The following is a 288,358-nucleotide window of genomic DNA, read 5'->3' as shown; positions in this document are numbered from 1 at the left end:
ATTTATATAACTAGATTAAGAACAGGTTTTCAAATAACAAAAGCGGTTTTGTGAACCTAAGATTGCTCTCACAACGGAAGGGGAAAGTATAATTAAACTGAAATGTAACTCACCCATGTTTTAAAAAAATTAGGAAATCTCAGCATCTTTATCGATTAACACAATTTTCTACCATCATACACTAAGCACAGAAGCCCTAAGACACCCCACCATTTTCTCGGCCACTGCTTGACCAATCACCCCAAAACTTTACATGGTGAAACGAAGCAAAAAACACAGCACTTGTTTGGAAAGTTTCATGAAGGTTTGTCAAACGGCGAAAAAGTTATTAGCAAACCAAAAGGGCTGTTCCTATGGAAACGCAGACCTAACTTTAACTAGCCATTTGCTACCACCACTGGGTAATATATCGAAAATGGACTAACAACAACCCATATGCCTTAATTTCTTTCATTATTTCATTAAAATTGAAGGAAATTATACATAACAATTTCACTAGCGAAAACTAAGCAATTATCATTCAACTTTATATCTATAAAGAAGATTAAGGGCCCGATGTAGGTCGGTCGGTAACGGCCTAAAATCTGTATTTTCGGCCGTTACCGACCGGTATTCAAGGATTGGCATGTAGGGGCACAATTTTACAGAATCGGTAAATTTACCGATTCGGTAAATTTACCGATTCTGTAAAATACCGAATCGGTATTTTTACCGGTTCGGTAAATCTCAGATGTAGGTGGGACTCTTCTGAGTCCCAAAGGCCCTACAAAATCGGTATTTTACCACACAATCCTATTGTGTGGTAAAATACCGAATTCAGGAGTGCATGCACATGTGTGCATGCACACCTAGCCATGTGACAGACAGACATGCCCTTAGGGCATGTCTGTGTGCCACATGGCGCACATGCCTATTTGTGGGGTGCCAGAGGGTGTCAAAGTGACACCCCCTGCACCCTTGCAAAATTCTGTATTTACCGATTCTGTATTTACAGAATAGGTATTTCCCATTGATTCCCAATGGGAAATACCGATTCTGTATTTACAGAATCGGTAAATACCGATTGTTACAGATTCGGTATTTCCACATCTGGAAATACCTACATATCCACCCTTTAGATTTACCAATTTTTAATTACCGAATCGGTAAAATTCGGTAATTAAAAATCGGTAAATCTAATTTACCTACATCTGGCCCTAAGCTCCTAAAACTCCATCCCCATCAGCCCAGAAAAGCTGCTGCAAGCCTGTTCATTGCTCAGTGTCAAAAGTAGACAGAATCACTTACTTCTCCAACTCCTCCTGGGAATATGGAAAAGTGCAGCTGGCCCCACGGGGGCATCCTCCTCGCTGCTTCATATCATGGCACATATAAGTTTTGTATTTGCTGTGCTGAGGAGGCTGCCACTGTGTTTTAAGTAACTTTTGACCTGCTTGAGCTAGAAAAACAACATTTGTTAATCGTGCAAATTATGCAGCAGATGATGAATTATGTGGCAAGTCCATAATTATGTGAAGAAATTTCACTGGTACAGAAACAGATAATTCCAGTGGCTCTGCTTGTAGTGTGTCTCCGTGTCACTAAGACAGAACGCTGGTAACAGGGTGGTCTTCTCCGTGCTTGCTCTGCTGCCAGGTTTCTCCCTAAGTTTCTACTTCTCATAATCTGAACAATAACGGGCCACTGTAACTTAATCCAGAGGTCCTAAGGGCTATGAGAGGGTATATGGAGTACGTCCTCCCCACAAATACTTCATAACAAAAAATACTCCAAAGGAAACCTACTACGAGATCCACTAGTTCACTGTAGGTAGCGCGCATAGGGATAAAAACCTATGTATGGGGTGGGATTAAACACTAACTCACTAGGGGTGTGTATGATATGCTAATCATATCTATATATATGTGGTGGAAGGGGGCAACACTAGTTGTTTTTAGTTACCCTCACACACCCTAGTGGTGTCATGCTTCATCATCGGGTCACCCCGACTCCTACAGGTAGGGGTGGGCTCAACCACAGTGTTGGGAAGCTCTTGTGATAGTGAAGGCAAGTGGATATAAATAAAATACCTCAATCAGACCCCTGGTATCCCTTTATTCATGGGTCTGGTTGGGTTGTTAAAAAAATAAGTAAAATTGGGTCTTACAAGGATTTTTATGGTCCTGTGACCCTAGTGAAGTGCCGACATGTTTCAGTCCATGTGTGGCCATAAAGGTCCCGGACTTTCTTCAGGGCAAGGTGAAGAGACCCCCTTATGTGTGGGGATACTGAAGAGGTGGGATTCCCTACTCTATCAATGTAGTGAGGGAAGAGTAGCTTCTCCTCGTGTTTGTGTGGTAATAATGTTGTGAGATGCCAGGCTCCATCTGCGGAAAAATTGTGGCAAAAGAAACATTATCAGATAAGACATTACCCATATTCTTGTGTAAAATCCCGTGCGTGGCTCATTGACTTCTCAGTGAACATGCTAGAATTGTGGAGAGCACGAGTGCTCTCATTCTATGTCACTCAACCTTTTGTATAGTGGCATTTACATTATGTGACACCCAATAGTTAGTGTCAAATATCACACACTATTTTGCTCAAATGATGTGACATTGTGAAGTAAAATATCAAAACAGTGGTCGCAGTCTCAATTGCAGTAAAAACTCCCATAGGAACACACACATACATGTGCTACAATTTTGTGTAGCATTCTCCACACACACATTCATACATACCATGCAGCTTTTTCGTATACCATAGTAGCACTTACCCAAATTATGTTGGGTGCAGGCTTCTCAGTCAGCAAGACGCTGGGGCATACTCTCCTAACCAAAGGATAGTGGTGAGGTAAATATCGGTAATGGCGTTGGTGGAATTAGCATTAAAAATAGAGAGAGCCTCCAACGGGGTAAAATAAGGTTCGTTGAGGTCCGCGGTTATTGCGAGATGGAAGCGGGAGTGCTACTTACATATTGCGAGGACGCTCCCTACCGGCAAACGAACTGTCTCGCCTCCTGGCTTGTGGCTGCTGTTCTAGCCGGAGCCGGTGAGAACATTGTTTATTTCCGTATAGTGCTTGACGCTTGTGATGTCATACCCGGAAGTGGTCTCGTTCGTGACCCGAGTGGATGACGGGAAATATAGTCTTTAGCTTCATTTTCGTGCTGAGTGACGGAACTGCCTTAAACAGGGGTTGTTCGTACGAACTGCTGTTATTTTTTAAAAAGCATATCTATTTGTAATTAGTACTGTCACCTATACATGCAGTTTTAAAGACACAATATAGCCTTTTACTATATAGTGGTATGATACCCGGGATTCTTGCCATTTCAAAGTATATTCATGGTCAAATTTTAGATACTCAACGTACCAAAGTGCGATGTCGCACAGGCATACTGAAATATCGTACCGAAGTGCCATGTCACAATGACCCATTGAAATTATGGCACAATGTGTACACATATTTGCAACATGGTGATAATCCCCACTTAGTGCACTTCTTATGACTATTTGTAAAGGACTTGAATAGAGATCGGTCTGTAATCTATAGGACCACAGCGGCGAGTTCCTGTATTATTAGCGACTACGTTTTTTAGCGTGAATTTACTTGAATCGGCACTGGGGTCAGTCATTGACAGGATGCACAGAAGACATGGTTATGCACATCGGGAAACTTATTGTTGCAGACTTACTAAAATCAGTCTGCATTGTTCAATGTAAAGTTTGTTCCATTCAGTGATCACAGAAGGGACGTCTATAGTATCCCTAATTCTTAGTCTAAAGCTGTACTATTGTACTTGGGTTTCACCCCAATTACAACCATTTTTTATCACAGGGCGGAAGAAGAGGCAGACGGGGCAGAGGGGGGAACAACAACAACAACAGGAAAGTCACATGGGACCAAACAGAGAAAACCACACCCAATACGAGGAGCACGACGAAGGGCCAACCACAACCAGGACCGAGTGGAATGAGGTAATAATTGTGAACCTCTCCAAAATTGTCCTGACAAGCTGCACTGCACTAGTGGCAGTGGAAACAGCTGAGGAGGGGACTGAGAAAGGAGCAACAGGAACGTCGGTGGTACCCTCGCCGAAGGGTTTTGAGCGCTGGAGCTGTGCAGCTCTAGAGAGAGGCAGAGGTAGGTGGGCGGCTGCGAGGGTTCAGTTCTCTGCTGGTGGGGCTGTGGGGAGAGGGACAGCACAAGAGGGGAGTCGTTTACAAAATACTGTAAATCTACCACAGGATTCAGCCGGGGGATCAAAAAATTACAGGGTGCAGGATACACGGCCGAAGGAGAAAGGAAAGAGCCCATGAATAAAGGGATACCAGGGGTCTGATTGAGGTATTTTATTTATATCCACTTGCCTTCACTATCACAAGAGCTTCCCAACACTGTGGTTGAGCCCACCCCGACCTGTAGGAGTCTGGGTGACCCGATGATGAAGCATGACACCACTAGGGTGTGTGAGGGTAACTAAAAACAACTAGTGTTGCCCCTTTCCACCACATATATATAGATATGATTAGCATATCATACACGCCCCTAGTGAGTTAGTGTTTAATCCCACCCTTTTGAGCAGCGTACAGCTGTGGGTTTTTTTCAATACTGTCTAGTACAGTGTCACAAACCTCTGGAAGTTGAAGTATTATCAGTATTAGTGGTTTCTTGCAGTTTTTAGTCACATTAAACACACACGACCGAGTAGTGCCATGGCCGATCTAATGGGCATAGGATATACGGATGATGATGCCTCAGCAATTTTGGCTGGTCCATCATTATTATCAGACACGAATATCAATCAGAGTCTGACCCAAGCACAAAATTGGGATGAACTGAAGGAGTTGAAGTGCAATCAAATGCGCATCCTTCTTCATGGAGCAATTATGACAGAATATTTAAGGGGGAATGCAGCACCAACAGGCTTGTTGGTCTCCAATGCCCCAAGGATCTTTTTGGATGACCCACTGTTCAAAAAGGAGTGGTCATTAATAGCTTGGCGCTGTTCGAGGGATTGGCTTATCCTAATCATCAACACAGCCAAACGCCTGTCTGAAGCCATGCTAATTAAAATCAAGACAAGTGAAGATCACCTTCTCACAGAAATAAAGTTGGCCATCTACAAGAAGAAACTAGAGGAAGTCAATAAAGAGATAACAGAACATAAAGACTTCCTAATGCAAAGTGAAATCTCCAAATTGCAAAAAGACTTGAAAAAGTTCAGCCATGAAAAGGTATATCCGTATATCAACGATGACTATCAGGGCGAGCGACTATCTGACACAGGATCCACTAGAAGTAGTGATTCAGGCTCCATTGACTCTGACCAAGGTGGCTATTCAAGCGATAGTTCTAAAAAGAATTGGAATCAGAAACAGAGATGTCCTCGTAGAGGTGGATATAATCAGAGTTATGGCCCACCACAAATGTATCAGTGGCCAGTACCTTTTGCCCCAGGACCTTTTAATGGACCGCCACAATACCCTATGGGACCTTACTTTCAACCCAATTACAACCATTTTTTATCACAGGGCGGAAGAAGAGGCAGACGGGGCAGAGGGGGGAACAACAGCAACAGGAAAGTCACATGGGACCAAACAGAGAAAACCACACCCAATACGAGGAGCACGACGAAGGGCCAACCACAACCAGGACCGAGTGGAATGAGGGAATAATTGTGAACCTCTCCAAAATTGTCCTGACAGAAGACGAGGTCAAAGTACTGGAGAAAGGCTTGGGCTTCGTTCCCACGACATCCCTTGACAAATTCAATCTAAGATGTGAATTGGGAGAATTCTTCCGGAAAATCAGATTGAAAACCTTCTTCAAAGACAAAGATGTAGCCATCACTGAAGGCAACTATACAGACTTAAAGAACAAGTCAACATTTGTACCACCGACGAACCTCATGCCACCAGAAGTTCTAGCCTTTGAGGAAGCAGTAGTGAAAGAAATTGAATCGCTACCGCAAAACACAACAACATACAACAACTTGAGTAGAAAGGAAAGAGTGGAATTGGAAGGTTTAAAGAAAAATGCAGCTATAACTATTAAGCCTGCTGACAAGGGCGGTGCCACAATAATACAGGATACAGAAGCATACAAAACCGCATGCCTCTCCCTTCTGCAAGATGAGAAATTCTACCAGAGAATCAATAGAGATCCAACTGAAAGGCTGAGAAAAACCATCAGCGCAGCAACATTGGACGCTTTGGAAAGGGGGTGGATTTCCAAAAAAGAGCATAAATTCCTTAACGAACAGGAACCAAGGACCTCGCTGTTCTATACAATCCCCAAGATCCACAAAGGGAAAATACCGCCACCTGGCAAACCTATAGTGTCTGGCTGTGGATCAATTTTGGAGCCTCTTTCACAGTACACAGATTGGCTCCTACGCCCTTTGGTCAAACACATTAAATCTTATGTACAAGATACAAAACATCTATTAAATCTGATCATGGACATCGAGTTCGACCCTGACCAACACATTTTGGTAAGCCTTGATGTGGAGGCACTATATACAAGTATCCCACAAACTGAGAGTATAGAAGTGATTCAAAATTTACTCCAGAGTGAAGATTGGAAATGGTCAGCCCCAGTCGAGTGGACAGTCTACCTCATTAGACTCGCACTGACAGAAAACTTTTTCAAATTCGAAGACCAGATATACTTGCAAGTCCATGGTACATCTATGGGCAGTACATTTGCCCCAAGTCTAGCGGGCCTGTACATGAGCCACTTTGAGAATCAGAACATCTGGGCTCCTAACCCCTACACAAACAACATCTGCAGGTGGTACAGGTACATAGAAGATATCCTGTTGATATGGCAGGGGGATGAGACAATCTTGCAGAATTTCGAACAATGGATAAATCATCTCAACCCCTACCTTCGGTTCACACTGAACTACAACAAAAAAACAATACCATTCTTGGACATAAACATCATTGCCAGGGATGGAAGTTTGTCCAGCTCTCTGTACACCAAGCCCACTGACAAGAATAGTCTCTTAAGGTTTGACAGTGCACATCCTAGGAGCCTAAGAGAAAATTTACCCGTGGGCCAATTCCTGCGAATTCGCAGAAACTGTTCTGTCGTCAAGGACTTCAAAAAAGAGGCTGATATTCTGACATATAAATTGAAACAGAAGAAATATCCATCCAGAATAATTGAAAATGCTAGAAAGCGAGCACGGAACACACCGAGGGAGTCTCTACTCGAAACTAATGAGAGAACTGAACCACAGCAACTAATATGTGTAACAACATTTAATTCTTCGTCAAACCAGATCAAAAAGATCATAAACAAAAAATGGAACATCATGACATCCAATAACCTGGAATATGAGAAACCGATGTTTTCCTTTAAAAGAAGTGAATGCCTAAAAGATTCACTGGTGCATACCAACAGCTTCAAACCAGCAATAAATACCCAAATAACTCTTTGGAATACCGCTCCAGTGATGGGACATTATCCTTGCGGGACATGTGTGGCATGTGAATTTACTGAACACACTACACATTTGGATCTTGGCCTAAATACACCTTGGGAACAAAGATGCCACACAAATTGCAACTCGGAGGCAGTAATTTACCTGATCAAATGTCCATGTCAATTGTCCTATGTGGGGATGGCCTCCCGGAAGATAAAAATACGTATCAGTGAACACAGCAGTACAATAAGGAGGGCAATCACCGCTACCAGACTCACAGCTCATTTTGTTGAGAAAAATCATAAGGACACTGATATAAAATGGACTGTGATCGAGAAAATTAAGCCGGGCAATAACCTGCAAAAAATACTACTAGAGAAAGAACAGAGATGAGTCTACCGTCTCAAAACTCACATTATGGGCCTTAATGATTCCATACCATGGGCACAACTGATAAAATGATACTATGGTTTGATAGACCCTCAACCCAAGTACAATAGTACAGCTTTAGACTAAGAATTAGGGATACTATAGAAGTCCCTTCTGTGATCACTGAATGGACCGAACTTTACATTGAACAATGCAGACTGATTTTAGTAAGTCTGCAACAATAAGTCTCCCGATGTGCATAACCATGTCTTCTGTGCATCCTGTCAATGACTGACCCCAGTGCTGATTCAAGTAAATTCACGCTAAAAAACATAGTCGCTAATAATACAGGAACTCGCCGCTGTGGTCCTATAGATTACAGACCGATCTCTATTCAAGTCCTTTACAAATAGTCATAAGAAGTGCACTAAGCGGGGATTATCACCATGTTGCAAATATGTGTACACATTGTGCCATAATTTCAATGGGTCATTGTGACATCGCACTTCGGTACGATATTTCAATATGCCTGTGCGACATTGCACTTTGGTACGTTGAGTATCTAAAATTTGACCATGAATATACTTTGAAATGGCAAGAATCCCGGGTATCATACCACTATATAGTAAAAGGCTATATTGTGTCTTTAAAACTGCATGTATAGGTGACAGTACTAATTACAAATAGATATGCTTTTTAAAAAATAACAGCAGTTCGTACGAACAACCCCTGTTTAAGGCAGCTCCGTCACTCAGCACGAAAATGAAGCTAAAGACTATATTTCCCGTCATCCACTCGGGTCACGAACGGGACCACTTCCAGGTATGACATCACAAGCGTCACGCACTATAATGAAATAAACAATGTTCTCACCGGCTCCGGCTAGAACAGCAGCCACAAGCCGGGAGGCGAGACAGTTCGTTTGCTGGTAGGGAGCATCCTCACAATAAGTAAGTAGCACTCCCGCTTCCATCTCGCAATAACCGCGGACCTTAACGAACCTTATTTTACCCCGCTGGAGGCTCTCTCTATTTTTAATGCTAATTCCACCAACGCCATTACAGATATTTACCTCACCACTATCCTTTGGTTAGGAGAGTATGCCCCAGCGTCTTGCTGACTGAGAAGCCTGCGCCCAACATAATTTGGGTAAGTGCTACTATGGTATACGAAAAAGCTGCATGGTATGTATGAATGTGTGTGTGGAGAATGCTACACACGATTGTAGCACATGTATGTGTGTGTTCCTATGGGAGTTTTTACTGCAATTGAGACTGCGACCACTGTTTTGATATTTTACTTCACAATGTCACATCATTTGAGCAAAATAGTGTGTGATATTTGACACTAACTATTGGGTGTCACATAATGTAAATGCCACTACACAAAAGGTTGAGTGACATAGAATGAGAGCACTCGTGCTCTCCACAATTCTAGCATGTTCACTGAGAAGTCAATGAGCCACGCACGGGATTTTACACAAGAATATGGGTAATGTCTGAATCTGATAATGTTTCTTTTTCCACAATTTTTCCGCAGATGGAGCCTGGCATCTCACAACATTATTACCACACAAACACGAGGAGAAGCTACTCTTCCCTCACTACATTGATAGAGTAGGGAATTCCACCTCTTTAGTATCCCCACACATAAGGGGGTCTCTTCACCTTGCCCTGAAGAAAGTCCGGGACCTTTATGGCCACACATGGACTGAAACATGTCGGCACTTCACTAGGGTCACAGGACCATAAAAATCCTTGTAAGACCCAATTTTACTTATTTTTTTAACAACCCAACCAGACCCATGAATAAAGGGATACCAGGGGTCTGATTGAGGTATTTTATTTATATCCACTTGCCTTCACTATCACAAGAGCTTCCCAACACTGTGGTTGAGCCCACCCCTACCTGTAGGAGTCGGGGTGACCCGATGATGAAGCATGACACCACTAGGGTGTGTGAGGGTAACTAAAAACAACTAGTGTTGCCCCCTTCCACCACATATATATAGATATGATTAGCATATCATACACACCCCTAGTGAGTTAGTGTTTAATCCCACCCCATGCATAGGTTTTTATCCCTATGCGCGCTACCTACAGTGAACTAGTGGATCTCGTAGTAGGTTTCCTTTGGAGTACTTCTCATAATCACCATGCCCTCGTCTGAGGATTCCCCCGAAAAGCCAAGGCTCAAGTTGGAAAGAATGGTGCTGCTATCATCTAGTGCTGGTAGAGTAGCTGCTGCAGGCCCTGCCAAGGCACTAGATTTGGTAGAGCTTTCCCCATTTGACGTGTGTGTGTTCAGCAATCTGGGGGTGATGCTGACACATATGCAGATCTCAAGGCCAGCCTAAAAAGTTATTCGCTGCCCCTCCAAAACAGACCACAAGAACTTCATTTTTCATTCTATGCATAAAGAGCATGGCAAAAGTGTTGGCTCCTTTATCATGCACCTGAAAGGACGAATGAGGGATTATAAATTTGATATATGAAGCTATGAGAAAACTCTTAAGGCTCAGATTCTTGCAGGCTGTGAAACCTCATCTTTCAGAACTGAACTGTTTCAGAATCCTTACAAGCGGTAAGAATCCAAGCGTAGTGTATGCAACTCACTCTGAGGGCATAAAGCGGAAGCGACAGACCAGCACAAGCAGGGTTTAGGACAATTACAGTAATGGCTAGATTACTTACCGGTAATCTTCATTACTCTTAATCCTACTCGTTCTCATCTCAGTCATTGTCATTAATTGTGGGGTGAAACCCACATCTGAGACAGGAAACATCAGGGGTGATAAAAAGGCAGGCCCGCCCACACTCAGCTGGGTGCCATAATAAGACTGTCATTGCCAACATCCTCCAGTCGTTTTCCAAGCACTGTCAAAGGGTTAGACGCGATCATACTGACTGGGACGGGGTGACTAGGGCTAAGAGTAACGCTGAATGGCAGTGTGTAATTGGGCCATCACTTCTCCACCTCTATAGCCCTTGTGCTTCTCCCAATAATTACTTGTGAGGTATATTATACTACTAGGCCTTTGAAAATAAAATAAACCAAAATCACCATAATGTTATAGCCATGACAATTGAATGTATACATGGTGAGACAAAGCTTAAACAGAAATGCAGTCATAGATACAGATCAAATGGGGTTACTTGCCTTTTCTTCAGTTAAAACAACAGTTGCAGGTTTTTGTAGTTGCAACTTAAAAAAGTACATGTTCCACTTTCTAATATACAGCACCCTGCTGTGGTGCTCGATAGCCTACCTTAGGGGTGACTTATAAAGGGAAACATCCTTTACAACGCAACTTTTACCACACAGTGCCTTTACCACGCAACTTTTACAACGCAAACCATTACAATGCATTGCGCTGGGGGGCGCTCTAGGATAGGGAATACGTTTAATTTACTATCCAACACCTTCCCTAGTGTCCACGGGGACTGGAGTTGGAATAGTAAATTAAACTATTCACTGTACAGCATCCCAAAGCGCTACGCGTTGTAAAGGTTTTCGTTGTAAAAACCGCGTTGTAAAGGCATGCGTGGTAAAAGCATGCGTTGTAATGTCATACATCCCTTATAAATAATAAAAATACAGGATTGGGCTTTGCCATTGGTTTAAATAGCCAAGTTGGGTTAGCAGTTTAAAACAGACCTTACAGTCTGCGTTGGCAGACTGGGAGCGTGTTTTTACCTTTATCACCTCCAGGGGGGCACAACTAGTTCTGCAGTCCCTGGTGTGATTCTCTAACTTACAGGCCCTGGGTACCATATACTAGGGACTTACACGTAATGTAACCTATGCCAATTGGGTACAAGCCAATCAAACGTACACATTTTAGGGTCAGGGCGCTGGCAATGAGGTCTGGTCAGCAGACTTCAGTGCACCCTCAGAGTTGAAAAACCAGCAGAATCAGTCCAAAACTTTGGGGGATGACCATACAAAAAGAGATATTTCCGTACACTGTCCAATGTACCAGTCAGCACGTACCTTGCGCATGAAGAAGCCCCAACACCATCCTAGCGCCTTTTCCTTTGCTGCTGCAACCTAGATAAGTAGTGTTTTTCTCCTTCATTATATATGGTGTTCTCCTATGTATCGATATACTAAGTGATGGTTCATATTTGCAGGTGGTTATACCATTGTGTTTGGCTGTTCTTGTTAAGAATGTCACTACTAATATAGCATCTGACAGGGATGCTTAGGAGGTGGAAAGCAGGAGCACACCCTGGACAACCCCTGCCCAGCGTGCATAGTCCTCTGTTTGTTTCTACGCTGGCTGCTTACATTGTGCCCGGCAGGACACCCCAAAAAATTGGAGGAGAAGGAACCATAAACAAATTACACAAACAGTTAAAGGAGGGTCCTAGGGAATATTTAAAGACCTGGCTTGAACACCATCCCCATATTCAACATGTACTAAACAAGAATGTCCATGGGTCTAGAACAATCAAAATCTACCTCACTGATAAATCAACTGAAACACCTAAACAATATAAAAGATCCCTTTTGTGGATACCCATCAGTCACCAACCGGTGCCACCCTTAGTCATCATCTGGGTCTTGATATTTCCATAGTGGAACGTTGATGGTGAGTCTGGGACCTGTTGATCATATCACATACCAACTTACGAAACACTGGAAGACCTACAAATGTGAGAAGATTACCATTTATGATGGGAAAAAATATATATTGCAGTGCGAAGCTCAAAAAAGTGGATTTAAAATTGGACAGCTGAGAGAAAACTTATATTTACTAACATCACTCAGTGCCCAAACCTAAAAACTGTGCAAAAACAGTGCAAAAAAAGGAAAGCTTTCAGCAAATAACTGTCATCAGTGATTATGGGGTCGACATCTGGCCAGGCTCACTTTTGTGAACACATTCAGTACAATGCCACCTCCTGTTTAGCCAGGAGCAGCCCCAATGATGCAAGCTTCCTGACTTTCTTCGGAATCTGTACAGTGTACCCTAATAGGGCAATCTCGGGAATGGGGACCATCGGCAGTCCTACTATCTTCCCTAGGGTCACATGCACCTCTGACCAAGAGGATTGTAAGCGGGACATGACCATGCTAAATGTATGAAGTCAGCATGTGGTGCATTACATTTCATGCAAGTGTGTGGTCGACCAGCGTCAATCCTGTGTGCCAAAGCTGGGGTAAAATAAGCGCAGCGGAGAAATTTAAAATATAACAGCTTATGGGGACTATTAAGTGAGATGTCTTTAGTGGCCCACAGCACTTGGCCCTCTGCTCGTCCGTGATGGTGCACCCCGCGTCCACCTCCCAAGCCCGTCGGAGGCCGGAGACATCCGACAGCAGCATTTCGGCGCAAGCCTTGTACATTTTAGAGATAAGGTGCGCACCGCCGGGGGACTCCAACACCAGTGTAAGTGGAGGAAAAGAGTCAGGCTTAGTTGGGTATGTGGGGAAGGCAGCGCACAGCGAAGATTTATTGCGGCACAACAGGAATTTCGTAATGAAGTCACAATCAGTGAACCGGGCGTCCTCGTCTAGTGAGAACACATTACCCCCCGGGAACAGAACTCCCACCTTTGTAGCATCCAGCGTGGACAATGTATTGTGCACCAGTCTCTCCCCAGTAACGGGGAACCATCTAGCATTGGGTAAGGGAAGGGCAGAGGAGTATAAGTGTGGGGCACCATACACTTTTTCAGCCCACTCCACACCCAGACAGTTGTAGACACCTCCTGTATATCGTACTTGTCGTGCTGAAAGCCGGTAGACAGTAACTCGCATAATCTGTCAGGGAGTACCAGGTCAGCCTCTGGCCTCAGGAAGGGTATGCGTGCATCAGGATGAAACCAAGCAAACGCATATTGGCACTGTGGTACTAGGTAATATACATGGAAATCCGGCACATTGAACCTGCTCCTTTCGTACGGCAGCGTCATCGTAGTCCAGCAAACTGGCGGTCTTTTCCCGCCCCATACCAGCATGGTCATGAGAGTCTGCAAATTACGGAAGAAACCATCAGATAGAGGGATCGGGATGTTATTAAAAAGGTAGAAACATTTAGGAAGAGCTACCATCTTCAGAATGGAGATCCAACAAGCCAATGACAGGGGCAACTGCAGCCAGCGCTCGACCTGGTTGGTCCTCCAGCTTTTGGAAAGTCTGTCCTTAAATCAAGCGAATGATTTGAGTGGTGTCTAAGTGGATATGTATACCAAGATACTTTACCGAATCTTGGCACCACTCCAGGGGAAACTCACATTCCCATAGGGTAGTGCTTGCTGTGAGTGGGAATATGATAGATTTGTCCCAATTGATACCGAGTCCCGAGAAACTTCTAAAGCGAATGATCTCCCGGATAAGAGGGGACAGGCTGATACGTGGCTCATGAACGTAAAGGATTAGTATCATCGGCGTATAGAGAGGCGAGTAGGGGTCCAGTATTAAACTGTAGTCCCCTATGGAGATGAAGTTCCTGGAGATGTCTGGCTAGGGGGTCCATGGCTAGGATGAACAAAAGCGGGGACAGGGGGCAGCCCTACATAGTCCCGCGGTACAGCTGGAATGGCCTGGAAAGGGTGCTGTTTAACCGAAGACGTGCCGAAGGCTGACTATATAGCAAGGAAACCGTGGAGATGAAGCCATAAGGGAGACACATGTGGTGCATCACCTCCACCAGGAAAGGCCACTCCAAAGAATCAAATGCCTTTTAAGGCATCTAATAAAACCGCGGTCGCAGGGACCTCAGGCTGTATTCTGTGCAGAACGGCAAACAACGTGCAGAGGTTTAGGGATGTGGATCGCCGGGGTACGAAACCAGACTGCAGCAGAGAAATAATGTATTCCATGTAATTGTGAGAGTTTATTAGCTAGCACTTTGACTAGGATTTTGTAGTCCAGATTTAGGAGGCACAGCGGTCGATAGGAGCCGCATTGTTTGTGGTATTTGCCGGGTTTCGGAAGAAGAATGATTACGGCTTCTCGCAATGTAGGAGGGAGAATTTGCTTCTCACGTCCCTCCGCATAGACCTCGATTAACTGAGGGGCTAATATGTCCTTAAATTCTTTATAGAAATCCCCAGTGAAGTCGTCAAGCCCTGGGGCGGAGGAGCTTTGCAGGGTATCTATGGCCTTTCCTACATCCATGACTGATATGGGCTCAGCCGTAAAGCCGAGCATGTACTTTTCAAGGGACACCAGCGCAATCTCGCCTAAATAGGCCGTCTGGGCTGCGCCGTCCGAGTCAGCTCGTGAAGTGTATAATGTGGTGTAATAGTCCAGGAACTCATCCCTGATGGCCGATGTGGTGGACAGCGTGGCCCCAGAAGCAGACTGTAGCTCAGTAATGTAGGAATGGCTGTAGGGTGGTTTCAGCATTTGTACAAGTACTCTGCCAGGACGTTCGTCCTCGCCATACCTACGCACTACCTGATATTAACCCATATACAGTATCTCCCTTTCTGCCGTGTCCCTGTACTCCGTCAGTAGGGCGAGCTGTTCCGCCTGGTCGTGTGGACTAGGAAGGGAGGCGAGATGTGCGTCCAGCCTAGAAATATCTGCTCAATGCGGGTCAATGTGTTATGGAGATCACGGAGTACTCCGGATTGTTTGGAGATGCATAATCCCTGAATGACTGTCTTGAAACCCTCCCAAACTATGGCAGCTGTGTCCACCGAGTCAGTATTTATTTCAAAATAGTGCTTGATCGCCTCGCGCACCTCTGCCTTAAACACTTCGTCTAGGAGAGCCCTGCTGGGGAACCGCCACTGTCTTTCGTACCCCTCTGGACGCTGGAGGGCCTTGTCCCCTCACGGGCTCCCGCAGCAGAGCGGCGGGGCCGAAACGGCAAGTCCCGCCGCCACAGCAGACCGGGATAGCAGGGGAGGGGGAGCAATGCAGAAATCGCGGGTCCGACTCACCAGACCCGCCGAGTCGCGGCCTTTATGGAGCTCTCCAGCGACAGCAGGAGGGAGACGCATACCGCGCCTAGGAACATCTGTCACGGCAACCCACACTGCCTTGGGCTCGATGAGTCTCCGCATCAGTTGGGCGCAGGAACCCAGCACCCGGCTTGTCGCATGTCTCTCCGCTTCAGGCACACGGTCCCAGGAATGTTAGCTCCGAATGAGAGCGCATTGCGGGGGAAATTGTTCTCCCGGCCGGCTGTGCACCTTCACTCGCAAGCGGCCATCTTTGCCGCAGGCTCGGCCACGCTTCCCTATTCCATTGTTGAACTCCAGGGGTAAGTACAATAATAGATTACAAGTTTACATGAGGAGCTGCAATTTATACCTTTTGTCAAGAGCAAGTGGTTATATTTCAAAGACTGATTGGGGTTGCTCCCCTCTATTCTGTACCTTGTACCTACATCCATTCTTTAAGCCTTAAGAAGCCACTAGGTGCCCCACACATTGTACATTGTTACACACGTCTGTATAAAGCGGCTATTCTGACAGAGTCCACCCATTACGCAGAAGATGCTTTTGAGGAGTATGTGGGTGATGAGTATTTTATGGAGGATAGCCTTATTGAGGCATTCGAAAACTCCGTACAGCAGTGCGAGAGATTAAATCATCAATAGGCCTCAAGGTAGTAGAACCTGCAGTCTGTGGCTTAAGCTGAGTGCTGATTTGCTAAAAATCGCTCTAGCCCAGAGCCAGCCTTTAGTGTCCAACGATTTTGACTCAGATGCCAGTAACTACAGTCTCTGGTTCGACTCTACTCTCAACCAATTGGCTCCTATTACAGTATGCCACAGTCACAGAGTGACCCCTTCTGAACTCTGTTTATGGAACAGCTGAGGCTCCTGAACAGCAGTGCCGTAGACAGGAAAGAAAGTGCAGAACAAACTTTGACCCTAAGGAAAAAGCAGTTTACAAACGTAGTATTCAACTTGACAAAGAAACTATTCATAAAGAAAAAGCCCACCGGCACTACAAACCGGGTTGGCTAATCTGTTGAATGCATATAATACGGAGAAGAATATTTATGCACGAAAAGGAGAAAAGGGGAAGGACATTAGGCTTAAGAATATGGCAACCCATAAGTAGGTGGAAGGAAGGATTTGGGCCGCATGTAGACCCAAGAAGGGCTTAATGTTTATTGGTGGTAAAGTAAGAAATATAAATAATGTTTGTGGAAATGCGTAATGAAATGTTTGTATATCTTGTAATAGAGCTTATTTAGCTATGAAGCATGAAGTATTAATGCTGATCAATGTATAATGTATAAAGTGTGTGCAACATGGAAAATAATAAATATATTAAAAAAAAAGCCCATTATTTTACGGCTAAACTTTAATCCTCAAAGAATTATCCCAAGGAACTGTTCACTACCATAAAAAAACTCTCAAAACTACCTGAGAGTAAAAAAAAATTGGTCAACCAATAGTTTTGTAACACAACAGCTTCCTTTTTTCAAGACAAGGTCAAAGCAATACACAACATATTCTTGGCCAATATTGAGGCTTCCCCTTCCCGGCTGATAATGCCTTAACTAGCAATTTTGAGGCAGGTGAAACGTCGGACATTTCTTCTGGTGCAGAGACTCATTTGGATGGTAGTTTTGATAATCATCCCAATTTTACAGCTGCCTCTCCATCCATGGTTAACCATACTACTTTGTCAATGTTTTCACCACCAATGTTTGCACAAACTCAGGATTTACTTAGGAAAATATAGTCGGGTTCCACCATGGATCCCTTCCCACCCAAGATCTTGCATGCAGAACCAGAGATTACAGCTATGCATTGTATGGACATCTTTAATAGAATAATCAACACTGGATTCTTTCCAAAAAAGAGGAAAAAGCTTCCATTCTTCCTCTCCTAAAAAACCCAAACTTAGATGCTGCAGAGCCCAACAACTATGGGCCAACCTTGCGTATTCCATTCCCTGCCAGAACTGTTGAGAAAACCATTATTTTTGAATTAACATCATTCATCAATGACAACCAGCTTTTAGATCCGACTCAATTTGGCTTCAGAAGCCACTATAGCTCGGAATTGGCCCTGCCCACAGCATCAGAGGAATTAAGACAGACCACTGATGATGACGGGAATGCTGCCCTGATCTTATTAGACCACACAGCAGCATTTGATACGGTGAACCATTCCATACTCATTGACTGCCTTTTCTCTGTAGGGATCAGGGACAGGGCCCTGTCTCTGCTAAAATCTTTTCTTACCACCATAAATAAATTTGTTGCCATAGATGATTTCATCTATCCTTTTTTTTCACTGCATCTGGGGTTCCACAAGGCTCATTTTTTAGTCCAACTTTTTAAATTTTATATGTAACTCCTTCGGCTAGACTGCTAAAATTGTTTGGCTTCTCATTGGTCTCATACACCGATGACACCCAAATGATGGTGTCAGTAGCTAGTAACCGCGAAACAACTGCCTACAGTTTCCAGAACTGTATGTCTCAAACCGGGAGGTGGATGAAAGGCAACTGTTTAAAGTTGAACGCCTCTAAAACCGAGGTTCTAATATTTGGCAGAAATACTTCCTTCTGGCCCCTGTCATGGTGACCCCATGAACTTGGCCCCCCCCAACCCCCCACCCCGGCCACGAAGGTGAAAAATCCCGGGGTTATTTTTGACGGAAAGATGTCTTTCGAAGGCTACATGAATTCCATCACGTCCTCGTCATTTTTTAATGAAGAAACTGTTAAGGAAAATTCTTCTTTTCATTCCGGAGGAATTGCAGAAATTGGTGGTTTCTGCCCTTATCATCTCAAAAATGGACTACTGCAATGCACTATTCACTAACATGCAGAAAAGATTCTTCAATAAATGACAAATTGTACAAAATGTGGCAGCTCGCCCGCTTTAGGTATTGCCAAACATAAGTCGGCATATTCTCCTCGGTTACTTTGAGTGAGACAGCGACTTCTTCTAATGAATCTGATAAGTTGATTCGCTTTAAAAAGAAACAAATTAGGACAGACCTTCATGGGCATTTCTTGTTGCAACATCTCCGAGAAGGAACCATTCCAGGTGGGTTAAAAATTAAAAACATACCAGTAATTTTCACAGAGGACCCGATTTTTAAAAAAGGTTTCTCTTTAATTGAAACTAAATGCAGCAGAGACCTTATGGTCTTAACAGTTGAGACAGCGGTAAGAATTTCTAAGGAAGAACTAGCAGAAATCGCTAAATTAGAGGCTGAAATTAGCACCAACCCTACTATAGCTGATACAAAGGCACTATTGGAAAAGGTAGCAAAAGAGATACAAGAGTTTAAAGACTGCACTATAACACAGAAGACCAACCAATTTGAGAAAGATAAAAAAAGCTTCTCATTGGATAATATATACCCATACCTACAGGTAGACTTCTACTCGAAAGCAGAATCACGACGTTTTCTCCCGGACAATCAAGGGAGATCCAGAAAACAGTTCATCTCTTTCTCAGATACGTCATCTTCAGGGACAGATAGTGATACTAGTGGCAAATATAATCGTCAGAATAGGAATCGTAATTGGAATTCCAATCAACAACAACAGAATCAATCATCTAATTCCCCTTTTTTATCGAGAGGCCAGACACGCCCCAGGGGCAGGGTGAGATATACAATCCCATGGGAAATGAAAACACGATGCCAGCACTACAAAAACTAAAAAGCGTCGCCAATCTTTAACCTCTTCAAAAAGGTACTTACACAGGAAGAAGAAAGTATCTTGGCAAAGGGTTTATCATTTGTCCCTTCTAAAAGAACAGACTTTGTCAAGATGAAATCCGAATTTATTGAATTCTGCAGAAAATTGAGACTGACTCTTTTCTTCAGTGACAATCCCATTCAAAATTCTGTGGAAGTCACTGGTCTAAGAAATAGATCCACCTTCAGTCCACCGGCCAATAAAATCCCGAAAGCACTAGTGACCTTTGAAAAAAGCGTCTTGTCTGCCATCTCAGCTATGGAACAAGAAAGAAAATTCGTGAGATTTAATACCACCAAAAATCAGATGACTGCCTTAAATAATCTAAAAAATGACACCTCGGTGATAATCAAGCAGGCCGATAAAGGCGGTGCTATAGTAGTGTGGGACGTAAATGATTACACGACTGAAGTGATGAAGCAGCTAGATGACCCCAGTTGCTATCGAAAGATAAGTAAAGATCCCACCACAGAACTTCAGAATGAACTTTTTGCCCTAATACAGGAAGGTTTTGATCAAGGATTTGTTGGCCCTAAAGAACTTGAATATTTAAAAATCAAACATCAAACATCCCAAAATACCGATGTTCTACGTATTACCTAAAATCCATAAGAGTCAAGATCATCCGCCAGGCAGACCCATCGTGGTAGGATGCGGTTCTTTTCTTGAGCCAGCTGCCAAATACGTAGACGGTTTCCTCAAAGAATTCATGAGCCAGGTGATATCCTATCTACAGGACACCACAGACTTAATTAATAAATTGGAGAATATCAACTACTGCGAGAACAGAGACTCTCTAGTCACCTTAGACGTGACTTCCTGTACACGCAGATCCCCCAAGATGAAGCGTGGCGGTACTGTCCTATTTTTTAGACTCCAGACCCCAGCCGATGCGAGTACCCACAAAATTCCTTGTGGACCTTGCAGCATTTGCACTAAAGAAAAATTATTTCTGCTTCAACAGAGAATTCTACTATCAAGTCAAAGGGGTGGCCATGGGCTGCCCCTTTGCACCGGAGTTAGCGGTACTCTTCATGTCAATGTATGAGAACACTTACATACATAATAACAACCCATTTCATCAATACATCGGAGCTTGGCTCCGATTTATTGATGATGTGTTCATGGTATGGACAGGAGACAGTGACACCTTGTCCCTGTTCCACCAATGGCTAAACTCTAGGACTGCTGACATAAAATTTAGTCTGACCCAGTCAACCACCAGAATTGCATTTCTCGATGTAGAGGTGTTTCCCAAAGAAGGTAAACTAGCGACCACCTTGTTTGTCAAACCCACCGACTGAAATAAATCTTTGATGTTTGACAGTAACCATCCCAGAAGCCTCAAAGAAAACCTCCCCTACGGGCAGTTTTTGCGTGTTCGAAGAAATTGCACGTATAAAGAGGATTTCCACCACCACTCTGAGAACTTGATATCTAAGCTTTGTGACAGGGGGTACCCTAAAAAACTAGTGAAAAACTGTATGAAGAGAGCACAGTGGACCCCAAGAGACACACTCCTAGAACGGAGAAATAAGCCTGATTTGAAGCGACAAGTATGTGTCACCACTTTTTGTCCCAATGCCAACCAGCTCAAACGCGTCATAGGACAAAATTGGCACCTAGTTAAAAACTTAGATGAGAGCCTCAAAGAACTCCCCTTGTTTGCTTCTAAGAAGGAAAACAATATTGCCAATCATATAGTTCGAGCGGCAATGCCAACTACGAAACATGCAACGTTACGTCAAATGATGGGAATGCCTCCCGTAATAGGACACCACAAATGTGGTACTTGTCTCTGTTGCGAATCCACACTTGAAGGTCCCCTTTTCCAACACAATGGAATCTCCTGGAAGCACAATGCATTCAGCAATTGCAAAACTAAGTTTGTAGTTTGTGGCATAAAATGCCCATGCCAACGCCTATACATAGGTAAAACCAATCAAGAGGTACGTCAACGTATCTCTCAACATAAATCCAGACTAAAAAGGAAAGTTGAAAACGCCCCATTAATACAGCATTGGACGCTGATGCAACATGAAATAAGTGACCTCAGATGGACAGTGATATCGCGAGTCGAAAAGGACCCACGAGGAGGCGATTGGAATTTGCAACTGTCTAAAAGAGAAGCATTCCTCATTGTAAAATTCAATACGGCGATATCAGGTCTCAATAAATTGAGTGAAATCTTCAAACTGTAATTCAGAACTTAATCGATCTTTGCGTCGATACTGTAAGTCCATTTCACCGTGCCTAACCTTCCGCAGCCATAAGTTTGCTGTTAGAGATGCCCTTGATTCTCATTCTTCATTTTCATATATATATATATATATATCTCATTTGTATGTGTACCAATGGAATGCTATATTTTCATATAGGCATTCCCCTTTTTTTAGTGCAACACCCCCCCCCCACTCTTTTTTTCAGTGCCACCACTAATTTCCCCCGTAAACAATTGATATTCCTGAACTGGTCCTTGAATAACTCTGGTCCGGCCCAGGATTTAGCTTTGACCTGGGTTTTCACAAATCTTTTACGCCTTCCTGTTTGAAGGCGGTGCCTCGTTCATTGCATTGTAGATATAAAGAGACAAAAAACCTTGCCCTGGCTTGCAACACGCATGCGTCCAGGTGTAGTGCCGATCAGAACGCCATCGGTACGATCGTCCGTACAAGCCGCAAGTAAGTGTACCGTCCCCCGCTCTTCCCACGTTTTTGTAACTTTGTAAAATCTGTGTTGATAACTATAATGACACTAATTGTTCTTTTCTTCTCTTTTACTTAAGTTTGCTTGATGGCTTCACAGAGTAGCAGACTGCCTTCATGTTAAATCCCAAATTCTAATTTGTCTTCCGCACTATTGGCGGTAAGCCCCAACTTTCGAAATTTAAACGTGTTTCTTACACTTCGATGTTCAATTTCGCTAATTCTCTCGTATAAATTCCCGTTTCAGAGGCTTTGAATTACATATCACTTCTGGCCCGTCTCTACCCCCTAGACACGAATAAACGCGGTAAGCTGACGAAAATTCCCCTGTTTTTTCGTAGCTCGTTACTACTATCAAATCGCTGCTCTTTCAAAAGTATAACCCTTATCTTTACCATTTTCAGCATATAAAAGCATCCAAATTCCCGAAATCTACTAAACTCCAGACAACTAGAAACGTTAAAACGGGCAAGATATTTACATGCTGCCCTGCTTGATCAAAAATGTGATACATTCCGTATTCAGTAACCCACATCTCTGTTTGTCTAGAAGATCGACCATGAAATAATTGCTCCACTCAGCCCCGGGCCCTGAAATCCTTGGTTGCGCTCATGGGGTGAGAACCGACACTGACTCCCCCATTTTTTCACCACTAAGTGACAGGTCGATTCCAGTCTAAATAGATTCCTTTATTTTCATAACAGGCACTTGTTCTGATGAGCTGTTCCTGCCTTTTGGTTCATCGCCTCTTTATGGACACCTTATATCAAGAAACACTCTTCACATACGAGGTAAGTAACAACAGGCACTCCTTCTTCTGTAGACCATCCTTAGATTTTTACTCCACATCCTGACTGACACTCCCTTACGCTTTCTATTTTTAGATCCGGACACAAGTTCCTTTTAAATTAGCTTTGACGCTTCCCGGATTACTTGGTATTCATACTCATTGGTAAGCTGTTGGGGTTCGGTTTGGGTCTCCTGGCAAGCTCGATCGATGTTTGGTCCTGTCATCCTTTTATTATTTGATTAACCTTTGTCTCTTACTTGTTTTTCTGCTTTTGCTTTACTTCTCCCTTGTTTAGATACCACATGAGGTCCTGAAGAGAATCCCAAAGAACTTGGTGGGATTCGAAACGCGTAGGCTTTTGCCACATTTTGTCTTTGAACCTTCCCTTGCCGCTCTTTGTTGTACATTACCTAGAACTACCAGTTCTAAAAAGATTTCTTTGATCATTCGATTCAATACAAAGGAATGTACTCAGCATAAATCATTCTTTCCAACACTATTGTAAAACAGTTTTGCAGACTGTGGCCCTGTTTTTCTCTTGTTTTTCTCTTATTGTATTATATTGTATATATAATATATAGATTGCATTGTATGTCTTTATATTTTTTCTTTGTGAGTGGTTGAATGTTATTGTATGCTTGTGATATGTATGTAATAAGGAATGAATGACTGACGCACAGTTATTTTCTTTTTCTTGTATGATGTGTCCTTTTTTAATATGTCTTTCTGTGTATGATGAACTAAAAATTAAGAGTCTTTTTCAAAAAATGCTAAAATAAAAAGCTATTAACTAGCAATTCCCGTCCTTGAATGTTCTTTCGAGTTATGGTTGGTTATTTAAATCATTTATATCAGTACTGGCACCCCACTTTTGTTCTTTAATGATGTAGGCTCAGCCTTGCTGATTAGAGCCAACCCCTAGTTGTTTTTTTGCAAACATAAGTCAGCGGCACAGGCTTTGGTCCACCTTCACTGGCTCCCGGTCAGGAGGCGCATCGATTTTAAAGCTCTCTGGATTTCCTTTAAAGTATTGCAAGGATCCCAGCCTGAACTCCTCAGACAGCGCTTTCAGCATTATTCTCATACTACATTGTTGCACTCAACTTCTGCTTCTAATCTAGTTGTCCCAAAATTCAAAAGTTCCAAATGGGGTGACAGGTGCTTTGTGACCTATATTTCTAAACTAGAATTCTATGCCACTGGATCTGAAGCTAAAGGCTGATTTACTGGCCTTTAGTAGAGCCTTAAAACATGGCTTTTTAATCACAAGATCTTTTGCTGGGCCTTTTTTTTCATACACTGAGGGCAGCTCCTACTTTGAACATTAGGGCTTAGACAACTCTGGGTATTAGAGTGCTCTACAAATCTTATTTTAATTTCACTTCATTTCAGTACCTGAATAAAGCTCTGGTAGTGGGCATGTAGCCATTTACCAGACAACTGCGCAAAAACGCCTTGAATATGCCTGTAAATGTAACCATGACAGATAAGAGTGCGCAACCCAGCCGAATGTTTTCTACCAAGGGTAAGCCAAGGCAATAGCAGCAGATTGGATGCATGCAGCCACCTTGGACAAAAGTTGTCCAGGAATATTATTCCGGATCATGAATATTCCATAGTGGAAATGTCAACTAATGAGAAAATCTCCCCGGAATGCAAGATTTTTGATTAAAAAAGCATTGAATCACTCCTCCCATTGGGAGGAATCAAAAGGTTATCTTCTCAGTAATCCCAAATGCTGGCAATTAGGGTTCTCTCAACCGACAAGCACTATACACTCAGGGGCGATTATGAACTTCCTGAATCTGGACTTTGATCAAGATGATATAGTCCACCCCAATACTCAGAATGGGCAACCAAAAAACTGGTGGGAGAGTATGCTCATGCAAGGCTTTGTAAGGGCTATGGTAAAGAGGTGTGTAACCACTTAGGGGTGGAATGTCCCAAAACAGACCCCAGGCAAAATGGTGGAAACCCTGGAGTTAGACTTGAATAAGGCAACATTTTTGCAAAGAAATTCAAAAGACCCAAAACAAAGGTATAGACTGGTTGCGTATGGCCTGTCAAGATAAGTTATGAGGCCTTTTGGGCCCTCTCTCGAAAATACTGGCGATAGAAGAACATGCCAAAGAATCAGGTGAAACAATGGACCCTGACATGCTCACAGGCTGGGCTCAGCTTGTGATCTACCAACTGGGGAACTCATACTGCACTTGCTCCATGAAACATAGAAGGTCTATTCTCCTCACGATTGCCTTGACGCTGACGAACTTGCTACCGCAGAAGAAGGACCAATGGGGAACAGCCTTTGGTTTGGTGAAAGGTTTGTTAAGGACTTAGGAAAATTTGTCAGCACATTTACAGCCTTGGGCAAGGCCCAAACCTCATTGAGGAAAGATTTTCAGACAAACCTTTTTGGTCAGAACAGCCAATATATAGGGTGATTACTGTTAAAGACAAAGCTGGGAAGACAATCATGGGCAACAAAGTCCAACAACGAAGCTGGGTGGAGCACTTTGAAGAATTGCTGAACCAGCCTGTGCTGCAGTCTCTACCAGACATACAGCCAGCTGACAAGGACTTGCCAATTGACTGCAGTTGACCAACCAAGGAAGAAATACGGCAAGCCATCTGGAATGGGGAGGCAGCAGGACCTGACAACATTCCTAGGAGGCACTGAAGGCAAACATTGAAACATCAGTAGACATGCTCTACCCCATGTTTGGAAGGATCTGGGAAAAGGAAAATGTGCCATTTCATTGGAAGGAGGGATATCTTATCAAGCCACCCAAGAAAGATGACCTGAGTAACTGTGCAAATCTACAGAAGGATAACTGGCCTATTAACCCCAGGCAAAGTGTTCAACAGAGTCACCCTGAACAGAATGAAGGAATAAGTTGATGCTCAGTTGCAAGACCAGCAAGCTGGCTTTTGAAAAGATAAACCCTGCACAGGCCAGATCTCAATGCTGCGCATCATCGTTGGGCAGTCGATGGAATGGAACTCACCCCTCTATGTCAGCTTCATTGACTATGACAAGTCATTCAACAGTGTGGACAGAGAGACTCTTTGGAAAATGCTCCACCACTAAATCGTAAGATTCATCAGGAATTCTTACAAAGGAATGACCTGCAAGATAGTCCATGGAAGACAACACACAGAAGCCATCCAATTGTGGACCTGAGTCTGCCAGGGTTGTTTTCTATTTCCTTTACTCTTCCTGCTGGCCATTAACTGGATCATGAAGATGTCTACAGCAAGGAGAAGAAATGGGATTCGGTAGACACCTTTGGCACAGCTCGACCACCTGGACATTGAAGATGACCCGGCCTCACTCCCCATACCCCCAATGCGTAAGAGAAGACTGACAATATGACCGCCACATCAGCACAACTTGGCTTTAATACGGCCAGTACAACTGCAGTCACTCTTGCAGGCAATGCACTGAAAGAGGTTGAGCCCATCACCTACATGGTCAGTGTACCAGACAAGCAGGGCGGCGCAGATGCTGACATCGAGGCAAAAATCAGCAAACCAAGTGCTGCCTTCACTCAGCCAAAGAAGATCTGGAGCTCCAAGAACCTAACACTGCAAACCAAGGTTATGCTTTTTAACACAAACTTAAAATTGCTCACTTTCTATGGAGCAGAAACTTGAAAAACAACAGTGACTACTACCAACAAAATTCAAACATTCATCAGCACCTGTCTGAGAAAGATCCTCCAAATCAGCTGGTCAAACACCATCAGCAACAACGACCTATGACAGCAGACTTTCCAACTCCTTGCTCAGGAAGAAATCGTGAAAAGACGCTGGGGCTGGATAGGTGACACCCTCCGCAAGCCTGTATCAAACACTACCAGGCAAGCCCTGACTGTAAACCCTCAAAGGAAAAGGAAAAGGAAAACAGGAAGTCCAAGAAATACCTGACATGTAGGCCTCAAGGCTGACTGCAAGGAGATGGGTTACACCTGGAGTCAGATTGAAAGCAAAACCCACGACAGAGATGGCAGAAGAGTCCTGGTAGATGGCCTATACCCTATGAGGGGTAGGAGGCATAATTAAATAAGGTTGGATCATGTGGCTCTCGCCACAGACTGGCATGGGCCTCTACATAATGTGTTTCCCCCATTTGTAATGATTCTTTTTGGCAACTCAAGTGATAAAATAATGGGCAAAGCAAATTTTGGTGACCTCTTTATTGGAAGGCACAATCATGGTTCTCAGTACATCTAAAGATATCAAGTGGGTCACAGGTGGAATTTCCAATAGTTCCAGATCTATTGTTAGATCCATTGGGCCTTCAACATCTGTAGATACTTCAAGGCCAGTTACGTCTCATGGCCTGGAGATTTTCTGGAGTTGCTGGTTCTTTAAGGACTATTGCAGCAATCTGAATCCTTCATCACACAGTCTTGGCTCCATTCCAGCCATAAATTATATACTTCAGCTGGGCAGGAATGGATGGGCTGGTGTGACGAATGGGCTTTTGGCACCATGGGGGAGCCGTTACAATTTATAATTAATTTTTGTCAGAGTTAGCCGCGAACAGCTTGGCCTATACATCCGTGAATAACTTTCGTTTAGCTTTTCCAGATGGACACTCTCTGATGGACGGGAAACTGATTGGAGAACATCTTCTGGTCAGTAAAGTTATGCGAGGGATACTAATCCCCTCTGACTATTGTATACTCAACTATAGGATGCGAATATTGTCTGAATTTCCTTCAGGGTTGGCCTGCTAACTCAGATTTATCAAAGAATCACCTTTCTTCCAAATTGATGGCTTTACTCTGTCTGGTATTGTGAAAATGTGTGTCACATGTAGGGGCTTTGGATTGAGCAGGTAGGACTTTTTCCCTGGATGTGGTCTCTTCTTACTTCTAGACATGCTAAAACGTTTTCTAAGTATGTGTCTTATCTCAGTTTTCCTAATAATCCAAAATTGTGCATTGTTCAATGCTTAAAGTAAATAGGATTATTATAAAAGAAAATGCAGACAAGATAATGGGGGTTAGTTGTTGATTGTACTACAAAAACAATTGAAGACAGTTTTGTCAGCTACATTGGCTAGATAGGTGTGATGGTTGATGTTATAAGCAGGCATTTGGAGTACACTCAGTAAGCGAGCCATGGCTTCCAATAACTTTTTGCTAGGGTCCAGGTTAGACAATATTATGAGGTCTATAGACTGGTCTGCTGATTGTACCTTTAAGACTTTAATTTACAAATCAATTAGAGATGTTGCCTCTGTAGCGATGGAAAAGCTTTAAACCAGCCTAATCAGAGCCTGCGGTCCTTACATAGAATAAAAATCAAGAAATCTCAATTATATTAAGGACTCGGAGGCGAGCATTATCCCACCCATAGGAAGCGTATTTGACTATGCTTTTTCGTATATACTTTTGATTCAACCCACCCCTAGATTATCGGAGGGGCTTAATTCTGATGAGTGATTTATTGTTATATTGGGGCAAAGAATATTGTGGTGGTGTTTTCTCCATTTGAGGATCAGAACAGAAGCAAGAGTAGAGTCTCATGGTGATTGGCGCATTGGACAGTGACTCATACAAGAGTTACATGAGATGTAGTTGTTTTATATGTTTACTGTGGTCGGCTGCTGTGAAAGTAAACAGTAAACAAAGAGAAGCATAATTTTCACCTCTAAGAACTTAATAGAATTGAAAATTCTTAATGCAGTACTTAAGAACATTTTTATTCCACTTGTCGTTCTAGTCAGTGTTTACTTTTCTAGATTTGCGGAATACAAGAACCTGAGGCAGAAAATCTAATACTCTAATAGCTGAAAGAGCTAACAATCTTTCGGGTGAGTAATTGTGGCCATACTCATTACCTTAGTAAGGCAGGTTGCCGCAACATAAGGCCATTATAAAATCTAGTTGGAAAGTTATAAGAATCAAGAACATGGCAGCCAGACAAATCCTAAATGTAAGCAGGTGGGACCAAATTAGCCCAGTCCTCTAAGCCATACACTGGCTACCAGAAGCAAAAAGAATCTCTTACAAAGTACCCTGTGTTGCTTGCCAAGAGTCTGGGCCCATCTTCTTACAGTTGAAACTTATGGGGCGAGGGTGAAAACAAAAATGTTTGTATACCCCTCTCAAAGTCTCTTTCCCATAACTGTAATATGTATTAATCATGTGGTTTTCAAGTCAAGTCAAGCCAAGCTTTATTCGATTAATTAAAATCATAAAAGCAGTTACATAACAATGTTAATAAATTTTAAAAACGATTCATATGTTAAAAAGATCAGTAAAAAACCAGTACATCATAAGAGTTCATATAATACTTAAAAAACACCACAAGCAGAGAATATAAGCTAGTTAAAATAGAATCACACCTCTAAAACATTCACCAGCTGTCTTTTGGCCTTAATACGCATGGCAGCGACCAGGAAATTAGCAACCCCAAAAATTACCCTGATGCTACCCAGCAGTTGTAAGTACAAGAATGCGGGCTGCACTTGTGTAAATCCCGCTTCTTTCAATAATGGAACCAAAAACTGTTTTCTGATGTCAGCAAAATGGTCACAAAACATAATAAAGTGCATTAGTGACTGATCAGAAAAATTATCACAACTCCAGGGGATAGACTGATCTAATTTACCCCATATGGGGTAGTCACCCAGGGAAAACTGAATGATATTGAATCTGAATCTGACAAGAAGATGTCAGTGGAACGGGATGGTAACAATCTTTAGACAGGGTTCGATTAGTGGGGTGGTCAAGAGCATATAGTTGGCTCTTACATCAGGTTTTGCCACCTCTACTGCCTCCCGTTCTTGCTCAGCTAAACCCAAAAAGTTAGCCTTGATCCAGTTCACATCTCCCTTCTGGAGCAAGTTTGGAAATGCATATAAGTCAGGCCGACCCAATTTACAGAAAGTTTTTTTTATGTATGCTAGCCATGGGATTTTATTTGCTCTTTCTAGTGCCATACAGTCTTTAAGAATGGTGTGATTCAGTATGATTTCGGAGTTGAGCCAAGTTTTAGCCCAACAGATCAATGGGGCCAAGTGTAACTGGTCAGAAATGTAGCCAAGACCTAACTCAGTGTGAACCGAGACTACTGGGGTGGATTGGGGGACCGCTAGTAAGGATCTGAGGAATTTATTCTCCATGATCTGCAATTTACCTTGAGGTAAAAGACCCCATAATGATGCGCCATACATTGCTATTGAGAGGCATTTGGACTTGTATACCGTTAGCAAAGCCTCGGTCGGGTGTGAACCTACGTGTTTTGCAAAGTCAAGTAAGGCAGAGGTAGATCTGGTAACGGCTATGTCTTTTGCATGTATTTGAGGGACCAATGAGCCCTTTTCATCAAAAATGACGCCCAAATAAGTAAATACCGGGACCCTGGATACAACTTCGCCATTGCAGCTAAATCGTTTTATTTTAAGAGCCTTTGGTCGTTTACCTGCAATCATTACGTGCGATGTTTTGTTGTTTACTTGGAGGTCTAGGGATTGCATAAATTCCCCAAAAGCATTCAGGAGTCTCTGCAGCCCCAGCCCAGTGCGGGCAAGTAGCACCGCGTCACCCGCGTAAAGCAGTGCTGGGACTGCAAAGTCCCCTGCACGCTGTATATCCAGTGTGGCCCCCGCCAAGGAATTTTCAAGTGAGTTTATGTATAAAGTGAAAAGGAGGGGCTCCAGGATGCAGCCCTGTCTGACACCTCGTTTTGAACTGAAAAACCTGGTACATCTCCCCTCTTTGTTAACTCTAATAGATGCAACCAGACCTTGGTGGAGAGCAGCTAGAAAGTTTACCAGTGGCGGGTCTATCCCCAAATTAAGCAGGATGGACCACAGCTTAGCTCGATTGACCAGGTCGAAGGCCGATGTCAGGTCCATGAAGGCCATATATAACAGGCCCTCCTTTGCCTGGGTGTATTTACTAATAAGCATGTGGAGATTTAGGCATTGATCGAGGGTACCTCTTTTGGCCCTGAACCCATATTGTAGTTCAGAGAGGATCCCCTTCTCCTTCAGGCAATCTCCCAGTCTATGAAGAATGACTCTGCCCAAGATCTTGACGGCAGAGTCAATCAATGAGATCGGCCGGTAATATTGGTATTATAGTGGAGATAGCCCACGACAAAGGGAATCCTGATGTAATTGTGGAGTTAAAGACATTTGTTAATGTCTTTACCCAGAACTTTAGTGGGGTCCTATATATATCTGCAGGCACCCATCTGGGCCAGGGGCCTTATTTTTAGTCATCTCCTCCATGGCCCTTTGAACCTCTACTTCATTGAAGCATATGGAGGGAGCAGGGTCCATGTATATGAAACACATCTCAGCCGTATTGCCCTCATCACTATCATAAATCTTACTAAAGTGGGTTACCCAGTCCTCATCCGGGATCACACAATCCATAACTGAATTGTCCACTCCTGAAAAGTGAGAGTGATTAATTGATGCCCAAAATTTGCTACTGTCTTTGAGGATGTCAATCGACATGAGATTATCCCAGGCCTCCTTTTTAATAGCCTTTCTACGATTGGCCATAGCTAATTTGCAGTTCTTTCTGCACCCAGCAACAAGCTCACTATTTCTAGGTGTTTGTTTAAGTGCATGCATTAATTCTTTATGGGATTTCGAGCAGTTCGCGTCAAACCACCTTGGTTGGTTTGAAGCTACCTGCTTCTTGTTACACTTCAGATCCTGCTTAATTTGAGTACAGATGGCAACAAAGGAGCCAATGATGTCTTTATCAGCTGCCGTGTCATCTAAGCATACTTCCATGTCTGCATGTACTTTGTTTGCAAGATCCTGCACAAAGGAATCAGGGACCACCTTGGCCCAGTTTAGTCTCCTGCCCTGATCTTTAGGGATTAAGTTATTGGAACATCCCGCCATTTGCTCTACTCGTCTGTCCATAAAGACCCCAAGGTTCAGCGTCAGTGCCAGGGGGTTATGATCACTGAAGGCCGAAACTAAAACTTCATAGGAGGAGGTCACACTCACTATACCAGCTGAGACAAAAATAAAATCAATCACCGTATCAGCATCTCTGCCAATGAAAGTCGGGCCCTATCCTCCCCCTTGCGCCATCTACCTCAAACAAATTCATATTAGCAAGTAATTCTTCCAGCATTTGTCCTTGTGGAGTATGTTCGAGGTGGGTAGTAGTCGAACCGGGAGGGCCCGCTTGGTGTTCTACCAGGCAATTCCAAACACAAGGGCGTATATTGAAATCACCCATTAAAATTAGTTCGAATACAGCCCTATGTGTAGACTTGTAATCATCTAAAAATCCTGCCAAAGAGCATAGGTGAGGATTCCCCATGTACTTCTCAGGAGCATTATAGAAGTTTACCATTAAAATAGTTTGGTAATTGGGGCTGACCCATTCTATGCACTGTAGATTGACTGAAGCTGTGTCTAACTTTTTGAAGGAACCAATCAGTTTGAGTGATATAAACATATGCAGCCCTCCTTTTGGTCTTCCATGTAGCCCTGGGACCACCTTCACCGAGTGGCTACTATACCCGTCCAGACTAATATTGTCCCCTGTGTCCCATGTCTCCTGTAATGCAATAATATCATGTTGAGACACAAATTGTATCTATCTCTCATCAGAAGACTTATTTCTAAGCCCTGCTACATTCCAACTGAGAAAATTATGGGTAGGTCTGCAATCGTCCTGCATTATGTGCTCAGGGCCACCCAAACGTGTGTGTGTGTTAGTCAGTCGTTAGAGTCCAAAGTTGAGAGAGGGGAAAACCTAGTAGACAAAATTAAGCCAGGCTGCCTTTCTGGCCTACATTTACCTGAGTGTCCCTGGGGGACTGTGACCCATCCCTCTGCCCTCAGTTTGGCCTGGCGTGTTTGATAGGTGGTGGTCTTAGTAGCGGGTTCTCTCAAAAGAGGACGTGAAAGCAGTGATACTCTTGGTTTGTGAGTGTAAACCTGTGGGCGAGAGGGGGGGCATAAAAGTAGCCCAGGGGAAGCGGTCTGATGTCCGAACCATCAATCTCAGATCCATCCCACAACAAGCTATCAGCGATGTTTGGCCTGTTAAAGTTTACTACCACACAATCACCCATTATGCATTTATCTCTTTTCCCGACTCACCCAAACCGTCTAGCCATAATAATGTTTGAAGCAACATCTTCACTTCCACTACTAAACTGAGAGCACCACCTTTTTGTCCTGAACAAAAGATCTTTCTCCGTTTCCACATGGCCATTTATTAAAGGAGGTACCCCAGTTAGAATTACCACTAAGGGTGCGGCATCTGGGGGAGGTTTAATGTACCTGACTTTACATTGCCCGACCCGGTCACAGGACATTCGTATCTACCAGCGCAATTTTTAATCTGCTTTCCCCCAGGAAATAGTTTATCCCTAGGCCCTTCAGTCGAGCAAGACCTAGTCTGATTGTAGGGGGTTTGTGAAGTATTGTGAGGATGGGAGATTATAGCTACCCTCTGTATGCCCGCATTTGGTGGACTCTCGTGCAGCTCCCTAGTTTGCTTTGTGTGCTTTGGGGCAGTGTATTGTGCTCTAAATTCCCTCATAAAAACATCAATGTGTTCACATTTCTTAATAATATTTGCCACACAAGAGTCCAGGCAGTCCACTATGTCCTTGGCGATGGTCACAAGTGCCGGCTCCAAGCGAGTTTCAAATAAACCTTCTACTATGTCCACCAAGTGGGCGGGGAGACTGGAGCAAGGAGTAATATCAGTTCTTGCTGTGGGATGTTTGGAAGTACATTTCCCGGAGTTGCATTTTTCCTTCCGATTTGCAAAATCTTCCTCCTTAGACTGATCCCCACATTCCCTCTCTGGAGCTTCTGTTGAATCCTGTACTGTAGGGTGTAGTTGTGGGGGATTCACTATTACAATATCTGGTTCAAGTGGGGGAAGAGGGGCAGAATCTAGTGGTGATGAGTATTCTGATCCAATTTGTGGGGTATGTGGCAGATCCGCTCCCAGTCCAAGTTCTTTCTCCACGTTGGCTATTTGAGCATTTAAAGCCCCCACTGCTGACGTAAGGTAGGATATAATAGTTTCTGATTTTCGGGGTACTTTAGCCTTCTTACCTTCACCTTCCTTGATGAGTAGTTTGCTCTTCCCCATCCTCGAGCCAAGGGGGGTGGCCCGGCCCGCCCTCTGCCCGGGCTCAGCCCGGTGATCCGCGCGCGTCCCGCGACCAGGGAGGAGCAGCTCATCTTTATGCGCCTCCGAGCGCGGGAATGTGATGCGGCGTCCCCGTCAGGCAGGCAGGGGACGCTGGGAATTGAAGTCTTTCGTCGCTCTCCCCTCTCGGCGGCCGTGAGTCCAAGGGCGGCGGCGAGGGGGAGCAGGGGTGTACACGGGTGTCTGCGGGTCTCCAGTAGTCCAGCAGATGGGTGAGTTAAAGTGCCCCCAACGAGCTTACGCCCCCATGTGGTTTTGAAATTAACCAACATAGAATAGAAAGCACATATACAAATACACGTGAGATACTAATTTGCTTGTGTTGCGAATCATAATATATTGAGTGAAATCATCATACTAACATAGTATGCAAATGTCATAATCTAACGAAAACCTGTGCATGTAGGCTTCCTATATGTCTTATTGTGGCAGAAATGATGGAGAATGGTAAGAAAACAATGCTTAAATGTTGCTAGAACGCTAGGTAATAACTAACAGGGTTACCTTAGAATGAAGGGAGGTAAACAGAAGGGCTATACTTCGAAATCTAATGTTTAATTGCGTTTGCTTCTATAATAGTTCCCTTTATGGCCCATGCGGCCTGCGATAAAATGGGAGGTTTGCGAGACTCCGAAACTGTGGTGATCTACGCATGCGCGACTATGCTCGAGAGATGTGCAAGCAGTCTGTGCCTGTACAGCGTGGGTCAAGGTCAGCGTGGCCTGGAGTGTAAAAGGGTGCCAAAAATTGTATGACTGTGTTGTGAGCCTGGGAATACAGCTCCAAGTGACAAGTTAAAGGATCAAGTGAAAACAAGCATTTACAATGCAATGGTTTCGCCTTTGTTAAAGTTTGAGCTTTTGGTATTGCTTTTGACAAATGGTCTTTTCTAACTTCTTTGAATTATGTCTAAAACGTTGATGTGTTTTACTTTACACAGAAAAGTATGAAAAAACACAAAATCGTTTACCTGAAGAAGTCTTGCTGATGCTGTTACTGCTATGTATGGGTTGCCTCCTAATGTGCAGAATTAATTCAACCCTACTGGTTGGCAACAGATACCCAAACCTCAACACGGCGCCTGCAAGGGAGGTGGCGCGCGCGCTCTGTGCGGACAGCGCAGCCCGCTCGCGCCCGCGGCGAACGTGCTGGCTGCGGATTCAAGTGCCACTTCCATGCCTGTGGGGTGTTTCGAAAACCCTGCACTGGTGCGTATTAGACGAATAAGAATACTCTGCAGGGCCTAATACATAAATATGCATGTAAACGTCTATTCTGTGAGCTGCTGGAAAATGCAGCTCCAAGTGTTCGGAGTATAGAAAGTGAGGTGTAGCGGTGATAAGCTTGTGAATATTTTGTGGCCGCTGCGTGACTAAGAACTGGAGTATCTCTGTTTTGCACTTGCTCCATAACACATGCATGTCAATCCTCCCGATTCCGACGGGAAACTACCGATTTCAAGGCTGGTCTCCCGATTCCTCGATGATCTTCTCCTTCAGGGTCTATCTTATGTGACACGGAGTATGCAGTGCCAGGATCCAGCTCCTGAAGGGTAGTGCACCGCATTTTTTTTCTTGCTCTATGCCTGATCATTTTTTTTTTAAATCTCCCACTTTTCTCTTAGAAAGTGTTGGCATGTATGTTAAAATGTACTTACTGTAACTAGGAGTAAGTAAGTAAGTAAGTAAATTTGTAACTAGGAAAGAAATCAAAGTCACGTGCACGAAGCACTACAGTCATCGCAATCCGGTGGTGCCAACGCATCCAAAAGAACAGGTAATAAGTACGTGTTTTACCCAACAGTATAACGGCACTGGATTTGTTGACACTGGATGGATGAATGACTGAATTTATCCATCTTGCTATTTTATATGCAGTCCGCCCCACCCCCCTCGGCCCACAGTTGAGAACGTTAAAAAAAGTCCATGATTGGAAATGATCCAGGCCAGAAGCCTTGCTGATGCTGTTACTGCTATGTATGGGTTGCCTCCTAATGTGCAGAATATATTCAACCCTGCTGGTTGGCAAAAGATACCCAAACCTCAACACGGCGGCGGCGCACGCTCTGTGCAGACAGCGCAGGCAGCTCGCGCCCGCGGCGAACGTGCTGGCTGCGGGTTGTGACCCACGGTTGGCAAATTGGGAAAAGTAACATGGGCATGGATACCTTCATCAGCTAACAATGTTAACAATTCAAGATTGACTAAAATTTAGTAAGCTCATTGGCATTTATGGGACCCCTTGGTCACAAGCCAGCACTAAACAAAACAATTTACTTGTTACTGATTTTGTACAGTGAACACTGTATACTTGAAATGCTTCTAGGTGCTAGCGAGAATGTTCGTCCAAGTCTCACCACTCACAGTAACATATCCCACTGTAGAACTTGTATAGCGCTTCATAGACTTACGGAGGCCGCACACCGCTTCGCTACACCTTGTTTTTGTAGCGCTAGTTAATAGGGCGTGGTTTGAAGTTTTGCCTGCGTAGTAAGTGCTGGGCCTGTGTAGTAAGTGCTGGGAGAGGCGTGTGAGGTTCGCGCTACAAATATGATGGCAGTGGACTTCCTTAACTATAAGTATTGCGTAGAATCTTGGGTAGACGCGGACACTGCACTTTTTTATGTAGTGCTTAGTGTCTCATAGGTATGTATGTGAGGGCCCAGGGTTGGCATGCTCTCTGGAATTTAGGGTGGTTGCCAATTATTACAAAAACAGTAATCTGGTGCAAAATGTAAGTATCTTCAGTTTTTTAAATTGCACAGGCTTGACTCAAACACCCCGGGTTCCTTCCGTTGCGCTTCCACGCGTGTACTGCATTGATTCGGCAGGTGCAATGGAACTGTACCCTAAAACCAGCTATTTTTATTCCATCCCTGGGCCGGGAGGAAAAAGCCCTTGTACTTGCTCGTATTCGGGCCCAAGACACCCTTGCTCCGCAGCTCCTGCGCAGCAGGCTGAGGTAAAAAAGCCCCTCCCGCGCGCCGCCCCCCACACCCCGCGTGAGGAGAGCGCCCGCCAATTGAATGTGTAATCGCCACTTTGTTTCGGCAGCGCGGACGGCGCTTTGAATGCGAGACAATCGATTAAGCACGTCCCGAGCCGTGCGAGGGGATAAGAGGCGGCTGAGGCGAGCCTCTGCGGGCTCACGACTGCCTCCCTCTCTCGGCAGAGTGGTCGCTCCCGCCCTAGCCTCGGCCCTCCTCCCTCCCCTCAGCCCTCCTCTCTGCGCCGCCTTTGTTCTGTACGCTCGGCACGTCGGGAAATAATGGGTTATTATAGCCCCTAGCTGAGGCTTCCGCGCAGCGCTGAGCCCGACCGTCCTCCTAGGCTGCGGCAACCTCAGCGCTGCACCCGCTTCGTGGGAACTTAAATCTTGCAGCAAACTCCAGCAACAGACACTTCTAAAAAGAACAAAACAGGCCGACACGAAAAAAAAAAATAGCACACACCCACCGCCGCGATGACGATCAGAAAAGGGTGGAGAGGGAAGAAATCGCGGGAACGCCCACAAATCTGGTCCGGCCATGACGGACAGATCTCTGTTCCAATGGCTAGCCTCCATTTATGGAGCTAGCCAATGGAACAGAGGGCGGATTCCCAAGCCACATAGTATTCTCATTAGGTTTTCGCCTGCGCGAAAAGCTGCGCAGTGCACAGCTTTCACCTAGGCGAAACCTAAAAAGTGTTAAAGAACAATCGAAACCTTATTTTGATTATAACGATGACTTGGCATAAATATGGACAATGAGGAGATGAGGTGATGCTCATCCACCCCTTAAACCGACCAATGAAATTGAGTGAAGACCCTAAAAGTTTCAAATTTTAGATAGATAGTTAGGGAAAAAGGGTATAAAAGAGGACGTTTGGAAGTGAAGGAGAGCTTGCTTTTGAATTTATTTTCGTACCACGACATGCTGTCGGACTGAACAATTTTCCATGGTGCAAAGACTTTGAAATTTTTCTTCACTTTAACTTTTGATGGGTGCAGAGCCCGGATGGGAGGTGAATATCGAGAAAGAATAGAGAGGGGGTTTTTGGGAACTTTCCTGTGCTAACCCTGATGTCCATTTACTGAAATCTTGGAAATATGGTTTTGACTTATTTTCTGAACTCTTCTGCTAATAAATGTAAACTGTTTTATTTTTTAAATTTTCTTTTCTTCAGGTTAATTAAATGTCTAATGAATATTGAATTAAGGCAAAATAAAATATGGTCATGCTAGGAGATAAAGTCTCTAAATAAAAATTAAATAAATGGAGAATTAAGCTGGTCTTGTTGTCCATTAGTTAACTTTTACTAGCTGATCCATTGACCAAATTGTGGGGTGTTTTAATGTGTCTAAAAGATAAAACCATAGTAAATTTGATAAACTGCAGATGTATAGAGTGTATACATTTTTAGAATTCATTTGGAAGGAAATAAGACAATCCGCTAAAATCCAACAACTTCTCCTCTAGTCTTCACTAATCCTGGGAGCCGGGTGATTTGTGTGAATGAGTGACTCGCAGTGTTATGGGCCCCACTGACGAGTAAAGTGTGTTAGCTCCTAGGAAATATAGTGATGGTTTGGAGGTTTGGTTTGGAGCAGCGCTGGATCAGTTTTTCTTAGTAGCAAGAGTCTGGTTGCTATAGTTTAACTTGGATAAAGTAATGTATAGAATTAGTAGGGCAATGTATATAGAATTTTGATGTACAGGAATTATGACTAACATTATATGTTGAGTCTGTATTATGTTATATGTAGTCTGGAATTTGAGGCTTCTGGGAAGTAGGAAGCTGGTTACTCTGCCTAGGAAGAGGAACGTGTGGCATGTAAGTCACACATCACATAGTCTGTTTCAAAGTGGTGACATTGTCGTATGTTACAAGTTAGGGACATTTAAGTGTTAAAGGGGTGAATGTATAGCGAAGGCAACCTATAAAATCTTGGGCTTAAGCACAGGAATCAATGTGTATTCTGATTAAAACTTATCCTTAAGAAAGTAATAGGTTTTCACCAGAGCTTGAGAGAAGGATATGGTAGAGGGATGTGCTACTTTATCGGCAAAACTAAGATTCTGTGGTAGGGAAGAGGTAAGCGCTGTCTACCAGAAATACAGAATACTTGTGAGTTTGAGGATACTATCACTTTGGTTTTAGCGAAACAGGCGAATGGAGATGTTTTATGTGGTTACTAACCAATTTTAGTTGTATAAAGGTGTAAATACAGTGTGTCAATAAATTTTGTAAAGGAGGGGTCAGTCGAAGCTACAGAAACTGGAGCAGGGCTGACGTAAGAAGGGTCGCGCTGGGATTGGTTCGCGTGACTAGAATGAAGTGAGCGCTGATTGGTGCGTTAGCAAAGGCTGTGCAAGCATTATTGAAGGTGATTGAAACGTATCTTGTTCTGATTGGTGCGTTAGTGTGAACCGCGGTGTGATAGGTTGGTGCAGCAAAGTAGTTTGCGGAAGAGTGCGCGATTGTTTGAAAGTCAGGAAACCGTCAGGAAAATTTGGTTTTATTATGGAAAAGAAAGAGAAAAACCTACATGGTTTAATAAAGTAAAAAATGTGTTAAAAAAAGATAAGGAAATAGTGACGAGAGACCGAAAATGACTTCCTCTGTCTAAAACGCCTGCATCGTACATGATGACAAAATATGGCTATCATACATGTATATGGTTGGAAAATTGGGCTAGATACTCTAAGAATGATGGCGTATTGGATTTTCTAGAAGTAGGTTCTTTTAGCACTGCTGTATTACGAAATTTGAGAGAAAAAATGACTAAGCTTGAACCAAGACCTAGACCGGCTCAATTTGAGGCATTGGCTGAGTGGGAAGATGAGATGCATGAATTGGAGAGAGAAAGGCTTGAGGAGTTCAGAGGACCTAGAGGCAGATTGCGAGGTTTATGGGGAACGACCCATGAGAGAAGAATGCAGAGATGGAGAAACGCTGATATGTGTGATGGAATGTATCCGGTGAGGACAGTTGATTAAATGGTAGGACGGAAGTGTACGGAAAAAAGAAATAATGTGGAGTCAGGAAGGAAGAGTTATGGGGATTGTGAAACAGAGGATGAGGTACTGGAGGAGATATTAAATAGAAGACCCCCTCCATATCAACCGAGTTCTTTAACTGTGACTCCAAATGCTCCGCCAATAGAGACCCGATTTACTGGTACACCAAGACGATTTTCTGAAATTAAAGACAGTACTGAGAGAGAGGAAATGAGATATGATTCTAATGCCACATTAATGGAAACCAGACTTACTGGTACTCCCAGAAAACATCATGAAATTAGAGGCAGTGTGGCTAGAGTAGAGAGGAGAATTGAAGAAAATCCGAGTACGTCTGAATATGTAAGGTCTACTAATGAGTTGACTGAAAAGATACAGGAACTTACTAAAAATATAGAAGCTGTGACTGTCCCAGTAACAATAGGTCCTGTAATTCCAGTGTTCGAAAACCAGAATATAAAAGAACCATTGTTAACTATCCCTTTGAGTCAAAGTTTACAAAAAGTAAGAGAGAAGGTTTATACAGATTTGTCTGAGGTTAGGCGTACTAGTCAGATGACACCGCCTGACTTGACCTTTAATCAAAGTCTCCCATATAAGTTTCCAGCAGGTGCAGAATCAGATTCTGCAACACCCGAAAGAAGAATAGAGAAAATCGATTTGTCGCAAACTCCTGTAGGACCAACAGAGCAGGAATTAAGTGATTGGCTTAAAACATTAAAAGTAAAACATCAAGAAACTAAAGTGTTAGATGTGGTTAGATTGAAAATTGACATGGGAGAATTAATAATTGGGATAATTGGAACAGATAGGTTAAAGGCATACCAAGATGATGAATTAATGTTCAAGTGTAAAAGCATTACGTGGAGAGCAAAAACCCTGCATGATCGACTAGAAAGGTTAGCAAGTGACCTCAATATAGACTTTGCAAAGAATAAATTATTACAAAAACATTACAGAGTAGATTTTACTGAAAAGGATATTGACAACATGAATCCTGCTGGAAGATTAACCCAGATAAAGGAATTAATTGTCTTGCTGAGAAAATGGGGAGATGTAGAACGATGGAAGACTAAATGGAAAAAAAAAGGGAAGAGAGCAATGATAAAACATAATTAGCGTTTCCATTTAGAGAAAAAGAGCCTGTATAAAATGAATTTCCTATGAGAGAAATGCCAGGAGGAGGGTATGTGCATGTTCCCTGGACTGAACCGGATATATTGTCATTCACAAATGATTTCCCCAGGTTGCGAGAGAAACCAGTGGAATGGTACAGACAAGTGGATTGATTTGTAAAAGTCTAAAAAGTATTATCAGAAGATTTAGATGCATTGTTTGATATAGTAGTACCAGCAGACCTATGGTCTGAGTGCAAGATTACTTTGGACTGGCCAAAAACAGAATATCCGAGAGAGCCTAGAACAGTTGCTCCTGGACCTGAGGTAATGCGAAAGTATGAACAGGTAATAGTATTCTTGAAGAATAAAATCCCACCAAAAGAGACAGATTGGGTGAAGATCGACAGGACATTGCAAGAACCTAAAGAATCAGTACATTCATTTTATGAAAGATTGTAGCTAGTGTTTAAGCAATACAGTGGATATGAGGAGTTAAGTGTAAAGGAAATGAGTCATTTTGAGTATTGTTTTGTATTTGGATTAAGATCAGAGATAGGAGATATGATCCAGCATAACTTGATGGGATGGCAGTCATGTTCCGTTGATCGAGTATTGAGGCATGCAAAATATTGCAGTGATGAGATTGAGGTTAAGCAAAGAAAATTTAAAGAGAAAGCCATGTGGGCGCAGGTGAAAGTAGCTGAACATCAAGTAGCTCAATTGGAGAATAAAAGTCCAGAAGGAGGTCAGGTAAGAATGAAAGGAAATTCGAATAAAGTAAAAGGAATGGGTAATTTAGATGAGGCCAAGAAAAAGTTTCCATGTCACAATTGCGGCAGGTTAGGGCATTGGAAGAAAGAGTGTAAGTTGCCACCAAGAGTTAACCCTGAAAATACATCATTGAATCCGCACGTGCAGAATGAGGTAATTCAACAGCCATCGCCACAGCAGTTGATTCACGTGGTTTGTGCACACTGTTTTTGTCAAGGGATGAAATGTTTTTTCAAGGGATGTGATGGATTATGGGCATTGCAGTTTTGAGTGTAACGTTAGGTGAGCTAATTGTTTTAGTTTTTCTGTGATCATTTAAAGTGAGTTATTTGAGTTAAGTAGGGGATGGAGATTCAACACTAGATACGGTCTGTGTAATCCAATTAACAATATGGGAATCGTCAAATTGTACGGAAAATGTTTCATGCGCCAAGCTAAATAAAGATGCATGCAAGTTAAATGGATAAAAGGTACAAAATACTAATGTAATCTTTTTAATTGTTGACTCTCAGTTACCCCTGACGAAGGGCTAGAAATTGCCCGAAATGCATTGGGTTTTGAATAAAGAGACGCTGCTCTGAACTACTTGTTGTATTGGGATCGTATTTTCAAGGAGGCCTGGATGGGCACAGGCGAATACGTGAAGTTCCCTAAAATACAATATGTCGTATATGTGGATTAAACCAAAGGAAAGGAAAAAAACACGGAAAATATTATGATAAAAATCGGATGAATCTGAGCACGGTCAAATGGATTACTAACAGTGGGATCTAGTATCCTAAACACGCAGTGCGCCTGGGAGAGGAGCGCGTACCACGCGCTCCCCACATTTTATATTTCATTAAGTACATGTAGGGCAAATCACAACCCAGTTCCACACGCAATGGACACAGTTTGTCAAAATAAACATGAATTAAATACGGACTATATTGAGTAATGCGATGTGCACACCACCTCTTTGAAGGAAACACTTGAGGTAGACAAAAAATAAAGAATTAATTAATCAATCAGAAAAAAAAAGATCCCAGACCATTGCAAATTTCTTTATAGAGCCCCCATCCGCTTGGCATAAGCCTCTTCAAAACACTTTGTACGTTGCATTTTATTCATCCATTTCCCAAATGTAGGTATTGTCATTAATCTCCAGTTTTGTAATATCAGTGAATGAGCAACTAACATCATAATGGCCAGAAAGCGCCCTTGAGATTCAGAAAGTATCACATCATTACTACCTATGCCAAACATAACTGAGAGAGAGAGAGAGAGAACTCTGTTTATTTAGACCATAGTCTTTAAACTCCAAGATCATATAAAATATAAAAACTATACAATACCGGTCAATAACAAATAGAAGCACAATAACATTTAAATCGCACAGTTACTTTCCGGAAAGCTTTGCTTAATACGTCTGTAGTAAAACCGTAACTACCATCACCCCTTACAACCTCTATATTTCCAATTTTATAGAATTGGTTAAAAAGTTAAAAACCTCATAAAACTTAATAAAACAAGAAATACAAAAATCCTAAGATTAAAAAGTTCTTTACACACATCATTATTCATTAACAACAATAAATTAAACCCATTTAGACCAAAATTACATTGGTCTTAAGCCTTTATCTACTGAATGGGAGGGTTTGAAAATAAATGAATCACAGTCCTTGCTTAAGTTTTTCCCTAGCAAAACGATTTACACCTCTCATTTAATTACCTAGTGCAATTGCGATATCCAGATTTTCCATTTCTATCAGTAATGCAATGGCTTGAGCTTGTTACCTTATTCCGTATTTTATAAACAGTGGCCCTAAAAACAGTTTTCTCACCTCTAGAATCATAAGGCGATCTAGCAATATGTGCAATATTTCACACTTGGTCCCCAGCCCGCATTTGCATAATCCATCGGGATATAGCATTTCTGTCTTTAGTCTCCCCTCGATTAGCCATGGGTTAGTGCCAATTCGTATCTTCAAGATTTCGCATCTAAGTCCATAATTTGGCAAAGTTTCTAGATACGGGTACCAAGCATCATTTTCCCACGCTTTTATCATGCATTTGACCGATTTTTTTCTTTCTCAGGTATTCTAGGTCCTGATTCCTTGATTGCACCATACCTTGGGCTCTAAGTAAACTCTTGGTAAAAGCTACGTCTAAGGGATTCTAGTTTGCTCTCACCTTTAGACTCCCAGTTATCGCCTTTATTTTCCTTCTCGCTTCCTTTGCCCATTTTAGGCTACTATGCCGGATTTCCTCACTGCACCAATGTGAAACCTTCTGTGCGCCCCCTTGGGATTGACGTTTCCAGAATCTTGCCAGGGCAATTTGGGCCTGACTATTCCATGCTATTGCTCTTGTCTCTAGTCTAATTGTCTGTATCATAAATGTGGGTGTACTTGTAAACCGCACTGTGACTCCAAGGAGTATCCTGGCACTGAAGACCGCTGGGGAACACGTCCTGATTTTCCCTGTGAGATGGTCCCTTTCTGGGTATCTCCAAGGTGAAACCAGGCATCCAGCGTCTGTGGGGGGCCGTTGTAGAGATGAGGCAAGCTTAATGCCCAGAGTTGCCGAGTGTGTTCCCTGGTTAGAGTAGGCACTGAGGTGAGAATTATCGAGTCCATTTGACCCTGGTCCACAACCCTGCCGCATCGGGAATTGAACCCTGGTCCCGGGCCGTTCTCTGCTTACGGGTATGCCGCCTCTAACCAGTGAGCCACACCACTCATAGCTGAATTAGGTAGTGACAGTAACATTTTTAGGGCCTTACCTTCCTCCCGGTCCAACCCTCCTTTCCCACTGAGGTGGAGAACTTCTACCCCATACAATACTTGGGGCGGGATCATAGCTTCCTAAGCTTTTAACATTGGTTTATGTGACATGTCCCCATAGTCTTTATTACATTTTTTCAGTCCACAGATGGAAGACCATGCTTTTACTCTTTTGGGCTTCCAATTGTGTACCCCATTTTAAGGAGCTTTCAAACCATAGGCCTATGTATTTATATTCCTTTACAATTTCCAGTTTTGTTTGACCTAAATACCAGCTAAAACCTTTGGACCTTTTACCAAAGCACAGAATCCCCGTTTTATCCATATTTACCACAAAAAGTTTGGCCTCACAGTAGTCACTAAAAGCATTTAATTTTCTCTGTAGCCCTAGCTCCGTCTGATCAATTATCACTAGGTCGTCCGCATATAGCAGGCTTGCTACTTTCCTACCGCTCATTCTGGGGCTCGCACTTCTTTCAACTTCCAGTGCTGCTGGTAGGTCTGCTAAAAAAAATTAAAAGAGAAGAGGGGCCAAAACACAGCCCTGTCTTAGCCCATTTCCTATGGCTATTTTCTTTGTCAGTGTTCCTTGAGTGTCTTTAATTACTTGGGCCCAGTTTCCTCTGTGCAATTCTTTTAGGATTGCCAGTAGGCCTACTGGGATCTCATATTTAGTCAAGCACTCCCATAAACTCATGCGGTCCACCAAATCAAAGGCCACCCGAAAGTCGACGAAACAACAGAACAGTTTCCCCTTTTGTTCTATCAACTTCCGGGCAAGTGCCCAAAGGGCATAGCAATGGTCCACTGTGGAGTGCCCTTCTTTAAATCCCCCCTGTTCTACTGGGACAATTGAATTCTCTTCTACCCACTTTTTTAGTTTGCCTAATACTATTTTTACAAATATCCTCTCCCCAATATTTAACAGATTGATTAATCTGTAGTTTTTAGGTCTCGCCTGCCGATGCGCTTGCGCATTCGAGCTGGTGAGAGATTAAGGGGCTTATCCAGAGTTTAACCAGACTGGCGATTTGATGCAGTGCATGTGCGCTTTTAGCTCAATGCGCAAGCGCAATGAGTTAAAATGCGCGTGCACAGCATCAAATCGTCAGCTTGGTGCCGCCAGCAGCTCTTTCCACCCCGCCCCCTGCTGCATCAAAGGCTCTGCGCTCTGCCTCAGCCCAGCCATTCTCCTCCCCTAATTGCCCCCTGCTGCATCAAAGGCCTTTTCACGGCCGGCCGGCCGTGCTTTCAGTTTCACGGCCGCCAGGCCGTGTCTACTTTTTTTTTAACTAGCAGTGGCTATTGACACATAGGAATTTGGTTTCCTAGTCATTCTTTCCATTAGTTTACTTCTTGTCATAATCTGTTTGTTTTGTAGGGATTACCGTTTGCCTTCCGTTTTTTTTTTCTGTTTGTTTTCTTGTTGCTGTTTTATTTTGGTTTGGTGTCATGTGAGTTGCTTTGCAGAGAGCATGACGCCCAGCCCAGTTCGCTCTCCGGTTGGGTGACTTGGCAGTGTGGTGGACGTCACGGATATGTGTTGCCCTGGACTAATGCAGCCGTTAACATAAAACTTGAGTTTGGGAGGTGCTTGTAACACATGTGTAGGACGTTTTCATGCGTCACTGGGGAATCTAGTGAGTGTGCGCTTTCCAAAACGAACCTATTCAAAACAGGCATTTAATTTGTTTGAAATAGATGACTGGGACGAATTACCTGATAACAACGTTCAGTTTCTTTCTTTTTAGCATCACATGGCAGTCTGAAAATAGAATTCTTAATCAGTGTTGCAGACTTGTGCAATTTAATATTTTTAGGTCTTGCGGACAGACAGCTGTAGGTATTCATCAGAGATGCCATTTAAAAAAAAAAAATGTATTTATTATTTTGCAAAAAAAAAGAGAAAAGTAAAGAAAGTATACAAGCGACAGTCCCGCATTGTTCCCCAAACAGAGGGTACTGTAATAAGCATAAAAGGAGGCAAAGTGAGGCAGCATAGTATGTTAATAAAGTTCAGCTCCCAGAGTCAATGTTTGCTGATGGGCCCTTTCTCGGTCGACCGACCGGTAATAGCCTTGCAAAGAGGGGTGGCAAAGCCCACGTGGGAAAGGCAGTGCTGCATAAGGCTCAAAAAATCTGACAGCCTCCACAGGCCATGCGGTGTCGCAACAGGTAACAAACTAACAACCCCAACTGAAACCCCCCCTACCCCCCCTTCCTCCTCCCCCCCCCCCCAGGTGATGGCGACAACACTCACATTCATTCTTAGTCCCTCAGTCATACAATCTGATTAAATCTGGAAAAGGTGAAGGGCGCGAATTGCGGACGGGCAGACCGCAGAGGGTAGACCTTGTGATAAGAAGCGGACCAGGGGACCCCAGCGAAACAGGAAATTCTTAAAGTTGCCCAGGAAGATGTCCGCCATTCTCTCCATGCTCAGTAATCTCCATAGTCTCGCGTGCCATAGTGATATAGCTGGGGCATCCGGTTTCTTCCAGGCTGCAGCTAGCGTGAGTTTGGCGGCTCCAAGGCAGAGCCATAGGATATGTTTATCCGCTTTTGTTTGATGTTCCAACACCGGGTCGCGGAGACCCAGTAGGACATGAGCCACAGAATCCGGGATCGGATAACCTAGGATGTCCTTGATGTGGGACAGAATTTCAGCCCAGAATGGGCGGATGATCGGGCAATCCCACCAAATGTGGCGTAAGTCCCCCAACAGACCACAGCCCCTCCAACACCTGTCCGAGGAGGCTGGAAATATTCGATGTAACTTGGATGGGTATAGGCACCAATCCAGCATGGTTTTTAGGTGGGCCTCTCTTAGATCCACCGAGTGGTTGTGCGCCGCGATATCTCGCCAGAGACCCTTCCATTCCTCGTCAGTAACTTCTCGGCCCAGAAGGACCTCCCAGTGCTCCATGTAGCGGGGACGGGGAGATACTGCAGTGGCGAGCAACAACCCATACAGGAAGGAAATCGTCCCCTTCATATTGGAGGTGCGTAGGATAAAGGCCTCAAATGGCGAAAGTGGTCTCGTGGCGGCATCTCCCACTCCCGCTGAGGTCGCCCAATGGAGGAGCTGGATGTGGCGGAAGCGTTCAGTGGCCGGGATCCCATAATCTCGCATGCAGTTATGAAATGTGAGGGGTGCCGACCCATGGAACAAATGCGTAAGAGCTCTGCACCCTCCCTCTCTCCACAGTCGGAAGGGTCCCTCCTGCATCGCCGGCGTAAAGGCCGGGTTGAAGTGTATGGGGGTAAAGGGGGACGGAAACGGGGTCCAGCGGTCGTTACCAGTGACCGTATCCGATACTTTCAAGACAGTGCTAGTGGGTGTGCTGATGTAGGCATTCTTGGGCCTGTCTATCTTGGGCTTCCAGGCCAGGTCCCAGATCGACCTCCCAGCCACACTCCTGTCCATGTGCAGCCAGTGTTTCTCTGAGAGCTGCTGGGAACATTCCACCTGTACCCGTAGCTGCGCGGCTTTATAGTACAGGTGCATGTCAGGGAGTCCCACTCCTCCCTCCTTCCGCGGACGTCGCAGAGTCGTGAAGGAGAAGCGTGCCCGCCCACCTTGCCAAACGAATCTCAGCATCAGGGTTTTAAGGCGCCGGAAAAAATCCACCTCTATTGGGATGGGAAGGGCCTGGAAGAGATACAGGAACTTAAGGAGGAGGACCATCTTGAGAGCATGGATCCTGCCAAGCCATGAGATATAGTTCGGTTTCCACCGATCTAGGTCCGCTCGTACCGCCGCTAGCATTGGGGGGAAGTTTGCTGAGAACAATGATCCTATGGTAGGAGTCAGCCGAACTCCCAGGTACAATAGGGAGGTGGACACCCGTGACAAAGGCGTGAGCAATCGCACATGCTCCACTTCCGCTGGAGGGAGAGTCAGGTTTAGTATGTATGATTTATTAAAGTTGACCTTGAACCCGGCCACTGCTTCAAAGTCGGATAACACCGCTTGAATATGCGGTAATGAATGAGCTGGATCCCCCACCGATAATAACACATCATCCGCAAATAGGGAGATTTTGTGCTGCTCACCCGTAAAGGGAAGGCCCTTGATCTGCTCCCGCTCCCGCACCACAAGTGCTAGAGGCTCGATGCTCAGGGCAAAGAGAAGAGGGGAAAGGGGACATCCCTGTCTTGTTCCCCGGGAGTGAGTGAAACAGGCGGATCGATGCCCGTTAATCAATACCCTAGAGATGGGGCTGCTGTAATTTGCACGGATCATTGTTATGAACTGGTTAAAAAAGCCGAAGGCGTCCAGGGTGCGGAACAGAAATCCCCAATCAACGCGGTCAAAAGCTTTTTCCGCGTCAAGCCCCACTAGTATCGCCGGGATGCGGAACCTGGTGGCCTTCTCTATCAGGTGTATCACTGGCCTCAAGTTGTCATGCGTCTGTCGGCCCTTAATGAACCCGGACTGGTCCGGGTGAATGAGGGCCGGCATCAAGTCCTGGAGCCTGCCCGCAATGATAGAGGAATATAATTTAGCATCGATATTGAGGAGAGCTATCGGGCGATACGACGAGCATTTGGAGAGATCCTTCTCCGGTTTGGGGATCACGGTTATCATGGCTTCGGCCATGGTCCCTGCGGTCTTCCCAGTGACAGCCATTTCATTGAAAAGGGTGACCAGAAAGTCGCACAGCTCCGTCGCAAATGATTTATAAAAAAGGGCAGTATAGCCGTCTGGGCCCGGTGCCTTATGGAGTTTAAGGGCCTTAATAGCGTCCAACACCTCTGTTCTGGAGATGGGGGCAGCCAAAAGCTCATTCCACTCTTTAGAGACCTGCGGTATGGGGAGGTCAGCCAGGAATCTCCCTTGACCTTCCTGGTCCAAAGAGTCGCCCTCGTAGAGTGCAGCATAGAAGCGGCCAAAGAGGTCTGCCTTGTCCTCATCCCGATGTTGCAGGGACCCCGACGGGTTCTGAATCCCTCCGATGTATTCCCTCTCTCTCTTGTCCCGGAGCTGACGGGCCATGTGCTTTCATACCTTGTTCCCCTGCGAATATGAAACACGCCGAAGCCTCAGGAGGGTGAATTCAGCTCGGTTGTTGTAGTGGGCCTTTCATTTTCCCCGCACCGCCGTTAATGGCCGGAGGGTCGCCCTGGACGGGTTCGATTTGTGCGCCTGCTCCAAGACAGCAAGTTCCGCCTCTAAGTCCTCTCGCTCCTTCCTTCTCAATTTATTGAGGTTTGCATTGAGACCTAAGCAGGTGCCCCGCAGCGATGCTTTGCATGCATCCCATGTGTTGAACACCGATGTGTCCGATGCCGGGTTGAGGGTCAGAAACTCCCTGATGGCCTTCCGTAGCTCCTTACAGGATGTATCATCCCGGACAAGCGCAGCTGGGAAGTACCATTTCCGCAAACCGTCCCCCCTCACCGACCAATGCAGCCCGAGAACCAGCAGGCTATGGTCTGACACGGAGAGCGGAAAGACGCTAGAATCACGGACATCTCCCCTGAGGGCTTGGCTTAAAAAGATATGGTCTAGACGGGAATAGGAATGGTGGACGTGGGAAAAGAAGGTATAGTCTCGGGCCTGGGGATGCAAAGAACGCCAGCTGTCAATCAATCCTAAGTCACCCACAAGGAGTTGCGTTTCAGCGGAGAAAACACCGGTATCCGCCCTCTGGGCTCGGGAGCTGTATAGGTCCTTGTCCCATACCATTTTGAAATCTCCCATTAAGAACAGGTACCCCTCCACAAAATTCCCCACTTTATCCAACAAGTCCTGGAGAAAGCCATTCTGCCTAGTATTGGGAACGTATACCTCCAAGAAAGAGCATAATCTGCTGTGTAGCAACCCCTTGACCATCAACCAGCGACCTTCCTTATCACAACACACCCTCATAGGCTGGAAGTGAAGGGATGCCCGAAAGAGAAGAGCCACCCCCCTGTGTTTGATGGAGGCAGAAGACCTGTAGATAAGGGGGAAGTGTTTGTGTCGGAGCCGGAGCTCATCTCTACGCGCCAGGTGGGTCTCCTGGAGACCCACTACGTCTAAGTGATGGTCAGACAAATATTTCCAAAGCTTTTGGCGTTTCTGTGGAGAGTTGAGGCCTTTCACATTCCATGTGCCGATACTAAGCGGCATGAGGAAACATTAGGTCCCACCGCTTTGCACTCGCTCTGTCAACTTGCCCTCGCCCCCTCCCCGCCAAAGGTAACCAGGCGTCCCTTCGTTCCCCGTCCACACCCCGTATCCCTCCATCAAGCCCCTCCCCCACACAACCCCACTCCCCGCACCAAGCCCCAAAGCCCCTCAAAGCCCGATCCCACATCAGCAAGAGAGTATTTTCAGCCACAGCACAAAACCAGTGGTCACCCTCGCTCAAGAGCCCGGTATCCAGAGTCCCATGTGTCATACCTCAAGAGGGGATAAAACTCACAGCAAGCACACATCGGTTGCCACCGCCACCAAACCCAGCCCCAACCTGGCCCCCAACTACCCCCCCCAATCCTCCCACAGAGCCCTCCGGTTCCCACCCCCCCAACAAACAAACAAGAACAATGTACTTAACAGTCCCAGTGGATAGTAGTTTGTAGAGTTCCTCCTGGGCTGGGGACGGGGTACCACTGATGGGTCCCCCAGGGCCACGGTCCGGGGTGTCTTCTCAAAAAGTACAAATATACCCACGGTACCTGAGTTCACGTGCCCCTCCGGCACCATACGGCCATCAGCTCAAAATTCAGGCTGCTCCGGAACTCTGCTGGGAAGACGCCATTGTCACTGAAGCCACAGACGCCACCGCCTCTCCCCTCTCCTGTAGGCTAGTTGTACGATCAGGTCTTCTACGATCCGTCTCCGGACCCACTCTTTGCCATGAGGAGGACCGCCGTCGCCTCCGCGATGGTGAACTGCTACCCTCCGGTGAAGGAGTCGTGTCATCAAGGCCCAGAAGATCTTTCGCCACCTGGAGAGAACGGATTTGCGCTAGTCTATTTTGCCACCTAAAGATGATGCGAAAGGGGTGACCCCACGAGTAGGAAATGTTATGTTCTCCCAGAAAGCTGGTCACCGGGCGGAACTCGCATCTCTTCTGGAGCGTTGACGCCACTAAGTCCTGGTAAAGTTGAGGACGGTGCTCTCGGAATTGCAGTGACGGAATGTCCCGTGCTTTCCGCAGGATACGCTCCTTTAGCTGGAAGTCATGCACGCAGACTAAGATGTCATGAGGCCGCCCTCCTCCCCGTTTAGGCAGACCGACCCTGTGGACCCTGTCCATCCTGATGTCATGTAGGTCCTCCTCGCCCAGGATCTGCAAGAATTGCGCCTGCACATAGCCTCGTAGGTCACCTGCTTCACCGTCCCACGGCAACGCGCGTATGCGGATGTTGTTCCGGCGGGAACGATTCTCCAAATCCTCCGCATGTGCCTGGAGGTCTAAGTTCTGCTCCGTGAGCCGAATTACATCCTGCTGCAATTGGTGGACATCGTCGCCATGCTAAAATCAAGATCCTCCAGAGTAGCCACCCGTTCTCCGATACCATCCACGTCCCTCCGCACCTCGCGAAGGTCCGACGCCAGCTGAGAGCGGAGCTCAGAAATGTCCTCCTTGATAGAGGCGAAAAGTTACGTCATAAAGGCCTTGGTCGCGGGGGCCTCATCATCTTTCTGCCAGGGCGATACGCTGGGTCCGTGGGATGCCGGCTGCTGGGATCCTTTCGGGGGGCCATCCTTGCCGGGCTTTCCTTTGCGCTGTGTGGAAGACATCGCGGCACCCCTGCTCATTCAGGTATTCGGGGTGGGGGATCACCCTCCACCAGTACGCAGCTCCGTCAATCCGACTGCCTACCTTCCCAGTCCAGGTCACGGCCCAAAAGCTCACAGTCTACTCCAATGGCCCCTCGGCAGGTTTGGGAGTCCCATGTGGTATATGGCGCCCACCACCTTGCTTCCTCTTCGTTCGGTCGTGCAAGACCCTGGATAGGGCGGTCCTGGTCCAACGGTCGAAGTCCCAAGGGCCTCAGCCGCACATTCGCTCGAGTGGTGGCAATACTTTAGTGCGGGGGAAGCACAATGTCCAGGGGCCCTCCATGCCTCGTGATGCCACAAATCGGTCCTTTGTCGCAGTAGGCCCGTAGGCCCCGGGCTCGATTTCTGAGCAATTGTCTCCTGTGTCGAGCTCCACCCGTCACCGGGCCACAATGTCCAAAGCACTGGTCTCCCAGCTCATTCAGCCGTCCCTCCTTCCACAGCGGCGGGGGAGCGAGGGTCACCCCAAGAGGGCCGACCGGTCCGCCAGCAGTCCGCCATGTGGCCCAGGGGTCTTCGGTGGTCACCCGCTACTCTGGGCCGTCTCGCCGCACTGCGCTCAGCGCTGCTCCGTGCACATTCACCACCCCCAGGCTCTCCGTGGGCTTAGGGAGCTCAGCAACAGGGTGGGCCGCACCGCACGATCTTTTCCGTCGCAGCAACTAGGCCATAGGCCTCGGGCTCGCGTAGTGCGTGGGGCCGGGTGGCGCAGTCCCCCTCACGCTGGGCCGTGTCACCTCACTCCCGCCAGGGTCCGTCGAGGTATCCTGGGCAGTCTTCCGCTTCTCCGGGCGGTCGGAATCGCCTCCTGCAGGTCCCACGGCACGGTCCGTGCCGCCGCTGTATCCAGGCCGCAAGCCTCGGGTTCGCGTAGGCAGTGGCGCCGGAAGGCGCAGTCCCCCTCGCGCCTGGGCACCGTCGCCGCACTTCATCCAGGGTCCGCAGACGTGTGCCGGAGACTCCTCGTCTCTCCAGGCGGACCCGATCGACACCTCCAGGGCAGCCCCGGTCCACAACTCCCTCTGATCAGGCCGCGACTTCCGGGGAGCACACAGCGCTACTTCTCGTCTGCGCGGCTCGCCCGCTCCGGTCCTGCCGCCGTTCCGGGGCGCCTCCGCAGGCAGCTCGGGGTCGATAGTTGGACATGGCCCCCAGGAGATGCAGGGGGATCCTGAGGGTCGCAAACGAGCCCGGAGCAGGATGCTATACAAGGCTATAGAAGGCTCGGCGCCGTAGGGACTCAAAAGCACGTCCTACTCCGATCTTGGCCACGTCCCCAGAGATGCCATTTTACCACACAGTACAAAGAGAGTGTGCTTTTGGTTCAGCCATTTGCTGTTGCCTTTTTTATCCGCTGGTACAATAGTCATGGCAATGTAAGGAAGGCTGCATGAGTGTGAAATTATTTTCCGACTGGGTGTTGTGATAGGGTGAGGTTATATGAAGATCCTTTTCCCTGTGCAACAGTTCATTCTGCACCTTTTCACAGCTCAGTGCCCTGTTGTGCAGGATGTGGCCCCTCTCTCAGCCGTTTAGCTTCTGCCTTTGCCAGTGCTTGTTGAATTGTGTCGTAAGCACAGTCCATTGCAACCGCGAAGCCCAGCCATTTGAGGTATAATTTTGTTTCATACAGGCATACAGCCAAAGGGACCTAGATGTTGCTTCACACAGTACCAAGGCCATTTCACCCCCTCACCCCCTCATCCTCACACACCCTCACTCACCCTCACACCCTCACCCACCCTCACAACCCTCTCACCCTCACACCCCTCACCCTCACCCCCTCACCCTCACACACCCTTACCCTCACCCCCTCACCCTGACACACCCTGTCACCCTCACCCCCTCACCCTCACCCTCACACCCCCTCACCCTCACCCCCCTCACCCTCACCCCCTCACCCTCACACCCCCTCACTCACCCTCACACCCCTCACCCACCCTCACACACCCAGTCACCCTCACACACCCTTACCCTCACCCCCTCACCCTCACACACCCTCAGTCACCCTCACACTCACACTTCCTCACCATCAGCTACCCTCACATCCTCTCACCCTCACACACCCTCACTCACCCTCACCCACCCTCACACCCTCGCCCACCCTCACATCCTCACTCACCCTCACCCCCACATCCTCACACACCCTCACACCCTCACCCCTCTCACCCTCACCCACCCTCACCCTCACACCCCCTCACCCTCACACACCCTCACCCTCACACACCCTCACCCTCACACACCCTCACCCTCACCCCCCTCACCCTCACCCCCCCTCACCCTCACCCCCGCTCACCCTCACACACTCTCACCCTCACACACCCTCACCCTCACACACCCTCAGTCACCCTCACACCCCCTAACCCTCAAACCCTCACACACACCCTCACTCACCCTCAAACCCCCTCACCCTCACCCCCCCTCACCCTCACACCCTCACACGCCCACACCCCCTCACCCGCCTCACCCTCACACCCCTCACCCTCACACCCGCTCACCCTCACACCCCCTCACCCTCACCCACCCTAACCTTCACACCCCCTCACCCCCCTCACCCTCACACACCCTTACCCTCACCCCCTCACTCTCAGTCACCCTCACACCCCCTCACACCCCTCACCCTCACACACCCTCACTCACCCTCACACACCCTCACCCACCCTCACACACCTTCACACCCCCTCACACACCCACTCACTCTCACACCCCCTCACCCTCACCCTCACACCCCTCACCTTCACACCCCTCACCCTCACACCCCCTCACGCTCACACCCTCACCCTCACACCCTCGCCCACCTCACTCACCCTCACAACCCTCTCACCCTCACACACCCTCACCCTCACACCCCCTAACCCTCACACACCCTCACTCACCCTCACACACCCTCACCAGCATAGCATGACAAAACATAGCATAGCAAAGCATAGCATAGCATAAGAAAACAAAGCATAGGATAGCAAAACAAAACCTAGCATAACAAAGCAAGAAATAGCATAGCAAAAGACAATAAAGCATAGCATAACAAAGCACAACAAAACATAGCATAACAAAACATAACAAAGCATAGCAAAACAAAACATAGCATAGCATAACAAAACACAACAAAACATAGCATAACAAAACATAACCAAGCATAGCAAAACAAAACATAGCAGAACAATACACAACAAAACATATCATAAGATAAAACATAACAAAACATTGCATTACAAAACATAGCAAAACACAAAGCATAGTATAACAAAACACAGCATACATAACAAAACATAGCATAACAAAGCATATCAAAACATAACATAACTTAGCATAACAAAACACAACAAAACATAGCATAGCATAACAAAACGCAACATAGTATAGCATAACAAAACAAAGCTTAGCATAGTATAACAAAACATAGCATAGCATAGCATAACAAAACATAGCATAGCAAAACAAAGCATAGCATAATAAAACACAACAAAACATTGCATAGCATAACAAAACATAGCATAACAAAGCATAGCATAGTAAAACACAACAAAACATAGCATAACAAAACATAGCATAGCATAACAAAACAAAGCATAGGATAGCAAAACTAAACATAGCATAGCATTAAAAACAAAGCATAGGATAGCAAAACAAACCATAGCATAGCATAACATTACATAACATAACATAACACATAGCATATAACAAAACACAACACATAGCATAACAAAACATAGCAAAACACAACAAAACATAGCATAGCTTAACGAAACACAACATAGCATTGCATAACAAAACAAAACAAAGCTTAGCATAGCATAACAAAACCTAGCATAGCATAGCATAACAAAACATAGCATGACAAAACATAGCATAGCAAAACAAAGCATAGCATAATAAAACACATCAAAACATTGCATAGCATAACAAAACATAGCATAGCATAACAAAGCATAGCATAGCAAAACACAATACCACTCAGTGCCACATAATTATATGCTGCATAATTACACTGCACTCAATGCAACATACTCTCCAAATACCACTCAGTGCCACATAATTACACTCTACTGAATGCAACACACTCCACGCAATACCACTCAGTGCCACATAATTACATGCCACATAATTACACTGCACTGAATGCAACGTACACTCCAAATACCACTCAATGCCACATAATTACACTCTACTGAATGCAAGACACACTCCACACAATACCACTCAGTGCCACATAATTATGTTACATAATTACACTGCACTCAATGCAACATACACTCCAAACAATACCACTCAATGCCACATAATTACACGCCACACAATTACACTCTACTGAATACTTCAAACACTTCACACAATACAACTCAGTGCCACATAATGATATGCTACATAATTACACTGCACTCAATGCAACATACACTCCAAATACCACTCAGTGCCACGTAGTTATATGGCACATAATTACAATGCAGTCAATGCAACATACACTCCAAATACCACTCAGTGCCACATAATTACACACCACATAATTACACTCGACCAAATGCAACACCCTCCACACAATACCTTTCAGTGCCACATAATTACAAGCCACACAATTAAACTCTACTGAATACAACATACACTCCTCATAATACCACTCAGTGCCACATAATTACACGCAACATAATTACACTCTACTCAATGCAACATACACTCCAAATACCACTCAGTTCCACATAGTTACACACCACATTATTACACTGCACTCAATGCAACATACGCTCCAAATACCACTCAGTGCCACATATTTACACGCCACATAATTACACTGCACCCAATGCAACATACACTCCAAATACCACTCAGTGCCACATAATTACACACCACATAATTACACTTGACTGAATGCAACACACTCCACAAAATACCACTCAGTGCCATATAATTACAAGCCACACAATTAAACTCTACTAAATAAAACATACACTCCTCATAATACCTCTCAGTGCCACATAATTACACGCATCATAATTACACTCTACTCAGTGCAACATACACTCCAAATACCACTCAGTTCCACATAGTTACACACCACATTATTACACTGCACTCAATGCAGCATACGCTCCAAATACCACTCAGTGCCACATAATTACACACCACATAATTACACTGCACTCAATGCAACATACACTCCAAATACCACTCAGTGCCACATAATTACACACCACATAATTACACTTGACTGAATGCAACACACTCCACAAAATACCACTCAGTGCCACATAAATACAAGCCACACAATTAAACTCTACTGAATACAACATACACTCCTCATAATACCACTCAGTGCCACATAATTACACGCAACATAATTACACTCTACTCAATGCAACATACACTCCAAATACCACTCAGTGCCACATAATTACACCCCACATAATTACACAGCACTCAATGCAACATACACTCCAAATCCCACTCAGTGCCACATAATTACAATCCACATAATTACACTGCACTCAATGCAACATACACTCCAAATACCACTCAGTGCCATATAATTGCACGCCACATAATTACACTGCACTCAATGCAACATACACTCCAAATCCCACTGAGTGCCACATAATTACACGCCACATAATTACACTGCACTCAATGCAACATACACTCCAAATCCCACTGAGTGCCACATAATTACACGCCACATAATTACACTGCACTCAATGCAACATACACTCCAAATACCACTCAGTGCCACATAATTACACTACGCTCAATGCAACATACACTACAAATACCACTCAGTGCCATAGAATTACACACCACATAATTACACTGCGCTCAATGCAACATACACTCCAAATGTCACTCAGTGCCACATTACACGCCACAAAATTACACTCTACTGTCTACAACATACACTCCAAATCCCACTCAGTGCCACATAATTACATACCACATAATTACACTAAATTCAATGCAACATACTCCAAATCCCACTTAGTGCCACATAATTATACGCCACATAATTACACAGCACTGAATGGAAAGGGGCGACCACTCGGTCCCCCCGAACGTATGGCAGGGTGCCCGGATCCCCCCGGGAAACCATTTTGGGCGGGGGGGGGGCGTGTCTCGGCTGGTATGCCCGAAGCGGCGTAGCCGGGGCGCGCCTTTTCCCGCCCAAGAAGGGGTTGTCCTAGACACCTACACCGTTGGTCACGCCCCGTAGGCGTACCAGAGGAGGGTACACGCCCTCCCGAAGAGGAATAAAAGGAGCAACAATCCAGAGAAGCATCCTCTTGTTCCTGTGCTTGGAAGCTGCACCCTCTCGTTGCACGTGAGCCCTAGACGGAACAAGGAGCAATTTTGATTTTTGTGTTTCTCTTCCAGGGTCCTTCTCTTCCGGTATCTTTGGACCTCTGAAGCCAGGACCTCGTCGAGCAGCAGAGCAGCAAGGGCAAGACTCTGACAACGATGCCTGGCAAGAAGGTCGGAAAGAAGGCTGGGATGGAGCAGATGCTCCGCATGTTGGTGAAGGACATGGCGAACATGAAGAAGAAAATGGCGGCAATGGATAATACGGGCAGGCCGAAGAAGGTTATCGGACCAGCATTGCCGGGAGTAGTTCCTGCAGGGAGAGGTAAAAGGGCCAGGAATAGGGCGGCAGGGGGGGAGTCTCCAGTCCCCGAGTCACCTCCGGTAAGCCCAGTTAGTCCAGTCGAAGCCCCGGTACCTGTACCGATCCCGGATGCAGGTCAGCCGATCCCGGTTGTAGTTACGCCCACCAGCGACGAGGAGATGCCTCCTGAGTTGGCCGCCCAGTTGGCCGCGTGGCTCGGGAAAAATACCGAGGGGGCAGCAGCGCCTGGAGACACGGCCAGAGAGGCTAGGTTATTAATGAAGCAGTTGCGGCAATCGCGAGATGCTGCGAAGGCGAATGTTCCTTTTGTCCCCTCACAGATTCCCACGGGAGAACCAGCGGCTGGCGGTGGAAAATCAGCAGGACCAGCTGTGGAGTCTGGTAAGCAGCCTTTGCCAATGGCGAACGGGGGGTCTTTGCCCTCAAGGAGGGAGAAAGTAGTTCAGCATATTCCTCTGGCCACGAAAGAGATGATTTGGGCTGATAAATATGTAAATATGTTTTCGCTCCTGACGGATCATCACGAGATTGAGTACGTTAAAGCTCAGAAAGATTTGTTGCATCCGAGTGTGTGGCGCGCCAAAATGGCGGGCTTCAGGGTGGATGAGACGATCTCTAATTGGGCCAAGGCCTTTGGGATGTTTACTGCTATTATGGGTGAACGTAAGCCAGAGATTATGACTGAATTAGCCTGTTATCAGACACGTATACTGGATTTCTACGAAACATATGAGGGCGATCAATGGAGGGGTTATGATAGTAAATTTCGTAAGGCCAAGGAGCACGATTCGTCTCTGACGTGGGACTGTCTCGACTCCGTCTCTTGGCAGAAGCAGATGATGCCGGGCACGACGAAGTCGTCCTCGCTTGGTGAGTATGGATCGGCGCCTTCCCGCCATCACTCGGCGGCGCCCTTTCGAGCAAACCCCGTAGGTGATCACCAACCCAAGAGTAGTGGGAGTGGGGGCAGAAAAGGGGTTTGCTGGAATTTTAACAGAGGCAAGTGCACCAGGCCACAGGGGACATGTAAGTTCAGGCATGAGTGTGCAGGTTGCGGACATTCTTCACACCCGGAAAGTTCGTGCAGAGCCAAGAATGGGGATACCGGGGGTAGAGGAGGTACCAAACAGGTCTAATATCGGCCAAGGGGTACCACTACCTACCCCCGTAGATATCATGGCAATGATCCCCTGGCTAAACGAATACCCTGATCATGTCTCCGCTGGGGTGTTACAGGACGGTTTTTCGAATGGTTTCCACATCCCGGCGGGGGATTTTCAGGGGGACTCACTGTGCAGAAACCAACTGTCCGTTCAGCAGCACCCAAGGGTGGTGGAAGGTAAGATTGCGAAGGAAGTTGCCCGGGGCCGGGTCGCCGGCCCATATAGGCACCCCCCGGTTCCTAATTTCATTTGTTCACCGCTGGGAGTGGTCCCCAAGAAGGACCCGGGTGAATTTAGGTTAATTCATAACTTGTCGGCTCCTAGGGGTCTTTCGGTAAACGATGCCATCGATCCAGGAGTCTGTTCGGTGCGGTATGCATCCTTTGATGAGGCCGTCGCCATGTTGAATCGCCTGGGGCCCGGAGCGTTGATGGCTAAATCAGATATTGAGTCAGCGTTCCGGTTGCTCCCGGTACATCCTCAGGATCAGCGTCTGTTGGGTTTTGGGTTCCAAGGACGCTATTACATGGACAGATGTATGCCAATGGGTTGCTCCATCTCTTGTGCTTATTTTGAGAAATTCAGCTGTTTTCTGCAATGGGCGTTCACCAGAGCTACGGGCTATACGCAGGTTATGCATTATCTAGATGATTTCTTGTTCTTGGGGCCAGCCGGGGACACGGAATGTGCACAGGCTTTATTTGAATTTTGCAATCTCATGAAACGATTCGGCGTGCCATTGGCACCGGGGAAAACAGTGGGGCCATCTACTTCACTCGAGTTTCTTGGAATTGAGCTCGATTCAGTGGAGGGATGCTTCCGTTTGCCCAGGGACAAGGTAATGAAATTTAGGGCATCGCTAGAATGGTGCATTAGCGGAGAAAAGGTAACTCTCCATCAGTTGCAGTAGGCAGTGGGCCAACTTAACTTTGCCCTCAGAGTGATACCAATGGCCCGCCCCTTTTCCCGCTCTATTGCACAAGCCATGGTCGGTCTCAAAGAAGGACACCACCGTACGAGACTGTCGGCAGAGGTTCGCCAGGATATGCGCATATGGCTGGCATTTCTGGCGGATTTCAACGGTTGAGTGGTATGGAGCAAACCGCCAGCATCCTCGGAAGAGCTGGGTTTGTGGACCGACTCGGCAGGGAGCATGGGATTTGGCGCCATCTTTGGTAATCGATGGTCGGCGCAAACATGGCCGACGTGGTGGCACACCAATGGGTTAACAGGTAACATTGGGTTTCTTGAGCTGTTCCCCATCTTTGTGGCCCTGAAAACATGGCCGGACAATTTCCGTGATCGCTTAGTGGTATTTTGGTCCGATAACATGACCGTTGTTGAATGCATAAATAACCAGGCAGCACGCTGCAAGTTGATTTTGAGATTGCTGAAAGAAATTGTCCTACTGTGCATGAGACTGAACGTTCAGTTTAGGGCAAAGCATGTGCCGGGTGTATTGAACCAGGCGGCTGATGCACTCTCTCGTTCCCACATGCAGGCCTTCAGGGGTTATCTACCTTCTGCGGATCTAGTGGCGGCACCATTTCCCGAAACTCTCTGGTCACTCGGTGCCCCGGATTACAGGACCTCGTGGGAGCCAGCTTAGCCCCCAGGACATGGAAGGCATACGAAGGAGCGTTTCGTTCCTATTGTGCATTTTTGGGTCCGGCAGGAGGGGATAAGTGGGGAGAGGAGGAGTATGTGCTGAAATTTTTGGTAGCACTTCACAAGGCTGGTCGATCTGCAGCGACGGCCAATAGGCACCGGGCCGCCATTGCATTCATGGCGCAGGCGTACGGCATTAGGGACCCTACATCGTCCTTTCTGGTTAAGAAGGCATTACGAGGGTGGCAACGCCTCGAGGGTCATAAAGTAGACGAGAGGCGCCCGATTGGTTTAGAAAGACTGTCCCTGTTGATGTCAGTGCTCCCCGAGACCTGTTCCTCCCAGTCCGAAGCAGTCCTGATCCGGGCCGCTTTCGCATTAGCATTCCATGGGGCTATGCGGGTGAGCGAGCTGGTGGCAAGAAATAAGAAGGACGTGGGGGGAGGTCTATGTCGGGAACACGTTCAGATCAAGGGTGATTCAATGGTGATCACAATAGCTAGGTCGAAGACTGACCAGAGTGCGATGGGGGATAGTATTGTGGTCCAGCGCATGCGAGGGACCCCCATGTGCCCGGTACAGTGTGTTGAGGAATACCTGGCGCAAAGGGTGGCAGCATGGGGGGGAAGCTTGCTGAGACACACCGACGCCACCCCACTGACAAAGTTTCAGTTTCAGCGGGTGTTAACACTGGCAATCGCGGCAGCGGGCTTGGACCCGAGCGATTTTGGGACCCATTCCTTCAGGATAGGGGCTGCTACAGAAGCTACAGCCAGGGGTCAGAGTGTGGAAACAGTGAAACGATTGGGACGATGGTCCTCGAACTGTTATAAAAGGTATGTGCGGTTGCACATGTTGTGAAGCTAATGTCATGCACTCACGCTTCTTGTCTTTTGTTTGGTTTACAGTTTCGCGAGCTTGTGAGGCGGGGCGGACTGTGCAGTCGACCCGACACCTGGGAACCAGCGGTCAAAGAACACCGTCTGAGGAAAGAGTGGTGTGGGTCGTTGGCCACTCATACGTGAGGCGAGCCGCGGACGTATTCAAAGCAGGTGACATGATTCACGCAGCTGGGGAATACGGGTACAGGGTGACCTTCCATGGAAGGGGCGGGCTCTGTATTGACCACTTTCAGTATTTTATCGAGGAATTGTTAGGGTGGACAAGGTCACCGCCGTCTATACTCATAGTGCATATGGGGGGCAATGACTTGGTGGCGCTCGGTCGTAGAGTACTCCTCGAGCGGGTTCTATTCACTGTTAGCTGGCTGGCAAAGAGGATACCGGGGTGCACGATAGCATGGTCACACATGATTCCAAGGAAGGTGTGGCGGGGGGCCCTCTCTGTGTCAGCTTTGAATCATTCAGTGAAGAAGGTTAATAACAAACTGGCTAGATTGTTTCGTTCAGGACAGTTGCACTGTATTCCGAATGGTTGTATCCGGGGTGATAATATGTATCTCGAAGATGGGGTTCATTTGTCCCGGGAGGGGAATGTCTTACTCATAGGAGACTTCCTAGCTTGGTTAAGGGGTTTGTAGATCCATGACCTTTAGGAGGAGTTTGTGGGGGGTCCGGATAGCCGGTCAACTATCCGGCCTGTGGCGGTAAGGTCATGATCGGTGAGCAGTAATTTTCAAGATCCCTAGAGGGGGCGCCACCCATTATGGCTGGGAGCGCCCGGGGGGAGGCGGCCATTGGCCCCTCACATGGGGAGGCGGCACCCACTAAGTATGGGGTCGCCGGAGGGAAGGCGGTCATAGGCCCCTCCCAGGGGAGGAGGCGGCTCGATGCCCCTCCTAAGAATTTCCCGGGGCCAGGATATCCGCGACGGCGGATGTGGTGAACAGTGTGGGGTGGGAGGGGGGTCCACGCTACCTTCTAGACACCTCACACGAGTCCTCGGACGACCACTAAGATGGCGTCGAGTTAAATAAGGGGCCCCCGCTAAGACAAGGGAAATTGGAAGTTGGCACAGAGGTACAGTCCTCTGTGCGACCGCCCCTCACACCGTGAGGGGGGAGTTCTGGTAGTAGGGATCTGACACCGGTTACGACCTTGCCGTTGGCCCGTAATGTTAGGATGTACAATTTTTATTTTAGAAAGTATGCATTTGCAGGATGTTTAGACTCGGCTAGGAGAACCTTTGTATTAGAGATTTGTTAAGGTTAGCCAATAAACGTGACTGCAGTGAAATGTATAAATGAAAAATTGTACATGATATGAAACTGTTATTTTAATGTTTTAATTTTGTTTCATATTTTAATAAATACGGCCGGGAGGGTAACTCCCTCCCGCCTTCCAAAAGTTCAGATCAGTGTCCGTCTTCCCATTCTTGGGGATTGTGTTGGGAGGGGGTGATAGGCATCCCGGCCATATGGAAAGGGGCGACCACTCGGTCCCCCCGAACGTATGGCAGGGTGCCCGGATCCCCCCGGGAAACCATTTTGGGCGGGGGGGGCGTGTCTCGGCTGGTATGCCCGAAGCGGCGTAGCCGGGGCGCGCCTTTTCCCGCCCAAGAAGGGGTTGTCCTAGACACCTACACCGTTGGTCACGCCCCGTAGGCGTACCAGAGGAGGGTACACGCCCTCCCGAAGAGGAATAAAAGGAGCAACAATCCAGAGAAGCATCCTCTTGTTCCTGTGCTTGGAAGCTGCACCCTCTCGTTGCACGTGAGCCCTAGACGGAACAAGGAGCAATTTTGGACCCACCCACCAACCCGTTAAGGCAACGTTAGTAAATGCAAGAAAGTTGATTTGCGTTGACAGTATCTTTTTTCCAGGTTTTATTTTAGTATGTAATAAAGGTGTCAATGTTTGAACTGCAATAAAGTTATTTTCTTCATAACAATTCTCTTATCCAGTTGAGCGAGGTTTCACAGTCGAATTAGATGTGTGGCATGTGTTGATAAGTGGAGGAATAGGACAATGTCCAGTTAACCGTTTATCGCTCTCTTCATTAGGTCAAAAACGTCGTATTTATTTTGGTCGGGCGGTAAGGTCATGATCGGTGAGCAGTAATTTTCAAGATCCCTAGAGGGGGCGCCACCCATTATGGATGGGAGCGCCCGGGGGGAGGCGGCCATTGGCCCCTCACATGGGGAGGCGGCACCCACTAAGTATGGGGTCGCCAGAGGGAAGGCGGTCATAGGCCCCTCCCAGGGGAGGAGACGGCTCGATGCCCCTCCTAAGAATTTCCCGGGGCCAGGATATCCGCGACGGCGGATGTGGTGAACAGTGTGGGGTGGGAGGGGGGTCCACGCTACCTTCTAGACACCTCACACGAGTCCTCGGACGACCACTAAGATGGCGTCGAGTTAAATAAGGGGCCCCCGCTAAGACAAGGGAAATTGGAAGTTGGCACAGAGGTACAGTCCTCTGTGCGACCGCCCCTCACACTGTGAGGGGCGCACTCAATGCAACATACTGCACTCAATGCAACATACACTCAATGCAACATACACTCCAAATACCACTCAGTGCCATATAATTGCACGCCACATAATTACACTGCACTCAATGCAACATACACTCCAAATCCCACTGAGTGCCACATAATTACACGCCACATAATTACACTGCACTCAATGCAACATACACTCCAAATCCCACTGAGTGCCACATAATTACACGCCACATAATTACACTGCACTCAATCCAACATACACTCCAAATACCACTCAGTGCCACATAATTACACTACGCTCAATGCAACATACACTACAAATACCACTCAGTGCCATAGAATTACACACCACATAATTACACTGCGCTCAATGCAACATACACTCCAAATGTCACTCAGTGCCACATTACACGCCACAAAATTACACTCTACTGTCTACAACATACACTCCAAATCCCACTCAGTGCCACATAATTACATACCACATAATTACACTAAATTCAATGCAACATACTCCAAATCCCACTTAGTGCCACATAATTATACGCCACATAATTACACAGCACTGAATGCAACATACACTCCAAATCCCACTTGGTGTCACATAATTACACGCCACATAATTACACTACGGTCAATGCAACATACACTCCAAATACCACTCAGTGCTACAACACATATTGTGTTACAATAGGTGTCACATTTGCGAATGATAAAACGATTGGCATTGTAAATAACAAAGCTATTAATTTTTGAAACATTGTGATTTTTCAGATCAATACATGTAAGACAGGGGAAAACTAAACATGTACCTTTACTAATGCTATAGATGTAACATTTGATCATTTTATAACTATTGGCATTTATAATAACAAAAAAAAACTTTTATAATTTGCACAACATAAAAAAGTAAATAATATTTAAATTTACCACACCAAAAACTCAAACTTTTCTATTGCGAGACCTATTGCATTTCCAATGCTTGTTTGGGGTGTGCATATCACCTTTCTTGTGGATGGGCCTTATTATTGCCCCTTTCCAGTTGTTGAGGAACCTCCCAGTATCTAAAATAACTCAGAACATTTTGGCAAAAAATTCAGCCCACCAATCTGTCTCGGTTTTAATTATCAGAGCCGGGAGGTTGTCTGGGCCTGCTGCTCTTGTTAAATTCAGGCTCTTTATGTTTTTCACTTCAGGGACCGAAAAGTCGTGTTTTATTTCTGCTACCAGACCGCTCCAATCTGTGTGCTGATTCTCTTCTCAGTTACTCCCAGGGCTATACAAGTCCTGCAAATATTCCTCCCAGGCTGCTTCTTCCACTACACAATTCATTGCGGCCATCTGGCTATCCGCTGCCGAATGAACTAATTTCCAGAACTGGCGTAGGTTCCTTGCATCAATTACCTCAAGTAATTTTAGCCTTCTTTATATTCTCTTTTTGCCCTCCTAGTTAACATAATATATTCTCTTTTAAGAGTGACGAGGGCATTTCCACTACCCTGCCCGCCCTTTAAGTATTGGCGGAACGCCATTCTCCTCATTTCTCTCTTCTTTTCCAGACATTCCTTTGTGTACCACCGTCCTTGCATCTCCGGCTTTAAATGATTCACTTTAACATTTTTTTTTACTGTTTCTCAGTGCGCCACTAAGGGTTTGGACCACATCCTCGATTTTTCCCACGTACCAATCTAAACCCTGGCCACTTACTGTGCCCAGACCTAAATTCTGTTGTAACTTTACTAACCTGGCCACATATTCTTCTGTTAACCTAGTTGTATGTCGCCTGGGGTATTCCACCTGTTGTTCAATGACTTGGGTACGGGGGTTTAAATGTACATCAGGGAGCTCCAGGACTAAAATGTTATGGTCACTCCCTTCTCTATTTAAAATCCTAAACCCTGTGGTTAGTTGGAAGCTCCAGGGGGTCATGAAAACATAATCAATTGGACAGTTTTGGGTACCTAGCTTAAACGTTTTCTTTGCTGGCAATATAAGGAGGATGTTCCATTTAGGCAAAAGAGGTTTTTGGTTCCCAAAAAGTTTCCTAACTGGGTGTCCTTAGCAGTTGTTATACATTCTGGGAAAGTAGCTTGTGTTATCTCATAGGCCTCTAATATTTCTTGAAACCAGCAGTCTATTTTTTTGGGGTGTAATTTATTATGATTAAAATCGCCCATTAACATAATCAAATCCATTCATACTTTTCGCAGATTGTATCCATGTCTTCTTTAAAATACCCCATTTCTGCTGTATATTCCTCTGTGGTATCCTATTGCATATATACATTTATTAGTATTATCACGTTCATTTTTACAAAATCAGATAGCATTATTCTACAAACAAGCAACCATTTACACTTTACGGTTATTTCTGTCACCTTCTTCACTATTTTTGTTGACACCAGAGTCATTATTCCCCCAGCTGGACGGCCAAATCTATGTTTCTTTGCTAATCGATTCAGCTGGGAGAAGCCATCGAATATCGGGGTCTTGCCACATAGCCAAGTCTCCTGGATACACACAATCTCTGTATTTTCTCCTAATTCCCTTAAGTTTTAATGTTTGGCTTCATTTCCTAGGCCATTTATATTCCAGGAGGCTAATCTTATGCTATGTGGCGTACCTTTTACCTATTCAACGTCATCTAGCCAGCCATCCTCCCCATGCCCTTCAGAGACTCTAGATGAGGGAGCCAGGTGGCCTATATCCTTGCTCCAGTTTCCCCACCAATTTTCTGTATTTGAATTATTTGCTACTATTTTAATATTTCCCAGGGAGGCTCCTTCATCTTCTTCAAGATCTCTTATCCTTACCTGTCTCTTTCCTAAACCTGCATGACACCTTAGGAAGTTATTTCCTTGCCACCCCTTCCCTTCTACTTCTAATAGTACCTCATCTTTGGCTAATAGTCATATTCCCTCTTTCTGTAGCTCATTTGCGTTTTCTGAAACATACCTTTTACTAGATTTGAGTACAACATTACTCTGGTGACATCCTTCCCTTCTTTATTTTGCCTAAAACCCACTTGTCTTAGGTCATTTGATCCTATAGCTTTCAGATTATGGCATTTGGCAAACCCAGTAGAGCGTGTTAATGAGAGTCTGAAAAAACATGTCATTGAACGGTGGTGCCGTACCCGCGGCCACCGAAATAACAACACAATGACTTAGTTTTGGGCTGAAATGGGGTGACATTAAAAACGTAATCTTACTGAAAAATGGGGTATTATTCACCTGGTTTAGACGCCAGGACAGGGTATATTGATTATGACCGCTTTTCAGGGACGCGGGCGTTCGTCTGCAGAAACATCGGGTGAAAAACAAAAGCATCAGGAAATGCAGGCTAAGATCGGACAAAACGCATCACATGCATAGATCTGGTGCAAAAACTCACCCGAGGGGAATATTGCATCAAGCCCTCAGAAGGAGCAGTCACGGCACGTCACCTTCGTAGTAGAAGTATGTAGCGCGTCCAAGACGTGGATCGCGCACAAAAGTTGTTGTTATTTCGGTGGCCGCGGGTGACGTAAATAATTAATTTACTCTCTTAATTTCTATGCAGGTAAGTACTTAATCAATGATAACTCAATCAGAATGAAAGAAAACAGAGTCCGTGGTGTTAGAGTTTCTAAGGGTTTTATTCCTCATAAAGGAATCAGGATATCATGTTCTGACCACCACAGGGGTGTCAGAAGGGATAGAGCGCTCAATTTTATTGATAATACATAGCTTATATACTCGGTTTATACCATAGGAATCAATGTAAGAGGCGTAACAGCTGAGAGAAGACAAGATAACAATATACACGTGGTACTAGTACATCATCAAGAGGCGTAAACTAGGCGTGAACCAGAGGTGTGTGCTAGAAACGTCACTGATAGGTGACGCAAGTGGGTGGCACCAAGGGGTGGTGCTAACAGAATGTTGCAATGTCAGCAGAAATCGGAAGCTTGGATGCGCGCGCAGCTGCATGACGTGTGATTGACGGGGTGCAGGGGACTTGACATTTACACTGACGGAAAGAGACAGAAGTCTGGCATGTCAGATCAACTTGTACTTCTATCATATCTGATATCTGGTGTTTAGGAACTATACTATCTGGGCGGAAAGGTCTCTAGGGCAGAAGCTGTTCTATGCTAACTGTGGATGCGTGTATAAGCGCCTAAGTGTCTACATGTGAAGCGTGGGGCACGGGGCCTTCCATGGAAGCATGGCAACAGAGGCTATGAATTACTTGCATTAAGACAGGTCGGCCTTTTGGCTCTGCAGCTGGAGAGGATGTTTACAGGATCTAGTAGGCAGGAATGTATTCTCGGGGAGCGGAACAGATAACTCGAAGGTTATAGTCAGTCTTGGCAGAAAGCAGGCTGAGCTGAGCGCAAGGGGCCGCGCTGAAAGTAGGACAGAGTTCACGAGTACAGAGGTAGCCTGGGCAGAGTCAGGAGCCACAAAAGAGGTTCAGATGGCAGGAATTCAGGGCCTACTCTTGCTAGAGCAGGAATACATGAAAAGTGTACTACAAAAAGACGGTGGCATAGCATACTTAGGAACGGACTACATAATCCATTCAAGGTGGATCTGAAAGAGGACAAGTTAACGGTGGACGCAAATGTATTTGCGTCTTCATAGCTGGCACAGGAGGGAAGTTACATGCACTTTAAGCTGGTACATGGAGTCGGTGGGGTACGCGCTAGGGAACACAACATGGCCAAAATTTAATTTTCCTCATTCCCTCCTTGTTCCCTACGGACCCTTCATGAAATATCGATCCTCATGAATCGATCAGTCTGTTCTTGTAACATCATTTGTTCTTCTTTCTTTTGGTTACGTTTTGAGTGAAAACTGGAATGTTCAATACAAGAGGTGGCACACAGTCCACAAATCGCTGGCCCGCACTGCAGGCACAGGCAGCAACTGAATACTAGGACTAGGCCAATGCCTAGGAAGGATAGGATCTTCCATCCCCAAGCTGTTAACGTTGTCCAGAACCAACCGGACCAAGTCCAGGTGCCTGGATTCTGATGTATCTGATTTGCAATTTTATGAAGACGGGTGATAGCTTGATATACAGATGGTGCATTTTGTGGAATGAAAACACAGCAACTTGACCCGATGACCTTACAGGCTCCACCTCTATCTGCCAAGATGACGTCAATTACAAGACGATTCTGAAGGACAACAACCCGCATAGCGGACTGCTCTTCTGTTAAGTTACCCAGGGCGGAGGCAGTTTCATTTACTACTGCTTCAAGTGTTCTAGTTAATCTGCGTATTAATTTACTATTCTGGACAGGTCCTAAAAAGAAAAAAGAATCCTTTATTAAAATCGGTGTACTGTTCCCATGCCGTTTCTGTGTAGTCGACAAGTGGGACATCTCTTCTGGGTCTATTCTTTACTAGATTGCTATTTCTGTGGTAATCAGGAGGAGCTAGAAAAACAGGTGGCAGAAGGAATGCAATGTAACAGGTACCATCCCAATCTGGAGGTAGACGTATGTATGCGGTATGACCACAAACAAAGTAAGAATGACTGACAGCTTTGAAAGACGATTTTCCATGATCACTGAATTCGACCACAGTAGTGCATTTACTATGACCTAAGTGTACTGAACCTTTCTTCTTGATACATAATTCACCAGTGACTGGCAGTACTGACATAATAGGTAGAACTGGCGTGTCTTCGGATTCGACAGTAAGAATCATAAGGCTAATTGTATAATTACCTAATCCATATACTTCATTTTCTAGATCAGTTCCTATTCTAGTCGGAAGTCCCTCCTTATCTGGGTAACAGACGTCTAGTAGGACCAAGTTCAGGTTTCCCCAAACCCAACCCCCATCGAAAACAGCAATGTCAGGATCTAAAGAATTAATTAATTTGAACCATGCTCCGCAGGAGCCATTGTGAGAGAACGGGTAAGGAAAGAGAGGCAGGGCTCCCTTATAATTCTGGTAGGGAGGGAGTCGGCCACATATCCAACAATTTGTAGCATTGTTAATTTGATGAGAATGGTGTAACATACTAATGAATGTATTGTTGCGCAGCGCGAGTCTGTAGGAAAGCTCATGAGGAGGTAACTCACTAAAAGTGTGTTCAGTAGAGACATTGTAAGCAGATTGTTCACGCTTGAAAATAGGATAGTAGATAGGTAATAAGATGCTAGCAATAATAATTAAAACACTGAGAATAAACATTATTATTAATGTCACTATGCAGTGACTACGGAGTGATTTGCAATATGTACGTTTCTTTGCTTCTCTCTCTCTATCTCGATCTAGGGGATACATGTCAGAAACTATTTAACCGATTCACCTAGGGGAGGACTTAAACAATTAAACTGTCTGACTTGCTAGATCGTAATTTCATGCGGTATTGTTCTTGAGGAGTTTTTTCTCGTTTGAATTCGGTAAAGTCTTTGGTAACACAGTCTTTGGTGGGGGTGGGTGTGTCTTGTTCCGGTTTCAGTCCTGGGAATGTTTTGATATGGCTTAGGTGGACCCACCCCTTTCTGCCTTCCAATTTGACTGCGGTCCTTGTGGTAAGAAGAACGGTCTTCGGAGACTTCCAGCGGGGCTCCAACGGACTTTTTCTGTCGAAGTTGCGGACGAGGACAGTATCCCCGGGGCGGACGTCATGCGGCTTCACATCAGTGTTGTCAGGGAAGGCTGCGGCAACCTGTGAACGACATGATTGGAGTGCAGACATCAAGGAGGCAAGGTAATCTGTCAACATATTAGAATCAACATCAGTAATCTTTTTAGGAATGGGCGTCCCCCACATATTCGGTGGTCTTCCAAAGACCACCTCGTACGGGGATAGCCCTGATCTCGAATGGGCGACCATTCTCATATAGAATAGTGCCACTGGCAGGGCGACTGTCCAGTCGACCCCTTTTTCCTGACATATTTTGGCAAGGCGGATCTTTAATGTCTGATTATGCCTCTCAACAAGGCCTGCGGCTTCTGGGTGTCGGACACAATGGAACTTCCACTGGTATCCCAGTAACAAGGAAACTTGTTTCATTAATTCGGATGAGAATGGCTGACCGTTATCTGAGTACACGACACGAGGCATGCCGTATCGTGGGAAAAATTCACGAACCAACTGTTTGGCAGTGGTCGGAGCAGTGTAATCTGGGACTGGGTATGCTTCGGTCCAGCGGGACAGAGCACAGACAACTACGAGAACATATTTAAATCCTCGACAACGGTCCATCTGGATATAATCCATCTGGAGGACTTCAAAAGGGTGATCGGGAGGATGAAATCCACCTTGCTCTACAGGGACGCTTTTACCTGGATTGAACTGACAACAGATCATGCAAGTACGCACTTTCTGTTTTGCGGCTGCTCGTAAGTGTTTATTGTTCCAGAGATTTTGTAAACTGTCTAACATTGCTTTCTCTCCTAGATGGGCAGGACTATGTGCTGTATTTATCATGACTTGAACCATAGAGTCAGGGAGAAACCATGTAGATTTTCCCTTCGTCATCCAACCTTGATCTGTCTGGATCCCTCCTAGTTCGATCCATTTCTTTATTTCGTCTGCAGTAGCATGTGTCTGAATGTCAATAACATCTAGTGTGGGATCTCTGACTGTCATACAGTTTGTCGGTTCTGTTGTTTTTGTGGTGTCAGTTGTCTGAGTGTCGGTCAGTGCTGTATGTTTTGCTGTCTGATCTGCCAGGTCGTTACCCTGGGAAACAGAATCTGTGGCTTTAGTGTGTGCTTTACACTTCATGACTGATATGGCTGAAGGCAGATGTATTGCTTCTAACAGTGCTTGAATGAGAGGACCATGCTGTATCTTTGTACCATGAGAGGTCAGAAAACCTCTTTCTTGCCAGAGCATGCCGAAGTCGTGTACGACTCCGAACGCATAACGGGAATCAGTGTATATGTTGACATTTCTGTTCTTGGCTAGAATACAGGCTCGGGTCAGAGCGATGAGCTCTGCCGCTTGAGCAGACAGTGTATCAATACGATGTGTTTCTTTAACTTCGGTTTCAGTGGTCACGGCATACGCGGCCACTAACTCTCCTGTACTTGTTCTCATGCACGAACCATCCACATAAAGTGTCAGGTCTGGATTTGTCAATGGAACATCTGTTAAATCTCGTCTGGGCTTTGTTACTGCATTAATGATCTCTATGCAATCATGTGGAGCTGGATCTATCATAACTGTAGGTAACAGTGTTGCTGGGTTCAGGATACTGCAGCGTCTGATTTCTATGTGTGGCTGGAATAATGTCAATTCGTAACCTGTCAGTCGTGCTATAGTCAAGTGCTGAGTCTGGGTTCTGTTTAACAGAACCTCTACAGAATGTGGAACTTGTACTGTTAACTGATGACCTAAAACAATTGAGTCGCTTTGTCTTATTGCTAACGCTGTTGCTGCTACTGACTTTAAACATGCAGGGAGTGCCTGTGCTACTGAATCCAATGTACTTGAAAAATAAGCGCAAGGCTTATGTGAACCTGCTTGATCTTGAGTGAGGACAGACAACGCTGTACCGTCACGTTCTGTAACAAAAAGTGTAAACGGTTTGCTGTAACATGGTGTTGCTAAAACTGGCGCTTGGCATAAAGCTTTCTTTAATTCCTCAAAGGCTTGTGTATGTTCCTGAGTCCAAGGGAGGACAGTCGAAGTTGCTGCCTCCTGTGTCGTTAACTGGATGAGTGGTTTAGCTAGAAATGCATATTGAGGAATCCATTGTCTGCAGTACGAGGTGAGGCCTATGAAGGCCCGCACTTCCTTTTGTGTCTGGGGTCGTGGCATGTTTACTATTAACTGAATGCGATCGGGAGTGAGCTGTCTCCCCACTTTGGACAGCAAGTGACCCAAGTACACAACTTGCTGAACACAGAATTGTAGCTTCGAAGGAGACACCTTGTGTCCCTTGTCGGCCAGGAAATGCAAAACTGTCAGAGATGCTTGTTCACATTCGGGCTCACTTCGTGCGGTGATCAGTAGATCATCGACGTATTGCAGTAAAGCGGTGTTAACTGGCATTTGGATACAATCTAGTTGTCTTTTCAGTGCTTGACTATAGATGCTGGGGCTTTCTGTAAATCCTTGAGGTGCGCGGGAAAATTTGAAACTTCGTCCATTTAAACTGAATCCGAAGAGATATTGGCTCTCCGGGTCAATAGGTACACTGAAGAAAGCGTTCTTGAGATCTATTACAGTAAAGAACGTTGCTTCTGAATCAATAGCAGTCAATAGGGAGGAGATATCGGGGACCACAGGATACTGTGGTACAATACATTTGTTCAGTTCTCGAAGGTCAATCACCAGCCGATATACTGGCGGTGCATTGCGGTCTGTACGTTTAAGAATTGGAATGATGGGTGAATTACAGATATTGGAGTCAGTCTCTACGACCACTCCCTGGGCAATAAGCTCTTCAATTATTTTCAGTAAAGCCACTACAGCATCGGGGGGTAACTTGTATTGTCTGATTCTGGGTAAAACAACTCCTGTCTTGAGTGTGACACGATATGGAGTGATATGCATACAACCTACATCAGCTGGGCCTTTTGCCCATAAGTGATCTGGTACATTTTTCAATCTGACATCAAAATCACGTAAAACATAATGACCCTTGAAATCCCGTAGAAAGAGTCTGACTCCCTCCGGGGAACAGCATATTATAGCTCCTAGAGCCTTCAGTGTTTTAATTCCTAACAGATTTTCTGGACATGATTTCGTAAGCAACAAATCTGTAACTCGAGATAATGGACCCACAGCTAGTGGTACTGGTTCCGATACTTCATTTACAATAGGCTGTCCTGAAAAACCAAGGGAAACATTCTGTGAGCCTGAGAGGGGTGCCCCTGGGACTTCATTGTGACTTATGGTAGTGCGACTTGCCCCTGTGTCAATTAAAAACTTTCTGTCTTTTCCCAATACGTGACTGTGTACATAAGGACCTTCTTGATCTACAGGAATTTCAATAAGAGGCAAATCACTTTCCCTCCCTAGGCTGTTTCATGTATAACGCTGATAATCTGGATATGCCGACTGGGCATACTGGTACATCTGTTGTGATACTTGCCGAGTTGCGGCAGCGGGCTGTGTCTGAGCATGCTGTGGCTGCGGTACTGCTACTGTCTGTACTGTATGGGACTGGTCATGCATAGGCTGTGTATTCTGCATTGGCTGTTCGTTCTGTGAAGTCTGTTGATGACCCTGTTCATGTCTAGGCGGACGCGGTCTTTCTTTAGTTTTACCTGTCTCGATGTTATGTTTCAGGACTGGACATTCATGTACGTAGTGACCTGGCTGCTTGCAATAATTACATGTCCCTTTAACGGGAGCGGCAGAATGATTGGTCTGGGCCCCACCTTTTCTATGACCGTCGGCTGGAATAGTCTGAGCTACTAACATTTTCATTTTCGTGTCTTTCATACGTTTCTGTTCCTGATCTTGTTCTTCCCTAATTCTGTTCTGGTGATATTGTAACATTTGTAACATCTGAGATGGCGTATTTGCCTGCCAAGTACTTTCAACTTTGTACACTCTATTTTTGACTAATGGTAGGGCATTCTCTACTAATTTTGTTACAAAAAGGTGCGGATATGACTCACTACTGGTTTTTAGACCACTATTTATGATGAAACATTTCTCGAATCTTGAATAAAAGTCACTAGTATCTTCATCTTGTTTCTGTTTACAGGACGAGATAGCGTCCCAATCTTCCTTTCTTGTTGTCAATAATCTTGGCAAAACCTGTACTATTAAACCTGGTAATGCTTTAGTCTTATCCCCAAGGCCTAACCCTGGGACTCGTTTGCTTTCTTCGTCTTCTATTTCTGCCCATGCTATCTTTGACTCTCCTACCTCCCAATCCTTCTCCTTTAATTTTTCGTAAATGCCCGTGGGCAACAGTACTTTTAACATTTTCATAATATCATCATACGTGTAATCTCCCATCAGTAACATATCTTTAAGCTCTCTATGAAAACCTGCAGGATCTTTATCATGGCACGGAACTAATCTCTTCATTTCTAACAGTTCTAACTTAGTCAGTGGTGTGTGAACATACACACGCTTCAAGCGTTGGTCCTCACCCATAACTGGATGTACTTCTCGTAAGGGGTTCTGACTTTCAATGCCGCCACCGCATTGCATGTGGTACGTTTTCCTTTCTGGAGGCGGGGCGGGAACATATTCGGGACTTATGAAGGTGTTATATTTATGTCGTTGTTCTAGAATTATTTGTATTAATTTGGTACTAAAACCTCTCCATCTATCCAGGAGTAGTGCTTCTAATGTCTCGTGTAAGGGGCCTGGATCAGAATGATGGTTTCTGAACTTGATGAGGAGGTGCTGAATCATGTATACACCTGCTATTTTCTGCTCTTCCGGGGAAAGGTTCAAGAATGTCTGTACTAACGTGTCATCATTATACATGTCTGCGTTTTCGGCCCATAACACGGCTGATCGGGCTAGTTCCTGTTCATCCATAGAATTGAGTACATGGTACCCCACTCGGTCTCGAAGCCTTTTATCAGTTTCCTGGAACTGATGTTCAGAAGAATTCGGATTTGTTAAAGCAGAGAAAAGAACTCTCTTGCTTTCTGGGCGGACACCTTTCCTAAGGTAGGCTCCCCTACCTACATATGCTATAGTATCTGTAGACCTTCCTGGTGCTTCATGTTCATCTTCCTCCTCGGAGGAAGCTTTATCATTCTCTTCCTGGTGTGCAGTCAATACTGCCTTTCTAATTTTCTGGGACATACTGGCTATGCAATTCCCTCTATCATGCTTTCCTTCGGCTATATTTTGACCCCACTTGTTTAATGCGTCTAATTCACTTTGATCTGTTCCGGGCCTGTCTCGTTCTCTTATTACACAATTTATGAAAAATCGTAATATCTGTGCTTGAATGTCAACTTTCTGTTTATGCATGGCAGCTTTGACACTGTCGGGGTCTTTCCCGGTCTGTATAAACTTATATATTCTGTCGAGAAGTTCCTGCATTCCTACATAGCATAACAAGCTATCGGTGGCAGATCTTAATCGTAGTGATGCTAATATCATTAAATCGTCTTTTCCGGGCACTGGATCATATCTGCAAACTGACATCTTCTCTTTAAATGCTTCAAGCCGGGATAAGTGGGGAGACTGGAAAGGATTCTGCGTGTCCCTTAAGTTTAATCTGTGTGTCGGTGGCGGGGTCTGTAAACCCGCTGTCGCACCTCCTGAGGCGGATGTTTGAGCATTATCTCTCCGCGGAGTCTGGATCTGAACTGGAATTTGTCGTTTAGCAAGATCAGGTAAGACTGGTTTCGGTAGGTCTGTTTTGAGTACGGGAAGTGGCGGAGCTGTCGGAACAGAGGATGTCTGTCGCGGTACCGGCGGAACATTATCTGGGGGCGCAGTGCCACCCCCATCCCTGTCAGTAGGCAGGGCACGAACAGGCAGATTGGTGTAAGCTGGTACTATATCCTCTAGATATGAATTTAGGAATATGTCTTTAGTAGTTTTATGCATTACTTTAGTTGGAACTAATGGTGTCGGTAAGTTTTTCGGTATCTCTGGTTTAGTTTCAGATGTGCCATCTGCTGCAAGGTACATACCGTTTACAAGATTATTTCGGGCTCGGTCTATTTGTTCTGTTTTTACTCGGATCCCTTCAGTAACTAATTCGTTTTCCTGTTCTTTATCTGATTCTTTAAGTCTATCCTCTCTACGGAGCGCTTTGTCAGCACGCTTACGTGATTCCTTACGCCAAAATTCTATGGCGTCCTTCTGAGATTGTCTAGCTTTCTTTTTCCATAATGCTTCTTCTACCCTCATGATGCACTCGGCATCCCACGTTCCGGTAACAGGCCATCTGTGTCTTTCGTCTAGGTGTTTGGTGTAATCGGCCCATAAATCTAGATATAATATAGCATCTATGCCGTGTTTCTGGTACATAAAATTGCCTGGAGTGTCCCTAGGGGGGATAGGAATTTCTTCCTCCAGTAACCCTTTCCTAGTTCCTATCTGTTTTAACTTGTTGAAGAACGGCATCTTGTTTACTTATTACTGAACGCTAGATCTTTATTCCTTAATACTCCTGACAGCTATATTATACGAGAAACACAATAATACATGTTTTAAACAGTCACATTCATACCACAACATTAATCACAAAAAAACATTGAAGACATAGATGACTACCCCCTATACTGTATGTACTGCTCAACAGTACGGATACACTGGTGTAACAGTGCAAAAATTCGGAATACTTGATATACTGCTAAACAGTACAGATACACTGCCTAAAAACAGTGCAGACCGGACTTGCGTACCCAAACCCGTCTAGATACGACCCAGCAATGGTACTCACCGGGAAGCACGGAAACAGAAGGCCTCGGAAAACTCGACTGGACTCGACTCGGAACTTCGGAAAATTTCGGAAAACTTCGGAAAACTTCGGAAAACTGGTGGGCCTCTTCACACCTCGGACCTTGCTTCTTTCGGCTAGGCTCTGGTCGGGATCCTCCGCACTCCTCACCGCCTCGTCTGGGCACTGATCGCAGTCTTCGTCACCTCCGTGGGTCAGAGGGAGATGCAGGAAATCCTGCCAGTACACGTGTGTTCCATCTAACTGATGGCAGGGGACACAGCTTGCAACGCGCCAACCGGCGCGTGAGGTGGGGGAGGGGTCCCTGTTCGGGCGCCAAAATGACGTAAATAATTAATTTACTCTCTTAATTTCTATGCAGGTAAGTACTTAATCAATGATAACTCAATCAGAATGAAAGAAAACAGAGTCCGTGGTGTTAGAGTTTCTAAGGGTTTTATTCCTCATAAAGGAATCAGGATATCATGTTCTGACCACCACAGGGGTGTCAGAAGGGATAGAGCGCTCAATTTTATTGATAATACATAGCTTATATACTCGGTTTATACCATAGGAATCAATGTAAGAGGCGTAACAGCTGAGAGAAGACAAGATAACAATATACACGTGGTACTAGTACATCATCAAGAGGCGTAAACTAGGCGTGAACCAGAGGTGTGTGCTAGAAACGTCACTGATAGGTGACGCAAGTGGGTGGCACCAAGGGGTGGTGCTAACAGAATGTTGCAATGTCAGCAGAAATCGGAAGCTTGGATGCGCGCGCAGCTGCATGACGTGTGATTGACGGGGTGCAGGGGACTTGACATTTACACTGACGGAAAGAGACAGAAGTCTGGCATGTCAGATCAACTTGTACTTCTATCATATCTGATATCTGGTGTTTAGGAACTATACTATCTGGGCGGAAAGGTCTCTAGGGCAGAAGCTGTTCTATGCTAACTGTGGATGCGTGTATAAGCGCCTAAGTGTCTACATGTGAAGCGTGGGGCACGGGGCCTTCCATGGAAGCATGGCAACAGAGGCTATGAATTACTTGCATTAAGACAGGTCGGCCTTTTGGCTCTGCAGCTGGAGAGGATGTTTACAGGATCTAGTAGGCAGGAATGTATTCTCGGGGAGCGGAACAGATAACTCGAAGGTTATAGTCAGTCTTGGCAGAAAGCAGGCTGAGCTGAGCGCAAGGGGCCGCGCTGAAAGTAGGACAGAGTTCACGAGTACAGAGGTAGCCTGGGCAGAGTCAGGAGCCACAAAAGAGGTTCAGATGGCAGGAATTCAGGGCCTACTCTTGCTAGAGCAGGAATACATGAAAAGTGTACTACAAAAAGACGGTGGCATAGCATACTTAGGAACGGACTACATAATCCATTCAAGGTGGATCTGAAAGAGGACAAGTTAACGGTGGACGCAAATGTATTTGCGTCTTCATAGCTGGCACAGGAGGGAAGTTACATGCACTTTAAGCTGGTACATGGAGTCGGTGGGGTACGCGCTAGGGAACACAACATGGCCAAAATTTAATTTTCCTCACGGGTACGGCACCACCGTTCAATGACATGTTTTTTCAGACTCTCATTAACACGCTCTACTGGGCGGCTGCCCAGGCTACTCACTATGTCGGGTCACCCAATTATGTAGTACTTTGTCCTCAGTGCCATTTAACCTCCTTTTAAAAGTCCTTATAATTTCCTTTGAAACAAGTTTTTTAATGCTTTTTTCTCTACTGGCCTTTTCGGCCTGAAATCCAACTATGTCGGGACTCTTCTGAGACCGTCTGAAATAATCTAGCGCATTTCCTTTTTTCTTACTTAGGACACAGCCCCACTCCTTCCTCCACCTCCCCCCACGTCCTGATGAAGACCCGCGAGTAAGGATCAAGTATCCTACACCTTTGGGTCGAAACGTAGACTACCATCTACCTTCAAGAACTCCTTAACCCAAGATTGATAATGATAATCATCACGGGAGTCTCTGCTTTATGTGATATGTTCTGTTGCTTAACATGTGTGTTTTCTTGATCTCCAACATATGGATCAATGATAATGTTTTCCAGTTGTGTATTGGTGCCTAATGAACTTTTTGATTAGTGATGTTAACTAATTGAAACACACCCCTTCCCTTGCACTCCCCCCTCCCTCCTTTGTGGGCGCATTTGAATTTTATATTGCACTAGCAATCGTGAAATTAACCCCTTCCATGCTGGGCCGATTTTTCTCGTGTGCTGAGCTTTTAAAGAATCAATGGCTTCATGACGGCCCCCAGCCGTCATCAGCACACGAGCACAGTAATGCATGACGGATGGGGGCCGTCATCAGCATGGAAGGGGTTAATACATGTTTTTTCTGGTACAGTGATAATAAAAACACTGGTCACCATCATTCGTGTCTTATTCAAACAATTAAGTAATAATTGTAAGTGCTGTGTGTTTGGTCAGGGACCCCTTTATATATCCTAACGTATTACCCAGGTCCCATTGACTACATGGGTTGAACCCCTCTATTTAAAATATATTTGGCAAACCCTTGCAGAAGTTGTGACCTATTTAGGGGCAACCTCTTTCCTAACTTCTTACCCCCTTTCCTTAATGAGAATAGTTCAAAGTATAGCCTCATATTCTCGCTCCCCTCTTTCATTACCCCGTTTAATATCTGGGGTTCTGACGTATAGGCCTGCTACCTCGCACCTCCCGGCTGATCCATGGCTGCAAACTTCCTCCTAACTGTCTCCCAGACTCCTTGGGCTGAGATGTGATTTTATTGATAGCGTGTTTCTTCTGAGGAGCTGAGATGTTATCTAGGTACACATTTTTCCCCTGCTTTTTTGAGGTTTTTTTCTTAATGTGCTCATAGAAGGGTTGGGTAACAATGTTTCATACCCCCTTTCACCAATCACCTTCTCCACCCTTGGCCCTTTCTCTACAATTTCACTCCCTTTCTTTAGTGATTTCCTTCCTACACATCTCACTCTATTTATTTGTCCACGTCTAGTCAACTCTCCTCTTCTTATTACCCTCATTGGCCACTTTGTGATATACACCTCATGACTTTCTTTGGGTGGTTCGGCAGTTTCCACCTGTGCCTCTACTTGGGGCCGAGGGTCGGGGTCAGGGATTTGTTTACCATAGATGGCATGTGGCATCTGATCCCCTGCAACTCCCCCTCTATTTTAGCTAAATACATTTTTTGTGATTTTAGGATAACATTATTTGACAATGTCACTTCTAGAAGTCCTTGAAGGGTTCTTTGTAGTATTAACATAAGATCCAACATTGATGATGCAGTTCCCGGTTTGTCTCAGGGGTTAAGTTCAGTTCCGCTCATTGTTCTAAACTGGCGTTCCAAATTTCAGACGGACTTTTGTTTTCACTTCTTCTCTGGTTTAACTTACTACTCAATGTACTTTCTTCTTCTCTCCCTGTGACCTCCTTTGAGGTTGGACTATCCTGGGGTCCTCTCTCCGGATCATAGGAGAAAAGACCTAGTGGTGAAGATGACAACCGTGGTGACACTAGACCCCTATGGTCCAGTAGCAGCTGCAGAGACTGATTAGCCATGTTTAGGGATTTGGTTGTTTGTACTTCCAAAGGTAGGCAGGTATACCCGTTCTCTTCCCTCTCGAAACTCACATTTTGCGGTGCTGACTCAATTATCTCAATGTCTTGATCTTTTGCAGGTGGTAAGACTTTTTGGAAATGTTTCCCCACAAATTCCTTTATTGATTTTGAGGCAGAGCTACCCGGGTTTTTATTTACCGCTATGTTCCCTTTTGCTCCTTTCTTCTTTGCTTTCATGGGCGTCAGTTCTGGGCTCCCTCTTCTTTCTTCCAATATGCCCGGTTTTACTGGGTTTGCTGGATTTAGTCTTGGTCTCAAATTATGTTCCGCAGTGTTTTTGACTGTATTTGGGCCCATCTCTTGTATTTTACTCAGGGGTTACCAGCTCCTCCGATGCTAGGTTACACTTTTACCCTGTTAAGGGACAGAGTGATCTACAACTGTTAAAACCGTTGAGACAATGGGCCCAGAAGAACAATTCCCCAAACTCTTTGGGGCTCAGAATGGGGACGCCAGGCTCTGTATTCGCTGTGTTAATTTTATGCTTTATGGGGGTTTAGTGAGATCGGTCACCATTTAGTTAATAGTCCCAGATGAACCAGCTCACAATCATGATGAGGCTTTCACAGCCCCTCTCCGCCTCACCACTTACCTCTGTTGTGCATGCGAGGAAGCCGCCTCCGCGCCCAGGTCCCGTGCCCCTGTCTCTCCGGATCACGGTGTGCTGTAGCATTCAACTCAATCAGCGCTCTTCAGCCGCTACCAGCCGGCTCGGCTCTCCGTTTTCGCTTCTCCCCTTCTGCTTCCTACTTCGTCCGCGTTGGCGTCGGCGCAGCACTCGACTGGTGCTGACGCTTGCTTGCCGCGTGACGTATGGGCGTGGGGGCAGGGCTACTACTGAGAGTAGCGTCGGACGGGTATCGGGTGGACGGATGGGCACCGTTTCACACAGCAACGACACAACAAAGGAGTTACTTCTTCCAAACATAACTACTTCTGGAGAAGGTTTATAAGTGTTCCCTATTGCGGTACTAAAATACACAAATATTTGTTCCCAAAAAACTTGAAGTTTGGGGCAAGAAAAAGAAATATATGTCGCCATCCTCCGGCTGCCAAAGTTCCGCAGTGAAAACAGCTACTCCGCACTTCTGGATACATTTTATTTAACGCTTCTGGAGTATAGTATACCGTCCAATTAGCAAAAAAAGCCATCCTTTTATAGTTAGCTGCTCTCAGAGCTTTATTACCTAAAGACAAAATCTTTTGCCAATCTTGATACGAAAATGCCCCTCAACTTTTTCCAGCATCTTTCGTACCAAAGGAGATTCATCCTGCTGGTTTAGTAAACGGTACCAGTTCCCGACACCAATTAATCTTGCAACATATAATGATGAAGCAATTTTACCAGGAGGAATGAAAGAAATAAAATTATACTTCTTTACAAAATTGAAATTTTGAAGAAATTCAAAAAAGGAGATTTTATTCGACCCCAAGCATCTGGCTTAAGCTTCCTGCCAGGTAATCACCCTGCCATGGATGGCTAGTTGACTCAGAACCCCTAAGCCGGAGTCGTTCCATTTTTTCAATAGAGCAGAGTGGATATATAATCCTAAATCACGACACTCAGTTAATTTTAACAAAAAAAAACAGAGAAATCTTTTTGCTTAAAAACCATACGTAAATTAAGCACGCACTCCAATCCGTCTTACCACCAGGGACACTACCTGAAGAATCCTCACCACTGGAGGATAGACTCTTAACAGACCATTTACACACATAAGCGATCTCGCTTACCTACCGTAAGATAATCAACAAGTACTCAGATCCCACAGCAACGCTGAAGGTTACGTGGGAGCGTGATCTGGGAGGTATTGAGGAGGCTGACTGGCGTGAGGTGATTGCGTCTCCCAGGGAGGCAGCAATCCCATCACGGCTGAGGTTAGTTCAGCTAAATATTTTGCACCGCACTTGTTACACCAGGACACTCCTCCACCACATTCATCGCGCAGACATGCCACTCTGCCTCAGACAATGCAGAAAATCAGGGACATTCTTCCATACTATCTGCCAGTGCTCCAGGGTTCTTTCTTACTGGACAGGGGTGATGCAAACACTTTCACAGGTTACACATGTTACAATATTGCCGGACCCGAGATGCTGCTTGCTCAATATCTAGGAGCCCACGGATCTCACCAGAATAACCCAAGATTGGGTAACACTAGGCATGACGATAGCAAAACGTAACATCGTGCATCGCTGGGGTTCCAGGGTGGGCCCTACGCTCAGCCTATGGTGCAAGGATATGGACACGGCAATGGTGGCCAAAAAATCAGTATATACTCGAGGATGTCTGAAAAAATGGGCAAAGGTTTGGGGAGGCTGGAACAGTTACAGGGGTAATATATGTGAACCCCCCAAGATGGCAGAATCTGAATAGGATACTAGAATGTAACAAGAAGGGGTCAAGGGGTCCTTACCAAATGTATGATCTTTGGGAACAAGAAGGACATAAAATGAAATTTTTGCTTGTCAATCTGCCTTACTTATACTGTGACAAGAAACGTAACCGTATTGTGGGATGTATATCTGTATGCCATGTACATTTATTGTTAATGCAATGCCATGGGAAATGTTCAATAAAAATTGCTTTAAAAAAAAAAACATACGTAAACAATATGAAAATTCTACCAATGTCTTATAACGAGTTTTTGGGGGAAATTTTGAAAACTCTACCAATGTCTTATAATGAGTTTTTGGGGGAAATTTTGCAGTCTTTAAAAAAGCCGGAAGTTGAGATCCGGCTTCCTGGATCATTTTGCTGATGAACAAATTGTCCCTCTGGTAAGGTTTAGACAGCACACATGCTATATAATCAAATAATGCTGCTTCATAATATAATCGAATAGTCGGGAGAGCGAGCCCACACAATTTGATATCTAATTACAAAATCGGGAGCCTCACTCTGGCAATCTTTTTATTCCAAACAAAAGTTCTAATCATAGCATCAATTTGTTTAAAAAAACTAACATTAACTTTAACCGGGATATTTGTGAACAAAAAAATCAACAGCGGTATAATAGACATCTTAATTAGTGCCACCCGTCCTATCAATGTCAGGGGAAGATTGGACCATTTATTCAGAAGATTTTGGATTTTAGTGCTTGTAATCTCATAATTATTCTATAATAAACTGTGACGTATATTCCCAAATATCTGATGGGTGCAGTTTTCATTGCCCCATGTATTAATTCACCTGGAAGACAACCTGAGCCAGAATTTAGCATCACAATTTCTGTTTTAGAAGGATTTATTTTATAACCCCCTATTTGCTCAAATTTCAGAAATTCCAGCATAATAGCTTGTATATTTAATTTTTCAGGATCTAAATATAAAATAGCATCATCTGCAAATAAGTTTTAGTTTTGCCATCCCTTCAATAGGGGCTCCAATATTGCTATTCATACGTATTCTAATTGCGAGGGGTTCAATAAAAAAGGTAAACAAAAGAGTTGATAAGGGGCAGCCTTGCCTAGTTCCCCGATTTATCTCTATTAGACCGGCTTGATCCCCATTAATTATAATCTGCGCCTGAGCCCCTGATCAATATTTTTAATCATGGTTATTAGAGATAAAGGAAACCCAAACCTAAAAAGTGCGTAAAATAATGAATCCCAATTAACTAAATCAAAGGCTTTTTCTGCGTCTACCATCATGATACAAGCAGAGGTTACATTAAAAAAGTCCAGTGCTTGAATCAAAAAGCGAGTATTTGTTGACATCATTCGGCCCACAATAAACCCAGTTTGATCCTCGTGAATTACTTCCTTAGCTGCGGGAGTCAGACGCAGAGCCCAAATCTTCATAAAGATTTTATAATCAGTGTTAAGTAAACTGATTGGACGGTAAGAATTTAGATTATTGGATGGTTTGCCTTTTACACGAAACTAAAAACTATCGCTCTCCAAATTCCGGACGTACTAGTCCGCCCATTTTTAATGAAGTCAAATAATGTAACCATAAAAGGGGTTAGCTCCTTCTTAAAACACTTGTAAAATTTGCGTGGAAATCCATCCTCAACAGAAGCTTTAGCACCTGACAAAGATTTTATTACTGCCTCTATCTCATCTGCAGTTATTTTCGTTTGCAGCATTGTTGCCAGATTATGCGATAATTTGGGGACTTGTAGTGAGTCAAAATAACCCTTGGTCATCTCATTATCAACCGAATACTTAGTGGAATATATCTGTTGAAAATGATTTTAAAAAAATCGAGGAATTTCCGCTCTGTCGGTAACCACTGTATTCGATAAAGGATCTATTATTTTGACGATGCAAGCGGCTTCTTGTCGAGCTCGAGTTGGCCAAGCGAGCATCTTACCCACCATTTGACTCTCTTCATACACCTTCTGTAAATAGGACTGGAAACTATTTATTTCTTCCTAAACAAAAAAATCTCGTAAAGCCTTCCTAGCCTGATCCAACAAAGATTGATTTAATAATTCCACAGGATTAGCAGCATTACTCAATGACTGCTGAAGTTGTGATATCTTATCAAGGCGTTCCCTTATTTTCTTAGCGGATGTGGAAATCATCCTCCCACGAGCTGCTGCCTTAAAAACCCCCCATACTGAAAACATATCGGCGGTACCTTCATTGATGGAAAAATATTCTTTTATCCAATCTCTAAATTCATTGATCCACATTGGGTACTGCAGAAGGAGCCAGTCCATCTGCCACTTGGACCTGACCCTTCTGTCAAGGCCCAGACCTATACCTACTTTCACATAAGAGTGATCAGAGAAGGCATTAATGCCAATAGCGGCCTCGCTGAAACTCAAGGAGTGTGATAGCAATAAATAATCTATTTGAGATGCAGATTGATGTTGGCGTGAAAAACAAGTATATTGCTGATCAGTTCGATTTAAGAATCGCCAAGCATCAATAAGCTGAAAATCGTCTTTCAATGCATCAAAGAGTTTCTTAGTTTTAGGTTTCAATTGTTTTTTCCCTGCTTTGGAAGTATCAAACTTCAAATCCTGGTATAAATTAAAATCACCCCTAAAAACAATTTTCCCCGTAACTCCTAATACCAATTTATGTAACAAACGTAGTGTGGATTTATCATCAAATAATGGACCGTAATAATTAATAAAATTCAGAGTCTGGTTATTTAAAGACACTTGTACCCAAATCCACCTCCCTTGAGGACCTCTTTCCTCCTGAAGAAACACCCAATCAAACTTGCGAGAAAAATAAATCGCCAACCCCCTCATTGCCACCCCCGCTGAGGCGACGACAAAAACCCTGGAAAACATTCCCGGAATCATTTTGGGTATTTGATTTCAGATGGGTTTCCTGTAAAAAAAGAGTCTGAGGTTTTAAAGTAACTAACCACCTAATCAATCCCCATATTTATGTTTATTCAGAATGCCATTTACATTCACCGAAAGGATTTGACAATTACTCATTTAAAAAAAATTATTTCCAAGAAGCTCCATATTCTGCAATTCCTTCAATTCTTTCACAAAATTCCCTCAACCATCTCATGAATTCCGTATAGCAACTGCTCATTTTTTTATTTTTTAACCCCAGGTAACCCACCCTCTACCCATCGCCCTCCACCCCCAAGGAAATATGGATACTCCCTCTGTCCACATGCTCCACACCCCCAACACATACAGGTGCCATGATATTGCACCTCAAAGTGACCCCCCCTGCTCCACAATGAGAGAGAAGAAAAAATAAACAAGCTAAGCCTAGAAAAAGCTCCCAGACGGAAAAGGCTTTTTAAATCATACAGATGGAAGATTCTCTTAATCTGATAGGCTGCAGTTCAACTGAGCATGAAACTCTACAACAACAAAAAAAGAAGAAAAAAAAAAGAAACGCATGACTAATATGCAAGCCAGCTCGTCCATTATTTTCCATTATTTTCCAGCAGAGATTGTCTTGAGTAGCTCCTGTGCATCTTCTAAATGAGTAAATGAGCGACATTTTCCATGTAGAAGCACTTTTAGGTTGGATTGTTGTGCAATCAAAGCTTGTGCCCCTTGAGTCTTAAACAAATATAATAACTTAACAAACTCCTTCCGCCCTTTAGCAGCCGTTACTGTCAGCAAATATTCTGCATCTTCCTCCATTTTCAATTTCGAATTGCCTTGCCTGAATTGCTGAGGGCAAAACTTTTTCTTTTACCCGATAATCTGCAAAATTGGCAAGTATTGTATGAGGAGATTTCTCATTTGGAGGAAGATGAGCGGGAACCCTATGTGCTCTTGTTAATGTTAGATCCCCTGCAAAGTTTGGTAGCACAGCCCTCTTTATGAATGTTTCCACCCATTTTACAGTGTTGGCCCCTTCAAGTCGTTCTGGAACACCAACTATCCGAAGGTTTGAACGTCTGGAAAAGTTCTCAGGTTCCTCAATCTTTGTTTCCATTATAAATTTTTCCCTTGTCGCCGCTTCCACCTGCTGGAGGACCCCTATCATTTGGTCTTCCAACGTGGAAATCCTTGACTCGGCCTCAAGAAGACGGCCCGGTAAGGTCGAAATAGCCTCCTCGATCTTTCCCAAACGTTGCTGAATCGACGGAATCTCTAATGACTGCATTTTCTTCATGTCTCTGATCTCTTCTAAGATCATATTTAACATTGTTTTAACATCCATCTGACATGAGATCTCCCTTTTTCCTGAATTATGAGGACCGGTGCCTCTAACTTAGCCTGAAGTTCCTTTTCCTGAGAGTTAGTTTTGGCGAAGAGTAGACTGGAGCTGGAACTGTTAGTCAGAGAGATTTGTGGGCCTGAGTGAGTTGAAAGCGTTAATTGTTCTATTAACGACTGTTGATCTGATTGATCTGATTTACCTGTCTGATCCTGAGCCCAGACCGGTGCCTCAGTTGCTGTAGTGTCTTTAAATTAAGGTTGTATAACATCGGGCCCAGTTTGGCCAGAGGAGAGGGGGGACAAAGGCAGAGGGGTTACACTTGCCGCAGCTATCTGAACTCTATCAGAAGGGGTCGGATTCGATACATCAGGAGCTAGATCTTGCATCAGAATCTGTAGCGGAGAAGCCAACTCTTGAGGTGCGGTGGTCTTAGCTAGTGAATGTTCTGGTGCTGAACTCCCTACAACCTCCCAGAGTTGCTTGCACAGTATCCTGCATAGGAACATCTTTTCTTGTATAGCTAGTTGATACAGTGAGAGGAACCGTCTTTTTCACAAAAAGAGCAAAGAAAGCATTTTTCACCTCCTGACCTACCCAGGCATCCGAGCCACCTGCTGGAGAGTCCGGATCTCTAAGAACGGTTTCTGTGGATAACATCATTTTTGTTATTTTCAAAGGTGAGTCCTCAATCCCAGAACTTTGTGAGCTAAAGGAAGACTCCGCAGGCTGTAACTTACTGCTACCTTTGGACTGGTTTGACTTTGCTTTCGCAGAGCGCGCTTTATTTATTGCGGCAATTAAGGCATCCGCTTTTGCCGCTGCGGCCAGCAGCTTATGTTGCTTTTTCATGGTATTTTCTTTGCTCCTCGTAAAGCTGCCTCAAATAGGACCTTCTTTGCCTTTTGTTCTTATCTTCCCCCGTTTTACCTCAAGAATCTGTAGTATATACAGCAGAAAAGGAAACCTTTCTATCTCCTCCTTTTTAATTTTTTTTTGTTTTACGCCTTGCAGAACCAATAACTGGGTGTTCAACAATTCACTTCAAATTAAAAGGCGCAGTGTATTGAGCCTAACAGTTTCTCGCCCCACTGTTCTTAAGGAAGGAACCATCATCAATTGAATGCAGCCACCCACAGTGTACTCACATTAATGTCTCCTGCCTCATGTTGCAGTTCCTCATGAAAGTCTCTGGAATACTCCTTATATTACTGCTTAGGCATCCGACCAAACGATTAAGAGGCAGACTTTCAGCTTTTTACTGCCTCCAGCCGCCCAGCAAACAAGCAGCTGGCAGTGTTGGGACGAAAAAAGGCAGACTTCTAGCCTTAATGCCCTTAATCCATGAAGCCGTCACGATTCCCTCAGCTCCCCGCTCCATTTGACTCCATTTCGGCGAGAAGCAGCGCCAAACAACAGATAGTTTACCGGGGCGAAAGGACAAGCCGCCAACAGCCTCTTGGCTCAGCGTCTCCGCACACCTGAAGCTCTGCTTGTCATCCGAAAGTGAGGGGGAGGGGCGTCACCGCACCTACGCGCTAGCAGAAAGCGCCGTAACCTGCATCCCCAGATGGACCTTGTAACTGGTCATGTTTTATCTCTCACATTTCTCAATCCCATCGTTCTTAGTCTGTCTTTAGTTCCCATTCTTTCATCACCTTTTCTGCTTTGAGCATATTACCAAATCTCTCATTCTTCTAGCACTGCTAATACTCAAAAATATATTTTGCCCCCCTCTTACTAGCACTGCTATGCTCTACCTCTATCATTCTTTTTTTTTAAGACATTTTTATTAGCATTTTATTATAACTCAACAATACAACCATGGCATGATCTGCTCGCACTACCCTGTCTCCCACCCTCCACCCTCCCCACCATACATCTCTGATAAGTTCCATGTCGGTTCGACCCAGAGTCCAAAGTGCTGTGGTGCGATAGTCTCTTACTTCTGGCCTCTGAAGCCTCCGGAGGGAATGGATACACGCTCTTATCACTCTACTTCTCATGCATCCCTCATACCCCCCCATCCAGCCCGTGGTATTTTCTCCATTTGCCCCAGACCTTACGGAACTTCTTCGGGCATCCCCTTGCTTTGTAAGTGACCCTTTCAGCTGCCATGTAAAGGTCCAACCCTCTCCTCCATTCTTCCAACCCTGGCGGTTCTGGTGCACCCCAATACTTAGCTCTGTCCCTTTTTGCCATCACCAGTGCCAAAACCAGAAAGGTCAGTAGGGGAAGTGCTAGGTCTACGTCATTCGTCATGCCCAGTAGGGCCAGCCTGGGCTCAGGTCAGAGAGAGGTCTCGCTCATTTCTTCAAAAACTTTACCCCAATAGTCTTGTATCGTACGGCACGTCCATATGATGTTATAGAAGTCCCCTCCCATTTCCCTGCATCTAAGGCACCTTGTGTCGTCCGTCCTACCTATTTTATGTAGCCTCACTCTGTCATAGTACGTTCTATGGAGGACGTTAAATTGGATGAGTCGCAGCCGGGACTTAATGGCCACCTCCCTGGGATGCATTAACACCATGTCTTAGTCAATATCCTCCATGTCTCCCACCTCATGTTATTTGTTAAAGTTTTATATGTAAGTGATACCGCTTTTCCCTGTATCTGTTCCTGTAGCAGCCTTCCCTCTAGAGGTGAATAGTCTGAGAGCTCGTCTACCTGAATCATTTCCGCTCGCCAGGCATGTCTCAGTTGGGCGTATTTGTAGAACTGCGTGCGATGCAGTCCGAAATCGATTTCAGTTCTCCCTTGGCCACTATGTCTCCCAAGGTGGGGATACCTATATCATACCACCTCTGGAAGCCTTTTAATTTGTTCAGTTCAGTCAGCCACATACAGAGCCAGATCGGCGTCTGTCGAGTGGGTTTCTTCTCCCATCCCGTTCGGTTCATTGCCTTGTTCCACAGCTGTAGAGTAATTCCCGTAGCCGGGAGAAGGTTCCCCAGCCTAGCACCCCCAAATAGGTAGGACATCAACGACCTAGATGACATCCTATGTCTCTCAAGGGCATAAGTGGGGTGATCTGCATACGCATGTAGCCAATCGTTGATTGGGGCTATATGTTCCGCCCAATAATATGCCTCTAGATTCGGAAGCGAGATCCCTCCGCTATATTGATGTCGCTGGAGGGTGTTCAGTGCTACTCTGGATTGTTTTTTTTTTTTTAATACACAAAAACCTGGGGGTCTGAAATCACAAAAAGAGACAAAAGTGCTCTAAGGACTATACTGATTATTTTGTCGTCAAAGTACTAATTTAAATAACTACATAGTCATCTTACAGAGTTTACAAATCCAACGCATATGACCACCAGCAAAAGTAGGTGAGACCCAAGATCCAGAGATGGATTACCATCAAAATCTTGTTAGTGATCTTATTTTCTCATCTGGCCATCCACAGTACAGGGCTGGATTGTCTCTAGATCATTTGAGACTTATTCCAGATCCGCCTGACAGGACTGGGGTCAAACCCACAATCACATGCTGACCATGCGTGGGATCACTAAATAGGATCAAGTGCAGTGCAAAGAGTGAAAGTCTAGGGAAAGTGAAGTTAAAAAGGAATAGAGAACTCACAGTAAGGAAACTTTAATGGCTGTAAGCCTCTTTCAGTTTAAAAACCAGAACAGCGCAAAAACGCAGTGGAAACAAATGACTGCTTAGGGGCCGACATGTTTCTGCCAGGTCGGGGATTAACTCCCTTGGCTTTCCTCAGGGCCTCTGTTCTTAAAAACGTTTGCTACTGCTAGTGCAATGTACACTCAAAATAATAATGTAAACCAAAAACAGTGACATCTTAAAGGATATATACTCCTATTCCTCCATCTCAGCTGGTGTATCAATCACCTAAAAAGGAAATGCAAAGTGGTATAAATACATTGGATATTCAACAGTGTAAATCAGTTTGGAAAAGGACCACCACGGTTCCTTACTCACCCTTCTTGACAGGGGAAATTACCTCACCTCACCTTGACCAAGCTCAGAATAAGGGAGGCCACGCTTGAAGGATAAGACGTTTCCAACATCAAAGAGGCCAACAACACCAGCAACCTTGGTTGCCACCCATTCCATGGGGCCCTCCAGAGGCCTTTCAATATCCCATGCAGCCTCCAGTTGGACCTTTTCCCAGGCTATCAGAACTTCAATAGCCCTCCTTTTTTAGGGTTTGGTCAACGCCGTTCAAGAGGCAAAAGAAGAAAAAACACACAAACCCAGGTACAATGGGAGGACCAAACTGGACCACATACAGGGACACGGAGTCAAACGAGGGGGACCCCTCGCCCTTGACAAGCTGTGATCAACCCAGCCTAGTGATCAACCTCAGTACTAAGATCCTTTCCACCTTAGAAGAGGTGGTCCTGAATAAAGGCCTAGGGTATGTCATTACGGACAAAGGCGATCCTTTCAAACTTCAGGTAGAATTGGCAAACTTTTTTCGTAAACTACGTCTGCATTACTTTTTTAAAGACAAAGAAGTCATAGATGATGAGACAAAGGACAAAAATACTGGACTTATGATTAAGTCAAACTTCCTTCCTCCTATACATTCTGTACCGCCCCAAGTAGCCACCTTTGAGAGGGCTGTAAAGGATGAAGTGCAGAAATTATGGCAAACACCAACTAAAGCCTTTAAGAATGTATCCAAAGTTAAATAACGAGCACTGCAGTCCTTGGCCCAAGACCCCCTTATCACTATTAAGCCAGCAGATAAAGGGGGATCGATAGTAGTACAGGATACATCTGTATATCGAACAGAATGTCTTCGACAACTAAGTGATAGGAACTCTTATGCTCCCCTTAGTGTGGACCCCACAGACAGACTCAAACATGAAGTCAAGATCCTAGTTGAGGAAGCTCTTAGTGAAGGCTGGATTACAGCACATGAGGCACAGTTCCTACAAACGGACAATCCAACTATGCCTTACTTTTATACTTTGCCGAAAGTCCACAAGACACAAAGACCACCACCAGGTAGACCAATAATATCAGGTCAGGGGTCTCTTCTTGAGCCCCTTTCTGCATTTGTGGACCCCCTCTATTTGCCTTTAAAAGGTCCACCATTCTAAGAGATCGGCTGATACATACTCGTCCCAGAGATGCTCCTAAAAGACCTATTGGGACTCTCTGGAACACTGTGGCGGCTACTGGGCATCATCTGTGCGGTAACTGCACTGTTTATCCACAAACGTCAAAAGTTACCCAAATTGAGATAGGTACAGATCGTCCCTGGATCCTGAAAAACTTTACTAATTGTAATAGTTCACAGGTGATTTATTTACTCACATGCCCTTGTCGTGAACAATACGTAGGGATGACTACCAGGAAAGTGCGAACTAGGATGCTAGAGCACAAAAGTGCCTTTCGATGCAAAAAGAGTGTCTCCAAACTGACGAAACACTTCATCGAGCGCAATCACAGTGAGACCAACTTCACTTGGACAGTTCTAGAAAAGCCTTTCATACCATCACATATTGGGGATGTATCAAGATATCTATTCACCAAGGAACAAAAATGGATATTTAGATTATCTCCTGACTCCCGGGGTCTAAATGACGAAATTCCCTGGACCATGCTTTGACCCGTTATCCAAATTTACCTTGCTGAGGTGCTTTATTATTCGATTTTGACACTATCCTGATATACTAATGGAAAACCTCTGTCGTCTTTGTAAAATATGTAACCATCTCACTACAGAAGTATGGCCATGAATAGAGGCTTTTACAACAATATGAAGCGAAGCACCAGTTTGATATTCCAAAAAAACTCTAAAAACTATAAATTGTCCATCCCATTAGGCTTGGCCAATCCAAACAACAAATTCATGTTACCCTGGATTTGTGACACCACTTCCAATAAAAGTACATATACAACAAGGACACATGTACCTACGTAAAAGAAGGCTGAGTATACTGTCCACTATGGAATACCTTAGCATCCTAACTTATAATTCTCATTTGCTCGAAAGATCACAGTAGCCTATCATTGGCTCGAGTATTCACCTCCTGAATGGCCTTAGTAGTTTAGAATATACCAGCCACAATATACATGAAGTGCTGCCTAAGGTCTTGATTCTAATAAGTATGACCTAGGTACTTATATCCATTACAACCACAATTAAATACGGACACGGAACTCGGTGGACTACATTTCCCACCTTTTTGTAGTTTTTTAAATAGCTCGCGGGAACACGCTACTGAACACACTAGCTCCGAGACTACGCGGAGCAGTGAGCAATCCGCTCTTACGGCGATGTCCCTATAGTCACAATAATACATATGGAGTCCTGCTCCTGGTCCCGACTACTAAAGAAAGATCTAGACACTAACATGTGATAATTTAGTTTAAATTGATCTCGACACGCAACGTGGTGAACTACAATTCCCATGTTCTCGTAGTTCCTTAGAGGTCTCGCGGTAACACGCGACTAAACAATCTGTCAGCGAGATTACGCGGAGCCGATTGGCAATGCGGCCGTTTGTTTGAACTATTCCGCGAAACCCAATAGCAGCAATCAACGAAAACTATTCAGTACCCTCCCACTCACACGGTGATCTTCCTCCGTTGTGATAGGGTGATTTAAAAGGTTTGGCATCTACAAATGACGATCACCTCTCTAGGACGTTGCCTCCCCCAACCTCAGACACAGTTCGGGGCAATGACGGAGAGGTGAGTGTAGCCACGAGTTCGTGGTTCCCAATTTCTGAAATACAAGCCTATGTCCCTTTAGTGAATTATTTAGGCACTACCTCCATAACCTTGTAGTTTGAGGGCCTGTGGGTGAGCACAGGCGGGAGAGGGATGGAGAGAATGTTCCTCTGAGATAGGATATCTATAAGGGACTCCCGTTAGATAGAAAAGTATAGTTCCTTTTCTGTGTCTGACCTTGGGTTTCCCCTTCCTTTCTTATCCTTAGAGCGTGGCCTCCCTTATTCTGAGCTTAGTCCAGGTGAGGTGAGGTAATTTCCCCTGTCACGAAGGGTGAGTAAGGAACCGTGGTGGTCCTTTTCCAAACTGATTTACACTGTTGAATATTCAATGTATTTATACCACTTTGCATTTCCATTTTAGGTGATTGATACACCAGCTGACATGGAGGAATAGGAGTATATATCCTTTAAGATGTCACTGTTTTTGGTTTACATTATTATTTTGAGTGTACATTGCACTAGCAGTAGCAAAAGTTTTTAAGAACAGAGGCCCTGGGGAAAGCCAAGGGAGTTAATCCCCGACCTGGCAGAAACATGTCGGCCCGTAAGCAGTCATTTGTTTACACTGCGTTTGTGCGCTGTTCTGGTTTTTAAACTGAAAGAGGCTTACAGCCATTAAAGTTTCCTTATTGTGAGTTCTCTATTCCTTTTTAACTTCACTTTCCCTACAGTTTCACTCTTTGCACTGCACTTGATCCCATTTAGTGATCCCACACATGGTCAGCATGTGATTGTGGGTTTGACCCCAGTCCTGTCAGGCGGATCTGGAATAAGTCTCAAATGATCTAGAGACAATCCAGCCCTGTACTGTGGATGGCCAGATGAGAAAATAAGATCACTAACAAGATTTTGATGGTAATCCATCTCTGGATCTTGGGTCTCACCTACTTTTGCTGGTGGTCATATGCGTTGGATTTGTAAACTCTGTAAGATGACTATGTAGTTATTTAAATTAGTACTTTGACGACAAAATAATCAGTATAGTCCTTAGAGCTCTTTTGTCTCTTTTTGTGATTTCAGACCCCCAGGTTTTTGTGTATTCAAATTAAGTAATAGGGGATGATAACCTGGGTAGTTCTCTAATTTCCCTTAGACCCTCCAACCCCCGTTTGTGTTTTCTTACTCTGGATTGTTTACCTAGCCAGAGGAAGGATCGGAGTTCCGCATGTATTCTCACAAACACTTTTTGTGGGAGAGGATAATATTTGTTCTGTAGGGCGTATTAGAATTTGGGTAGTGTGATAATCTTGAACATAGCCGCCCGACCCAATATAGTGAGTGGGAGCTACATCCAGTGAGTCGCGTCCTCTATGAAGTTCAATATTATTCGTTCTAGATTCTGTTGGTAGGACTGTTTTCGATCCAGGGTGACATACACCCCGAGGTACCTAAACCCTTCCACTGTCGTCAACAACCTTCCTGGGAGGTCCGGCCATCGTTCCCGTCCCTTAGGGTCGTAGAGGATCGACTTGTGCCAGTTTATCTGGTAACCCGCGTACCTGCCATACCGTTCCACTTCCAAGAATACTTCCGGTATCATGTTCTCTGGCTGTCTGATGTATAGTAGGATGTCCTCCACGTAGAGTGATATTTTCTCCTCTGCGGCATCCAACACCCCCTTTCGGAATCCCCTTATGGTAACATTCTGACGCACCCTAGCTGCCAGCACCTCTATCATGATCGCAAAAAGGAGGGGGGACAACGGGCAACCCTGTTGGGTCCCCCTCCGGACTGGGAACTCCCGCGACAGAGCCCCATTCACTCTCCCCTTGGCTCTAGGTTCTGTGTATAACAGCTGGACCCACTTCCGAAATTTGGGGCCAAAACCGAATTTCTGCAGGACACCCTCAAGAAATGGCCAATGGACAGCGTTGAAGGCTTTCTCGGCATCAAGGGATAGAAACCAGAGGGGATCCTCTCTCTCTCGTACCTCTTGCAACCATTTGGGGGTGCGCCGGAGATTTAACCTGGTGGCCCTATCCGGGAGGAACCCTGTTTGGTCTAAATGTACTAGATCCGATATCACCGACCGAAGTCGTAAGGCTAGGATTGTCGCCAGCAGTTTTGCCTCTATATTCAAGAGGGAGATGGGGCGGTATGACGCACAGTCATCTTGCGGTTTTCCCTCCTTATGTATTGGGATTATTATCGCCATACTCGGGTCTGGGGGGAGACTCCCTTCTTGTAATGCCTCCTCCAATAGTCCCTTCAGATCGCGTGTTAGGAGGTCCGCCGTGCGCTTAAAAAACTCAGCCGGAAAACCGTTTGGGACCGGGGTTTTACCCGGTCTCAGCCTGGACAGGGCCCCAGAGATCTCGTCTAAAGTGAGGTCAGCCTCTAGGCCTTGATGGGTCTCAGGGGTCAGGGACGGAAGTTCAATTGTTTCCATATACTGTAACGCCTCCTCACATGTCCCTAAATCTCTAGCCCCGTAGAAGAGTTCATAATGGTCAGCAAATGCCTCTGCAATTTGGGCATCAGATCTATTCAGCCGCCCGTAGGGTCTCTGAGTTGCTCCACCCATCTGGCTGCGTGCTCCTGTTTACTAAGCCATGCCATTAATTTGCTCGACTTATCCCCCACATCATATAGGCGGTGCAAGGTAGCTAATGCCTGGGGTTTGGCCTCTCCTGTGACCAGATCTTGATATTGTTTCTGCATGTCTGTCAGTCTCCTGAGTGTCCCCGTCTCCTTCGAAGTCTGATATTCCCTCTCTAGGTCTAGAATGTTCGCCTCCACCACCATTGTTTCGGCATGGAGCTTTCTCCTCTCATTTGCTAATCTGTTTTGTGCCCTGTCTCGTGTTACTGTTTTTAGTGCCTCCCAGAATGTCACTCTGGTGCGGACCGTCCCTTCATTTTCAGCTACATAAACCTTCACGTCTGCTCTTAGACCCTTCAATACACTCGCATTTTGTAAGTCCCATGCCGTCAGCCTCCAGGATCCTCTGCTCCTAACCCTTCCCATTTCCACACTTGCTAGTAGTGGGGAGTGATCGGAGATTCCTCTTGCTTTATAATCCGCCATGTCGTCTACTGCCAAGGTTTGCCTGGACATAAAAATGTAATTTAGCCTCGAGTTTACTTTATGTGAGCCCGAGAAGAAGAAGTAGGTCTTCTGATCGGGGTGTAGCCACCTCCACACATCTGTAAGCCCCATGTTTGTAGTAATTTGGAATAGGGGGGTCCGGGTCCGATCTCTTGACACCGCTCCCGTCCGGTCCAGCCCTGGGTTCATCACATCATTGAAATCTCCCCCAAGGATCTGTATAGTGTCAGCTGTGTCTTGGAGTATATCCACCACTCTCTTGAGCGTGTTGGCCTGCAGTTTTGGGGGTGGCATACACTGAGCGTATCGTGCACTCTCGACTATTCCACGTCCCCTTTACCCCCACATAAGACCCCTGTGGATCCGTCCATGTTTGAGCTATACAGAACGGTGTGGTCTTTTTCATGATTATGGCCCCCCCTCTTGAGCCCGTGGTGTACCCTGCATTTGCCAATACCTTGTACTGACCCCTGGCTAGGAAGGCACAGTTTGTTCCCTTGAGATGCGTTTCCTGTAGCAGTGTTATGTCAGGGTTTAGCCTTTTAATATAGGAGTTCACCAGTCCTCTCTTAATGTTACTGCCAAGCCCGTTGACATTCCATGTCAGGACACTGAGTCCCCCTTGGTCTTTGTAGCTTCTAACGTGATCACCCAACAGTCTGATGTGTGTGCTGCATAATATAGTCGATCTCCTGTATGGAGGTGTCTTTCGGAGTACTTGAGTGTGTGGCCACCATGACATGATTTTCCCCTCCCTCCCCAACTCCACCACTCCCCCCGCCCGACCCATACCCAACTGAACAGCCCAAGAGCCCTTACCCCGACCCCCCCACCCCACCTTTCCCCCTATCCATCCCATCTGTGCAACAGGCTACGTGCAGGACTTCTAGGCAGAAAAGGTATGTCGCCCTCCCTAGAAAAACCCAACTAGCTTGTCCCTACACCCCTATCTGTACTGCATGCAGTGCTTCCCTCAGCGTGAAAGGCACTGTGGTGATGAAACAATACACTTAAGCAGTATCCCAAGGAGTAAAATAGGGGGTGTGATGATAACTTGCGTGTCTCTCCGCCCTGTGCCGCATCTCGTTCGTCCATAACTTTGTTCGTTCAAGAGTGTGAGTCCTGTACATCTCCTGGCGAAGCCCCCGCCTCCGGAGACGGCTCCTGCTCCATCTCATTAATAGCTATCACCAAGTGGTGCATGGATTGTTCCTCGGAGTCCTCCCTGTCAGTCGTCTCTCCGCCGGGTTCTTCCTCTCCCTCCGATTTGTCCCTCCCAACAAGGCAACGGAATCGGGATCCCGTCAGATTTTCCATGCCCGAGGATGCTGAATTGCGTTTCCGTCTCGTGGTCGTACTTTTCGCCGGATGTGGTGTTATGTTCACCCTCTTAATGCCTCTCAAATTTCTCGTCCATTGCGACTTCGGTTGTTCCCACCACGTGTCATTGGTGGGCAGCTGCCTCCCCATCAAGCTTCTATTTTCCTCGGGCCTCCGAGAGGGAGGGCGCTCCTCCAGCCATTGCCAAGCCTCTCCAGGGTACATAAAGAAATGGGTCTTTACTTTATACAGGACTTTCAACTTTGCTGGGAACAGGAGCATATATTGAATTTGTAAGTCTCTTAATTTTGCTTTCACCGCGTCAAAGGAGCGCCTCATTTTCTGTACTTCCTGGCTGTAGTCTGGGAAGATCATTATGTGGGCATTTTCCAGACATATCTCCCCGAGCTTCTCTCAAGATCAGGTCCCGATCTGCAAAGTTCAGAAAGCAGGCTATGACTGGCCGCGGTCTCGCACCCACAGGAGGTCTTGCTAACAGCACCCTGTGTGCCCTCTCTATCACAAAGCAAGTCAGGAATTTCGCAGTAGGGAAATTCTCCTGTAGCCAGGTGCGCAGGAATTCCTCCATGTTGGTCTTCAATTCCTTCCCTAAAATCTACAAAGCGGAGGTTGTTGCGGCGTGCCCTATTTTCCACGTCGTCCACTTTCCACTGTAGTTGCTTGTGTGCCTCCTGGAGCTCCGCTACGTCTTTCTTCAGTGTGAGTATCGTGTCTTCGGCCTCCCCCAATCTGTTCTCCGCCGTGGTGACCCTCTCCGTCAAGTTGCGGAAATCTTGGCGCAATAGGGTAACCTCCGATCCCACCTCTCCTATCTTGACTTCCAGGGCACTCCGGGACGCTTGTATGTCATCCCTGGATGACTGTATGGCTCCCATCAGTAACTCCGTGTCGGTGCGGGCGCCCGGTGTTCACGTTGTACTAGCCGGAGGAGCCACTGCGTACCTTTCCATGGAGCCCTGCCTCGGCGTCTTGGGGATCGGGACTTTTTTGCTCATTTTGATCTCCTCCGTGGGCCAGGCGTCTCCCCAGTAGCGTTTGTCAATCCAACCCTGTGGTCCAGGCGTCGCTAGAGCTGTACTGAGCGCCTCGAGTCCCTCGCCAACTGTCTTTGCAAGGGTCACTGGCGAGACTCTCGGGAGTCCCCTTGTCAAGTGCCACTGAGCCGGGTCTAGTGCGTTGCCCGGGTTTCCGCTTGGTGGCTCTCGCAGTCGCTTAGGCAGCAATGTGTGTCGCTGATGCTACAGTGCTCCATTCGAGGTCTGGCCCGATAGTCAGTTCCCAGTCCTCCCGGGACGGCAAGGCGGTGACAGGTGTTAATGGCCACCTCAGTGGGGGGGGGGGGGGGGAAATTGCCAGTGCCCCCGGGCCTAAGGCCTCGACCACTGCGAGGGGCGCCCAGCCCAGCCGGTAGGCCCAGAGTCCAGTGAATCTGCCGGGGTATGGATCCACTCCCGCCTCCGCCTCCAAACCTCGGAAATCAGGCTGTTGCACCCCCGCTGGCGGGCCGATGGCTCCGATCCTCCTCACCTCTCCCCGGCCACCGGGCAAACTCTTCGTCCGGCCGTGGTGGGGCCTCCCCCAGCTGGCTGCCTGGGGAGGCGTCTTCGGCGTGGTCTGCGGTCTGTCGGCGCTCGGTCTCCAATCCGGGGTCGAGTCACCAGGATTGTGTGCCTGCCGCTCTGTGGCCCCCACCGTCACCTCAATCTCGTTGGGGACTGCTGCCCTCTTCTGCTTTCCTCATCGGAGCCTCCCCGTGTCTCCTTCGGCTCGTCCCGATTTATGCATCAGGGTGCCGCCATCTTGTATTTCGCTCCGGAGCCCGCTTCAACGAGGCAACGAACCACCTAAAACAGGGGTCTCCAAACCGGTCCTGGAGGGCCGGATCCATGCCAGATTTTTAAAATTACTACATGTATCTCAATGGGGATATCCAAAAACTCTGGCATGGATCCGGCCCTCCAGGACCGGTTTGGAGACCCCTGACCTAAAATCACGTTTTCTTACTACCAGTTGCAGTTATTCTGTGACCCAGTGTGCTACGGGACATTCATGTGTCCGTGCAGATCTAATTCCGGGCCATTGGACGTCGTATTCACGGCGGATTTTTATCGGCTATGCAGAGCTGGTGAGAGTTCCGACTCACTCGGCTATGCTTCAGGCCACGCCCCTATCTCTATCATTCTTATTTCCATCTTTGCCAGTGTTTCCCGCTCTCCCATCCTTTTCCTCTCGCTCCCAGTTTTCCTTTTATCTCAACTTCTCTCCTCCAGTTTCATTCACTTTTTATGAGTGTCCTCTTCATGCTTAGATGTATGTCTCGTGGTATCTTGCCTCTGCCATGTTTCTTCACAGCTCTCATACTTGTTCTGACAATTTTGCCCTCTCCTCTATCTCTCCTGGGTTTCCTTGCTCTGGAATTTCTCATTAGTTCACTGTAGCTCTTCCAGTTTTCTGCTTGCCTCCAACTCACCTTCACTACACTATAGCTCTACTTATCCCACGCTCACCTCTATCTCCTTCAGTCTCTCTGACACCCTACTGCTCTTTCTCCCCTCCCACCTCACATTTACCTTCAACCTGCACACCTCTCATTCTCTAATATCTTTACCATCCACTCTTCCTTTCATGTTTAATCATACTTTTAACCACTATATATATCTCTCTCTTCAGTTTATCTCCGACTTCCAACTTCATTCCACTCATTCTCTCGCTATCATCCAGCGCTTCGGTACACTCACGGGTGAAAAGCAGCGCCCTACAAATCCACTGTATGTTACATTACATTAAATAGAATTACTCAATGCCAATTTCACCACCATCTCTACGTCTATAATCTTGTCACTTCTGCATCCCCAGTTTCTCACCTACCTCGACCTTTACCCCTCTCTCTCTATAATCTTCTCACTTCTGCATCCCCAGTTTCCCACCTACCTCGACCTTTACCCCTCTCTCTTTTTCAAACATCTAACACACTGGTTTCCTCCACTGCTGCCTCTCTCATCCCCATGCATCTTCTTACTTCTGGTTTCCAGCTTACTTTTATCATTCCCAATTTATTTTTATTTCAGCTCACTCAACTTCCTGTTGCTTTCCTTACACCTCCCCTTTTTAATTCCATATTTTACATGTGACATCTCTCTTTCCCATTTCGTAACTTCACTCAACCTATAACGCCCACGCCCATCCCCAATGAGCTCCTTATACACTTTACCCCACTCTTGCACAGTTTTTCACTCATAGGCTCTTGCTCTTTGCCATTGTTCAGTCTTTGGTTTTACCTATTGTGTCTGATCCTCACTTCCTTTTTCCAACTCCTTTGTTCTTTTCCTGTCAGTTGTTTTCACATGTGTATTTTCCAATCCCTTTCATTTTTCTATCTTGTTTCTTCCCCATCTTGCATTTCCTGGTTATGATGGCGCGAGATTACCAGCTCAGGATATCTCTAAACAACATACTCACCTGGGTGTTTTGAACATACACACTCTAAACCGGAAAACCTCTTTTTTCTCCCTGCCTATCAGGAGTTTTATAAAGTATGAAAGGAAAAAGGAACGAGGGGGAGGGGTTGAGGGTGAGGGGTTGAGGGTGAGGGAGGGTGAGGGGTTGAGGGTGAGGGAGGGTGAGGGGTTGAGGGTGAGGTGTTGAGGGTGAGTGAGGGTGAGGGTGGGTGAGGGGTTGAGAGTGAGTGAGGGTGAGTGAGGGTGAGGTGTTGAGGGTGAGTGAGGGTGAGGGTGAGGCTGAGGGGTTGAGGGTGAGTGAGGGTGAGTGAGAGTGAGGGTGAGTGAGGGGTTGAGGGTGAGGGAGGGTGAGGGGTTGAGGGTGAGGGAGGGTGAGGGGTTGAGGGTGAGTGAGGGTGAGGTGTTGAGGGTGAGTGAGGGTGAGGGTGGGTGAGGGGTTGAGAGTGAGTGAGGGTGAGTGAGGGTGAGGTGTTGAGGGTGAGAGAGGGTGAGGGTGAGTGAGGGTGAGGGGTTGAGGGTGAGTGAGGGTGAGGTGTTGAGGGTGAGAGAGGGTGAGTGAGGGTGAGTGAGGGTGAGTGAGGGTGAGTGAGGGTGAGTGATGGTGAGGGTGAGGGGTTGAGGGTGAGTGAGGGTGAGGGGTTGTGAGTGAGGATGAGTGAGGGTGAGGGTGAGGGGTTGAGGGTGAGTGAGGGTGAGGGTGAGTGAGGGTGAGGTGTTGAGGGTGAGTGAGGGTGAGGGGTTGAGGGTGAGGGTGAGTGAGGATGAGGGTGAGTGAGGATGAGGGGTTGAGGGTGGGTGAGGGTGAGTGAGGGTGGGTGAGGGTGAGGGTGAGTGTGAGTGAGGGTGAGTGAGGGTGAGGGTGAGTGAGGGTGAGTGAGGGTGAGGGTGAATGTGAGTGAGGGTGAGTGAGGGTGAGTGAGGGTGAGGATGAGGGGTTGAGGGTGAGTGAGGGTGAGGGGTTGAGGGTGAGTGAGGGTGAGGGGTTGAGGGTGAGTGAGGGTGAGTGAGAGTGAGTGAGGATGAGGGGTTGAGGGTGGGTGAGGGTGAGTGAGGTTGAGGGTGAGTGAGGGTGAGGGTGAGTGAGGGTGAGGGTGAGTGAGGGTGAGGGTGAGGGTGAGTGAGGGTGAGTGAGGGTGAGTGAGGGTGAGTGAGGGTGAGTGAGGGTGAGTGAGAGTGAGGGTGAGGATGAGGGGTTGAGGGTGAGTGAGGGTGAGTGAGGGTGAGGATGAGGGGTTGAGGGTGAGTGAGGGTGAGGGGTTGAGGGTGAGTGAGGGTGAGGGTGAGTTAGGGTGAGGGGTTGAGGGTGGGTGAGGGTGAGTGAGGGTGAGGGAGGTGTTGAGGGTGAGTGAGGGTGAGTTAGAGTGAGGGTGAGTTAGGGGTTGAGGGTGAGGTGTTGAGGGTGAGTGAGGGTGAGGCATTGAGGGTGAGTGAGGGTGAGGTGTTGAGGGTGAGTGAGGGTGAGTGAGGGTGAGTGAGGGCGAGTGAGGGCGAGTGAGGGCGAGTGAGGGCGAGTGAGGGCGAGTGAGGGTGAGTGAGGGTGAGTGAGGGTGAGTGATGGTGTGGGTGAGGGGTTGAGGGTGAGTGAGGGTGAGGGGGTTGAGGGTGAGTGAGGGTGAGGGGTTGAGGGTGAGTGAGGGTGAGGGTGAGGGTGACTGAGGGTGAGGGATTGAGGGTGAGGGATTGAGGGTGAGGGGTTGAGGGTGAGTGAGGGTGAGGGTGAGTGAGGGTGAGGGTGAGGGGTTGAGGGTGAGTGAGGGTGAGGGGTTGAGGGTGAGTGAGGGTGAGGGTGAGTGAGGATGAGGGGTTGAGGCTGGGTGAGGGTGAGTGAGGTTGAGGGTGAGTGAGGGTGAGTGAGGGTGAGTGAGGGTGAGTGAGGGCGTGTGAGGGCGAGTGAGGGTGAGTGATGGTGTGGGTGAGGGGTTGAGGGTGAGTGAGGGTGAGGGGTTGAGGGTGAGTGAGGGTGAGTGAGGGTGAGGTATTGAGGGTGAGGGGTTGGGTGAGGGTGAGGGTGAGTGAGGGTGAGGTATTGAGGGTGAGGGGTTGAGGTTGAGTGAGGGTGAGGGTGAGTGAGGGTGAGGGTGAGGGGTTGAGGGTGAGTGAGGGTGAGTGAGGATGAGGGGTTGAGGGTGGGTGAGGGTGAGTGAGGTTGAGGGTGAGTGAGGGTGAGTGAGGGTGAGGGTGAGTGAGGGTGAGTGAGGGTGGGTGAGGGTGAGTGAGGGTGAGGGGTTGAGGGTGAGTGAGGGTGAGTGAGGGTGAGTGAGGGTGAGGGGTTGAGGGTGAGTGAGGGTGAGGGTGAGTTAGGGTGAGGGGTTGAGGGTGGGTGAGGGTGAGTGAGGGTGAGGGGTTGAGGGTGAGTGAGGATGAGTGAGAGTGAGGGTGAGTGAGGGGTTGAGGGTGAGTGAGGGTGAGGGTGAGGGGTTGAGGGTGAGTGAGGGTGAGGGGTTGAGGGTGAGTGAGGGTGAGGGTGAGTGAGGGTGAGGGTGAGTGAGGGTGAGTGGTTGAGGGTGAGTGAGGGTGAGTGAGGGTGAGGGTGAGTGAGGGTGAGTGAGGGTGAGGGTGCGTGCGGGTGAGTGAGGGTGAGGGTGAGTGAGGGTGAGGTGTTGAGGGTGAGTGAGGGTGAGTGAGGGTGAGGGGTTGAGGGTGAGTGAGGGTGAGTGGTTGAGGGTGAGTGAGGGTGAGTGAGGGTATGTATGTATGTATGTTGAGTTTGAGGGTGAGTGAGGGTGAGGTGTTGAGGGTGAGGGGTTGAGGGTGAGTGAGGGTGAGGGGTTGAGGGTGAGTGAGGGTGAGTGAGGGTGAGTGAGGGTGAGGGGTTGAGGGTGAGGGGTTGAGGGTGAGTGAGGGTGAGTGAGGGTGAGTGAGGGTGAGTGAATGTGAGGGTGAGGGGTTGAGGGTGACTGAGGGTGAGTGAGGGTGAGTGAGGGTGAGGGTGAGGTGTTGAGGGTGAGTGAGGGTGAGGGTGAGTGAGGGTGAGGGGTTGAGGGTGAGTGAGGGTGAGGGTGAGGGGTTGAGGGTGAGGGGCTGAGGGTGAGTGAGGGTGAGGGGTTGAGGGTGAGTGAGGGTGAGGGGTTGAGGGTGAGTGAGGGTGAGAGGTTGAGGGTGAGTGAGGGGTTGAGGGTGATAGAGGATGAGTGAGAGTGAGGGTGAGTGAGGGGTTGAGGGTGAGGGGTTGAGGGTGAGTGAGGGTGAGGGGTTGAGGGTGAGTGAGGGTGAGGGGTTGAGGGTGAGTGAGGGTGAGAGGTTGAGGGTGAGTGAGGGGTTGAGGGTGATAGAGGATGAGTGAGAGTGAGGGTGAGTGAGGGGTTGAGGGTGAGGGGTTGAGGGTGAGTGAGGGTGAGGGGTTGAGGGTGATTGAGGGTGAGGTGTTGAGGGTGAGGGTGGGTGAGCGTGAGGGTGAGCGTGAGGGTGAGTGAGGTGTTGAGGGTGAGGGGTTGAGGGTGAGTGAGGGTGAGGGGTTGAGGGTGAGTGAGGGTGAGGGGTTGAGGGTGAGGGGTTGAGGGTGAGTGAGGGTGAGGGGTTGAGGGTGAGTGAGGGTGAGGGTGGGTGAGCGTGAGGGAGGGGTTGAGGGTGAGGTGTTGAGGGTGAGTGAGGGTGTGGGTGAGGGGTTGAGGGTGAGTGAGGGTGAGGGGTTGAGGGTGAGTGAGGGTGTGACCATATCCATTCCAGACACTGATAATTAATTGGCGACAAAAGTTATTATTTGACGTGGCATATCTTAATTGCTAGGTTTTTTAATTACTAGTTGATGTTTAATTTTTGTAATCATTTTTTTAAGTATGCACCTCTTAAAAAATAAATAAAAATATTGCTTGTTATGTATTTCCATTTGTAGACCTAGAATAGTTATGGTGCATTGTATGTAGCTTTAAAAAATAAAAATGTAGACTGCTCAATGTATTTCCGTGAATAGATGCAGGTTGCCTCTTTCTGTCAAATAATATCCCTTGTTCAACTTACTATAGTGGCGCGGCATACTATGAAGCAGAGGAGGACTGACTGTCAGAGCCTTGCTCTTTCCTCTCTTGCCAACAGGGCTACTCCAGAATAAGACCACGAAAACCATAATTTGTGAAACATGGCAATTTGACTCGCAGCCCGGTCAGTGGGGGGGCTCCGCTTTCTGATCCGTAGAGGCTGATGCGCAGTCACTTTCTTGAAGAGGAAATGGGGAATAAAAACTTTACTTTTGCAGTGATGTCGATGAACCTGGCTTGATGTCACACTGCTGCATTGTGCTGATTTTTTAAGTAAAAACATGCATAGTGAGGAGCACTAATACGGGTTTGAGATGGTGGAAGAGCTGCTTATCTCTTATGGAGATAGCTTATCTGGGGGGAGGAAGGGCTCCTAATGGGAAGTGTAGACGGGGAGAAATTGAGAAAAAAAGCGGAGCAGGGAGGGTGTTATTGTGGCTATCTGTTTGCCCGAGGGGAGGAGAAATGCCGGCCTGAGGCAGAGCACACGCTGAGAAGCTTGTGGGAGGGGGGCTGGGCTGCCTTTGATCTGGTAATGCGAGGCAGGCAGGCAGGCGGCTGGTGGCATTGTGCACGCGCTTTTTAGGGCTTGCGCTTGCGCAATGACCTAAAAAGCACATGCACTTGAAGAAATCGCCACTGGAATCGCCAGTGGTGGATCAACACTGGATAAGCCGTAATAGAGCTTCGCCAGCGATGCGCAGAAGCGCATCAGCAGGCGAGCCCTAAAAAGGGGGGGGGGCACACTCAGTGTTGTGTAAAATACCCCTCACACACCAACAGGCCCCTTGGTGTCATGCTTCTTCATCGGGGTCTTCGCACCCCGCTAAGGGGATGCGGCACGCTTCGACCTGCGACTACGCGGGAGCGTTGACAAATCAGACTATGTGTGGTGTGTGTTGAGTGCAAGTGAAGGGGATTAGATGTGAGTGGGAGGTGTAGTGAAAAATTAAAAAGTACCTGGCTAGTGGGAAAATTGAAAAAAACTTTATTTCGTACCCCTAGCTGGTGCTGTTAAAAAATGTGCAAAGGAACGAGGTTTTTTGTCTTAATTAGGGACAGAACCTCTGGTGTGCGTCGACATGTTTCGGTACAGGTGTACCTTCTTCAGGACGGGGCACAACTCCCAACCCTACTCACGTTTTTCTAAGGAAAATGGGTTTTGTTTTAATTTTTCTAAAAAGTGATAACACTCATTAAAGACGGCTACAATGTGCCTACAGCGGTTCTCTGGATCATGTAATTACATGTCCTGAAAAAAAGAAAAAACCATTAGGTTTGGTTACCACATAGGGTTGGCTCAGACAGGTGCAGTCACCTGGAGCCCCAAACAGTTCATTAAACCTGTAAAGGAAAACAGACATACAAAACACACAACACACAACAACATGTAAGACACATTTAGGGTTTTTTTGTTTTTCGACATACTTATGGTCTTTGTTGACTATTGCCTCATGAGCAAGTCCTGAGCATCAAGGTAGGTAGGTGGATCCACAATCTATAAGGATAGAGGAGTGGATTCAGTGTTGTTGCTTTTACTCACTTTTTAACTCCGTCATACACCTAGAGAGGCTGGACTTTGTTTGACAAATACTCACGAAATCCGCCTATATTGGCCTCCTTCTACCACCCTGTGCTGCTCCGCCGTGAATGGAGTACGGATGAGCTAGGCGGTATATAAAGGAGGATAGGGTGTGTTTCCATTGGTTGATTAGCGGAAATGGCAAAAGACCATGTATGGAGGATACCTGTGTTGCCGCCCCCTCCACGCATGTGGTCTGGTCACATGTGACATGTAACCCGCTGTTATTCGTTTATTACCGGGTTTTTGGTATGTCCTAATATGGACTTTCCGCTCCTCAGCCACTCACTGGCTGTTGCTGTGACTCGCGCTGATTGAGAGCCCCTGCGATGCAGCTTCCGCGCGGTTGTCTCCCGTACGCGCATGTGCAATGGTGGTTCTTCGGTGCTTTTTTCGCGCATGCGCGAAAGCCGAATGTCGACCGAGCATGCGCGATGGTGTTATATTGTTAGCGCTAGTCACTGAGGATGTATTGTCTTCATTCAACCAAAATATATCCTCATTCACGGTGCATTCGGTCGTTGATTACCAGATAGTTTTCTAAACAAATAAGGGCATTGGTTTCTGTTCGAAATAACCATGTCTGCTTTTTATTTGTAAGGATTCAGTGTCATATCTAGGTTGTTAGAAGGAAGTTTCCACTCAGATGTATTCAGCACTGTAACCACATGTTATCAGTATAGAGGGTAATACATGTAATGGCCCCATGATTTAGAATTGATGGCCACTGGTGTGGGTTCCCAGGCTCACACTTGTTATTTCTCACGTATTCCGGCAGTGATCAGGAGATTTGGCTCCACGGTATGTCATCATTGAGTCCCGTGATATGAGTTGCCAGGCGGAACACCCAACGTTGTTCCTTTTGGAACAGGCCTGCTTCCGAGGGTAATCGTTCGATGACAGTCCAGCGTAGATCGTTGATGCAGTGCTGGTGTGACAAAAAATGTGATGCCATCTTGGTTGTTGTTTTCTTGCAGCGTATATTGCTTTTGTGTTCCCCTATCCTTATTTTGACGGGTCGAGTGGTCATGCCTACATATTCCAGTCCACATGGGCAATTTATTATGTAGATCACATTCTTCGTATTACAGTTGGAAAAATGGCGTTGTTCCCATGTTGTGCCATTTCTGAAGGTTACATTTTTGCTTTTCTGGGTTTGGTGACAGCAGCTGCAATCCCCACATGGGAAGTGACCCTGTATGCCAGTTACATTGAGTCTTGCCGTCTGGTTTTCCCGTGGTCTAGTATGGACCACGATATCCTTTATGTTTTTGCCCCTCCGATGTGCATGCATCGGTTTCTCAAAACTCAAGTCTCCACAGTTCAATATGCCCCAGTGCTTGTTGATGACCTTTGATACCTGGTTTGATATGGTAGAGTAGGTTGTTACACAGATCGGCCTTTTATTTGTTTCTTTTTCTTGGAGATTTTCTTCTATGAGTGCCTCCCTGTGATTATTCTTCGCGCGCTTCATCGCTTTCTCGATGGTTCTGGTGGGGTACTGCCTCTGCATAAGTTTAGTTTTTAGGTCTTTCGCTTGTCGATTGAATTCACTCAGCTCTGTGCAGTTCCTCCGTAGTCTCAGAAATTGCCCATAGGGCAGATTCTCCCTTAGATGTCTGGGGTGGAAACTGTCGTAACGTAGCAGACAATTTCTGGAGGTCGGCTTGAAGTGGGTGGTGCTTTTCAGCCTCCCGTCCTCACTGTAAATGTTTAGATCTAAGAAAACCATCGATGTGTTTGAAACGGTACTGGTGAATTTTAGATACTCGTTCTGGTTATTTAGCCAGGTTACAAAATTCATGGCGCTGTTGACATCACCGTTCCAGATGATAAAAATGTCATCAATGTACCGTTTCCAGGTGCCAATCCGTGAACGGTAGGGGTTGCTTTCATGTAGAATCTTTTGTTCCTCTAGGTGGTAGACGTATAGTCCTGCTAAGCTTGGAGCAAAAGTACTTCCCATGCTCGTTCCGTGGGTTTGTAGGTATAGTGTCTCCTTGTACTGAAAAAAGTTGTCTTTCAGGGCCATAGTGATACACTCTAGGACCAGGTTTCTTGGTGTCTGGTATTTCCAAGTGTGGCTGAAGAGTACTTCTTCAATGATCTCTAGTGTCTCTTCATGAGGCAGGCTTGTATATAAGCTCTCCACGTCGAGGCTTACTAAGAGCTGTGTGGTTGGGTCAAAAGTTTTATCTTCCAGGAGTTGTAGGACCGATTTGGTGTCCTTCAGGTACGTATTTGTTGCTTGCACCATCGGTCTAAGGAAGGCGTCTGAGAATTTTGATAGAGGCTCCAGGATGGATCCAATCCCAGAGACTATTGGTCTTCCAGGTGGGTTGTCGATGTTCTTATGTATCTTGGGGATACAATAAAAGTATGGTATCCTCGGGGTGGGTTGTTGCAGGAATTCAGCTTCCTTCTTGCTGATCCAGTCATGGGCTAGTCCTTCCTCCACCATGCCTCCAATCCGTGTTCGAAGTCGTTCTGTTGGATCACTCTCCAATATTTTATAGTTCCGTTCGTCGGACAGAAGGCGTTGGCATTCTTTGTCATATTTCTCAAGGGTTTGTAATACTATTGCTCCCCCTTTGTCAGCTGGTTTGATGACAAGCTCGCTGTTGGCCGTTAATTCTCGAAGGGCTTGCTGTTCCTCTCCGCTAGTATTGTAGAAGACATTTCTCCCTTGTGTGTTCAGCTTGTTGACCTCTGTGATCACTGCCTTTTCAAAGGTTAGAATCTCTACGGGGACGCCTGAGTCGGGAGGGGTGAAGGTTGACTTCAGCCTCAGACCCGTGTCTGTCTTCTCTTCTGGTAAAGGTTTGTCCTTGAAAAAAGCCTGTAGTTTCAGTTTTCTGAAGAAGTCTTGTAGTTCCACATTGAGTTTGAAAACATCAGGTTTTTGAGTGGGTACGTACCCCAATCCTTTGTTTAGGATATTTTTCTGCATCACTGTTAATGTGATGGGTGTGAGGTTTACCACTAAGTCCCCCTCTTGCTGGTTGATGGTTGGTTGGGTAGTGATCCCGTCATGCTCCGGGTTGTTCGGGCATTGGGCTGCTCCTGGTCTTCCCACACTACATTGTTCCCTTTCCGGTTCTTCCCCCGTGCGTTCTGGCGCGCCCCTAAAAAAGGCTGCTGTTGCCCTCCATAGGGTTGTTGTTGCCCGTAATAACCATCATTGTATTCCTGGTTCCACATTGGTCCGAACTGGAAGGGGTTAAATTGTGGTGGACCCATAAATTGTTGGAAATGGTTTGGTGATTGGTATCCCCGCCATCCTCTTTGCAGAAAAATATCCTAAACAAAGGATTGGGGTACGTACCCACTCAAAAACCTGATGTTTTCAAACTCAATGTGGAACTACAAGACTTCTTCAGAAAACTGAAACTACAGGCTTTTTTCAAGGACAAACCTTTACCAGAAGAGAAGACAGACACGGGTCTGAGGCTGAAGTCAACCTTCACCCCTCCCGACTCAGGCGTCCCCGTAGAGATTCTAACCTTTGAAAAGGCAGTGATCACAGAGGTCAACAAGCTGAACACACAAGGGAGAAATGTCTTCTACAATACTAGCGGAGAGGAACAGCAAGCCCTTCGAGAATTAACGGCCAACAGCGAGCTTGTCATCAAACCAGCTGACAAAGGGGAAGCAATAGTATTACAAACCCTTGAGAAATATGACAAAGAATGCCAACGCCTTCTGTCCGACGAACGGAACTATAAAATATTGGAGAGTGATCCAACAGAACGACTTCGAACACGGATTGGAGGCATGGTGGAGGAAGGACTAGCCCATGACTGGATCAGCAAGAAGGAAGCTGAATTCCTGCAACAACCCACCCCGAGGATACCATACTTTTATTGTATCCCCAAGATACATAAGAACATCGACAACCCACCTGGAAGACCAATAGTCTCTGGGATTGGATCCATCCTGGAGCCTCTATCAAAATTCTCAGACGCCTTCCTTAGACCGATGGTGCAAGCAACAAATACGTACCTGAAGGACACCAAATCGGTCCTACAACTCCTGGAAGATAAAACTTTTGACCCAACCACACAGCTCTTAGTAAGCCTCGACGTGGAGAGCTTATATACAAGCCTGCCTCATGAAGAGACACTAGAGATCATTGAAGAAGTACTCTTCAGCCACACTTGGAAATACCAGACACCAAGAAACCTGGTCCTAGAGTGTATCACTATGGCCCTGAAAGACAACTTTTTTCAGTACAAGGAGACACTATACCTACAAACCCACGGAACGAGCATGGGAAGTACTTTTGCTCCAAGCTTAGCAGGACTATACGTCTACCACCTAGAGGAACAAAAGATTCTACATGAAAGCAACCCCTACCGTTCACGGATTGGCACCTGGAAACGGTACATTGATGACATTTTTATCATCTGGAACGGTGATGTCAACAGCGCCATGAATTTTGTAACCTGGCTAAATAACCAGAACGAGTATCTAAAATTCACCAGTACCGTTTCAAACACATCGATGGTTTTCTTAGATCTAAACATTTACAGTGAGGACGGGAGGCTGAAAAGCACCACCCACTTCAAGCCGACCTCCAGAAATTGTCTGCTACGTTACGACAGTTTCCACCCCAGACATCTAAGGGAGAATCTGCCCTATGGGCAATTTCTGAGACTACGGAGGAACTGCACAGAGCTGAGTGAATTCAATCGACAAGCGAAAGACCTAAAAACTAAACTTATGCAGAGGCAGTACCCCACCAGAACCATCGAGAAAGCGATGAAGCGCGCGAAGAATAATCACAGGGAGGCACTCATAGAAGAAAATCTCCAAGAAAAAGAAACAAATAAAAGGCCGATCTGTGTAACAACCTACTCTACCATATCAAACCAGGTATCAAAGGTCATCAACAAGCACTGGGGCATATTGAACTGTGGAGACTTGAGTTTTGAGAAACCGATGCATGCACATCGGAGGGGCAAAAACATAAAGGATATCGTGGTCCATACTAGACCACGGGAAAACCAGACGGCAAGACTCAATGTAACTGGCATACAGGGTCACTTCCCATGTGGGGATTGCAGCTGCTGTCACCAAACCCAGAAAAGCAAAAATGTAACCTTCAGAAATGGCACAACATGGGAACAACGCCATTTTTCCAACTGTAATACGAAGAATGTGATCTACATAATAAATTGCCCATGTGGACTGGAATATGTAGGCATGACCACTCGACCCGTCAAAATAAGGATAGGGGAACACAAAAGCAATATACGCTGCAAGAAAACAACAACCAAGATGGCATCACATTTTTGTCACACCAGCACTGCATCAACGATCTACGCTGGACTGTCATCGAACGATTACCCTCGGAAGCAGGCCTGTTCCAAAAGGAACAACGTTGGGTGTTCCGCCTGGCAACTCATATCACGGGACTCAATGATGACATACCGTGGAGCCAAATCTCCTGATCACTGCCGGAATACGTGAGAAATAACAAGTGTGAGCCTGGGAACCCACACCAGTGGCCATCAATTCTAAATCATGGGGCCATTACATGTATTACCCTCTATACTGATAACATGTGATTACAGTGCTGAATACATCTGAGTGGAAACTTCCTTCTAACAACCTAGATATGACACTGAATCCTTACAAATAAAAAGCAGACATGGTTATTTCGAACAGAAACCAATGCCCTTATTTGTTTAGAAAACTATCTGGTAATCAACGACCGAATGCACCGTGAATGAGGATATATTTTGGTTGAATGAAGACAATACATCCTCAGTGACTAGCGCTAACAATATAACACCATCGCGCATGCTCGGTCGACATTCGGCTTTCGCGCATGCGCGAAAAAAGCACCGAAGAACCACCATTGCACATGCGCGTACGGGAGACAACCGCGCGGAAGCTGCATCGCAGGGGCTCTCAATCAGCGCGAGTCACAGCAACAGCCAGTGAGTGGCTGAGGAGCGGAAAGTCCATATTAGGACATACCAAAAACCCAGTAATAAACGAATAACAGCGGGTTACATGTCACATGTGACCAGACCACATGCGTGGAGGGGGCGGCAACACAGGTATCCTCCATACATGGTCTTTTGCCATTTCCGCTAATCAACCAATGGAAACACACCCTATCCTCCTTTATATACCGCCTAGCTCATCCGTACTCCATTCACGGCGGAGCAGCACAGGGTGGTAGAAGGAGGCCAATATAGGCGGATTTCGTGAGTATTTGTCAAACAAAGTCCAGCCTCTCTAGGTGTATGACGGAGTTAAAAAGTGAGTAAAAGCAACAACACTGAATCCATTCCTCTATCCTTATAGATTGTGGATCCACCTACCTACCTTGATGCTCAGGACTTGCTCATGAGGCAATAGTCAACAAAGACCATAAGTATGTCGAAAAACAAAAAAACCCTAAATGTGTCTTACATGTTGTTGTGTGTTGTGTGTTTTGTATGTCTGTTTTCCTTTACAGGTTTAATGAACTGTTTGGGGCTCCAGGTGACTGCACCTGTCTGAGCCAACCCTATGTGGTAACCAAACCTAATGGTTTTTTCTTTTTTTCAGGACATGTAATTACATGATCCAGAGAACCGCTGTAGGCACATTGTAGCCGTCTTTAATGAGTGTTATCACTTTTTAGAAAAATTAAAACAAAACCCATTTTCCTTAGAAAAACGTGAGTAGGGTTGGGAGTTGTGCCCCGTCCTGAAGAAGGTACACCTGTACCGAAACATGTCGACGCACACCAGAGGTTCTGTCCCTAATTAAGACAAAAAACCTCGTTCCTTTGCACATTTTTTAACAGCACCAGCTAGGGGTACGAAATAAAGTTTTTTTCAATTTTCCCACTAGCCAGGTACTTTTTAATTTTTCACTACACCTCCCACTCACATCCAATCCCCTTCACTTGCACTCAACACACACCACACATAGTCTGATTTGTCAACGCTCCCGCGTAGTCGCAGGTCGAAGCGTGCCGCATCCCCTTAGCGGGGTGCGAAGACCCCGATGATGAAGCATGACACCAAGGGGCCTGTTGGTGTGTGAGGGGTATTTTACACAACACTGAGTGTGCCCCCCCCCTTTTTTCCTTTTTCCTTTCACACTGGTAGTAGGATTCTCCTTGTTTATTTATCAGTGTCCGTGGAGTAGGAATCCTACGTTGTACTCTACCTCCCTTCTTTGTTAAGTATAGTTTTATAAAGTATACCTGAACACCATAACTGAACAGTCCCTTGTCACTTATTTTAATTCACTGAGGAACATAGATCTGGCAGTTAGAATAATAGGTAGTATGACAATTTTACTTGATCATAAAATAACCACAGACTCGGGGCAGTTTTAAACACTTAAATCTATGCAATATTTTGTGAGCCAAGTACCAGTATGGACAATTCAACAGTTTCTCAGGAATAAGAATAAAGATCAAAGCGAAAATATTTGGAGACTTAATTAAGAGTTTAGACATTGGTACCTAGGAAGGGTGAAAAAGGGAAACAGTACAAGGACATACCACACGGAGTTTATATTTATCTAAAATGGTGCGAAGACCAACCCCTGTCCAAGGGTTGGAAAAGCAAAGGACTCCTGACTAATCAGGAGCCAACAGTTCAGGACAGGTGCAGGACAGGACAGGTTACACCCCTCTCTACAGCTACTCTCGGACCCCGACTGGCTAGATCGATTCTTCTCCCTCAACAAACTCCCGATTCTTCTGTCAAAGTGCTCGACCAGCACTCTGCTCTCGATTCTCCTTCAGCATACGTTGGGCCAGTGACATGTCTGTGACAAGTCGGACAAACTAACTAACTAAGCCTACCTTAGTTATGCCAATTTCCAGGTTATGGACCACCCCCCAATGTTGCAAATTTGTGTATTCCCTTTATTTGATTGGTCAGAAAGACAGGGAGAGGTAATCACACCATACCAGTATGATCTAATTTTCATTGACTTAATAGTTTTAAGTTCCCATCCATAATTTTATTTCCCATGCTTTTTATTCCACCCAGCATTATTTCATTTCATATACAATGTAAAACAATTTAATTTATTTTTCTTCAATGTACTGGGTCAGAAGGTTAGGTTCCCAGGCGCATCTCTGGTAAGACGGGACTTGGCGGGGATTCAATGCCAGTGATTTCAAGGCTTGCATCCCAAATCCAAAATGGAGAATATAGAGTTATTCATCAGGCCCAAATACGAGTTATCAAGAAAATCAAAGAGAGACACGTTAAAATACGAAAATAAATTAATGCACTGTATACCACTTATTTCTATTCTATTACCATTTATTTATTTTCTCTATTGCATTAGTACTTAAGCAAAACACACATAGTTTAGTTTAAGCAGAAGCATATGCTTTAGCATGTGAGATTCAAAGCGGCAAATCTGGCACTACTTTGCAGCTGGAAAGAATTCCCACCAGAAGCAAAGTACGTCATTCTACGTAGATGCAGTAGACACGTGTGTAGAAAAGATCCCCCGTTTTCGGCGGCCATTTTAGGACACTCGGATTACTGGTTAGTAAAGCACATATGAAATCATCCCCAACATAAAAGAAATGTCTTGTGGTGCAATTATTAGTATTTACAAAACATGTTGGTTAATTTGTTATATATTATTTCGAGAGGACTGAGTCCAAGCAAGTTTCTTTACTTATGAAACCTTGCTCCATCAGTTATTACCCCATTTCTTATATCTCTTTTGCTTTTCCTATTTCTATCACTTGCTTTCTTTCTCGTTTATTATCCCAGCTCTTTCATTCTTTCCCTTGTAGGTGTTTTTCTACTACCTCTCGCATTTTCCTTCCCCTTTCGTATTCCATTCCGTTGCTTCCACTTCATTGTTCCTTCTCCATTCCTTTCAGTCTCTTGCCCTTCTTATGAACTTTTATTTTCTTTCTGTGTCACCACGCTGTGTCCAACCTCCCCTGTATCTCCTGCCCCCTCAGTTCTGGGAGATCTGTCTTGTCACTGGGTTATCTATGACCCTCTGGCTGAGGACATAGGTTTATTTTAAACACTTGCAATAAAATATAAGTCAAAGTAATAGAGCAATATTCTCGCTCAAAGAATACACACAGCACAGACAGGAGCAGTTCAAGTTTCTCATGCTCAGAAGAAGCGGTTCATAGGTAGCAGCAGTGCAACCTTCACTCACACACCCAGAGAGAGTACTTATGCAAAAAACAGCATTGCAAAGCAAAGAAAGATTTCCTCATGCAGGTTAAGTACGAAAAGCACCAGCGTGAGTTTCATGCGGGCAGAAGTGGTGCAAGCACACACAGCAGCACTGTACGCTTTCTCCCGGTCTTGGCTACATGTCCTTCTTGTGCCAAATGAAGACAAAAAGTTGTTTAAAAAACGATTTTCACTTTCTGTGTTTACTGTCTATGCCTCTGGTTGTTACAGTTAAAAATTGTAGTTTTAGCCTGCCTGTAATTGCATATTTTATCCCCTGTGTTGTGTTTTAAATTTGTGGTTTTCCCTGCCCATGATTGCCTCCATTTAGTGTGTTGAATTGTGGGATTTGCAGTCCAACCTCTGTAGTTTGTCCCTCTCATTCCTTGGTGGCAATTCTGTTTCCCCTCCAAATTTCTCCTTTGCTCTGTGCTAAGAGCTGTATGTTAAAACAGTGCACTCCCAGCACCGTTTTGTGTTCACAGGCCAGTGAAACCAGCCCCCCTCCCCCCCCCCCACCCAGCCAGCCAGCAACAGGGGTTTTTCTACATCAGAGGGTGTTTCTGTGAGCGGTTTAAACTGTGTTTTACTAGGGCCTGTGCACTTCGTTTTTTGGCCCGCAGGGGGGGGGTAAAGTTTTATTCAAACAGTATTGGTAGATTTCAAGTTAGTGAGGCCCTTACCTGCTGCAGTCCAAAGTGTGGATTGAGTTTGTCTGTCTCCTAGGAGATTCTGAACAGGTGAAGCAGCTGTCCAGCCCCCACCCCCAGGCCAGCAGACCATTGGCTATTCAGCTACCAGGCAAGACTGAGCCCTCCTCTCACAGCTGCCCGGGCCCCTTAAGGCCTTGCTGGGTGCACCCCAGACCATTCTCCTCCATCTTGTGAGTTGAAGCCTACCTGTGCCCCAGATTGCAGTGAGCAGAGTCCAGAAAGTGGTAAGGAGACAGACTAGTGCTGTCTCTTCCCAAGACAAAAAGTTGTTTAAACAAGCATTTGCAATGCAATAGGTCTCGCATTAGGAAAGTTTGAGCTGTTGGTATTGTAAATGAATTTTTTTTTATTTATGTGTTGGTTTTGAAAATAGAGAAATTTATAGCTTTGTCATTTACAATGCCAATAGCTATAAATTTCACCAATGTGACACCTATAGCATTTGTAATGCAATATGTGTTGTATGTACGTGACTTAGATGTATTGATATTACAAATAACAATGGCTTTCATTTTTTAAAAATAAGTAATACTTAATTAAAAGTTATTGTAATTTATAACGGCAATAGCTTAAACTTTTGTGAATAACGTTTGTGAAGATTATGCTCAGTGTATTTTATTGTGACGAAAATCCAAGAACAGAAGTGAAATATTAACATCTTTTTGCGATATTTGTAATAAAGCTTGAAACATTGAGAGAACATATTTGAACCAGTTGTTGAATAGTTGCACAGATTGATGCTGTGGTGGCGACGAGTGATGCTGTGGCGTTCAGTGATGCTGTGGTAGTGCATAGTGATGTTGTGGTGCCCTTGAGTGATGCTGTGGTGGTGCTGAGTGATGCTGTGGTGATGCAATAGATAGATAGAGTGAGTGCGATAGATAGATAGAGTGATGGCGATAGATAGAGTGAGGGCGATAGATAGAGTGAGGGCGATAGATAGAGTGAGGGCGATAGATAGATAGAGGGAGGGCGATAGATAGATAGAATGATGGCGATAGAGTGAGGGCGATAGACAGATAGAGAGAGTGAGGGCAATAGAGTGAGGGCGATAAATAGATAGATAGACAAAGTGAGGGCGATAGATAAGAGTGAGGGCGATAGATAGATAGAGGGCAATAGATAGAGTGAGGGTGATAGAAGATAGAGTGAGGGCGATAGATAGAGTCAATCAATCAAAGACATTTATAGAGCGCACTACCTACCCGTAGGGTCTCAAGCCGCTTGGGGGGGTGCCGCTACTGCTCGAACAGCCAGGTCTTGAGCTTATTCCTGAAGGAGAGGTGGTCTTGGGTCAGGCGCAGGTCGGCCGGGAGGGAGTTCCAGGTCTTGGCGGCCAGGTAGGAGAAGGACCTTCCTCCTGTAGTGGCTCTGCGGATGCGTGGGACGGCAGCGAGGGCGTGGCTGGCAGATCGGAGGTGGCGTTTGGGAGCGTAGAAGTTGACGCGGTTGTTGAGGTAGCTCGGGCCTTGATCGTGGAGAGCTTTGTGTGCGTGGGTAAGGAGGCGGAAGGTGATTCTCTTGTTGACCGGGAGCCAGTGCAGGTCTCTTAGGTGTCCGGAGATGTGGCTGTGTCGTGGGATGTCGAGTATGAGTCTGGCTGAGGCGTTCTGGATGCGCTGGAGTCTCTTCTGGATCTTGGCGGTGGTTCCGGCGTAGAGTGCGTTGCCGTAGTCCAGTCGGCTGGTGACGAGGGCCTGGGTGACGGTCTTCCTGGTCTCTGTGGGGATCCACCAGAAGATCTTCCGAAGCATGCGCAAGATGTTGAAGCACGACGAGGAGACGGCGTTGACTTGCCTGGTCATGGAGAGGGAGGAGTCCAGGATGAAACCCAGGTTGCGTGCGTGGTCCGTCGGTTTGGGTGCGGTGCCCAGGGCGGGGGGCCACCAGGAGTCGTCCCACGCGGAGGGCGAGGAGCCCAGGATGAGGACCTCCGTCTTATCTGAGTTCAGTTTCAGGCGGCTCGTCGTCATCCACTCGGCTACCTCTTTCATCCCTTCGTGCAGGTTGGCTCTGGCGGCGGCGGGGTCGTTGGTCAGGGAGAGGATCAGCTGGGTGTCGTCGGCGTAGGAGATGATGTTGAGGTTGTGTTGGCGTGCGATGGCCGCGAGGGGGCTCATGTAGACGTTGAAGAGAGTAGGGCTCAGCGAGGATCCTTGAGGGACGCCGCAGATGACTTCGGTGGCCTCTGACTTGTACGGTGGTAGGCGGACTCTTTGTGTTCTTCCGTCGAGGAAGGAGACGATCCATTCCAGAGCCTTCTCCTGGATTCCGACGTTGTAGAGGCGTTGCACTAGGGTGCGGTGGCAGACTGTGTCGAAAGCCGCAGAGAGGTCTAGGAGGATGAGGGCCGCTGTTTCTCCGTTGTCCATCAGGGCTCGGATGTCGTCAGTGGCGGCGATGAGGGCGGTCTCGGTGCTGTGGTTGGCACGGAATCCGGACTGCGATGGGTCGAGGAATCCATTCGTCTCGAGGAAGGCGGCCAGCTGTTTGTTGACGGTCTTTTCGATGACTTTGGCTGGAAACGGGAGTAGAGAGATGGGGCGGTAATTCTTGAGTTCGGTCGGGTCTGCTGTAGGTTTCTTGAGTAGAGCGCTGAGTTCGGCGTGCTTCCAGCTCTCGGGGAAGGTGGCGGTGTCGAATGAGGTGTTGATGATGTCCCGCAGGTGGGGTGCGATGACAGCGTCGGCCATGTTGAAGACGTGGTGAGGGCAGGGGTCGGTCGGAGATCCGGAGTGGACGGAGTTCATCATGTGGACGGTGTCTTCGGTGTTGACCGGGGTCCAGGCGCGGAGGGTGGTGGTGGGTGGTGTTGCTGCGGTCGTGGCGTGCGTCGGTTGAGTGCTGAAGCTGTTGTGTATGTCCGCGATCTTGTTGTGGAAGTAGGAGGCGAGGGAGTTGCAGAGGTCTTGCGATGGGGTGATGTCGTTGTTTCCGGCGTTGGGGTTGGAGAGCTCTTTCACGATGTTGAAGAGTTCCTTGCAGTTGTGTGCGTTGTTGTCCAGTCGGTTCTTGAATGCAGTTTTCTTGGCGGTGCGGATCAATTGGTGGTGTTTCCGGGTGGCGAGCTTGAGGGTGGTCCTGTTGTCCGGCGTGGGTTCCTTTCTCCATGCTTTCTCGAGGGCTCGGCAGTTTTTCTTGGAGCTCTTGAGTTCGTCGGTGAACCATGGGGCTCTCTTATTGCCGGGTCTGCTGGGCGGGATCCTCAGAGGGGCGAGTTCGTCTGCGCATTTGCTGATCCACTTCGAGAGGTTGTCGGCGGCCTGGTTGGGGTTCGCTGAGCTGGCCGGAGGGTGCTGGCTCAGGGAAGCGGCGAGCTGGTCGGCTGTGATCTTGTTCCAGCTCCTTCGGGCAACCTGTTGCTGGTGGTGGTGGCTCGTCGTTCTTCTGAAGGTGAAGTGGATGCATCTGTGGTCCGTCCAGTGGAGTTCTGTGGCGTGACTGAAGGCGATGTCTTTGCTGGATGAGAAGATGGCGTTGAGTGTGTGTCCGGCGAGGTGGGTGGGGGTGGACACCAGCTGCTTGAGTCCAAGGTTGGCGAGGTTGTCGAGCAGGGTGCTGGTGTTGCAGTCGTTGTTGTTCTCCAGGTGGAAGTTGAAGTCCCCCAGGAGGATGTAGTCAGCGGAGGGGAGGGCGTGCGGGCTGATGAAGTCGGCGATGTCCTCGCTGAATTGAGTCCGTGGTCCCGGAGGTCGGTAGACCAGGGTGCCTCTGAGGGTGGTCTTCGGGTCGGTGTGAATCTGGAAATGCAGGTGTTCGGCGGAGGGTGGGGTGTTGTCGGTGCTGGTCGTGATGCGGATGGTGTTCTTGTGGATGATGGCGATGCCTCCTCCCACCTGGTTGGCGTTGCGGTCCCTCCGGGTGATCTTGTAGCCTTCTGGAATGGCGATGGCGATGTCGGGCGCTGAGGAGGCGTTCATCCAGGTCTCCGTGATGAAGGCAACGTCAGGGGCTGTGGCGTCTAGGAGGTTCCAGAGTTCGATGGCGTGTCTGTGGACGGAGCGGGTGTTGAGCAGGATGCACTTGAGGTGGTTGCTGCTGGTGTTCGGCTTGGCGGGTGCTGGTGTCGGGCAGGTCCGGATGCAGGTGAACTTGCAGGTGTTGCAGCTGAAGGGTCCGTGTACGCGTCGTGGGGTGGCTCGGTAGCATCCCGGGACTCGGCCGGTGTTGAGTGCGTTGAGGGTGGTGGCGTCGTACGTCAGGCGGGTCGGTCGGGGTCCTCGAGGGCCAGGGGTCCTGGCACTGGGCGCGGTCCAGGCGCGGACGGGCGTAGACGGGCTTACCTTTGGCGCGCCTTCGGCGCACAATCGGCGCGCCCGCTGCGCGTGACCGCTGCGCGTTCGCACGGTCGCCATATATGGCGAAGTGCGCGGGTGGGCGGAGCAGCTGGGAGGCGGGAGCGGGGAGGGAACAGAAGGAAAAAGGGGCGGGGTCAACGGTGGTGGCGGGAAGCGGGGAGCGGGGAGGGCGGCAACAGGCGGGAAAATACAATCACTACGGCGGCAAAAAACACTAATGAGCACAAATACAGTTAAACAGGCAATACGGCGGAAATACAAAGAACAAGCACAAGTAAGCACAAATGCAAGATTGCACAGTGAACCAGGGGCACAGAGAGAGGAGCGCTGAACACGGACCACGCCACTCGAGGGAGGGGGCGTGGTCACGAGCCGGCAGTCGGGCAGCGAGGCACACGGAGGGGGGAGCACACGCAGCAGCTGGTGGCCGTGCGGCGCGGGGGTGTCCTAAAACTAGGTCACACTCACCTGCGTCGCACGGTCGCCATATATGGCCAAGTGCGCGGGTGGGCGGAGCAGCTGGGAGGCGGGAGCGGGGAGGGAACAGAAGGAAAAAGGGGCGGGGTCAACGGTGGTGGCAGGAAGCGGGGAGCGGGGAGGGCGGCAACAGGCGGGAAAATACAATCACTACGGCGGCAAAAAACACTAATGAGCACAAATACAGTTAAACAGGCAATACCGCGGAAATACAAAGAACAAGCACAAGTAAGCACAAATGCAAGATTGCACAGTGAACCAGGGGCACAGGGAGAGGAGCGCTGAACACGGACCACGCCACTCGAGGGAGGGGGCGTGGTCACGAGCCGGCAGTCGGGCAGCGAGGCACACGGAGGGGGGAGCACACGCAGCAGCTGGTGGCCGTGCGGCGCGGGGGTGTCCTAAAACGAGTGAGGGCGATAGATAGATAGAGTGAGGGCAATAGATAGAGTAATTATGTGGCGTGTAATTATGTGGCACTGAGTGGCATTTGGAGTGTATGTTGCGTTGAGCGCAGTGTAAAGATGTAGCATATAATTATGTGGCACTGAGTGGAATTTGGAGTGTATGTTGCATTGAGTGCAGTGTAATTATGTGGCGTGTAATTATGTGGCACTGAGTGGTATTTAGAGTGTATGTTGCATTGAGCGCAGTGTAATTATGTAGCATATATTAATGTGGCACTGACTGGAATTGTGTGAGTGTATGTTGTATTCAGTAGAGTGTAATTGTGTGGCATGTAATTATGTAGCACAGAGCGGTATTTGGAGTGCATGTTGCATTGAGTGCACTGTAATTATGTGGCGTGTAATTATGTGGTATTTGGAGTGTATGTTGCGTTGAGTGCAGTGTAAATATGTAGCATATAATTATGTGGCACTGAGTGGTATTGTGTGGAGTGTATGTTGCATTGAGTGCAGTGTCATTATGTGGCGTGTAACTATGTGGCACTGAGTGGTATTTGGAGTGTATGTTGCATTGAGTAGAGTGTAATTATATTGCATGTAATTATGTGGCACTGAGTGGTATTAAATGGAGTGTATGTTGTATTCAGTAGAGTGTAATTGTGTGGCTTGTAATTATGTGGCACTGAGTGGTATTGTGTGGAGTGTGTTGCATTCAGTAGAGTGTAATTATGTGGTGTGTAATTATGTGGCACTCAGTGGTATTTGGAGAGTATGTTGCATTGAGTGCAGTGTAATTATGTAGCATATCATTATGTGGCACTGAGTGGTATTGTGTGGAGTGTATGTTGCATTGAGTGTAGTGTAATTATGTAACAATTATGTGGCACTGAGTGGTATTGTGTGGAGTGTGTCTTGCATTCAGTAGAATGTAATTATGTGGCACTGAGTGGTATTAGGAGTGTATGTTGCATTCAGTGCAGTGTAATTATGTGGCACTGAGTGGTATTGGTGTGTAATTATGTGGCACTGAGTGGTATTTGGAGAGTATGTTGCATTGAGTGCAGTGTAATTATGTAGCATATAATTATGTGGCACTGAGGGGTATTGTGTTTTGCTATGCTATGCTTTGTTATGATATGCTTTGTTTTGTTATGCTATGCAAAGTTTTGTTGTGTTATGCTATGCTGTGTTTTGTTAAGCTATGCTATGTTTTGTTGTGTTTTGCTATGTTTTGTTATGCTATGTGTTGTTGTGTTTTGTTATGCTATGTTTTGTTTTGCTATGCTATGTTATGATATGTTTTGTTATGCTATGCTAAGCTTTGTTTTGTTATGCTATGCTGTGTTTTGTTAAGCTATGCTATGTTTTGTTGTGTTTTGCTATGTTTTGTTATGCTATGTGTTGTTGTGTTTTGTTATGCTATGTTTTGTTATGTTATGCTATGTTATGCTATGGTTTGTTTTGCTATCCTATGTTTTTTTTTGTAATGCTATGCTATGTTTAGTTTTGCTATCCTATGCTTTGTTTTGTTATGCTATGCTATGTTTTGTTATGCTATGTTTTGTTGTGTTTTGCTATGCCATGCTTTGTTATGCTATGCTATGTTTTGTTATGCTATGCAATGTTTTGTTGTGTTTCATTATGCTATGCTTTGTTTTGCTATGCTATGTTTTGTTATGCTATGTTTTTGTTATGCTATGCTATGTTATGCTATGTTTTGTTATGGTATGCTAAGCTTTGTTGTGTTTTGTTATGCTATGTTTTGTTGTGTTTTGTTATGCTAAGTTATGTTATGTTTTGATATGCTTTGTTATGCTATGTTTTGTTATGTATGCTGTGTTTTGTTATACTATGCTTTGTGTTTTGTTATGCAATGCTTTGTTTTGTTATGCTATGTTTTATCTTATGATATGTTTTGTTGTGTATTGTTATGCTATGTTTTGTTTTGCTATGCTTTGTTATGTTTTGTTATGCTATGTTATGCTTTGTTGTGTTTTGCTATGCTATTTCTTGTTTTGTTATGCTAGGTTTGGTTTTGCTATCCTATGCTTTGTTTTGTTATGCTATCCTATGTTTAGCTATGCTATGCTAGGTTTTGTTATGCTATGCTGGTGAGGGTGTGTGAGGGTTAGGGGGTGTGAGGGTGAGGGTGTGTGAGGGTGAGAGGGTCATGAGGGTGAGTGAGGGTGGGTGAGGGTGTGAGGGTGAGGGGTGTGAGGGTGAGGGGTGTGAGGGTGAGGGAGGGTGAGGGGGTGTGAGGGTGAGTGGGTGTGAGGGGGTGTGAAGGTGTGTGAGCGTGGGTGAGGGGGAGTGAGGGGGTGTGAGGGTGAGTGAGGGTGTGTGAGGGTGAGTGAAGGGGGGTGAGGGGGTGTGAGGGTGACTGAGGGTGAGGGTGTGAGGGTAAGGGTGTGTGAGGGTGTGGGGGGTGAGGGGTGTGAGGGTGAGGGGGTGGGGGGTGAGGGTGGGTGAGGGGGTTGTGAGGGGGTGAGGGTGAGTGAGGATGAGGGGTGAGGGTGAGTGAGGGGGTGTGAGGGTGAGGGGGTGTGAGGGTGGGTAAGGGTGTGAGGGTGGGTACGGGTGAGTGAGGGTGTGTGAGGGTGAGAGGATGTGAGGGTATGTGATGGTGAGGAGGTGTGAGGGTGAGGGTGGGTGAGGGGGTGTGAGGGTGAGGGGTGTGAGGGGTGTGAGGGTGAGGGGGTGTGAGGGTGAGGATGAGTGGGTGTGTGGGTGAGGGTGTGTGAGGGTGTGTGAGGGTGTGTGAGGGGGTGAGGGTGAGGGGGTGAGGGTTAGGGGGTATGAGGGTGAGGGTGTGAGGGTGACTGAGGGTGGGTGAGGGGGTGTGTGAGGGGGTATGAAGGTGTGTGAGGGTGGGTGAGGGGTGTGAGGGTGAGGGTGAGTGGGGGGTGTGAGGATGAGTGAGGGTGAGTGAGGGTGAGTGAGGGGGTGTGAGGGTGATGGTGTGATGGTGACAGGGTGTGTCAGGGTAAGGGTAAGGGTGTGTGAGGGTGAGGGTGAGGGTGAGGGGTGTGAGGGTGAGTGAGGGTGAGAGGGTTGTGAGGGGGTGAGGGTGTGAGGGTGAGTGAGGATGAGGGGGTGAGGGGTGAGGGTGAGTGAGGGTGAGGGGTGTGAGGGTGAGGGGGGTGAGAGGGTGTGAGGGTGAGGGGGTGTGAGGGTGAGGGGGTGTGAGGGTGAGGGTGGGTGAGGGGGTTGTGAGGGAGGTGAGGGTGAGTGAGGATGAGGGGTGAGGGTGAGTGAGGGGGTGTGAGGGTGAGGGTGTGTGAGGGTGGGTAAGGGTGAGTGAGGGTGTGTGAGGGTGAGAGGATGTGAGGGTATGTGATGGTGAGGAGGTGTGAGGGTGAGGGTGGGTGAGGGGGTGTGAGGGTGAGGGGTGTGAGGGTGAGGGGGTGTGAGGGTGAGAATGAGTGGGTGTGTGGGTGAGGGTGTGTGAGGGGTGTGAGGGTGTGTGAGGGTGTGTGAGGGGGTGAGGGTGAGGGGTTAGGGGGTGTGAGGGTGACTGAGGGTGGGTGAGGGGGGGTGTGAGGGTGTATGAAGGTGTGTGAGGGTGGGTGAGGGGTGTGAGGGTTAGGGTGAGTGAGGGGGTGTGAGGGTGAGTGAGGGTGAGTGAGGGGGTGTGAGGGTGATGGTGACAGGGTGTGTCAGGGTGAGGGTAAGGGTGTGTGAGGGTTAGGCGGGGTGAGGGTGAGGGGGTGTGAGGGTGAGTGAGGGTGAGAGGGTTGTGAGGGTGGGTGAGGGTGTGAGGGTGGGTGAGGGTGAGGGTGTGAGGGTGAGTGGATGTGAGGGTGTGTGATAGTGAGGAGGGGTGACCAGAGACAGACAGAGGCCACTGGAGACAGTCAGAGAGCAGCCTAGACAGGGGAGGGAGAGCGGAGAGAGGGAAGAGAGAGCAGAGAGTGAGAGGGAAGAGAGAGGGGAGAGAGAGTGGAGAGAGAGTGGAGAGTGAGAGGGGAGAGAGAGTGGAGAGTGAGAGGGGAGAGAGAGCGGAGAGTGAGAGGGGAGAGTGAGAGGGGAGAGTGAGAGGGGAGAGTGAGAGGGGAGAGTGAGATGGGAGAGTGAGAGGGAAGAGAGAGTGGAGAGTGAGAGGGAAGAGAGAGTGAAAGGGGAGAGAGAGCGGAGAGTGAGAGGGAAGAGAGAGCAGAGTGAGAGGGGAGAGAGGTCTGACACTGAGATGAGAGCGGAGAGTAAGGGGGGAGGTCTGACACACACTGAGACAAGAGTGAGAGAGGTCTGACACTGAGACGAGAGTAAGAGAGGTCTGACACTGAGACGAGAGTGCAGGGACGGTGACAGCAGAGTCCGCTCTGACTCAGAGGTGACAGGCGGGTGAGTGCGCCGGAGGTCGAGTCTCAGGCGATGGTCGGGGTCCGAGATGAGACAGAGGCCGGGACTCAGAAGTGCTGCGCTCCACTGCTCAGCATCAGATTCACTCCCCCCGCCCCTCTTCTCGTGCACTTCACACAATGGGACATTAACGCAGCGCTAGAATACACTGCAGGAAGGCGCTTGTCCCCACGCAGGCCAGGGAGCGGTGACTCGTGTACTATACAGCGCACTGTGCACGTCACGGAGACAGACCACTGAATCACACAGTGAACGCAGGCACACTCCCTCCCGCCCCTGGGAGCCCCCCCCTCCATTATTCCTAAGAGTCTAATTAAGTGCTAATATGTACTGATGGGAGGTGGGGAGGGCATGGGCTTGTGAATGACATATTTGTGTGTGCCCTACAAAGATTCGGCTTAAACAATAAACAAATATTTTAAAGAAAGGGGGGGGTGGAGTAAAGTGTGTGAATGGAGGAAAGGACAGATGGGAGAAAGATGGAAAAGGAAGAAAAGAAAGTCATACGGGTGAAAACAGAAAGGTGCGGCAGGGAAAGGGAGAAAAAGAGGAGGTTTTGTGCCAGAGCGAGGAGAAAACGTGGTAAGAGCAAAATGAGAAAACAAAGTCAGTCTGTTGAAGGAACAGACAGCAGACAGAAATGTGAAGAGTGAGAGGAAGGAGAAAACAATACCAGGGCGGGATGACGAGCAAAATAGGGATACGAGGTTGGGATTAGGGAAAAGAAAAAATAGCAAGCGAGGGCACAAGAGAAAGAACGAAAGAGGAGACAGGGTAAAAGAGCGAAATCACGCCCCGTGAGATCTAAAAACAAGCATTGGAAATGCAATAGGTCTCGCATCATTAGAGTTAGTACTTTTAGAATTGTTTATGGGTTTTTTTTTTTAAATCTTTAGCATTTTTGTTTCCTGTAGCCAATGCTAAAGAATTACAAATAAAAAAAGCCATAAACATTTCTAAAAACTCTAACTGAAATGGTCTGAGACCTATTGCACTGTGTGAGGGTGAGGGGTTGAGGGTGAGTGAGGGTGAGGGTGAGGGTGGGTGAGGGTGAGTGAGGGTGAGGGGTTGAGGGTGAGTGAGGGTGAGTGAGGGTGAGGTGTTGAGGGTGAGTGAGAGTGAGGGTGAGTGAGGGTGAGTGAGGGTGAGGGGTTGAGGTTGAGGGGTTGAGGGTGAGTGAGGGTGAGGGTGAGTGAGGGGTTGAGGGTGAGTGAGGGTGAGGGTGAGTTAGGGTGAGGGGTTGAGGGTGAGTGAGGGTGAGGGGTTGAGGGTGAGTGAGGGTGAGTGAGGGTGAGTGAGGGTGAGGGTGAGTGATGGTGAGGGTGAGTGAGGGTGAGGGTGAGTGAGGGTGAGTGAGGGTGAGTGAGGGTGGGTGAGGGTGAGTGAGGGGTTGAGGGTGAGTGAGGGTGAGTGAGGGTGAGGGTGAGTGAGGGTGAGTGAGGGTGAGGGTGAGGGGTTGAGGGTGAGTGAGGGTGAGTAGTGGATGTGGTGGTGGATGTAGTGCTCGTGGGTGTGGTGGTGGTGGTGGATGTCATGTTTTTGTAGCTCACACTCTGGATAAGGCACGCACGGATTTCAGTCGTTAAACAGAGGCATGTTATTTCATGGAGCACACATATAATTGGGGGAACCCATTTGGGCCAGTGACAATGTTGGATATATTCCACACATTAATTTTGACAGGTTGAGCGGGAAATGGGAATACTTATTCGATGTTTGTCTCCCGGGTGTTCCAGAACCTAACATTAAGCATTAGAGGGTACCATTTGTGGTTAGGATGTGTTATTTAATTTTTTTTTTACAGGTGGTGCACCTTACCGGGTTCTGGTTATCCATGCACCTATGCTGCTTGTATTTCAAGCGTGGCTTGCAGACGCTTCTTGTGATCTGCACGCTCTGTCCTCCCACTGCTCGTCCTCGCTGAGGCAGTGATGTAGCCTGACCTCTCGGATTTGGGTTCAGCAGCCTCTCTTACCGCATTCAGCTGGGTTAGAGGGGCGTGGTGGGGGGGGGGAGGCGGGGCGGTATGGGTCAGCAGGAGAGCTAAAACAGGTCAGCCAGGAGGAGGGCGAGAGCCAGTAGGAAGAATGGGCGCGTGACAGGAGCAGGCCTCGCGGTCTGCCCTGACACGTATTCGACCACATGATTCGAATACAACCCACTGAATTGTGATTGCTTGTGAGCACAATTTGCCATCAGCTGTTCTCATTAACGATTTCTGTAATCAGACAGAACGATAATGACCTTTACACAATGATAGGTAAACAGGACGCTTAGCTTTGACTGACTAATCAAAAATACAATTTCTCACCCCCGCATTAAATCTTTGTAAATGATGTATGTCAAAGTGCATGCTAACCATGGATGATCGCGCGCCTTAATGAGCGGCAGCCTGTTCTCTGGTAAGATGCGGGTGCTGTACTGGTCTGTTTCATTACTGAAAAAATAAGAGTGTTGTTGTATTGTAGGAATCACGACTGCTTACAAAAAAAATCCTGCTACGTGCAAAGGTTGTATAAATACTGCCTGAATGACAAGGAGTCCAAAAAGATATTCAGATTTAGGTCATGAGGTCTCATTTATTATTCAATATTGCATTCTGACCTTTATCAGCGAGGTCAGAAGATGGTGTTCTCTTGCTGGCTGAATTTTTATGGTGATAGCAAAGCCAGCAACTCGCACAGATAACATAATTACTGTGTCTTTATTTGGCCTATTCTGAAAGCTTTCTCCATAATGAAGCATATATTGTGGATTGGCCGATGGCGCTCAGCTCACGTATGGCAGTGGTCACGTTGGGGAGGTTCAGCATTGATTCGTGCAGGGGGCGCTCACCCAGCAGGCATGAAAATACCCGCACCTTCGGATACCCGATCATTTTGTAATTGCACCTTGACTAAACAAGCAAAGCAACACATGAACACAAGGGGCTGTGCAATCACCGCGGAGAAGAGGAAGGCGTCGCGTGCTGGGGGAGGGGGGAGGAGAAATGCGACGCGACATGGCAGGCAGGGGAGGGGGCGGAGCGGGGGTGTGGGAGGAGTGCGGGAACAGACGGCGAGGGGAGGAGAGTAGGAGGAGGAGAGTAGGGGAGGCACGGCCTAGCGGCCGTGCAATCAAGAAGTGAGGGGGCGGGAGAGTAGGCAAGGCAGGCGGCTTGGGGCATGTGCACGCGCTTTTAAGCTCAATGCGCATGCGCATTGAGCTTAAAAGTCACGGGCACCGCAAGGAATCGCCACGATTCCTTGCAAGTTGGACAAAGAGTGGATAAGCCCCCATAGTCTCGCTTGCTCGATGCGCATGCGCATCGACAGGCGAGACCTAAAAAGAGAACACATCAACTGTGACAAGCTCTCGGCATTGCTGTGGGGAGGGGGAAGGAGAAATGCGTGTCACGGCCGCCAGGCCGTGAAGTGTGAAGCAGTGGGCGGGGAAGCATCCCTTTGAAGCTGCTGGGCAGAAATGCGAGTCACGGCCTGGCGGCCGTGAAGTGTGAAGCAGTGGGCGGGGAGGCAGGAGCAAATGGTAAGGGGAGCCTTTGAAGAGCAAGGCAGGGGGATAGAAGCGCGGTCACGAGCATGTGTACTTCTACAAATCCGCATCGTGAAGTCAGCTTTGTGGTTTGACGGCAATAGGTCTCTCTGCGAGACCTAAAAATGATTTTCACTTTCTGTGTTTACTGTCTATGCCTGTGGTTGTTACAGTTAAACATTGTAGTTTTAGCCTGTCTGTAATTGCATATTTTATCACCTGCGTTGTGTCTTAAATTTGTGGTTTTCCCTGCCCATGATTGCCTCCATTTAGTGTGTTGAATTGTGGGATTTGCAGTCCTGCCTCTGTAATTTGTCTCTCTCATTCCTTGGTGGCAATTCTGTTTTCCCTCCAAATTTCTCCTTTGCTCTGTGCTAAGCCCTGAATGTTAAAACAGTGTACTCCCAGCCACCATTTTGTGTTCACAAACCAGTGAAACCAGCCCCCCTGCCCCCCCCCCCAGCAACAGTGAGTTTTCTACATCAGAGGGTGCTTCTGTAAGCTGTTTAAACTGTGTTTTACTAGGACCTGTGCACTTCGCTTTTTGTATTTACAACAAGGGGTGGTGAGGGACAGAGTCTCTGAATTAAACAGAATACTCTCACCCAGTCAAGAGATCAGGGCTAGATCCAACACCGTTTTTTAGCTCACTGCACCATCCCAGTTTCAGAACCTGGCTGTATGCAAATTAGTCTGTTCCTGTCCCAGTGCATGATGGGAACAGGGCAAACCAAACTACAAAAGCCAATTCTTACACTCTGTTCATCACCACCCCCTTTTGTAAATCATTTTTGGCCACTATAGGTGTGGCAGGGTATACTCAGACATGAGTCCCTTTCTCACTGCTCCATCAGGATTCAAGCAAGCCGGGCCGAAGAAGGCTGAAATGCCAGAAACCGGTCCCCGGTAGCTTGTCTCCTTTCTGGTGAAGAATTGGCTTGGTAGTTTAGTCTGCCCTGTTCCCATGATGCACTGGGCCAGGGACAGACTGATTTGCATATAGCCAGGTTCTGAGCTGGGATGGGGCAGTGAGATAAATAACGGTGATGGATCAAGCCCTGATCTTTGGACTGGGTAAGAGTGGTCTGTTTAACTCAGACACTCTGTTCATCACCACCCCCTTTTGTAAATCACTTCGCTTTTTGTCCAGCAGGGGGAGTAAAGTTTTATTCAAACAGTATTGTTAGATTTCAAGTTAGTGAGGCCCTTACCTGCTGCAGTCAAAAGTGTGGATTGAGTCTGTCTCCTAGGAGATTCTGAACAGGAGAAGCAGCTGTCCAGCCCCCATCCCAGGCCAGGAGACCATTGGATATTCAGTTTCCAGGCAAGTCTGAGCCCTCCTCTCACAGCTGCCCAGGCCCCTTAAGGCCTTGCTGGGTGCACCCCAAATCATTCTCCTCCATCTTGTGAGTTGCAGCCTACCTGTGCCCCGGATTGCAGTGAGCAGAGTCCAGGAAGTGGTAAGGAGACAGACTAGTGCTGTCTCTTCCCAAGACAAAAAGTTGTTTAAAACACGATTTTCACTTTCTGTGTTTACTGTCTATGCCTGTGGTTGTTACAGTTAAAAATTGTAGTTTTGGCCTGCCTGTAATTGCATATTTTATCACCTGTGTTGTGTCTTAAATGTGTGGTTTTCCCTGCCCATGATTGCCTCCATTTAGTGTGGTGATTGTGGGATTTGAAGTCCAACCTCTGTAGTTTGTACCTCATTCCTTGGTGACAATTCTGTTTTCACTCCAAATTTCTCCTTTGCTCTGTGCTAAGACCTGTATGTTAAAACAGTGCACTCCCAGCCACCATTTTGTGTTCACAAGCCAGTGAAACCAGCCCCCCTGCCACGCCCCTAGCAACAGGGATTTTTCCTCATCAGAGGGTGCTTCTGTGAGCTGTTTAAACTGTGTTTTACTAGGGCCTGTGCACTTTGTTTTTTGGCCAGCAGGTGGAGTAAAGTTTTATTCAAACAGTATTGTTAGATTTCAAGTTAGTGAGGCCCTTACCTGCTGCAGTCCAAAGTGTGGTTTGAGTCTGTCTGTCTCCTAGGAGATTCTGAACAGGAGAAACAGCTGCCCAGCCCCCACCCCCAGGCCAGCAGACCATTGGCTATTCAGCTACCAGGCAAGTCTGAGCCCTCCTCTCACAGCTGCCCAGGCCCCTTAAGGCCTTGCTGGGTGCACCCCAAATCATTCTCCTCCATCTTGAGTTGCAGCCTACCTGTGCCCCAGATTGCAGTGAGCAGAGTCCAGGAAGTGGAAAGGAGACAGACTAGAGCTGTCTCTTCCCCAAGACAAAAAGTTGTTTAAAAAACGATTTTCACTTTCTGTGTTTACTGTCTATGCCTGTGGTTGTTACAGTTAAAAATTGTAGTTTTAGCCAGCCTGTAATGGGAAACATCCTTTACAACGCGGTGTTTACACCGCGGGGCCTTTACGACGCAGCCATCACAACGCAAGTCATTACTACGACTTGCGCTGGATGGCGCTCTTGTTTAAGGAATAGTTTAAATTTCTATTCCAACACCTTCCCTACTGTTACGTGGGCTGGAGTTGGAATAGAAAATTTAAATAATCCACTATCCAGCGCCCTCCAACGCAAGTCGTTGTAACGACTTGCGTTGTGAAAACCGCGTTGTAAAGTACCGCAATCAAAATGATTGCGTTGTTCTAACATACATCCGCCTGTAATTGCATATTTTATCACCTGTGTTGTGTCTTAAATGTGTGGTTTTCCCTGCCCATGATTGCCCCCATTTAGTGTGGTGAATTGTGGGATTTGCAGTCCAACCTCTGTAGTTTGTCCATCTCATTCCTTGGTGACAATTCGGTTTTCCCTCCAAATTTCTCCTTTAATCTGTGCTAAGACCTGTATGTTAAAACAGTGCCCTCCCAGCCACCATTTTGTGTTCACAAGCCAATTAAACCAGCCCCCCTGCCTCCCCCGCCCCAGCAACAGGGATTTTTTTTACATCAGAGGGTGCTTCTGTGAGCTGTTTAAACTGTGTTTTACTAGGGCCTGTGCACTTCGTTTTTTGGCCAGCCGGGGGAGTAAAGTTTTATTGAAACAGTATTGTTAGATTACAAATTAGTGAAGCCTTTACCTGCAGACGTCCAAAGTGTGGATTGAGGCTGTCTGTCTCCTAGGAGATTCTGAACAGGAAAGCAGCTTCCAACTCCCTGGCCAGCAAACCTTTTCTGAGGTCGCTGGGACCTTATATGGTCTGCTAGTGGTTGGTACATGTGTACACTGATTGGTGGTTGTATCTGGTGTTTCTATCCGATTAGGGTTAATGTCCTCATTGGTTGGGTATTTGAGGGTTCTGATTTGTTTCTGGGTCTGTGATTCAATCATTGTAGGGTTGGGACTAGGGCTAGGGTTAGGATTTCTATTGGAAGTAGGGACTAGGGCTTCCTATGTTATTGGTTGTTGGGAGTAGGGTGGGTTTAGGGCTAGGGTTAGACCTTTAATTGGAAGTAGCGATTAGGGCTTCTGGTGTGATTGGTTGCTGGACTAGGTGTGGGACTTAGAGTAGGGTTAGGCTTTCTATTGGAAGTAGGGACTAGGGCTACCTGTACCATTGGTTGCATGGACTTGTTTTGGGACTACTGGTAGGGCTAGGGCCTTTATTGGACGTAGAGATCAGGGCTTTTGAACTGATTGAGTGCTTGGACTAGGGCTAAGATTGTATGTAAGGTCCTGGTCTCCTATTGGTTCTAGATTGTAGGGCTAGTGTTGTGATTGGATAATGTTAGGGCTAGGGTTCCCATTGGCTGAAGGGGTCACCTGATTACTAGGGCTATAAAAAAGGCCAGGCTTAGGGCGTCTCAGCCCGGGCGTCGAGGCTAAGGGCAGAGAGGACAAGGGCATTTGCCTGTTAGAGCCTGTTAAGGGCGGAGAGGAGAAGGGCATTTGCCTGTTAGAGCCTGTTTGAGACTGGGGCCAGAAATGCTGCCCTTCTTCTCATTTAGCAATACCCAAAACTCCTTTTTACTCATCCAAAAGCCTCCTGCTATTGCTAAGACCTAAAAGAAAAAGAAAAAAAAATCTTTCACTCTTTTATCCCTCCACAATCCTTTTCAATCGAAATTAACGGACTAACATGTTCACTTCTCAAATTCCATATTAAACTATACTAATATATTACCCAAATAACTGCATAACATATCCACTACTCAAATTACTTCATATTTTTTTTTACTATACTCATTTTCAACAGTAATCCTTTATGGGTTCCGGAGTGGCGTGCTACTCGCCAGAAAAGCGATTCAACACCCATCAGGGGTAACAAGTGCTATATGAATGCAAATCTTTCTTCCCCTTTTATCCCTCCGCTATCCTTCTCACTCCAATTAACTGACTAATAACCACCACTGAAATTACTTCATATTTCACCATATTAATTCACCACGAATCCTTTGTAGGCTTCCTGAATAGTGTGCGTCAACAAGCGCTATATAAATACAAACCTTTGTTCTCCTCTATCCTTCTGCTATCATTCCAAATCCAAATAACTGACTAACCTATCCACCACTTAAAACGTACTTGCATGTTTCACTATACTAATTCAACAGTAATTCTCTATGGGTCCCGGAGTAGCGTGCTACTCGCCGAAAATGCGCTTCGACGCCTCGTATGGGGTAGTAAGCGCTATATAAATGCAATTACAATACAATTACTTCTTTGTGCTCATGATCTTCCTCCATGGCAAGTGCCCATCTTCTTTTGCTAACTGTTTTCACTTCTGTGTCTTCAACTGTCACCCAAGCCATAGCTACAACATCATAATCATTCAATTCATTATCACAAGGTGCAGATGACAAGCAATCCACTCCAACATTTTTTGTCTGGTATTTATTTCCCAATGCAAGTATATTTGTGTAACTTTCATGTGAACTTGGCAATCCATAGTGACACATTCCCAGTACCACCATCCATCAGAATATTTGTTAAAGGTCTGTGTCAGAATTTGTTTTTGTACTTGTTGATAGCCCGAACACGCAAAGTTAGTTCCGTTTGGATTAATGCATACTTTTGCTCTCCCCATTTAAATTCACTTGAAGCAGACATGATGGTATGTGTGTGCCTGCTGTCTTTTAGAACCAGCACTACCCCAAAACCAATTTGGCTACCGTCTAAGTCCCTGCAGATCTTAGTGTTTCGTCAAATAGATGTAGTGATTGTGCTGCTTGTAGCTTTGTTTATTTCATCTACGATGGCATCAGATGCTGGAAAAAAATCCATATCCTTCTTGACCAACCTGCTCAAAGGCTCAAATTTCTCTATGTATTCCTTGACAAACTTTGCGTAAAAAAATACACCTACCAGGTAACACCATTAATCTTCTCTGTTTTGGGGTGCCAGAGATTTCATAATAGCAAACCCAAGGAAAGTCTTTGGACATTCTACGTCAAACAAAAAGAACATGCCCTTAATGTTTTATACTTACTTGCATGCATATGCCCTTCTTTTACTTAACCTACTTTGCTCAGTCTTTATTAAGAATGGGCTTATTTCCAAATGTGTTTCCTCAGTTTCACTTAATGTCAGTACATCATTCTGAAACGCACATACCCCTTTCATTCCTTCAAACATATTATTCATTGTACGTTGATATTAAACGCAATGTCAAACACACACAGCCCAAAGCCAGGTGACAAATTTGATTGAATCCTTGAAGGACTATAAGTGCTACCAGGTGCCTCTACTTCTGATGTAGTTTAACTTGGTGATAGGCTGTCTTGAAAGCCAGGGAAGTAAATATTTTATTTATTTATTTTTTATTTTTATTTATTTTTTGCCATTTATAAAGCGCGAACGAATACCCACAGGCGTCTCGGCGCTAAACAATTCGCATAACTTCAGCTCAGTATTAAAAGCTCCCAAAGGAATTTGGTGGATGTTATTGATCAAAAAGCCATGTCTTTAAATTCTTGCGGAACTGGAGAAGTGAGGGGCTTAGCCTAATGTTCTGAGGCAGAGTGTTCCATAATTTGGGTGCAGCCACTAAAAAGCGGCGGTCACCCCAGGACACTGTTTTAGACCGTGGGATCACTAGCTGGTTAAGGGTGGTGGAACGAAGCTGTCTATAAGGTTTGTACGGTATCAGTTGGTCCTTCAGGAAGTGCGGTCCTTGATCGTTGAGTGCCTTGTACACTATACACAGTGATTTAAAATTAATTCTATTTCGGATCGTCAACCAGTGGTATTTAGGTCTCGCCTTTTCCATTGGAAAATGGTGAGAATTCAAGTGCTCAAAATGCTCGTGAAACCAAGGGTTTCGTTTGTGCAGTTTTCTTTAAGTTCACGTGAATCACGTGACTTAACAAGCACGAGCATCAGCCTCCCTCCCTCCCTCCTAATTGCATTTTTTCACGGCCGCACAGCACATCAAAGGGCTTCTCCCAGCGTGTGCTGTGCGGCTTCTCCTCCCCTAATTATTCATGGCTGGCCGGTGGCTGGCCGTACTTTCAGTTTCCCTAACATCTCACGCGACAGCCTGCATCTCCCCTGCTCTAGGATATCAAACACTTCCTCCATCTAATGTTGCCTAATTCTGCCTTTTGTTTCAGGATTCAATCTCTTTTTCTGTGTCCTGTGTCACTTTATTTATTTCTTGTTATATTTCACTCCTTCTACCTTTCCTTACTTTCAACCTTTCACCCATCCCTCCTTTAACTCTTTTCCCTATCTAGTCTATACCTCCTCTCCCCTCAGTTTGCCCTGAATGCTTTCTTCCCCGTGGCCGCTTCTTTCCGAGCTAAGCTAGCGCTACAAAATGGAATTTGCTGATTCAGCACTTTTTGGCACAATTGAGCCTCTTTAAACAATAAAGAATCGCGGACCTCATGTAGGTGTCTACTCAGCAGTCTGTCTCTTGCAGGCTCGTACTGCCCTGTACTCGACAGTCTATCCCCTGCAGTCTCTGTCCGTCCCGGGGGCTGGTGTCCCCTGCTGACTCAGAGAGGGCCCCCACCCCCACCTCCCCGCTCTCGGCTGTCCTCCTCTCCCCTCAGTTTGTCCCGAATGCTTTCTTCCCCGTTGCCGCTTCTTTCCGAGCTAAGCTAGCGCTACGAAATGGAATTTGCTGATTCTGCGCTTTTTGGCACAATTGAGCCTCTTTAAACAACAAAGAATCACGGACCCCAGTATGTGTCTACTCTGCAGTCTGTCTCTTGCAGGCTCGCACTGCCCTGCACTCGACAGTCTCTATCCCCTGCAGTCTCTGTCCATCCCGGGGGCTGGTGCCCCCTGCAGACTCAGAGAGGGCCCCCACCACCGCCTCGAGCCCTGTCGGTCTCTCCTGGAGACGGCGTCCCCGCGCCCCTCTCTCTCCAGCAGTCTCAATCCGCACAGCTCCCTAGAGTTGGATTGCTTCAGAGTGCGCCTGACCCTGCGTACCCTGCAACCTGTCTCACACACCGTCAGTCTAATCTGCGGTATCTATGCTCTCTAGCCTATGGCATGACTTATATGCAGTCTCTTCCTAGTGATCCCCTCTGTACCCTCTGCCATGCCTTCGCTGCAGTCTCTTCCTACTGATCCCCTCTGTGCCCTCTACAATGCCTTCGGTGCAGTCTCTTCCTTGTGCAGTCTCTTCCTACTGATCCCTTCTATACCCTCTGCCATGCCTTCGGTGCAGTCTCTTCCTTGTGTGCAGTCTCTTCCTTGTGTATAGTCTCTTCGTACTGATCCTCTCTGTACCCTCTACCATGCCTTCGCTGCAGTCTCTTCCTTGTGTGCAGTCTTTTCTTGTGTGCAGTCTCTTCGTACTGACCCTCTCTGTACCCTCTACCATATGCCTTCGGTACAGTCTCTTTCTTTGGTGCAGTCTCTTCCTACTGATCCCCTCTGTACACTATTATGCCTTCGGTGCCGTCTCTTCCTTATGTGCAGTCTCTTTCTACTGATCCCCTCTGCCATGCCTTCGGTGCAGTCTCTTCCTACTGATCCCCTCTGTACACTATTATGCCTCCGGTGAAGTTTCTTCCTTCTGTGCAGTCTCTTTCTACTGATCCCCTCTGCCATGCCTTTGTTGCAGTCTCTTCCTTCTGTGCTTTCTCTTCCTACGGATCCCCTCTGTACACTCTATTATGCCTTAGGTGCAGTCTCTTCCTTCTGTGCAGTCTCTTTCTACGGATCTCCTCTGTACACTCTATTATGCCTTAGGCAAACACGCATATCCTATGGTATTTTAAACGCTTAAACACAGTTTGCCAAGATATTTTTAAGTTAACATGTAAATATAGCGCAAACTCGACCCAAAGGCTATCTGAGCGCTGAGTTGCGTCCCACGCAGACTCGTTCATTTTGTTAGGCACAGGAGAATAAGTGATTTGCCCATTCACACGATTGTCTGCCTTGGAAGGATGAAAGGTGTGGTCAGGGTGACTGGTTTAGAATCGCACAGATTTCTTGGATGGGCGGAGTTGCCAGAGAGATGATTCCTGTTTCAGACCAGCGTGGACACCAATCTGTTTTTACCTTAACATGGATTACAGAAGGGGCCTGTTTTTGCAGCTGAACCTGCACCTCACGCAGGCAGCCGTGCATTTCTTCCGGAGTGCATTTCTTCCGGAGCCCTTACAGGCTGAAGCTTGCACGCCCGCTTTTCGGGCTATGTGTGTGTGCGCTGAAGTGAACTTTTACTTGGGTTGATCTAACAGTTTCCGACCAGGGTGTGCCTGCTGCTGCCGGAGGAAGTACAAGCCATAGCTAAAATGGCGAATAATATAATAGCATAGTGTGTATTTGTAAAGCGCACCTTTGCCCTCACCCCAAGGTGTCTTGGTGCTGATATGACAAACATTTATTGCGAGCCAACTTAGTGTTACTGATTTTATCGACCTCATAAGGATGAAAGGCTCAGTGGATCCGGCTTCATTGGAACCTGTGACAATGCGGCGCGCAGAATGGCAGCTGCATTCCTCGTCGTGGATCAGGTTACTAACTGAACAGAACTCACCGCAGTGCTTTCTTTCAAATGCTTGTTTTATTTGCCTTGGTTGTGTTCTCGGATTGTTGTGTTTGAACTAAACACGCTTATCCATTAGTATTTGTAACTTTTAAACACAGTTTCCCAAGATATTTTTAAGTTAACTTGTCTTTATACTTCCTGAATCCTCTTTCATAGCATAAGATGTACTAAGAAGATGTAAATGTGTCACGACTGCTGTGAGCTAATGCTTTTGTTGTAGTGCCAAGATCAGGACATATTTTACAGGCTGTCCAACATGCAATGGAAATGTACTGCAAAACCAACTATGATGAATTCAGAGCACGAAAATGCAAGATTACAATGAGAATGACGGATAGTGTTGTAAATACTTCTGTCGCGCTATGAAGAACCTGTCCAAGGGCTCCACATCTGGCTCAGTATATAATCATGGAGAGCAAGTGATGATCAAATACAACAGTAACGCATTCATAATCAGCGGCTCATTTAAATGCTGTGTAGTTTAGCTTTCCGCACAGACTTGATAACACTATTAATAAAAATATAGAGTACATGTAGTAATTTCCACCCGTTTACAATTATTACTGTACCATTTACGGTGCGTTTTAGCATCCTTATCTGGGCTGACTCCGCGAGTTACCACTTTAAGCATGTGGCTGTCGAAAAAGGCCACAGTGCCACCGCCAGCATGATTTAGAGGTGGAAGCCAGTCATAAAAAAACTGTCAATGTGTAGGGCAACCATTCAAGTCCCCGACGTACTCAGATTTCATGATTAACAATATCAAAACCTGCAAAACGGGGGTCACTAATCACCTGACGCTTGCACGCTGTGTCACTTCCCATCACCATTTCTGAACTCGGAGAGCAGCAGAGGGCTCCGAGCGGTCAGGGCTTAGGCTCCCAGAAGCCAATGTATTCTCGGGTCACATTAAAGCAGGCGGCCACCATTGTTCCACACATAATAAGACCTGTGTTTGGCGCACACGGAGCATCTGTGTTGGCACGCATTCATAATCGGCGGCTCATTTAAATGCTGTGTAGTTTAGCTTTCCGAACAGACTTGATAACAATATTAATAAGAATATAGAGTACATGTAGTAATTTCCACCCGTTTACTATTATCACTGTACCAAGATCGGCATGGCGCCTTCCTGCCACGTGTATGGTCTCTTATGGCTTTCAGAATCTACCCTGTCCGCAAGGTTCTGGGATTTCCTATTGATCAGAGCTCTGATGCTCAAGTTTTAATGTGTTTTGTTAGTGGATCGTGATGGTGTATACTATGTGCAAGGCCATGTGCGTGGTAGGAATCAATCGAAGAGCATAAATACAAGCAGTGGGCTGGCTCCTGCCGGTGACCTGCACCGGCAGACTGCAGTTCTAAAAGGAATGTGCTGATAGGGCACAAGTCCTAAAACAAGCATTGGCATAGCCAATAGGTCTCGCCCTTAGGGACACCAACACAGCACTCAGAGACACCACCACATCACTGATGTGCACCACAAAATCAATCAGGGATACCACCACATCACTCAGGGACACCACCACATCACTCAGGGACACCACCACACCACTCAGGGACACCACCACATCACTCTGGGACACCACCACATCACTCTGGGACACCACCACATCACTCTGGGACACCACCACATCACTCTGGGACACCACCACATCACTCTGGGACTCCACCACATCACTCTAATACACCACCACATCACTCAGCACCATAACAGCATCACTCAGCACCACAACAGCACTGTCCTTGCTGGCTAACAACAAGCATTCCCATAGCCAATAGGACTCGCATTAGGAAAGTGTAAGCTATTGGCTTTGTAAATAACAATGCTATTAATTTATATATTTTCAATGCCAACACATATTAAAAAAATAATTGCCATTTACAATACCAATAGCTCACACTTTCCTAATGCGAGACCTATTGGCAACGCCAGTGCTTGTTTTAATGGTATCTGATATGGCCGCAAATTTAGGTGTTCCAGAAAGCAGACGTGCTGCGGCGTTCTGTATTGCCTGTAACTTCGTCGTGACCCTAACTTGAGCATTTAGGAATAGGTTGTTACAATAATCAAGGGACGATAAGACCAAAGAGCTAACCAATGTTTTAGTAGTTGCTCTGGCAGGAACGGGCTGATTTTCCTGATCATTCTAAGTTTGTAGTGGGCTGTAGTTGCTACTTTGTTTGCGTGATCCACGAATTTAAGACCCTCGTCAAAAATGACTCCCAAGTTCCTGACCTTAGCTGTCGGACTGGGAGGTGCTCCAAAGGATGGTGGCCACCAGCAAGATGACCAAGCTGGTGAGAGGGGTCCAAAAATAACTACCTCTGTTTTTTCAGAATTAAGCTTGAGGCAGTTAGTAGCCATCCACTCTCCAATTTCCAGCATTCCATTTTGGAAGCGTTGTGCCACCTCGCTTCCGTCACCTTTGATGGCCAGTACCAATTGCGTGTCGTCCGCATAGGAGGTTAGGCTCATCCCATGTGCTTTGATAACATTAGCAAAGTCCGACACATAGATGTTAAATAGTGTCGGACTGAGGGATGAGCCTTGAGGAACCCCACAAGGCAGCGAGAGCTGTGCAGATTGGTAAGGTCCCAAGGTGACAGCTTGTGTTCTATCTGCCTAAAAAGATGCGAGCAAATCTCTAGCAGAGTGGCAGATACCCAACTTTCCGACACGCTCGACCAAGATCTTATGGTCGACCGTGTCGAAAGCTGCTGATAGATCAAGCAGTACTAGAACTGCTGTCCCGCCATGGTCCCGAATTGCTCTGACATCATCTGCGGCTTTGATCAGGGCAGTTTCGGTCCCGTGATACTTTCGGAAACAAAATTGTGTATCGTCCAGCAGTCGATATTTCTCAATGTGCTCCGATATTTGTCTCACGTCTATACACAATCTGAGTTCCCTTCCTTTCTTTCATGCCATGACAACCGGAGAAAGGACCAGCCACCCAACATGGTCTTCACTTCTTGAATAAGCTGAATTTTGCACATCTTCTTTTTTATTGGTTGTGCTCCTTCCTTGAACAATAACATGTGCAGGAAACCTTTAAACAATCCCAGTTCTGCTCTAAACATAGACTTGAACTCTTGGATACAAATTTTGAGATTTTTTTCCACAACACCGATTGCATAAGCCCTTCTACAGAGATCAGTTTTCATTTGTAGCTTGCATTGCTCATATCATCCAAGGATGACAACTCCATGTTCTACCATGTTTTTTTTCATCCTCTGGTGTACTTGTTGTTTGGAATTCCAAGTGCCCAGGGGCAGGGGGGTACCCCCATTTTTCCAGGCTCTGTTGGTTCTGGGTGTCTGCTTCTGTTCCATTGATCCCTCATGCCTGTAACAGAATAACCATGCAAAAAACAATGAAGGAAAACTCAATGCATGCCCAATTTCTACATACTGATTGACTTTGCCCATCTCTTGTTCAACTGCTGTGACATAGATGGGTGGCTGGGTGTAATTCTGTGGCCAACAAAGGCCTCAAATACCTAGGCTATATGCCCACACTACATATGGAGGGACCATCACTGTGTATTGGTGAACTGAGCCCCTGCCCCGCTTGTTTTGAATTACCCAATTGTTGGACTGTTTCTTTCAGACTTCCTTTAGACCTGAACCCCACCCCACCTCTGGAAATTTTTAGGAGAGGGCAAGCTGTACACCCCACCTCCCACACCCTGCTTCTCAGGGTCCCAGGCCATCATCAGGGTTAAACTTCCCCCTTCAATATCTCTGCTTCACTAGCCTGTCAAGGACAGGATGTGATATAGGTCTGTCGAGTATCCTTCAGATTTGCCCAAGTAAAGAGCTACTCCTCTCCGTAATTACTCCCAAGTAGTTACTGTTCTCCCGTACATAAAAAAAGATGCCATATGTCTTCTCTTGAGTGTCATAGCTAGGCGGCAACAATGGCGGAAAACCTCCTTTGGAAATCTATGTAGTTCTTGATTGAAGATATAGACTGTGTTGGCGAAATCAAGGCACCAAACTTCTCTTGACATCATAAAGGATAAAAGAGTCGAGCAAGGTATCGGTCCAGAGTCAGAGGATCCCCAAGGAAATTGATCCAAACAGTTTGAGAAAAAATGACAACAGATGCAAAGAATGCTAAGCAAGACTACACATAAAAAAGATAGTTCCAAAGGTAGGATCCGATCTGTTAAGAAAAATGACAGACAAAAATGCAGAGCAAGGCAGCGGACAGTGTAATGGTAAATTAGGGAATTATTGTGTTGCAACACATCTTCCATTTCCAAATGATGCCTTTTGTATTTCTAAACAGGAACAGACCTCATAGGGAGAGACTCTGCCACATCGAGGATTGTGAAATTTCAGTAACTCCTAGTGGAGAGACCACCATCTTGTACAGGAACTTTGAATTGTCAAACTCCACATTTAACCAACAACTTGTGGCATCAAAGAAGCCCAACTTTGACATTCTGCATGCCATGTGGGAGGTCTGCACTCCACGCCATCCCCCATTTGTATGAGAATCCCCTGCTTCCGTCCGGGTTCCTGCAGAGGCATGGGAGTGACTCAGACGATCAGAAGACCCCACTCTCAATATGGCACACATTAAGCAATGTGCTGAACAGTCGCATGTAAAATACTTCTTCTCTTACCAAAACTGTTTTAACTCTGATCTTTTGCTTAATTCTGTCCATGAATGTGACGGGGATGGGTGCACGAGCAGTCCAGAACCCAGCATTTGTGGTACTGCAACCCACCAATACCAATGGCGACCAGGCTGAAATACAATGGAGCCCAGGGCTTTATTAGAGAAACAAATAGCCCGCAGCCGCTGCACAACCAGGACATCAAGACTGAGAATGTCGCCCGTCGCCCACGCAGGCCGCCTCCCCGGCGCTGCACCCCGTGCCCAAGATCGAGAGCCCAAACAGTAGCAGCTAGTATATACAACAGTGGTTCTGTTGGGAGGAAAAATTACTTTGTTTGTCCTAAGGACAGATTAATCTCATATGACATTTGTAATATGGAAGTGAAACAATAACATATAAAACAATTCACACAAGGACATACATATTGACAATTAAAAACAAGCACTGGCGTTGCCAATAGGTCTCGCAGTAGAAAAGTTGGAGCTATTGGTTTTGTAAATGACATTTTATACTTATGTTTTGTGATTTACAATGCCAATACTTTTAACTTTAGCATATGTGACACTTTTAGTATTTGTAATGTCACATGTTTTGTATTGCCTTTACTTAGATGTACTGATATTACAATTAATATTGGCTTTTAATTTTTTTAAATAATACTTACATAAAAGTGATTGTAATTTTTTAATGGCAATAGCTTACACTTTTGTAAATAACTGTTGTGAAGATTATGTCCAGTGACTAAAATCCAAGAACAGAAGTGAAATATTATTTTTTTGGTGACATTTGCAATAATTCTTCAAACATTGAGAGAACATATTTGAACCAGTGATGCTGTTGTAGTGCTGAGTGATGCTGTGGTAGTGCTGAGTGATGCTGTGGTGGTGTTGAGTGATGCTGTGGTGCCACTGAGTGATGCTGTGGAGGAGCGATAGATAGATAGAGGGCGATAGATAGATAGACAGAGTGACGGCGATAGACAGATAGACAGAGTGAGGGCGATAGATAGACAGTGAGGGCGATAGATAGAGTGAGGGCGATAGATAGAGTGAGGGCGATAGATAGATAGAATGATAGAGAGTGAGGGCGATAGAGAGGTAGAGTGAGGGCAATAGATAGAGTGAGGGCGACAGATGTGTGTGTTTGTGTGTGTGCGGTTGTGTGTGTAGTTGTTTGAGTGGTTGTATGTGTGGGTGGTTGTATGTGTGAGTGGTTGTATGTGTGAGTGGTTGTATGTGTGAGTGGTTGTATGCGTGTATGGTGGTGGGGTTGTGTGTGGGGTTGTGTGTGTGTGTGTGGGTGTTCGGGGTTGTGTGTGTGGGGTTGCGTGTGTATAGTTGTGTGTGTAGTTGTGTGTGTGGTTGTGTGTGTGGTTCTTAGAGGTGAACTAAAGAGGCTGCAACAGAAGCGAGTGTGAGCCCCGACTTTCCACTTAGGTTACAGCCACGCAAAGGCACGGGCGCATTTCTGCATGAAAAAGGAGAGGGAGATGTGGTCTGAAAAACTAAGAGGAGGTGTGTAGCCGTGGATCGCGTGTAGGATTCAGATTCTCAAAAATACGTTAACACAGTGAAACCTCGAGCGAGGTGTGGTAAATCTGTAGTGGCGTTGCAACGCTGTGGAAAGGGAACGAAACTTCAAATGAGTGGCCAGTTTGGTGGCCCGCTCTACAAGCCCCGGGTGCGTGCTCCCGGAGGAAGGCCTGCCCTGCCTTAGCCTGGAATGCAGCGCCGTTGTTACATCTCAGAGACCCAGCTGGCGCCCTCCCCAAGGCTCTGCTTATGTTCAGCAGCGGTGGCGGCGGTGGGGGATGGGGCAAAATGTCCCAGCCCTGCTCAGCTGTCACTCAAAGGCGATCACAAACAGCACAGCAACAGTGGAGGCCGCCGGACAGACAGGAACAAAAGGAAATACCACTACAAAACCGAGTCGGATTCCTGTTCAAGGGTTCAGTAATCATGAACAGCCCCGCGTTCCATTTCAAGGGAGAACATATGACGGATACCTTAAGTGGACCGCGAGTTTCTTTGAGCTAGAGATATCAGCCCTCTCTCTTGCGTGAAGTCTAATGGGGGGTACTAGACTCACCCTCCTGAAACTGACTAGACGCATGCGAGGGTTGAATAAGGACAAGATGAAGTGTATACCCGCCCTTAAGCGGGAAGCCAAGATCACATTTGCTAGAGGGGAAGCTGCTCTGGTTCGACTGCCCACTTTTGATGTCGGGTTCTGGTGCCTAGGGCTGAATAATTTGAAAACATAAGTAAGAAATAATAAAGTCGCAAAACAAGCACTCATTAAATATGTCTTAAGGTTTACTGAGATTTAATGCCTAGAATATTCATACTGCTCAGGGCTGGTAAAAAACAGAGCTGCGGTTGACCAAAAAATAAAGTAAAGATGCACGGACAAACTCTTGGTGAAGAGAAGCAAACTGAAAGTACGGCCGGCCTGCGGCCGGCCATGAATAATTAGGGGAGGAGAAGCCTTTGGGAAACTGAAAGTACGGCCGGCCTGCATAATTGGGGGAGGAGAAGCCCTTTGATGTGCTGGGCTGGCCGCGAATGCGCGTGCTTGTTTGCTCACGTGATTCACGTGAACTTCAAGAAAACCGCAGGAACGAAGCCCTTGGTTTGACGAGGATTTTCGAGACATGAATTCTCGCTCCGCTCAATGCGCTTGCGCGCATTGATAGGTCGCGAGACCTAACCAGTCCAAGAAATCACAATACATTGGTTACAACTCTATTTGAATTTTCTGATTGTGGTTGGAACTTAGTAAGGACTGATATGTGACATTACGTCAAAATGTCACATATCAGTCCTTACTAAGTTCCAACCACAATCAGAAAATTCTAATAGAGTTGTAACCAATGTATTGTTATTGTTTCACTTCCATTCACTATATTTCATGTAAGTTCATTGTATGTTTTTGTAAAAGTTTATTTAGGACAACCACTGATAAATGTATAGCACGGTTTTTGATACAATTTATGGTTTATGAAATAATGAATATACAGGATTGAATCCAAAAATGGTGTGTTTGCTCAATTTTTAACTTGATATTTGTATTTTCAAAATAATATTACAAATGTCATATGAGATTAATCTGTCCTTAGGACAAACAAAGTAATTTTTCCTCCCAACAGAACCACTGTTGCATATACTAACTTAGAATCCAGGTTCTGAGGGCCACCCCATTATTACTAAGGTCAGACAGTAGCAGCAGCATATCAAGCGGCAGACCCTCGGGCCGCTCCCTCAGCCTGGAGGGCCCCGAACCCCACCAGCAGCACCGCACAATCTCCTTGCCGCACCAAGGACTGGCATCTCTCCCCCCTTGTCCCTCAACTACTTGCCCAGCCAGCGCTCCCTCTACAGCTCGCCCTGCAGCCAGACCAGAAGCTCTAGCGCCGGGAGCTACCACTCGGAACATGATAAAGCGTTAAGAGAAGTATGTTCACAACTAGAGGAGGCCGGACTAACACTAAATGAAGAAAAGTGTGAATTGGGACGGGATGAACTGGTATTCTTTGGGCACATATTTTCAAAGAAAGGAATGCGACCGGATCGCAGCAAGGTAGAAACCTTGGAAAAGACAAAACAACCAAGCGATGTGGCAGAAGTGAGGTCTTTCCTTGGCCTTGCCAGCTACTGTGCAAGGTACATCAAAGACTTTGCAACAGTGAGGGCACCACTGAGAGAGTTAACAAAGCAAGGACAGGTGTTTGAATGGACAAAGGAATGCAGCAAAGCCTTTGAAGACATAAGGGAATCTGTGACGGCTGTAGACCATCTGGCATACTTTGACCCACTGCTGTGCTCAGAGCTAACAGTAGACGCCAGCCCTGTAGGATTGGGCGCAATACTAGCACAGCACAGACCAGGAAAGGACTCACCAAGAAGTGTAGTGGATTATGGAAGCAAAAGCCTCTCAGACATCGAAAAAGCATACTCTCAACCAGAAAAAGAAAGCTTGGCAGTTGTGTGGGCATGTGAACATTATCACATGTTCATATATGGAAAACCGTTCACGATAGTAACAGACCACCAAGCACTCATCACAATCTATGGAAATCCCAACGCCAAGATACCACCCCGGATAGAAAGGTGGGGAATAAGGCTGATGGACTACAATTTCAAAATAATACACAAGCCTGGAAAAGAACACAACCCAGCTGACTACATGTCCAGATATCCTCTACCACACAAAGCGGAGACCACGACAATGGCAGAGAAATATCTAAACTTCATCCTGAACCACAACACGCCCGCCTCAATAACTCAGTCAGAGCTGGAGCAAGAAACGAAACGAGACCCCACCATGCAAGCAATTCAGAAGGTGACGAGACAATAGAGGTGGAGACATATAAACACCAACAGCACTCTAGATCACGGAGTAGTAAAGGAGGAATTGCTGGCGTTCAAAAAAATCAGCGAAGAGCTATCAGAAACTGAAAATGGCATCCTGATGAGAGGAACATAGTGATGCCCCAGAGGCTGAGGAGACGAACGGTAGAGCTAGCGCATGAGTCACATCGAGGGATAATGGCAACAAAAAAAATGCTGAGAGAAAAAGTGTGGTTCCCTGGACTGGACAGCATGGTCGAAGAAATTGTCACGCGTTGCCACATCTGCCAGGTGACGGGACCACCACCAAAACCAGCACCGCTGCGCATGCACCCTAAAATCCCACCTCAACTTGCCCATCACCAAATTAACGAACATCGGGATGATTGAAGCTCTGTACTTCACTATCTCTGACACCGCGGCAGTATTATTGGCGGGCACATTAGTCTACAACCCTCCCACTGCCTCAACTCTTTCTTTAACGGCACTCACCCACCTACTGGCGGATCTCTCCCTCAAACACCAACATTTTTGGTGCTAGGAGATTTCAACCTCCACGTGGACAATTCTCTCTGCTCAAAAGCTAACAACCTGCTAGAAACTATGCAGAGCCTGAACTTACTTCAGTTAGTCAAGGGCCCTACACACACAGCTGGGCATACCCTTGATCTAATCTTTGCTAATTTCTCCAATATCACAGTCCTCCCTTCCCTCCCTCTCACCTGGTCTGATCACCATCTTATCCCTTTTAACCTTGAGCTAAGTTCGAGACCCACCCCTACTATACTCAGGAAAGAGCTGGGAAGAAAATGGCACAAAGTCACCTGTGCTACCCTAGACCCCTTATTCAACTTCCAACCAGACCTTCTATCCAGTGACATTGATGGAAACGTTTCTAGACTCAATTCTGCATTGCTCCTTGCCATCGACTCCAGCGCCCCCCTCCAACCCATCTCCTCTGCCAGAACCCGCCCCTCTGCCCCTTGGTTCTCTACTACCCTTCGTGAGGAAAAAAAACGATGCAAACTACTTGAACGCAAGTGGCGGCAGAACTACGACCCCGAATCCAAAACCATCTACAAAATCGCTCTGAAAAAATTTCTGAAACAAAAAAAAGCCACCATGAGAGACTACTCATTACAAATCTCCAACGCCAAGAACTCCTCTAAAACTCTCTTTAATATTGTCAAAGAATTTGTTAACCCCCCCGCCAGGGCCACGCAGAACACCTCCAGCCAGGTTTTATGCGATGGACTCTCGGATTATTTCCTTCAAAAAATTGAAAATATATGTACCTCGTTCCCTACTGAGGTACCCCCCCCCCCGATCCCCCATGTGATGGCCCCGGAATCCGCTGCCTTGCAGTCCTATAACGAGCTGACTCTTGAGACCGCTCTCAGGCTATTCACCCAATGCAGATCTGGCTCCCCTTCCGACCCAATTCCCGCCAAAATCATGGGTGACCTAGCTCCCTCATTGGTCAACTCTTTTCTTTCCATCTGGAATGCCTCCCTCCATCATGGCATCTTCCCAACTACGTGGAAGGAAGCTCTGCTGGTCCCCATTCTGAAAAAACCTGACGCAGATCCTACTAAATTCTCCAATTATCGCCCCATCTCCCTCCTCCCCAAACCCGCAAAAATCTTGGAAAAGGCCGTGCAGCTACAACTTACTGAGTATTTGGAAGATAACTCCCTGCTGCACGACTCCCAATCCGGATTCAGAGCAGGTTTCAGCACTGAGACTGCTCTCCTGGAAGTGGCTGAGACTATCCGTGAAAGCGTGGATAGGGGCGAGGAGGCCATGCTGGTCCTCCTCGACCTATCCGCTGCTTTTGATACGGTTTCTCACAAAATCCTACTAAACCGTCTAAAGCAGGTCGGAATCGGTGGCTCCGCTCTCGCCTGGATCAAATCCTTCCTCACTGGCAGAACTCAGAAGGTGGTGCTTAGGCCTTTCAAGTCAGAGGGTAAACCTCTGCTGTGTGGTGTTCCGCAGGGCTCTGCCCTAAGCCCTCTGTTTTTTAACGTCTATCTCCCACCCTTGGCCTCAGTGGTGGAGTCTTGTGGAGTCAGAGTGGTCTCTTACGCTGATGATACTCAGCTGATATTCTCCTTTAGAGACCACTCAGACTCCACCTTTGCCAACTTCCGCCAATGTCTGAACAACATCTGTGATTGGATGACCAACAATCACCTTAGACTGAATGCTGACAAGACAGAAGTCTTGTTTTTTAACCAGAAAACTCCGATTTCCCCCAGTCTATGGTGGCCCACAGCACTTGACCCTGCACCCACTCCTGTCCAATCAGCACGTAACCTGGGCTATCAGTTCGATGACTCACTCTCGTGCAAAACACAAGTCAACAAGGTCACCTATGCCTGCTTCGCGAAGCTGCGCATGATCAAGAAGATCCTTCCGTACCTTCCCTTGGACGCCCGCCGAACTGTTACCCAGGCCCTCATCACCTCTCACCTTGACTACGCCAACAGTTTATATGCCGGTGCCCCACAATATCTGATCGATCGACTTCAGATCGTTCAGAATGCGGCTGCCAGACTGATAGGAAATATCCCCTACCGTCAGTCGGTTGCCGCCTATCGCAAAGAGTTCCACTGGCTCCCCATCGCAAGCCGCATCCAATTCAAGATCCTCACCCTTGCCTTCCGAGCTATCAATGGCCTTGGACCTAGCTACCTGAAAAAGCGAGTGTCTATCTCTCAATCTGTCAGATCTCTAAGATCTAACAACCTGCGCCTCCTGACTGCTCCTCGCTTTCGACGTTCCAGAATGGGCGGCAGAGGGTTCAGCGTAATCACTGCCAAACTATGGAACTGCCTCCCCCTCGACCTCAGATTCTGTCCATCTGAATCCATCTTCCGTGCTAAACTAAAAACCTGGCTGTTCTCCAAATTATGATCCCTATCTTGTAATAAGCTTGTTCCTCTCCTCCTTCTCTGAGGCTCCGTTTCTAGCGCCGGGACACCCCTCCGGGGGTAGCTGCGCGCTGTACAAACTACTTAAATAAATAAATAAATAAAATGTCTGAACTACCAAAGGCAGTGTGGACAGAACTAGCAGCCGACTTCTATGGACCACTAGAGACAGGAAGATACCTACTGGTCATCCTAGACAAATTTTCACGATTCCCAATAATGAGGCAGGTGGCCTCCACGTCCGCACACGCCACTTTACAGATAATGGATGAGATATTTGCTGAATGGGGTTCGCCTGAAACACTCGAGACTGACAATGGTCCGCCATTCTCGGGAGAAGAATTCCGACGGTTCATGGAATACCTCGGGATCAGGCACAGGAAGATAACACCACTGTGGCCCCAAGCAAAAATAGAATGGTGGAGCGGTTCATGGGAACCATAAAGAAGGCAGTTCAAAGAGCAAAATTGGCACAAATATCACCAGGACAGGCACTATGCCAGGTACTGAGGGACTACAGAAACACCCCTCACAGCTCCACAGGCTGATGCCCGGCAGAACTAGTCCTAGGTCGCTCGAGCAAGACCAGGTTACCACAAGGGGAATCAAAGGTGAGCGCAGACAGAAGAGACATTGCTGTCAAAGATGGGGAGGCGAAAGAAAGAATGAAAACATATGCGGATCGCCGGAGGCATGCCTCTGACCCAAAAATAAAAGAAGCAGACACCGTAGTGGTGCGGCAAAAAACAGAAAAGGAAGTCCGACAGCACATTCTCAAAAGAGACCATAACTGTGACTTAAGTAAAAGAACCAATGATAACAGCAGCAGCTGGTCGATACAGTGTAACAAGAAACAGCTCACACTGCAAGGAACTGAAGACAGAAAAGGACGAAGTGCCAACAGAAACTACCACAGCGAAGGAGGAGAGCGATAAACAAACAAACGGAAGAGATGTAGAGTGACCTCATATCTATCTCTCTCTCTCTCTCTCGCTCTCTCTCTCACCCCCTCCCTCCCTCCCTCCCTCCCACTCTAGATACCAATCACTATCACATTCCGCACTCACCAATGGCGGTCACACAAAAGGATATGAAAGTAATTTTGCTTGTAGCAAAGTGGGAGATGCCATGACCCGACAGCGGGGCACTAGGACCCACGGGGTCAAGTGACCTCAAGAGATGGACACCGGACACCACATCCGATCAGGGTGGCGGAGGGCAGAACACAGGGAGCGGGGAACGATTATGGACGCATGTATGCCGAGCTGCAGTAAGATACAATAAACGTAATCTTTCACCACACCTGATATGCGACTCGTTTCCTTGGGGGACTCTTGGCGGATATCACAGTTCTTATGTAAAGCGCTCTGACACCTTTGGGTAATGGTCGTGCTATATAGAAACATTAAATAAATAAATAAATAAATAAAACTGACTGCCAAGACAAAAGAACTCCCCCCCCCCCCCCCCGGCCCATGTTTTTGCTCAACAGCGTGCCCCTTCCATACCCATAGCTGCCAAGGTTTCAGATTGCTGTGTGTGACATTTTCATAATTCCATTGAAATTATGAGTGATATTTCAACAACTATGAGTGACAGACACTTTCTCGCGAGCAAAATCACGCAGTGAACATGAGGGAAACTAGAAACTACATATAAATATCAGTAATGACACTCATTTGAGTAAGGAGAACCTCTTAAAAGATCATAAAACTACTACAAAGCACCAGAAATGGAAGGGCATTAACAGACTGTGTGCCTGCAGTTTCAGTAGCAAAAGGCAGGCAGGCACTGATGCTGCTCTGAAGATGGCATTGATTTGATCATTCGTGAGCGCGCAATAGCCTAAAAAACAAAGCTCATAGCAAGTGCAACTAAGAGATTATACCCTAAATCGGGATTCTCTGAGACTGGTCAAACTGAAAGAGAAACTAACTTTGTTTTTCATTTCTGTTTGAGAACTCACTGACAAGAGAAAATGTTGAACATTTAACACAGCAGACACGATGTGCATATATCTGCTAAGGCGCCACTTTCAATACTGGGAGCCAGGGGCCCAGTCGCACTCCGAGGGTAGAGGGGTTGTAGTTATGCCCCTGCCAAACACTAAATAGTCCCTGGATATTAGTGCACATTTTTATTACAGCCTTTCTTTCACCTTGTGTTATACGAGTTAAAAATAATGGCATGCATATTTATAGTGCTGCAAGAGGCCGGGACTTCCTAGCACTTCAAGTACATGTCACTAATCTCCAATGCATCAACCAGGGTTCAATTCTGTGTCAATGATGTTACAAACACAGTTGCAGTGATTACATTAACCAGAAGTCTCAGCACTGCACCTCGGTCCACACATGAGCGCCACCTGCTGTTCCAGAACAGGGGCCCACCCATACCACTCACTGTCCGTTATCTTCCTCTTATAATGCTCCGGTGGTGCTAACTCACATAGGACACTGCTACATACAGCACTGGTAGCTTGCGTTTGCCCAGCACCTGTGCACCAACCATTTAACGTACCTGTAAAAACTTCGATTTGTTGTTTACAGCAGTCAGACTCCCTTGTCCTGCCACACTGCCTTGAATGTGACTGGCCCCATGATCTCCTGAATACCAGGCTGCACATGTGGGTCGGGGGTGCTGTGGACTAAAACGTGCCACTCTGGCAGGCGGAGACTGTAGGAAAATCAAAGCTGCCTGTTAGCTTCCCGTCTCTGTCTGTCTCAGGCCAATAAGGGCGCTGAGGCCTTTTCGGAAAAACAACAGACATGGTGCCGGATCCACAAGGGGCTGCAGGCACGCACTGTCATCTGGATCGCATTCACTTGTTTGACAACAGAACACTGTGACACGTCACGTGGAAGGTTCCTTATCTGTGGGGGATCTGAATTCATAAATCGGGCACCGGAGCAGCGAGTTGATTTAATCAGTCTCTGATCTGCAGTGAGCCACCACGGGCCGGGGAAATTCAGGGACTTGCTGCCCGTCCCACCTGCTGATAGTTGTCCACAGGCGGGGGCTGTCTTGACTCCTGTGAGTCCCAGGGGAGAGGGAGGGCGGGAGAGGTTTTCCAGTGACAGAATCAGAGAGTGAGCACCAGACAGCCTTTACTCTGCTGGGAGCCCCATGCTGGCTGCAGGAACAGCGAGTACGCCACGGACAGCACTCTGCCTTAATTCTGCTAGGAGCCTCACACTGGCTGCAGGAACAGCGAGTATGCCACGGACAGCGCGCGGCCACACTTAACAGTTTACCTGCATATGCGTGACAATGTATTTCAGTGCGGTAATGCGGAGTACCACACCGAAATGCGATAGTGTCACGCCTGATGCGTGACTCTTGACAGGACTGCATACCAGGGAACCAGGGGCATAGGAATTATCATACCCTTTCCAGGATCTGCTACTTCAGGGTGTATCAACACCACAATTGGAGTTAATGTCCCTTTATAGCCCACCGTGCTAGTTCTAAGGCTACTGCAATGTGTGGGAGAAACAGGTTTGCCCCACATTCAAGAGATGCACTGATGCACTGCATCCCATGAGTAGCTCCCCAGGCAATTTAGGCTGAACTAACAAGCCAGCGCGGCTGCAAAACTGATGTCCATGCAGAACTTCACTTTTGCAATGTTATTTTTTTTACTTTGAACCATTCATCAGTCGTGTGATCTTAGTCAAGTAGTTTGTCTCATGAAGTCAAAGTGATAAAAAGATTGCCAAATGACTCCATTTCATTATGGGGCACACAATTTTCAAGCCCTGGACTTTCTTTTAACAACCAGCCCTGCCAAGTGCCACGCATCTCGCATTAAAATAACGCATTTTCTGAAATGTTCCCACATAATACAACCCAATGCTTTCTAGGACTTAACGTCGTTAATTTCATCTGAACCAATTGGACCACCACGTCTGAAAACAATTGTTTACATATGGTAAGCCCAGGACTGCAACGTGGTGTTCTTGAAGACAGGGAGTCATGTGGTAATGTTACTTATCAAACCCACAATGTTGGCAAGAATAGCAACATTAAACTTTAAACTATAATCAGGGCCACTGGAATAATGCAACAGGGAGGACCTATTTATGCGACAAGAAAAGGGAAATTATGGGTAATAATACGGCTCCTTTTGTGTAAGTATTACCTCATTATATTGGCATTCTTACACGTTACGCTAATAGCCATGAACAGATAAATGATGCCCCGTGGCTAGGTGGCTGAGGCATCCGGCAACACGAATAAGGCGTGGTTGGATGCTCGGTCAATCGCCCTCTATATATCCTCACCCAACATGGCACATCAGATAACGCCCTAGACGCTCAGGTTTGGCATAGTCTGGTGGCCTTTTTATTTATTTTTATTTATTTATTTATGCATTTTTATATAGCGCGGACTTTACCCGAAGGCGTCAGAGCGCTTCACATTAGGAACAGAAATGAAACATAATGAGAAACATTACAGAAGAGCAGATTACTAAAACATACGTTACTTACATAAGGTAATAGTGACAATTGTGAGCAAACAAAAAACATGAGGTAGTAAAAATTGTGAGCAACCAAAAATACATGAGGTAGTAAAGGTAATAATGACAATTGTGAGCAAACAAAATACTTGAGGTAGTAAAAATTGTGAGCAACCAAAAATACATGAGGTAGTAAAGGCCTTCTTGGAATGCTTAAAATACGTGCCATCCTCTAACTGGGTCCATCGTGTAACACGTAACTACATGTTGACACAGGACTAGAGATTAACTATTAGAATAGAAGCTATCCGTTTTGTGATTGGCCGTTGGTGGAGGCTCGGTTTTCGTAAAAAGAAAGAAGCGTAACAGCGGCTGTCTCTAGGACAGACCAATTGGACATTATCCCAGTCAGTCAGGGTAAAGTCTTACTTGCTGATTGGGTTAACGGTGTCCGGTAGGCGGGATTTCCGATGGGTTGTTGTGGTGACGCGAACCGAGAATGGATGCGCGAAGTGGCCGGTGGTTGCTGCTTGGCCCTATTGGACTCCTCTTGCTGCTCTTTGGAGGCTGTACGGGGCGGAAACACCTGCTGCAGCTTACGGTTAGTCATGGAATTGCTCTTCATATCACTTCCTGCCCCATGCCCCGAATGGTCCGCTTTAATTTTCACTTCCTGGTTTTGAGACGCTGTCTTCCGGACACTGTGGCTGTACTTCCGTTTGCGAAGTCTTACTTCCGGAATCCTAGTCTTTACTTTTTCACTCTCTAGACCTGGTCCCACCCTCTAGTTGTTTGACGTTATTTGTGTGTTTATGTCTTGAGACAATACGTGATGTCACCTACCTCTGTATTCTGGCAAGCTGTCAAAGTGCATTTTGGTGATAGATGATTTCTGTGTGGTTGGCCAATTCACCAGGACATCTGTTTTCATGGAGCTTTAATCAGACTTGTAACATGCTTCTTTTTAATTGAATGAATTATGCTAAACAAACGTGATAGTTTAACCCTTGAGTAGAAACATGATTTGTTAGGATTGTTTAGTTATACTGATTTTTTAACACCATGTTGGCAGGACACCGTGATTAGACTTGCATCAAGAGCTATGTAACTGCAACCACTAAGTAATACTCTTAAAGTTTTTGCTTAAATGGTTGGCAGTACACGTTGTTCATTTGAAGCAAACTAGGATTAGAATTCTCAGGATGCACTTTTTTGGTAGATCAAACACCCAGAACTGTAATCAGTGTTTTGATATGGCAATCCTAGCGGCTGTGGTGCGCTAGGAATACCCGTAATCCTTTGATTTTCTTAAGCTCGCAATTTCTTAGAAAGTGAGCAATTACATTTGCAAGTGCCTGTAATTGTGCCTAACAGTTAAGAATGCCATGGCGCTTAACTAGGGCTGTTGCACACCATACAAGTACCAGATAACTTAAAGTAGTACATGTACAGGCTGAGCCACTTTGGAGGATGGTTTATATTTCAAGCTTCACCATGGTAACTCTAAAAGCCATAAACATCTGTTAAGGTAAGTCACCAATGACACAGTGCGCTATTCTTTTAGTTTACTTTAATAGCCTAACTGGGAGATGTTTTCCTGGGCCCATTTCAGTTGATCCAATTGAATTAACACACTATAGAACAATAATTTGTATAAGAAAAAACCCAGAACTGGAAAGTTGTGTCGTTGGCAACATGGAGTCATCTGATAACATAAATGTATATCTACTCTGCATGTTGCATTTTTTAGAAGGCTTGCAAGCATCTATCGAAGGAAGAAGTGTTCCACTTTTTATGCAATTAGAGGCATTTTAGTTGACTCTAATTTAATGATGCCTTACTTGATGTGCAAACTTTGCATCATTTATTTTTAGGTCGAGCCTAGAATGAGCGTGCACGCACTGCTCTGCGAGATTTGTTGTAGTGGAGTAGGGAATTGAAGGCCCGCCCATATTTGCCATTGGCTTTTTTCATTGTTCTTCCTAAATGCTGGCTTCTGATTTGTAAATTGGCTTGTTAGTCTCTCCTTTGTACCGCCGCCTCTTCATTTGTCACCTCCCATGACAACTGGCCCTTTTACTTCGGTAGTAACACGGTACCTGTTATTTAGTCTTTAAGCACTTTTGGGGAGAGGAGTTGGCCTAACGGCTAGGGCCATGAACAGCGAATCTGGGGAACTGGGTTTGAGTCTCGGCAATGACGCCTGTGATTCTGGGCACATAACATAATCTCCCCGTGCCTACCAAAAAAAAATGAATGTGTCCTTATTTTTTAATGTAACTGGTGCTATGTAAAACGCTCTGATTCCCGATTCGGGTCAAGTTCGCGCTATAAAAAAAAACTCTGTAAACTAAAAAGCACTATTTTGTTTATAAAGTTTCTCTTACTGCAGGCACGACTTGCTTTGGTGCCTCCTTTATAACCCCGCCCTTCCTCCCTCCTGTTGTCCATGCCTTCTTTACCCCCCCACGCCCTCCCTCCAATTGTCATGCCTTCTTTACCACCTATCTTCGAAGTGAAATGGATGGTGCATGTGTGTTTCAGAGCAGCTTGGTGCAGTGGTAGATTTTATGGAGGCTGGGAGGGGAGCCGCCAGCAGTTCTGCAAGGGGAAGCGGTCTTGTGATAGCGAGTTGCAGTAGAGACAGTGAAAGGGTTAAGGAGTCAGGCAGAAGTGGGAGGTGCCTGCTCTGCTTCAGCTGCAGGCATCTGAGTTTAGAAATGGGGTTGAGCTGCTGCTGGATCGGGCTGCTGTAGTAATTACAGCCAGAGCTACGGGTGTTCTTGCCATGAGAAAGCACCTCACCCGGTATTGCTCCCCCAGCTCCCCCCGCTGTCTCCTCTTTCCTCAAACCGGTAAGTGCTTATGTACTGGCCCTGTGCAGAGATACCCACCGCATCATGCATCGCCGCCCCAGGGCAACGAGCTGCTCATGCCTGGCTCTAAGACTCGGGCTGCTTCTGCTGTCATGTACAGCACGCCGCAATCTAGCAGCGATGGACGCCACACCAGGTGAGAGAGCTTTATGTGTGAGAAGATGCTAGGGGTAGGCGCTTGCCGTATCCTCTTGCCCCAAGGACCACAGGAGATCGCGGTCAATATAAGGTATCTCTTTATTGTATTAGATTCAGCAGCGTTACATGCACACGTCCTACCCTATGCCCTGGTCATCGTCCTGTCCTCCGCTTCCTGCTTGACTGGAACTGGTGTCCGGTATCGGCCCCCTCCCATGCTCATGCTCCGGGGTCCTAGTGCCCCTTATCCAGGGCACGACAGCGCTGTCCTGCCAACAAACACCAAGCAGGTCTGTTGCCTCCCAACGCAATAAAAAAGTGCTGTGTTGCGGACAAAGCTGCTTCATCATAGCGCTTCATTCCCCCCAAAATCTGCGTTGCCCCCACCCTCTGTGTTGCCGGCTCGCCTCGTCCTATTGCTTTATTGTTTTTGCAGCTGTGCTGCTTGCTGTACAACATGGCGACATACCTAAACTCATTGACAAAGCCTCTTTAAAGCAAGACCTATTGGCTTTGCCAATGCTTGTTTTCCTTTGCACTGTGTGTATACATATTTCCTTCCTTCCACTTTGCAGGACCTAGTTTACTACATGTGTAACACTTGATAGGTCTTGGGTTAGCACGGAAACTATATAGGTCAACGTCTCCTATTGGGATAGTCAATTCTGGTTTTCTAGTTTCCAGTGTGAAGTTTTTGAACGGGTCTGCGTTTTCATGGAGGTTATTGATTAGGTTAGGAAACTTCTTTAAGTATTTCTTCACAATGTTCAAGCTTGCTACTCACCTGCCCCATACCCATCTCATGTTTCTTGCTGTTCGATTTGGACAGGACTATAAGCTTCATTTTTAATTTTTTATTGTGGGCATAGCTGTCAATGGACCCCATCTGAAGTGTGACACCTTTTGTTAGTTCTTGCTTTTTGAGCCAGCAACACTTTTCATTAAGGAAATGTAAAAAAAAAACTATTAAGCATAGCAAACATCCAATAAAAAGAATCCACATGCAGCATGCTCGAGGCTAAAAAAAAGCACTGCCTGAAGATGTCACTTTTGACAATAGAAACCTGGCAGGCTTAAATGCATTTTCCACTGTGGATTTCTCCACCACAAGTGCTTTTCGTTCACGCCTGACGCCCGTTTATTGCTTCTGGCCCGCTGCACTTTGCAGAAGCCGCAGGAGCCATGCAGGTGCTTTGCGGCAGCTGTGGTTCCCACAGCCGCTACTGGAAAACCCTTTACCTCTTGCAGCGGCTCATCTCCACCTGTGCCTGCTGCCGGAGTGTAAGCCTCTTAAGAGCTGCGCAGGTGCCTCACGGCTTCGTGGTTGCCGCAGTTTCAGCAGCTGCCATTGGAAAACGCTTGACTTCTTGTCATGGCTCCCCTTTGCCACAAAGGATCTCTGCCTGTGCCTGCCGATGTTGCAGCTGCTCACCCCTCGCGCTGGTCTGGCTTGGGGTTTGAAGCGCTGGTTGCCTGCCCTGACACCTCCAATTTGACTACTTTGGTGCCTCCCTCCATATTGTCGATGTGCTTGCACCAGGCCTTGCTTTGGCGTCCCTTCTCTGGATCCTCTCTTCCTCCTCCTATGCAGCCTGGATTGGCCGAGGCTAACATTAAGTATACATTAAGGCCGAGATCAGTGTGCGGACAGAGAACAACTCTGCACCAACCATTCAACACTCGGAGAGAGAGGTGAGACCAGAGAGAAGAGAAAGGAGGAGGTCATTTGATTTGAACTCTTTAGCATTTTATGAACAGAGATCATCACTGGTTCTCTGGGGTGTAGGAAGCGCTATTAGTGCTCTGTTCCTGCGGGTAGAGCTGGGGAGTGCGGAAATGGCACAACTAGGTCTGTGGTGCAGCTTGCTCTCTGCTTTGTGCTCCCCTCCACCCCTTGTTTAGATCTGCAAACAGTCACAGATGATACAATCTGCTGCGCTCTTCCGTGAATTAAGGAAGATGGTCTTGAGGCTACGCTGAAGCAGACTGATTCTTATGAGAGCCTGTAAAAAGACTAAATTCAACCCACTTACCACTAAGGCAGCTCATTCAAATCTGATGTAAGGTTTGAACTCAATCTTCTCCTTCTTTAAAAAAGAGAATGTTCCACATGTCTCTAAGTATGATGACCCCCCCTTTTAATATGGAGGCCCTTTCTGCTGCAGGGTCAGACTTAAATTCTACTCCATCCTTCTCTCAGCACTTACCTGCCTCAGGCATTCCAAACTGTGTGTCTGGGGAGTCTAGAAACCCTGCCATTGAGTATTTTACCTTACCGGATGCGAACATTAACTTGAGCACCCGTTAACCAATGGCAAGCAGCTCCCTTAGGATCCCATCTGGACCATTGCAGGTCACCGGTTTAATGCTCTTCAGAACAATCATCAGTAGTACTGCGATCTTCAGTAACATCCGAAATAGAAATGCTTGGGAACTTATTCTGCAAACTCCCTGGTCAATATGTGCAAATCTCTTAAGTGCATGGAAAGAATCCAGTAATCCATCTTAGCACTCCTAAAAAAATCGGTGAATAACTGATCCCATCCAAGATGGGGGCGTGGCCGGTAAGATGGCCGCATAGGGCGTGCCTTTTTGGTACTCCTGCTGGAACGCAGGGAAATCCGCCAGAATCCTGTGGTGCGATACTAGCACCTGCCTCACATAACATCATGGTGTGGGAAATGGTAATTTGGTCCCCGTAATATAGCGGAATGGACACCGGGGCCTATCGGTGAAAGGACAGAGCCACCATCTTGAGCTGACGCGGGCTTCTTCGCAGCTGACACTGAGAGTGGGATGCCGGCTACTGCAATGCCCATCTGTGCTTGCAGCGCCGCAATACAGGGTGGTGACTGTGCACGTCTGGTCCGCAAAAACATTGGAGAAACTGCGGCCCCTGCGGCGCCCAGGGAGGACTGGACCGGACCTGGCCGAGGCGCTTGAGGCTAGCAGGGATCTGGGATCGAGTCGCGGCCCGGGCATGGTAGGGGCCCGGCTCTGATTTAGATCACTGCTACGAGATGGGTCGCCTGTGTGCAGGAAGGTGGGGAAGCGGGGTCCCTCCCGCGGACTTAAATCATCTGAAAGCCTAAGCGCTGGTGCGAGAAGAGCGGGGTCTGGATGGACACAAACAATGAACCGCCAAGGGGGTGAACTCCGCCTATGACTGGAGGTTCGTTAGGGATCTCTTGTCGCCCCTGACCGGTTCTGGGACAGTTATTGGTCTTCGCCCCCCCTGGAGTGAGGGCCTGGTTGACTCTGCAGTAGTGGAGTGCCTGCTTTGACTGACCCTGCTAGAGTCGCACCCTAACTGAGAGACCCTGTCAATGGGAACGGGACACGCGGGAGCTGAAGTGTTGTGAGACTGGCTCTGCCCGTGGGCAGATAATCGTAGAGGACGGAGACGATAGGGATCCAGGGTGCCATTCATGCTGGTTGGACCCTGGGGTCCTCTAGGGAAACTAGCCACCATGGTTAAGGACAAAAGCAATCGGGCCCAGTCCAACAAAATAATAAATTATGCGCAACCCCTATCCCATGGCCCAAATTAACAGGAACCATGAGGGGACGATGCTGCTGAGGTGGTGCCGGCAGGAGATCAGCAGGACCCTTCATTAAATGATACACTGGCAGCTATTCAGAATACGAGGGACGATATGGTGGCCAGGATTGACGCAGTGGCAATTGACATCAATCTTCTTCGATGTGACCTGGGCAAGGTCTCCGTCAGAGGCACCACGACGGAACAGCATGTGGACACACTTCAGATGGAAGTCAAGTCTCTCCGGGAAACGGACATGGAGCTACAAAGAAAGAGGATCAAAATTGATGACGTGGCGAAGACGAGGAAGGGCGCTCAAGGAGAAACAATCTGAGGTTTATGGGTTTCCCAGAGCGGGCTGAGGGATCCTCTGCGGAGTTATTCTTGGAGGACTGGATCGCAAACGTACTTACACCCGGGAGAACGTCTAAGTTCTTCAACATTGAACGGGCCCATAGTGCGCCGGCCCCCCCCCTCCCTGACCCGGGGCTCCGCCGAGTGCCATCATAGCCCGGTTCTTTAATTATTGTGACCGGGATGTGATCCTGCAGGCCACTCGTACAAAGGATGGTATGCAATTCGAGGGCCATCCCATTGCAATTTTCCCGGATTCATATCCAACGGGTGTAGGACCAGTGGCTCACCTTCTGGCAGTAAAAAGGGGAATGAGGGAAGCCGGGATGAAGTACAACCTCTTCCCAGCCAATCTCCGGATTGAGCATTGGGGCAGTGCGCTGTTTTTCTTCTAGGCGGTGGAGGCCTCTGAATGGATGGCCACTATAGGGGAACATGCCGATCGTCGGGACTTAAAAGCCAACTCGAGGACACTAATGGATTTTTCGGTACCTGCCGCAAGACAATGGCGACTGTGTGGAGGGAAACGACAAAAGGACACTGGCGGCTCTGGAAGGGTCAGGGTGTGTGCAGATGGTACTTGTCTTGAGTTCACATTCTGTCGAAAAGAAGCAGGTTCATCGTCCAGAACAATCAGATAAGTGGACATGGGGCGACCCACTTTAAACGTTTAGTTTTTTTCTTTGAAAAATGTGTGGGGGGTTGTTTGGGGTGGGAGATGGCATTGCTCGCTCTCTACCATGTTGGGAGGGATGGATCCGTTTTACTGCCCAGTGGGTGGGGGGCATAGTGGAGTCAATCAGTTGTGTTTGTAATTCAATGGTTTAAGAAGGGTTTAAGGGATATATGTCTGGGATGTAATTTAGTGATGTGCGCCCAATTTCGATGTGGGATGGAAGGGTCGGAACCCAGGAGCAGGTCCAACCACTAACTCCCATGGCTCCCCCCATGATGAAACTACTGACCTGGAATAATTGTGGAATGGCAATGCTCGAAAAGCAAAGAAGGGTGTATGCATACTTAAGACGATCTAGAATCTCTGTAGCAGGCCTCCAGGTAACCCATATTTGGGGTGACACACTACTTTATAAGATGCAGATGGAGAGGACCGTTGCATGCTACTTCATATACTGGATTTGCCCGGGGGTATCTCATTTGGGTGGCCCCGGGGATCCCTTTTCAGCAGTTGCACCATGTGATCGACCCTGAGAGGCTGTATGGGATCTTGTACGGCAGGTTTGACGGTCCGGACATATGCTTTATTAATGTATATGCTCCGAATTCAGATGCTCCAGGCTTCTTTCCTGAGGTGGTGACCACAGTGGCCCCATACCTGGGGGGGGGACGTAATTATGCAACTGTGTGTTGGCTGGGACACAGGACTGGGAGCCCCTCCCCGGGCAAACACTAAACCGGGCATGACTGAGTGTCAGGATTCACAGAATTGCGGCTTTATGCTCCTCCAAGCAGTGGTCTAGGACTCGAACCATTCCAAAACCCTATCGGGTGAATGTTTGGTATCCTTGTCCTATATAAAATGATCCTCGAATTATTTGTAAATATGGCCAGTTAACTTCAGCCTTTAACTCCCCTTGTATTTGCCCTTTCATTTCTACCCTGTAAAGGTGCTTGTTATCTTTTCCCTTATTCCTGTTAGAGTATTCTGAGATCTTCTCTTAAGATGGCTGCTGCTGTGGCCGTATTCGATTCTAGAGCGCTTAGCGGTCTAGTGTATGTGGTGGGAGCGCGAGTTTGAATCTGTACACTTCAACGACGGATTTTCGTGAAGCCCCAGCTGAAGTCCGCGTCAAGTTTTCCTGACGGGAGCTGCGGGACTAAATTTCATAGTTACCCTTTCCCAGTATTACAAGTACAAGTGAGCTCTCAGTCATTAAAGCTTCCCAAGCTTTGAGTCGACGGAGGAGTCGAGTCTTCGGCATACAGTGAGCAGTTTGTTCTTCATTCCGAACTGTCAGCTGAGAAACTTCAGAAGATTACCAACAGAGAGGCAGACAGTAAGACTGCGCATTTCCTGGAATATTGCAGAGTTGAGTAACCTTCCTTCCTCTTGCGCTTCTCCTATCCTTTCCTTTTCCCCCTACCTTGTTCCTTTTTGCGTGCCTTTGAGAGGATTGAAGAACTTGCAAGACTGATTCATAGTATAATTCAATACAGCGATATTCCTCACAGAACTCCACAACCTCTCAGGAGCAGAAGCCTTTTCAGGTATTTAGAATTCTCTTTAGCCCTAATTAGTACTATGGTTTAGATAGGATAAGAGAGTAATGTTAGTTCTCTTTAAACCAGGGGTCTCCAACCTTTTCTGTAGTGAGAGCTACTTCTGATCAGTGAAAATCATAGTGAGCTACTAAGAGCCAAGCAACTCGCGCATTTTTCCGAGAGACTCTCTCACGTGCAGCTTCATTGACTTTTTAAGGCAAGCCTAATTTCTTCAGAGCCCATACTGTGGTTTGAACAAAATACTTGGGTTCCCTAGAAAACACTGACCTCATCTGAGCTACTCAGCGCATTGGTTGGCCTTGCCGTGCTCCTCAACGTGAAGTCCTTCCCATTATCCATGATGGTGAACCCTTAGTTTAATTTGTTGCAATGTAATCAAATTTAAACAGACGGTAACCATGGGTGGAGGGGAGGAAATGAACCCTTAATCTTCATGCTGAGGATCTCTGGCCTTCACCTGTAGGCCATAAATGACTCCCTTACTGCTTCCCAAAAGACCACTTCCCATCAAGGCGAGCTGCCCTCCTCTCCTGCTCTGACTGCAAATATGTCCCCTGGTGAAAGTGTTATAAGCCAGGCCAAAGGCAGAGATATGGACATCTTATGGATTTTTTGGGCCTGGGCCAAAGGTATCTTGGAGGCCCCTGTTCGGAAAACAGCTTTGAATTTATGATCCATTCTCAGCTCTTGCATGCAGTCTTTGGTCAGGTCACTGACAGTGCAGAGGTACATTTGTCCAAATTCTAAAGCGGTTACATTTTATATATTCAGGGAAAGTGGGGTATGTTTTCAATGTTGTAATGCAGCAGCTCACTAATATTACTGCAAATAATTCATGCGACACCCTCCTATTTCTCATATAGGAGGTCTTGTTTTGATCTAATAGGAACTTTATTTATGGATGTTGCATGAAACAAGCACATTTCTCTGCAAAAACGTCTGTAATAGACTTTCACAGACATTAAAAATAAATTAAAGTTAAACAATAAAACAATATGTTGAAGAATTATTCACGGTTATAAGTGCAAGACTGTGAAGAACAGAGCTTGCTCTATCAGGGCCCCCTGGAAGGCTGGGGCCTTGGGCCAGAGTCCACTTTGCCCACGTATAAAACATCCCTGAGCAGAGGTATTTATAACTTCTGAGTTGGCATCCATTCACACCCACTATACTTTGAGAGCTTAAATCAGGGGGTCTGTACTTCAAGATCCCCCTGCAAATCATTTTATTTTTAGATATTTCGTAAAATATGCCAGTAATCTATATCGTGATGAAAATGCAGTTTGCTGGGAAACTTCTACTATCTTGCTAATTATTTCGCTGCATCCTACGGATGTTGTTTGCGCACTCCAAAAGTTTGCCATTGAGTTAGGCATCGTGGCACGCGAAGCATATTCTTGACCTCTGAGTGTAACTTTCCCCAAACACCAAAAATCCATTTTTAGCATTTTAAAGGCAAAACAACAGTAAATGGCCACCGTAGTTTTATTCTCCATTAGGGAATGCTATCTCTGGGAATCTACATGTTGCACTAAATATTGTAATTCACAAGTGCATTTTAAATTAGTGAATTTTAGTATGATCAGTTTAGGTTTGTTTCACTGCCAATATTATGAAGTACGTTTTGACATTTTTATTTTAATGGTTAGCATCACGGATCTCTTCTCCCCCTCCTCACTCTCTTCACGCCCTCCATACTCTTCACTGACCGTGGTTCTGGGCAAGAATATGTTTGGCGCCTTTGGCTGAGAAATACTAATGCTGGCTTACGAACAAACAATTATGCTGCGACTAATTCAGGCAAGATATTCTGCAGGCTGCAAACGCACAACATTGGACGTGCACAGTGCCATGATGAAACATAAAGCGGTCTGATAAAAATCTAGGTACGAATTGTAGGAAGCGTCTTCTCGCATAGTCAGCTTACATTTACAACTACACAAGAACAATTAATTCAGGCCAGGGCTTACCGGTCGATCTGCTACTTCACACGCAGAACAAAGATGCAGTGCCTGCCTCGAAAATGCAAGTGGCGCGAATACGGGTAGGGTAGCAGTTCAATACTGCCTGTGCCACACCACTTGCTCATTACCAAGCTCTCCAGCCCCTGCTGCTCTGCAGTGGAACATGTCCTGCGGGATGAAAGCGAGGTGCCAGGCTGCGGAAGGCAGGTGGCGTGAGTATAACTCTAATGATGTCCTCTTCAGCCCGCCCCGCCGGCTTCATCTAAAAGCTTAATTGAGCTTATCAAAGCAGCAGGTTTGGGTGAGGGCGTGCAGCAGCTTCTGAAAAAAGGCCAAAAAAACAACAAGGACAATAAAGGGCTACACAATAAAAATGCTGCCACGAGCTACTCACAGGGCCTCAGTGAGCTACTGGTAGCTCGCGATCGACGGGTTGGAGACACCTGCTTTAAACCATAGAAAGAAGGTTCCTGCAGAACAAATCTCCACTTATCATGAAGAGTGGCAATTGCCTTGAAGCCCACTGGTAGGACCAGCTCTTTATTTTACTATAGAGTATAGTGAGAATAGGTGGGTAGTTGTTTATTTCTCCCTTCTGTGCATTAGGTACACCTTTGGACAGTCTGCAGAAGTCTAATCGCAGTCCAACAGGCAGTTCAGGTGGCTGTGGATTCAAGGTGTCTCTTCTCTCTCTTCCACTTCCCCTTTCCCGCCGGCTGGTGTACTTTGCTCTTGTAGCGGAGACACTGGTTGGTGGGCGATTGGGACTAGCTTCGGTACTGCCCCTGTGAAGAGTTTGGAGCCTTCTGACAGATTGAAGTGCCCACGAGTTTTTCTTCACCCGGGCAGTATGGCTGAGGGAATGGATTTGAAGGCCTTGGGAGCTATACTTGAGGGCATACAAAGGGAGATAGGAGCAGTCCTTGAGGAGAATAAGAGTATCGGAATGGATTTAGTAGCTTCTCGTCAGGAGACTAAGTTGTTAGCTCAGAAGGTGGATGGTTTGGCTATGGATAATCCTGTAAAGAGTATTCCAGTCCCTAGCACCAGTAATCCCAGTACCGATCCTAAGTCTGTGACTCAGGTTATTCATTCTGTCTCTCCATTAATCCCCCTAGCAGCCCCAGAAAGATTCACAGGAGATCCACAAAAGGCTCAAGTTTTTTTAACCCAATGTTCTTTACATTTTATGTGTCGGCCGACACTATTTCCTGATGCTCAGTCTAGAGTAGCCTTTATTTCATCATATCTTGGAGGGGATGCTGCCAATTGGGCTATGCCTTTAGTTAGTGGAGATGACCCTTTACTTTCTGATTTTGCCCAATTTCAAAAGGAGTTTCTTCGAATTTTTGACAGGAGAAGGATTTCTCAGGCCACAGATAACGAGCTGCTGGAGTTGCGCCAGGGTTCAAAGGTTTTAATTACCTACCTTACTCAATTCAACAAACTTATTTTGAAAACAAAATGGCCAGAGGAAAAAAGAGCAGCATTGTTTTACCGAGGCTTACGGGATGAGATTAAGGATACTTTGGCTCAAGTCCCTAATCGGCCTACTGAATTATCTGCGTTGGTGGATCTGGTGCTGGAATTGGACTTCCGTAATTCTGAACGTCAAGGAGAGAAAAGGAAGGATTGGAAGGTCAACATTCCTCGATTTGATCGGATGAGAACAGAGAGAGGAACCAGTGGAAACAACGATTCTGAACCCATGCAGATAGGAGTTGTTAGAGGTCCTTTAAGCAAAGAAGAAAAGGAGTCAAGACGTCAGAAGAAATTATGTTTATACTGTGGAGGTTCAGGTCATTTTGTGAAGGAGTGTACCAAGCGACCTAAGACACCGTTTAACGGAAACTATGTGAGCCATCAGTAGGCGGAGTCGCTCTGGTGGTGGAGGATGAAAAATCGACTCCAGAATCTCATTTAATTTTAAATACTCTCCAGACTATGACACCTCATGTGATTCCTCATATGACATTAAGATTCCGGGAACATCAGATTTTGGGAGTGGCCATTATGTTGGACTCTGAGGCCACTGGAAATTTTTGTGACATCAAGTATGCGCAGCGAATGGGATTTCGAGCCATCAAGAAGGATCAACCAGAATCAGTACGAGCAGTGGATGGGACAAACCTGTCTTCAGGGCCTATAACCAGTCACACAGAAGAGTTGGAGTTGATTCAATCCGATGGCCATTGGGAAATTTTGCAATTCAACTTGATTGACGCTCCACAGTTTCAATTGATTTTGGGGTTACCTTGGTTAATCGCTCACAACCCAACCATCGATTGGGAGAATCGAACTGTGAATATGAAATCCAAATTCTGTTTGGAACATTGTTATGGTCCTAAGACAAGTGTTGAAGAACCTTCACAAGCGATCAACAATTGTAAGGAGGGAGCTACCCTTTTTGCCAGGAAAAGGATTGGGTCAACAATCTTAAAAAACAGGGTTCCTTCTCCTGAGTTCCAAAGATTCTAGATGGTATTACTGTCCCCAGATAGGGGTGTTTTCCATCAATAAGAGGGATTATAATGTTACAGCGGTTACCAAATTCACAAATTAATATATCTATAAATGGCCCACATGTATAGTTGAAAGACATGAAAGACATGAAACAATTTTATAAAAACATTTTTCATTCATTTATTTGAAAAGAGAATTTTTGGAAAAAATTTGCTAATAGTACATACTTGTATTTAAAATCATATACATCAACATTTATAATCAGTTTCAGAAATAAAAGCATACAATATTCATTAAAAGTTGCTGATCTAGCAAAGTTTCACAAAAACATTACATTGATAATATCATCTTTACTTTTTAGAATTTTTTTTTTCTAAAAAATATATTTTTGGGGGAACTAAATTGTCGACGCTGCGTTTCGGTGCCTCTTTGAAGAAGGTGCAGGATACAAAAAAGAGGCACCGAAACGCAGCGTCGATATTATCAATGTAATGTTTTTGTGAAACTTTGCTAGATCAGCAACTTTTAATGAATATTGTATGCTTTTATTTCTGAAACTGATTATAAATGTTGATGTATATGATTTTAAATACAAGTATGTACTATTAGCAAATTTTTGGAAAAAATTCTCTTTTCAAATAAATGAATGAAAAATGTTTTTATAAAATTGTTTCATGTCTTTCATGTCTTTCAACTATACATGTGGGCCATTTATAGATATATTAATTTGTGAATTTGGTAACCGCTGTAACATTATAATCCCTCTTATTGATGGAAAACACCCCTATCTGGGGACAGTAATACCATCTAGAATCTTTGGAACTCAGGAGAAGGAACCCTGTTTTTTAAGAACCTTCACAAGCGACCTTACTTTCTTTTGGAGGTCATTCTATTGGAGTCATCGCTTCTGGAGAAATTCCTTCCGAGTATCAAGATCTTGATGTGGTCTTTAGTGAACAAGAAGCAGAAGTTTTGCCTCCTCATCGTTCCTATGATTGTACCATAGACTTAGAACCTGGGGCCGTGCTTCCTTGTAGTCGGATCTATGCCTTGACAGTAGCGGAAAATGATCATCGCCGAGAGTATTTGGATTGTTACCTTGCCAATGGATTTATCAGGCCTTCGCAGTCTCCGGTTTCTTCTCCACTCTTCTTTATTCCGAAGAAGCAAGAAGGAAGTTTGAGAACGTGTATAGATTATCGCGCCCTAAATCAAGTAACTATTAAGAACAGATACCCTCTACCGTTAATCTCTGTTCTGTTGGACCAAATCAAAGAGGCGCAAATTTTCACCAAACTTGATTTGCGGGGCGCCTATGATCTTATTCGCATGAAAGAAGGGCATGAATGGAAGACTGCTTTCCGTACTAAGTTCGGATTTTTGAATATTGCGTGATGCCTTTTGGGCTGTGCAATGCGCCCGCTGTTTTTCAACACTTCATTAATGACATTATGGGTGACTTGATTGATAAGATTGCCATAATCTATTTGGATGATATTTTGATCTACTCCAAGAACACACAAGATCATGTCCAGCATGTCAGATTGGTGTTGGAACGGTTGAAGACTCACCATTTGTTAGTCAAACTGGAGAAATGTGTATTTCATGCGTCCAAGGTTGAATTTTTAGGATTCGTAATCTCCTCTCAAGGAATCACTATGGATCCTGGAAAGGTACAAGCCGTGGAGAATTGGCCAGTCCCTCATAATATCAAGGAGATTCAAAGATTCTTGGGCTTTGCCAATTTCTACAGACGTTTTATTCAAGGATTTTCACAATTGATTGCACCCATTACTCGTTTGCTCAAGAAAGGAGTCAAGTTCGAGTGGTCACTAGAAGCGGAAGAGGCCTTTTTGGAGTTAAAGAAGAAATTCACTACTGCCCCCATTCTCTTGCATGCGGATCCGGCTGAACCATTCTTTGTGGAAGCTGATGCTTCGGATCAAGCGATGGGTGGAGTCCTTTCTCAGCGACGTCCAAAGACCGGCCAACTTCATCCGGTGGCTTACCGTTCTAGGAAGCTCAATCCAGCAGAGTTGAATTACACTATCACGAAAAAAGAACTGCTAGCTGTAAAAGACTCCTTTGAAGATTGGAGACATTATTTGCTGGGAGCCAAACACACTGTTACTGTGTTTTCAGATCACAAGAATCTGCAGTTTCTAAAGACAGCCAAGACTTTAACTCCACGACAATTGCGTTGGTCTTTATATTTTGCAGATTTTAATTTCGTAATTACTTATCGCCCAGGAACCAAGAACGGAAAGGCGGACGCCTTGTCTCGGTTGAATACGGAGGAGTGTGAACATCTGGTGAATCCTCAACCCATTATCCCTGAAACAAAGATTGTTTGCACTCTTTCTGTAGACAATTTTCAAGAAGAGGTTCGAAAGAGTTTATCTCCGGAGGAAATTCAGAAATGGGTTCAATTGGGAGAAGGAAGACGTTGTTTTCAACAGTTACCTTATCAGAAGGAAGCCTTATATCTAGCCACGTCAACTCTCCAACAGAAGGCTATACAAGATTGTCATGATCATCCTCTAGCTGGCCATAAAGGCATTGCCAAGACCTTGGATTTGGTGCAGCGTTATTTTTGGTGGCCTGGGTTGTCCTCTCATGTCAAACAATTTTTGCAGTCGTGTGAGTTATGTGCACGAAGTAAACCAAATAGACAGTCTCCTCAAGGGTTATTGCAGACCCTTCCTACTCCTACTCATCCTTGGCACACCATTTCTATGGACCTCATTGTAGAGTTGCCTATTAGCAAAGGTTTAGACACTATTTTAGTGATTGTGGATACTTTCACTAAGATGAGTCATTTTATTCCAATGTCGGGTAACCCTTCTGCTTCTGAGTTAGTCAGAGCCTTCAGTGAAAATATAGTAAGGTTACATGGAGTCCCCAAAATTGTGGTTTCTGACAGAGGTCCTCAATTTATTTCTCGCTTTTGGCAGGCCTTCCTAAAGGGTCTAGGAATTGAGGGAAGATTGTCCACCAGTTACCACCCTGAGTCTGATGGTCAGACCGAACGAATCAATCAAGAGTTGGAACAATATCTCCGGCTGTTTCTCATGGATCAGGGAGGTGACTGGTCAGACAGGTTGTGGATGGATGAGTTTGCTAGTAACAATGCTAAGAGTTCTTCTACTGGTTACTCGCCCTTTTATTTGAATCTAGGGCGACATCCTAACCTCTTTGTTACTCAGGAAGATTTAGAGGTTCCTGCAGTTAAAGATTTGATTACAGGAAGATTTAGAGGTTCCTGCAGTTAAAGATTTGATTACAGACATAGTCTCCCTACATAAATCTGCAGAACAAAATCTCATAAAGGCTAAGAACTCTTATAAGAAATTTGCAGATCGACATAGAAAACCCGCTACACCATATCAGGTGGGAGATCAGGTATGGCTTTCTACTAAGAATTTGCATTTGAAGGGAAATAGGAAGTTTCATCCTAGATTTGTGGGTCCCTATTCAGTAGAGAAAGTCTTGGGTCCAGTGACAGTGAGATTGAAATTACCACCCAAAATAGGTATCCACCCGGTCTTGCACGTGTCCTTATTGAAAAAGACTACACCTCAGATGCGTTTGAGTAAGCCTCCAGACCCCCTTAATATTCAAGGTAATTCTGAGTATGAAGTTAAGGACATTCTGGATTCCAAATTTAAGAAAGGGAAACTACTCTATTTAGTGGATTGGAAAGGTTATGGTCCCGAAGACAGATCTTGGGAACCAGTGTCTCACATTCACGCTCCCCAACTGATTAAGAGATTCCATGTTCGGCACCCGCTCAAGCCTGGACCGATAAATCGGTCTTTGAGAGGGGGTACTGTCAGGATTCACAGAATTGCGGCTTTATGCTCCTCCAAGCAGTGGTCTAGGACTCGAACCATTCCAAAACCCTATCGGGTGAATGTTTGGTATCCTTGTCCTATATAAAATGATCCTCGAATTATTTGTAAATATGGCCAGTTAACTTCAGCCTTTAACTCCCCTTGTATTTGCCCTTTCATTTCTACCCTGTAAAGGTGCTTGTTATCTTTGCCCTTATTCCCGTTAGAGTATTCTGAGATCTTCTCTTAAGATGGCCGCTGCTGTGGCCGTATTCGATTCTAGAGCGCTTAGCGGTCTAGTGTATGTGGTGGGAGCGCGAGTTTGAATCTGCGCACTTCAACGACGGATTTTCGTGAAGCCGCAGCTGAAGTCCGCCGCTCCGCGTCGTTTTCCTGACGGGAGCTGCGGGACTAAATTTCATAGTTACCCTTTCCCAGTATTACAAGTACAAGTGAGCTCTCAGTCATTAGAGCTTCCCGAGCTTTGAGTCGACGGAGGAGTCGAGTCTTCGGCATACAGTGAGCAGTTTGTTCTTCATTCCGAACTGTCAGCTGAGAAACTTCAGAAGATTACCAACAGAGAGGCAGACAGTAAGACTGCGCATTTCCTGGAATATTGCAGCGTTGAGTAACCTTCCTTCCTCTTGCGCTTCTCCTATCCTTTCCTTTTCCCCCTGTACCTACCTTGTTCCTTTTTGCGCGCCTTTGAGAGGATTGAAGAACTTGCAAGACTGATTCATAGTATAATTCAATACAGCGATATTCCTCACAGAACCCCATTACCTCTCAGGAGCAGAAGCCTTTTCAGGTATTTAGAATTCTCTTTAGCCCTAATTAGTACTATGGTTTAGATATGATAAGAGAGTAATGTTAGTTCTCTTTAAACCTTAGAAAGAAGGTTCTTGCAGAACAAATCTCCACTTATCATGAAGAGTGGCAATTGCCTTGAAGCCCACTGGTAGGACCAGCTCTTTATTTTACTATAGAGTATAGTGAGAATAGGTGGGTAGTTGTTTAGGTACATTAGGTACACCTTTGGACAGTCTGCAGAAGTCTAATCGCAGTCCAACAGGCAGTGGAGGTGGCTGTGGATTCAAGGTGTCTCTTCTCTCTCTTCCACTACCCCTTTCCCGCCGGCTGGTGTACTTTGCTCTTGTAGCGGAGACACTGGTTGGTGGGCGATTGGGACTAGCTTCGGTACTGCCCGAGTGAAGAGTTTGGAGCCTTCTGACACTGAGGCTTTGGCAGACACCATGAGGGGGCTGGGGCAGGTGGATGTGTGGAGGATACGACATCCAGACACTAGAGTCTTCTCCTGTCATACCCCTGCGACAAATACATTTAGCAGGCTGGACCAATTTTTGTATCTGCGGCCCTGGTGTCTAGGGTGGGAGACGTATGCCTTTCGAAATCTATCTCTGATCATTCTCCCATGATGTTATTCTTAAGCACTGAGAAGCCCAGATCTGTGATCCGGACATGGAGGCTCCAGACTGAGGCGCTCACTGACCCACCCTTTGCTGCTACGCTAGGAGAATAGCCCTCTAGATATTATGAAACAAATTGGGGTTCAGCGTCCTCTAGGGCTGTGGAGTGGGAGGCTATGAAGGTGGTGATCCGGGGGATTTGCATTAATACAACCTATGGTGTCCATCAGCAGCTTGAAAGGGACATTAAGGTGCAGGAGGGGAAACTGGCAGATTTGGAGGCATCGCTACCAACAGTTCCTCGCCTTCTGAATGACTGGTAACGGCATGGGAACAGCTGTTGGCGGCATTATATAGGCTTGAAAAGTTTCATTACACTGCCTATCGACAGCTTTTGCATGTAGAGGGAGACCGATCTGGGGCCCTGCTTGCCAAATTGATTAAAGAGTCAGAAGCCGGTCTCCCCCATAGTGCAGATGCAGTCCGGCGAGGGGCATACAGTATATAGCTCACAAAACATCCTGGACATCTTGGCCGATCACTTAGCCAAGTGAAGTATGCAGGCATCCTCCTCTAAATACAGAGAGTATGACTGGGTTTATGGCAGCCCTAGACTTCCCTCGATTGGAAAATGAGGCAAGCCAGTTGTTGGATGACCTGATATCCAAAGAAGAAATACTAGGGGCCATACAAGCTTTAAAGGAATCCAAAAGTCCAGAGAATGATGATCTACCGGGTGAGTTTTATAAATGGTTTGCACCCGTTCTAGTAGACCACCTTTTGGAAGTATACAACGAAGCGCTTCAGAGGCAAACATTGCCAACTTCTATGAGAGAAGCGCTGGTAGTCATGATACCCAAGGCAGACAGGGATACCCGGTTGCCGGGACTGTATAGACCAATTTCCCTTCTGAATATAGATATAAAAATCCTGAGCGGGGTCTTGGCAGTCCGACTTCAACCGCATATGCACCACCTAATCCATCCTGACCAAGGGGGCTTTATCCCTAAACGTAGCACTGCCGATAATCTGCAGAGGCTCGCCCATGTATGGCACTCCCCCTCCCTGGATCAGGAGGATTGTGCTCTGGCGTTATTGGCTATAGAGCAGGCGTTCAATTCTGTTGGTTGGGTATATATCTGGGAGGACCTGCGAATAATGGGGGTGAGGGTACAATTTCATAAATGGGTACAATTAGTCTACTCAGCCCCTCATGCCAGAATACGAATGGGGAGGTTGGTCATGAGGGCCTTCATATTGCAACGTGCCACCAGACAGGGATGCCCATTATTGCCACTCCTTTTTAAGTCGAGCCTAGAGCAGCGTATGCGCTGCTTGCTTGACTTTAGTATGGGGGTTTTCAAAGTGCTACCCCATGCTTTGGCTGACCTAGCGCTTGCGTTCACAAGAGCGTGCATGCGCGCAGCCGCCATCTGTCTTTCACGGACCGGTCATTAAGTGCATTGCAATCACTTTCACAGCGCAGAGGCGCCACCTGGCTTTCCTCTTGCTCTCCCTGTGCGCGAATAACCTTCAACACAACCCTCTACTTCACACCACAAATTTGATGGTTTGATGGCGGCATCTCCTCTGTAAACAAATGCTTCATAAGACTAAATGGACGATAGTTTACGTTTCTGCGTTTGCGTGCAGTGTTAGAAAAAGCTGGCAACACACTAGGCTAAGACTTCATTTGTAGATTGCTGTAATAAGAACTCTACGAAACGTATGCAAAGCTAAACTATTTACTAAAGCTATGTACAGAAAGTACGAAGTCGAACGCTTGTTCTTCGGCCATAATTTTAAGATAATGTGCTTTGTATCCTGCAGAAGTTTCTGTTAACAGACTTTTCTGCCCTACGAATGCAGATTAGTTTTGTGCTTTTGATATTTTGACCTCAGTACACATGACCCTCGTGCAGGTGCAGTTGCAATTGTTTCCTAGGTGCTCATGGGACTCGTCACGGGCAGGAATTTGTGTCTGGAAGAGCCTTGAACCATGCGTCGGATAGTACAACTTCTTTAGCCCCATCCCTCGCACTTGTGCTGCTTACAAAGTATGGAGAATCGCCAGTTTCATTCATGACCACATGCCTACGGTCTTGATGTTCCTTTAACAAATACAAAGCAGTATCTTTCACACCATGCTAGGACATTTTAAAGAGGGATCCTAACTTTTATGCCCCTAACATTACCATACTCTTGCTTTACACACCATTAGTATCTACAGCTTTGGGAGATTAATCAATACCCCCCAAACACTATTAATATTTTGTGCACATCTGATGGTCGAAACTTTGCTACTGTCTGAACCAAATCCTGCCAGAATAATCGTATGCAAAGTACCAGTGCATGGGACTCTGATGTTGAACAGTTGTTACCTTCTATAGACACAAATGTCCACTTTAAGCCTGCCTACTGTAATCCTCCGATCATATTTTCGTAACTGGTTAAAAAAAAAATTCTCTCAAAGTTTTATATAGCACGAACTTGACCCGAAATCATGTATCGGGGCGCTTTACATGAGCACCAGTTGCGTTACATGAGGACACATTCATTAATTCACTTGAGGATTCTCAGTATCTGCCAAATTGCAGCTTTCTTTTCTTTAGTCAATATTGCTCCTCAAATTAGTTTGTAATCATAAGAACTTACGGGTAGTGTCATTATTTTGAAATATACGTCAGAAAAAAAGCAATTGGTATGATCTTCCTTACCTGTCTGACCCAGCCCAGTCCATATTGATTCATATGCACATTTGAGCTGTATATGTGTAAAAAACAAATATGAAAGATACCCTTTTGGAGAGGCTGTAGTGTTGGCTATCAAACAAGGGGTTGAATATTTCAACTAAATTACCATGTTGTGCAAAATAGGCACATGCTCTTGATATTCATTAAGTGCGGGATTTCGTGGTGTATTTGCTGTTCGTTAGATGCTTTTGCTATTGACTCAAGTACACATAAGTTGTCAATATGTCTCAATAAAAATATCAGATTAGGAGGAGTCACTAAAGTGGTTGGAGGTGTTTTCTCAAGTAAAGCGTCAGAAATCTCCAGTCTTATTCTTCCCAGTGGGATTGGATGCTGTGTCAATGTGTTTTGCTGCTTGTGCCTCTTCCTCAGTGTAAACATTATGCAGTTCTTTCCTGATGTCATAATAGTTGTACAAGAGGAGTGCCATACTAAGTATTTCTTATTGATCTACATATCGTAGATTCGTCACACATTCTTTAACCAAGAGAATGAGTCCCATATCTTTCACAAACTTAGGTCTTATATCCATCGCCTTTCTTAGTGTATTTTTTAGCAGTTGTATTTATACAGTATTTCATACTTCTGATCAGGTGCAGAAGTACCTTGAGTTTTAGTACCATGAAAAAGAGCTCAGCGGGATGAATATAGGCTCCGATTCTGTGCCACAGTAGATTAAACATCCTGCTACAGACCCCTCCTGGTCCAGTATGCTGCTGCTTAACATCCATGAAGAGGATGCCACTGATGCATGGGGGCCGTTGCTAGGTTTGTCAGTGTACGGTAGGACAGACTTGTGGGCTGCTTTTAAGGTATATTTTGTGTCAATAAATGGAAAGAAGATGACAGGTTACTTTCTTAAGATAATGACACTGGAAATGCCTCCAATGGAAATGCCTAAATGCTGACACAAATTCTTTTTAGCTCTGTGCAAGCCAAGAACATTTTCATTTTTATTAATTTACATATCCAATATACGTGCTATTAGGGGCTTTCAGCCAGCCCACTTCATCCATTGGTCTGTTGTTGTGTCATTCACACTTTTCTTCCACCCGCTACAGCTACAGCATGCTGCTTGGGGTAGTGGGTCAGCACACTTCACTTTGAGTGATGGTGTTTAACTCTTGGACAAGGAGTACACCTGCAAATAAGGTAGTTCCCCTTGGTGCCCGGGTGCACTGTAGTAATGTGTGCTTCTTGAAACCAATTTTTTAAAACTTTTAAAATAAAATATTTGTAAGGGCCTGACGACTCCAGCACAATGGTGTATTAAAAAGCAAGCATTGACAAACACTGTCAAGCCAATGCTAGACTGATTGGCTTTGCCAATGTTTGTTGGTCTTGTGTTGCTCTCCATCTCTTTAGCTCATTCAGCAAGCATTGGCATAGCCAATAGGTCTCGCTTTTGGGACCTTATGAGTATTTAGTTATGCAGCACAATATCCTTGGTGCAACAACATCAACTGTTGCATGGCTAAACACTTATATGGCCCCAAAAGCGATGCAACAGCAATGGAGCCGTTGGCAGCGGTTCTGAGAGGCTAACTGGCTGCATTTGGGATTCCACTGGGAGTGACTAATCATGTGGTATCTATGTACGCGGACGATGCTCTTGTGTACCTCCGACAACCTGTTCAAGCGATTCCAATGTTGTTTGGAGGTTTGGGAGCGTATCTGGGTTGCAGATTAATCCCGGGAAATTGAAATTGATCCCAATGGGAAGGTTGGCTTCACTCCCAGATGGGTCGTTGCCAGAGGTGGGGTTTCCATGGGTGAGGACCGCACCTAGGTGTCTGGGGAACAAATTGGCTGTGACGGCTGAGCAATATTTGACTCTCAATGTAGGGAATGTAATTGAAGGATACGGGGTTCGGTGCGTGTCTGGCAGGGACTGCCTCTATCCCTTATGAGAAAGATAGCCATAGCCAAAATGATCATTCTACCGATATACCTCTATGCAGTGCTGCACTCCCTCTTCAAAATACCGCGACAGTTTTTTGTAAATCCAGATGGCTTATTGGTAGATTTATTATGGGGCTCTAAACGTAAAAGGGTTAGTCTGGCCACACTGCAGAGAACGTGGCAAGCCGGGGTACTGAAGGTTCCCTGCCTGGAATTTTATTATATGGCTTCACAGCTGCAGGGCACAGTACACTGGCTGGAGGAAGACGAAAACTGGGAGAAGAGTCTGCTGGTGTGAACTTTCGGGGACCGGACGCTGCCTGAACTGCTAATGATGGGGAATATTGTACCTCAGGCATGCCCATACATAATTCGGCATGTTGCGGAAATATGGGAACTCACGGTCCGAAAGGTGCTGACATGAGTGCCCTACGCCCCGAACATGCCCCTATGGGTAGTACAGCCCTTCTCTAAAATCTCAGCTTCTATGTCTGTATGTAGATGGCAGGAGGATGGATGCCTGATGTTGAGGGACATATATAACAATGAATAGTACATTAACCAAGAGCAAGCAATGGACACCTTTAGTTTGGGCATCGGGCAGTTCCTGCAGTGTGAGAAAATAGCTCGGGTAGCAAGAGTTATGGCCCACGTTTCCAGAGGAGCCCCCCGTTGCCAACGTGTTGCAGGTCATGTTATATATGGCCCAAGGACGAAGACTTGTGTCGCATCTGTATCGGCAATCCAGGAAGACAAGATAGTTCAGAGACTCCCTGTACAGACAAGATGGGACACAATAGTGGGGGACCCCATAACAGCTAAGGATTGGATTAAAATTCATGAGGGGGTTAAGTAGGTGAGTTCGAACACTCGCTTTGAATTGAAACAATAAAACTTTGTTCATCAGACATACCTAACCCCCCAAATTTTAAATAGGATCTACCTGTAACACGCAGGGCAGTGTCCTGGATGTGGGGAGGCCTACTTTATACATATGTCATGGTTCTGTTCGGTTATGTGCCCTTACTGGACTGATGTCCTGGCTACGTTACAAGAGACAGCGGTGTGGGTGATACCCCGAGAGATCCGCACAGTACTGCTTGGTTTACTGCCCCGGCCTAAAAATAAGAACCTCAGTAGGAAATTAGTTCTCCTGGGACTGGTGTTGGCAAAGCGACGTGTAGCTATATCATGGTTGAGCCACAGTCCACCTAAAGTGTTGCTGTGCGTACGGAATGTGAATGAATGGGCTATAGCTGAAACGGTTTCAATGCAACAGACCAGACGTGATGAAAAACTAGAAGATGACCTACGGGCCTGGAGGGCAATGCTGAGGGATATGCAGATGGATCGGCCGCCTGCTGCTTCCCAGACTAATGACACGGGGCCTGAACGGTCAGCAAGACAATAGGGTGCCGACTATGAGAGGTAGGAGGATACAAAACCTAGATATAAGAGGTGGCACATAGGGAAGGATAGAAGGAAGAAAAACACACTCCCAGACATGGAAAGGGGGAGGGGGGTAGTTCAGTTTAAATAAAAAGGTACTTGTTGTTCAAAAGGCATCAGTCAAGGAAAAATGTCATGCAAGAAGAGGGGGCAGAGGGAAGTAATAATATGTGTAATGCTGCTTTATGATGAATAGGACAGTGTATGTATACACTTTTTGATTAGTTTTGTTTTTCTTTTTTCTCTTGTTTAATTGATTTCCATTGCAGCACGGTTTCAGAATATGTTTAAAATGCTGTACCCTCTATTCTTGTCTCAAATGCCAATAAAGATAACTTTAAAAAAAAATCTGATCACATCCAAGACATTTTACTGGTAATCCTGAAAATGGTGATGGGTTCAAAGATGAGGGGGTGCTCACCAATGAGGCTCTTCAAACAGCAACAAGTGAGGTTTGCGAAAAGCTGGGTCTCATGAATCATGGACCACCTGTTGGGGCCCCTAAGAACCAGGAGGTTGATGGCATCCTCCAGTCACCCCAAGCTCTTGACTAGGGAACACAAGCTGGTAACCCTCAAATTATGTCTTTGGTGGTCCTAGTAAGAAGCAGCAGAACGCAGAATGTTCCATCTATTCGTTGAAGAATCGTTTGACTTGGGTTCCCCTAATTTTGCAGCTCCCAGTTCATCGGTGAAGGTCTCTTGTCCCAGGTTTGAGGCCCTTCCTGTTTTCAGACCATATAACTGGGCTACGACAAGCTCGGTTGCCCCTGCGGAACCTGTTCACTCCAAAGGAAAAACCGAAGCAAAGAATCTCTTAGAAAAAACTTTGCTTTAAGGAAACAGGAGCTTCCGGTGCCCCCACTACTAAGACCTCAGGGGATATTTCAAATATTTCCCAATGTAGCACAAGCATCTCTAGTACAAAGGGAGGCTCAGATGTAAAAATTGATTATTGTTCCATAAAAAACCCCTGGCTAGTAGAGAGCCAGAATCGCCCACAGCTGGTCTAGTTTGCCCTGAACAGGTGTCTATGGACCTAAACCTCAGGTCTGAACCTTATTGTTTTGCTCCAGTGGTAAACACAAACTTCATACATTCGAGTTGAAACATTCTCCCTCTCTCTTATATCCCTGCAGACACTTTTAGGTAATATTTTGTGGCCTTATTTGACTGTGATTTAATTATGAACCAATCTTTTTTTTTTTATTAACCTGTTTTGCAAAGATTGAAAATTTAAAGATGATACAAAGTAGTGACATCTCTCTTGTGTCCTTAATGCACTCTCCTGCAGCGCTGAAAACAAGGATTCAGTTCCACTCTAAAATTGTTGTATATTTGATTCTCCAAAATAGCGAATTGCTCTGATGTAGAGGTTTTGATGTAATCAAAAATACTATCCCCAATCGGCACCATGTCCCTTTGAAACATGCAATTTCTGAGTATCATTTGATGTCCTTAACTGAGCTAACAGCCGAAAACTTAAAATGCCTACATGTTTCAGTAGTGAATGGAAGGAGATCTGTAAGGCATTATCAGGCACATGCATCAAAGGATTTTGCGATCGCAAACGGTGCAAATCGCAAAAATCGGCCGTTTGCGATCGCAAAATCTGCTTTTGGAATGCATGAAGGGTGAAGGCCCTCGCAATTAGAGAATTCGCAAATATTTGCGAATTCTCAAATTGCGATTGCATTTAAGGAATCGCATTTTGCGATTCCTTAAATGCAATGCATGAAACTTAAAAAAATTGCGATTTCGCAATTAGGGGGAGCAAATTACCATGAGGTTGAACCTCATGGTAATTTGCGAAAACTTTGAAAAATGCACTTTTGTGCATTTTTCAAAGTTTCGTGTTGTGCCCAGATTGATTTCAGGGGTGCAACAGGGTGTCCCTTGGACACCCCTGCACCCTTGAAATCGCATTCTCAATTTGCGATTCGCTAATTGCAAATCGCAAATTGAGAATGTCTTCCCATTCATTCCTATGGGCCTCTAGGCCCATAGGAATGAATGGGGAGGTATTCCTTAATTGCGACTCGCAATTTGCGAGTCGCAATTAAGGAATATTAAGAAATCGCAATTTATTTAGCGATTTCTTGATGCATTGCATTTTGCAATTCCTTAATTGCGATTCCTTATTTTTCGCGATCAAGGAATCGCAAAAAGCAATATTGATGCATGTGCCTGTATGGGTCTAGTGTCCCCTGAATCCCTCCCATCCCAATAGAGGATTAGTGCATGAAATTGAATTGGCTAGCCGATACTCTCAATTGTGCTTGTGGGTTGGGTCAAGGATCAAAGCCCTATCATTAGCAGTAACATAAAAGTGGTTCCCTGGAATGCAGCTGGTCTAATGAATACTCTGAAGAAAATGGAATTCCTAAACAACGTTAAAGGGGATTTGATCTGCATCCAGGAAACCTGGTGCTCTTCTGATTTTTTGTTTGATGGCTATTTTGTCTTAAGTTCTAACGCTCTCCCTTCCTAGAAAGGGCATGCAAAGGGAAGGATAGCCTTCTGTTGAGTAATAATTTAAAGTGTGAATATAATAGTTTTAAAGACCCCTTCAATCTCTTTCAGGTTATAAAGATTGTTCCAATTGTAGATGGAAGTGTGAGAGTCCCATTGCTTGTGGTGAACACATATATTTCCCCAGATAAGTTATAATAACATGCTTCTTGATATTTTCTCCTTCCTATCGAAAATGGCTAAATATCTGTTGGTTGGAGACTTAAATTGCAAAGTCAACAACCACTACCATTAACTTATTCTCATGTGTAGAGAATGAAGCTGCATTTAATATTCCACCATTACTTTTTCCGCTGAACTTTGGAATTAAAGAGGGCATTTACTTCTTGGCCTTTTAACAAAGAGTGATTTTGTGATTATAAATGGTAGATTCAACCAGGATACCCAAGCTCAATTTATTCGTAAATCACCACCGGGACTCTCTATTATTGATTATATTATCGATTTCTACACTACTGTTCAACTTTGACTGATTTGAAAGTTGTAGATTCTTTACTTAGTGATCACAGACTACTTGTTCGTTCTTTAGAATTTAGTCTACACCTTGTAGGGTCATGGAAATTTGATGGAACCAGCACAAAATGTGATAAGAATTCAGGTCAGACGCAGTGGCCTTATCTAAAATCTCCAATTTTAAAAGGGCTACTGGAGGAGGTTATTCATGATTTAGATCTTTGAAATACGGATATCCTTAATTCCTTCTTCTTCATTTATGAAACAGACTGCAAAGGATGACCGTCTAGTGTACCCCAAGCCTTCTTGCAAACCGTTATGTCGCCTACTACTTTCCTTGAACAGGGAAATGAACAGATTCATTTGAATGCAGTTTGTCACCTTTTTGAAAGAAAGAGACAATCTTATTTCCCTGCTGAAAAGTAGAAGGAGGCTACTGAAGGTGAGACTTAGAAAACATAAAGTTGACCATAGAAGTGGTGACTTGAGAGAAGCAGCTTGGCTTTTAAGGAAAATGCTAGACAATTTCGGGCGATCATTGTTGATTGTTGTGGTTCTAAAGTGAGGTCTTATCCATCTCCCATTCCAGAGGACGCATGGCGAGGTTTTATTCTCTCATTACATGCAGAGAATCAAGAAGTAAAAATTAAATCTGAAGATACACCTGCTGGCCTAAAGTCCATAACTGCTAGCTATGGCCCACTTTCAGTGGGAGAAATTGAGTACTTGATCAGTGCATTGAGATCCTCTGGCGCAGTGGACCCTGATGAAGTTCTAAAATCGGTTATTAAAAGAGAGGCCACCCTCTGGGCAATGATTCTTTTACCGGTCTTTGAATATTGTCTTCTTAAAGGGACAGTCCCCTCCTCTTGGCTTGGAAGCGTCATCATCCCATTGTATAAAAAAGGGAATAGAAATTCACCTGCTAATTTTCATCAAATTGCCTTGTTAGATGAAATTGCCAAGGTCTTTACCAAGGGCCTATTAGATCACCTTAAGTCCCGGTTAGAGAGCAGTATGATCATCTCATTGGAACAAACAGGATTTAGGAAACACCATGTATGCTAGATAACATCGTTGCTTTGCAGCTTATAAATGAAAAATATACAACCATCAGAAATTCCTCAGTTTATGCCACGTATATTGACTTCTCCACAGCCTCTGAAAAGGTTGATTGTCCAACACTGTGGGAGAAGTTACTTAATCTCTGCATTTCAGCAACCCTGCTGCATTTAATCATAGCCCTGCACTATTCAACCTGGTGTAAAATTCTGCTGGGTGTAGATCGGAATCTTTCAATGAATTTCCTGACTAAAAATGGTCTGAAGCAGGGATTGTTACTTGCTTCTTTGTTAATTTCGCTATACATACATGATCTTCCCAGCTTCATATCGAAAGGTCCACCAAACATTGGAGGTCGATCTCTAACTTGTCTTCTCTATGTAGATGATATTATAATTTTATCTTACCCCGAAAGGCCTAAATAGTCGCTTGGAGGCACTCCAACAATATACGGACCTACATTCCTTGAAGTTTAATTCATCAAAAGTCGAATTTTATGTTTTCAGGGGATAAAGCGTGCTAACGTTAACTTTTCATGGTATCTGGGCTCTCAAAAACTGGAGAGGGTTATAGCATATTGATTCCTAGGAAAAAGCATGTCTAGCTGATTCAAATCAGATCTCAAACAATGTGGGCAAAGCACAGTCACAGACCAAAGGGCTATGTGAATTTTTCAGTGCTGTAGGTAGGAGACATTTTCCCCATGTTCTTGCTGTATACCAGCCCAAGATCCCTCCCACCTTACTGTATGCTTTGGAGATAATAGATGTGGCAAGATGGGAATTTTTGGATAACACCGAAGGACAGATTCTTAGACGACTATCCTCATGTAATGCTTTATCGACTGTTGCTGCTCTAAGGCTAGAATATGGAACTAAAAGCTGCTTTGTGCATGGCTTGGCAGGAGTGAAACGATGGGCCTATTGCCTGATGTGAAGTGACGTTTCTTCACTAAGGCACTTTATATGTAAGGAGATCTTTTACCTGAAAAGAAATCATTCTTGTTTAAAACATTTTTTAAGTATGCTCTTGAACAATTGGAGCTAGACCAAAATGTGTTATTTTCTTAATTTCCAACTCAACTAAAGGCATGTCTAAAACAACCTTCAGTAAATCTTTAAGTTTTATGTCTGAACCACAGAAGAGGCTCTCCAATTATTGTATAACCCTCCCAATGAAATTTTTGTTTCCAAATTTTTAACATTTTTAAATCTTTTCAAATTTGTAGTCAACATCTCAATATGAATTTCTGGTCTCCTGATCTGTTAATCCGACTGTTTAAACTGAGGGTAGTAACCTAATTTGTTTTTATGACTCATCACCTATGTGTTATATATTTTTATGTCTTAGTTTTTATGTGGACCCCCTAGGAGTTCCAAAGCATGAAAAAAAATCTTGAATCTTGACACCCTCGGCAGCTATGCTTATGATATGAAGGGGAGTAAATTGAGGAGCCTGCCACAGCAGGTATTTCTAGTGGATGACTTAACATTCAGGCATAGTCTGACCGGATTAATTTCCCTGTGGGAAATGAAGGATTTTAATTATGCTGTCGGTTAGTTAAACGTTTATCCATATTAACTATTTATTGTATTAACCCCTTCGCTGCTGATGACGAGCTCAGCTCGTCATCAGCCACGGGTGGCGTGTGCTGATGACGAGCTGAGCTCGTCATGTAACGCAGCTTTTTAAAAAAAGCCGCACAGCGCAAAAATCGCCGCAGCAGCGATGCGGTTAAAATAAGGATTACCTGACTGTTTTTATTTTTATAGCTGTATAAAATGTTTGTTTTACTTGATTTTATGTGCTTTTATAATGGCAGTTTATAACAGATTCAAGACTTCTAGGATGATTATTCTTAGGTGGCCCTGAACACTTCTGGTCTCTAAGTGGCCCCATACCTGAGGTTTGTTGACGGAGCCCCCTACATGCTCTTTGTAATCATCACTCTTAGCTGCGTTTTGTAATTGCGATCTGTACTTGATATTATGAAATGCTTGCACACATAAGTACTGTATACGTAACTAATTTTATTCTGTGTTATGTTTATATTTTGCTTTTATGCCCTATTTTGGCCGAATATAGAATAATTGATTAGTTACATTCAGGCATAGTTTGAACTTTAGATTCTTTGACATTTTTGCTCTCTTATGTGTTTGGCCCCATTGTTGATTATTTTGCATAGGTTCAGTTGGGGGTGATAGCAGAGCCTACATGACTGAGCCAGTGCTTCCACTGGGAAGGGATTCAGCAATTTTCTCATCCTCATGAGCTATTAGTGCCCTTTTTGTCTTTTTGTTAGAAGGAGAGGTCCTGGTTTCTGTGCTGGTGATGGTTTTACTTCTGTTGGTGAAACAGAAAGGCTCTGTATGATGCAGTAGAGGAAATGTGGATTTGATCATCTCTGCTTCTGGGTTGGGCGACCTTTCTTTCGTTGCTGCTAATGGTGTTTCAGTGGGTTGAAGGGCTTTAGATATTGTTCTTGTGGGGCCAATTCACTTTTGAGTGTGAAATTGCAGAGTTCTTCAGTTTTTAAATTTCAAATACAAGGAGCTGATCCGTGTACATTTTGTTGTTGTTGTAATTGTAGCCCTAAAATCAACACTCCTGGCATCCTTCTGGGGAAAAAAAACATGGTCTTTGTCTTTGAAGTGAATTTAAGTGTGGCATGAAGTCAGCTTTTCCTACTTTGGAAGAGGGACATCGCTGCTATTCCAGATCAAACAATGATGTAAGATGGTCGTCATCATTAGGGGTACACATACATAAATAGTTTGATTGCTGAGAGGTGTAGAGTTCAACTTTCAATTACCTATTTTTGGGGTTAATAATAACAAGCCAACATAGTTTTCATATACTGTACATGTAGGCGGTACCCTGCTGCAGCTCATATTGGTTCTTGTGTAGTTAACTATGGAAGTTTAAAGTGAAATCATCTGCTACACCAAGCATATTTGACACCTGCTATTATTCATAAGATTTACCCCACAGCCTCTTCTGAATGCCCGAGATACACCACCCCACAGGCTGATCTTAAACACATGTTCTGGGGTTGCCCGCCAGCACAGCATTTCTGGGATACTTGATGTGCCACCCTGTGGGCCGCCACTGGTCGAGACACATTACACACTTTAGAAGACTGCATTCTGGGACTCTACAAGTGCCCAAAATTTGGCAGCATAGTGAACAAATTCCTACACATGTCTCTCCTCGCAAAATGGTCCCTCACTCTGTGGTGTAAAGGAAAGTCTATGCCTGGACTGACCCAATGCATACTACCGTGATCCACTGGGCTGAATTGAAGGCGATGGCACTCAGGCGAGAAGAGACCAGAGGTCTCATCGGACACCTACTCGCGAAACACTAAGATGAGTTATTGCTGTCCTTTAAATATTGTGTCAGGGACGATACCAGACCACCTTAGGCATATCCATACACAACTACATCGCACTACCACAAACGAATAAAGACTGAGCTCCACTCAGTGGACCTTTTTTTTTTTGTTTTAAGCACATTTTTAATAGTCGTTTACTTATATCAATGTTTGGGCAATAGTAAGGATATATTCATGACATGACCAATATTTCAGTAAATTCCAATCATCATACCTTGCATCTCTTCCTCATTTCCTATTTAACAATCTCTCATCTTGTCCTTATTCAGTTATGATAAAGTCAATCTCTGCTCATATACTTCCCTACTTTATCAGTGGCTGGGATGTAATTAACTGCTTTTGCCTGTTTTATGCCTAATAGCAACCTTCCCCTCCCGCCAGGCGTGTCTCTATAGCCCCTCTCCGGTAGTCTCTCATGAAGTCTCTACCGGGAGTTCTTATTCTCTGTTCTCCCTCCTGTCTCCTAACATCTGGATAGCACCCCCGATTCCCCTGTCTTTATTCTGCCATCTCCATGTAGTTATATCAGGCTGCCTCAGGATTTGACCTCCTGCGAGGACTCCTGACGCACTTCTTCGGATGATGTTTCTGGCTGCTTAAGTTGTGATACCAATGCTTCCCACACCCTTTCGTCTGGCCTCCCTTAATCATACCGCCCCCTCGTAGCTTACCCAACGTACCAACTCCCTCTTCCACCTATCTGTGTGGGGTCCTCCACGCGACTTCCAGTGACTAGTGATATCCCTTTTAGCTACTATCAGGCCCAGATCCTGGAATTTACTTGTGATTTTATTCTTAGAGATGTGGGGGAATCTGTGTAGGAGGCAATATCCCGGTGCTGTGGCCACTACTTTCTCCGTCACTTCCGAAACGATTTCAGTCACTTCCATCCAGAACCTTCCTATCTCTGGGCAGCTCCAGAATATGTGAAAAAACTCCGCCCCCTCCTCTCCACAGCGGGGGCAAGCCGCTGTTCTTGTGTTAAAATGCCTATTGATACGTCCTGGGGTGAGGTATGCCCTGTGAAATACGTAAAAGTTCAGTACTTGGAATCTATTATTTCTAAAGACCTTACTGATGCGTTCTGCCAATTCCCCCCATGCTTTCTTATCTACTGGTTCCCACAGATCTTCTTCCCATCGTTGCTGTAGCTCATTGAGGGCAGGGAGTGTCGTACGACTGAGTCTGTTGTATAAGCAAGTGACCGCCTTAAATGTCCCCGCTGCCGACACCACATACTGACACCCCTGAGATAGTGGCTGTTCAGATAGCCCACTCCCTCGTTGTTTGCGTATTGCAGCTGTTAAGGTACTATGCAATAGAAAGTCCACCCTCAGTATCTCATATCTCTTCCTAAATGTATCAAAAGGCAGCAGGGCTCCTTCCTTGTAAAGCATTCCCACTGTGGGTACCCCTGCTGTCATCCAAGTCTCTAGTCCTTGCCTATCTGCTCTATGTGGTAGTGCCCTGCATATCCCTAAAGGAATATATTGAGCATACAAGCGCTTAGTTTTGGACCTCTGTGAACTTCTAATCCAGCATTTGTGGGCTACTCTTAGTTCTTTAGTCATTTTCCTTTCCCTAACGGACAACCATAATACTACTCTTGAGAGGAGGTCCAGACTCTGGCTTCCAGACCCCTGTTATGCAGTCCCCCTTATCTGACTCTCAATCCATTTCGTGAGCCACTGCAACTGGGCGGCTAGAAAATAGTACTCAAAATCTGGTGCTGCTAGCCCCCTCTGCTTTTGGTCCCATTAATGTCTTCAGGGCTACCCTGCGGATCCCAGCGCCCCACAGAAACCCAGTCAACATTGTCTATAGATGTCAAAACCTCTCCATTGGGATTCATACCGGCAGTACCCTGAAGAAATATAGGAGTCTCAGAAGTGTCACCATTTTTAGGAGCTATATCCTACCAGTCAGCGATAAGGGACGGGTTCCCCGAAAATCGCTCTGATAGCTTTTCCCACATTACCCTCCACTCGATCATGATAGATTTGGAGCCCAGGTACGGGAGGCATCTACCTTTCCACTCTACCGCTGCTACCGCCTGCGGCTTGTCTCGCCCCTGCCTGGTAGGAAATAGACATGATTTCCTCCAATTCACTTTGAGGCCTGCTACTCTCTCTAGTGCCAGCAACAATTCCCTGGTACCGTTGAGATCTTCTTCCATATTCCTAAGGAATAGCAGTAAGTCATCTGCATATAATGCTATATGATGGGTGCAGCACTCTTACCTCTAGCCCCTGATATAAGTTTCCTGACCTGGCTTTAGCAGCCAAGGGCTCCATAGCCAGATTGAACAGACGGGGCAACAGAGGACATCCCTGCAGCGTTCCCCTCTCCACCCCATGTGAAAATGTGCCTTTTAATGAGCACACCGATGCAGGGTTCACCCTTATCTTGTCCATAGACCAACAAAATCAAGATTGGCACTGAAGCTGGAATTCAAAGAACAGGTTTATTAATCACTAATGAGTGGGACCACGTCCTTACAACACCCTCAAGTGTTCCAGGAGGTAATACATTGAATACACAGGCCATGGTGCTTATATACAGACTTGGTTACAGAGTAAGCATGTAGATACAAATTGAAGTTATAGGCCTACACAGAAATAGTTATAGCCAGACATGGGCAGATGAGTAATCACTTAGTCAGTAAAATGGTAGGGGGAACAGAATTGTTGTAATAACAAAAGAGAGAGTGAGGGAAAATTTTACAAATACTATGTGAGGTGGGAACTCCTAGTCCCCGAGATAAATTACAAAAACAATAGAGGAGTATCCCCTCGTAGACAGAGAAATGTTTCTCTGGATCTGGGCTTGAGTGCTCTAGTCAACACAATATGCCCCAACCTGGTATCGGATAATGCATATCCTTGTAGAAGACCCCTCACTCACCATTCTAGTTGGTGACATGCTTCATCATCGGGGTCCCACCCCGTAGGCCGAATGCCTACTGGGTGTGCTGCGACACCTGACTACAGTGGAGCTGGTTAGTATTTTCTTTTATGTGTGCATAACTATCAAGAGTGTGTTTAAAAAGGTCCAAAACTACTCACTACAAGTATTTATTCTTGAGTGCTTGAACCCTTGTTAAAAATGGTGTGGCACCTGTGCCTAATTAGGAAGGCTTCGGTGTCATAAGTAGTGTATTAAAAATAGCGAAGTGTGCTATGTGAAATGTGAAATTTACAAAACTATTGATTAAAAAGGTCTACATGTTTCAACCATTATATATATTCATAGGTTTTCGTCAGGACCGTGTTATTTTGAACTGGGTGGTCCGCGCACGCTAAGGCGCGTCCTGCCCTAGTCCAAATCAGAGACCGCAAATTGCGATCTCATGTAAAAGGGTGCGTTTTTCCTTGCTCTGGGAAAAAACCTGTAAGGAAACAGGAGAACAAAAAACAGGAAGGGGTCACATACCGGGGTGGACAAAACAGATGTACAACATTTAACACATATGTCACTAGTCTTTACCCCAAACATATGATCAATAGATGGGGTCATGCCAGCGTTTGAAATCAAACATTATGGTCCATCTATTGCGGTCACGCAACAGTGATTCAGTGGAAAATACCGGACTGTGCCTTTTGGTAAAGAACCAGCGCCAAAAAGAGGTGTCGGACTGGTTTTGGCGTCTGGGAATATGGTGTAAAATGGGGCAGTAATATGGGAGAGTGATCTTTATCGTGCTGCGATGTGGACGGCTGCAAAGGTTTGTTTGTGAGCAGTCGTGACGTCGCTATCATGAATCGTAGAAGCGACTTGTTTTTAGCTTACGCTTAGTTGCGGCACTACCGCTTCATGGGCACCAGCGTTTCCAAGACGGCAAGAGTCCGTCTCCTGTAAAATGATAAAGAACAGATGCTAAATGTAAGCTTTTAGCTGCCCGGGTCGAGCAGTTCGGTACAGCCTGCGGGATCGTGCGGTAAAGTTACCGCATTCGGGTCAGCCTGATAGTACTTACTTGCAACTTCTGATCATCAAGCGGAAAACCTACTTGGTTCCTGCTGGAGGTGCCCCGAGGAATGACCGGGGTATCCGTGAGTGCCGGTAAAGTAAACCGATTGCATTTCCTGGTTGGGCGTGGCCTCGTCACGTGGTCTATGCACGTGGTTCGGTGAGAGCCAATCGGATGGTTTGGATAGAGAAGGTAGGAGGTCTACTCTTTACCCAGGGGCCGATTGTTAGAGGACTGTTTACGTTGCCATGGCGATTATGCTGGCTTTATATTCATGAGAGGGTAATGGTATAGAAAACTACCATGCGGGCTCTCAGTATCAGTGGGAGTTTACTTGAACAGGGAACAGAAAAAGGGTTAAAACCACAGGGGTTGGTTTCGCAATATTGGCTTGGTTCATCAGAGGAAAGTGCGTGTAGTAGTTAAAATTAGTTGCTTGGTTTACTAAACATATGACTAATGAGGACAGCTCTCAAGTCAACACGCTGTTCCACAGGATATTATCGTTCAAACCGGACTTGTGGGTGGAGAGTCTATAAACCCACCTCTGTTCTTTTTCGAATAATCTTTGGGTCAGGTTGGCTCCTGGTTTGACTTGTTCAATGATTGTCCATTGGAGATCATCTGGTGTGTGACCTGCGGACAAAAAGTGTTCAGTAAGTCTTGTATTAGTCTTTTTGCATCTAATGGTGCTTCTGTGCTCTCCGATGCGTAACTTGATCTTCCTACTCGTCATTCCTACGTAGTGTAGGTCACAGGGACATGTTAGTCTGTAGATGACATTTTCACTATTGCAATTTGTCTGCCCTCTGATTGTCCAGATCTTATTTGGTTCCAATTGCAATGTTTTGGTATTCCTGGTGTACTGGCAAACGCTGCAACTTCCGCATTTGTAGTGGCCTGTCACCTTCGGTAGACCCCATAAGTTGGTTTGTGTTTCTTTCTCAGGGGACACCTTTATGGGTCTTGTATTTACGACTGCATCTTTTATGCTCCGTGCCCTCTTGAATGAAAAAAGGGGTTTCTCCCATCTCAAATTGCCTGTATTCAGGATGTTCCAGTGTTTTTTTATTATTCTGGAGACATCGTTAGATATGGTGTTGTATGTAGTAACACAGGTCAAGGGGATTTCTTCCACTGTTTTGTTTGTATGTTCCAATAGGGCTGCACGCGGTTGATTCCGCGCTCGCTTTTGGCTTTTTTGGAGAATTCTGTTTGGATATCCCCGGTTATGCAATTTTTGAGTGAGATCCTGGGCTTGTTTCTTATAGTCTTCCAGCTCGCTGCAATTTCTGCGGATCCTATCCAATTTGAGATGGGAGAAACCCCTTTTTTCATTCAAGAGGGCACGGAGCATAAAAGATGCAGTCGTCAATACAAGACCCATAAAGGTGTCCCCTGAGAAAGAAACACAAACCAACCTATGGGGTCTACCGAAGGTGACAGGCCACTACAAATGCGGAAGTTGCAGCGTTTGCCCGTACACCAGGAATACCAAAACATTGCAATTGGAACCAAATAAGATCTGGACAATCAGAGGGCAGACAAATTGCAATAGTGAAAATGTCATCTACAGACTAACATGTCCCTGTGACCTACACTACGTAGGAATGACGAGTAGGAAGATCAAGTTACGCATCGGAGAGCACAGAAGCACCATTAGATGCAAAAAGACTAATACAAGACTTACTGAACATTTTTTGTCCGCAGGTCACACACCAGATGACCTCCAATGGACAATCATTGAACAAGTCAAACCAGGAGCCAACCTGACCCAAAGATTATTCGAAAAAGAACAGAAGTGGGTTTATAGACTCTCCACCCACAAGTCCGGTTTGAACGATAATATCCCGTGGAACAGCGTGTTGACTTGAGAGCTGTCCTCATTAGTCATATGTTTAGTAAACCAAGCAACTAATTTTAACTACTAGACACACTTTCCTCTGATGAACCAAGCCTATATTGCGAAACCAACCCCTGTGGTTTTAACCCTTTTTCTGTTCCCTGTTCAAGTAAACTCCCACTGATATTGAGAGCCCGCATGGTAGTTTTGTATACCATTACCCTCTCATGAATATAAAGCCAGCATAATCGCCATGGCAACGTAAACCGTCCTCTAACAATCGGCGCCTGGGTAAAGAGTAGACCTCCTACCTTCTCTATCCAAACCATCCGATTGGCTCTCACCGAACCACGTGCATAGACCACGTGACGAGGCCACGCCCAACCAGGAAATGCAATCGGTTTACTTTACCGGCACTCACGGATACCCCGGTCATTCCTCGGGGTACCTCCAGCAGGAACCAAGTAGGTTTTCCGCTTGATGATCAGAAGTTGCAAGTAAGTACTATCAGGCTGACCCGAATGCGGTAACTTTACCGCACGATCCCGCAGGCTGTACCGAACTGCTCGACCCGGGCAGCTAAAAGCTTACATTTAGCATCTGTTCTTTATCATTTTACAGGAGACTGACTCTTGCCGTCTTGGAAACGCTGGTGCCCATGAAGCGGTAGTGCCGCAACTAAGCGTAAGCTAAAAACAAGTCGCTTCTACGATTCACGATAGCTACGTCACGACTGCTCACAAACAAACCTTTGCAGCCGTCCACATCGCAGCACGATAAAGATCACTCTCCCATATTACGGCCCCATTTTACACCATATTCCCAGACGCCAAAACCAGTCCGACACCTCTTTTTGGCGCTGGTTCTTTACCAAAAGGCACAGTCCGGTATTTTTCACTGAAGCACTGTTGCGTGACCGCAATAGATGGACCCTAATGTTTGATTTCAAACGCTGGCATGACCCCATCTATTGATCATATGTTTGGGGTAAAGACTAGTGAAATATGTGTTAAATGTTGTACATCTGTTTTGTCCACCCCGGTATGTGACCCCTTCCTGTTTTTTGTTCTCCTGTTTCCTTACAGGTTTTTTCCCGAGCAAGGAAAAACGCACCCTTTTACATGAGATCGCAATTTGCGGTCTCTGATTTGGACTAGGGCAGGACGCGCCTTAGCGTGCGCGGACCACCCAGTTCAAAATAACACGGTCCTGACTAAAACCTTTGAATATATATAATGGTTGAAACATGTAGACCTTTTTAATCAATAGTTTTGTAAATTTCACATTTCACATAGCACACTTCGCTATTTTTAATACACTACTTATGACACCGAAGCCTTCCTAATTAGGCACAGGTGCCACACCATTTTTAACAAGGGTTCAAGCACTCAAGAATAAATACTTGTAGTGAGTAGTTTTGGCCCTTTTTAAACACTCTTGATAGTTATGCACACATAAAAGAAAATACTAACCAGCTCCACTGTAGTCAGGTGTCGCAGCACACCCTGTAGGCATTCGGCCTACGGGGTGGGACCCCGATGATGAAGCATGTCACCAACTAGGATGGTGAGTGAGGGGTCTTCTACAAGGATATGCATTATCCGATAACAGGTTGGGGCATATTGTGTTGACTAGAGCACTCAAGCCCAGATCCAGAGAAACATTTCTCTGTCTACGAGGGGATACTCCTCTATTGTTTTTGGAACAGAATTGTTCACAGCAGCACAACATATCTGACAGTTACATCTTTGACCAGGTGCATTTCAGCAGCTACAGGCCTTTTCTCAGCACATACATTGCTTTGGCTCAGTACAGAAGGAGTTAACTAAAGTTAATGACCCAAGCAGAATAGAAGGGCAAGCAGCAGTAAAGACAGGAGAATTACATAGCTAACAAAATGGATGCCACAGACAAGATGGCTTCAGCTTATGCTAACAGAAATTATTTTTGATTTCCACACCTGTTGCTATCCGATATGAGCCTACCTGTCCTTACTTGGTCCTTAGAATCTGTGTATAAGAGGGCCGTCCATGGCACAAACTTGGATCCCAGTCCGAATGCTTGCATCACTCTCTACAAATACAACCATTACCTGCTATCAGACGCCTTCTTTATATCCACTGCACAGAAGGCAGCATCCTCTCTGCAGTAGGTATCTGCTTCCAGTATTCACACCAATCTCCAAACATTCATTGCCGTGTTCCGAGCTGGTATGAACCCCACTTGGTCCTTATGTATAAGCTCCGTCCTATGTGGCAATAGACGCGTGGCTAGTATCTTATCTTATTATTTTATCATCCAGATTAAGCATAGAGAGGGGCCTGTATGCTGTCTTGTTGGATGCTTGCTTCCCTGGTTTCAACAATGGGATTATTAGAGCCTCCCTAGTGGTCCCTGGTAGTTTCCCCATTTGTTTTGCTTGATTGTAGATCTCCTCTAATCGGGGTCCCAAAAGGTCAGTGTATGTGGCATAAAATTCGACTGGAAACCCATCTGTCCCTGGCGTTTTATTCCTAGCCATGGCCTTAATAGCACTTTTCACCTCGGGCAGCTCTGTCTCCCTCCCCAGTGCCTCTGCTTCCTCCTCTTGGAGCGTCGGCAGTTCCGCACCTTCCACGCAAACGTCTATTCCTCAGCTGTGGGGGATACTCTACTTCTATACAACCCAGTGTAGTATTCACAGTATATTCTATTTATGTCTTGCTGACGGTACTGGGCTTCCCCCTATTTGTCCTTCATTTTTAGGATAACAGACCCTCTCTTGGCCGAATTGGCCAACCATGCCAGCAGGGCCCCTGGTTTATCTCGTTCTGCATGCGCTCGTGTCTTGTAATTCTTGTAAGCAAAGCAGCGCAGCCTCTCCACCTGCTCCGTTACCATTTCTTTGGCTGCGAGCAACTCCTCTTGCTTATCTACATTCTCTGGTCTTTCTCTCTCAATATCTCGTAAACGCTTCTCTGCTATTAATGTGCCCCTCAGGAGAGTCCTCCTCATTCCCACCATTTTGGAGATGCACCTGCCCCTAAATACGGCTTTGAAGGCCTCCGCCTCTGCTATAGGGCTCAAAGCAGTTCCCTCATTTTCATCAAAGTATTGCTCTATGGCTATTTGGATCGTTGCTAGATATCCCTGATCTTCCTATTCTTCTGGTCTGAGGCACCACGTGGGGATGCATGACCAACCCCTGGACCAGCCGAGCCCAATCAGCAGTGGATTGTGGTCTGAGACCGTTCTTGTCTGATATTTGCTAGTCTGCACACACTCCTGAACATCTGGAGTGCATAATATGGTGTCACAGAGTTCTCCCTATCTAATTTTTGAACTCAGACATGCCTGGCCCCTATAGAAAACCCCAAAACAAACAAACTTCCCAACTCCCCTTCCCCAGGACAGGTAGAAGTAGTCCCCCCTCCCATCCAAACACTTAAACTGTTCTTCTGGCTATGCAGTTGTGGTGGCTATCGCCAAGACCCAAGAGCCCCTCCACCCAGTATCCCCCATGGTTCCGCAGGAAGTCTTTGCCCCAGCCTCCCTCTTTCTCCCCCCCCCCCCTGTCTATCAACTCCTCCTGAAGCCCCCCCCCCCCTCCCCTCTCATTTCAGGGGCATCTTCAAAAAGGATATAGTCTGTGTCTGCACTTCTTCTGACTTGGAATTTTCCGGTTAGCCAAGTTCATCAGCTGTGTTGGGCGTTACTTTTGGTAGTTCTGTCTCTGACTCCTCAGCTGCACTAGATGTTGGAGATCCCTATGTCCGATCAACTTCTCTGTCGCTCCGAGTTGATCTAGGGCTGGACCCCAACTGGCCTAGCTCCCCCACCATCTGAGGGCCTTGCATAATTCCGCCTGGGCTTCTATCTAGGTCGGTGCTCTTGCTGTGCCGTACCCTGCTTCTCTCCTCACCGCAGCCGATCCCGGTGAGCTTCCCCTCGATCCACGCCCCGGTCTTGAGTCCCAACCATTCAGAGGCTTCCTGGCGCGTCTGAAAGAACAGGGTTTTTAAACACATAGGGAAAAGAAGGGCGCTCAGCTAGTACTTACGCATAGGTTCATAGGATGTAACAATAGATGGTTGGTTTCTAGTTGGAGAGGGGATAAGCCCTATAACCCCTCAGAGCGTGCTGTTGAAAAACAGTACGTTATGCAAAACAAGAACAAAGTACCAACTGCACACAACAAGAGACAGTAACATGAGATAAACGATGCCCTGGTAGACACAAATAAATTTCACGTATAGTTGTCAGAGAAACCACAATGTTTAAAGGGAGATGTCTTCATTTAATGTCTTTAGCAGCCAGCCGACACGCGTTTCGTCGCAGTGATAAGCGACTCATCAGGGCTGTATGTTCCAAGGAGAAGAAACAATAGGTCGCTTAGCCGGTGATACTTCCGACCCGGCCGGGCTCAAAACCGGGTGAATTATGAAAGTCCTCGATAAGGACTTACGATTCAGATTGTGGGGGCAATACAGCCAGTTTCAGGCACTCGGGTTCAAGTAATTACGTCAGAAAATTATCATGGGATGATTCAGCGGAAGAGATGGACCGTGTTGGCTCTTATAAGTTTTGTTCAGAACAGGATGTCACGCTGGTATCAATGCAAGTAGTTGTAGCGAGTAGACTCCTGTAATTAGGGTATCCAAGTAAGTGTAGCTCTGCACGCGACTGGCTCCAGTGCGGCCGTGCGCGATAATTCGTTCCCGGTCAGGACGAAGAACTGTACTCCCATTGGGCCAACCAACCGCAGCCACGCCGGGAACAACATTTCATATGGGAGCTGCAGTTGCCACAGCTTCCTCTTCACTGCCAGAAACATGGTTCATTGCCTCTGAACCTCTCTGGTAAAATCGGGAAACTTTGCTATTTCCGATCTGTAAGTAATTTTTCTGGCGGGCCTGCTTAAGAATGTGGTCTCTATCTCTCCAATGGAGTAGGCTGGCCACTATTGGCCTTGGTGGGGCCCCTTGCTTGGGCACTCTGGATGGGACTCTATGTGCCCTCTCTAGGGCATAGAATGGCGATAACCCCTCTGGAGCCACTTCCCTTTTGATCCAGTCCTCCAAAAATTGCACCATGTTGTTTCCTTCTTCCTTTTCCGGTACTCCAACTATGTGCAAGTTATTTCTGCATGATCTTCCTTCGCTGTCCTCTGCCCGCACCTCTAGTATCCGTACTTTAGCTTCAACGGCTGCGAGGGATTTCCGCAGATCCGTTACCTCCGTTGGAAGGTTCGCATGCAGTGCTGGTTATTCTCTCCGCTAGGCGGCGGTGATTGTCTTTTAGGAGACGGAGGTCAGTGCCAATGACATACATTTTTGTTTCAAGTGCTTCACAGGATGCTGTGATAGCCTCCATGATGTCCGTCAGCATGGGGCATATAACCGAGGCATCCCTCCCTGTTACTGGGTTGTCATCTTCTTCGTCTTTCTGGGTGTTCCCGCCGCCCGTAGCAAGGATACTGTGTTCTTTTTTCTTTGGTACTTTCCCTATGCTTGTCCACAATCTCACCTTTCTGGTAGTTGGTCTTCAAATAGCAGTCCCTTGCTAATTCCTATAAAAAATCTTCACACAGCCCTCCTCACAGCGTTGGGCTCCAGGCTCCTGAGCTGATCTGGTCAAACCACCCCTCTCTGTGGTTCATGGACTTATGCCCCAGGTTTCATGCGTCTCCCAAATGGACTAGGGTCTCAATTCAGGGACAGGGATCGTTTTACCAGCCAACTGTCTCCCTGCTCCGTAGACTGTGTTCTTGTTGGCCCAGGCAGGCCTACTTCCCTCTGGTATGCACACAACAAGAAGCTGTAGAGGGAAGAGAACCGACCAGGTCGCCCTCCACTCAAAAGTCAATAGAAATACATAAAGACCTGGTCTGTAAGGCACCTCTCTTAAGACCAAACGATATAAAGCGGGGATTCACAACATTTAATTCCCATAAACGCCTCTCTTTTCCATAACGACGTAGTAACCACCCTCTTTTTTGCCTTCAATTTAAAGTAAAAACTGTTTTGACAAATGGCAGTCACCACGTTTTGTTACCGCTGACCAACATACAGGAGGATTAATGCGAAAGGTGCATAAAGTTCTGAGCATCACAATCAAAACAGAACAAAAAAATTGTGAAAAGGCAAGATGACCCCTCACATGCGCACCACCAATCGAGCTCGCTGGTTGGTACTCACCAGCTGTGCCCACTTTTATCATCATTGATAGTCATCTTGTCTTGAGAAATAATAAATCTAGTGTCCAAATCAAAATCAATAGGTGCTGTGAAGTGAAGTGAATAGATCACATCCCACGATGTGACCATGTAAAGCTAAAATTGAAATAAGTTGCACTTTACTTGATACCAACTTTATTATTCACTTGTGCACTTATTCAAATTAAAAGTCGGTTGCCTATCATGCATACCGCTTTATACTGCGCTGACATGTTTCATTGCCACAACAATTTTAGGGCAATTTCTTCAGGGCAAACAAAGTCGCCTGGCACCAGTACTGGACACTTAAATAACTTTTTCGGGACCTAAATGAGCCACCGTTCTTCGTACCAGATCTATCCTTTTAAGTCACACTTCCCTCCGGTGCCTGGGGTTCAGTTGCCTCACTCAGTAGTACATTCAATATGTCTCCCTTGCTCTCAGCAGGTCTCGCTTTGCCCTGTCTCTTGCCCACAGCTGCTCTGATGGATGCAGGTCCCCAGGTCACCGTGCTGCCTACTCGAGGACTCACTTTCTCGGTCTGTTATATTGCTATGTAGCTGCCATTATGGATCTCAGAGCCTTCTTTGGTGGGCCCTCTCCCAGATTAGTCCTCACTCTCAATGCGGGCCTCCTCTCTGCTCCTGGGCCTGCCCCGCTAAGTTGCCTCTCTCTTTGCCTGCAGGCCGATCCTGTGTGTCTTTCCGCTGTTTGACGCTCTTCCATACTGCCTAGGCCTGGTGTCCAGGCCTCAAGTTTCTCAAGCCAGACTCTGGGCTCCAGCCAGGCATGTGCTCCTTCCCCTGGTTCCTTCACTCCTCTGCCTTCCACTGGTCCTCCCTGTTGGGTCTTGCTGGGTACGGCCGCACAGCGCGTCACTCGCAACCTGCTGCTTCTTCCTTCTCGTTCCTGACTCTGCTCCTCTTTGTGGCTGCCTTAATGCTGTTGCGGTAAGCACTCCCACACTCTATTGATGTCGCCGCTTGTCTGTCTGATCAGCAGGTGTTCAATTCGGGCCGCCCGTGCCTATGTTGCTCCTTCGGTCCGATCCCACCTGAGCTTCGGTCCCTGGCTTCAGCACCAGTTTCGCGCTGCGGCCGCCATTTTGCTTGCTGTTTCCCAGGGTCCTCTTGCCGATGGCTTCGTTCCCTCGCTATTTGCCTCTCGATCCTGCATCTACTTGCTCCGGGGCACTTCAGCTCTCGTTTCCCCCGCCTTAAAGGGGGGCTGGGGTTCAGGATTCTGTCGTATAGGGGAATACTAGGCCGGACATCCGAGGTCCGCTCCTGTTTACATTGACATCAGGCCACGCCCCTTCACTCAGTGAACTTTGACGACAATTACTGCACAGCGTGGACTGTGCATGCCTGCCCTAGACCTGCCTCCATACACACTCCTGATATATATAGATCAGGTCTGTCACAGTTAGTTACCTTTTATGTTTGTTATTACAATTATTTTGTATTTCTTTACAGCCATTTCTCCTTTACACTGCAGATCTAATATATCCTAACATACTTGTAGAAATTACTACACCGCTGTTCTAAGATATGTGTCACTCAGAGACTGTTTTCTTTTTTCGCATCAGTGTGTGAAATCTGTTTCCTCATTATTGTCCCATACATCGGCTGTACCATGTAATTACATAATTTTGTATTTAAAAAAAATCAATAACAATTGTTAAAAATAAATAAATCCCCCCCCCCCCCAATCAAATTTTTGTTTAAAGGATCACAAGGGCCTCCAGGAGCCATGGAGGAGTTGGTAGGGGAGTGGGTAGATGGGGTAGCAACCCCAGTGGGGTCGGGGGGTGCGGGGACTGGCACGATGAGAGAGGATATTATTTTAATTCCGATATAACACAGCCATAATTTAACACCTCACTGCATGGCACCAAATGTGATAATGGATTTCTTTTTGTTCTTAACCAATAGATTTCCGAAGCTTCTTATCTCCTCGATAACTAGATATTTTATAGAATTTCACATCCCTACATCTGGGAGATGGGATAGGCTTTGCCTTAAAATGTCACTTTTATTTCGATGTCTTAATTTTCTCCATTGCCCTCTTTGGGTCACACAACAAACTCTAAATTATTATGTCATTTAGTGTTGTGCATTTTCTTCTAAGGATAATGAACACCTTTACTATAAAATCGCAATCCCCACAGTTGTCAAACCCTATGATCTCATGTACCTCTTCATGGTCCCCTTTATGGTCTCCTTTGTGTGCCCTGACTGTTGAATGCTGCTCTACAGAACGAGTAACCCTCACATGTCCCCCTAGCCCTGCACTTTGTTGTTAGAATCCCTCCTTTTGCCTGTGTGCCACATCACCCTTGAATAGTGCTCTATGTTGTCCTAATCATCCTGCATTTTCTGTTGTGGGTAAAATAACCCTCAAATCCTGCTCTATGATGTCCTACGCCCTTTAGTCAAGTTGCCGTTCAATCATGAAACGTGTCATAATCTGCCTGGATTATCTACTGAGACATACAATGCCAGATCCTGCTTTTTAATGTCATAAACCCCTTGAAGTTTCTCAAATGGGTCACTTTAGTGTGTCATCACCCACGTGTACACTCTGCCATGCTTCACACTATTTCAAATCCTGCTGTGTCATGTCCTAATTCACCTGCATTGTCTCCCATGCCTCCAATGACTTTCAAATCCTGTTCCATGTGGTCACAAATCACCTGCATTGTGTTCCCTGGCACATGTGACCAACCAGGCATGGTCTCCTTTGGTTCACTTGACTTTGGATGCCTGCTACATGATTTTGTAGTGTATCTGCATTATCTCCCATTTGTCATTGTACCATTTGAAATCTTCTCGTTTGTCATGGTCCACCTATACCGACCCTCTTGGGTCACGTGGGCACCCACATCACCCAAATGTACTCTCTGACTTTATAACCCACCTGCACTGTCTCCCATGATCCATGTTGTCATAATCCCCCTGCATGGTCTCCCGTAGTGTACATGACCTCTGACTTCTGATTTGTGATGTCATAGCCCACCTGTATTGTTTCCTAGAGTACACAGCTTGAAACCTAATGATACCCTTCATGGTAAGGCCTGTTGATGCACTCATGTCTACTTTCATCTATGCCATGTGCTCAGCTAACTTGTTACCTCGTTTGCTCTGGCTCTATCCTTCTTGTTTTCCCACCTCACAATGCTCTCTGTTACAGGATGAGAAACGCTCCAACATTCAGGTCAACAACTTTGGCTTTTTTGCAAATGGAACCCTGAAGGTAAACATGACACTCAGGCTTGTGCGGCCTCCCAACAACCAAAGCCGGGTAAGTTTGTTCACTAACATTGGAATCATTTGGCGCAATGTCAGAGGGCTATGAGGAGGAGTAGGAATTTTGGGCCATCATTGACTGTCCTGCTTAGAATGTTATCAATTCATAGTACTCTCATATGTAGCCCAATACCGGAAACCCATGTAGGAGGTTTTTACAGGCACGACATGCCAAGAGAACCCATTTCAAAGTTAGAAAAAAATATCCTCAGGGAAAGAGAAACCCGCTGCTAGAGCATCTGGCACCATCTAGTAGTTTTAGATCTTAGCCACTTCATCATTAATGAGAAGGCTTGCTTCAAAATCCCTAAATAGATTTTGTAGCACAAGTACATGTACTGAAAAAGAATGGAGTCTGGGGAATAATGCCCCCTCTGTTCCTCCCCCCGAGACAGCCATTGAATCCAGAGGCTAAAGTATCAGTCAGTATTGAGAAGTCTACACTCCCAAGAGGATTTCTGTCCTCTTGCCATCTTCCTGCAGGATGCAATTTATTCCTGTTTGCCAGCCGAAGACAGCTTGTGGCTCTGTGTGCTGTTAGCATCCACAGACATGTTAAGGTCCCCACTTCTCTACTATGGGGATCAAACCTATCCCAATCCTTAGGGTGCTATTCTTCGTCTCTCACTATCCCTAGACAGGTTTTCGTTCATCCACTCTCACTCGTCACAGATAAGGTGGATTTCAACCTCTTTCTCTTTTGCAGACAGAATGAGCTCCATCCCCTCTTACTATCCACAAACAGGATTGTTTGCCTATCCTCCCTCAGGAAGGGGTCTGTCCCATTGCTCTATTCATAGGTAGGGTTTGGGACATCCCTCTCTCTATTCACAGTCAGGAGAGGCTCTGCTTATTCGCACAGTTGGCAAACAGGGGTTTTAATGGACTAATTATTATATAGTTGTTTTTATATCAACATACCGTTGAACCTCGGTGCACTGCTTAGTCACTGTTGTTTGGTTGTGGTTTTCTCACGCAGAGGCCACTTTACACTTACGCCTTTGAAAGACCCACTTGGGTATGTGTGCATTGAAAAAAACAATTCTTATAATTGGAGCCTGCAGAATGACTTTGTGGTAATTCATATGAAGTAGGTTTGCTGTTTTGTTTACGTTCTATTTAGAATGAATTCAGTGTGAATCACTGTCAATTTACTTGTGTCACTCACCCAGCTTTACACAGACATGTGGGTTGCTATTGTTTGTGAAGAATATGATCCCTATCAGGGCAAGTGTATGATCACTGTGAATAATGTGTACTTTCACGGTATCTAAGACAGTGTAGACATACCTTTACTGAGTAGTGAATTAAACAAATCTTATATGTGAGGCTGCTCTGCTGCAAGTTCATATCATGCATATGGTTTCTTATGAATTCAATCATGTCATTAATGCTGTTGACTGCCTCCTAGGCCTCTCTCAGCCTACCTGAGTCATAATTATCTTTGGGTTTCTTCTGCAGATCGGTTTCAGCCTGTCCCATGCCAAGAGCGGACAGTTTCTCTCCTCTCCGGTGAGCTCAGTGCGCCAAAACCAACCAGGGGCTTAAGTGAAGGGTATGGAATGATTTGGCAGGAGTTTGTGACTCAGTGTCATTCCTTAAATAATGTGTGGGCACATAGTTTGTTTTACTGACAAGACAATAGCACTGTGGGTGTAAGTATTTTTTCTTGGGTATATGTAGGTATTTTTGTTTTGGTCATATATATATTCCAATTTTCAATTGTATGGGTAAGTATGGTTTTTAGGTGTGTGCATGCATGTTTGTTCTTTATCGTTGTGTATATAATTTATTTGCCTTTGTAAAGACATGTAGTACCTTGTCTTTATTTTATGTAGTAGTATTATATTTTGGTACTGCTTGCCAGTGCTTGTGGCGTTGGTCACCAATCTGTGTTTATTTTCCATGTGAGGTTGTCTTAATGGGGTTTGTGTGTTTAAGTGCTTTTCTTGGTCAAGTGTCTAACCCCTTTGCTGTAAGACTCTTCTGGTTGCGGGTATATATACGGTTTGTAGGTTCACCAAGAACCCAAGGTACCCAGAGCCAATAACTGAGCTGCATCTTGAAATGGTTTTTCATTGTGTACCAGGTATACAGCAATTTGTTTGATAAAATATAAAGAGTGAAAAATAGGTATCAAGGAAACCAACGTATTTCTGAAATGGGAGCAAGATATGAAGTTTAGAAGCAGTGGTTATTGCACATCTCTGAATTTGTGGGTACCCATACTAGCATGTGAATTAGAAGGCATTTTTCAAAGTGACTAATTTTTTACACACTGCCTTACATTTGGAAGGCAGAAATGCATAGAAAGACACTTTGTAATAACACTTGTTCTACTATTCTGTGTTCCCCTAAATCCACACAGTAAGGTAGCATTTTTATCTTGAGACCTGGGGGAATGCTGGGTGGTAGGAAATTTGTACTCACCCCGAAAGCTTACAATTTTCCCACACACAAATGTGATGAAAACATGATTTATTTAGCCACATTTGCGGTTTGCAGGGGAGTCTGGGTAAGAAACCATTGGGGGATCAACGCAAGCCACACCTCCCTGGACTCTCAGGTGTCTAGTTTTCAGACATGTCTGGGTTTGGTAGGTTTCCCGAGCCCGGGACCATAAATGCAGGTGACCCACTTGCAAAACCAGCTTGTTTCGTGGTTGATAATTTTGATGCCTCAACAATTTGTTTTTGGCCTTTCCCTGTCGCAGGCACTTGGCCCACCCACACAAGTGAGGTAGCATTTTTATCGGGAGACTGGGGAACACTGGGTGATACGAAATTTGCACCATCCTGGTGATCCCATAACTTTTTGAAACAGAAGTTTGAGGAAAACGTGTTTTTTAGCTAAATTTGAGGTCTGCAGGGGATTCTGGGTAAGAAAACATTGGGGAATCCACACAAGCCACACCTCCCTGGACTCCTCCGGGTGCCTTGTTTTCAGAGATGTCTGGGTTCAGTAGATTTCCCTAGATGGCTGCCGAGTGCGGGACCAAAAACGCTGGTGACCCCCTTGCAAACAGCAGGTCGTTTTGTGATCCAATTTGCAAGGGCCTCTGGGAAAGTAAACATACCACATATTATTCCTTTGGTGACCAGTTTCCAAAAATATGTGAGGGAAGAAGGTGGTCACTGCAGAGAAAGTATGCTCTGACGGTAAAAAGCAACAAAATAAAACCCAACAAAACATTACTGCACACCTATCCATTAGTCAATCACAGGCATTCTGGTTGGATTTGGCACAAATATTAGTAAATGGTTCATTAAAAAAACTTTATTCACCAGTGACTTTACAAAATGCAAAAGTCAAATAATTTCAACATAACGTCAAAGTACCACTGACTTACAGCTTGTGAGCTGTAAAGCCACGTCAAGGCACCATCCCTTTTACAGTCCATTCACATGCCTTTCATGCGCCAGACACAAAACCATTCACACTGCCAGCTGTAGGACCAAGACAACACTTACATTTACAAACAGCACCATTCAAGGGCCCATCAGTCTCATGCGCCAATAGGACTAACGCACCAATCTTACCACCAAGCACCCAAACATCAGACAACTGGCAACCACACCTCAAGCAAGTCAGTACACATACTGGCTACCAGCCTCCAACACACAACTTGTCCACACACAACCCCAGCCAAGCGCCAGTCTACATACACTGCCGCCGAGCAAGCACCAGTCCACACGCACCGCCAGCCAAGTGCCATTCCACATGCACCGCCAGCCAAGCGCACTGCCAGCCAAGCGCTAGTCCACCCACACCACCAGCCATGCGCCAGTGTACACACACCACCAGCCAAACGGCAGTAAATGCAAACTGCCTGCCGAACTCCACTTCACAAACAGATAAAATTCCCTGGTGTCTAGTGGCTTTCTAACCCTCCCTTGGGTGCAGATGGATCTAGAAATATGGCTGATGTGCCCCAAGTGGGGGGTGCAGAAAACTGCACCAATATTGCCCCTATAATAGAGAGCAACCATGCCCAATGGGGCCGCTTCCCGACATATAAATAAAGAAAATCCCTGGTGTCTAGTGGCTTTCTGCCCCCCTTGGTGGCAGATAGGCCTAAAAGTAAGGCCGATCTCCTATGCGCTTCCCTGACTTGCTCTTATGACTATAACTTGTAGCCTAAATTTACTTAATGGCACGAGTTATAGTTTCCTCAGATAAGTATTGCTATAAGTATAAATATAGCTGCTGAATTTCTATAGCTTTGTGAGGGTAAAACGTCAGCCTTCAGTGAATTTCTGTGTTTTTTTTAACATAGAAATGGGTGAGGTATTTTTGGTCTGATTGGGCTTCAGATTTGGGTCCCTACATATCTATACATTTCTTTATTTAAACACTCCCAAACTACTAAACAGATTTACACAAAATTACAAAAAGGTTTCTTTGTAGGCCAAAATGTTGTGTAATTCCTTTCAGCGGTTTGGTCTCTAATCTTGTCTAAAAACTGAAAAATCATTTGCATGGGGAAAAAGCGTTTTGGGGCCCCACCTTTTTCTCGGCCCACGCTTCACAAATCACCCCGAAACTTTCCAGACAGCAGCTCAACTAACTTGCGTGCTAAGTTTCAAAATGTTATTAGGATTCGTCAAACGGCGCCAGAGTTAGCAAAACAAAAAACGCTTTGCCTATGGGAAAAGTTGGTCCTAGCTATAAATACATACTGGCTATGGCCAGTAGGAGATATATGTGTGTGTGCTAACAGACATATTGATATGATTGTCATTAAGATCAAAAATTATTGCATTGAAAGTGATGAGATTTAAATGAATAAATAAGTAATTCTTTTAGAAAATGTAATATTTAAATATGGGTTTATGATTTGTAATTTTTATGTATTTGTACATAGAATAATTAGGGTTTTACTCGTTCAGAAATGGCTAAAGTATGGTGTTATACAGAATTTTTAAGGCTCAAAGATCGTAAAAATGTAGGAGCAGTAAGGAGTTTTCTGATAGATACATCTGCCAATGATTCCTCACCTTGTGAATATCCCCTTGCGTCAGCAACATTCGGAAATAATTTTTGTAGCTTTGCGCCAACGTGGACGTGGACGACGTCATAGAGGCACGGCATCGCACGCGACTCCGCTGACGTCACCGACACTACAATAGGCCCACGCCGGCGTGATGACATCAGTTCCTTTTTTTCCACGTCGTCGACGCTAACGGTTTCGGGGAATCTCTGTAGCCTTTTAGTAACTTTGTTGCTATTTTCATCACTTTCCAGTTTCTTTGTGTCCATAGCAATGTCGACAAAGAAGACCGGTTTTAAGCCTTGCACAGAATGTGGGAAAATTATGTCCATCACGGACCCACACGAAGATTGCATCTGGTGTCTAAGTTCGGACCATGATGTAGATGGATGTTCTTCATGTCGAAAGATGAACCCGAAGGCTCTGCGTGAGAGAGAGGCCAAGCTACTGATGGCAAAGCTGAAAGGTGACAAAGAAAGAGTCTTCGAGGTCTCGTTCGAGAAGGGCGAGGTTGAGATCAAAGTCGAGATCAAGGTCTCGGGTGGAGTCGACTTCGAAGTCATCTTCAGATCACGCTTTGAAGTCAAGGACGAAACATAAGAAAAGAAGACATGAGTCCCAATGTCACTCCGGTAGGGATTCGGACTCTAGGTCGAAACCACCCAAGAAGGTACGTTCGAAGGTGATTTCTCCGGAGGAGGACTTGGATCCTGAAGGAGAGGCTTCGCCTTCGGAGTCGCAGTTTCAGTCGCCGGCTTCGTCTCCAGTTCCATCTCCGGCGCCCTCCCCGGCCCGAAAGGATGAGGAAGAAGTTCCTGTGGGTGAGCATTCTGCGCCTGTGGAAGAGCCGAATTCGGAACCACCTCAAGGTCAGCCTGTGGGTCTTCGGCCACCTTTTCCGGCCCCAGGCCAAGACCCATCAGCGTTTTTTAACGCTATGTATGGCGTCTTTTCAAGGGCTTGGTACCCCTCCTGGCGCACCTTCGGGTCCCATGGGTCCACTAGCATTTTAATTTAGGAGTTCCTCACTCCTATGCTCTGGCTCCATTTATGCCCTACATGCCGGCTCCGACACCGCAGTGGCAATTCCCGGCTCCTCCGAGGTCGTCGAAGTCGATACCGACATCATCTGCTCCGAGTCTACCTCGAGACCAACCCACTGTACCATCGGATTCGATACCGACGTTGGTTCCGGCTCCGTCAGAGTCGTTGGTGGATCCAACGTTGTGGCGTGTAAAGGAAAGGTCCAGGAGAAGCTCAGCGCTTCATGGAGGAGCAGAGATATACAGGGGCTCAAGCTGAGATGGAAGAAGGTGAGCTTGAGGAGGATTGTTTCGAGGATCTGGCGGAGGCTAGTGGCCTGGATTTTTCTCCCGAGTGGGAATTACCTTCTGTGTCTGATGCCCCTTCAAAAGACGTTCAGCCTTATCACTTGGTTATGAGGAAGGCAGCTGAACTTTTGAATTTGACTCTACCTACAGTAGAATTTAAGTCCAATCTACTGACTGAGGTTCTGCATTCACCAAGTTCTGTGGTGGAACCGTTGCTCCCATTTAATGAAGCTTTAACGGAGCCTATTATGGAAGTTTGGAAAAAGCCTTTAACAGCACCAGCAGTTTCCAAGGGTGTGGCAAGAAGGTACAGGGTCGCTCCTGAAGACCCTGCTTTTCTAACTTCTCATCCTTCACCTGAAAGTTTGATAATCCAGGCAGCCTGTTCCAAAAAGACTGAGGGTGCATTTCCACAAGTGCCTGGGGATAAGGATGCCAAGAAACAAGATCAGGTTGCAAAAAAGACCTTTTCTTCTGCGAGTATGGCATTAAAGTCAACCAATGCCACTTGCCTTATGGGGAGATATGTGCATGCTCTCATGGATACACTGCGTCTTCTTGCACCTAAGATCCCTGTTGACAGCAGGAAGGATTTTGAGGAGGTGTTGACGGATGCACAGGCAGCGGCTCGCCAGGTGATACAAAGTGGGCTAGACACTGCGGATTCGGTGGCACGCATTATGGGTACTGCGGTTGCCACAAGAAGATCTGCTTGGCTGAAATCTTCAGATTTTTTGGCAGATGTTCAAGCTGCTTTGTTAGATCTGCCGTTTGATGGTGTTGGTCTCTTTGGGGAAAAAAAAGCTGATACAGCCTTAGAAAGATTTAAGGACAGTAAGGCTACTGCCAAATCTTTAGGACTTCAGACCAGGGGTTCTTCTACCAGAAGGTTCAGAGGATTCGGACGCTCTTCCTTTCGCTCCTATCGGCAAGGTCAGCAGCAGCAGCAACAGCAGCAGCAGAATCCCTTGTACAAGTCGTACAGGGGTAAGCAAAGAGCTCGTCCTCGAGGACGTCAAGCCTCTTCCTCCTCCACCTCCTCCAACCCTCCAGCTTCAGAAAAGCAGCCCTAGATCCGCCATTCAGGATCATGCGGGTCCGGTGGGGGTCGGCTTACCCACTTTCTACGGGATTGGGAATCGGTTACATAAGATCTTTGGGTTCTCAATCTCGTAGAAAATGGGTATGCTCTTCCCTTTCGGGAATTCCCTCCCAATTACCCTCCTTGTCAAGGTTTTTGCACGGAGGAACACCTCTTACTATTGCAGGAGGAAGTGCAGACACTATTAAGAAAGGGTGCGATAGAGGTGGTGCCAGAGCAGGAAAGGGGTCAGGGATGCTACTCCCGGTATTTCCTGATTCCCAAGAAGGATGGCAGACTTCGTCCAATCCTGGATCTCAGAATCTTGAATCTTTATCTGAAACAAGAGAAGTTCAAGATGCTCACCCTTGCGCAGGTTCTTCAGGCGCTGCTGGAAGAAGACTGGATGGTGTCGCTCGACTTGCAGGATGCGTATTTTCACATCCCAATCCTGAAGTCGCACAGGAAGTATCTCCGTTATACGGTGGGATCGCAACATTATCAGTTTGCGGTCCTTCCTTTCGGAATTACTACTGCGCCTCGAGTCTTCACCAAGGTGATGGCGTTGGTGGCTGCACATCTCAGAAGGTCGGGGATTCCAGTATTCCCCTATTTGGGAGACTGGCTGATCAAAGCAGAGTCGTCAGAGAAAGTGCTCCAGCATCTGCAGGAGACAACTCAGTTGTTGTACCGTTTGGGTTTTTCAATAAATGTACCTAAGTCTCACCTGGTGCCCTCCCAGTGCAACCTGTTCATAGGTGCTGTACTCGACACAACTGTATGTCGTGCATTCCCTCCTCCTCAAAGGATTCGCGACATACAGGAAATGATTCCTTTATTTTACAATGGAGCGGTCGTTCCAGTCCTGAAGGTCCTTCGCCTGCTCGGTCTGATGGCTTCTTGCATTCTGTTGGTCAACCATGCACGCTGGCACATGAGGGCTCTCCAGTGGTGCCTCCGCAGGCAGTGGTATCAACACAACGGAGATCTCAGGGAGTCTGTGAGGATCTCCAGAGAAACTGCGGCAGATCTATCTTGGTAGAGCGTGGAAGGTAATCTGTCTCAGGGAAAGCCTTTTCATCTGCGTCCCCCGGTGGCCACAGTGATTACGGATGCATCCACTCTAGGGTGGGGTGCTCATCTGGGGGATCTGGAGGTCAAAGGTCTTTGGTCTCCAGAGGAAAGGTTGCTTCACATCAACCTTCTAGAGTTACGGGCGATTCGTTTGGCTCTCAAGGCCTTCCTCCCTTCCCTTCGCGGTCGGTCAGTTCAAGTCCTGACGGACAATAAGACCGCGATGTGGTATGTCAACAAGCAGGGAGGAGTGGGGTCGCAGTGTCTCTGCAGAGAGGCTTTGCGTCTCTGGTCCTGGGTTCAGGACCATCAGATTTGCCTGATGGCGAATCATCTGGCCGGAGTTCTGAACGTGCGTGCAGACAGTCTCAGTCGGCAATTCTCGGCCGACCACAAGTGGAGGCTTCACCCGGAGGTGGTTAGTCAGGTCTTTCGGATGTGGGGAACTCCTCAGGTGGACCTGTTCGCCACTCGCGAGAATGCTCACTATAATAATAATAATAAGGGTAGCTTATGGAGCGCTTGGTTACGCAGAAGCGTGTCCCCGCGCTACAACTGAAGAACACTGTGTGAACACTGCCCGTCATTCTGCAGTCTCCAGTATCCGATGCAAGGAGCATTGGGGGACGCGTTTCAGTTGAGTTGGGGAAGTCAACTCCGTTACGCGTTTCCTCCCATACCTTTCATTCCTCGGGTTCTGAGGAAGATTCGCCAAGACCGGGCCCAAGTTATTCTGGTCGCCCCGGATTGGCCAAGAAGGGTGTGGTACACGGATCTTCTCTACCTCTCCTCTCGCCCTCCGCTCCGTCTCCCGTTCAGGACAGATCTCCTCTCCCAGATGGAGTGGCAGGTTCTACATCCCCACCTCCAGACATTACACCTTCATGCCTGGAGATTGAACGGGGCAACCTGAATTCCTTTACTCTCCCACATGGTGTGGTGGATGTCATTCTTTCGGCTAGGCGTGACTCCACTAAATCCATTTATTCATACAGATGGTCTAAATTTGTCTCTTGGTGTGGGGAGAAGTCTTTTGACCCTTTGAAGGCTCGTTTGTCTGATATTTTACAGTTTGCTCTTTCTTTAGCATAGCAGGGTTTTGCTGTTGCTACAGTGAAGGGTTATCTTTCGGCATTGTCGGCATTTCTCTGTTTGCCGGATCAGCCGTCTCTTTTTAAGTCTCCTGTGGTTTTAAGGTTTTTGAAGGGCCTCACAAATAAGTTCCCTCCTACTCCCTTTATTGTGCCTCAGTTGGATTTAAATCTTGTTTTAACCTACTTGATGGGTTCTCCCTTCGAACCCTTACACAAGTGTCCCATGAGGCTTCTGTGTTTTAAGACGGTCTTCCTGGTTGCGATCACCTCGGCAAGGAGGGTAAGTGAGCTTCAAGCTCAGTTCCAAGCCCCCATTCTTGACCATTCATGCTGAACGAATGGTTCTTAGGACCAGGGCTGCTTTTCTCCCTAAGGTGGTAACTCCCTTCCATCTAGGACAATCTATTACCCTTCCTACCTTTTATCCTCCCCCTCACCCTTCCAAGGAGGAGGAGAGACTACACCGTCTGGACCCTAAGAGGGCAGTGAGCTTTTATCTTGATAGGACTAGAGACTATCGAGTGGATGACCAGCTCTTCGTTGGATTTGCTGGCTGCAAGAAAGGAAGAGCGGTGCACAAGCGCACTCTTTCAAGATGGATCATCCTCTGTATAAAGATCTGCTACTCTTTGGCCGGTAAGGAACCTCCAGAGGGTATAAGAGCTCACTCTACTAGAGCATAGTCGTCAACTTCTGCATTGTCTAGGGGTGTACCTGTAGAGGATATTTGTAGGGCCGCGACTTGGACCTCCCTCCACACTTTCGCGAAGCATTACTGCTTGGATGCTGAGGTGAGGAGGGAAGGTCACTTTGCGCGCCGGGAGTGGGGACTGCTGTGGGACTCTATTCACAAGGTGAGGAATCCACTGGCAGATGTATCTATCAGAAGAACAATTTACTTACCTTCGGTATTGCTTTTGCTGGTAGATACAGTATCTGCCTGTGGATTCCTCACTGACCCACCCGCCTCCCCGTTGTCCACTCTTCTATACCAGAGTTACTGTAATGTATTTACTTTATTGTCAAAGAATTGATTATTTCAAATGTTTTATTGTATTTGTTTCAAACTGTGTGTGTTACCTTGATATTTGTGTACTGTGTATACTGTGTATATTTCTACTGTCATTGGTCCGTCAGTGTGCCTCGAAGGCACGGAAAAAAGGGCGGAACTGATGTCATCACGCCGGCGTGGGCCTATTGTAGTGTCGGTGACGTCAGCGGAGTTGCGTGCGATGCCGTGCCTCTATGACGTTGACCACGTCGGCATAAAGCTACAAAAAGAATTTCTGAATGTTGCTGACGCAAGGGGGTATTCACAAGGTGAGGAATCCACAGGCAGATACTGTATCTACCAGAAAAAGCATTACTGAAGGTAAGTAACTTGTTCTTTAGGTATCAGGAATGCGTATTGTATAGGGGTAATGAATGGTGTTTAGGTTTAAGTGAATAGTAGTTAAAAATATTACATTAAAATTAATTTATAATACAACCAATCAAACTAATAAAAGATAAAACTACATCAGTGTGTGTGTGTGTTTGTGTGTGCACACATACACCCCCCCCCCCCCCCCAAAGTAAAGGCACTTCCGATGTAACTACATTTGATGTAAAGGTATTATTAATGTAATGACCTTAGATGTGATGATCTGCAAAGTAACAACTGACATTCAATTTCAACCCTTCTGGTCCTTTGCTTTGTTTTCTCTATTATTGGCCAACAAATACTATGTCTACTTTTTAGCACATAAGATTATTGCAGTGGGGTTTGTGAGGTGTTTTTCTTTATCAGCAAGTGTGTTGATTTGGTTGCCATGTGAGTATGTTCTTTTTCACTTTGCTATCATGGATTTATTACTATATGATTTGCGGTTTTGGTTAGGATTTGACTTTCCTCTAATCTTGAGCTTTCCTCTCTCTTAAGGAGCAAGTCTCTCTTCGTTGCGTTTTGGATTCAGAGCCTTTGGACAAAATGTTCCTCATCCTCAATTTCACACGCAGTTGGTAAGTGCCTGCAGCGGAGCGACTTAAGAAGAGCCGCTCCTTGTGGTAGGGTTTTTGGGGCACCCCTGGTGCACTTCCAAATGCATCTGTGTGGTCGGGAACCTGGCAAACAAAATGAAATTCTATCATTAGTGTTTATGTTGAATTCAACAAGATTTGTACCTTTGTCAGTGACAGATCTACGAGCCCAGAGAGATTTTTGCTGGTTTCAGTGAGCAACTCCCCAGTGCTGGTGTTACTGAGATAGCTGTACTCTTGGTGAATGCCTTGATTAGTATTTCTGAGTCCAGCGGTTGAAGTTAGCTTCTTTTTTTTGTTTTTTCCAATGGAATGGCGTTATTGAGAGCACTGAAATCATCCCACTTATGTGGGCTGGTATTGAATAACATATACAATATCTGTCAGCAAATGAACATAGTCTTTGTTGCCTTTATACCATTGTGCTTCAAACATATTGTGAGGTTCCGATGGCCTTTGTAACAAAAGCTGACAGGTTTCATATTCAGCAACCATTAGTTCATATCCAGTTGAAATACAGTATCTTTGCTACAAGCAAACTTTCCTTTCTAGTGCTCTCGGTCTTAGTATCTAGACTGTCAGTTCAAATATGGCAGACGTATTGACCTCCGGCCTGATGTTTGGACTCCATTCCTCCTTGGCCTGAAGGTGAGATTAATTATAGGGGGGACCTGTAACAGAACAGAAGGTGATTGCTTCATTGCTCATTTCTTTTCCTTTTGCTGTCACAGCGTTAGTGTTAAGATGTCGGGAAACTTAAAAGACATGAACGTTTCAGATGCCCTCGGCGATGAAGAAAAGGTGAAATCCCTGAAAACTACTACAGGGCATACCAGTCCATCCCTCGGCACAAGTCCACCTAAAACAGGTATGGAACCCAAAAGCTGCTATGTGTGAGGGATCCAAAAAACTGGGGAAAATGCTGAATGTGTACCTTGCGCAAGATGCTGAAAGGAATCTGTGTAAGAGAAACACGTTAAGTGTTCTGTGTACAAAAAATGCTCTGTTTCTCAGGGGTAAACTGGACTTATGAAATGTAAAGAGAAATGTGAAAGAAATCCAAAACTGTTGAGTTTCATGTAGGTACAGTCACAGCTCTGCTGGACACAAGCATTACCCTGTGTCTAAGTATCTGTTCTGGGAGACAGAGAAACTAAACAACTGTTCTGTGTGGGCCCTTTACAGGCAATATTAGTGTGTGTAAGATAAACACCTAGAAACCTTTCTGTATGAAGGATGCCATGAATTGTTCCCAGTACCACATAAGTTGGGTAATAATAAGCATCTTTTTATTGTGCCATGATAACCCTTGAAAGGAACAAATACAATGATTTCCTTATCGGGATGAGGGTATGAATGGCAGAGACCAAGAAATAGATCAGTGCATGAGGACCAATTTGGCTCTGTATGTGTAACAGAGAGAGTGCTGTGTGAGAGAACTAGAAACATGCTGAGGGATAGAGAGAACCAAAATGGGTGTGCTGGAGATGTTGTTGTGCGAATGAAAGAGAGACTTAGACACTGTTGTCCTCATAAGATATAGAAAGCATTCCCAGTGTGAGACGCAAAACGTCTCTGCACGTGAGGCTCGGACACGGTTCTTTTTGTGAAACCTAGAGATATTGTGTGTGTATGTGCGTGTGTGTGTCTGTCTGTCTGTCTCCCCAAAAAAAAGATTATAGGCGTGCGTGTGTTTAGGTGTGCGTGTACTTGACATTAAGAGGCTGTTCTATGTGTGAGACCCAGAAACGTCTGTGTGAGACTCTAGGAGCTGCTTTTGTGAGAAACATGCATTCTTTGCCAATGGTGATCGATATAAAAAATCCTCTCTATGAATGACACCTGTAAAACGGCTCTGTGTGCAAGAGCCTGATTCTGATATGTCTGAGACCCATAAAGCTGATGTGTTTGAGAGAGACCAGATACTGCTGTCCCTGAAGTAAATCCATAACCAGCACCTGCAACGCAATAGGTCTCGCAATTGCGAGATTTTGAGCTATTGACATTGTAAATGACAATGCTTTTTATTTGTGTTTAAAAAAACAACACATTTACAATACCAATGGTCAAAGTTACAAAAATGCGAGACCTATTGTATTGCAAATGCGCTTTCACGTTAAGAGGGCACGCTCCTTTCTTTAGACGAGCCGTGTCTTAAGAAAGATCCGCAGCGGCTATTAAAACGAAAGCGTGGTATGGTGTGCTTTTACCAAAAAAAACTTTTATTTGTCAAGTTGACAAACAAATGCTTTTTTTGTAAAAGTGCCCTGTGAAAGCATGCATAGCGCGCTGAATGTTGCAGGAAAGCATGTAGTGCCTGCAGTAGGATAAATGAATTAAAGAAAATAGAGCTTAAATACTAAATAAGATGCACGGTGTAACAACCGAAGTAAAAGGGCCAGTCCTCAAGGGAGGCTACAAATGAAGACAATGCGGTACTAAGGAGAGAATAACAAGCCTATTAACGAATCAGAACCAGCATATATGAAGGACAATGACACAAGCTAATCTAATGACACATATGGGCGGAGAGTGGGCGGGGCTTCAATCCATACTCTAATACAGCATGCTTCGGAGAGCATTGCATGCTCGACCTAAACACTGCTGCCTCCAACAGAGGCATAGAAGCTGCTTTGTATAAGACTCACAATACTCTGTTTTGGAAACCCAGAAATAAGTTGTGGTCTAAATACCTCATGTGTGATCCGGCCTTTGAGTGTAATGTGTCATTGGGCTTGGGATGTTATGCGATTGTGAACGTCCTGGGTCCCACTCATCCTTGCTCACGGGTCTCGCATCTGATTACGCGAGGCTCTTCTGTGGTAGAAGACTTGGCAATTTCTTTTCTTGTTCATTGATGTGTTCACTACTGGCGATTAGCTGTCCGTCCTTCCTCCTTTCATCTGTTTATGCCTATTAACGGTTCATCCTCAGCTAACATGCCTACAGCTGGTTTTGAGCCATTCACTCCCTGGTCTCCATATATGGGTACCGTTATTTGTGACCTGTTCCCTTTTCCTTGGTTTGTTCATGTATGCTCAGGGCATCCTTGATATGTTTAGGGCGGCTTCTCCTTCCTTGATATGTTTGCAGGTGGCTGTAAACTATTTTTTTCTGTCTCAGTGCGTTTATGGCTCACTGTAAGTCGTTTTTCAGACTTTTGCATGTTTAAAGTCGGTTGCAAGCTGTTTCTTCTTATCATGTTTACTGCTACTCGCTGTTTGCCTTTTTCCTTTCTGTAAGTGTTACATTTTGGTAAAGTTGTGTTTCATCATTTGCTAGAAGTTGATTCGCCTTTCTTGAAATGGTAATGCCTGCGAGCAGTTTTCCCTTCTTCATGTATTAACAACAGGCCAGCTGTGAATATAAATGCTGTTTCTTTTCTTGTGTTCAATGGTGACTTGACATGTTTTTGTCTGTCCCTACACTTTTTCCTCTGGTACATCGTAGAGTCAGACCAGAAAAAGAAAGCACCATTGCAGAAGCGGGACACAGACATTGGACAGCCAGCACCTGGGGAAAAGACAAAGCAGGTGAGAAAGTTAGCATAAGCCATTAGGTTGTCATAAGTAGGAGAAATAACCTCTTGTGGTATTAATGAATCTGAGCTCATGGCCCTTGCAGCCAACTAAGGTTCCCCTTAGTAGGGGTGGGGGGCTGCTTCGTAGCCCAGACCCCCAGGAACAGCTTTTGGTGCATTTGGTTCTTCTTGTAAGGGGATGACTGGTGGGGGCAGTTGCCTGAGGGAGGCACTGGTGTCCACAGTGGGTGAGAGACCATGCTCCAGATAATGGCTATTAGTTTCTTTGAGTAGCTGCCACTTGTGCCTATGTGGACCTGCAGTTGTAAAGCTCTGACACTGCTGGTGGTGTAAGCAGGGCAAGGGCAGGTGGGCAGTTATGCTGTCAATATGGTAAATTGTGATTCATGCTCTGAGTAACAGCTGGCTGTTCGAATGACTGGTTATCTCAGGATTACCTTTGCTGACTTGTATTAAAAGCAGTGATCTTTGGTGGTTTCAGGGCTTTGATAGTGGGCAGTGAGGTTCTCTATTTAAACTTTTGTTCTCTGTAAAAGGTTCTTGACAAGTTTCTTGCTTTGTAGATCTCAGCATCATCCACAGCCGTTAAATCAGATGGGCCGACAAAGGATCTTTGCCTGGCCCTACAGTCATCACCCCCAGAGTATCACCTTGGTGTAAGTTCAGGGCTCTGCAACAGGAGTTTTTTGTGTTTTTTTTCAACAGTATTGCTGTCTTCCCACTTGGACTTTTCTCTTTCTAATTTTTCATTGTCTCTAGCTTAGGCTATTATGTTCTTCTAAAGTTTTCTGTTTTCTATATTGCGTTCTTTTTGGTCCCTGTTTTCGATTGCTTTCATTTTTTTCTGCAACTGCTTCTATTTCCCTGGTTGTTTTCTCGTCCCTTCTGTTTTCCGTGGGGTTTTCCTTATCTGCTTTTCCTGTTTTTCAAATTGTATTTGTCTTTTCTTTCCTTTTGTTCTACAGTGTTAGTTTTCTACTTTCACTTACTTAGAGACGGCAGGCAAGTTGTTGCATCTTAACGTCCTTGCCACTTGTTTCATCCTCCCTCTCACGTTTTGTCTTATGTCTGTCTATTCCCTGGTCTAGTGCCTTACATTTTGCACCTCCGTCTTCATGTTTCTTTATTCTACAATGTTGATCTTTGTATCTTTGAATTATAGAGATTGACCTGTGAAGAGCTTTCCTCGAGATGTCATGCAGAAGTGCTCTCTTTCAATAAAGTGGCTTATCTCACATCATTGAACCTTTCCAATTTTCTTAGTTGCACAAATTGTCACTTAGGGTCTTCTTGTGTGTGCAAGAATGGAGGCCCAGAAGCATGTGAGCATCCTGGCATACTCTTTATAGTAGGACTCCATCGCTTTTATTGCCACCTTACTCTACAATGGTTCCGAAATTAGAGAGGGGTATGCCCTACATCTGTATACAGCAAAGGGATTTATGACATGTAAATCCTACACCACACATGCATGCATACAGCTTCTTTGCATGTCTAACATGTGAGGAATGCAAGTGATGCCAGTTATGGCAATTTGACTGACCTTCACCCAAGGAGGCTGAGTAGGTATTCTTCCCACAAGGTTCAAGTAAAAAGACCAGTGCCTGTGATTTAGTAGTTGTGCTTCCACCACCAGAGACCTCCAGCTGGGGCAGAGGGGGTAGTAGCTACATTTGCTCAGAACAGATGTACACTTTGGTTAGTGTGCCCCAGTCATTAGAACTAAGCTTTGATGGCGGTCAGGAAAGTAAAATTATAAGCCCTTCCAGTAGACTCACAAGACTGTTTAATTTACTGTAGGAACAACAGAGGACTTGTCCGCAAAAAGGACCAGGCCAGTGTGCACAGATTTTTCAAATCATGGAGAGACTTTCGTTCCAACACCTTTTTTAAATGAATGGCGTAATTAATGAATTAAATACGTTTTCTGCAGTTGTTAAACATTTGAAATGTGACAGAACAATAACACACTCCATGTGATTGCTTTCAGTAATTGTTTTCCTCTCTCCCTCAGTTCCAGGTAGTGTTTGGCTCAAAGGGACAAGGTCTGTACAACTTATACTTCCACAACTGCAACAATCTGCAATTGTCGCCCACCGGGTACAATATCACTGTGAGTATAAACCAGAGTAGAGCATTGTCAATTTCTGAGATCTTAGTTTAGGCGCCCTCTGTTGTAAGGTCCTGATCCCTGTGTGGTGGGATGCAGTGGTTGTGGCTTCATCCGCAGGGCCATTTTCAGTCGTTAGTGAGTAGGATTTTATTGGCACTCTGTATTTGATATGAGTCCTGTTGGGGTATTGACATCTGTTTTGCAGATGTTTTTCATATGTGCATATAGTGAAGAGTTAATACTGGGTTCATGGAAGAAAGGGATTAAACTGAATGCTTTGAAGGGTCAATGTTTCCGGCACAGACATGAGCAGGTTGACTAGATATTTCATTCTTCACCTGTCCTACATTTTGGCTGGATATTCACCTCGTCTGGGTGTGCAGAGGATACCTTGGTGTGTACTAACCAGTCGGTGTCTCTATGTGCTTACCTCATTGACATTCTGACCTTCTTTTGGATGTATAGATAGTTATCGAGGAAAAGAATCCCGGCGGCTATCTGTCTGCAGCAGAGATCCCCCTATTCAAGCTCTATCTCATCATGGCTGGGAGCTTCTTCACTGCTTCTGTCATCTGGGTCTATATGCTCCACAAGCACAAGTAAGTGAGTCACAAATAGCTTTTTGATGTTTTGGTCCTTAGCAGTTGTAAACCAGTCTTTTCCAGCACAGCTTTCCTTTAACCCAAACAGTGAAGGACCTCATAGATTCAACCAAAAAAGGTCTACAGGTCCTGCTAAACGCAGCCATACCCAAAATAAATATGTTGCTTATTTTTAGATTACAAGCCTAGTAATAAAGCAGTGAGCATGAATCCGAGAGGAGAACACAGTTCAACAGTTTAGAAGATTACTGGGGTCAGTTGTGTTCTGGGCTGTGGAACATGTAAATGGGCATGGCACTATGGTTCATAGTCTTGCATAGATGCATTCCATTTTTTAAATTTGGGCTCTCTTAAGACTCCACACGCGGTGTCACTTGTGAGCTCTTTTGTTTTTTATACAGTCTGCTTAACGTTATACAGTCTGCTTAACGCCTCACCCTCCCTCTGTCTGTGCTGCATTTGCCCATCCCCTCTTTCCCTCCCGCTGTCAGTATTGTCTTACCTCCATCCATCCTCATCCCCCCTTGTCCACGTTGATACGGACATGACTGTGCTTTTAGAAAGGTACCATTTGGTCTTCCCCAGACCATTTGATAGCCAATATGTCTTTTTTGTTTTTACCTTAAAAGGAACATCGTAAATATTGTAGCATTGTTGTGCGTTGTTGCCTGAAGAATTATGCAGGTATTTCATGCTTCCATGCAAATAATATTTACAGAAATGCTTTTAAATGTAGTGAAAAACAACCATCGACGTGTTTGTGCAGTACCAAACAGTGAAAAAGTTAAAATGCAAATCAATAAAAATCCCACAAAAATAAAGCACAATTTAATAAACAAAATGACACCCACATGAAAACAATACAGTAAGAGGAACCAGCTATATGAATTTTTGAAGTGTTAAGTAGGAATAGCGTCAAGCACAGTGTGCCAGGTGCCAGTGATAGTCAATGGTCATGGTAGACCAGGAGTTAGGTGTGATTTGACACTTAACTTAATGAAGGGCAAGTCCGATACACAACCAGGTTTGCCTTGGTCAAAGATTTGACCTTTTAACTTTAGACCTTTAAGTCCCAGACCACCACTGGGGTACACTTCTAAAGCCCCTCAGTACCTCATGGGAGGCATTTAGAGACTCACAGGGTAGCAGGCAGAGGCCAGCACCAGGGTCATGCCTAGGTCCAGTTGGCACCAATCAGCTTGCAGGTTGCAGGTAAGGACTCTTGTAGTTTGTTTTATACCATAGCTTTAACAGGAAGTCAGTTTATGACCGTTGGATTCCACTTATTTTTTCTGAGTACAAGCGAGAGAGTAGGTCCAGTCCTTCAGGGCTCTTCTCAGGTCGCAGACATCAGGATCAGTCCTTGTCTGATCTTCCTCTGGTCCAGTTGTGTCCTGAATTGGGTGCCTGGAAATGCCACATTTATGCCTGGCATGAGCTAGTAGATCGGAATGACACATGGACATACCCTAACCAATGGGCTAAATTTTCCCGGGGCCAACCCTACCCACTTTGGGCATTTTCAAGGGGGCTAAAGTCCTCAATCACACTAAACATGGGCTCTGAGGGCTGGGTGTGTATGTGCGCTCGTAGTGTACTTTGGTAATCGTAGTGTCCTCCCACATCAAATGGTAAAATCAAGTTTTGGGCAGCTACTGTACCCCCATTATACTCCAGAAACAGAAATTGGGTAGAACAAAAATATGGCTTTCCTGCAATCAGACAGTGGTTACACAAGAATTGTTAATTATTATGTAATCTGGATGCTCACAGGCCCCTCCCTGCATATTCTGTGAGGTTCAGAAGAGTCATCACTGCTCATTCCGGTCAGCCTATTGCTTGCTCCTGGCAATCATTTCACACCTATTCAAATGCCAATTTCTGGCTCACAGAAGTAAAAGAGCGAATGCAAATTTAACCTCCAAGAACTTTAGGGAGGGAAAAAGATAACTTTCTTCAAGTTACTTTTCCTTAATATTTATTAAAATACAACTTTGCCATTTGATAGAATTTTAAATAAACTATTAAATAGTTGTTTAATTATTTTTCTAGCTAGTCCTGTTCCAAAGATATAGTTATTGTAATGTTTTCGCTGATTTTCTAAATAAAACATTCAGGCCTGCCACAGTGAAAAATAGCTTTTGGTTCCTAGTCACTGTAAGGACAAGTTAATATTACTTTTCTACATGTCCTACTTTTAAATACCGTACACTCTGCCTCTTGGGTGTCAAGGCCTACATAGGGGTGCTTATTATTATTTAAAGGAGAGGTTTTGAAAGGATGAATTGCTGTTTTTAACTGCTAGGCCTGAAGCCAATGTTACTGTAGTGGATGGCACCATAGGTTCTGCAGTCCAATAATCACATTTAACTTACAGTAACATACAAGTCTCTAGTTTATGGTACAGTATGTTACTTATACCAATTAGAAGGATACCAATTTCATCATTTTGAAAGAAGGAAGCGCAGGCACTATACCACTGGTTAGCAGGGGAAAAGTGAACAAATTTCTACAGCAAGCAAAAAAGTAGGGTTAAGCAAAAGGCAAAAAGCAACGGCTGACCAAGCAGAAAAGGCAGATTTCCTGCAGCCAGTGTGATAGTTTACATGTCCGCACCTGACCAAAGAAAGCAACACTTTTGGTGCAAAAGACCTAACAAGACATTACAAAAAGTGCATTTGCATACTTCACCACCAACCTGTCTGTGCAGGTCTGTTTTCATAGAGATTTAAGTCCCTGGCACATAGAAAGAATGAAAATTACAATAGTGAATATTTGTGTATCTCGGACTATCAGAGCTCATCTTGTAAACAACATAAAACAATGTTTGTCTTGTCTGTTAATCATTGCCACATGTGCTCCCACTGTCCAAGTTGCCTTTGCCCCTCCCTCCTACTGTAAGTGTTGCCTGCTACTCCCCTCCACCCCAACTGTCCACAGTGCCTTTGCCCCTTCCTTTCCTCCCACTGTCCGTGTTGCCTTGCCGCATCCTGTCCTCCTTCCCACATGTCTACGTTGCACGCTACCCACCATAAAAGAAAACCTATGACATGGACACTGCTGGTTGCATCCTTGTGCTTTTATAGAGGCTACAAAGTGAAAAGTAAATAAAGATACAAATGACGGGACAACTGTTGTTAATTCAAACTAAGTAAAAGAATCCTATTGAGGCACACAAAGCCAAACCTTTCCTGAGGTAACCGAATACTAGTAAATCACAGTTTTGTTGAATTGAACACTAGCATATAAAAGTGTTGTTGAATCCCAGCTTGGTTGGGACAAAGAACACTGGCACTGCAGAATGGAGGTTGAGCTGTGGCTGCTCCATAAAGTATGGAAAAGTCACTGGAGATTTGAGGGAGGGGCTACGCTTTTGGTGTAGGGGCATTTCTATAAAGGCAAAAAAAATGACTGAAGAATAGATCTTTTTAAGGATAATATAGACCTCTGGCCACCAATTGTTATCAATGTTTTGAGGGCAGCCGCCAATACTCACCACCCTAGGTCATGGAAAGTGTGTGTGATAGTGCCTATTTTTTAGGTCTCGTAGAGAGACCTATTGCAGTCAAACCAGAAAGCTGAGGATTTGTAGAAGTGAACGTGCTCGTGAACGCGCTTCTATCCCCCTGCCTTGCTCTTTAAAGACTCCCCTTACCATTTGCTCCTGCCTCCCCGCCCACTGCTTCACACTTCACGGCCATCTGTTGCTTCCCCAGCGTGGTGCCGCCAGCAGCTTCACTTCAAAGGCATCTGCTCCCCGCCCCCTGCTTCATACTTTTCACGGCCGCCAGGCCGTGTCTCACTTTTCACCCTCCCTCCCTCCCTCCCCCTCCCCACAGCAATGCCAAGAGCTTGTTTTCAAAATGCGATAAAAAGGACCTAGCCTATTATAGACCTATTTCTCTCCTGGATTTGCTTGTTAAGGTGGTGAGGAGTATCATTTTAGCCAGTCTTGAATCTTGGGGCCCAAGATAATCATATCCTGTCCGAGGTACAATACGCCTTTTACAACAGCTTGGAAACCACAGACCAATGCTTACATCATTATTTGCTAATTTCTAAGTAACCTGTGGCAAAAGCTAGTACAATCCTTTTAGCTTTTATGAATTGTCCTATGATTTAGATAGGGTAAACTGAAGAAAGGTCTGGCATAAGATGTTGGATTTGGGTGCAGCTCCTTCAATTCCATTTGGACACTACAGCTTGTGTACAGTATAGCCCTTCTGCTGAACGTTCAAAAGGATTTGGGATCGAAAGCGGTGTCAGGCATGTCGATGATCTTGATTCACATCTTAGTTCATTAGGTCTCAATAAGCTTTGGATTGACAACCGCCTGGTTCCAGTGCTTCTCTATGCTGACAACGCCATCCTTACGCTCCACAAACTGTCGTAAAGAATTACTAGGTTACTTAGTTAGATTTATGAAGGAATTGGACAAAGACAAAGTCCTTTCTTTTGTTGATTTAATACCAATTGATAAGGTTAACTCTTTTCAGTATCTGGGATTCCCAATGAACTCCGGCCTTACTTGGCAACACCTTATCACTGTAAGAATGCAGCAGTTTGAGAGGTGCACTGAAGCTATTTTTAGATTTACTGCGGAAATGGGTTCAAAACCAATAAAAGAAATACTTGAGATTTCTGAGAGTAAATGCATCTTAGTTGCATCATATGGGGCTGAACTTTGGGCATGTACTGACCATAAGAAGATACAAATGTTAGCCAATCGATCAATCAATCAATCATTTAGAGCGCGGAAAATCACCAGTGAGGGTCTTTATGTGAAGACTGTTAGCCGTACCATCTAATAGTTCGGTTGTGGCCTCCATTCTGAACTGGAAGTCATGTATATTACGGACTTCATTAAATTACGTCCCTTGGTCCTCTGGCTCTCTATTTGGGGTAACACTGAGAAACTATTTAACCATTCCATTATCTTAAATTGTCTCTCCTTCGAGAATGGCCTTTGAATCCCTTGGATTTAGTATGTTAGAGACGCATTTTCTTAATAGGTAAACCTGAAATTCCCCCACTCCCGAAATCTATAGTGTTAGAGATAAAGTGAAACCTAATTTTACAGATAAATGTCTGGAGAATCGATTTTTGGTTGGATCATCCGTGTAGACCACTTACTCATTTCGAGGATCAAAAACAAGGGGTTAGGGAGTGAGGAAGTAGTACTCAAAGGAGTACTAAAGTGGATGCCTCCTCCTCCATGCAATGGTTCAAGGAAACAAAAAGATCCACCTCAGAGAGGTTAAAGTATGTCTAAATGTATAAGACATACACAGTGTTTGTTAAAATACCCCTCACACACCAAAAGGGCCCTTGGTGTCATGCTTCATCATCAGGGTCTTCCAGCCCCGCTGCGGGACGGGGCGTGCTACGACTGGCAACTATGCTGGAGCACTCAATTAATGTAAGTGCTATGTGAGGTGTATTGGAGTGAGTGAAGTAGGGTCAGGGGTGAATGAAGAAGTGGTGTTAAAAAATACCTGGCCTTATGGAAAAAAAAATTATTTTGTCATAGGCTGGTATCGTTAAAAAAGTGGGTCGGAGAAATCATGCAGACAATGTGCTGATTTTCCTAGGGTGTCAGCATGTTTCGGAGCTGTGAAAGCTCCTTCTTCATGATGGAGTAAGATCCCTCTGTCACTCACTATGTTGCTATCAATAAGTTGTGAAAAGAAATATATACATGTGAGTTGTTAAAATACAATACCTATGTTGTATGATTTTATAGGGTTGTTTGAGAAGCTCTATCAGTATTTCTGAGTATAAGCTAGGAATTAAAGGAGTCAATGCCCCAAGAGCCTTCGGGTTTGAGAGGTTTAACAAATGAAACTGTCATCTGTTAATGCAGTAGTGAAGTGCTCACGTCCAGAGGGGCTGGAAGACCCCGATGATGAAGCATGATACCAAGGGCCCTTTTGGTGTGTGAGGGGTATTTTAACAAACACTGTGTATGCCTTCTACATTTAGGCTCATGGGGCATTGACTCCTTTAATTCCTAGCTTATACTCAGAAATACTGATAGAGCTTCTGAAACAACCCTATAAAATCAGACAACATAGGTATTGAATTTTAACAATTCACATGTATATATTTCTTTTCACAACTTATTGATAGCAACATAGTGAGTGACAGAGGGATCTTACTCCGTCATGAAGAAGGAGCTTTCACAGCTCCGAAACATGCTGACACCTTAGGAAAATCACCACATTGTCTGCATGATTTCTCCGACCCACTTTTTTAACGATACCAGCCTATGACAAAATAAAATTTGTTTTTCCATAAGGCCAGGTATTTTTTAACACCACTTCTTCATTCACCCCTGACCCTACTTTACTCACTCCAATACACCTCACATAGCACTTACATTAATTGAGTGCTCCAGCATAGTTGCCAGTCGTAGCACGCCCCGTCCCGCAGCGGGGCTGGAAGACCCCGATGATGAAGCATGACACCAAGGGCCCTTTTGGTGTGTGAGGGGTATTTTAACAAACACTGTGTATGTCTTATACATTTAGACATACTTTAACCTCTCTGAGGTGGATCTTTTTGTTTCCTTGAACACTTACTCATTTCATCTGTTAATAGTATTGAGCCATACCTTTTTGTTTACTTCTAATCTGTAGCACAGATTTCTTTTAACTCTGTTTAGGTTTAATGTAGTTAACTTGCTATTATACTTTTCCTGAAAAGTTTAATTGGTCTAAGTTACCTCCTTGCCCATGCGATCATCACACTTTGCATTCTTCCATTCATTTTACTTTTTCTGCTGCTTTTGTTTTACTGAACCTAGAAGGCGTTTCCTGGTTCTGCCCCAGTTTAATATAAGGTCCTATTAGATGACATATACTTCTCTGCAACAATTAAATATGGTATATATGCGTTTCTCTCTTTGTAAATGTATTACTCACTGAATGAAAATTAGGAGCTTCCTTCATTGATATGTGTTCTACTTCTGTGTTTTTAAGTTTTAAGCATTTTAATCCTGCTTCTTGTCATGAATGTTTTAAGCTTGCTGAGATTAGTTTTTATTGCAAACTTGTATCGATTAACGCTTTGCGTGAATGTGCTCACCGCAACAATGAAATGTTTCTCTGTTATAATTTATTTATTAAACATAAAACATTAAACATAAATTGCGCCAAATAAAGCTGATTGATTGATTGACTGAAGAATACAATACTGCGAACTCAGCAGTAAGGACAGGGTAATGGTGTTTTCCACTAAAACCTTTCAAACCAACTGACGACATGCCAGTCTTTTCAGACGTTCTGAAATAATATAAGCATTCTTCATCAATGCAGGAATGCCGTCCATTCTACACTTCCACAGTGCACCTGCACTACTGTAGATACTGTGTCCATAGTAACTTTTATTCTCCTTCTTTCAGGTACAGCGTGTTCAAGATCCACTGGCTAATGGCAGCTTTAGTTTTCACCAAAAGCATTGCACTTCTTTTTCACAGTGTAAGTAAAAACATTAAACGTGTCGTCCTCTTCCATTCTCCTTGAGATTGTGGTAAAAGGCAACATTGCATTCCACAGTCCCTCACGGACACAGAAATCAATTTCTCTGATCATGAACCTTCATTAAGAAGTAGCAATAATTGCTTCTGTGCCGTGCCCATGGGAAGGAGCTTAAGATTGAAATTGTAGTTATATATGGGGCAGAACTGGCTGCTAGCTGAAATTGAAGCATTGGACGGGTGGAGGCAGTGATTGTATTAACACAAAACCGTAGTGACCTCTGTGGGAAGTAATCAGCACTAAATTCTCTGGCTGATGATCAAGAGCCTCTAGGAGGGCAGAGGTTGGCCAATGCAGCTGGTCACGAAAACCTCAATAGAGGCTGCAATTGGACCCCTACCTCCCTTCTTGGTGTACAACCTGCTTCTGTTCTACTCACGCTAAGCATCTTCCTCCTCAGATCAACTACTACTTCATTAACAAAGAGGGACGTCCACTCGAAGGCCTGGCAGTTATGTATTATATCACCCACGTGTAAGTACCGACTACTATTGATAGTTATGGTTAGTGCAGAAACATTGGTTATTGGTGGATGGTGTTTTATGGGTTCCTGAGGAATGGGTTTGTAGCACTGGCTGTGGGGTGTGGTGCTGGATGTTATGATATGGAGGACTGTGCCTGAGACCTGCTCCAATGCTGTGAGTGGATGGCGCAAAGCTGAAGGTGCAATTAATGTTACAGGATTCGGTGATCATTTAATAACCTGAGAGCATTTGATTGCTGCATGAGATTGGTAACTCTCTAGCGGTCGGGATAAACACCTTGACCTCCTTGCTCTTGACCTCATGCCATCTGTACCTTCCTGTATCCTCTTTAGGCTGAAAGGCGTGCTGCTCTTCATTACTATAGTCCTGATTGGTACCGGATGGGCGTTCGTGAAGTACATCCTGTCTGACAAAGACAAGAAGATTTTCATGATTGTCCTCCCTCTGCAGGTACTCAGGAATGAGTGTGATTGTAGCCCTGATCATTCTAAAACTCTAATGTGATTTCTTTTTCGATGATTACAAGCTGCCCTTTGTGGTGTCATTTTCCTTCTCTTAATTATATGTTGCAACTCATGGCTCCTTAAATGTATAACTAAAGCTGGTGATGTAATTTTCTGTTTCATATCACCTCTGAAGGCCAGAGTGGATTTTAAAGGTTGTGATGACACTTTCGTCCGTCCGTTTCATTCTAAGACTTGTAATGTCTTTGAATGTTTAAAAGCTGTGATGACATTCTTTGCATAGCTTGTTTGTTGCTTTCTGCAGCTGTTTAATTTCTTGTTTGAGTGTTGCAACTTGCACATCGTGTTGCAGTTTCCTGTGTTCTATATTTTACACTAGTTATGCAATTTCCTGCTTGAAGATTATCATCTTTAGCTTGCCTGGATCCACTTGTTGAATAATCTAGTCTTTCGTTTGAGTTTATAAATATTGTATTCTATATCTTTCAGTTTTTTCAACTGCTACATGCTGAAGACTCTGGTGTCAATTTCTGTCTCTTCTGCAGGTGCTGGCAAATGTCGCTTATATCATCATGGAGTCCTCTGAGACGGGAACAAGTGATTATGCCCTGTGGACACAAATCGTCTTCCTCGTGGATCTGATCTGTTGTGGAGCCATCCTCTTTCCAGTGATATGGTGATGAAAGGCCCTCTGTATCCTATCTTTCTGTAACCCTGCTGGTGTCTTAGCACACTTGGATGGGCAGTTTGCTGTTTTACGTGTTCTTGAGTGGGAAGTGGTCTATGATGATGTGTTGTGAGAATCTCAGGGATGTTGTACTGTGGAATCCTGTTGTGATTGGGGTGGCCATTGGTGGTTTGCTGTAGTCTGTGGTTCTTTGTTGTAGTCATGGATATTCATATATGTTAACAGGTGTGGTGACTTGTCGTTTGTTGTAATCAGGGTGGTCTCCAATGATTCACTGTTTTTGTGAAGGGGTGTGCTGTTACATTGATCTTTGGTTTTGGGCTGATGCCTAGTGATTCTCTCCGATCATAGAGCTATGCTTCTCTGTAGCATGGAACATTCTCTTGTGGGTTGTGTCTGCTCACTGTTTGGTCTGCAGCATTTTGTGGTTGATATAGAATTGTTCTCCTGTTTTCATTGTTTGCAATGGGGTGGTCTCTTGTCGTTTACTATAGGTTAAGACTTGACCTCCTGTGCTGTCCTGTGGTTATTGCTCTTAAATAGTTTTCAGTGATCATTGTATTGTTAGGATCTGTATGTTTTGTCTGAGGGCACACAACTTTTTGCAGTAGGTCTGTCTCATGTTGTTGATTGTAGTTATCAGAGTCATCACCAGTGGCTGGCTGTGGGTGTTTGTGAGTGGGTACCTGAATTCTATAGAGAGTTAGTCAGCAGACCCCTAAATAAGGGGTGAAAAATGTTGAATTTTGTAGCACATCACCAGAAATCTTGAACATAGATCTCAATGTATTTCCTTAGGTCTATTCGACATCTCCAGGAGGCATCCAGCACTGATGGGAAAGGTAAAAGTGCAGACTACATCTGCACAGACCAACATTGGCACCTCCTCCTGTCCTATACATACACTGCACTCTTTCCTTATCTCCTCTTTAAATATGCAGCCTTTAGACCTAGTATCTTGGCATATATGTAATCCCTTCTGTTTGTTATAGCTTTTAAACTGTTTTTTTTTAACTGCCCTTTCTCTCCAGTCTTTTTTCCCATTGTGCTGTTTAGTCTGACAGTGCCCAGGAGCTTTTACCATTACAACTTGCCAAATGGTCATGCATGGAGCCACATTGACTTGTCTGTCTTTCTTTACAGCTGCCATGAATTTGGCAAAGCTAAAGCTCTTCCGGCATTATTACATTATGGTACGTTTGGAATTGCTCTATTGCTTCAGTTATTTCTGTGTCTTTGTAGTTTTAAATTCACCACATTATTTGTCATGTTTAAATCATCCACACAAAGTCAACCTGGTTCGGGACCACTGTATATTTCCTCACTCCATACCAATAAAGCTCCTCAACACCCCATCAGAGTTACAAGCGCTATATGAATGCAAACCTTTCTTCCCTTTCTATCCCTCCGCTATCCTTCTCACTCCAAATAAGTGACTAATATCCACCTCTGAAATTACTTTCATAATTCCCCCATACTAATTCACCACTGATCTTTTATGGGTTTCCGGAGAAGCGTGCTACTAGCCAAAAAAAAAACGCTTTAACACCCCATCAGGGGTAATAAGCGCTATATAAATACAAACCTGTTTTCCTCTCCTATCCTTCTGCTAACCTTCCGAATCCATATAACCGACGAACCTATCCACCACTTAAATTACTTTCATATTTCACTGTACTAATTCAACACTAATCCTTTATGGGTCCTGGGATAGCGTGCTACTCGCCAAAAAAGCGCTTCAACTCCTCGTAAGCGCTACATAAATGCAATTACAATATAATATGTACTGCACTTTTCAGAAGTCTTTCTTCACTGAGTATCTCAGTTTATCTGCTTAAGGGAGATCATGTGGTGTCCCTTATTAGCATGTTGTAGGCCCCCAAGCTCGTTATTCCATGTTCCTTTTTGTGGGATCCAACTGCGACATCTCCCATAGGTCTCCCTATGGTCCTACACTGCAGGCCTCGTGACTCCTCCAGAAAGGTCTCATTGCATCTTCTCATGGTGTCCTTTCTTCAAAGTTCTCATATTACCTCCTCAGGGGTAATTTGGCTATTCCTATGTAGTGGGTTTTGTTTCCTTTGGGTTTCTATACATCTATCTTCACTGATTGCTTGTTGTTCACAGATTGTTTGCTACATCTACTTCACCAGAATCATTGCCATCCTGCTTAAGGTCACAGTCTCCTTTCAGCTACAGTGGCTTCATGAGGTAAGGAAGGACATCAGTCAGTGATGGGTGACGGGGAAGAAGAAGGGCCAGCTACAGTGAATTCAATTGGTGTGATGGTGGATGATTCATTTGGGCAGTTTACCACAGGTACAAGTGGAGGTGGTAGGTGGAAACTGTGCAAATTGAGAGTGGAGTGTGGTTTCATTGGGAACAAAGGGATGATTACTGTTTTGTCAGTAGGATCTGGTTGGTGTTTGCCATTTATGTAAGTGGAGCGCATGGGTGGGTACCAGCACAAAGGTGGGGCTGGTGGATGTTTTTTTCGGTCTTAAATTGAGTTTGTGAAATGTGTCTGATAGTATACGAGTGTAGTTGATGTTGGTGTTTATTGCTGATGCTGTTGCATCTGTACTGGATGGAGATTGTTGGTGCGTTTCCTATATTCACATGATTTTGCAGCATGTGTACCTGTTGGTTGGTTTGTATCAATTGTACACTTCTGTGTGAACAAGAAGGTGGGTGGGTATTGTTGGTGTTGTTGGTCTGTATTCCTGGTGCCCTTAGAAGTGTATTTGATAATAGATGACTGTTTGCTGCTTTTATGTTTGCGTGCGCATCTGCTATATAATTGGATACAGTTGGTGTGGTTACATTTGCATAATTAATATCATTATTAGTATAGTACTGGATGTTAGCTCTGTAGTATTGGAGTGTGTGTGTATCTGATGGTAAATGGCTGTCATTGGTGCTCTTGCGTGTGCCCTTGATGATGGATAGTTATCGTTGTGTATTGTTCTTGCCTCTGATTAAAAATAAAATACTCATATTCTCCATGCTTTTCCGTGTCATGATAGATGGGTATTGTTTGTGCCAACATTAGATTTTTATTGGGGCTATCTATGGGTGGTTTTGGTGAGGTCTGACTCTTTGACCGTTCCAATTCTTTGCTGTCTTTAAGTAAATCCTCATTAAATCTTTTCTTTTGTTTTGGATGCTGTTGTGTATGTGTTGCATGTGTATCTTTGGTGACATTCTAACTGGGAGGGGATCTCCAAATACATTTCTGAAGAGCTTAGTGAGCGCGATTTGCTCTTTTCTCTCAAGTTAGAGCTAGACCAACCACATTCTTTGCATTTGCTTATTCATTGTGCACTTTGCCGTCAGCACTAGAAGTATATTAAAATGCCTAGATATAGGGTTAGTTGGGGTTTTTAACTACATAAGTCTTTTACATACCGTCTATAACCCTGAAGTGGTTCTTAGATGCCTACACATTATATAATACTTTCATTCATCTCTACAGATGAAAGATCTATTCATACTTCTTATATTATGAATACTCTGGATCAATTCTTCTTTTATTTACACAAATTTGGTTGAAGGATTTATTGAGTTAATCCTTGGGAACCAGTATTTCCTTTTCATGTTGTGTTTGTATTGTTGGTGCCTGCTTTATTTGTGGCTTTAACACTCCCCACTGTTATCATCTTTTATTTTATACTAATCCAAGGCACCACCTGATTAAATTCTTCCTTCTGCCTTACAGATGCTGTTGTGCATGCTTGTGATGATTCTTTGTGTATCGTATATGCCTGTTATAAGTGTGACTTTAAAAAGACATTCTTTCTTCAGCTCCAACGTCATGCTTTCCTGAGGGGACTCCTAAATGGAATCCTATATTCTGTCTTGCTAATACAATTGTTTCTTAGTCATCTCTGCTGTTGTGTGTCCTGCTACAGGTGTATTGTTTAGTCTATATCATGAGTCTGTTTTTAAGGCTTTCTTTGCTCCGATTCCTGTTATCCTGAGGGAAGACTCCTAGAATCCTCATTTTTTCTTGCAGATGCTTGTGGAAGTTTCCACTCTTGTGTTCTTCGTTCTGACTGGATACAAGTTTCGACCGGCCTCCAATAACCCATACCTCCAGCTCCCACAGGAGGACGAAGACATACAGATGGATGAAGTGTAAGCTTCTCTCCTGTTGTAACATGTTATTTTCTCCTTCTCTCTGCACATCATGGCACTTTATTTTATAGCTGTGCAGCTAATTTATGACATTCACTACTGGGAGTCTCTCTTGCCATTCCTTTGGGTTGTCCATTCCTTTCTGTTAATTTTTCAATCCCAGAGAACATTTTCTCACTCTTCATGAATTTCAATATCACCTAAGCACTAACACACTCATTAAGATCAGTCACTCATCGACTCATGCATCACTCATGTGGCCTTATACGTTTTAGGTTCTGGCACACAGTCCCACTTCCCTCTGTATGTTTTTGAGAGCCTGAAGTGCACCACCGGCTTTTTATTAATTAGTGCACTGACTTATTCAAATCACCTATCCTGTTCAACATGTTGGATCACAGCAGGCATTCTATTCAGACTTGGCTGCTCTAAGAATTCATTGGTCAACCCCTCAAATAATCTGATCTGAAGCCACAAAGGCGATTTAGAACTTGGTTCCCATATAACTTTTTCTGGCGTTAAAAAAACAAAAACAAAGTTGACTTCGAAGTCCACAGGGCAAATGGCTGAGAGTTTATTTATTTGAAGAGTTTTATAAAGTACGGACAGGACCCATCGGGGTATTAGAGCGCTGAACAAATAGAAGACGAGTTATGCATATAAAGTAAGAAGCAATCCGCTATAAGTAAGAACAGAAGAAACTGCAGAGAAGCCATCAGAAAGGTAGATTCATGATCCAATATTATCAACATGAGTCATCCAGAAGCATTCTTCGGGGTTGTTATTGGAAATATTTTTTCATCAGAAACCTTTTAATTTCCCAGAGTGGTCGAAGGCAAGATGGCATCTGAGTGAGAAGCCACACTTATCTTTCTCCCCCTTGGAGGTGAAGATTTTCTGCGCCTTTGAATAAGCGGTGGAGCTGCAGGGGAGAGTCTGCAAGGTTCACGGTGCTCTGCAGGGGAGTTTTCCGATATTTCCGCAATTCGATAACACACCAGCAAAGTGGAAGGGAGCTGCTGTAGCGGGCGCTGGGAAACCCTAACACGGCTTCCGCTGACCGCGTCAGCAGCCGCCCTGGGACACGCCTAAGGCCCATGGCCGTTGCCTGGAAACGGCAACGCGCTCTAGGCGTGGGAAGGGACTAACCCAGAACCAAACAGCGAGGCAGTCACAATGGCGGTTTGTTGCAGGGGAAAGAGCGCAACTGCAACAGCGATTGCAACCCCCCATAGTGTTACGGCATGAGGGCTCCGAGGCAAAACTGACCCCAAAAGCAGGGGTCTCCAAACCGGTCCTGGAGGGCCGGATCCATGCCAGATTTTTTGGATTTCCCCATTGAGATACATGTAGTTATTTTAAAAATCTGGCATGGATCCGGCCCTCCAGGACCGGTTTGGAGACCCCTGCCCAAAAGGGCGATCCACGGCCAAAGAAAGGTGAAAAACAGGGGAAAGTCGAACAGGATAAATGTGAGCCTCCAACAAAAATAAACTCACAGCGAGGTAAAACATCTATGGATGTAGGAAAATCACAGCCATTTATCTAAAATATCTTTTCATCTATAACTTCGGGACATCAGCCTATCTGCCAGTAGTGAGGTGGATGATGGGGGCTTGACCTCTGGTAACACCAGTCCCTCAGAGAAAGTCATGGCTACAAGGGAAAAAAACAAAACCCAACGGACTTCGGTGAAAAAGATTCACAGGAAGACTTTAGGGGAGAAAGAGATGGTCGAAGAATAAGACTGGGACTTTTCAGCAACCCCAATGCTCTACCCTGAGGGGATAGGTGAAGGCGAGACGCAAATGACGGTTAACTCCGGGGGGAACTCAGACCTTACAAAGAGAGTAAACCCGGCCGAGCCGTCACTGTCTCTGATTTTGCAGTCCCTACACACCTTCCAGGATTATGTCAAATCCGACAATCAACAGGCACTGTTAGCCACGAAAAAACTCCAAGGCTCCGTACGGAAAGTGGAGAAGATCTGCTTGGATATTGCTGAACGACTGAATATGGTGGAATCACGCACGGAAGTGCTCGAAAACACAGTGGAAACCCTGAAGACACAGGCTTCAACTGCACCCTAAAGGATGTTATGTCGAAGCTAGAGGACTATGCAAATAGACAGCGTCGTAACAATCTAAGACTGCTAGGGGTCCAGGAGAACTGTGAGGCCACGAGAACGTTCGTAATAAGTATGTTACGGGTATCCTTCCCAGAGCTGTCAACGTGGGACTGGGACAAAGAAGTCAAACGGGTTCACAGATTTCCCCTCACACTATCAAAGCATTTTACCAGAGAAAATAAATTACCCCAAGCTATACTGATTTATTTTGGTAACATTCTACTTAGACAGGCCGTGTATGATCGGGCCAGACCCAACGCTAAAAGGAGCTTTGAAGGATTTTTCTTTTTTGCCATACCGGATTTTGCGCACGCCACGGTGGAAAGAAGATGGCGGCTCAGACAGTTAATTACCCCGTTCCAAGCTACCGGGGCCCTGGTATTCCTACAAAACCCGGCATGGCTCATTGTAAGAGCCAGAACTTCTGTTTAATTCCTGAGGTTCAAGACCAGAAATTCCTAGATGATATTACTACAGGGGCTAGGGGGCTAAATTGTCGGATGTTGTAGCGCGGTGCAGAAGCAGACCAGGACAACTGGGGTAGTTTGTGCTTGCTAGGGTTTATTTACAGTCAAAAACAAACAAAGGATTCTGGGAGATGTAGTTATGCAAGTCCAAAGCAAACAAGGGATTCTGGGAGATGTAGTTATGCAAGTCCAAAACAAACAAGGGATTCTGGGAGACGTAGTTTTGTCCCACTCGGTTTTCCTTCTTCTTTCTTGGGATTCCAAACAAATGGTCTTCTGGACTGGTTTATAGGACTGATAGGCTTGCAGATACCGGGAAGGGAAAAAGAAAACAAGAACAAGAATAGCCGTCAGGTAGGGGTACTGATACGGTAAGCGGCGCAGGAAGCCAGGTAAGTGGGGGGGGGGGAGTTGCCTACGAACCTTCACTAGTGTGCGTGCGGTTTATTTCAAAACGACCCTCGGCGCGCCGTTTTACCCACAAACTACTGGGTTCCGCCCCCTTCACCCCCTCCTTTTCCCTCCTCCGCTCCGCGACCCCAAGAAAACTGCAAGTGACCCCGTACCTTGTGCAGCCACGACCCCCTGTGGCCGTGGCTGGCGTGCTCGCGTTGCCAGGTAAGGTCTGGCTGCCCGTCTGTTCCGGTCCTCGCTCCTCCGGCGTCGTAGGCTTCCTCCGTCGACGTCGAGCCCTTCAGGTCCTCGGGTTCCGTCTGTGTGCTCTCCCACGGTGGTACAAGGAAGGTCCTCACCAGCGTCTCCTCCTGGCTCGCGAAATGGTGTGTTCCCAGTGAACGCCGTAACCCTCTCGCGTCTTCCTTGATGTATCTGCTCTCCGGACCACGTGACTCTGTCACCCGGTATGTCCCATCGGAATCCTTAAAGGGCCAGTCTTCTCCTTGCCCGGTCTGTGAATACATAAGGGGAGACGGGGATAGAAAGGGTGGAAATTGTCCCGAAGCATCGTCCAGTGATTGCACATCCTCACACACCCCTACACCAGATTGTTCACGATCGGGGAACAAAGGAAGACGGGACAAAAAATCAGCATTCCCATTCTCCTCACCTTTCCGATGATGTACTGTAAAAGAATAAGGCTGAAGGGAAAGTACCCACCTGAGGACTCGGGGATTGTTCCCCTTGTTGCGACTCATCCAGAGGAGTGGTGCATGATCAGTAAAAAGCATGAAATGAGCACCTTCCAAATAGTATTTCAGTTTTTCCACTGCCCACTTGATCGCAAGACATTCTTTCTCTATGGTAGGGTAGCGTTGTTCTCGAGGAAACAGTTTGCGACTAATAAATACTACAGGATGTTCTGTTCCCTCTGGTGAAGATTGAGACAGAACAGCCCCCAACCCGTGTTCTGACGCGTCTGTATGTAACAAAAAGGGTTTGGAAAAATCAGGAGAGCGGAGAACAGGTGCTGAGGATATCGGTCTTTTGAGGTCTGTAAAAGCCTGTCTTGCCCTAGGGTTGGGTTGTTGGAGGTCCTTGGTTTTCACATTTTTCTGTAGTAAGTCAGCTAGTGGTGTAGCTATTTCAGAATATTGGGGTATTAACCGTCTATAGTACCCAAGAAGCCCCAAGAACGCCCTTACTTCTTTTTTTGTAGATGGAAAGGGGGCTTCCACTATAGCTTTTACTTTCTCGGACTGTGGCTCAATAAATCAATTTCCTAGCAGGTAACCCAGGTACTTTACTTTCCTAAAGCCTGCTCTTGATTTTTTTGCATTAATATGCAACCCTGCTTCCTGAAGTGCTATTAACACCTGAGTGACGTTGTAGATGGGTTTTCCAATCAGGGCTGAATATAACAATATCATCAAGGTCGGCTGAGGAATATGATTGATGGTGTTGAAATACCTGATTCATCAACCTCTGGAACGTGGCTGGTGCCCCGTGCAAGCCGAACGGTAAGACCGTGAACTCGTACAAACCACTAGGTGTAACAAAGGCCGTCTTTTCCTGGTCTTCCCTTTTAAGGGGCACCTGCCAGTACCCTTTTGTAAGGTCAATGGTAGTGATGTACTGGGCCTCCCCTAGTTTCTCTATGAGTTCATCAACTCTCGGTATAGGGTATGCGTCACATTTTGAGATGGTGTTTACAGCCTGAAAGTCAATACAAAAACGGGTGGACCCGTCCGGTTTTGGCACGAGCAGTATAGGGGAAGACCATTCACTTGTGGATGGTTTTATTACCCCTAACTGTAACATGTTTTCTACTTCTTGTTCAATGGCCTGCCTTCTTGCAGCTGGAATTCGATAAGGTTTTTGATTTACTATCTTCCCTGGTTCTGTATGTATAGCATGTTCTGCCATCTTGGTTTTTCCGGGTAAATCAGAGAAGATGGTTTCAAAAGGGGTCAAAGTATCATGAAGGTCTCTATTCTGCTCTGTGGTCAAATCTGGGTTTATGACCAACTGCTGTACGGTGGTCATGGTCTGTGGGGGTCGGTCTATTTTCTGTGCGTCCCGGGGAGGGGGACCCAGTCATTTCTTTAGAAGGTTTATGTGATACAGTTGGACCCTTTTTGGGGCTACCCTTCTCTTATAAGAAGTTAGACCAACTTTTTCTACAATTTTGTATGGCCCTTGCCATCCTGACTTTGTTTTTCCTATGGCTGATGGTAAAAGGACTAAAACCCAATCATTAACAGAGAGCTGTCGCCACTTCTTGCCTTTGTTGTACACTATTTGTTGTTTCACCTGTGCCTTTTCCAGGTTAGAATCTGCGAATTCTCTGAGTTTGTGTAGTCTGGACCGAAGTCCTTTGGTATACTCCAGAAAGGATTTTGTTTCCTCTTCATTCTCTTGTTCCCAAACTTCCTTGGTGAGCTCTAAAAGACTCGGAGGTTCTCTCCCATACAGAAGCTGAAACGGGGAGCAGCCTAAAATGGTCTGAACCTGGCTCCATAAGACATATAGGGCCAATGGAAGCAACATGTCCCACTCCTTACCTTCCACGGTCAGGAGTTTTTTTAGCGTTAGCTTCAGTGTGGCATTGTATCTCTCACATAAACCATCGGTCTGGGGGTGGTATACAGATGTCTTAATGTGAGAGACATCCAGAGTTTTGCAAATTTGTTTCATTAGTTTTGAAACAAAGGGGGTCCCTTGATCTGTTAAGATTTCGCGGGGGAATCCTACTCTGGAAAACAGTTCCAACAACTTCTCGGATATGTTTTGGGTTGTAGGAGTCCGTAAAGGGAAGGCCTCAGGATATCTTGTGGCATAGTCAACCACGACCAGTGCATATATATGGCCTCTCTTGGTGCGTGGGAGTGGGCCAATGAGGTCCATCCCATCTCTTTCGAATGGGTTACCTACAATTGGGAGAGGCTGTAAAGGAACCGCAGGTGGTCTGTAAGGGTTCTTCCCTTGACAAACCTTACATTCCTTACAGAACCGGGTGACATGGGCAAATATGCCAGGCCAATAGAAGTGTTGTAACAACATTTGGATGTTTTTTTGGGCACCTCTATGTCCCGCCAGTAAGTGCGAGTGGACGAAGAAAAGGACCTGCTGTCGAAATGCTTGAGGTACAACCAGCTGTGCCGAGTCCCCTTGTTTCCCTACTCTGTACAGCAGTTCGTTCTGTATTGAAAAGCAAGGGTAAGAGATCGGCCCTACCTGTGGGTTTTGTTGGGCTTGTTCCCAAGCAGACGTCAGTGTTGGGTCGTGTTTTTGGGCGTATCTAAAGCTTTTATCCATCAACCAAGGGGCTTGAGTTAAAAAGGAGGGATGGGGAGAGTTAGAGGGAGTAGCTCTATGAAGTTTTTCCTCCAGTAGATTCAAGAAGGAAAAGTTATCTTGTCCTATGATCATTTGTTCTGGTAAGGTAGGAACAACCCCAAAGCTTATCTCCAAGGTTTGGCCTGTATGAAGTGTTACAGGGAGTTTAATTAAGGGATATACCTTGACATCCCCGTGAACACACCTTATGGGCACTGTATCTCTGGTTTTGTTTTTATATGGTGCTACTATTGACTGAAGTACTACGGATTGTTTACACCCTGAATCAAGTAAGGCTTTTATAGGCACCCCCCTCACTCTGACACTTACGTGAAAGCTAGGTCCTAATTCTGCAGAGTACAGGATGGAACGTGGAATACAACCAATGTCCATGGGTTCCTCCTGGGGCTTATTCCTAGGACATTTCCTGGCAATGTGTCCCCACTCTCCACATTCGAAGCATTGTGGGTTGCGTAAGGGAGGAGGTTCCAGTCGGAATGGTCTAGGCTTTATGGGTTCTACGGATGGTTTCACTGTTTTTTTTCTCTGTTTTCCCTGGCACAGTCATTAGTTTTGTATGTTTATCATTGTCCCACGGTAAGGCCCTGGGTTGGGCCCGGTAGAAATTTGTGGCCATCTCTACCGCTTGTTCTGGACTGAGGTGTTAATGTTGTTTGAGCCACCTCTGGATGGGATAGGGAAGGGCTTCCAAAAACTGTTTGAGGTAAATCATGGCCATTATGTCTTCTTTAGAATTTGCTTGGGGCTTTAGCCACTTATCAGCAGCAGCTTTTAATTTGAAATACAGGGTTTTAGGACTGTCTGCGGGAGAGCCTCGTTCTTTTCTGAATTTTACCCTATAGGCCTCCGCATCCATCCCCATGTGATCCAGTATCAGTTCTTTTATTTCTGAATACGGGGCATTACCATTTGGATTGGCCACTTGGTACGCAGCCTGTGCTTCTCCTGTAAGGAGAGGGGCTAAAAAAAAAGGCCACTTTGCTTCGGGCCAGCCTGATGCCCTCGCTGCCCTCTCGAAGTTCAGAAGGAATGCGTCTGGGTCTTCTCCTGTCACATATTTTTGAAAGGAGACATTCGGACCGGTTCCTGCCCGTATTTGTAGTTGGGTTGTCAATTCTCTACGGTCATCTGCTACTTAACATTTGTTTGGCATGATTAGCGAGACTTTCCTTCATGAGCTCCCGGTCAGCCTGGGCAGAAGTCATCTGTTTTTCTACCGCCCATTCTAGCTTCTCCTGGCCTTGTATTAATTGTTGAAGGAGATTTTCCATGGTGAGGCGACCGCGATCCCACTTCTGACACCATGTGTAGCGCGGTGGAGAAGCAGACCAGCACAACTGGGGTTGTTTGTGCTTGCTAGGGTTTATTTACAGTCAAAAACAAACAAAGGATTCTGGGAGATGTCGTTATGCAAGTCCAAAACAAACAAGGGATTCTGGGAGACGTAGTTTTGTCCCACTCAGTTTTCCTTCTTCTTTCTTGGGATTCCAAACAAATGGTCTTCTGGACTGGTTTATAGGACTGATAGGCTTGCAGATACAGGGAAGGGAAAAGAAAAAGAGAACAAGAATAGCCGTAAGGTAGGGGTTCTGATACGGTAAGCGGCGCCGGAAGCCAGGTAAGTGGGGGGGGAAGTTGCCACCGAACCAGTGTGCATGCGGTTTATTTCAAAACGACCCTCTGCGCGCTACCCACAAACTACTGGGTTCCGCCCCCTTCACCCCCTCCTTTTCCCTCCTCTGCTCCACGACCCCAAGAAAACTGCAAGCGACCCCGTACCTTGTGCAGCCACGATCCCCTGTGGCCGTGGCGGGCGTGCTCGCGTTGCCAGGTAGGGTCTGGCTGCCCGTCTGTTCCGGTCCTCGCTCCTCCGGCGTCATAGGCTTCCTCCGTCGGCGTCGAGCCCTTCAGGTCCTCGGGTTCCGTCCCTGTGCTCTCCCACGGCGGTACAAGAAAGGTCCTCACCAGCGTCTCCTCCTGGCTCGCGATGTGGTGTGGTCCTAGTGTACGTGTACGCCGCAACCCTCTCGCATCTTCCTTGCTGTAGCTGCCCTCCGGACCACGTGACTCGTGTCACCTGGTATGCCCCATCGGAATCCTTAAAGGGCCAGTCTTCTTCTTGCCCGGTCTGTGAATACATAAGGGGAGACGGGGATAGAAAGGGTGGAAATTGTCCCGAAGCATCGTCCAGTGATTGCACATCCTCACACACCCCTACACCAGATTGTTCACGATCGGGGAACAAAGGAAGACGGGACAGAAAATCAGCATTCCCATTGTCCTCACCTTTCCGATGATGTACGGTGAAAGAATAAGGCTGAAGGGAAAGTACCCACCTGAGGACTCGGGGATTGTTCCCCTTGTTGCGACTCATCCAGAGGAGTGGTGCATGATCAGTAAAAAGCATGAAATGAGCACCTTCCAAATAGTATTTCAGTTTTTCCACTGCCCACTTGATCGCAAGGCATTCTTTCTCTATGGTAGGGTAGCGTTGTTCTCGAGGAAACAGTTTGCGACTAATAAATACTACAGGATGTTCTGTTCCCTCTGGTGAAGATTGAGACAGAACAGCCCCCAACCCGTGTTCTGACGCGTCTGTATGTAACAAAAAGGGTTTGGAAAAATCAGGAGAGCGGAGAACAGGTGCTGAGGTTATCGCTCTTTTGAGGTCTGTAAAATCCTGTCTTGCCCTAGGGTTGGGTTGTTGGAGGTCCTTGGTTTTCACATTTTTCTGTAGTAAGTCAGCTTGTGGTGTAGCTATTTCAGAATATTGGGGTATGAACCGTCTATAGTACCCAAGAAGCCTCAAGAACGCCCTTACTTCTTTTTTTGTAGATGGAAAGGGGGCTTCCACTATAGCTTTTACTTTCTCGGACTGTGGCTCAATAAATCAATTTCCTAGCAGGTAACCCAGGTACTTTACTTTCCTAAAGCCTGCTCTTGATTTTTTTGCATTATTATGCAACCCTGCTTCCTGAAGTGCTGTTAACACCTGAGTGACGTTGTAGATGGGTTTTCCAATCAGGGCTGAATATAACAATATCATCAAGGTCGGCTGAGGAATATGATTGATGGTGTTGCAATACCTGATTCATCAACCTCTGGAATGTGGCTGGTGCCCCGTGCAAGCCGAACGGTAAGACCGTGAACTCGTACAAACCACTAGGTGTAACGAAGGCCGTCTTTTCCTGGTCTTCCCTTTTAAGGGGCACCTGCCAGTACCCTTTTGTAAGGTCAATGGTAGTGATGTACTGGGCCTCCCCTGGTTTCTCTATGAGTTCATCAACTCTCGGTATAGGGTATGCGTCACATTTTGAGATGGTGTTTACAGCCTGAAAGTCAATACAAAAACGGGTGGACCCGTCCGGTTTTGGCACGAGCACTATAGGGGAAGACCATTCACTTGTGGATGGTTTTATTACCCCTAACTGTAACATGTTTTCTACTTCTTGTTCAATGGCCTGCCTTCTTGCAGCTGGAATTCGATAAGGTTTTTGATTTACTATCTTCCCTGGTTCTGTATGTATAGCATGTTCTGCCATCTTGGTTTTTCCGGGTAAATCAGAGAAGATGGTTTCAAAAGGGGTCAAAGTATCATGAAGGTCTCTATTCTGCTCTGTGGTCAAATCTGGGTTTATGACCTACTGCTGTACGGTGGTCATGGTCTGTTGGGGTCGGTCTATTTTCTGTGCGTCCTGGGGAGGGGGACCCAGCCATTTCTTTAGAAGGTTTATGTGATACAGTTGGACCCTTTTTGCGGCTACCCTTATCTTATAAGAAGTTAGACCAACTTTTTCTACAATTTTGTATGGCCCTTGCCATCCTGACTTTGTTTTTCCTATGGCTGATGGTAAAAGGACTAAAACCCAATCACTAACAGAGAGCTGTCGCCACTTCTTGCCTTTGTTGTACACTATTTGTTGTTTCACCTGTGCCTTTTCCAGGTTAGAATCTGCAAATTCTCTGAGTTTGTGTAGTCTGGACCGAAGTCCTTTGGTATACTTCAGAAAGAATTTTGTTTCCTCTTCATTCTCTTGTTCCCAAACCTCCTTGGTGATCTCTAAAAGACTCTGAGGTTCTCTCCGATACAGAAGCTGAAACGGGGAGCAGCCTAAAATGGTCAGAACCTGGCTCCATAAGACATATAGGGCCAATGGAAGCAACATGTCCCACTCCTTACCTTCCACGGTCAGGAGTTTTTTTAGCGTTAGCTTCAGTGTGGCATTGTATCTCTCACATAAACCATCGGTCTGGGGTTGGTATACAGATGTCTTAATGGGAGAGACATCCAGAGTTTTGCAAGTTTGTTTCATTAGTTTTGAAACAAAGGGGGTCCCTTGATCTGTTAAGATTTCGCGGGGGAATCCTACTCTGGAAAACAGTTCCAACAACTTCTCGGATATGTTTTGGGTTGTAGGAGTCCGTAAAGGGAAGGCCTCAGGATATCTTGTGGCGTAGTCAACCACGACCAGTGCATATATATGGCCTCTCTTGGTGCGTGGGAGTGGGCCAATGAGGTCCATCCCATCTCTTTCGAATGGGTTACCTACAATTGGGAGAGGCTGTAAAGGAACCGCAGGTGGTCTGTAAGGGTTCTTCCGTTGACAAACCTTACATTCCTTACAGAACCGGGTGACATGGGCAAATATGCCAGGCCAATAGAAGTGTTGTAACAACATTTGGATGTTTTTTTGGGCACCTCTATGTCCCGCCAGTAAGTGCGAGTGGACGAAGAAAAGGACCTGCTGTCGAAATGCTTGAGGTACAACCAGCTGTGCCGAGTCCCCTTGTTTCCCTACTCTGTACAGCAGTTCGTTCTGTATTGAAAAGCAAGGGTAAGAGATCGGCCCTACCTGTGGGTTTTGTTGGGCTTGTTCCAAAGCAGACGTCAGTGTTGGGTCGTGTTTTTGGGCGTATCTAAAGCTTTTATCCATCAACCAAGGGGCTTGAGTTAAAAAGGAGGGATGGGGAGAGTTAGAGGGAGTAGCTCTATGAAGTTTTTCCTCCAGTAGATTCAAGAAGGAAGGGTTATCTTGTCCTATGATCATTTGTTCTGGTAAGGTAGGAACAACCCCAAAGCTTATCTCCAAGGTTTGGCCTGTATGAAGTGTTACAGGGAGTTTAATTAAGGGATATACCTTGACATCCCCGTGAACACACCTTATGGGCACTGTATCTCTGGTTTTGTTTTTATATGGTGCTACTATTGACTGAAGTACTACGGATTGTTTACACCCTGAATCAAGTAAGGCTTTTATAGGCACCCCCCTCACTCTGACACTTACGTGAAAGCTAGGTCCTAATTCTGCAGAGTACAGGATGGAACGTGGAATACAACCAATGTCCATGGGTTCCTCCTGGGGCTTATTCCTAGGACATTTCCTGGCAATGTGTCCCCACTCTCCACATTCGAAGCATTGTGGGTTGCGTAAGGGAGGAGGTTCCAGTCGGAATGGTCTAGGCTTTATGGGTTCTACGGATGGTTTCACTGTTTTTTTTTCTCTGTTTTCCCTGGCACAGTCATTGGTTTTGTATGTTTATCATTGTCCCACGGTAAGGCCCTGGGTTGGGCCCGGTAGAAAGTTGGGGCCATCTCTACCGCTTGTTCTGGACTGAGGTGTTAATGTTGTTTGAGCCACCTCTGGATGGGATAGGGAAGGGCTTCAAAAAACTGTTTGAGGTAAATCATGGCCATTATGTCTTCTTTAGAATTTGCTTGGGGCTTTAGCCACTTATCAGCAGCAGCTTTTAATTTGAAATACAGGGTTTTAGGACTGTCTGCGGGAGAGCCTCGTTCTTTTCTGAATTTTACCCTATAGGCCTCCGCATCCATCCCCATGTGATCCAGTATCAGTTCTTTTATTTCTGAATACGGGGCATTACCATTTGGATTGGCCACTTGGTACGCAGCCTCGGCTTCTCCTGTAAGGAGAGGGGCTAAAAAAAAGGCCACTTTGCTTCGGGCCAGCCTGATGCTCTCGCTGCCCTCTCCAAGTTCAGAAGGAATGCGTCTGGGTCTTCTCCTGTCACATATTTTTGAAAGGAGACATTCGGACCGGTTCCTGCCCGTATTTGTAGTTGGGTTGTCAATTCTCTACGGTCATCTGCTACTTTTAACATTTGTTTGGCATGATTAACAAGACTGTCCTTCATGAGCTCCCGGTCAGCCTGGGCAGAAGTCATCTGTTTTTCTACCGCCCATTCTAGCTTCTCCTGGCCTTGTATTAATTGTTGAATGAGATTTTCCATGGTGAGGCGACCGGGATCCCACTTCTGACACCATGTGTAGCGCGGTGGAGAAGCAGACCAGCACAACTGGGGTCGTTTGTGCTTGCTAGGGTTTATTTACAGTCAAAAACAAACAAAGGATTCTGGGAGATGTCGTTATGCAAGTCCAAAACAAACAAGGGATTCTGGGAGACGTAGTTTTGTCCCACTCAGTTTTCCTTCTTCTTTCTTGGGATTCCAAACAAATGGTCTTCTGGACTGGTTTATAGGACTGATAGGCTTGCAGATACAGGGAAGGGAAAAGAAAACAAGAACAAGAATAGCCGTAAGGTAGGGGTTCTGATACGGTAAGCGGCACAGGAAGCCAGGTAAGTGGGGGGGAAGTTGCCACCGAACCTTCACCAGTGTGCGTGCGGTTTATTTCAAAACGACCCTCTGCGCGCCGTTATACCCACAATCTACTGGGTTCCGCCCCCTTCACCCCCTCCTTTTCCCTCCTCTGCTCCACGACCCCAAGAAAACTGCAAGCGACCCCGTACCTTGTGCAGCCACGATCCCCTGTGGCCGTGGCGGGCGTGCTCGCGTTGCCAGGTAGGGTCTGGCTGCCCGTCTGTTCCGGTCCTCGCTCCTCCGGCATCATAGGCTTCCTCCATCGGCGTCGAGCCCTTCAGGTCCTCGGGTTCCGTCCCTGTGCTCTCCCACGGTGGTACAAGAAAGGTCCTCACCAGCGTCTCCTCCTGGCTCGCGATGTGGTGTGGTCCCAGTGTACGCCGCAACCCTCTCGCATCTTCCTTGCTGTAGCTGCCCTCCGGACCACGTGACTCTTGTCACCTGGTATGCCCCATCGGAATCCTTAAAGGGCCAGTCTTCTTCTTGCCCGGTCTGTGAATACATAAGGGGAGACGGGGATAGAAAGGGTGGAAATTGTCCCGAAGCATCGTCCAGTGATGGCACATCCTCACAGATGTATATCTAAAAAAACGCAAAGTGAATGTAAGGCTTGGGATGAAATTTCTTGTTAGGTTACTTTTTTTTTGGTTTGTCCAATATGTAGGTTTAGGATAAGGTGCTTTGAGTAAGGGGGGGGGGGTGGAGGAAGAGTAGGTGTGGCACAGACGTCTTCACACAGGCTCATGATTGAGCCTGGTTGCCTGGTTTTTGGGGGTGGTAGAAGTAGGGGGGCTGTTCTCAGACAGGGTGCCAGAGACGATAAAGTAAGCGTGCAATATGTTGTAGATATTAGCATAGGCAATTACTTATGACTGATTGAAAAAGCTTTATTCGAGTTATACACTCATAAAAGCACTGGCATATAAATTCATACATTTTAAAACATCAAGCATTCTATAACAACAATTTATAATTAAAAATACATAATACCAAAGCATTAAAATTTTTACCAATTGGAATAAAATAAGCTTTTTCATACTATGCGAATACTAAATGCATGCTGAGGTATGGGAACCTCCGCGTTACAGACCATTCCCAAAGTTTGGACAAATTAAAACTCATACCATACATATTGCCCGCATTTTTTGAAGTTAAAATTCATATACAACACCCAGTAGATATTTGCAAGGTTTAGTCAAACAAATATAAAAATGTGGAATTCAAAACACATTGGGGAGTAGAGCCCGCCTCCTTATGGACCATGCCCACCCCAGGTATTTAGCTGTTCCAACTACGATGGGCATTTCAGTGGAGGAACAGATAATTCTCAGCCCCTCCACACCGCTTCGGACACCAAGATTCCTACATACTGGAGCCAACCATGATTTCCTTGGGATTGCATAGGACTCACATATAAACAGGAAGTGTGCAATATTCTCATTGGGGGCCCCACATGACGGGCAGCACAAACCACCACTAGTTCTCCAGCCGGACGTCAGGCACCTCAGGGGGAGAGAGCCCGCCCTTAGCTGGAAAAATAATTTCCTGTCTAATGGGACAGTTATGCTGTCCCAATACTTTTCCAGGGATGGGCTTTGTTTGATTTCCAGGAATCTTCCCCCCATTGAATCCGAGGTTGCGCTCCTCCATAATTTCTGATCTATGTAATCCCAATATATTTCTTTAATGTTGGTTTTACTGGGGAATACTTCCCCGAGAGGGTTTTCCCATAATTTGGAGAGCCCAAGTTCCGCAAGAACGTCCTTGAGCGTTTTTAGCCATTTAATTTTGCGAAAAACATCTAATTTGGCTAATGCTAGGAAGCCCTCGGCATAGTGCCTTATTTCCATGGTTGTCCAAAGCCGTCTCCAATAAAGGATTGGCCTCAGTCGGGCTATTACTTATGATTGTGCAGTACTTGTAGCACATGTAGTGAAAAGGAGTGGGATTCATAGAGGAATTGCAGTCTCCTATGGAAATAGGGTACCATTGTTCGGCCTATGTCACAAATCCGGATGGTCTACTAAAAGTGGTATCAATATATGTGACTTTAACGATTTGAAGAAAAGGCAGAAAGTTGTAGGGGGCTACAAGCAATAGCTCAAACTCTCATAATGCGAGACTCATTGCATTGCAAATGCTTGTCTTGTCCAGCATTGGATCTTTAATCAAATCAAAAGCTTAATGCAGATTATCAAAGGAGTTCAATATTTTAGTGGATGGTGTGAGTGATACTTACCGTAAGCAGAAAAGGTTTCTCAGCATTGCTTGCTCTATCACTGTCTCCGATTTTGAATGTAAATCCAAGCAGTAGTGTTTATAGAAACAGTAGGTGTTCTTCCAAGTTACGACCTGCAAATGCCTTTAACATCTACTCTTGCAAACTAGGCTGTGTGGCCTGTATTACTCTGGTGGACTGAACACTAACACAGCCTTGTAATCTCTTTCCTCCTTAAGCATAAGCAGTTTAAATGCACGACACAGGCCTTTTGGAAGTCCCTTGTTTTGAGGCCTTACATTTATGGAATAACTGAAACCTACAAAAGTTGATCTGATTGACACAATTCTTTTGTTCTGTCTAATTTGAACTTAAAACATTGTTTGAAACCCAGGAAATGCAATGTTCCTTCTGCTTTGGTTCATTAATATGGAAAATAAGTAGGTACATTGTTGCTCATTTAAATGGAGACGACAGTGTTTTAGTCCCAAATCTTGGTTTATTTTTTAGGACAATTTTACCCTTAATGAACCATAGGTAGGGTTCGCTTGTAAACACACAAAAAACCTTGAATTTTAACCCCTTCCATGCGGCCGCGATTCCCCTGGTGTGCTGTAAACAACACGAACAGGGACGGGCCGTGACGAACCCCAGCCGTCATCAGCACACAAGCACCGGAGTGCATGACGGCTGGGGTTCGTTATCAGCATGGAAGGGGTTAAATACTCTCCTGGCTGATGTTATTGCCAACAAAAAGGCAGTCTTCCATAACAAATGTTGAATTGTAGATGTGTGGACAAGTTTGAACAAATACTTCAAGCAGCCAAAACTGTATTTATTTTTGCAGAATGGTGCTGGTTTATTCACGGGTGGGATTGTACTAAATAAACTCGTTAATGATTCTGGTTTAAAATAAACATAACATTCTTGGCTTGCTCAACTACCTTGAGATCGCTGATAAATGTATTCTGATGGACGATTAGTTAAGGCCTGATTTAGCAAGGAGCAGTAAATACGGAGGGAGTTGATGAGATGCCATAGACTTTGGATTTAGGTTGTTGGCTTTTGCCCAATTATAAAATTGAATCAATTTGCAAGCATACATTTATAGTGTACATGCCGCTCGGGCTGCTTTCAAGATTCTTCTTTAATCATAGGAATTTACATATCACCAAACATGAGATCCTCAGCCTCTAAGTTATCAGATGTAGTGAACTTGGATCCAGATGAAGGACTTGTCCTCGATTTCTGGACAGCAATGACTGATCCATCCTGAATTGATTAGTACTGTCCACTGATCTGTTCCACAGCTCTGACATCCAGTTTTGCCTGGGCCGTCCTGGACCCATTTGTATCATAAGACCGTTCTTTCTTCATTATGCATGGTTGCCTGGTTGTTACTGGAATCGGCAGAAAGGCTTTGAGGAATTTTACTATTCAACTTGTCCAAAAAGCTTCTTCTTGAGTGCTTGGACACAGCCACCTGTTTATGAACAATGGCTAATTCCCATTCATCCACAATAGCCACTCAATCCCAACCACACAAAAATCGACAGGAATAAGAGAGGGGCAGCATGCTCTCTCTCGTTTGGTTCTTTAGTTCTGAGCCTATGAGTGGCCCTTCTTCTCATTTGCCCTGATGAGCCTTGTGTCTTATCTTCATCCTTTAACTTTTGTAAACATGGAGCTATGTCATTCCTTAGCTGCCTTTCATACATCACAATTATTGCATAAGATTAGTTACTTTGACAACAGTAGCTGCTAAAACACGGACTCTTTTTTCCATGGTGTCCATGGTGTCCCATTTGTGACCCTCTTTATCCAGAGGTGCTGTGCAGTGGGCTGAAGGACTTCCCTGGTCAATGGAATCTGTCTTAATCGGATTCACTGGACATGCATATGTTGTGTATGCTATTTTGTATGTCTTCTCCAACCACAAAATGTTCCCTGAAGAAAATATAGGATTCCTCATAATTTGATACCCCTCTTCTCATATTTGATCTAATATGGTGTGGATCGGGCTGCCTTGACTTTCCATCAAAGTCATACAATAAACAAGACTTCTCAACTGCAAACGTTGGAGGAAAAGTTTTCTGACTCTTGCTAGATGGATGCATAATTCTTGGCAATAGGCGTGATGGATTTCGATTCATCGTCATCATCCTTGTCGGCATAAATATTGGAGTGATCTATCTTGTCATCATAATCATTCATGGAATCATCTTGTTTTTTAAAAGCCTTAAATTCTACTGTGTTAAACTCTTGCTTTCTGGGTACACTAATTGCGCTTCCTGAATTTGTGAAAACCACTGATGGGCCACTTAATGTATCCTGCAATTTTGAGAGCATCTTTTTTGTTTTGTTTTGCAGCTATTATAATCAAAATCCACAACTCTCTGGTTCTCTTCCATTTTGTTAGTGACCAATCCTTTCTAAAGTCCTCATCTTCTAGAAAGATCCTTGGTTCGTTCAATACAATTAATCCACATGGAGCTGCATTTACCCTTAAATATTCTGTTATCTCAGCTCCATAAAGCCGGGTCTTCACATGTGTTATCTTTAGTTCCATGAGAGTGTCCCAATCGCTTGTCTGAACAAGTGTTTGTGTCAGTGATGTGTTCCCAATTAATCATAGTGCCACTAAAATAGATGAGAAAACATGATCATCAATGAAAGTCCTTTCATTAAGGCTCTGAAATAAGAATCTGTATTCCAGTAGTTTGGATAAGGTGCTATAAAGGATGCACCACTTGACGCTCACTACTGAGCCGCTGTACAGATCTGGTCAATCACTATGAGAGAGATGGAGATACAACCATCACATGTCCTCCAAAGGACAGACCGCAAATCACAAGTTGTTACAATTGTGTGGAGAGGTTATGCTGTCTTTGGGTCACAATCTTTGGGTCTGACATGCTTCATTATGGACACCCTCATCCCACCCTGACAAAATGATACTGTCAAGAGGGGAGACTGAACCTCAGTACGGGGGAGTTCTTGATAAAAGATGCACTGGATAAATGGTGGGATTCAGTTCATTTTAAAAATACTTTGAGGTAAACCCAAAGGAAATACCTTTATTGATGGGTATCTCTGGAATGGTTAAGAAATGTCCAATAGTGGATGACAATTGGGTGTAATGGCCCGTTCATCTTTCACGATGTCAACATGTGTCAGCCCACACATTTGCCAATAAATGATCAAGGGCTTTCATCAGAGCCAAAGGGACCCCTGCTAATCGTGCTTTTGAAAACATACACGCGTATCTCTTATCTCCACATTAAAGTTTAGTAAATCAAGGATATACAAGTGCAATGCTTATCAATGCATATTATGTACAAAATATAAAACATGCACAGGGGACTAACATGTCATAAACTAATAGTAATAGTGGCACACTTGTGACACAGCAGCCCAATCAAAAAGATTACACGTGTGCTAGGTGAAATATTGTGTGAAGACATTACAACATTGCTTTCACTTGCCCTAGCTAAAGGGTGCTATAACCCCCTTGTCTAGGTGTTGTCAGTGACTCTCTATAGTCACGCACTTTAAAAAAAGAATGAATAAACGGAGGAAATGTGAAAAGAATAGCAGAGAGATCATATACAAATTAATTTATTAATAGTGTGTATTCCCAGTTTCCAATCATTGTCTGTTAATGTCATGGGGATGGAAGGTTATTAAATATATACCCAACCCAATCAGGGAGCTCATACTTGAGACAAAATGCATATAGGGTAGTCAGTCATTGGTGGCAGTGGGGCGGATGCACCCGGGTTGGTATGAGTGAACACACACCACACCACACACCCCCACAATACAGTACAAGTGGGAAAGCGACTTATAGGGGTGTAGCCATGTAGCAAAAAGAGAGTGGGACAGGACCTTCCGAGCAGTGTCTCTTTGACTGGATCAAAGCTGGGCAAGGGCAGTGGGCTTAATTTGTTCATTAATGAAAACAACTTAACATAGGGAGACCATTCCTCTAGTGTGATTAACTGTTGTGCAAAACTCAAAATTCTTCTGCAGACTGTTCTATATAAACAGTAGGCTTTTTTAATTTGCCCATAAAGAAATAATGGATCTTTGACACATCACTTTCTTTAATTACATCTTTGGATTTGTGTGCACGCCATGAATGAGGTCCATTATTGCAGTAACTGGGTTCTTTATGAACTGTGGTGTTAAAGAACCTTGAAAAAGTCTGGGGGGTTGGAACACATGTTGACTGACAAGAAATAAGGGATGCTTTTGCTTACTGACCAAAATAAAAAGCCTGAGAAGCTAATTAAGTCAACATGAAACCAATGGATTTGACTGGCTGCTTTGGGACATAGTTCAGTGGGGTGTGCAGCTCGTTAGTTTAAAATTAATCAGGTCACATAATTGTTATTTAATCTTACACCCTTATATTTAGTCAGTCAATTATTCATTATTTGGTTAAAAAATAACCATAAAAGATATACATACGTAAAAAGTTTTAGAATTGCTTAAAACAGTACATGAATTTACTATGGAGTAAATACAAATGTACAGTTCATAAATTGTCAGTTTTAAAAAAGACCCACTGACCACAAAAAGAGAAAAAACAATCACAGGGTAAAACATATCAACATAATAAATGTGTGTGCAAAAAAAGCACAAAAATTCAAAGATTCACTTCATGAAGTGCTCATATATAGTGCTGAGTATAATTAACAATCACCAGACAGATGTAAATAAAATGTAGATGTAGTACATACAACACTGCAGGTCTGCACTGTCTAAGATTAACTGATCTTAAAATAGGAAATATTTTCTAAAAGGAATATAAAATTTACCAAAAAAAAGCATCAAGTGTATCATAGACTGGACCGAGCAAGAATCACAGGGTTACAAACAGAGCTTAGAAAAATTAGGTCCAGGCTCGAGGAAATTCCACCAGGAAATGCAAGGTCTTTAACCTAAAACATGTATGGAAATATCAGTGCTGGTTATTAGTAACCAACTTGAGGTATGGTTCCATACCTGGCAAGTAAATGGGTAAATAGTCCACCCCGTAAGTTTTAAAAATTCATTACGCTCTCTGCGGCTGTGACACATGGAATTGAATTTGGCCTTAATAGTATCCTTACTAGGAATTGAAATAGCATCAGATTTGCTATATATTTCCGGCAAATCTACACAAGAAAACATTTTCTTTAGATAAGGCTAACCACGGGACCTTCACTACCATATCTAATTTCACATCATCTGACAAGATCAGCCACTTAAAGCTGGTTTCCTGCTTGGTTCAGATTCAGATCCGCAACATGCAACATGAGGGCACGCAATTTAAAATAACGATCAGCCATTATTCATAAACACATGTACATTTTGTAGTTACTTACCTGGGTACGGCTCAATTGTTCCGCTGTGGCCATTTCATTTTCTAAGATTGATTATATAAATATCTCTTATCGATCTTCCTACAGGATTCCTCCTGCTGTTTGTGACAGATTTTAGATTTTATATGGGGTTTGTTGCATGATTTACCATGGTTCGTTCTTCTACTTAGCTCGCTTCCCTTCTTCATTGGGTTCTCCATGACTGCTTTGCACTCCATGCCCTAATCGGAAACTAAGGATGCTTCTCTCGTTTGCTTCTAGCAGCTTGCTCTCTCTCAGCTGTGAGCCTCAATTGAGGCCTTTCGAGGGCCATACTTCCACCCAACCTCAAATTTGATTCTCTTTTGAAAAGAGAGGCAAGTCTCCGTTCTACATCGCTTGCCTCTGTTCCGGTGTGCCACCTGCATGGTTGACTGGTCTCTGGGGATTCATTTGCCTGTTTGCCAGCATCATGGCTGCCATGTTTGGTACTTGGCCATACGCTTCACAATTGAAAATTTAAATTCTGTTAACAAAACAGATGCGCTAGGAGTCATGAACCGTTTCTGCCTCCGACAGGCGTGACCGGGAGGTATGCCACCAGATTGGTGCCTTGTCTATAGAATAGTAGGCTGATTTTACTTAAACCCAATTGGGACAGATGAAGGGTTTCAGCTAGTACTTTGTTTTCTACAAAACTGATGGCCTTCATCTTATGTCTATAATTCATTAAAATGAAAATGGCTCGGGTTGTAAATTTTAAAGTGATCAGTTCTTGTTCTCCACATTGTACAGACAGAATATTCTGTCATGGGGAATACCTTGCAGTGTGCTTCTCTTTTAGTTCTAGCACCAAGATCTCACTTACCCTAGCACCAGGGGTGTAGTAAATCAACCCCTCCTTCTAACCCTATGCCCACTGCCACCACCAACTAAGCAGCAGCGAGAAAAAAAACATTAGATAAATGTAAGAAAGAAAAAGCAAGTTGAAATACAAAAGATGGTTAGATAGAAAGAACAACTGGGAAGAGAAAGGAAGGTTGGAAGGAAAGACACATGAAAGGAAGTAAGGATCAGATGTTGAAAGTTAGGGTAGAATTGTGAAAGGAAGGGTGAAATAATGAACAGATGAGAGGGTGAAAGGATAGATAGATGCAAGGAGTGAAAGGATTAACAAGTTAAAGTGGATGGAAGGATGATGGCGAAGAGTGGATCGATACAAAAATGGATACAAATAAATAATGATAGGTGAAAGGATGGATGTATATATGAAAGGGCGAAAGATTAATGACTGGATGGACAGATGAATAGATAGAAGGATAATGGGATTGTTGGAAAGACGGAAGGAGGGTGAATGGAACTCTCCTGAGGAGGACCGGCTTTCTTTGCTTGGGGTGATAAGAGTTATGATTGACGAGGTAGGTATTTACATTTTCTGGCTGCTCCCTTGCCTAGTACTTCCTGCTTGTGGAATTTCCAGTCTTCTGACCTCTTTGGTGACGATGTAACAGAGCAAAAAGCATTTAAAATTAGCAGGAAGCACTACCATACTCATATTAAATTAGCGAAAAAAAGAGTATTACTCCAACAAAATACGTGAGGCCAACCAAGACCAAAAAAATCATCTTTTCAGTCATAAAGTCTTTCACCAACCCCAAAGCATTGCAGAAAGAAATCCCGCCCTCTCAGAGTCTGTGATCCAATCTCGAGCTTCTTTGAGGAAAAAATCCTCACTATGCAAAAGGATTTTGTAACAGACCCTGTACAAAACCAGGATGGCGTCCTAGAACCCGACCCAGCAAGTACTGGTCACTCATTCCAAACCTTTGAACCAGCTTCACTGGAGCAGACACGGGCTGCAATTGCTGCCTGTAAATCAGGTTCCCCTCTGGATGCCTGCCCCCCCATGATTCTCCATCAAATCACAGACATTGTCAACCCAATAATTAATCAGATAGTCAATTCCTCATTAATCTCAGGCATAGTTTCTGACGATTGGAAGCTAGCTATAGTAAAATCACAGGGGAAAAAAACATTGACTCATCCAATCTCTCCAACCTCTGCCCTATATTGCTTCTCCTGATTCTGGACAAAATCACGGAAAAACAAGTCTACAAAGAATTAACTAAGTTCCTTGAAACCGCCAAGATCCTTCACCCTCGGCAATCTGGCTTCCGCCCCAAGCACTGCACAGAATCGGCACTCCTGGAAATATCAGACACTCTAAAAACGATAGCAGACAAAGGCAGGAAGGCTGTTGTGATCTTGCTCGACATGTCTGCCGCATTTGATACCATCTCACACAGTATTCTGACAAGGCTCAAATCCAATGGCCTCGCTAATACCTTATTAGCATGGATTGAGTAATTTCTGTCCAATCGCAGGCAAGTTGTGTCCCTTGGAACATTCCTCGCTGCTGAACGGACCATAACAACAGGACTTCCACAGGGCTCATCCCTCAGTCCACTATTGTTCAACTTACATATGACCCCACTCATTTCCTTGATAGCTTCATTTGTGATAGATTTAACATCCTAAGCAAACGAACACAATTGATTCTATCCCTTGACCACGACTCCACCTACTCTGAACTCAATTTTAAACAATGCCTAACCAAGGTCATCCAATGGATGCGGGACAACCACCTCAGGTGTAACACAGACGAAACTGAGATCCTACTGATAGGAAAAGCCAATCCCTTCCAGCCGAACGCTTGGTGGCCAGAAGGCGCAACTCTACCTTCCACCACTGTTAAGGTATCCAAAAACCTAGGAGTGCAATTCGACACCGCTCTCTCCTTCCGGCCACATGCATTGACAGTGGCGGAGACCTGATACAACCTTATCAAGTCTTTAAAAAGTTTTTTTGCCTTTATACCCCTCACTGCAAGGAAAACAGTTGCGGTAGCACTGATCCTCTCGTGCCTAGACTACTGCAACAGCCTCCTGGCTGGAGCTAATAAACAAACACTAAATAGACTACAAGTGGTGCAACACGCTGCGACCTGCTTAGTCCTGAAGTTACTGCGTAGGTCCTCTGTATCCGCAGCTCTAAAAATCCTGCACTGGCTCCCACTGCATAAGAGAATCCTATTTAAGATTCTCTTAATCACTTTCAGAGCGTCACTACACCTTGGCCCAACGCAACTCTCAGCCAGGTTCACCCCTTATACCACCACCAGGACTCTTAGGTCATCATCAGCAAACTTGCTTCAGGTATAAAACAAAGGGAGGAAAAACAGTATCAGCCATGGGAACAAAAGCCTGGAACCTCTTGCCAACTCACCTGAGAATGTTAAAACAGACACACAGTTTAGGAAGGCACTGAAAACCTGGATCTTTGGATCTCCCGATGATTTCTGCCTATCCCTCACAGCGGGCCCCCGTGGCTTCCTCTCACATTTCCTCCGACTAGCGCCAGGATGCTCCTTTTGGAGTGACAGCCCGCACTCTGTAAATACAACAATCAAATCAAATCTGTGCTTTGAGATTTGGGAGATCCAGATGCCAGTTGCAGTGGGGTTGCCAGCAGTTGGAATAGATGCTTGAGTTTCGAAAGGGCAATCACGGGTTGACCTTTGACAGGTTTGCTCTTACCTGTGTGTGACTAGAAATGTTTACTGTTAGCATGTCCTCATCTCTGTTTTACTGCTCACTGTATATTGTAAAGATTATTCACTTTCCACCTCAGACAAAGCAGAGATTACAGTGGATACTGCAGGAACACAAGGAGGAAAGCAGGTGGTGATACAGGGCCAGTGCCCTACTAATCAGAGTGGTTTGTTCTCTAGTTTTTTCTAAAAACACAGAGGTCGTTTTTTTAGACCATTTGGCACCAAGGAGTTCTACAATGTGACAACCTGAATCTGCAAACCAGTTGTACTGCAACCATTCCACAACCCACTGAGCAATATTTGAGCGAGATGTGTTTCAGGTAACGATCAATCCCCTAAGCCATTACAAGAACCGTTAGTGGAAACCCAAAGCCTCTTTCAGAATTGCACACTCCAGAACACTAGAACAAAAGGGATACATTTAAAATATGTATTGAAAATCCGAATCCTAGTCTAGTACACACAATATAAATTGTAGCCACAATGAAGACAAATAAAATGGCAGTAGCAAGGTTTACTAACAGTTTAAATAAGAGGAACCAGTCCAACATGATTGATGTTATAAATGTATATCAAACCTACCTTCATTTTATTAATTCTAAGCTCTAATCTGATTCTAGCACATCAGAAAATAAAACCTGTTTTGAGTTTCAGAGATGAGGCACACCCTATTTGAACAATGGAGCTTCTGTTCAGTGCATTCTCCAGGTCTGCTAATCTCATCTCTTGAGGCCAGCTGCATTGATCAGTGAGCGAGCGAAAGCTAAATGCCCCGTCTCAGTAGCCTTCAATTGGAACAGGGGATATGATGCTGTACGTCCAGTCCCAGTATCACCTGGTGTAAGCATTCCCTGCAAAAACAACAATTGATGGACAGAATGCAGAACAATGCCTTACATTCACCCCAGTACAGAGATCTGGTCCTAAATCCATCGTTTTTTTTGCACTCCACACCACCCCAGTTCAGACATGGCCATATGCAAATCAGCCTTGACCCTGGAGTCAAGCTATCCTGGCTGAAGACGGTATGTGGTAGGGGTAAGCATTCCCTGCTACGCATCACTCTCTGTGCTCCGTTTTTAGAACCTTATTTCATTGTTAACATTTTTTAACATAAACAACAGAAAGCAGTCTGTTGTCTTTTAATTTATTTCCATTCAGTAAGACTGTTCATTTGAATAACATTAAAGATGACACATAGTTGTCAACCTTCTAGAAACTCTTAGAAATCATGCATTCTGCATTTTATATTAAACACTGCGGAATATATTCACCTAAAGCTTAATTCTCATATTGCAGAATATAATAATATAAACACGGTGTGTGCCATATTAATCACACATTTTCATTTGTGATTTATTGACTGTATAAATCCAACTCAAGCAGAGGAATACCCAGAGTAGAGAAAGTATACTATTCATAAGAAGAGGGTGAATACTTGTTGGGTGAGGTGGGTTTCTCTGTTTCTATATTCTCTTTATTGTGTCTGTCATCAGAGATGTACCTTGGTCCCCAAGTGGATTTCTCTGGAATGAACCATGAGGCCTTTGATGTGGAAGAGCATAATTGAACAGTACACATTTGTCTTGCTAAAATGTACCTATTCAAGAGGCTTGCTAAGAGGTTTATTTCTAAATATTACACATTTTGTCCCTCTTTCAGGCTCACAGAATCAGGTGTTCTTGGGGGCGTGACCAGGGTGAATAAAACCTTCAATGAACCAGAGACGCTGTGACGGTCTGCATTGCAGCTGTGCTCCTTCAGCTCGTGGACACCCGTGCCATGGGCCTTCCATCTATGCAGCCTTGCCCTGACCAAAGATTTCTTGGGAAACCTAACAGCGTTTGAGAAGCAACGGCTAGATTCTGAGGAATCTGAAGAACTGTGGAAAGCAACTTCACACTTTTTGGTGACCTGAGGACCTGTGAGAAGTGACTGTTAGAGTTTTGTGGAACCAGAGTTCACTTGGGTATCTGACAGAGTGCTCCTCAGAGAAAAGGAGAAAAGGAACATATTGAAATTCAGGGAAATGTGTGCATTTTTGCTGCTTCTTCGCCTAGAGCCCTTCTTTTCTGTCCGGCGTACAACTGCTGGGACCTGCCTGGATATCCTACATGACCATCTCTTGAATCAATTTCAGTTTTTTCCTGGTCACAACCCTGTGTTCTCATGTGGACACCCAGTGCATCACTACATGTTGTCTTCCTTGGCAAATCGTAGCTGACATGAGGAGCTGTCAAACCCTTGCAACACCATTACTTCTTTGACATGCTCAACTCAGGTCGCACTTTGACTAGCGTGCAGCCTGGTTTACCTTCCCTTGTGGCACATGTTACAAAATGTTACTTTCAGTGCACCAAGCAAGTCCCACATTGTTACAATCCCCTTTGCACATGAGCCCCAACATGTTACATACTTCATGTTGAATTAGCCACAAATTGCAAACTTCAGGTGACGTAGGCCCCAACTGGTTACTATCGCTGTGAATCAGTAGTCCCAATGTGTTACAGTCTCGTCTCCATGGCACAAAGATCCTAATATGTTACTTTCACTATGAAACATGGGAGTCTAACAGGCTACGTTTTCTATGACAATTAGACCCATCATGTTACTTTCACTGCTATACCGGTTATCAACATATTGCAATCTACGTCTTTCATTGGCGTGAACTCCAAGACACAGACTTCAATAATACATTCCATTTGACACACATAAGCATTCCACACTTTCAGTGCACAGATCCAACTGTACATTCCTTCTTAGCACACCCTCCTGTGTGCAGATTAATTGGTACATTCCTCATGGTCCAGTGGTACAATCATAATTGAACATTCTATTTAATAGTGCATTCCTGTAGTACATGCAGTATTGACTCTCTGGGAGTGTGGCCTTCTTACTGCCCCCTGATGTCGGCAGTCCCTTCAAGCCTTTATACTGAGAGTAGCTCAGATGGGGTAGGGGTTGGGAGTGTGCATCTTCCAAGAGCAGAGCATTCTGGGACCCTCGTACTATGATGCTTGTCCGGCCCTGATCACTGGGCCAGCACATTTCATTTCTTCATTAAATTATTTTGACTTGGTTGCTTAACTCTTGTGTTGTGCACACAGTACCGATCTGCTTGGGGCCGCACCGGTAGCAGTGTTTCCATAGCCCACTCTGGACACTGGTTGGACTGATTGAGAAACATGGACTTACAAAAATTGAATGCTCTTGTGTTTGCAATAGAATCGCCTTTGCTAGAGACCAGTCTCTTGTGCATTATTTAGCAGAGTTCCTGTGAATGCTTGTCAGTTACTGTCAACCAACTCGTGCATCAGACCTCTTCCCCGAGTAGGCTTCCCAACAGCAGCAAGTTTGTCCCACTACGACCAGCTTTTGTACAGCATATGTTACTCATGTGCTTTGCATACTCTAGCCATTTGAGGGTTGTCTCTGGAATATGTTAAAACGTTGATTAAACTACTTCGGAGGCATCAACTCAGCTTTTATAATCCCTCTTTTGGACAAAATCTCCAGATTTCTTCATTCTCTCACTACGTTTGAGATAGAAGAAAACCACCCACAAGGTTAACTTTTTTACTAAACTGCATAGTTCCATGTCCAGTGCATTCTCAATCCAAAATACAGTCAATCAGTATCACCATTAAAGTCTATGCCTGTACATGAACTAGTTTCATGGCTAGGTTTGGTGGTATGGTCATACCTATTTAGTGACTGCTTCACTTTGCTAGTTATTCACTTTGGTGGGCCCTAGGAAAACATTTTTGGTATAGCATGCAGTTGGTGATACCACACTTGTTTTGCTGATCATCTATCTATGCTGAGGAATATTGGATAGGTTGCGTGTAAAGATTGTATATTGAGATACTATGTTCATGTGAATTGCAGTGCTGACTTTGAAGGACTAAGAAGCAATGTCTGCAAAGAAAAGGAATGTCAGTAATTGCCAAGAGTGTGTCAAGGATTTGTGAAAAGGGAGCCAAAGGGAAGATAATATTGGTGACCAAGCTGATCACTGTCATGCAGAGAGTACGAGGGATGCCAGGAGTCAGCCCTGTGCAAGATGTCAAAGAAAGTTAAAGCTCCAAAAGGGCAACTCAGTCAGTCAGTCAGTCAGTCAGTCAGTCAATTTATCTTTATTCGATTATTAAAAATCATAAAAGAAACGAGCATAAATACACAGCAATTCATCAGAGCACAAATTCATACATAAGTTTACATAATCAACATCTTTAAAAAACATCTTTAAAAAACTTTTTAAAGTCACAATAAATAAACGAAATACATTAAAAATGTTACGAAGTATTAAAAAGGAACCCTCCGGAAGACAAGGAATTAGAATTTAAATTGGGAGACATTATTCAATGGTCAGTAAGGTGCCTAACTCTAGTGCGGTTTTTATTTATCCGTGCTCCAGCTACTAAGAAGCTAGCTACATGAAAGGCAACTTTTGCATTAGGAAGGAGTTGCAAAAACATCATGGCTGGTTTAACCTGAGTAAAACCTTGGTTACACAGGATTGGAAACAGATATTTTTTTCTAATATCAATATAATGTTCACAAAACATAATGAGGTGTGTTGTGTCCTGAATAGAAAAGTGGTCACAGTCACATGGTTCAGCATCAACAGGTCTACTCCAAGTTTTATAATTGCCTAAGATAGGATGGATCAAATCAAAACGAAATCTCGTTAAAAGGAAACGATGGAATGGTTTAGTTACCAGGAGGAGGTATGGTTCCATTCCTGGACCAGATTTCAACATACAATGTTTCCTTACCGTGGGTTTACTTAACTCTATGGCTTCCCTCTCCAGAACATACAACTCAGTCAGAGTATTTTTTACTGTTTTAAGGTCATCTTGAGTTATTAAGTCTGGAGAGGAAAAAAGCTCCGGGCGGCCAGCAAGAGTCAACTGTGTTTGTACGAATTTTATCCACGGGATATACAGGGCTCTGTCCAGGGCTAAACAATCTTTTAAGATAATATGATTTAATGTAAGCTCCTGGTTGAGCCAAGTTTTCATCCATCCTATAACCGGGGCTAATTTTAAAGAGTCCATTATATAGCCCAAACCTAACTCTGCATGTAATACATAAGTGGGAGTCGATTGGGGGACTGAAAGCAGAGATCTCAAAAATTTATTTTCTACTTTCTGGATTTTATCATGACTAGTATACCCCCAAATAGCAGAGCCATACTGGGCGATGGACACACATTTTGCTTTGTAAATTTTGATGATGCTTTCCATGGGACGGGCACCTAATTTCTTAGCAAAACCGAGCAACCCTGCAGCCGCTCTAGCAACAGCGTTGCTTTTAACGGATTGCTGGGGGCCCCAAGTGCCCTTTTCATCAAAGTTCACACCTAAATATGGGAAAGATGGGACTCTCCTAACCTCTTTCCTTGTACAATAAAATGTTTTGGTCTTTCTTTTCCTACCTGCTGCTCCTGCAATCATCACATGGGATTTCTCTGTGTTAGTTTTCATGTCCAACAAGGTCATGAAATCTCCAAAGGATGAGAGGAGTTTATTTAGGGCCACTCCTGAGCGAGCTAGTAGGACTGCATCGTCCGCATACAGGAGGACAGGAATCTTTGTCTCGCCTGCACGTGGAATATCAATGTGAGATGCGGCCATGACTTTCTCAAGATCGTTTATATAGAGAGTGAAGAGGAGGGGGGCAAGGATACATCCTTGCCTAACCCCCCTCTCCGAGTTGAAATGGCAAGTGCATCTTCCTTCCCTAGTCACCCTGACCGAGGTCTTAAGCTCCCTATGTAGTTCCGCTAAGTAATTGACCAAGGGAGGGTCAATGCCCATGACCAAAAGGATCTCCCACAGCTTACCCCTGTTAACCAGGTCAAAAGCTGACGAGAGATCCATAAAGGCCATGTACAGAGAGCCCCCCTTGGCAATTACATATTTATTTAAAATTAGTTCCAGGTTTAGGCATTGGTCTATGGTGCCCCTTTTTGCTCTGAAACCATATTGAGCGTTTGATAAATTTCCCTTACTCTCTATGAGCTGGGTCAGTCTTCCTAAAAGGACTCTCCCCAAAATTTTAACGCTAGAATCTATAAGGGAGATTGGCCTATAACAGCCCGGATCTGTCCTTTGTCCCTTTTTAAAAATAGGTACTATGGTAGACTTTGTCCAGCTAATAGGAAAAATCAGGTCCCTTGTAACGTTAAAAATGTTTGTAAGGATCTTGGTACTAAGTTCTGGGGCGCTCTTGAAAAAATCTGCAGGGACCCCATCTGGCCATGGTGCCTTTTTGCAGAGTGTATCATTGATCGCTTTCTTTACCTCATCAGGAGTAAAGGGAGGGATTGTAATCGTTGATGATTGCGAAGGTAACGTCTCGCAATCGGAGCGATTATCAGGGTGGCTATAGATATTACTAAAGTGTGTCACCCATTGATCGTCTGGTATGATACAGTCTGCCCTCTGGTTATCTTTCCCAGCAAAGTATGGGTGATTTATGATTGCCCAAAATTTAGCGCTATCTCGTTGTGTTTCGGGCAATAATAATTCATTCCAGGCGTCATTTTTTATCTCAAGTTTCCTAAGCCTGATAGCGTGATTGTATTGCTTCCTCAGCAAAGCTATCTGTGCTTTGTCTCTTGGTTTATTTTTTAAAGCCTTTAGGAGAAGTGAGTGAGCCTTAGAGCAGTTTGAGTCGAACCATCTGGGGCCCCTAATCTTGTTTGCCTTTGTCTTTACAGTTAAATCTAGATTAACCTGACGGCAAATGGCGTCAAAAGCATCAATCAAGTTGGGACCAGGGTTCTCATTATCCAGACAAATTGCGACCTCCCCCTCTACTTTTGCCAGGGTTTCCTGTAGAAAGGCGATAGGGGTCACTTGGTCCCACTTTAGTCTTCGGTTCTGATCTTTTAAGACTAGGTCTGTCGCACATGAAATAACAGCCTTTCTTTTTCCCAAGACTCCTTGAGATATAATCTCTAAAATCACAGGATTGTGATCGCTAAAAATTGTAGTTTCTACCTTGTAATTAATGACTTCAGGTAGGAAACTAGAAGATAAAAAATATAGTCTATGATTGTGCCCGTCTTGTTGCCTACATAAGTCGGTACCCTCGGGCCTGTTGGGCAACAGGATGACTCATACAAGTTAAAAGTGGCTAAGAGCAATTCTAACGTCTGTCCACGTGATGTATGTTCAAAATGTGGTGGAGAGGAATAAAAAGAAAAATCCTCTTGTTCCACCTGGCAATCCAATTGGCAAGGATGAATATTGAAATCTCCCATAAGGATCACCTCATACCCATATGTACTATTCTCACTGTGGATAGACAGGAATTCCTCTAAAGCTATCAAATGCTCGTTATTAGTTTGACTGACAGGCGAATTGTAAAAATTAATTAAAACTATGGGGGAGGATTTTGGCATGGATAGTTCTACCGCTAAGCAGTTAGTGGAGTTAGATTTAATGTGTCTTGGCTTTCCTTGGAGATCTAGAGAAATATATATAGCCAAGCCCCCCTTCGCCCTTCCTGCTTTACTAGGGTCCGCAGGTACCGAAAAGTGGGAAAAACCATCCAGAACCAAGCTGTCTGATGATTCCCAAGTTTCTTGGAAAGCAAGAACATCGTAGGAACTAATTATATCTAGCCAATTCTTGTCATTTAGTTTGGCTCTAAGACCAGCGATGTTCCAACTCATAATTTTACAAACTCTGACTCCTGCGGAACTCTGTACTAATAAACTGGAAGCAGGCAAAGGGCCATTACCTGTATTGTCTTGTCTTGGGGGGAGTCAATCGTTTTGATCCATAAAGGATAATGGAGCATAGCGGTTGAACAATTGAAGGGGTTGTGCAACTGGGTTAAACTGTCCTGGATAACGATGGTGAGCTGCTATATTTTGCCTAGAGTCCTGATCCCATCTAAAATTCGAATCCCAGTTACTGTCCCATCCCGGAGCTGGGGTTCTTGGGTAAGTAACGTTCTGCTGTTCACCGTAAAAGAACTTTAAAGTCAAGGGAACAACAGTACCCCGTCTGCGTTGGGGAGGGAAGATATTAGCAAGGATATTGGGAAGGACATCATTTGTTGAAAAACTCACTGCCACACAGTCCCCTTTGAATTTTTTTGGTCGGTTTCCCAACCAAGGGACCCTGGTTACTGACTTAATGACACTAGCCAGATGGCGCTTTCCCCCTGGTGCAAATCGTGTATTACTGGTCAGCCAATGTAGAGCCTTACTACTAAGGGAAGTAGGGCTTTCCACTATACCCTCTTCCAATGGAGATACGTTTGCTAAAACTAAGACCACAGGTGTAGCTTCTACTAAAAATTGTAGAGGGTCTGATGAGTGAATTTGTGCTGAGGGAGTGTTTGCCTGAGGGATTATATCTGTGGGAATGTTGACTGACAAGGGGCCCTCGCTGTTAACAGTAGGTATTGATGGTAATATCTCCCCTGGTAATTGATTTACTACATTTTCAGTTACAACATCTCCAACAACATTTCCCCCTATATTATCGCTTAGATGTGTAACTAGCGTGGTTATGTTTTCTATCCCACCAGCAACCGCAGTGTAAAGTCCACTCAACTTCTTGACCTCTGCTTGTAACTTGTCAATTTTTGATATTAAGGGTTTGATGAGAGTATTAATTTTTATCTCGAGGAAATCTGTAATTTTTTCATAAAAAGCATCCTCAAGAGATAATTTTGGTGTATCATCATCATCGCTAATCACTTGCTTAGCTTTAGGGGTAGTAACCCTCTTTCTTTTTGCACCTGAGCGGAGGCCTACCCTCTTTGGTGGATTTTTAGTACAAAGTCGTCTTGGCCTAGGACCATGTCTTGTGGGAGAATGCTCATCAGCGGATACGCATATCTGTTTTTCCAGTTCAAGTTCAGTGTCCATGTCTATATTACCCTCAGACTCCTCGTGTAGTCCCTCAAGTGCTGGGGTTACGTTAATGCATATGTCAATAGAACCCTGGGAAATAGGGCCGCTGGAAATCTCCACACAGTGAACTTCTTGCGAGGTGATGTCATCGGTTAAAGTAGGTGTAGTAGGTGACAAACATCTCATGTCGGGGGATTGGCTTAGTCCCAAGGATTCTCTTCTCTGCATGTTAATTTTTTTGACAGTTTGCACCAAATAGTTATTTATGGTGTTGGACTGAACTTCATTCTGTTTCTTAGGCATAGTGTTCAATATTCACACAGGGCCGGTATTTACACAAGCAAGTAAAGGGGAACTGGAGAGTAAGTCTTACTTGTTAGATGTCTGCAGCAAATTTTCAGCAGCGTTTCTGGCCCAGCCCAGCCTCTTCCTGCCGATGAGGGCTGTAGAGGGCCCGCCCTTTGCCCGGGCTTCGCCCCGGGCGTCCCGCTCGCGTCCCGCGTCGTGGGGTTTCTCCTGGCTTTATCTGCGTCGTTGGCGCTCTCTGGCGTGTCTCCCGTCACTCAGCACGCGCCGCCGCGAGGCCTGCCGGGAGTTGTAGTCCCCCGGAGCGGCGGCGCGGAGTCCGATGTCTTTGCGACTCTTGGCGGTGGCGGCTAGGTCAGGTAAGGTCGTTTTCTGCCCCTGCGTGACTCTCGGCGGTGGCGGCGCTTTTCTCACTCTCTCCCCCGCTCTGCCGGGTTTCTCCTGGCTTTAAAGGGCAACTCACTAGGAGACAGTTCAGCATTCAGGAAAACTAACATCCCTGGCAAGAGTCCCAGGGCACTTTAGGCAGAATGGTTTACGAATGGGAATGCTATTCGTGATGCAGCCAGTGCATCAATTGGCAGCAAATTGCCCATTAGAAGGGGTTGCAGAGGAACCTGCCTCATGAATGTTAACTAGGCAGGTCGTAATTTGTAGCTCCCTGTAATTGGCTGCAAGTGCAGGGGTGTGCCCGCAAGGAACAGCCGATCCCCGCCCTTGCATTTACATTCTCATAATGGAAAGTTTTTTAAATTATTATTTTTAAAGCAGATGATGTCAAATAAACAGGTGCAGCTTTGAAAAATGTTTCTCATTTGGGAAAATAACTGAGGGAGGAGGCAGTGGTCCTCTAGACTGTTCCTCCTGAGGCTGCTACAATGTTTTCTAAATGGGAACCTGTCCCACGAGGAGAGCTTTTACTTTGTGAATCAGTTACTACCCCAAATCATGAAATGGTAACTGATTTGCCACCGCAACTGAAGTCGTTTGATACATCCCTTTCCAAACAACACGCCCACCTATTTGCAATTCAGAAAGGGTTGCAAAAGTCCTTTACCAGTGGTAGAGAATATTCCAAACCATAAAAGTGCATTTGGGTATTGTAAGAAGCCGTTTTGCTCGTGGCAACCCTGCAACTTTGAGAAACGCAGGGTTTGCAACCGTAGATTTTTGCATGTGGCCCTGCGTTTAAAATTGGTCTTTTATTCTCACCAAGCACCTCCCATATAGGTGAAACTGCACCCAACCATGCACTTCTAAAGGACGGCCAGAAACTGTATGCAAATTGAAGAGCCTCACTGTTTTGTCATGGTCAGATGTACTACATGACCGTTGCAATACAAGACAAAGCTATAAATCAGAGGTTCAAGTTTCTCATAGCCTGCTCAGTTCAGGAATTATCTCCAACTGTAGATTCGAAGTGTTTTCAGTTTGCTACGGAACCTATTCACTTGAACTCTTCACCAAATCCAGATCCCAACTTAAGTAACACTTGGTAAATCATCGGTTCTTAACAATAGACACTCTGACAAGTCATCCATGTGCTTGAACCTAGTCAAGAAGGTCATGCTCCCAAGACCTGGTTCTGTTGAATCTTTAAAACCACAGGTTTATTGACATTGCCACAAGCCTGATCGAGACCCATTCCCCATTTCAACATCCTGAGGAGTACTCTGCAGGGGCGTAGGAAGGGGGGTGTGGTGGGTGTGTGCCGCCCCAGGTGTCATCACTGAGGGGGGTGACAAAACGGCAAAAATATGTGTACCTATGTACTAAAGCTCGAGGACTGCAATATTCCAGACCAGGTGTGGCCCCAGTTCCTTGTCAGCTTGATCTCTGTATTCGCTTAGCTCCTCCCTCAGGGGTACAAGTCCTTGTAAAAGATAACACCAAAAGAGTACACTTGGTATACATCTACGAGGCTGCATGCAGAGCCTGACTTGTGCAACATAAATAGCCTATTACACATCTTAGTACAATATTAAGAGCTGGTATGCTTTGAGGTAGTGAGAAAGTGGCCTGTTGATAGTTTTCTCCATCACCTTGCCTGGTGTAGGGTGGAAGCAAGATCGGGCAGTAGTTTTCTAGTTGAGTGGGATCTGTTGTAAGTTTTTTTTTTGCAGTGTGTTGACAATCGCATGTTTCCAGGCATCTAGAAACATCTCAGTGATAATGGAGTTGTTCAGGATTCGGTGTGGACTTTGCTGATGGGGCGGCGCCCATATTGAAGATGTGATGGGCAGGGATCCAGTGATTCGTTCTCCATCTCCATACGAAATGTTTGCAGTGTTGTTTTGTTGTGCCGAGTTCCTTGGTGTACCAGCCGGCCTGCTTACGTGTTCTCCTCTGTGTGATGTGGCGTGAGGGTGCACAGGTATGGTTCGAGGTTTAAGTTGTAGGTGGTTTCAGATTTGTATCTGAAGAATTCCGAGAGGTTATCACAAAGCTCCTGCGAGGGGGTGATGCTGTTCGTAGTTGAGGCTGGTGAACTGAAGTCTTAAATAATTGTGAAGATTTCTTTGCTGCTATTGGAGCTGTTGTGATCCACACTTCTAGTTCCTTTAATTTTCTGGTGGTATCGTCTGAGGGTTGCTTGATATGTCTCTGTCGTTTTCAAGGTGATTCGTTCTCCATCTTCATACTACATGTTTGCAGTGTTGTTTTGTTGTGCCGAGTTCCTTGGTGTACCAGCCGGCCTGCTTACGTGTTCTACTCTGTGGGATGTGGGGTGCCAGCAAGGCAGCTTATGTTGTGATCCACTTGGCGAGATGTTTGATGTCACTGTAGAGGTAATATTAGTAGGGTTTGGCTTATTCTGGAGCAGGATGTGGATCATAGTTGGAGTCCAAGATGCTGCTCCAGCTTTGTCTGCCCAGGCATGTGGTGGGGGGTTTTGTTTGGTGTGCAATGCGGTTTTCGAATTGGATGATGGCGTGGTCGGTCCAGGTCAGAGGCGTGGTTGAAGTGATTTCAATGCCATAAAAAGTGGTACAGACTGGGTCAAGGGTATGTCCAGTTGCAGGAGTAGGTCCTATTACGTGTTGTCAGTCCCTGGTTCCCTAGGCTCTCTAGGAGTGCAGTGGCGTTGTTCCAGTCAATAGAAGGGCCCTTGCTTCGTTATACTATTACAGCAGACAGGTTTCCGTGGCAGACTCCAACCGTTGGCACCAGGTAATGAGGTTGTCCTTGCCATCAATCTACAGCTTTCTGTCTTCTAAAAAAAACACCCTGCTCCTCTGCATGAAGCACCATTTGGAGCTAACTGTAATTCTGGCGTTATCCACACTGGAGTTTCCAGCGAGCCCCTATTGACCACCTACACCGACGTCGCGAGCAGCGAAGCAGCCTGCCGCCGCCTCTGCACAACGCTAACGCAGATTCACCGCTCAGCCGAACCTCTCCTCAGTCTCCCTTGGGGTGGGAGGCACCTAGCTGCGAGAAGCAAGACAAGGCGGCAAGTCCGCGAACAAGCCCGCCAACCGCGTCCATGTAGCCTTAAGGCGACAAATGCGGCTGCCATTAGAGGTGGTTGCTGAGCGTGTTCCGGGATAACCCGCGGAGGCGGCCCAACTAGGTTGGGTGAAGCCTGCGGCTTCCACTCCAAGTGCCCCGCTCGTCTGCCTGCTACACCACACAGCCACGTGGGAGCCAGAGGGAGCCAGAGGCAGAGAGGAGCCACACGGGGGTCCCCGCTAACATCAAGAAGCTGCAGAGTGCCACTCCGTGCCACAGGTAGGGGGGTCGACTTATGCTAAAAAAATAACAATTGGTGGACAGCCAGCTGGAGGCAACTAGCGGCAGGAGCTGCCAGCAGTCATCTGCCCTCCCTGCCATCTGCAATTTGCCAATCTGCCATGAGAGCCCCTGGACCACCATTAGGCAGCATGGGACCTGCTAGTGCCCCCCTTCACCAGCATCCCTCTCAACTCCACCCGACCAGGCCAGACAAATACCTGCAGACCTGCACCACAGACAATTTGGTGTAACCCAACTCAAGGGGCCCAATTGTGGCCATTTGTGGACAGGAAGCTAAACCTAATGGTGCTCATGGCACTCCGCCAGTCTTTACAACTCCTCAGTGCTTCGCACCACTTTTGAGGTCCCTACAGGTGCCTTTCTTGTCCAAGATCCTGGAACAACATGTGCTAAAGTCCCTGTCTTCATTCCTGGAGTCACACCATCTACTCCAGGAACGTCAAGCAGGGTTCTGTGCACATCACAGCACCGAATTAGTAATGCTCTCGGTGCTGGATGAGCTTAGAGGCATGGCTGACAGTAAGAAACCAAGTGCCCTGATACTTTTAGATCTATCAGCGGCATTTGATACTGTCAGCCATGCCCTGCTACTGGACAGACTGGCCGCATTTGGGATAAAGGATCTAGCACATCAATGGCTAAAATCCTTTCTTTCGGGGAGGACCCAGAGGATTCAATTAGGGTATTGTTTATCTGAGGTGGGTGCTCTTGAGTACGGAGTCCCGCAGTGCTCTGCATTGTCCCCACTCTTGTTCAATCTTTACTTACAACCACTGATAGACTCCCTGGCAAGCATGGGCTGCAGAATTTTTAATTATGCCGATGATACTCAGTTGTTACTGAGTATTGACAACACGGCATCGGCACAGACCCAGGCCCAGAATATACTTAGATATACAGTTAGCTGGATGACGGCAAATTTGCTGAAAATAAATCTTGAAAAAACTGAGGTTCTGGTGGTTTCAACTGCTGCCTCACCCTGGAGTGATTTGTTTTGGCCCCAAGAACTTGGCCCCACCCCGAAACCGTGTCCCAATGTAAAAAGCCTTGGTATTAAGATCGACCATGAGCTGACAATGGCTAGCCAGATATCTTCTGTTCTCCAGTATTACATCTTTCATAGATTCACATGCTTGTATCTTCCCCGTCGTCATGGTGGGAGTCTCACGGTAACAGAATGACCAAGCAGTATCATAGAGAAGAAAAACTGCATAGAAAATCCCCATAGGGACTGTAATATTTGGGAACCAGACCATTTCCTTGTTTGGTCCAAAAGTCAGCCAATCAGCATTGCTGCCCTGCCCTCACACTCCCCAGCAGAAGCTTCCTGCCTCAGATTTCCAACCGCCTTCGTGTGAGAAAGGAGTCTCCCTGAGCTCTGCTCAGTTTTCTGTTCCTGAGTGAACTTTTGACCTTTTGGAATCTTATTTTCCTGTCTTCTGGATTAAGGTATTGTGAGTACCTATTTTTTTCATAATGGCTGAAAGCTCTACAAAGAGGCTGTTCAGGCCTTGCAGATCCTGTGGGAAGGCCAGGCTCTACTCTGAGGACCCACATAAGGACTGCCTTTACTGTCTTCATCCTAAACATGTGGCTAAGGATTGTAAATACTGTAGAACCTTTTCTGTCAAAACTAAAAGAGACAGAGAGGCTCGCTTGCTGTTATGGCTTCAGAAGAAGAAGGCCACATCAGGCTCAGATTCTGAGGAGGAATCTTCTCATTTGACACCCAAGAAAAGAAAGGCCTCTGTTTCTGAGGAGAAAGTGGAGCCTAAAAAGAGTAAATCAAAGGAGAAATCAACATCATCTCTTCCTATTACTCCTCTGAAAAAGCAGTCAAGTCTGAAAGGGCCTGGGTCTGCTCCATCGACCAGTTCCCTAGCTTCTGCTCCAAAATCTGTGGTGAAGACTTCAGCTCCGTCGACGACTTCACCGTCGACTTCGTCGACGACGACGGCTTCGTCGACGATAGGATCTAAAGCTACGGCGACAACGTCGACGACAACAACGTCGACGAGTAAGATTTCGCTGTCGACGAAGAGACCGTCGTCGACGACGATGACTCAGTCGACGACTGGTTCGACGTCGAGGATGTCGACGGGGGCCCCGTCGACGATGGTCCCGTCGACGAAGGCTCCGTCGACGATGGTCCCGTCGACGGCACCGTCGACGACACCGTCGACGAAAATCATTCTAACAACTGCGAAAGCATTCAAATCGCCACAGTCGAAGACCATGATCTCTATCCGGTCTTTTCAGTCGACCAGGGGTTCGGCAACTATCAGCAAATCTGCGTAGTTCACCTCTTGGACGCAGATTTCACCGTTGCCACCATCCTCATTGTTAGAGCAGGACTCAGATGGAGAGGAGTCCTCAGGTGCCGCCTACAGTCCTTCTCAGCTTCAGATAAAGAGCCAAGACACGGACGAAGAGGAAGTATATTCCTTCAAGGACAGACCTCAATCTTCCAGATACGAGTCTTTTCAGGAATCTGGTTATTATAATGAGGAGGAGGACCAACAAGAGGACTCACGTGAGGAAGAGCGGCAAGAGACGGTTTCCATACCTGTGTTTCTTGTATCTGACCTTAGGTTAATGATAAACGACTACTACCGTCGTTTCCCAGAGGCGAACACCTCTCAACCATCTACGCAGGTGCCTTCTTCACAGCCACCAAAAACAAACTCTGCCTCACAAGAACAAGTGGTGAGATCACCGCCAGTAGTTACTATAAGGGATGACCTAACGGAATCCGACGAGGATGAACAGCCTGAAGAAGGAGAACTTGTTCATGATGCTTCGGGGCAGGAATGGAATGAATACATTTTGCCATCGGCTCCGTCACCTATCCCACTACTGTCTACCTCCCCTCCTCAAGACATCGGAGGTTTCCATGATATCATGGAAAATGCGGCTAAGAGGTTCAATTTGGATGTGGAAGTTCAAGAGACGGATTGTTTCTTGTATGATTTCAAGGACGATGCCAAAAGATCGGTTCGTTCAATTCCTATTATCCCTCACATCTGGGAAGAGGGCCTAAAGATTTTGAAAACACCGGCTTCCATAGCGGTTTCTGTTCCTCGGATTGAAAAAAAGTACAGAGCGCCAGAGTCTGCTGCAGCCTGTCTCATAGGGCACCCCAGACCGGAATCAGTTGTGACGCAGGCGGCGCAGAGGAATTCTAAAAACCCGGTGGCTACTTCCTTGGTGCCACCAGACAAAGAAGGAAGGAGAATGGACGGTGCCGGTAAGAGGTTTGCGGTCATGGCAGCCTCTACTATTAAAGCGGCAAATGCAATGGCCCTTATTAGCCGTTTCAACAGGCAAATGTGGTCCGATCTTGCACCCATACTATCTGCGCTACCGGAAGATAGAAAGGAGGAAGCGGCGGCCATCCTTAAAGATGGAGCTAAGTCTGCTGCAGAATCTATAGACATCGCCATGGATGTCTCGTCTATGGCCTTCAGACAGATGGCTGGGGCGGTTTCGCTTCGCAGGCAAGGCTGGCTTAAAGCGACATCGTTTCGCCCGGAAGTGCAGGCGAAGATTGTCGATATGCCTTTTGATGGCGAAAATTTATTTGGGAAGCATATAGACGAGGCGTTGCAAGGCATAAAATCTGACACGGATACAGCTAGAGCGCTGGGATCTTTTCAACAGGGAAGGTTTCAGTCCTTTCGAAAAAGGGGTGCAAGAGGTCAATTTAATCAAAGACCCTCTTTTCAGACCAATCGATATCAGCCGTATAACCAACAGGGATATCGACAATACAATGCCAACAACCAGTACAGGTCCTCCAACTCCTCTTATCAGCAGCAGTCTAGAGGCAAAACAAACACCAGAGGGAAGAATCAACAGTCTAACAGACGTCAATGATTTCAGGCCGGCGCTCCCCACACAACAGATCCCGGAAAACGACCACTATCTGTCTCAATACTTCAACAACTGGATGTCCATAACATCGGACAAATGGGTTCTAGATGTCATAAGCAGGGGTCATACTCTGGAATTTGTAGAAATACCACCAGATCATCCCCCAGTGCTCAGGCTCAACCAACATCGTCAGGAAATGCAGAAGGAAGTACACTCGCTTCTGCAAAAGGGAGCCATAGAAGAAGTGCCGCAACATCTCAGAAGGAAATGCTTCTATTCGCATTTCTTCCTCATCAAAAAGAAACAAACCCTGAAATGGAGACAGGTATTGGATTTGAGGGATCTGAATCAATACATAAAGAAGATACCCTTCAGAATGCTATCGTTGCAAGAGATCCTACAAATGATAAAGGAAAAAGACTACATGGCGTCTTTGGATCTCATGGATGCGTACTTCCATATTCCCGTTCATCGGAAGCACAGGAAATATTTACGATTTGTTGTGGAGAGTCGCCACTTTCAATTCAAAGTCCTGCCATTCGGACTCAAATCGGCCCCGAGGGTGTTTACCAAATGCATGGCCCCGGTGGCGGCCCACTTAAGATTGCAAGGGCATTACATTTACCCATATCTGGACGACTGGTTGGTGACAGGTCCATCTTTCAGAGAGGCAACAAGATCTCTTCAGTGCTGCATCCGGCTGTTTCAGCGCTTGGGACTACGGACCAACTTGGAGAAATCCTCGCTGACTCCGGCCCAGGGCATCCAATTCTTAGGGGCATGGATATGCACCAGAGCGGGGAAGGCCTATCCTTCCGAAGACCGAATGAGAAAGATCATGGGTCTAACAGCGTCACTTCAAACAAAAAGGTCCACTTCTGTGAGAGTGTACAAGTCCATGTTGGGGATGATATCATCCTGCATCCCACTGGTGCCAAATTGTCGCCTTCGAATGAGGCCTTTGCAGGAACAACTGGACGAGCAGTGGGTTCAGTCCAAAGGAACCTTCGAGGATCGGATTGCCATCACGAACCGTATGAAGGTGGCCATGTCATGGTGGAAGGTTCAAAAGAACTTGGACCAGGGCTTGAACTTTGTTCCTCGAGATCACGACTTCGTGATGACAACGGACGCTTCGCTGAAAGGATGGAGTGCGCATCTTCAGGAGCTGGAGATTCAGGGCCTTTGGTCAGACTGGGAAGCACAGCTTCACATAAACATGTTGGAGCTCAAAGCGGTGTTTCTGGGGCTTCAAGCATTCCTTCCCAGGATACGCCAATCGTCGGTACTTATCCAAACGGACAGCACCACGACTATGTTTTACTTGCTAAAACAGGGTGGAACAAGATCCAAACAGCTGTCGACATTGGCGCAAAGAATCTGGAAATGGCTGATAACCAACGGCATTTCATTTCAAGTTCAACATATACAGGGAGTCCTCAACATACGGGCAGATGCCCTGAGTCGCACTTCCAATGTGACGCACGAGTGTGAACTGCACGACACTCAGCTTCACAACCTGTTTCAAAGGTGGGGCACTCCCACATTAGACTTGTTCGCAACAAGAAACAACTCAAAGTGCGTTCAGTTTGCGTCCAGGTACCATCAGCAAGGATCCAAGGGAAATGCATTCCACATGGACTGGACAGGGAGGTTTGCCTACGCGTTCCCTCCATTTCCATTGATACCGCGAGTTCTTCGCAAGATGAGATCGGAACCGTGCCATGTCATACTGATAGCACCAGCCTGGCCGAGGCAGGCGTGGTTTTCAGATCTACTTCAGATGTCGAAGGGCAGCAAGATCCAGCTTCCGACATTCCAGAACCTCATCTCCATGAAAGACGGTCAGATTCTGCATCCGGATCTGCAATCACTAAAATTGTCAGCATGGAACCTCATGAGCGGGAATTTCAAAACCTAGACATTCCGCAGGAATGCAGGCATATTCTCTCGCAAGCCAGAGCTATGTCAACAAACAAAACATATGCAGCGAAATGGACCCGTTTCTGCCACTGGCGCGACAGTCAAAACTTACATCCGTTTGAAGTACACCCCAAAGGTATCCTACCTTACCTGCTGTCACTATCTAAGGCAGGTCTGTCGCATGTCTCGGTCAAAGTGCACTTGGCAGCAATATCACGTTTCAGGAGGAAGCCAAATGAGCCATCCCTCTGGTCTTCCAGGATAATAAAGGAATTTATCAAAGGACTTTTTAGAGTTTATCCACCCATCCGGCGTCCACCAGTGCCGTGGCACCTCAATACAGTCCTATCTCAACTTATGAGGCCACCTTTCGAGCCTATACACAAAGCAGACTTACAGTTCCTATCTTGGAAGACAGCCTTACTGCTTGCACTAACATCAGCAAGGAGGGTTAGCGAAATTCACGCCTTTTCAGTGGAAGAGCCCTTCTTACAATTTCGCAAGGACAGGGTTATATTAAGGACAAATCCATCTTTTATTCCTAAAGTTCCTACGTCTTTTCACCTCAATGAGCCTATCATTCTGCCTACCTTTTTCAGCAATCCCTCATCGGAAGCAGAAAGGGCATTGCACTCTCTGGACATCTCTAGATGCTTGAAGTTCTACATTGAACGGACAAGGACATTCCGCAAATCCAAACAATTCTTTCTTGCTTTCGAGGGTCAAAGGAAAGGCCTTCCTCTGTCCAGACTGAGTATTGCCAGATGGATTTCATCAGCTATCCTGAAATGTCATGAGAAAGCGGGAAAGCCGCTCTGTTCTAAAGTGAATGCACATTCCACAAGGAAGATGGCGACTTCAATGGCCTTGTTCGCAGGAGTGTCGCTGCCCGACATCTGCAGAGCAGCGACGTGGAAGAGCGTGCATTCATTTACAAGGCACTACTGTCTAGACACTGCGTGGAAAGAGGACACGGCAGTAGGACAAGCTGTTCTGAAGCGCCTATTTCAGTAAGGTATGTTTTACTTGGCTGATGACTTTTCTAAGCAATACTTTGATTTATGTTTGTACATATATATATATATATATATATATCTGCACATATAGTACTATATTGATCTGTATTGTTCTACCATTGCTTTGATGCAGAGCTTCCTTCTGGGTTCTGTCCTGGAAACGCTACAAATTTGTGAGCACTGCTTACTACTCTGATACAAGCATGTGAATCTATGAAAGATGTAATACTGGAGAAGGAATTAGTTACTTACCTGTACACTATAGTTCTCCAGTATTATCTTTCATAGATTCACATGCGCCCGCCCGCCTCCCCGTTTCTCAGACAGATCCTGTTTCTCGGTATTATCCATGTCTCTCACTCGGGGACGGAAATCTGAGGCAGGAAGCTTCTGCTGGGGAGTGTGAGGGCAGGGCAGCAATGCTGATTGGCTGACTTTTGGACCAAACAAGGAAATGGTCTGGTTACCAAATATTACAGTCCCTATGGGGATTTTCTATGCAGTTTTTCTTCTCTATGATACTGCTTGGTCATTCTGTTAACGTGAGACTCCCACCATGACTACGGGGAAGATACAAGCATGTGAATCTATGAAAGATAATACTGGAGAACTATAGTGTACAGGTAAGTAACTAATTCCTTGTTGGGATCTGTACTAACCTAATCAGGCAACTAGGCAAGCTAGTTCCCCTACTTTCCCTAAATATGCTCCGGACCATTGTCTCGGCAACAATAATTTCAAGGATAGATTATGGGAATGCGCTCTACCTAGGTTTGCCAAAACTCCTGATCAATCGCTTGCAGGTAACTTTGAATGATGCAGCGCGACTGATTTTTAGAGTACCTAGACAGGCCCATGCCTCTCCATTACTGCACAGGTTACATTGGCTCCCCATAAAGCAAAGGGTGGAATTTAAAAGTTTATGTATTGCCCATAAGGCAATCTATGGGCATGCGCCTGCCTATATAAAAGAACGGCTTGGGGTCTATAATCCCAAACGAGCGCTGAGGTCTTCTAACTCCCAATTGTTGTCTTGTCCGCGTTTTAAAATGGCAACCAAGGGAGGGAGATCTTTTTCTGTCCAGGTCCCACAGATGTGGAACAAACTACCGGAGTCCCTCCGCAAAGAAGTAAATCTTCTTCATTTTAGGAAGTCATTGAAAACACTCTTGTTTAGGGAAGCTTTCTGCTGCATTTGAGTAATGTTGTTATATCTGTACCTTCTGTTTACCTACTCAGTTGTTGTTACTGCTTCTGTCATGAGCGCCTAGAGACCTGACGGTGATTTGGCGCTCTACAAACCTCAGATAACAATAACAACAATAACACTCAGTGGGGGTGTGGATACTTGACTGCGATGCAGCAGTCAAACGGCCCCCAGGACGTTACTCTATAGAACCAAACATTACATTAACTACTCCTCTAACAGGGTGTTAGACTTGGCATTTTTGGGCGTGTTTCCTCGGAGTTTTTGCTTTCTGCCCTCCCGGATTTTACTCTGTTTTTGCTGGTGTAGTGTTTCTGCGCACTTTTCTCACTGCTGTTCAGTGGTAAAGTGCAAGTGCTCCTGTGGTAAAGTGTGATATGGATTGGTGTTTGCATGATTGGATATTTGATGTACTTGTTAGTCCCTAGTAAAGTGCACTGCGTGTGCCAGGGCCTGTAAATCATATGCTACCAGTGGGCCAGCAGCACGGATTGCGCCACCCACGCAAGTAGCCCTAAAAAGGCAACTCAGACCTGCCATTGCAGAGTCTGCACGCAGTTGGTAACTGCTGTGTCGACTTGGCAAGTGCACCCACTTCCCAGGCCCTAAACCTTACCTTTTCTACATGTTAATCACCCCTAAAGTAGGCCCAAGGTAACCCTGTGGGCGGGTGCAGTGTATGTGAAAGGTAGGACATGCCCTGGTGTGTGTGGCATGTCCCAATAGTGAATTACAGCCCATTTTGTTTTTCACTATTGGAAGGCTACCTGTTCCCCATAGAACATAACTGGCCCTGGGAACTAGGTAGGGAAATACAATTTAGTATGACTGAACTCAGAATCAAAAGATGCATCTTTTAGTGAAGGTGATTTTTACATTCTGTGTTTGAAAAATACTCGGTTATTCCTTGTCCCTCCTCGGAATGTGGATTGCCTGTCTGGGTTTTGGATGACCGAAGGCTGGGGAGTAGGAGTGGCTCCAGATAGTCTAGGTAGGGTGAGGAAAGGGCTGAATAGACCTGGGCTGCAATTGGGGAAGGGTGAGGAGATTTCCTTGCACCTCATAGGGTTTGGTCTGCCTCTGACTATGCCATCTCCGCCTCCTGCATGGAAATCACACCAGAGAAGGCAGAACTGGTTCTGGCTGGGCACAGACACTCTCTGTCTAAGAGATCAAACGACTTTGGAATATAAATATTGGGGCCCAGACCCCTGAACTTTAGAACTCTTTTGGATCAAGAAGACTGCCAAGAAGAAGAGCTGGGGAAGTTGTGAGGAGGGACTACCACTTTGCTGTTCGCTTTGCTGTGTTGGCCTGCAGTGGCTACTTCTATCTTGGGCAGTGAAAGGACTGAACTGAACTTTCTGCAATCTACTTTTGTGAGTTTCTCCAAGGGCTTGAGGTAGAGTTTGCCCCTTGTTCAAGAAGTCTCAGAAACAGCAAAGACTTCAAGCTCTTCTGCCCTCAGCACTGGGAATGGTATGTTTTGTGCTGCAACAGAAGAAAAGCAACTCTACAACACCGCTGCCGACTCCGTGTCCTAAAGGCACCGCAGAGAGCACCGCCGCAACGCGATCCTGGTCTCACCGACAACGCCTTCTGACGCCGTCAACGAGCCGCTGCTCGCACCGCAACCTGTGGGCACCGTGCTCCACTTCGCTTCACAACAACGCCTTGGCACTGCAGAGGGCAACGCCGCACTGCGACCCTGGTCTCACGGACGACGCCTGGTGACACCACTGCCGTTGCTTGTATTGCGACCTGTGGGCACCACACTCCGCATCGCCTCGTTTCATGGTGGCTCCCTGGTATCCTCGGCGATGCTGCTCCACGCCAAAATCGACCTTGCTGCTTGTACTGTGGTTCGAGGGCACCGCTCGTAAAGTTACACGACTCATCGTCCTCATCCCACACCGCAGCCTTGGCCTCCCGACGCCGGCGCCATCGACTCCAGGTCATCAGCCGACGACAACGCTTAAGCAACGACGACGACACTGCCTGCACCGTGACCTGCCAGCACCGCGACAAGCACCACCTTCATCTTGCACCGCGACCCTGGTCTCACCGACGACACCATCTGGCGCCGCCACCGTGCCACCGCTCGCACCGCGATCTGAGGGCACCACACGCCGCACCGCAGCACAAGCACCTGCCGACGCCAGCGCTCCTGACTACATCAGAGAGGAGATTGACCTGCAACACGTGTGACTTCAAGGGCCCCAGATGACTCTTGTACCGACCTCCGGAACCAACGCCAGCCGATCCCGTGTTTTCGGAAGCTCAACGAGAGGTCATCGACGCCCTGCATTTCTAAAAGGTACTGTTTGTGGGTCTTCCCGACACCGTAGCTGGCCCGCAACGCCACGGTCAGCCAGAACTGTTTGGATTGGTTTGCTCACAATGCCGTGATAGCCCAGGATGGAACTATCGATATCAAGGAACAATTATTAAAGAATATTTTGATAACTGTAGATGTTTAAGTACTGTATTGTGGATTTTTTTAATCGTTTTTGGTCTTGTCTTAAAGTATATAAAAATATTAGCTATTGTTCTAAACTGGTGTGGTGTCCTTTTGTAGTGCTTACACTGTATTGCTGTAGGTTATGTGCAAATGCTTTACACACTGTCTCTAAGATAAGCCTGACTGCTCATGCCAAGCTACCAAGGGGGGTGAGCTGGGGTTATTTTAGGAGTGTAACTCCCTTCTCTTGACTAGGAAAAGGGTCCCTATTTGGACAAAGGTGCAAGCCCTTGCCAACTAGAGACCCCCATTTCTAACACTGGGGCTCAAGCCCAGAGCCCGCAGCCACCCTCTTCTTCCTACCTAGTTCAACCAGCAGCCCAAGCGGGCACAGATGAGGTCGGGGAAAGCCAGAGTGGCCACTCGCCTGAGGCCAGGGGCGAAGAGAGGGAAGAAACAAAAATCATGCCCCCCCCTGCTCAAGCCAGCGCCATCCCACATTAATCACAAAAGACTCTGCAGCAAAAGATTTGCCAAGTGGTTTAACCATACTAACCCATCCAAAAATCTACTCAAAATTCAGCGTACTCACTGACGCAGGCTCTGCAATCTATTCGAGCAATGCTACCCTCAAAGGTATGCAGACCCCTCTGCGCCTCTTACAAACTGAGTTGACCCCACTAACTTCTCAGATGCAAGAAAAGACCTGTCCAAGCACCAAGGAGCAGCCAAGTTTGCCACTAGTTAACAACTCGGCCACAAGAATGCTTACCTCTCCAGTGGGCCCAAGTCCCTCTCCAGAGCTCTGTAACAACCGCTGCTCCCCTTGCTCCGCCTGCCACAGTCAGCTAGGGCCCCCAAAGGCCCGTCCCAGCACAGCGGACAAAAATCTGCCCCTTTCCAGTCCTGCAAATCCCCAAAGAACCTGGAGCTCGATCAACTTACGACAAGCACAAATACACCAAGGTCAAAATAAGCCAAGGGCAGCCAAGGGCAGCCAACTGCTTAGACTCGGAATCAGAATCTGAATTAGCTCTGGAACAAGCCCCACTGCAGGCCACAGTGGAGGGAGGGGCAATATTTCACGAGCGCTCACCCCCAAATGCTGCCAGCCCATTGGGTACCACACAAGAGGATCATCGCCACAAAAGTACCATGCTATCAAATCAACTAGAATCTGCCTCAGAACGCACCCCAGAAGGTGACTTAGAGGTCTACCCTTTCCTGACACAAAAGGAGAACAGCGCCTCATGCTCGACAGGCTCAGAGAGGATCCAGCAGGCAGAACGAGACCTAGAAAGCATTTTCAGCCAATTACTGACATACAGGGTTACCATCCCAGCAGCCTCGCTGCGGCCGGCAGACACAACAGTATCAACCCCGGATCCTCCACCTACCCAACTTTGGACATCACCCATCCCGCCCAGACCTTCTGAAGAAATAGGGGGGTCCGCTGACCTGATCCACAAAGAGGGGGGGGGGAAGGCAGTGCTATGCTATCTGAGCACACAAGAGTGGGAGGAAATGCTTGCCGCTTATTCACCTGACCCGCAACAGAGCGCTACCCCAGCCACGGTCCCACAACTACACTCCCTAAGCCCCAACCAATCACCTGGAGAGGAGTCTGCAGACTAACCTATAAGGGTGATGCTACCTAAAGAGCGAATCTGATAGAGACTACTAGTCGCAGATTCCTTCACGTAGAATTATTCCCAGGCGTGAGACTGGATCCGGAAACTTTTGCCACAGCATCCCTGCATGCCGGGGGCGGGGCGACACCATGCGACTCCCCCCAGGTGTCGTCCGCGTACGTGACGTCAGTGAAGTCACATAAGACCCAACCCGGCGCGCCTACGTCAGGTTTTTCCTTTTTTGCATGCAGCGCGGATCCGGTCTTTACTACTGGCCTGTTTGGGAGCCCTTTTTTCTCCCAATTGTCTCATCTTTGGTGAAACAGTGTGCGAATGCCTTCGGGCTTCAAGACTTGCACATCGTGTGGGCGTCTTATGTCGGCGACGGACCCTCACCTCATTTGTATGTGGTGTTTGGGGGAGGATCCCGGCACCACTGACTGTGAGGCGTGCCAACAGTTGAAGCCAAAGTCGCGGCGAGAGCGCCGGATGAAACTAGCGCATCTCTCCAGGTCGACGTCCTCCCCTCGATCAGCTTCGGCAAACGGCTTCAGATACGGCCGTAGTCGTCCTCGCCCTTCTCCGATGTCACCCGAGCGTCGCTCCCCGGTGGGTAAGTGTCACATTGTCCCCGGGGGCTGGTTTACAGCCTGCCGGGAGCGTGGGGGATGTGGCCCCGGATGTCGTCCTATCCACCATTTCCCGGTGTTGGAGCGTCGAGAGTCCAGATGGAGACATATTCAGCGGCTTTGCAGTCCTTGCTGGCGTCTCCTCCTCCTCCTCCTTCCTTTCCTGGGGCGTCAGCGGATCCCTTGCCTTGCCCAGGGCCCTCGGCGGCGCTGCAGGCGCTGACTGGCTCAGATCCAGGCTTGGAGGATGTGGTACTGTTTGGGAGCGGCCCCTCGGGGGTCCCTCCTTCAGACCACGGCGCCTCTGCTTCTTTGCACTCTCCTGCGGGGTCCCTGTGGTGTCGCAGGGGCTCGGGTCGCATCCCCGAGCCCCTCTTGGTCCTTTGACAAGGTAGTCCTGTCTAAGGCCGAGGTGACGCTGCTATGGCGCCGGCAGCGGCTGGACTGTGCGGAGCCACAGGGATCCGTGGACCCTCCTCGTCCCGCTCCGGGTCAAGGCTGGGTGGGTATCCCTCGTCCCTCTCCGGCCCCCTCTCGTCCCTCCCCAGAGGCGGCTGCCTCGTCAGAGGGCAAGTCGGAGGTGAAATCGTCCCTGGCGCTGCCCCATGGGTTGCCGGGCAACCTCCGCTACATTCTGGGCCGTGGCTGGCAGAGGGCTTCGTGTCACTCCCCAGGCCCTCCTCGTTCCTCCACACAGCCGGCTGCCTCGGCGGAGGTTGAGTTGGCGTTGTTCCAGCGCTGCCCTGGAGCCGGTTCGGCTCCGGGTCCACTCTGGTCCCCGGTGCGGTGTGACTTGGAGGGACGCTGTCCAGCGACGCCGGATGGTGTCAACGTCCTGCCTCAGGCGGCCGACTCTACGGCTACGCCCAGAGGTCATGCTGCAGATTCGTCTTCGGGCGCTCCTTCTTCTCCGGAGGCAGGCTGTATACTGGTGTCGTCCTCCCCGGAGACTGGTCGCCGTGTGGTATCTTTTTCACCGGCATCATGGAAGGGCAGCTCCCTGCCCTTTCTAAGGCAGAGGTGTTCGCCGGAGGGGCGGAAGGTCCCTCATTCTTTGGTTCCTTCTGACTTCCAGGTCTGGCCCTTGCTCGTTCAGCTTGGCTCTGGGGACGGCCACCTTAGTTTGCAGCCGTCGCCCACGGAGGAGCTGCTTTCTTCACCGCGGGGCCCTACGGAGGTGGGTGCGGCCTTTGCTTACGCGGTTTCCACGGCGGTGGGCATTCTGCGCATGGGTGACCCGGTTGCTCACTTTCGGTGGACCATCTCTTAGAGGTTCTCCACCAGGGCTCTGGTTGGAGGGAGATCTTACTTCCCTTTGAGGGTTCGCTCCTTTCCTCCCTGACTGGGGCAAAGAGGTGACCCGCCTCAGGTCGATCCGGTGCCTCAGCACATGCATCTTCCCGCGATGCTTGACCCAGCATGCCTTTCCCTCCACCCCTCTGCTGCCAGTTTACTTTTGCGGACCGGCTTTCCCTCCCTGCCGCCACTGTTGACTCCGCCGTCCCAGGAGGCCCGCTGACTGGAAACTTGGGGGCGCAACATGTTCGCCTCGACCAGCGCTGCACTGCGGGCCTTTAACACCATGTGTGTGTTTGCTAGGGCCACCTCTTGTTTCTGGGACTCGACTGAGTCTCTGGGATCCGCAGCCTCCCAGGAGACGGTCCAGGTGGACTTACAGCATCATGCTGTGGATGGCCGAGAGATAGCGGTGTTTATTCTCCGCTCCACTATGGACATCTCGGAGGTGCTGGGCCAGGCCATGGCTTCCTCAGTCGCCCTCTGTCGCCATGCTTGGCTTTGGGATGACATGTTCCCTGAAAATATTCAGGAGAGGCTCATTGATCTTCTGTTTGACGGTAGCTTGTTGTTCCACGCCCCGGCTGACTCCGCCATCCAAAGGTTCCTGGCAGGGCTCCGTCCTCCACCTCCTCTTCTGCCTTATCCTTCTCCTCCTCAGTGACTGCTGAGTTGGGCTGGTTCTGGGCCTTCTTAGGCCACTTGTTCAGACTGTGGGGTGTGTTTTCTGCCATTGAGTCCTCCCCTGGGACATTTGCATTGTTGGATGCTGGACGGCCCTTTGTGTCTATGTGTGTACGTGTTTTCCTGGTGTTGTTGCGCAGACTTGGCCCTGAGATTAGGTCTTCTGCTTGCTTGGGCTGCTTGTCAAGCCTTCTGCGGGGGTGTTTTTCCCCTTGGCCCTTTTGTTTTTTCCTCTGCTGCGGAAGTTCTTTCAAAGAGGGTTCCCATCTCTTGGGACTTAACGTACCTTATGTGGGGTAGCTGTAATATAGCTTGCGCTCTGCTTGGGAGTTCTGGTGCCGGTTCTCCATGGCGTTCCTGTATGTTGCTTTTCTTCAGAGGTAGT

The 288,358-nt window shown here is 45.9% G+C and overlaps 1 protein-coding gene across 2 annotated transcripts; it reads left to right on the top strand.

The window, feature by feature from the left end:
* The first annotated feature begins 156,210 nt into the window (after positions 1–156,210).
* Positions 156,211–263,551, top strand: GPR108 (G protein-coupled receptor 108). 2 transcript variants are annotated; one of them, XM_086963692.1, is made up of 19 exons: positions 156,211–157,186; positions 157,504–157,911; positions 204,890–205,000; positions 206,467–206,517; positions 216,497–216,576; positions 217,326–217,462; positions 220,045–220,127; positions 220,699–220,791; positions 222,150–222,248; positions 222,714–222,847; positions 230,253–230,328; positions 230,789–230,862; positions 231,206–231,323; positions 231,883–232,013; positions 232,824–232,867; positions 233,169–233,218; positions 234,153–234,236; positions 236,041–236,162; positions 261,973–263,551. In XM_086963692.1, the coding sequence occupies exons 2-19, from the start codon at positions 157,810–157,812 to the stop codon at positions 262,043–262,045; spliced, it is 1,662 nt and encodes a 553-aa protein (XP_086819818.1). In that variant the 5' UTR covers positions 156,211–157,186; positions 157,504–157,809; the 3' UTR covers positions 262,046–263,551. The 2 variants fall into 2 exon arrangements, with proteins under 2 accessions (XP_086819818.1, XP_086819823.1); XM_086963697.1 differs by lacking the exon at positions 156,211–157,186 and having other exon boundaries at positions 157,783–157,911; positions 206,467–206,560.
* The last annotated feature ends 24,807 nt before the right edge of the window (positions 263,552–288,358 follow it).

This window comes from Lissotriton vulgaris, chromosome 1_1 (genome assembly GCF_964263255.1).
Source record: "Lissotriton vulgaris chromosome 1_1, aLisVul1.2, whole genome shotgun sequence".
NCBI classification, from domain to species: domain Eukaryota; kingdom Metazoa; phylum Chordata; class Amphibia; order Caudata; family Salamandridae; genus Lissotriton; species Lissotriton vulgaris.
The sequence above is the reverse complement of the archived record's forward strand: the minus strand, read 5'-3'. Positions and strand labels throughout refer to the sequence as shown.

Bases quoted from the DNA above. Each gene is read 5' to 3' on its own strand.
- GPR108 (XM_086963692.1), top strand. From the start codon at position 157,810: ATGGATGCGCGAAGTGGCCGGTGGTTGCTGCTTGGCCCTATTGGACTC. The intron at 216,577-217,325 runs GTAAGTGCCTGC...TTGCTGTCACAG, and splicing joins CTCAATTTCACACGCAGTTG to CGTTAGTGTTAAGATGTCGG. The intron at 234,237-236,040 runs GTAAGGAAGGAC...TTTTTCTTGCAG, and splicing joins AGCTACAGTGGCTTCATGAG to ATGCTTGTGGAAGTTTCCAC.